The sequence below is a fragment of the Pezoporus flaviventris genome, unplaced genomic scaffold, assembly GCF_033815535.1.
Source record: "Pezoporus flaviventris isolate CSIRO_AGI_PZ_B2104156 unplaced genomic scaffold, CSIRO_AGI_Pfla_v1 ptg000020l, whole genome shotgun sequence".
NCBI lineage: Eukaryota > Metazoa > Chordata > Aves > Psittaciformes > Psittacidae > Pezoporus > Pezoporus flaviventris.
Window position 1 is genome coordinate 3,456,571 of NW_026892568.1, and position 288,358 is coordinate 3,744,928.

The 288,358-nt window shown below is 41.2% G+C and overlaps 5 protein-coding genes and 2 long non-coding RNA genes across 22 annotated transcripts in view; 4 read left to right on the forward strand and 3 right to left on the reverse strand.

Moving 5' to 3' along the window:
• Positions 1-29,338: 29,338 nt before the first annotated feature.
• Positions 29,339-30,847, reverse strand: NOG (noggin). Its single transcript, XM_061455654.1, has one exon. It carries the CDS (start codon positions 30,625-30,627, stop codon positions 29,956-29,958), a length of 672 nt encoding a protein of 223 aa, XP_061311638.1. The 5' UTR covers positions 30,628-30,847; the 3' UTR covers positions 29,339-29,955.
• Positions 30,848-50,738: 19,891 nt separating this feature from the next.
• ANKFN1 (ankyrin repeat and fibronectin type III domain containing 1) lies at positions 50,739-177,923 on the reverse strand. 11 transcript variants are annotated; one of them, XR_009743733.1, is made up of 23 exons: positions 177,688-177,923; positions 176,909-177,133; positions 174,716-174,798; positions 119,340-119,470; positions 115,583-115,784; positions 110,117-110,327; positions 105,579-105,773; positions 104,048-104,161; positions 89,822-89,919; positions 89,305-89,395; positions 85,586-85,693; positions 79,015-79,114; positions 77,731-77,863; positions 77,044-77,160; positions 73,605-73,820; positions 71,344-71,510; positions 69,770-69,920; positions 67,777-67,945; positions 64,221-64,387; positions 60,728-60,947; positions 56,203-59,190; positions 53,549-53,720; positions 50,739-51,455 (listed from the first exon to the last, which is right to left on the reverse strand). XR_009743733.1 is itself a non-coding variant. In XM_061455384.1 (21 exons), exons 5-21 carry the CDS (start codon positions 115,766-115,768, stop codon positions 58,397-58,399), a joined length of 3,237 nt encoding a protein of 1,078 aa, XP_061311368.1. In that variant the 5' UTR covers positions 115,769-115,784; positions 119,340-119,470; positions 174,716-174,798; positions 176,909-177,133; positions 177,684-177,923; the 3' UTR covers positions 55,164-58,396. The 11 variants fall into 11 exon arrangements, 4 of the variants coding, with proteins under 4 accessions (XP_061311368.1, XP_061311367.1, XP_061311369.1 ...); XR_009743737.1 differs by lacking the exon at positions 50,739-51,455 and adding an exon at positions 51,972-52,655; XR_009743738.1 differs by lacking the exons at positions 50,739-51,455; positions 53,549-53,720 and adding an exon at positions 54,284-54,427.
• On the forward strand, positions 160,622-164,268 carry LOC133270313 (uncharacterized). Its single transcript, XR_009743740.1, has 5 exons — positions 160,622-160,733; positions 161,504-161,610; positions 162,764-162,840; positions 163,749-163,838; positions 164,167-164,268. It is a non-coding gene; the product is annotated as an uncharacterized LOC133270313 (long non-coding RNA).
• Positions 177,924-214,484: 36,561 nt separating the features above from the next.
• Positions 214,485-223,422, reverse strand: PCTP (phosphatidylcholine transfer protein). Of its 3 annotated transcripts, none has more exons than XM_061455387.1 (6): positions 223,203-223,422; positions 220,597-220,714; positions 216,788-216,867; positions 216,299-216,470; positions 215,550-215,617; positions 214,485-215,055 (listed from the first exon to the last, which is right to left on the reverse strand). In XM_061455387.1, exons 1-6 carry the CDS (start codon positions 223,347-223,349, stop codon positions 214,990-214,992), a joined length of 651 nt encoding a protein of 216 aa, XP_061311371.1. In that variant the 5' UTR covers positions 223,350-223,422; the 3' UTR covers positions 214,485-214,989. The 3 variants fall into 3 exon arrangements, with proteins under 3 accessions (XP_061311371.1, XP_061311373.1, XP_061311372.1); XM_061455389.1 differs by lacking the exon at positions 223,203-223,422 and adding an exon at positions 222,965-223,171; XM_061455388.1 differs by lacking the exon at positions 223,203-223,422 and adding an exon at positions 222,879-222,985.
• An 8,333-nt stretch (positions 223,423-231,755) lies between these two features.
• TMEM100 (transmembrane protein 100) lies at positions 231,756-241,568 on the forward strand. 3 transcript variants are annotated; one of them, XM_061455392.1, is made up of 4 exons: positions 231,756-232,098; positions 234,746-234,925; positions 238,166-238,671; positions 240,810-241,568. In XM_061455392.1, exon 3 carries the CDS (start codon positions 238,228-238,230, stop codon positions 238,630-238,632), a length of 405 nt encoding a protein of 134 aa, XP_061311376.1. In that variant the 5' UTR covers positions 231,756-232,098; positions 234,746-234,925; positions 238,166-238,227; the 3' UTR covers positions 238,633-238,671; positions 240,810-241,568. The 3 variants fall into 3 exon arrangements, with proteins under 3 accessions (XP_061311376.1, XP_061311375.1, XP_061311374.1); XM_061455391.1 differs by lacking the exon at positions 240,810-241,568 and adding an exon at positions 238,813-239,665 and having other exon boundaries at positions 231,757-232,098; XM_061455390.1 differs by lacking the exon at positions 240,810-241,568 and having other exon boundaries at positions 231,760-232,098; positions 238,166-239,665.
• A 311-nt stretch (positions 241,569-241,879) lies between these two features.
• On the forward strand, positions 241,880-246,640 carry LOC133270317 (uncharacterized). Its single transcript, XR_009743741.1, has 2 exons — positions 241,880-243,990; positions 245,403-246,640. It is a non-coding gene; the product is annotated as an uncharacterized LOC133270317 (long non-coding RNA).
• Positions 246,641-288,342: 41,702 nt separating this feature from the next.
• Positions 288,343-288,358, forward strand: part of SMIM36 (small integral membrane protein 36) — a 3,487-nt gene continuing 3,471 nt past the window's right edge. For both annotated transcript variants that reach the window (XM_061455655.1, XM_061455656.1), the window contains exon 1: positions 288,343-288,358. This exon is cut by the window's right edge and continues 1,764 nt beyond it. The gene's annotated coding sequence lies outside the window, so the exon portion shown is untranslated.

Genomic DNA, 288,358 nt, shown 5'->3' on the forward strand with positions numbered 1-288,358 from the left:
GTGCCATGAAGGTGGAGAAGGATGGAAGTGAGCATTGCCAATGGCATTGTTTCTTCCCCACACCACAGACGAGTCAGCCTTTAATGACCAGATTGCCGCTTTGATTCTTTCAGGGCCCTGTGAGGCTCCAGCACTAACAGCCAGTTCCCAACACTTACCAGCAAGAACACAGTATTTTGACTAAAAGAATCTCTCTCTTTTGTTAAGAGTACAACATGGTTTTGATCAGTTAGAGAAGACTTTAAGCTCTCCCCTCATTTCTCTCCAATACATATATCAGTTGCTTTGGAAGCAGAAAAGGTTAAGGAGATGCTATTAAGATTTGGATTGCTTGTCCTAAGTGGCCTTAGAGAAGCTAATGCTTGGGCTGCTAATATAGCCCTTCTCCATCCTGCTGAGCCCAGTAAGTAAGCTACACTCTTAGTCATCTCAACTGTGAGAGTCCTATTTTACATAACAACTTCAACCACAACTTCTCTAAAGACATTTCAATTGGAGGAAACTACAACCAAGACCACAACTTCTGTCAGAACATTAGGAAATAAAGGTCACAGCACTGGTGATTTTTAAACTACGTGAATCATAGACCCAAGGTCTTTCCATGAATCATAACAAAACTGCAAAGGGTGATATGGTGTACCCGAAAATAATAATAATAATAATAAAACAAAGACTTATACACACACTGGCAGTTACTGCTGGTTTGTTTGATGAACAAGCTTTAGATGGTCCCACATGTCTCAAGTCCGAACTAACACCTAAAGGCAAAGGGAGTCAGAAAGAGGTCCCTGGAGAGATATGGTTAGGCCAGGAAAACACTACAATGTCAACATGATGCTAGATACACTGGAACAAAACAAGGCTGATAAATGGATAGCACTAAACATAGTTCATTATTCACTCACTGGGGGATCCTGCTATAACTAACACTCAGCTGTAACTACATTAATGTACCCGAAGCTCCTCAGCCTGGGTTTGAAGTGTTAAGCATCTTCCACTGCAAGTTTCAGGTATTGTCATTTCTCAAAAGATTCCCCTGCTAAAGGCTGATTGAGTTGTGCCACTTATATTCAACATTCGGACTTGGGGATTAGCGTTCACCTTTCTCAGCACAGCAGCAATTATGACTCAAATGGGCAGATCAATCTTCATCACGTAGGTCATATTGTCCCTTCAGGCATGGCCTCCAACAAGGGGTTGAGTGTTAATCTTGCTGTCTTGAAGATAATCCCCAGGGCATCCGTGACTCAGAGACACACCTCTGAGTCACTCTGCTTTCATTGCTTCCTCTTGGTCCTTTGGGGTGGAATCTTACTGTTGGTTTACACCAGCAGCAAATTACAACATCTTCCTGCTATGCTGACCTTGCTGTTTTGGCTAGTGACTCTAAAATTAGAGCCAAGATTCATTCTTCACTCTACCTACTGGAATAAGGAAGTCACTTGATGAGTGAATCCTGTTCACTCCATCACACCCAGATCTGAAGCTGTAGGGTGAATGTTTTGAGTAGCCCAATTCATTGCAATGGAATTATCTGTTGAGTGATGCAACACTTGGTCTTAGGCAGGATGGCAAAACATTGTTTATAGCTTCTGAGATGACATGAAAAGCACTTTTGTGTTGTGAGACAGAATGAAGATCTATATCAAAATAGTCCTAGGAAAAGCTGGGAAAAAAACATCGAACTCATCAGTCTGCAATTCATACTGGCAATGGGAAGAACTATCAATCACTACCATCAACTGAAACTAAGGTTTTTGATGTCATTCTCACCTGGAACAGCTGAAATCCAGAGTAGCAAACAATGATGTGAATCCTGACTCTAGTTGAGATCGGCCTCCATCACATACCTGTCTCCTGGTACCAAGTGTTGAGTCTTACTCAAGACTTAGCCAAGATTGATAACAAAAAGCTATCTCTCTGTGTCACAGAGTATCAGCATTCGAGCAGATGCCACAGAATCTATTTCCTTCAAAGTAATGAAGTGAGATTGTTTATGTGAATGTTTTCAAGGAGCAGAACCTGCAAGGTCCTGCTCACAATTCAGGAAATAGCAGAATATAAATCTGTCCAAATCAGCCAAGCTCATACAGAATTCAATACTGGAACGCAGCGACACCAGCAACATCTTGTTCTTTTGGTGTAATGGCTGTTGATGCTGGGATTTAGGGGGATTATGTTGATTTAGGAAAAAGAGGGGAATATTAATATACAAAATTGTTAAATGTCAAATCAAATCCTTTAATAACGTGTGTGTCTGGTTGAGGATGGGAGTGCTTTCAAAACTAGCTACAAATATTCAAGAAATCCATTTGACAAGTTCAAACAAATAGCCCAAATCAATTACACACGCACTATTCTTAAGGGGGCACATTTTCAGCATAGTATGTGGAGAACTAAGCCCTCTGCTCCCATTATTGTTAATGGGATTGGCACACCCAATTCCTCATAAACATGGTTGCAAGTTTAAAGCCAAGAGACAAAAATACCACTTGGAAATAATAAGAATGTGTGTATGTTTTCTAGTCTTTCCTGTATCGTGTAACTAAGTTACTTTTGGGTTTGATAAGAAATCTCAGTGCATACACTCAGGGTTCCCTGGCCCTATAGTCAAAGCTCAAACAGGGATGGAAGAGGGATGGCAGAAACTACTCTTGACAGCTACCTGGAGAGCTTCTGAGAGAAATCCAGGCTAGAAAATAAGAACTGTGCTTTATAGGAACTGTTTAATATTAGCACCTACTCTTAAGCATTTCTTGCAGAACAAAAGTTAAGTCCCTCTGAATTTTCATGTGCAAAAATTGGAGAAGAAAACAAAAAGTTAACAGTTTCAGAGTAACAGTTAGTGTAAAACTGCTGGATAAGCTTTAAATCTCTGAATCAGAGGGATTAGAAGCCGGTTATCTCACGTTCCAAGTAACTGTCCCAGCTACCACCTTTCTGACTATTTTGAAATGGGTGGAAGGAACAGTTTGTCTTTCTCCAATTTTGATCCAAAATTCCTTCCTAAATATCAGAATGTTGAATTAAAATTCAAAATCTGTTGTGATAAACTGGTATTTTTCTATGGAAAACAACAGAACAATAGAACTGCAACAACAGCAGTTGCAGCCTGTGGTGGTCATTGCTTTCATCAAAGCACCCATGTCATGCACTGAGTCAGGAACCCTGGAAATGCAGATCACTCTAGCGTGACGTTTTTTCTAAGGGCTAAATCCACACAGTTCAGCTGATGTCCTAGCTTGTATCTGCATTTATCCTTATCATAGCAATCCATGGGCAAAATTAAGAATGGAACCCTAAAAATTTGCTTACATTTCTTAAATAAGTACGTTTGGGATGTTCTCATCTGCCCTACTGTGATTACGTGCAAGAAAATAGGTCAGATTCTCATAGGCAGGATTTGATGACTTTCTGCAGTAAGCTCACCAGTGCAGTTCTCTGATACTTCCAGTTGATATGTGTTGGACAGCTACATTTTTTTTCACTAATATCCATATATTCCTCCATAGTTTTTTCCTGTAGATGTGCTATTGCTCATGGGATAAAAATGAGTAAGAGGATGGAGACAGCGTCAGAGTTAAGTGCTCTACACGTAAAGGGCTCCAGAAGTGCTCTGTGAACGCACCAAAAGAGCCCTTCAGATTTCAACAAGACAGTTTTGTTCCTGATATCCTGCCCAGCTCTTCTATGCTGAGTTCTCATGGATTCAGCTTACAGCTTAATTCAGCCTCCTAATTACACCTGTGTAGTCCAGTGACCGGGTATTAAGAGACTGTTGGAAAACATAAGTGCTATTTCTGGCTTACAAAGTAAACTGTAAGTTTACTTACCCCTTCCTCTTCCTTCCTTAGGTGAGGCCTTTAGCAAAGGTTCTCAATGTTTTGTAGCCAGGTGAGTGACATTCCTCCTGATTTTCACCAGTAGAGAACCAGGCTTTGGCAAACTGTTTTATGTAGACAGGAATTACTGAAACAGTAATTACTGCCTTTCTGAAGGCATAAACTATTATGTTGAAGACATCTTCTGATGGAAGGGAAGGCTAGGGAAGGGGTGAAGCAATCTTGGATATGGATCCTAAATTACTTAAATTCCACAAATCCTCACACTTCAGTTTTGACTCAGAATGTTTAAGAACAGGGTGTAAAACCAAGGACTGGTTCCACAGCTGGTGTAAACTGGCATATATCCATTTACTTCAACCTGAAATGTGCTCCAGAAAGGTCACAATACCTGGTGAGTGTAAATAATTAGGTCTGTGGGTCAACAAAACCTGCCAACTTGAATTAGCTGTTGGGCCACTTGAGTTTAAGCCAAACATTGACTATTCATTGGAGAATGCTCTTCACAGTTACTGAGACATCAGTGTTATTGCAGGTAAATATTTTCCCTGCAAAGTCCTATCTGATGGTCGCTCTTTACACTTTCCCAAGGAGCAAACTTTAAATTCTTTCCTGAAGATTCTTCCTCATTTACCGGGTTTTAGATTGGATTTACACCAGTGAAAGCCAGGAGGAGGAGTGATGGAAAGTTCTTTATGGGGTTCTGCAATGAGTGATTGTAAAAACCCCCTAGCAATCCAATGCAGACAGCACAGTTTTCACCAGGAAACAAAGCCTATTACATGATCAGTCACCTTTTGTACTCAGAGTTTTCCTTAAGATATTCAACTGGCATTTCATTCCTAGTGGAACATTCCCCATAAGCAATTTCCATATCAATTGCCTTGCAGAACATGGTATAAATAAATAAAAGATGATGTGTAATAATGTGGATTAGAGTTTAATCATTGTGAGCTAGATATATTCCAAGCAGTATTTGAAACTCATTTATATATAGGCCTAGAAGTAAAGACCCTGTCTGGATCTTGGCATTTTACCTAGCATTTTAAGGCTAAGTTTTTAAAAGGGGAAAGAAAATGTGGATACATATATATATATAAAAATAAGTGCATATATAAAATATGCACTTATAGTAGCTACCTTGCTGTTTACTGATGTCTACTTTGCCTAACATCACTGGAAACCTGTTTGTGGTTGGGAAGACATTGCTGCATTTTCCACACGTGAACAGCCACTTCCCTATAGAGTAGCCTAAAATCTGTGCTGAAAATGCTGCAGTAGGTGCACTCCTGAGTGTGCCACTTGCCTAGGTGCAGTCTTGTGATACAAGAGTCTCTATTCAGGGCTCCAAGTTGGTTTTAAGAGTGTAGGTGTAGTCCATACTTCAAATCCCATTATAGACTGTCACCCAGCAGCAGCCTATTCCATGTGCACCCTACAGCTGTACCAGCATTGCTTCTGGTGTCCAGGGAACACTATCAATTATACCAATGCTATTGGATCAACTGCTGCTTTCTAAAACTGTCTCAGCAACTGTCCTTGCTCTAACCCCACAGCATTAACAGCATTACTTTAAATCTCCATTGACTCCCATTAGTCTTTCCATTAGAATTTTCATTAGACTTTTCTGGACTTCCAGAACTCTCTCTGGGACGAAAAATAAAACAACAAATAACATTATCAGATGAGTTGTGGGAGGCTTGGCTAATGCTGGTCAAGCAGCACAGGCATTATTTATATACTGCAGTTAATTTCATATAACTGTAGCATCATTTCATTCTGTCCAGAGCCCTTTTTGCCTCCTGATGGTAATTTATATCTATTACAGCATTACAAAGTGTTTGAAGAAGTGATGCAGCAGACAGAATGATAATGTCTTCTTAGATAAAAACCCAAACTCTTACAACAGTTTGTAAATATTTACTGACCTCTGTTTGCCTTCTTGTCCTAAGAACCGTGTCCAACTTTATAACCACAGTAGTGAGAGATACATATTTAAATACAAAACTCCTAAATGACTATCCTAATGAATTCATGCGAATCCCAAAGCCAAGTCCTTATGTATAAACACTATGTATTAAGAGGGCTGGCAACACTAATAGAAAGTACGTGCTGAAGAGAGGGCCTGTAAGAGGCATACAAATGCAACCTGCTAAGGACTGACACAGTCCAAAATGGATTTGAAAGAAATGTTTAAAGGGTCAGGGCTAAACTCTGGCTACTGAGAATTTCAGTTTAACTGATAGTGCTGCTCGAGATCATAATAGCTGAGGGACAGGTCCACTGTCTAAAAATAGGAAGACTGGAACAGCTGTCCCAGGGAATTCCGCTTTCTAGAAATGATCTATTGTGACAGTCATGGTGAATATAAGATTCCTTTCCAGATGAATAAAAGGGATGGGGATTTCTGTGAGACAGGAAATGTCAAAGAACAAGTGATACTCAAGATTATGGTTTCAAAAGCATACTGAGTAAAGATCAGAGCTGTACCTTTCCGAGCTGCTCTAACTTCATAAGTGTGGTGTTAGCAGGATTTATGAGATTGCCACAGTACCCACTCAGAACTGTACTGTAACCATGAAAGCAGATGTGCATTTCAGGACTTGCAAGGAGTCACTGGGAAGCACACTGGGCATTAGAAGCTTTTGGAAATAAGCTATTCCTAGAATTACTTCAGGTCACATTGCTATAAATGGCTTAGTATTTGCCATGAGTGGCTCTTAACACACACACACACACACACACACACACACACACACACACACAAACGATGAGATCCTCAAGGAATAGCAGGTAAGGACTAGCAAGGGGATCTTATTTATTATTTGCATTTCTAAGGTATGCTTTGATATCGAGAGGTTAGTGATCTAGTTTCTAATGACCTGATTTCAAGTCTTTGGTGTGCTTACCTCCCCTGTCTTACTGCTTCTGCTGGTTTTTGACTTTCATATCACTTCAGCACATGCTTGACTTCAAGAAGATGACTCTTTTCTGAAGGCAAAAGGATTATGTACATCTTTGAAACTATTCAGGTGCTGAAGTTTCAGACCCTCTCCAAGTGACAGGAAGGTTAGGTACTCTTTGTGTTCCTGGGAGCCAAGAGCAAAGCTCCCAGCCAGGTTCTCCTGCTGCTACTAATGCCATTACAGCACCATGTATATCAGCAGCAGAACTCACAGAACCATGCCAGCCACTGACATCCAGAGGAACATTCTTACTTGGCAGCTTGCATGGTGGCACGGGATGAAAAGGGCACAGCATGTGCCCTGGCTATCACAGGACTGGCCAGCCTGCTCTCCAGGGTAAAACAGGGCAAGACTGAGATGCCCTGGCACAGCCATGCAGGGAAGTCTTCAGAAAGCCTACCCCACTACATCTGACTCGAGCCACTATTATTAATCACTCACTTTCATGAGCAGTAAATTCACCCATAAAATTTAATTAGAAAGAAATCTGTAAATGCATTTTTAAAATAAGGCATAAAATACAAATGCCCATTAAGGGAGTGACATAAACACCCACTCGGAGCTTTACTGGGGAGCCAAGGAGGAGGGTTTCTTTGTTGTTGTTGTTCTGTAGTAAGTTTTAACATACTATAAAAAATAAGCATCAAGAAGCATTGTTTTGAAGGGGTAAATTGTACACCCTCTGAAAGAGAACTCTGTCAGCTCGGTGCCCAAAACTGAACATGCTATTAGGCAGACTAAACAGTAGGCACAACATAACTTTGTATCATTAGAGACCTCCCATATATTTGCCTAGAAGCGAATGCTCTGAGTTAACTAAGCCGTTTTGCTTTGGTGTTAAATAATAACTACGTTTCTAGAAGGATTCAGCCCCAAATATTAAGCATTCCAGCCAGTCTTTCCAGAAGCAGAGGGAGCAGTTGTTAATGTATAAATACTGCTGTACACAGGAGAGGTGAACGTTGCAGGAGTCACTCTGCATTGACACCAAACCCTTTCACATCACTGCTGTGCCAGAAGGGGCTTATGTGGGCCTGCTGCCGGGGCAGAGTAACGGAGTGCTGGTGGAACAAGGATGAAGCCATGCATGGCAAGAGACCTTTTTGGCCAACTTGTCCCCTTCCCGCCCCCAGATCACTGAACTTTGTATTGCTTGTTTGTACTGCTCAAGACATTTGCAAAATAAACTTTTTCATAGATGATTTATATGCAGAGAAGTTAAAAACAAACTGACCTTTCTCACCCATCAAGTAGTCCAAGCTTGCTCTTGTATCCAATTGCCTACTTTAAACATGTGAGATAGCTCTTTGTTACGCATGGATATGCTTTTGTATGTGCCCACTTAGACTAAGTTCTGGGAGGAAAAGCAGCAAGGGGGTTTTGCAAGATGTGAGCCCATTTATCAGATGGAACTGCTGAGAAAAATCACCACTGATCTTTTCTGGAAAAACAATGTTACATAAGTGCTCCTGTAACTTCTCCTGTTTCGTAAGTAACCTGGCAGTTGGGTAATGCACATTCTGGGTACCATTCGACAGAAATATTTCTAATAATCCTCTCTGTGTACAAAGCGGTATTGCCTCATCCTGGCCTGGCATTTAATCTACTAGTTACTATTTTCAGACAGGCTATTTCCAAATCCAAATAAAAACAACAGTCTCACACTTACACAGCGCCTTTCATCCTAGAAGATTACAAAGAGCTCTGCAGAATTAAAACGAAACAGGCATGTTGGACATAGGGTGGCTTCATTCATCACTGACATGCAGCCAGCTCTCGGGGGAGTAGGGTTAGTAGCAACAACTCGGAGCAACACCATAGAGCAGTTTACAGCAGAAGAGAATCAGAGAGCCTGAATCTCTTCTTCCACATCTTACTGCAGTTACACTGAGTTCTGTGATGTTATTTGTGATTTACACATGATGGTAAACATGTTAGGCTGTAGCTCAGCAGGAATGAAAAGCAACATTCACCTCCACCGCAACACCCTGCTCCCTTTGCCACCCAGCGAGCCAGAGATGTGACTGTGTTCAAATCTGTGAAGGGCAGAAGAGGGGAAGAGCAGCACAGACTTGACAAGGTCCTAAAGAAAATGGATGGGATGTGGATATCATCCCCATAAAAGCCATATACAGAATAAAACTTCACCCAGCTTGCACTCTCTTTTTCACAGAGCTTTGTCTGCCCAAACATCTGAAGGCCATCCTGGCCAGGACACAACTGGGAAAGGTCTACTGAAGGCCAGAGCCAATATAACAGCTGCATGGCCACATCTTCGCTTGAATCGGAAATCTCTGGGATAGTCCTTGAAAGCATTCCAGCAGGGACAGACTCCACTATTACTGTAGCACCGTGGGAGCGTTTGGGAGGCAGCCACCCTCGGTTCCTCACTCCCAGGTCCAATGTAATCTGTTATTATTTACCTTCAGCACCTGCAGTGCCAGCTGACAGCACCAGGAATCCCAGCTCTGGAGCAAGTGTGTAACCAGGAGTTAGGATCCATTCTCTCCCATTCCCTGCCCACACACACTTTTACCAATCTGATACGGAGGTATGAGAACCTTTTTTCCAGGCTGTTTTTCTACTGCCTCCAAGTGTCACAGCATAACTCAGTCAGGCTGTACCAGGATCCAGAGCTGGCCATATTATAATCTCATTTAAAGATACGAAGCCATAATTAGTGAACTGTGAATAACCATTCTGTATTATGATGTTTAATACTTGTCTTGGCTAATGCAAGTACAGGGCAAAGGGTATAATCTTATTTATATGTATCAATGAACTGAATATATGTCTTTACAAAACCCCTGCAGTACTTTTGCCTGCACAACTTAATCTGCGGCACCAAACCTGCACATTAACTGCTTATACTATGTCATGCCTTGATTTAAAGAAAAAAAAAAAAGAAGGGGAAAAAAAGCACCAAACTTCCTTGTTAACCCTCTTACTAGGCTAATACTCCATTGAAAATCCCCTTGGTTGCAATGGATTTTGCTTTTTATACATACTTTATACAGCAGTGTATTAAAGTGGCTTTTTATAAACACAACACATAAGTAGCCTTGGTTGGGGTTTTTTTTTTTTGTACCCTAAATCTCTACCAAGACTGTTATATAAATGCTACTGTTCTAAAAATAAAAGAAACCCCAATAAACCAGTCAGGGAAATGGTCCATTATCACTCACTGCATTAGGCTGCTAATGATGGCAAACCAGGGCTTGCTGTTTGTGGGTGGAATAAACCTCCTTACAAAGAGAACCCATCTTCACCTGGTCAGCACCGCCTGGCCTCAGTTTCCAGCCCGAGTTCAGGAAATCTTTGAAGGGCATCTCTAAATACATGCTTCTTGCATCAACAGGTCTTAAAGATTATGCATTTACAAAATTGCACTGACTAAATGGGATTTTTATACATGTATAAATGTTTTCTTGAGCTGAATATCCATTACTGTTTCTGGTGTAAAACGTCTGCTGTATCCTTCAAAAGAAGCTGTTCTCACACCCTTCACTTAATGGAAATTTGCTTGGGCACTGCTTTGCCAGGTACTTAGAGTAATGGGGGAGAGGAAGGTACAATTCATCTAGAACTATAAAATCAAGCATCATAAATTAGTCCACTTTGAACAACTACAGCACTCCATCACTCAAAATGATTGTATATGCCCCAGGCCTTGGCCTTCAGGAACTGCAAAGGAGCAGCCAATGGCTCCTTTTCTCTCTCCTCCTTGGATTGATCTAGAGGATCCCTCATGGGGTGGAGCACGCTGGTCTGGGCAAGGATGTTTTGCTGTCCTCGGAGCTGGTCCAGTTCAGTACAGGGACAAACAGGGACTGAGCAAGTGCCACAGTGCTTGTGCAGCCATAGGCATGCAGTGCCTTGGCTGGTGCCAAGGGCAGGAGGAACCACGACAGTTCCCACCTCCGCTCTGGTAGTGGAGCTCCACACGCTAGTGATAGAGCACTTGCTTGCTGCCCAAGGCTGTTTTCAGCCTGAAAATGTTTGTTAGCATACCACAATGTATCCTGCAGGCAAGAGCCAAGGGTTTCTAAGCTCTCAGTAGAGCTTTCAGAGGTGTGCACCCATAGCAGTATTTTACTGCCTGTGGCTGAAAATTTATAGCTCACTGTGCTGGTTTTGTTTAGGTCACACATCAGATTTTACTGACTTGAAGCAAAATTTTGTGTGGATACATAGGAACAAGTATTGTAACATAGGCCCCAAACTTCAGGGTATAAATTGTGTCCCGGTTGCTTCTGAATAAACCAAGGGTATGATTTCAGTCCTTACGCATGACGTAATCTTTAGCACTTGTGGACTGGCACCTTACTCAGAGCACTTGTAAATAAAGACTGCTGTAGTACACAAGTTCGTCTGGGTTTTGGAGACTGTGAAGAGTTCTGGTTTGTGTTGTTGATATCTGTCACAAGCTCCCTCACAATCTCACTTCAGCGTAGTGAAGTGGATGTTTTCACACCAAGAGGAGATGTGGCTCAATGGGAAGAGCTTCTATTCTGGCTTCTGCTCCTCGCTTTGTGACAGATGAACTCTGGCTAACAACAGCCTTTGATATCTCAGTGAATTCTCTGCAAACATCTAGAAATATGTCTGCTTTGGAATGGCGGCATGATAAGCAACTTGAGAAGTACTTCAAACCCCCCACAGCTTCAGTGCCCAAATACAGAAATGACAAAACCAAAGATTTTTGGAGCTGTATCATTCCCACTTACTCTATTTTGCAACTCTATCACTCAACAGGCAAAAAGCATCGAGAGCAGTGCATTCCATAGACACCATTGTATCAGTTACAGATAACTAGGGTTTGTGTTCATCCGGTCCCACCAAAGACCGAGAGTCCCATTTGACAGGGCGCTCTCTAAAACCTCAGTACCAGGCTGAACATTCCATGCTGTCATAGGAAAGGTGAGTTGTCTGAGGAAGCTTGTGGCAGAGATGGAAATTCAACTGAGCTCCCCAAACCCCAGTTTTGGACAGATTAATGTGCATCTTCCGTTCAGGGCTGAGTCTGATGGCACAGGCCTGCAGTGAGATCCGAGTGTCATCTCCTAACTGCTGTGGGAAGTGAAAGCCCACAGCTGGCCCTTTTGTCTCTTCATGGGAAATAAGAAATATTCTCGGTGTTTGTGGATCTTCCCACAGGCTGAGATATCCTACCTACAGCTTTTTTTCTAGGAGAAAATATTCTAGGCATTTGCTTAATAATTTTAGCATTTCTCACTCATTTGTCTTTTTCTTTCCCCTTCAAATCCTTTGTCGTGAGAATAAAAAAAAAAATCCATTCCAAATGGAACATTTTCTTTAATCCTATAAAGAACAAGTATAATTGATTCAACTATAAAATTTATAGGCATGGAATCAATGCTTATTATAGCCCAAACATGCCAGGTCACTTCTTTGTGGCTGGTTTAAAGCTGTTCCGTTACGTCTAATGTTCAATGAAAATGCTTTAGTCTGAACATGAAAAGGTGAGATTGTATTACATCTGCATGGCTGGTAGGGTCTAATTTCAGGGTTTCACACAGAAGACCCTCCATTGTTTTCTTTGTACCTTCTCTCTGGGGTAAAACTAACTTTTTGACAGTCACAGTAAGTAGCTGCTATAATGTAGACATTAATTTAAAGTGGAGCTGTATTACTCCTTAAATAGTTCAGACTTTGCCTTTATGTTTTGGTGGTCAGGAAAACACTGAAAAATGGAGTATGAATGGAGCTTAATCATGGCAGCGATGGCAAATCTTTTCAGTCTCTCTTAATTTTTCTCTTCTCAGATGTCTACCTTCAGGGCTAGTTGAAAAGATGCAAGTGTTAAGCAGGCACAGTCACTCCTGTAACTACAGCTCTACTCTTCTGACTATTAAACATTTCTACACACTTAAAGTTTGCAATTAAGCTACTAAACTTTTCAGCAGATGTTTTTTTCTAAGCAGAAAAGTGGTTCTAACTTTTCTGCTGGCATAGAACAAAGCAATCACATAAAACTAATGGTGGAACATTTAGTAGGGGTATTTATTAGAGCTGGATCCAGTCAAACAGACTGGAGAACCTCAGATTGAGCAGATCCCTGTTTTCTTACTACTTTGTTATTTCATTTTTGGGGTGTGCTTGGTGTAGATGCAATACTTCTGAAATAAAGCTGTGTGGCAGGGCTGTGATTGCATGGTGTGCCTGTGCTCCTATGCAGTGGTATCTTTAGGTTTCAGTTCCTGGCCCAAAGTTTGCCCTTAGTTGAACAGGTGTAATTCCCATTGAACCAAGTGGGAATTCCACAGTTTTAAATAAAAACAGCTCTTGATCCATTATCCACTTACATGCACTGTGTCCAGGGGCCAAGATACACAGAATTGACAAGTGATTGGGGGTTCCTCAAGAGCTTGAAGCTTTACTACATAGGGCTGAAATAAAGCAGCGTTTCAGACAGCAGGGAGCATGTGGCAGTTTCATTTGTCTGAATTTCATCACTCAGAATAAAAGCCTTTAAAATCACCAGTCACTTTCCCCAAAACCCCAAACCCCCCCAACTTACAGATCCTACCAGTGTTAAAGCCTAAATAAATCCCTGTGTCAGCTGCCAGGATCCTGGATGTCAGTTTTCAAGGCATATATTGCCCCAGACTAGTCTGTAAATAATTCTTAGTTTTATTCAGGACTTGAAAACCACATCACTAGTGGGCTGGACTTGTGGTTATTCATTTGCATATTCTATGTTTTGACCTAAATTGAGTTAAATGCACAGGGAGAAGAAATGAGAGTCAGATTTCATTAAGAAAATAAAGCAGCTCGTGTGAAACTGACGTCTAGTGATGGAAAAATATGCAACTGAACTGAGCCCTTCACTGGTTATTTAACTAAAACAAGGTCTCCTTAATGACAAACACTCCCATCTTCAACTGCATCACAGACACTAATGGAAAAACTTGGCATCTCTCATTGTATGGGAATACGAGGCAGAACTGGTGAGGACTTTTTCCTGCCATGCCCTTGCCAACTGTACATTCCATCTGACTGAGGATTACTGATAATTTTTGGCAACTTCGTGGCTACAGAGGACTCTTCTGTACAACTATTTATTTATCCAGGCCTTCAGGAATTTATTTTTAACAGAACTTTTCAAAACACTGTAAATACAAATATGCTAATTGTATTAACAAAAGGATTCCTACACCAAGCCTACACTCTTTTTGCAAGCATACTTTGGGGGCAAGCTCCTCACTTGGTGTAGGCTGGTAGAGCTGCTCTCGCTTTGGTGGATGCCTGCCAAATTTACAACACTTGAGGATCTTTCCCAGTAAAGCAAAATGCTTATAAAAATCTGAACAAAAGGGAGTATTTAGACATATGTATATTCTTTCCTTAGGAGGGAAAATTTAACAGCTATGTCTCTGCAGCTACAAAAGGGACCTAATTTGCCAAGGCAGCATATATAGCATATACATGCCCTTTTTACAAGTGACAGGACATAGGGAAATGGCTTCAACCTGCCAGAGGGGAGACTGAGATGAGCTCTTAGGCAGAAGCTCTTCCCTGTGAGGGTGCTGAGGCGCTGGCACAGGGTGCCCAGAGAAGCTGTGGCTGCCCCATCCCTGGCAATGTTCAAGGCCAGGTTGGACAGAGCTTGGAGTGAGCTGCTCTAGTGGAAGGTGTCCCTGCCCGTGACAAGGGTTGGAACTGGATGAGCTTTAAGGTGTGAATGGGAAGGGGAAAGGGAAGGAGTGATGAAAGGAGAAACACCCTGGTGCGCTGAACATGAGCAGGCAGCAGGGTTTCTCTGAGCAGGGGAGAGCAACGAGGGGCTGAGCTTGCCTGAAGTGGCTTTAAGCCACCACTTCATTAACTGGCTTTTACTTTCTACCAAACCAGACAGAACCGACTCCAGCAGAGCCCTGGGCCACCTCTATCAGGGCATGCAGACATACCCAATTAGATTATTGCTTGTCAGAAGACTCTGACAAAGCTGAGAACTGAGCTCTGGCCTCCTGTGTCCCCATCCAGAGCACAGCCTGTCATTCCCTACATGTCCTGGAAAATCTCAGAACTAGATTAGAAACTATTACTTTCACCACAAAAAATTCAATGACAACTTTTTGGTTTTGAGGGACAGAAAACTGAAATGTTTCAGTTTTGAACGAAGTTCTTCCCCTCTGCTTTTGGGTACTGAAAACCAAAGAATTTTTACAAGCAAACCTGATTTTTTTTTCCTGGTTTTAACAGAAAGTTTGTTACCCAATCAGAGCCTCACAACTTCTTCAGAATCTGAATCTGAACATTTTCAGATGCAGTGCTAAGGGAAAAAAAGGACAAGTTCTTTGAGAAGAGCAACTTTCCATTAAAAATCACAGCAAAAAGGGAGTTTCCTATGTTTTTTTTCTCTTCTTCAAAATGATGAGTGGTGGGAAGGGAGAAAGGGGCTGTATCCCAGCAGCTCCACTCTAGGACTGGCTCTGGGAGGCAGTCACGTAGAGTCAGCACTAGTCACAACCCCAACCCAGTCCCCTCCTCATCCTGAGCAGGGAGCTGGAATTGCTTTTGATCTGCATCTGCACTAAGCTGCCTACACACAAGGGGCTCACCACCCATGGCTTCCTTACTCTTCTCACCAGCTTGTCTCCAAAGGGGTGATGCACCCACATTCAGGCAGTCAGCCTGCTCCAGGCAGGGCTGCTGGCACTTCAGAAGGGTTAGGCTGTGTGTTTAGTGGGCAGTTGGCACTCATTTACCTTTCATGTCTCCTGAACTGCTTTTGCTACGCTGTTATACAGCCTGTGTGAAAATTCTGACCATGATTTAAGGCAAATAAGTTGGGTGGTCAATAGGCTGTTAACTGTGCTCTGCCTCTCCTAACTTCCACTGCAACTAGGAATGCTAAACCAACTCAGTAATCCGAGTTGTGTACCTGACATTATTACTACTACCAGCCAATAGCTGGCTTTGGATTGAATCTCCTGTGTTCGGTTTTCAAGTTAGTCACCATTACCTTTGCTGAATTAGGAGTATATGCACAGACTCCGACCAAAGCTACACACAATAACTTACTGAGCACACGCCTTAGCACTGAGTGGCCCCTGTGTAGGCTCACCAGGGGCTGCGCAGCTCTGAAGCAGGAAAAGCATTTTTTGACAAAAAGCAAAAAATTCTGCTCTAAAAGATTTAATTATTTTAAAATGTAAAATCAAATATCCATAAAGTAACCCAAAGAACTTAAACGTTCCCTTCGAGGGAAATTCTCTCTTTTTAAAATTATCCCTTTTCCTAATAAACTAGTAATTTATGTAATCCATATAAAACCACTAACACTCATTCTTCTATTTTTAAATAACATTGGAGAGCTTTCCCAAGGCTTATTTTATTTTTATGAGAAGGATTAAAAATCATGATGGGACAGATTCTTCCACACTTCTATCTGCTGACAACTAGCATACTCCTGCCATAATACCAGTGACTAGCAGCTGGGGATGTGTCGTCGGGTGGAATTTGCACCACTCCACTGGCTGCAGCGCAGTAATACCAGGCTGACAGATTCACTGCTCCTAATGCAACGCCATCTGATTTGGAGCTTGCTGAACAAGTCATAAATCAAGTGATCTTTATGTTTCCAGACAAACATGTCAGAAAAAACAAGGATGAAGGATCTCTGTAAAGAGCTATTTGTTCTATCCAGCCTCTTATCCAGCTTAGTATTTGTATTGCTTCACAACGAGCCTGCTTACTGTGATTTGTTGAACTGCATAGGAGGAAGCTTTACCCTTTCAAAGTCAGTCCAAGCTGCAACCCTGTTTTTCACCCAGAGGAGGATGATGGGAAGAAGTGACAGCTGAGTCACCATGCTTCCTGGGGCTCACGCTTCCAGGGATGCCACTGTGCTCCTACCCATCCCTAAAACATGCACAAAGCACAATCTACCCTTAAGTAACTCGACATCCATGGCTTAAGCTTTAGTTTTGGATCCAGTTTCATGCTAAAGTGCAGCAAGACTGAGTGAATGAATGACATTGGAAATAACAGGGTATCTCAGATGGCACTGCAGACACAGAATGAGGGGAACACACCATCCTCACCTCTCAAACGGGTGAAGTCTACTCAGACAAGGAAACCCTGCCTCCTCTCATACCCCCCCTCTGCCCCTTAATTCTCTCAGATGTTTTAGGCCTTCTAGACAAAAACTGGAGCTTTAAATTAAAATGTCATCTGTTAGTGAAGAAACTAAGCTATGTTTTTCATTCCTGAGAAAGGACTCACTTATGCTTATAAGTTGCTAGTGATTAAGCAACTGGTATATTTTCACACTCATTAAAAGAACCACGGTGTGTTCGCCTTTCTAAGAAAAGGCATCTTGTTTGTAATACTGTAATACATTGGGAACACCTTCTAATTGGCTTCTAGTGCCCCGTGCCAAAATTCAGACACGTTTGTTTATTTACACAAGGAAAAAAATACAACATTGTATAATTAGCCGAGTAATGGACTCCTAAATTCAGCAACACAGAGGAATGCAAAACTGACAAAGTTTTTAAGATTCCATTTTGGTTTATGAAATATCTCAATAGGTAGCCCAGACTGCATCATGGCTATTGTAGCCATGCGCTGCTCAATGTGCTGTTTGTGTGGAGATGGAAAACTTTGACATGTTTGATTTTTATGCAAGTCAATTAACTTGTTTTTTAAAACTGTAAGGGCATGCTTTGCAAATAAGATTACTTACTATAAATTATGAGAACATAGGGCTCCATTCAGACAAAAATGTTACACACCCCTTACACATGCATAAGTCTGCAGAATATAGTTCTGCACCCTGACAACCTATTCAGCTAGGGGTAGGAGCTTATTTTGGTCTATTCCGTGGGGGCTTTCCTAAAAAGATATGAACAAAAGGGGATAGAGACTTAATTAGAATGTCTCTCTACACCCCACCTTCCTTTGCACCACCCAGGCAATTCCAACAGGCCAAAACCTCTCCTTATGTGGTGAAGGAAGAATTTATTTTTTCAGTTAAGTCAGCCCACAGCAGAATTAGCAATGGTATGTCCCCCTAACCACAGCACAGACAGACATTTGGCCATTCCCACCTGTGAGTTCTGCTCTCAACGCTCACACTTAAGCAGGTCTATTGACTGCAGGCATGTCCATCTGTTAACATTACATTCATTGTGCTTTGGTCCCAGTTAAGATGGGACCCTTACACCAAGACACGGGGGTGAAGCTGTCCCTGGAAGAAATAACCCTGAACACCAGACATGGCACACCACTAGCACAAGTGAAGGTGGCAGGGTACTGCAGTCAGCACGAATCACATTTGTTTATAATGTAACAGGCATTGGGGCAAAACTTCTTGCTTCCAAAATGCAGGTTCTTCAATGGGTACATGAGAAACTCAGGATGTCTATTTGGCATTCAAAATACAACATAAAGAACTGCAGATATGTACTTGGGGCTCAGAGGCAACCACAGTGCCAATACATACACAAAGCAAATCCAGAGACAAGTATGAGTCAGAGAGAGAAAAACTACAGAATTTTGTCCAGGTCTCTTCCCCATTTACGCATGTGGAGAATCTTCACCTAAGCAAATAATTCCACTGATCACACACATGAGCAGGAATTACTTGCATAAAGAACGGTCACTGCATCTGGTCCCTGCTCTATGCACGTTATTATATAAAGCCAACTCTAAGTCCAAACTTGTTCCTATTAGCTCTGAATACAGGAGAGACGCAGGGACAGGAGACGACACAGCAGAGTGTTTTGTCTTCTTTGCCAGCTTCAGCCTAGGTAATGAAGTCATTCTTATTTGAGTTTGATGCTAGATTGTTGGATGCAATATAAAGTCTGCAGCACAGATAGTCCTTATTGCAGATTACTCATTTCCCTGAAATGAGTTTTACCTCAACAAAAAGGTTAAAACCAGGGAGAGAAGACTGAGAAGATTAAGGGACAAATGGCTTTCCTTGTCCCCTGCCTACATTCCGGACAACCCTTTCCACAGACTGTTTGCTATCAGAGCTAACTTGCAGCTTAGAGCAGCAAACTCATAGAGTCACACACATCCTCAGGAATACATGTATGCACATAGCCATTCAGAACAGAAGTTTCAGCCAACAGCCCTTTCGAAGTTAGACTCCCATAACTGTGTTTGGAATAATGTCTGATGCTAGTCTGATTAGGAATCAGTCATGGCATTTACCAGAACTGACCTGCCACATAAGGAAAGATACCTCCCATTCATCAGGAGACCCAGTGTGGCTACGTGCCTCTGAGCAGCCTTACAATGTCGGGTCAACTGTTGTTACTGGCAAGACACTGCTGTGGAAAGCCTGCAACAGAATCAGGGACTCATCACTACCAGTATGTGTTGCTATGGACACCATTGAAGAAAAGCAAAATCATTTGAGAAGGAAATAAAAGACTCTTTTCCACCAATAGTGACAGACACTCTAATAGGTTAGTGATCCCGGTGGAATGCTAATCAACAGCACATAGAAAGAGTTGGAAGTCATGCAACTTTTAATATTCCTAGTGAAGGAATATAGCAGTAAATTCATGCAATACATGGCCATGCACACAGGATTTATACCAGTACTGAAAACACAGGCATCACATGTTAACGCCACAGATAAATCAGATACTACTTCTGTCTTACAAGTCTTTCCTCTCCAGGATCTCAGCTACAAAGCCACATCCACCTGCAGAGTCCACCTACATGGTCCCACTGAAGCAAACACTTGAATGGAGCTGGATTCCTTGCTTGCATAGAACTGACAGCAGCAGAGCTGTGCTGATTTACTGCAGCGATGGATCTGGCATCTCATTTGAGCTGTGAGACAATGTGAGTTTTCCATTCCTCACAGCTCTGGTGAATAATTTAAATACATGCTTGGAGTTCACCAAAAATAATACATTTACAACATTTTTGGTGAGCTGAAAAGTAAGAAATGCTGGCTCAGAATCACACAAACTGCTCTGTTCAGTCTTCAAGAGTTTCATTTTGATTGAGATGGGATTTTGGCTTACATAGGTTAAACAGGAATGGATTTTTGTAACAGAATTGAACGAGGACTTTCACACTGAAAAAAGATCATTTTAAATTAAAAAATCAATGGGTAGTACTGTGAAGCACCAGAACAAAGTATTTTATTTAAAAGAAATAGTTTAATGTTTCAGAGCTGGCCACTGGCCACATTTTTCAGCTGATGGGAATCTGTAAAATGTTACCCTGCCACTGAGTCACCATATTTGCCCCAGAAACACTGCTGAAATATTTTTCTCAGCTGTAAATCCATTGACCTCAGTAAGACAATTTGCACAAGCAGGGCCAGGAGCATTTACTGTTTTAACAGAACCTGAACTATTCGGAGCAATTGACAGCAGAAATACAGAAACAGGGACATGTTCTCAAAGGGACCTCCTATCTGGTTTCATTTGCAGGGCAATGAAATGACTCCAAAATACTAAGAAGAGGGACAAGGGTTACAGAATAAACTATATAATTGCTCAGCGAGGCTGGAAGGCAGAAAAGTCCTGTGAAATAAATAACATACTTAACTCACATACTGCAACTGCCATCACAGAAATGATGCTCAAGAGCATCTGAGGCAGAAGATTAGAGGATGATTTGAAACAGGGCTATTTAATACTTGCAGTAGAGCTACTCATGGATTTTTAAAGGACAGGAGACTCATTGCACTCTACTGTGGATGCCTCTATATGCTCACTCAGTTATGAACATTAAATTGCTGACAATAACAGAACCCAAAAGCTATGTTGGGAAGAGACCAAGTGTCTCCTACTAAGGTAAGCTGAATCCTAAGCTCAGCTGCTATTAAAACTCAAGGATCCAACATAAGGCCTCACCCATTGGGACAGAAGGACAGAGCAAGGTTCAGGTCATGTCTCTCAGCCTATTCAAAGCTGATGTCACCAGGCACACAAGACAACGCTCCCCAGAAATGGGAGGGTCAGGTTAGTGCTGTCCAGGTTTGGCTCCAGAAACATTTGGCAAATGAGCTCCAGCAATTCACTTGCAAGACATAAATCCACAGGAAACCAGGTTTCACATGTTCCATGGCTTAATGTATCATAAATATTGCAATTTCCCCTCAGCGTTCAAGTGATTGTTTCCAGTGAGCAGCACAGCAGGTCACTAGAGGTTGCAGTAGTAGCTGTCCCAAACCTGAGCATTTGAAGGCATCTAGCACACTTGCAAATTACATATACTGTATTCTTTTCTGAAGGCAAGTCTGCACAGAGAACAGAAGCCTCCTACTGCTGACAGCTTTCTTCAGGTCAAGTGGTAGCAGTCTCTGCAGAGAGACTAAAGATGTTGCAAGATACTGACAGGCAATATTACACCAGTGAAATAATGTTTATCTTCTGCCCCTCAACAGTACTGATTTACACTATGGAGTGACCAAAGGAGTCCTTTGAATTGCAGACTTTCATCTTAACTCTAGCAAAACAGCAAAGGCTATACTGAAAGTTTCTCATGGGCTCCTCAAGAGTGAGCAGTATAGCTTTAGAATCCAACTATTCTGCAGAAGAAAGGGATGATAAAAAAGACCACGTTTTGCTTTGCTTTCACAGAAAACGAATGAAATTCCACAAAGCTAAACTTGCAAAAGAAAACAACAGATTTCACAAAAAATCTACTGTTTGGTCAAAAAACATTGTAAGCACAAAATTACAACCACTTTCAGGGAAAATAAGGTAACAGACAAAGAAAAACTCAGTGAGAGCTCATTACTGTTCTGTCAAAGGCAGAAAGATTTTAAGCAATAAGAAATAGAAAAAGAGACTTCTGAACAGACTTTGCTTATTTTATAATAGATTGAGAGCTTCAACTGCCATAGAATAACCGTACTGAAGTCAATACAGGTATCCACTATATCTGCAGGGGGCTGACGGAGAGCCGAAATGAAGGAGGGAGTGGACTCAACTGCTCCTTCAGGATGTGGCTGCATCAACCACGCTGGTGGGAGGCAGGAGGAGGGAAAAAAGTGAAAAGAGAGTAACATTTCCTTACCTCTACTTCCTTCATCCTCCCTTTTCCCAACTTCCCATTCTCCCCTCCTCCCAAATCCATCCTGGAGAAAAATATGCCTTAGAATCTAATTCTTTTGCTTCAGGATTTTTCTTGTCTGTGAGAAACTCTTCTTTTTCTCATGACTTCAGAGTGAGCACATTGGAAACGGGATTCTGCAGCTCTTAGGGAAGTTACGGACCTAAATCCTACTTATTTTTTTTTTTAGTGTGCATCTATTAGCTCTTTTTGGGAAAAAAAAGAATAAATCCTACTATAACCAGTTATAAAACTCACAGATCAGACAGACACTTGAGCAGTGAGGCTACATCTGCTGCTTCACTGCATGGTGTATCACCGTTTCCTACTGAGAGATGCAAATTTCTGCATCCAAAACTCCAGCCATAGGGTTTTTTTCTCCTCATAGGTATCTGCCTGTTGAACAAGGTGCCTCATGTTAGGCACCCTGGCCTGCAAATGTTAACCTTCAAGTCTGTTGGCATCTCTCAGAAGCTTAGGAGTAAGAGGAACCTGGTATGGCTGTCTGAAAAGTTTCTTTCAGATTGCTTTAAATGGCTTGTGGATGATTACAGTCTGAGCATTTGACTACATGCCACTTCATTACACTTACTCGTTTTTTTTGTTCCTAACATAGATGGGAAATTAAAAATGATCTCTTTAGAAACTCGGATATTTAATTTCCCATAAGATATGAGATATATTCAGGGCAGTGTCTGGAAAAAAATTAGGATAATAAGGTGTATAAATCTCTGCTTCATTTGAAACAACGCATAAAAGCCAACCCACATTAATTTTTTTGCTGAAGGAACTTCAATAAGTTTTAAAGTAAGTGTTTCATTTACTGCCACATGCCACACATACATGGCAAACAGTTTATACAAACCACAACACTCAGCTGTTCCTGGTTAGGTAAAACAGCCCTCCCCTGAACACCCAGGCTGCTCTGGGTTCCCTCGGGACGTGGATACAGGGTGCTGGGTGTTCTCGCCTGATCCAAGGGAGAACCCATGTTCAGGTTTCACTTCAATTGGGTGAGCAGTCTGCTGTGGAGGTGCTCATGGAGCCCACATTGAGTAAGTGCTTAAGATTTTGTTGGCTCAGAGCAGAATGCTCTGTACTTTTGAAGACAGCTAAGTATAGCATAACTATCCCTGACCTGGTGGTCCAGCCTTAATGCCTTCTTCATGTAGTTCTTAGTGAACTTTATTAGACTTGCCAGTTAACTAGAATACTCCACTGTGTATATACACAAGTGTGCTGGGGTTGTGTGGCAAGGTTTTGGTAGCAGGGGGCTACAGGGCTGGCTTCTGCGAGAAGCTGCTAGAAGCTTCCCCTATGTGCCACAGAGGCAATGCCAGACTAATTTAAGTCAAGTCTGTTTTGCCTGAGCCAGTAACTGGTGAGTGATCTCTCCCTGTCCGTATCTCAACCCACAAGCCTTTGCTTGTATTTCCTCTTCCTTACCCAGCTGAGGAGAGGGGTGACAGAGCAGCTTTCGTGGGTGCTGGGCATCAAGCCAGTGTGAACCCACCACAACACCGTAACATCCGAATCCAGCAAACTACTGGATGAAAAAGGACTCTTCACACCCTTTTGAACAGTCTATGAGCAGATACAACCAGGCAGAGGAGAGAGACCCAAGTGTTTCTAAGGCCATGAGATAGATTGTTAATGTAGCACTGAGACTTAAGGCTTGGCTGTAACTGAGACAGTGAGGTTCCTTTACATGACATCCGACGTTCAAGTCAATGACCTCATTTCCTGTGCAAGTACCACCTACAAACCAAAATTTGTATCCACTTATCCCAAAAGGACACAATGAACTTGGAAGTCCACTTGAGTTTAGAAGATAGCATTTCAGCTTCACTCACTGGCCTATAAAATCCCTCTATGATTTATTCACATTTGAAATAATATTTATGCAATATGCTTCAGTATTCTGTTGCTGTATGAGAGAAAGAGTGCCTTTGGAGGAACAAATCCATGCAAAAGGCAAAAACCCCTGACTAGATGTGCAGTATCTCTAAATATCCAAAGCAAACTGGGAGGGGGAGTGAAGGAAAATTATTTTCTGTCCATTTTTCACTCACAGACAATATTACGAAGTGCCTGGAATACCAGAAAGTTCATTTTGAAACAGAGGAGTGATGTTTACACTGGCCCTTACATAAATATGCACTGGGTTTATATACTTCTTTTTCCTAATGCTTGAACTTAAAATCGGGTTATTTATTGCTGAGAAAAGGTGCTGGATTCTTTTTATTGCACAGGTACAACACAGCAGCCTCGCAAAGCATATCCTGAATCCCAGCTTGTTCCATCCTTTGTTCAGAGCTGCATGATTGGGGGTCCTATGAAAGGGTAACCTCTAACCTGAGCCCTGAGAAGTTGTGCTGCCTTAACTAAAGCAGAGCCACCCAGGGAGCAGGATGCATTTGTACAGGTAGGCATAAGATGCAGTTACTATCAAATAATGCACACCACACCATGCAGCAGGACTCCTGCTTAATACAGTGGAGCATCTGCTGCATCTTCCTCTGTACCACAAGGTAGGTAATACGTTGCCAAGTATAATCCAAGCCAGGTAGTAAGTTGCCAGGTACAGGTCAAATATAAAAATATTACTATGCCAGAAAGAAAATACTATTAGTGTTGTGTCTATACAAGGGACTATACTGGTTATATTCTCCTATATTAATCCCTTCCCCACAAACCAAACAGGAGCCCCTCAACAACAATATACCCTTCTTGCTACTAAATCACAAACACAGATCAAACATCTTCATTCCTGTTTCATTCTCTTTGGATTGAGATTCCTTGCGAGTATGTCAGTTCTGGTGGTGGCTTTGTGATCTGGATCCTGCTTGGTAGGGTCTATGCAGAGACCAACAACTCATTCGACACAACCCACTATGCAGGCATCAGATGACTGTGGCTTTCAGTTACTACCTCTGGACTGAAGCCAGAAGCCTAGTGGTGAAAAGCTCTTTATACCATTACCAATCCCCCGAGCCACCCAGTCCTTCTCCATTGCATACAGGTTTTTAGTGTTGTGCCTTAAGATCTGTTCTGGTTCTGAGTAACGTTCTTTGTGATGGGAGTCTTGCCACTCCCCCGCTCATGAGGGGGAAAAAAAAAACCAAGGAGGGAGTGTGAAACCTATTTTCAAACTGTTATGATTATCTGATGCAGCTACTACTCTTGGATTCTCTAAGGGAGAGACCCGAGTCCTGGGGAATGTCTGTCTTAGGTGAAGAGTAGGCTCCAGCCTAGTTAGGGCTAAGATCTGTGCGCCTCAGTCAGTACTGCTGCCTTTAGCTTGGTGGTAGCTCTTGCCTCACTGGCTCAGAACCATGCCTAATGTCAGCACAAATATACCCTGGAGAAGGCAGAACACATACCCAGTGAGGCCCTGATCATGCACTCTCAGCTGGTTTCCATCTAAACTATCCACCTGAAGAGTTAGAGGCTGAATTGCACCATCTCCGCAGCTCCTGTCCTCCAGTTCAGCAGAGAAAAGTGACTCAGTGTGACATTACCCCAGTGCAGATTTCTCTTCCAGTATCTTTTCTCTCAGACTCTTCTGAAAACACATCACAGAGCAGCTGCTTTTCCCAACAGAGAACTAGCTGCAGCAGGCTTAACAGTAATACATTGGTACCCAGCCTTCACCAAAGAGGGCTATAAGCTGCTGATCCTGCAATAACACCTCTAAGGATTTAGAGTCTTTAATGTTGATTGCTGAATATTTCAGTTCCCCTCTGAACCATTCCAACAGTTGTTTCAAGTGAATGTATTCATTCCCTTCCTTTTAACCATTGGAGCTTCTTGCTTGGTCTGGGAGCAAGAAAGAGGGAATGAAAGGGTCTCTTCAAATTTGCTGTAGCTGCTCTCTTAAAAGAGAGCATTGACACAGGTTCTGCAGCTCTCGCATGTAGTAAGGCTCCCAGAGGACTTGCATGCACAGAAAGACTGCAGGATCCTTGTGGGCACTCCAGGAAGAGTGTGGCTATTCTCCTCCCCGTTGGATGAGAGTATCGTATCTATTCCTAGCATGGATCTACCAGGTGGCAGCATTCCCCTGCCAACATACCTTTGGTTTGGCTTACCTTGAAAGCTATGATGTTATGTTATATGATGACGTCATTATATTTATTTCAACTTTCAATGAAGATTCCTGGCAAATCTCCGAGCTGGAATATCTTCTTTTTAATGGCTCCAAGATCCCTCCAAGCTTGGTGCAGATTACATTTATATAACACAACCGAAGTAAGGTGAACTTGCTAGGAGTGTTTTTTGCAGCTGTTGACATTACTAAATTAAGATTATTTCTCCATTAAACTATGGAAGAGGAAAAACTTATCCAGTATTTCTACAAACACTACTGGGGGAATGTCTAGCTGTGGTTATTTTCGCGATGACTCCATCATGCACTCATGCAATCTCAAGCATTTATCTTTGTGGTGGTGTTTTGAAAATGCTAAATGAATCAATTGGATTTTTTTTCAGTTAAGTACATGTGTAAGGACACAACCCTGTGATGGTCTGATGATGGTTTGATGCGTAACAAACGTCTCCTGGCTGGGTCTTTTTCTTCACACTACCAGGACTAATTTTGGTTGAGCTTATTACAAATGTTGGACATCTTTAGTCTATGTTTTCAATCCTTTTATCAACTGTATTACTCCCAGCCCTTCCAAATTCACCTGCACCATCACAGCTTTCACTAAAAATCACATGCTCTTCCTGATAAACAGAAGTATGCAGCATTTGAGAGTCCTCCATAAGATACTGCTCTGCACTGGCAAAATCCATGTCTTGGATGCTAAAACCAACCCCATCAAGCCACCTCCCTTGAACACCAGGCCTTAACTTTCTTTAATAGATTTGAATAAGCACATGGTGTGAAAGAACAAATTCTCATGGATAAAGACTCAATGCACTGACAAAACAGATGAAGTCCTGGCCTTGCCACAAGGAACTACAGCAAAGGTTAAATGACTCAACTGATGCTATATAGTCTGTGGTGGAGGTAGAAATTAATCTCAATTTCCAATATTACACTTTAAAACACTGAAATTGCGAAAGAAGGAACTGAAGAATAGCTAGAAGCAAACTTTCAACCTTTCCCTTCTTATTTCTTCCCCACAGTGGTCTCTGTGAGGTCTTACGATGCCACTACAAAGATCAGCAAACAAAAATTGGCTGTGTTATGAATTGATTTCAATTTAAAAGAGCCATAATTCAATTTTGCTTTAAAAACATATTACAAAATCTAATATTAAGAAGATTTGCATAGAAACATTCATCATTTGTTTGGCTTGAAACCCTTCCACTGCAAGCCAAACATCTCAACACTGGGGCAGGGGGACCAGAAAGTGAACCTGACCAGAAACAACAGTGCAAACTATGAGTTTATTTTTGCTCTACCAGCTGACAAAATCTAGTTAGTTATTTAAAAAGAAAATAAAGTCACGGGCCTTGTGCATGTGGAAACCTGTTTTTTTTTTAACCCCAAATATTCTTGTCAATTTATTAGTAATGGGACACTTTTAGTTGAGAAAGGATGTAAGAACATACATCCTACTGATCACAATGACTATCGGATTAAAGAGAAGACAGATATGGTGATGGATATTTAGACTACATTAACAAGACTCTTCTTTCACACTCATGTAACACTCACAAATCCACACACATCTCTGCACACATAAAGACTAAGGCTCTATAAGCAAACAGCGAGTGGTGGTTCCCAGCTGAAGCCTCTGTTTGCCCCATGGCTGGGCTCACAGGCAGATAAATCACAGGGTGAGTCCCCTCGCTCAGCAGTGCCAATATCACTTCAGTGAAGTTTGCTAATGGGGCAAAGGACCTTGTATTGTAATCCAGTGACATTTTCAACCTTCGCAGAACTTTTGTTGACATTCCCGAGTCCCTGGCTGCCATCCCAGCATGAAATAGTTTCTGTTCACATAATTCTCGTGTTTACCACTCATGAAAAACTCTTGCTTTGGGCTTTTTTTTTTTTAAATAAACTTTTTCTTTTTTTCTTTTCTTTTATTTTTTTTTGCAAGTGAAACTCTGTCTAAAAAAATATTGGCCCCAGGCACACAAGGTTTTGCATAAATTCATATGTGATGAATGGCTGATTTTAATGTTATTTGGGTATTTGTCAGAACCTAACAAATATACATGGTAATGGTGGTTCATAAACTTAAACATCTCAATATACCCTTTCTTCTAGAAATAAATTACGTTTGTTTGCCCTGCCTGGAGTCCTAAGGTAGCCGACATTAGGAATATTTTAAATGTGATCATCCATCCAGCATGTCTTTCAGGCGCCACGAAGATTAAATGAAAGAATCATAAGATGAAGGTCTTTAACTTTTAATCCTTTTACAATGAACCCTTAGATAGACATGGGGGCAGGGTGCCTTCTATGTGAGTAATAATGCCTCTGTTCCTCTTCACTAGGTTAATGAATACCCTAAATGTCCCAAGATCTGATTCCCCCCCCCCCTCCCTTCCCAAACTATTGAAATTAGAAGCAAAGAGACGGGTGGTAAAACGCAGCGAAAGAGCGAGAGAAGGAATGAATATGCATTCGGAGACAGGCGAGCTAAACGTCAGAGAAAGCAGGGCTGCTTTTGGCACTGGCAGACACACGGGTTGAAGATAATGACACAGATGCCCTCAGTTTGGGGGAAACAAAATATAAAGGGTTTTGATTCCAAGACAAATACGGAACACGGTTTCCTGCGCTGTCAGGGAGCTTCTGAAGCGCACGTGGAGAGTTTGTTTTTGCAGTTGGTATCTATGAGATACAGACCGCCGGGGCTCCCAGCACGGAAAACTCAAACACTTGCTTAATCGCGACGGGTTCGACCGAGCCGCGGGACAGTTACGCGCCCGCGGGCCGGGGCCGGTCCCACCGCGGCTTCCCGGCGGCCCCGGGGCAGTCCGGTGCTCCAGGGCGCCGGAGGGGGCCGGTCCCCGAGCAGCCCGTCAGTGCGAGGAGCACCCGGGGCTGGCGGGAGCCCAAGAGTTAACCGGGCTGCGAGGGGCGACGGCGGGCGGGCGGGGAGGGGTGCGAGGCTGTCATAGGATCGGGCTAATAACGTGTCTGCGCTGAAAGCCCCCAGAGCCCAAGGGTCAAGTTTCAGCAGTGTCCCACCACAATGGTAGGTGTGAAAGACACGTGTCCCCTTGTAAATGAAATGTCAAGCGGTTAAAAAAGAAACCCCCAAGCCAGCTGCCGCCGGGCCGCCCCGCCTGCGCGCTGCCGTGAGCGCCTCCGCGGGGGACGGCGCAGCGCGGAGCCGGCGGGACCCCTCCACACAGCACAACCCCGCTCCTCGGTACAGCCGCGAGCAGGTTCCCACCCCTCCCGCCGGCGCGGAACGTCCCGCTGAGCGCGGAGCAGAGCGGAGCCACCCCCCCTCCCCGAGGGTGGGCAGGGCAGATAGCAAACAGAATCCAAACGGCTCGTCTTTTAGTGGTTGACTTTAATTCTGCACTGCGCTTTTACTACAAGGATATAAAGAATAAATAGCAGATACTCTTCATTTACATAGGATTAAGTCATTCAAACTGTCCTCTCTATTTACAATAACATTGTGCTCTAGGCGCTTATTTTTTATTTTAAATCTAAAGTCCATAAGGAAAACAAGAAAAAAAAAAAACCCTCACACACACGCTTTCCGAATAATGGAAAATAGCTTTAAGACGTTTTCTTATCAAAAAGTTTGGTTTCTATTTTTTAATCCTTTTATTAAAAAACAAACAAAAACAACTAAAAAAAAATATAACCCAACAAAAATCCTACTTCGCCAAAGCGAAGCAACTTCTCTCCGGAATATAAATACCCCAAAAAAGATACATTAGCAACGATCAGGATAATAGTCTTAAAAATACAGTAGACGCTGATTATTTCACGTATAATACTGACCTTTTAATAGTATATTAAACCGGTGCCATATATACACACAATATACATTCTCCTACACGTTACAGTGCATTACAACGTTAACCAGAAAGCAAATGCCCCTCATGTCTGTGTGAGCCCAGGTCCCCGCGGCGCGGGGCGGAGGGGCAGCGCAGCCCTAGCAGGAGCACTTGCACTCCGCGATGATGGGATACTGGATCGGGATCCATGTGCACCGCTGCCCACCCCGGCGCTGGCACCGCCACCTCAGGATCGTCAGATGCACGGACTTGGCAGGTTTGCAGACCATGCCTTCTGGGACTGAACAAGACCGTTTACTGTAGCAGCTGCCCACTTTGACGTACCGGGGCCAAAAGCGGCTGCCGAGATCGTTCCACGTGTATAGGACCGGGCAGAAGGTCTGGGACCAGAGCCACATCTGCAGCTTCCTGCGCAGCTTCTTGCTCAGCCTGTGCTTCTTGCCCGGCTGCAGCCCGTCGTAAAACTCCAGCCCTTTGATTTCGCTGGGCATCGCTCCCGAGGGTCTCTGCCTGAGCAGCAAGTCCAGCTCAGCTAGATCGTCCACTCCGAGCCGGTCCTCGGGCAAGGAAACAGCCATAAAGTTAGGGTCGAAGTGTCCGCCCATGAGGTTCCTTAGCAAGGTCTCGTTAAGATCCTTCTCCTTGGGGTCAAAGATAGGGTCCGGGTGCTCGATTAGATCCACCAAGGGCAAGTTGTCGCTGGGAGCCGGTCGGATGTGCAGATAGTGCTGGCAGGCGCCCTGCTCCAGCCGGAGACCCAGCAGAACCACCACGGCGTATATAGTCACAAGGCACTGGGAATGATCCATCCTTGGGAGACCGCTGGGGGGGGGGGAGGGGGGGGGGAGAGGGGGGCTGGGTTCACCAAGCAGCAGGGGAAGAAGGTGCAAGCAAATACATCAGAAAAGTTGTACGGGGATATCCAAAATAGCTTGTCTTTACGGGGAATCCCCTCCGCTGCCCGCACCACCAGCAAAGGCAGCCCCCTCACAAGCCCGGAGAACAAGCCCCCTAGCCCCCTGCAAACACTCTCCTTGCAGGCGTCTCGATAAAAATTTCTCCTGGTGGAGCCGCTCCAAATTTCTGCTGCTGCCGCCGCTTCTTTTCACCCTCCCCGGCAAAGGGAGATGCGTCTTTTTTTTGTTGCAAATTCTGCTTTGCTGTTGCTGCTGCTCCTCGTTGTCTGCCCGTGCGTATGGGAGAAGTTGCTGCCGATTCTTCCTCCCCGCTCCTCTCCGCCGTCCGCGAAGCAGCCTCCTCAGCAGCAACAGCAGCCACGCACGTTGGCACCAGTTTGTCTGCTTTGCAAGGACCCAAAGCCTTTAAATTTCCTGCACTTTCAGCTTCATCTCCATGGAAACCACAGACTCTCTTCTAACCCACCCCACCCCCCTTAAAAAAAAAACCACACACACAACACAACCCCCACTCCCACAACAGTCCCGGACCGCGCGGCTCCCCCTGCCTACACCCTCCGCAGGGGCAGGCTGAACCGGCAGCCGCCGCTGCCTCCCCCCGCCTCCCGCACGCCGCCGCTCACGCGAGCCCGCCGCGCCCCGGGAGATGCTGCTCTCTCCGGGGCAGCCGCCGCGCCGCCCCGCTCCTCCTGAACGCGCCTCCGCCGCCGGCTCCTCACTCGGCCTCGCCGCCGCGCCCCGCCGCGCCGGTCACCCCATGGGCGCAGCCCGCGCGGCGGCGGAGCGCGGCCTCCCCCCGCGCAGGAGCGCGAGCTTCCGCGCCGGCTCCCCCACCGCGGCCGGCGCTACCCCGGCGGCCGGGTGCCGCTTGCCCGGCCCCGCACATGGGTCCCGCGGCGCGCTGCCCGCCCGGCTGGCCGCCCGCCCGCCCGCGGGGCCGCCGCAGACACCTCCTCCGCCCGCGCCCGCCCGCGGCCCCGGCGCCGCGCGGCCGCCGCCGGCCGCCTTCCCGGGCGGAGCGAGCCCTCTGCTGGCGGCGCCGCTGGCGGGCGGCGGGCACCGGCCGGAGAGGAGCGGCAGGCAGCCGCGGGCAGCCGGCGCCTCTGCCGCGCTCTGCGGGGCCGGAGAAGCCCCCGGAATAAGCGTCCCGCGCCCGCCGAAACGAGAGTGGAACCCCCTGCGGAGCATCCCCGGTGGGAGGAGCGGGCCCCGCGGCCGGTGCTCGCACGCCAGGGGCTGCCGCCGAGCGAGACCCTCCACACGGAGCCCGGGATCCCCGAGATCCCGCTGCGGGTCTCTCGGCTTCCTAAGCACTTTGTCTAGGGAGTTCTCCAAGAGCTCTCCATCATCAGCACCACCATTTCCAGCCATGCCCCAGCCCACACAGACAGGACGGGAAATCCACCTCAGCAGCGGAGACATAAAACAACGTAAAAAATTGATACTAAACGGTACTCCCGTCGCAGAGCCGCCGCCTCGCCAAGAGCACTCGCAGGACCCCGCGCTGCAAGGGGGGTGAACAGGCCATTACGGTTCCAGTAAGATTTCCCGAAGTGCTCGAATCCCATTCCTGCAGGCTATTTAGGCACTTAGGAGCCCAAGTTTAATGGGACCCAAGCTCAGTCATTCCACCTGAATTATTTAAGCACTTGTTTAAATGTTAACCTTCAAATTTAGGGTCACTGAAAATAGAGATCTTATTACTGAGGTGAACATATTTCTTTTCCTAAAAATCAACAATATTTTCTCAACTATTTTCACTCTAAGTTATATTTAAACCAGCTCTCACTTTGCTTTAATCCTGAGGATGTAGGGCATCTTATAAATAATAGAACTGGAATAAATTACATGAAAAAGATGGAAAACTGACACTAGCCCATCTGTAAAAGGAGCCTCAGTGACACTTGCTGCGATTCCAGTCAAGGATCTGCTGGGGTTTTACTGAATTTCTTTTCACCTGGAAGTTCAGGTCTCTACCTTCATCTAGAGCCTGACACTTTCATTGCTGAACCCTGGCATACACGTTGTCCCTGGAAGTAAGTGAGAAGCCATACCCTTGTCTTTCAAATACAATTCCCCAGAAGTCAAGGGGTAGAAGCAGATGACAAGCATTCTGCTGAATTCAGGACTTAACTGGGTATGACTTTGGTGCTGAGCTGAATATGGGCAGGACACAGAGGCGCTGAGGTCTGAGCAGAGCCAGTGGGCAAGCTCAGACACAAACGGCTTCTGGCTCAGGTTTTCACACACATCTTGACCTGTTCTTGCCATGGTTCCACACTGCTTCCTGGGATTGAGCCTGTGGAAGCTGCTCCTCTACTGCCGAGCTGCGGAGGCTTTACTCGCCCCTCCTTCCACACACATTCCATATTTTTGCCCACCTGTCAGGACAAAATGTTTCTCAACGCAACACAAGGGAGCATCAGCCCATGCTCAGAGCTCATCGGCTGGTCCCCTTCTTCTGGGAAGGGCTGATGACTGCTTGCAAAAAGGAGCAGTTGTGGGGATGGCCGATCAATCCCAGCAAGGGTGCTTATGGTATTTTTGGGTGCCTGTCTTTTTTCTCTCTTCCTTGCTCCTACCTGCAGCCAATAAGGAGGTCACTGCCAGTATTTCTGAATTCACTTTTAAACTACCTTGTTTAAACACAAAGGCACAAATAATAATATAGGTTAAAATAACTGCATTTCAAACGGAAAGCAAAAACTCAGAAGTTACACCTAATGTCTTGTATTTCTTTTTTTTTTTAATAATAAACGCAATTTTACTCAACTGGTATTTGAGAACAATTCTTTAACTATCAGCCTCTGAAGGCTAAAATCTAAAAAAGGTCTCTAAGGCTAAAAATAAAGCCTATAAGCCTATGTCCTGGCTATTTTGTGCCTGATCCTACATTCAAAAATGTGATTCTAAGCAAGCACTTGAAGATCTTTCTCTCCCAAACTGAGTTACCTGCAGGAAGAAATGTTTCTGGGACAAGGCTGGCTCAGGGGGACTGCCTATTTAGGGTACAAGGAGGTTTGTTCAGAGTAGGCTGGAGCTCCATAATTCCTCAAGTGCAGGTGTCTGCTGGGGCTGCACCAGGCTCCTGGCAAGGCCATGAAAGCTCAAGGGATGCAGAAGTGACAGAAGTTGCTTGTGGCCCAAGAATTTCTTGGTGGAATGGCTGATAGCAGGACTGGGAAGAGCTGCCAGTAACGGCTCTGCCAGAAGCCTCTGGGTCAGAGGGAAAAGAAACTATTTCAGGGTTTGCTGAAAACAGCAGTAAATGAAACCTAGAGGTAAACGGCCTGATCAGGCGCTGTGCATGATGCCAGCCCTTCCTGGGACAGGGAGAGGGGCCAGCAGCTCACAGAGGCCCTAGACGGTCACTCTGCTGGCAATGGTGCATGAAGCAGCAGAGAATACAACTCCCTTTGCCTCAACTTTATTGGTTCTGGAGTGCTGTCAGGAGTAAAAATGTGGGGTTTTTTTTCAGCAGACAAAGCAAATTCAACCTTCAGGGCACACAGGAAGCCAACGTGGGCAAAAGTAAGACACCACTTCTGCAGGGTCACATCTCTGATGAGGAGAGAAGAGGTATGCAGCCTGCACTGCTCTGCTGCTGACTCTGAAAACACATTCTGTAAGGATCTGGTTTCAGCCCACAACAGCAAGGATGCACTGAAAGAATTCAGAATAGATTTGTTTTCCGTTAAATCTACTAACGGAAATGGCCTGACCTACTTCACCCAACTCAGTGCTCAGGGACATCCCACTGCATTCAGTCTATGGTGTCAAATCAGTCTGGTCTATGAGCCAGACTGTTGTCTCAGGCTCAATGCATGCACCACTCTAAAACATGGAGGGAATCTCACAAAAAAGAAATAAACCACTACAAAACTAGGATGAAGAAGAACTATGCCACGTGTGTTTGGAAAAGCTGTGTCTTCCCTAGGAGTGGAGGCTTCCTTACAATATTCTATTTTCCCTTGCACTTAAAGATGATTTAAATCACTATGTTATTGCCTTTCACTTCCTATTTTAAACATCTATTGGCATGAAATAGTGATTATTCATCACTAAGAAAGGTAAACCAACCACACAACCAGATGAGTGCTCTGTCCAGCTCTCACATTGTGCTTTCCTAATTTATAGTGCAAGAAATGCCAATCCATGCCTCTTTCATAGGTAGCCTGGAGAGTCTGAGGAGATGCTACCAGTAAAGCTGTATCAATGCAGAGGGATATCCAGGGTTTTACTAAAATTACAGAGGAAACCTGTGACCAATATTGCTGACAACTGAATTAAATCACTTAAATTCTAGCCTTAAATCCTAGCGAGCTTCTAGGCTAGCTCCCTCTTCTTTGGTCACACCCCTATACATTCTGTAAGGAACTCCTTACAGATTAATTTTCTAAATTGTGAATCCCTAAAGAAATTCTAAAGGAAATGCACAGCTTTCAGACATTCTACACAGTTCATATATGCCATATGACCATCGACCCAATCCACATTACTGGCTATCAAAAGCCATGTATGACCTCTCCCAGGAATCCATGCACCACAGGTATGCAATCACTGTTCTACTGCTTTCAAGCTGTATTCATTAGTCTGGAAAGATTGAGGGAGATCTTTGCTGGATGTTTGAAACATTGTGCTGCCTCTCAAAGTACCTCATCCATTTCTCCGTCTCTTTCCTGATTTAAGGAAAGGGCCACACAATAAAGATTCTGTTAATGGACCACACAATGGCAGCAGGTGATGAGCTGCTCTGAAAGAGAACAGTTCTGAATCACATACTTTAGAAGGTACACATTTTCTTGAGACAGCAAAGTTCTACCTTGAAATCCCAACAGAATGGAGATGGGGAAGGATACATTTGGCTAAGAACCTGTATATACAATGATAAATGATGTATAAATAATATATTTTGAAACTAAGCTCTGGGATGAATGTTTTATAGTGGAGTAAATCCTAAAATGACTGATGCATTATAGCAATGCAAAAAACCCAAAACTAAAAAGAGACACCCCCCCCCCCCATAAAACAAGTAAGTTATTAGTCTTTAAGACTGGCTATATGCAGAGATGTATCCATTGCCTAAAAAGAGAAGAGAATAAAATCTTGCAAGGTCCTTAAGGAATTGCTCTATTTTTCTCACTTCATGTCATTTCTGCTCCTGAAATACTGTGTCTCCTTGATTGCCAGCCCACTCTCCTCTTGCTCCTGCATTTTTCCTAAGGTATAGACTTTTGTCTTTAGAACAGAGCTTGTGCATTCATCTGCTGATAAACTGTTTATCTTAGCTTTTATGAGGGCGCCTTGCTGCAAGCCAGCCAGAGACAGGATCCTGGGTGTTTGTCCGGGAAGTGATGGGTATTTATACCTCCCCTTGGCTCTATATATCATGGGAGGTGGAACTCCACTGTCTCCGTTTCTCGCTTTTTCTCTCAGCAGTGTCTTCTGCTGTAAATCTGAACCTCTCAGAACACAGTTTTCTTGGCTGCAACCCCACTTGTAGGAACTGGTTCTATTTATTTATTTATTTATTCACTCAAAAGGTTTGCAACAGAGGAAAACCAAAGTTCTTCTCAATCCTCCCCCTCCTCTTCCCCACCTCACCATCTTCCTTTGCGTGCCAAATACTAACATCTCAGCAGTGAAGAGACCAGAGCTGCTTGAGTGTCTCACAGTTTGCAGACCAATTCATTATGAAGAGAGAGGCCAATGGGAGAATTGGAAAAGATGAAACAGAAACCAAGGCATTTTTTATGTTAAAAAATGACACTTATATTTACAAGCAATGGCTCCTGACGGGGATCTGAATTTCCACACAGCCAATGTTGTTTATCCAAACAAACTCCCTGTAGCAGCATATATTACATATATACACACATGACAAGTAGGAATGCATTTATCTTTTTTTTCACGAGCCTGCTTATTAAGATAAACATCTGTTGAGATAAACCAAGTTTTCATTACTCCTTTTGTATAAAACACTAACAACAACTGAGTGACAGAGATTCAATGAAGTGAGAAATACAGCCCCCCCCCCCCCCCCCCCAATCAAGCCCTGTGTGCATGCGAGTGATTCATTGATGCCAGCTACTGAATAACCCTGATACATAACATTTCCCACCTCTGATATTTAAAAAGACCCCCTCGCCCTTTTAGCACCAGTGGAGCCCTTCAAATGTTTTATTGCTAATTGTCTAATGCTCCGTGATGAAAGGCTGCTTGACTGAAAATGACAACCCCTTTTCTCCCAACTACTTCATTTCCCTGGCTCCAGTGGGGGTGAAGAGGAAAAAATAAATCCGATTACATCATATTTTCTGTTGGTTATGAACGAGGGAAAATTAAACTTATTTTAAAAGTACTTCTGTCAACTAAGCCCTGAATCCCCAAGTCTCCTCTGCTCAGTAAATGTTGCCCGAGATGCTGGGGCAAAATGTTCTGAGAGACTCATGGGTTTTGTGGGAGCACAAAATCCCAAAGGCAGAGCATAATCCTGATCAGAGAGCCAGAGGGAGCAGGATTACAAATATATCTAACTCGGAAACCCCGGTCTAAATCTAAACTGGCTGCACTTTGTGCTAGTAAGAACCAATTTGGCCACAGGGAAATAAAAGAGCAGAATTTAGCTCAATATATAAAACAACTCCTGATTATAGTTTTGCCTCAAGAGCAAATGCAGCAGAGGAAGGTCCCACAAATTCAGAACTGCTGCTTTATTAGACATCCTTAAAATTTCTATCCTCTGGATAGAAAATCTGTAAGGATAAAGGTGTTTTACTAAGTAGAGAAAGATGAAACAGTGCCTCTGTCCCCAGCATTCTGTATTTATCAGTTCTTTCCTGCTTCTTAAGCTTTAGCCCTTTAGGGAATCCGATATCTTCAAAAAGAAGTAGATCACAATAATCAGCCAGAGTTGAGTGCACAGCATTATCCTTGCAGGCACTACACAAAGTCACAAAACATGAACTCAGTGACTGGGCTGGTTGTGAAAAGCTGTATGTTCAATAGGATAGTTTTCAAAGAAACTTGTACATTTAGTGGCAAATGGAATGATTTCCCCTTTCTCTAACAAATGATGAAACAGGCACACACATGGCGGTATCGGATTAATTCAGATACAGAAACAGACACAAAGGATACTGATTCCAAACCTGCTCATGTTCAGTATGAATCTCTGGGATGCATTTTTTTGGCTTGGGAGTTGCAAGTCTTTGCCTGTGAAGGCAAAGGGACCCAGGCGGGTAAAATAATGAATCTAGGCTTCCCAGACACAGATCTGACATTTGCTCTCTCCCTCTGACTCAGGCTTTGACTGGGTTCAGGGATTAATTAGCCCATGCAAACGAGTTAGGTTCTCTCTTCTGGCAACCTGGTCACGTAGGAAACCTCCACCCCTCCCCGTCCCCACACTCTCCATCCCCATAATGAAGCATGACTGTAGTAAAACAAGTCTTTTGATGGTGCCTCTTCTCATCACTTTCAAGACAAACAATGTCTCAGAAGCCCCCCAGCTGCTTTTATTTTTCTTATATCTACAGTTACATCTTGGGTGTGTTTACTCATCCTCATTAAATATGTTGTCCTCCCCCCCCCCTTTTTTTTTAATATCCTTCTTTTCTTGCAGTTTACACAACACATCAATTACAGGATAGAGTTAAAAGCTTTTAGAGCCATTCTTGGGTATAGAGCAGTGTCCCACACCACCACCATCTGTATAAGAGCACTGACACAGGGTATAGTAGGAATATGACAAGCAGCCCCATCACATCTCCACCACAAAGAAAGAAGTAGTCCCAAATTACTACTTTGCTGACAGCAAAGCATCACTTATGCATAGCCAATTCCTTCAATAAGCCTGAGTAAGGACTTTGTCGGGTTTTTTCATTAAAAAATATTAACAAGTGACTATTACCCTCCTTTTAATGCAGATACTTGGAAAGTCTAAGGTGGCACAGTAAGAAGAAACAACCCATCTCAGGACTGACAATCAGCTTGACATTACCACACACACCTTGGTCTTGGGATCATTTTCTTTCAAGCAGGATTGAAATAATGACACTTCAATAGAATATCCTTTCAAGTCTGCCTCCTGGAGCCACATCCGCTTCTAAAGTACATGTCTTCATAATAAACACCTCAGCAGTTCAAGAAGATGCCAGACACAATGGCATATACTTTAACTCTCTCATTGTGTGAAGATGGTGATCTTCATAAGATGATGTCTCTTTGGAACAGTTCTGGTTTTCTTTACAAAAAGATGAAAACCAAACAAAAAAAGAGCATTGCCCTGACCACTGTGGAAGTTCCACCAGGGTTCTCTCCCTGTTGTGAACATGAGGGTTAACTGTTGTAAGTAAACTGAGCACTTCAGCTCGGGTATTGAAACAGGCTTGGACTAGGGATTCAAAGAGGAGACATTTTTTCTGTAACAGGAAAAGAAGCAAAAGAAACACTGCCGCATTTAAAGTGTCTCATGACTTTTTATGCCACTTCAGATCTCCCCACTTTCCTCTTTGAAAAAGTGGGTAGGAATAACCTTGCTCTGCAGACCCTAAACTACATCACTCACTCTAGGGGTACAATTCAGCTCCAGATATTGGAGTCTGTTTGTCATTATTCTGAGTTAGATCTCTTAAATAAGTAAACAAGTAAACAAGCAGCCTTCTCCCCCCAGCCTAAGAGGGCCCTTGTGCCCAGGCTTTGGTCTTGCCCAGTGGCTTACTGCTGCAGGACCTGAAGGGAGCAGGGCGGGGGGTGAGGTGGGGGAATGGCCCTCCAACACTGGGAACTGTTTGTAAATTACCCTAAGCTTCCCTTAGTCATTATTCCATTAACTGCCTCTTGGTAGATCTGTCAGTAACTAAGCTGGGACTTATTTGTAGAGAATCAGAGGCTATTTGCTGTACTAAGTGAGCCATGAGAGCGAAAGGGTTTGGGATTTATTTGTAATTACAGTCAGGATTTTTTTCTTCTCCTTCTTGCCTGGACCCCACTGGTACTTTCATTCACATTCCCTAAGCTGAAGCTGGCGCCAGGATCACAGGCTGGCCCTGTGTTTATGTCATTGAGACTAGGACAATATTTCAGTGTGGAGCCAGACCGCAGGGATCCACTCTATAAAACCCTCACTAAAAATAGACAGCCGCCCTGCCCCCAGGCCCGCGGCCCGCCGGCACCCCGCATGCAGCACAGCCCTCGGCCGGTCCGAACGCAGCCCTGCTCCAGCTCCAGCAGCATCCCATGGGCTCCTTGCGAGGGGATGCGGCACCTCGAGGTGCCCTGCTCCCAGCTGGGTGGGAACACTGCCCTGAGTCCTGTTCTGCAGCGGCCTCTCACCAGCCCTGCAAAACCTCTGCTTCGGATGCAAAGTGGAGCTGGTGAGGTATCCTAAAATCCCACTGGCTTGCTGGGGTATCATGGCTGTAAGTGGGAGAGTAAGAGATACCTGAATATATCAGTGCTTGGAACTCCTCCTTTCCCTATGTAGCCTGTAAAGGCGTTCAGAGAGACCCCAGCAGGACAAAACTGGGTCAAAGACTTCACCTCTGTCTGATAAATCTTTACTGCAGCAAATTAAAAAAAAAAAGAGCTGAACATTTCCATCTCATAGCTGTCAATTTTATTCAAAAGCATGAACCGGGGCAAATCATTCAGCCTTTCAATGCCAGTGGTGCGTGATCCCTCAGCTTGGGAGGATAAATGTAACTAGTAGAGTGTTTACTGATTAGTTCAACAGCTATATAGATAAGATACGAGGCAGTTAATGCACAGATTTTCAAGGTAACAGCCTGATCCTGCGGCTTAGATCCTGATATTGGAAAATACTTCATTCAAAAAGCCTGAAGTGACAGAAAAAGCTCACATGCATTTTAATGGGCAAGTTTTCCAAAAGACAGCAACAAAGAACGATCGAGCCTCCCAATTCCTTTCCATCCCCATTTGTTTAGCTGCTGAAAAAGCATACCCAAAGGCAGTAGATGCATGTAAGCTCCCACACACAGAGGTATCCCAAGAAGGGATGCTGCTACTGAGTGCCAACAAATGCTGATCTCCAAGAAGAACAAACCCCCTGGAGAACAGCTTCCTTCCAGACTCCTGTCATTGAATCACTGTCCTGGCATAGGTCGTGTTTATGAAATCAGTAGGAACTGGACCCAAATGTGAATGCTTGCTCAAACCAGTGGCAAAACTGCAGTGTGCGCAGGGAAAGAGCCAGATGCTGAGCTGTGCCACAAAACAGCTGGAAGGGACCATCAGGGTATGTTAGCTGGAGGACCCCATCTCCTTTTTCACTCAAGGCCCAGGCCAGGCTGATTGTTCTCAGCTGGGCTGATCATTCCTGATCAGGTGCAGCCACCACCTGAGCAGAGATGGTCATATGAATCTATGAGAAAGCTGGAAACTGAACTGAGAGCTCTGAAATCCCAGATAGTGCTTTCAAAATCCTGTTGTGTCACATGTGACGCTGCTTATGATGAAACTTGACTTTGATTTGATAGGTTCAAACTACATCATTCACTGGGCAAAGAAGATATTTTGTACAAGGAGACAGGACTATCATATCGTGCATTAAGAACGTAGGAAAATAATGGCTCCTTGTTGAAAGGCCACATCAAGAACATGTATACAGTTGTATACAAGGACAGCTGGGGTGTTGTAAAAAGATTTATCAGAGACACTGGGAAGACAATTAAACGTATTTCATACAAACTGGTACATGATCTGTGCACTGTGCTGTGTGCCCCCAGTGCTTGCTCAGTGATTATTCTGTCGAGTTCAACTTCTGTCAGTTCACTTTGTATTTTAGATAAATCTATCAGGTTAATGTTAGTGCAGGGTAATGAGGATCCCTTTACGGTTGGCACTGTGCATGTCAAATGGCAATTCAGGGTCTGAATTCTGGATCATCGCAATAGATTACACGGATAAAAAGTGAGAAGATAAAAGCACATTAAGTACTGAACTGGCTTGCCCAAGGTCACAAAATAGCAAAATTGAGAAGAGGGCTCTACTGCCTAGGACCCTTTCCCATTTATAAGAGTATAATGTTGGCAAGGATAGGCCGCAGGGCCTCATGGATTTTACAGCATTGTCCAATTTCATTACAATGGAAGTTAGTCATCAATTAGAAAGGGAGATCCAAATCACAGCTGCATGAAAGGCAATGGCAGAACTCCACAGTGGCTTTATCAGCTGGCAAGGAACATGACAGAGTAAGAACTGTAGCTACAAGGAGCAGTTGTGCAGTGTGTGAAGTACTGGCTGCTCTCTGCACAACTTCTCGAAGTAATCCTTGCAGCAAGGAAATACCACACGGACAAAATTTAGGTTAAATTTTGAAGGCTGCTTCTAAACTAGTTGTTACTTTTTTAGGGCTTCTCACTATTTTATTCTGAATAGTCACTGGTTCTCAGCTACCAGTCCTGGTGACAGGGGAGCTTTAATCACCTTCAGTCAAAGTGTGATATATATAAAGGAATGAAGCTGAAGGACCTTCGTGTGGAGGAAGCACACTTTTGATAATGAACCATGTTCTATCATGTGTCATCAGTGTCTGAGAAATAGCCCTGAAAAATTTTCACACTTCATACTACAGCTTTTAACTACTTGAGCAAATGCCATTTGCTGCCTGTGTTTTCTGGACTTTCATCTTTGGAGCTCACTGATTGTGTACCTGACAGTGGGTATGCAATGAAAGAAGATGTTGCAGACATAGGGCTCTCTGATTTGTTACGGTAATTGGATGCTAAGTAGCAACTGAAGCAGAAGATTACAAGAAGATAAAGGCAACACTTGCAGGAACTGAACATCATCACAGAAAAATGAATTCTCTCCCCGAGTTCTGCCAAAGAACCCCAGTGCAGTGGCATATAAGCAACTGAAAACTTTTCACAGGTGGCCAATTAACATATAGGTCTCATTTTCAACAATGCCTAAGCTACGCAGCCTCAGTTGGGACTCCATTCATAGCAGGGTGTGCACTCACAACAGCTGCAATTCAAGACAACTGGAACTGGGCTTTGAACACAAAGTCCTGATACAAAATATCAGCTCTTAGGTGGCTTCCATAAGCACACCCACCATTAGGGGATACTTAATAATTTCGACTGTAGAGCATCTATGTCTTCGTTCTACAGCCACAAAATGACATCACACCCATGATGATACCAGTGAGATAAAATAATAAAACCTCTCAAAGATTATTTATAATATCATAACACCTAACAGCTTGGACACCGACACACAATGTTTGTTATCATACAAATGCATAAGAAAAAGGCATCCCTGCTCCCACAGAAGCTTATACCAGAACTTAAAACCATTAAGTAACATGAGGTTGCTTTCACAAAGTCAATACTGTGAACTGCTAGTGAATCTAAAAGTGAATAAATGCTGGGTGCTGGATAGATTGCCTTCACACAGAAACAATCATCTATGAAGAGGTAAAAAAGCTGTCTACATACCCTAGAGAAAGGCACAGTGATTTGAGTTTTCCACACAAACCAGAACAAAGTCTCTATTACAGTTATTTGTTTGTTCTTTGTATTGCTGCCTGGCCAACCCAGTCAGATGTTAGAGCCCGCTCTCTCCCAAGCCCTAGGAATACATACTACAGGGATTGCTCCCACCACAAGTACCTCATTATGTGATGGCTTTCTCAGCTAATTTGAAAGGTAATAATTTATGTCAATTTTAAAAGAAAAGCTGCTCTGACTCTGCAGACCTCTGCAAAGTGAACAAACAGACCTGAGAATTCAGCAATCAGCTGGATTTTAGACATCTTTTCAAAGTACTGCAGGTATTTGTTGTCGAAGCAATCTGCAGACTCCCTTGAAAAGTTTATGGAAATGTATTCTTTTGAATCATTACCCAGCTTTTCTCCCTGCCCTCCACCATTTCAGGGCAGAAGTACATTTACAGTTCTCTCTTTTCCTTGGCATCTGGACAACTCTTCTACTGTCACTGCCCTGTAGTCCTCAGCTGGCATTAAGAATTCCAAAGTAAATGAGTGTGTTGTAATCAGGAGAAAAATACTGTATCCTGGTGGTGTTGATGTTTTTGCAGCTCAGCTTCTCAATGCCACCACAAGTTGAGCTGCATATTTCTTTACAAAAATATCCTTGCATTGGTAGCTTGGCAGGCCACTCATTGAATAGACATTGAGCTACTTATCTGTTTACTGTTGCTAACAAAGTTCAGTTGTTGAACTTGAAATAAGGGAGAAGAGGCACCTTGACAAATAGGAGGTGGCTGGCAAGCAGGTGGTGGTCTTTATTGCAAGCAGACCCTTAGTGCTGGTCAGAAGCCTTCTACAAGTTTCTGTGAAACTAACAAGCCCATAGTAAGAGCAGTGGATTATAGCAGAATGCCTTTAAAGAGACAAAGATACAGACCAAATATCTTCTCATGTAAAAAAATAAGCCTCAGCAGATACATTATAAATCTGACTACAGGCAACTAAAGAAGAGCATGAGCCAACACTCAAAACCAAAGGAAGTACTTAAAGGATTGTTGCTGCGTACAGTCACCCAGCCTGGGGGAACATACTACCCAGAGAACTGGAAGGGCAAGGACAGGATCTTAAAGCACTTTGTCATCTTAGCTCTGCCAACTTTCATTCCTGCCAAACTGAATCCCAAAAGGCAGGTCTTACGTGTGTTCATCTCCCAGAACCAACACTTACGGGGGCCATTCAACTTCCAGTAGTGAAGTTCTGTCTCCACTTCCAGTAAAACTGGATGCACAAAATCCCAATTTATATATTCTGTAGCCTCAGTGCTCCTCCATTTTTGCCTGACCCACACACCAACTGACACCAAAACAATCTTCAAAGGACACTTATCTGCACCTTCAGTTGGCACCTTATTGCCAGCCTAGAGGGTACAGGGTGGATCCAGAGCTGTGTGTTTGTTCAGGCTGGAAGATTTAAGTCAAGATCACTCACACTGACAATACTTTTCTAATGTCCTTTCTGGAGGTCTCAGTGGAACGACAAGTTCCCTGGCCATACACTGGGGCAAAGTCAGCACCAAGAGATTCTCTCACCCCTGAGCAAGGTCACTGTCTGTCCAATAGGCACTCCTGACTGTCAACAACCCGACTGATCAGACTACCTCCTTGCCCCCCAACTGGTTAAGCAGCACGGAGGTATTACTGCACTACTGCTTAGGCTCTCTGTGCTCTCCATCAGGGCTCAGTGGATTAGGACAGGGACAGAAAGGCCATAAAGGAATAGGTACAGCCCAACTGCACCATTTTTTCCACAGCTGTTGCTTTTTATTACAAAAGGGCAGTGACTACGTGCTATGAAAGTGCACAAAATATGGAGCTAATAATAAACTGCTAAGCATCATGTGGAGTCTAAAACTATGCTTCATTTCAGTGGCTGCTAACATGCAGGCCATTTAGACTAGATAACAATGTAGACCAGAATAATTCCTGTATGATTAAAGCATGGGAGACAGTAACACCAGCAGGACTAGCTACATTATGCTGAAAATACCTACACCAGAAGTACATGGTGAAGTTATAAGGGAATGAGGACAACTGGTTCTTTTTCCATATTTCACATTAAAGAGGGGAACTGCTATCTTGTATCATCCAGTATGAAGAAGTATTCAACAGATATTTTTAAATATAAAGAACACCCCAATACAAGACATGTTCCAGAAGCAAAGTTCAGTCTATTCTTCAGTTTTGCTTATAACTTTGCACATAGCCTTAAATAACAATAACAAAGCACAAAGCACCCGAAACCAAACAGACACGGGCACACAAACTGGGCTGAAGTGTGACCACCTGAATTGATTTTTCTTTTAATGACTTCATACTTGTTTATTTCCTTCAACTTTCACAGTAAGTATGTGTGCACAATGAATAACACATGCATAGGACCAAATACAAACTATTTTGAGAACATAGCTCCTCCTAATTTTTTCATGCGAATACATGCTGTGGTATATGTATCTTATGGCATATGTTTTAGAGTTCATCATAAGTCACATTTTTGCTTTTCCTCACTTAACAAAAGGTATTGGGAAGCAAATAACTCCTTTTCTTTTTTTTCTGTTCCCCCACTTCCAATAAGAAATGTGAATTCAGAGAGGCAGTCCAGTGCAAAAGGCAAGTCAACCTTCAGGAAGTTTCTCTAAAAGTGAATTGTATTCCCTATTTCTACTCACAACTGCTCCAATACCCAGACACCACTCTTACAACACAGTTTCTTTTCAATGTTAGGACACCTTTAAGATTAGAAACATCCTCCTCATGAACACACACACTGAACGCAAGCTAACAGCTCTCAGTCACCTCTGGGTTAAATGAACTAGAAAGAGTTGCTAAGGTATCTTGCTCTAAATTGTATTTTCCAATCCCTGAATCATTCTTACAGATCTCTACTGATCCTTCTGAAGTCTGACTTCCAGAACAGGATGAAATGCTTTACTACTTTACATTAATACAGATCTGTATGTGGTAAATCTGGTCATCTGGCAACAAATTAAACTTAAAATAATTGGTTAAACAACAAATAGAGGAGACATTTAGCAAGAACAATACCAGTGAAAGACACTGGTTTGTCACTTCAAATAAGATAACATGAAAGCTGAAAACACTTGGAGTATAATCAGATAGCTGATGCTCAGTACAGCTACATTCTCTCTGGCTTTCATGGCTTCAGTGGATGCTGAAATGAATCTGCAGTTTGTTTTTATAATTAATTGCCAAAACTAAAACATTTTTTCCTCAGCACTGTTTGAACAGATTTTCTCTGAACCGATTTCACAAATAACGTAGAACATGTTAAAAGTGAAACAGTAAAACTGCCACAAAAACAATGGACCTCTCACCAGCTTGCACATTAGTGGGCCCAACAGCACGGATCTCATTTACATCTAACTTGCTCCAAATGAAAGCTATCATCAAGTGTGCAAAGGATATTCTAGTCCTAAATGGTAACGATCATTTAATTCAATGGATTTTAAACATGCTATACTGGATGCAATCCCTGCAGAACGTGGAAGAACAGTGCTTGAGATAAGTTTCTTCTGAGCTGCCCCTTTTTTCTGATATTGTGGGAGTCTGACGATTTACTTTAAAGAAAATTATTACCATAAAAACTCCAGCTGAGAAAATGTGCTTTTGAAAGCCTGTTGCACAAAGTCTTTTATTTTACCTACATTCTTACCTAAATCCTACCTTGACAGAGGCAGATGTAAGACCTGTCTTTGACCAAGTCCAGAATTGCATATATTTATCACATACTTTAACTTTACTTAAACAAGCAGTACAGTTGCAGTAACCTCATCCTTTGAAAACCTTTAGGACTCAATGCCAGCACAAAGCTCGACACAGAAATGAGCTTACACAGAAGTAAAAACTCCATTCCTTTTCAAGTCCAATGGATTAATGTAAGGAGAAAGTCAGTAGCACTAAACTCATCCTGAACATTAAAGTAACAGACTGCAATGGCATTACAGAGATGAGCTCGGCCTGCAGCGGCTATGGCTATCTAACTTAATTAACAGTTATGTTCTAAACCCCCCTCCATTTACAAGTACTAAGTAATATGGTAAATATGGAACAAATTATCAGCAACAGCAGGGGAGATTTAAAATATGCATCTTGAGCTCGGAGTCACTCAGAAACCTGCGGTGATGCAATCCCTCAAACAGAGCGATCTTTATGAGCTTAACTCTGCCAAGAATGCATGTGCAAACCATCTTCCCGAGGCTCATCCCCATGGATGACACACAAGCTGCCCTCGGTTGCTGGAACGCCTCATCCACGTAAAGCCATGCCTGAATGTTTTTGCACCTCAGGTGTTTCCCGGTGACTTAGAGCTGTGTTATTCAATCCCTTGGAGTTGAAAACCCTTACAGCTTCACCGAGGTACAACACAGACCGCTGCAGAGAGGGTTTAAGGCTGCCGGTGGTGGCTGCAAGTTGCAGCTTGGGCAGGTCAGACCAGCCATGCAAAGGCACACCCGACCCACCCCACTCGTGTCACAGCCCCCATCGGGTAACCTCAGAGTCCCGAAAACCATAAATACCTGAGGTAGTGGCAGCAGTCATCAGTCGTTGACATTGAGGAGACGATCCCCAGAGGCTGAGCTTCAGCATTGCGGGCGCCATATCTGCAGCATGGCCGTGCGGCGCCATTGCGGGTAACGCTGTGGTAAATACCGGGGAGCTTTATTCACCGCACCTGTGCAAGGCGCCTTGGGTAACTTCCACGTCCCGCGAAGCCCGCAGAGCACATGGAGGCACCGCACCTCCGGCAGGGCGGCCGCCGTTACCTCAGCCTGCCCAGGAGAGGGCGCTGCGCCGCTCCCCGGGACGCCATTTTGGGCAGGCGTGTGGTGAGGGGAGCGTGTGGTGCCCGGTCCGGTCCGGTCCGGTCCGGCCGTGCGCGGGCAGCAGCAGGGCGCGCGTAGGTGGGTCCTGGGGCAGCCGAGGCTGGGGGCCCTGGGCAGCGTTAGCCTATGGCTGGTACTGCGAGTCCTGCCTGAGCCTTCGCAGCCTGCAGCTGCTTCCCGCTGCCATGTGCTCTGGCACCGCAGCAGCACCAGCGCTTTGGGTGCTGCGGTGTGAACCTGCCAACTCTGCAGAGCTGGCCCGAGGGGTACATACACCTCTTAAATATCAACCTCTTAAATGGTGACATACTGAGTTGGGCTGCTAAAAATGTGTTTCAGCGGAAGATAGTAGCGTTGGAGGGGTGTTAGATTGGCCTGGAGGGTGATGTGGTTATTCATGATATTCAGCCAACATAAAGAAGCCAGGACAGGAGATTACTAGCAAGTGAGATCCCAGCTCGGAGCCTGCTGGTGTCGGGGAGATGCTCTTGATGCTCAGGATGGGCTTCAGCTGACGTCCTGGTGCTCTGAGCACACAGGGAGCATGGAGAGGAGGAGAGCGCTTCTGGGTTTGCTGACTGCTGAAGGGGAGGCCTGCAGAGCTGAGCTGCAAAGCACAGAGTGATTTAGCTGAACTGCGAACCTCTGTGATGGTCTTCAGTAACATTCCCATCTCGGGGTACCTAGGAAGGGGTAGCACATACTCTCTGCCTCACAGTTACTCAGGGGCTTCCTCCCCGAGGCCCGAGGCACAGCCACATCTCACTGAATGCCCGTCCATGGAGACAGACTGTGGAGCTGATACTGCTCGAGACAGGAGGGAGCGTCTGCAGTCAAGCTGCAGGGTCAGCTGCAGTAGGGATGCAGGCTAGGACTGCAGACACGTGTGAAACGCTGCATCTTCCCAAATGAAAGGATAAGGATCGGCAGAACCCCCTGCAGGGGTACATCCACCCCTGTAAGACAGGGCGAGGGGTTGGCAGTGCTGCGTGGCTGCTTGTACAGAGTACCTGAAACAGCCCCCTCCGGCTGAGCCCGCGGTGTGCGAGTGTACACTCGGTGCATCCTACATCTGGAGACAGGCGGCGTGTAGCTCGTGTGCTGGACCTGTGCCAGGGTTAAGCCCCCAGTAGTCGAAGCTGGATCCCTGGTAGCACTCGTGATGGGAGGTCAGGCGCAATGAAAGAGCCCTAGTAGTTTGAGTAGGAACACACCAGCACCTCTCCTGATGGGAGGTCAGGCGCAGTGAGCAGGAGGGCCCCCCTCGTGCTGGCAGCTCCGTTCCAGTGTTTGGCTGGGCTCCAGAAGATTAAAATAGAGCCTTAGACTGTCCCCTCGGCAGCACTGCCAGCCAGAGCCCTGACAATCCTGGGGTTGTACTCAAACGTGAGTCCCCCGGGAGCGTGGCTTTACCCTAACAGCTGAGGCACTGAGTAGGTCGAAGCAGGCTGGGTTATTGCTCCTGTGACTCAGACTCGAGGAAGAGAGGGATCAGGATGGAGCCATGAGAGAGCAGGGGATCAGAATGAGAACACAAGGCACAGAAGGGGGAAGGAGCAAGTGTGCCCCAGAAGAAAGCTTGAAAAAAGACGTGTTCTGTTGGGGCTACATACAGGAGTGAAACTGGGGTGTTAAACTTATCAAGCCTGACTTCTGATTTAGCTCCTTTCTGTGACCATTTCAGGAGCAGATAAGCAAAAAAAAAAGGGGCAACATTTTCCGTTCCCAAACATTTCAAAAGCAGTATGGGAAAAGGTGAAGGTGTGCAGGTTCGTGTGAAACATCTCTGTGTAGGTGCGGGATTGTTTTGTGGTCCAGAAATGATCACAGCTGAGGGGAACCAGAGCCACATTCTCATACGTGTGTCACTGATGTTAAGCACTTAAACAAAATGCCTGATTTTCAGGAGCGAGGAGCACTCCCAAGTACCACTAAAACCAACAGCAGCGGCGTTGCTCACAGAAGGGTGTTTCAACCTAGTCCGCTATTATGGATTTATTTATCACCACTTAATGATGGCATCCACGCTTGAAACGTTTTGCCTCAGGATTTTTCAGAAAGTGATTACAAGCAAAACATTTTGGCATTGCCTTTGTTTCCCCCTTAAAAAGCAAATTGGTGGAAATTTTAAAACAATTTATTTTGCAAAGACTGCATTGATTAAGTCAAAAAATTGCTCATCTCACCAAAGGCAGGGATTTTATTTTGATATATACCAAAAAAAACCCCCACTTTTATTTACTGTTATTAAAGGCTGTTTTGTCTTTAAATTGACTTTAATATTAGTTTATAAATTGCTGCCCACTTTACCGTTTTTTGTGTGTAACTGAGTGTGTACGTGAGCAGCAGAGCAGAGGAGTGTACCTGATTTTTTTCCCGGCATGTTTGCCATAATAAAAATGAATTGGATAATCAGAATAATTAGCTCTGTTATTCACACAGGTAAGGAGCAGAAATCCTACTGACTAATTAGGGGTAATTATTAGTAATTAAAACCTCTTAAAATAGAAACATTTTACTAGCTCTTCTGAATGAACATACATTTGTTTGAAAAGAGAGTTTGAATACAGCTGTCTGGGGAAGAGAACGATGAAGCTTATTAATAACGATCTTTTGTGTGTTTGCAGAACAACCAAACACCCCAAATCAAACCCAAAGCATTTATTTAAAGGCAGAATTAAAAAATGAGTTAATAAGTTTGCTCAGAGAGATGACAGTTTATATAAGTTAATACATCTGAATGGAACAGCGAAATGGTGTCTTTTGCTGTCAGAAACATGCCGATAAGAGTTTGTTAACTTCTTTCCAGTTGGTTGAAAAGCATTTCATCATAGAACACAGAGGCAATTATAAACCAGCACTGTCCTTCAAGGAACCATGGCAAACGTGTTAGAAAGGTCTGGACGGACTGCACTGTTCACTTACCTATCTTCTCATATAAAGAAGAAATCTCAGCTTGGGGCAAGCAAAACATAGGAACAACCAGGCTCTAAAAGCTGTGTGGTACATGCAGAAATGCCCCCAAGTAATTTAAGTACATGCACACAAAAAATCCTTCTTTGTCTTGCAGTGTTTTTTCTAGTTAATTCCTTAGCTTACTGTACATGACTAATTACTTGCATTTGGTTTTTTTCTTTTACTGACTTTGGAAATGTGGTAACAATGTTTTGCAACTGAAAATGAAGGAAGCAGAGGTGACCGACAGTCACATTTTATCTTACAGTTTAAGCAGTATTTCACTCTACTGCTGAGCTCCACTTTGGCTGCATTTTGGTTACAATATTTTCCATGTGTGAAAATACCCACAGATACTCCAGTAAGATGCTGTTATCCTGAAGCTTGCAATGAGTTGGCATGTCCTGGCTGGAATACAGACATTTGTCAACATTTACATTACCACATATACTTGTGCAGAAGCTATGAATAATTGGCTGCTGCTGATGTTGTAAGGATGCTAAGCCAGAAAATTGTGTCCCTGCTCTGTCACAAGCTCTCTGTGTGACCTTGGGTATGTCACCTATTCTAATTACAGCAGTATCTGTACAAAAGGTAGGATAGTGCATAAGATGCTGAGAGGCTCCCACAGTATGGTGCTTAAAGTAGATTTAGCAACCTCTCCATCTGGGAAACAAGGTAAAAAGTGACCCAAGTCCTTTCACTTCAGCATTGAAAATGGAGTTCTTATTTCTCTTGTTTACATACAATAACCCAATTTTATCCTACATTGGAAATGTTGCCATGCTTTTGGAGAACAAGAATATGTGAAAAATGGAGGAGTCACAATGGAAGAGTGTTTCACTTTCATAAGGTACTTCCCGTCAGCAGGCAATATCTGGGGTGTTGGCTACAAGCAGATTATACACCTCCAGTACAGTGTTTACAACATGGCTTGAAAGCACAGATTCACACCACAAGCATGCAGTGGATTCTGTCTGGGTGTCATTGCAAATACCCAGCCGAAAGCTGCTGAGCCCATAGGAGAGCCCTGGGCTTGGGGAGGGTTTGGGCTGTCAGCTTGCAAGATCTTGGTGCTGTTCACTGCTTTGATACTTGTATGCCAGCACTTTCTGCAGTTGTAACACACAGATTAGAAAGATGCCGCTTCAAATCCAGCTACCCAGATATCACTGCTGTATTGAGGCAATTGCATTTGTACAAATTGAGTTTCAATTCCTGTTGACTTTGATGGCAGGTTATTTTTGCCCGCAAGCTCTGGAAGCCATGTTTTGTTTAGATGTCTGAATGTGTAGCCCAAAATTTAACTTTGGAGACCATATTTGAAAGCTTGGCCTTAGAATAAGTCATTTTCTAATAAAAATAAAAGAATTCAGGGAAAAACACAAGCTACATTCACATTTCTATGGACTGTAAAGCTCATATAGGTGGGTACTTGGTGATGGTCAAATACACAAGTGCACATGGTATTTAGGATTCCGAATGTATACGCTAGCATGTTTTTGTTAATGAGGGAAAAGACCTGAAGTACATCATTTCAGAAGATCACAGGAGTGGTAAGAACACAAGAGCACTTCAAGTCTTCGAAATCTTAAAAGAGCTGGGTTTCTATGATATTAGATCAAACAAAAAAATCTATGTTAAGAACATTTTTATGACAATGATTCACTCGAATAAACCTGATTTCTTTTACCAACCAATCTTTTTTCTAAAATAGTATTTAATATCTGAAGTTATAAAAAATATTTGTAGTCTTGAAAATTATTTTTATTGTCTATTTTATGTACTAGACATGCCTCTTTCAGGAATTATTAAAGAAGCATGAGTCATGCGGCACTCATTTACTCTTGGCTCGTGGCCATCCTCAAGATATATTTTGCTATTTTCAAACCATTTGCAGGTACATATGCATGAAAATATTGTTGCGTCAAGTCTCAAGATCACAGTTAGCACAGCCCACATTGTTCATCTAGATATTTACAAAGTTTTAAAGCACATAAAATTGTGCATTATTTTGTACCAAAGTTTAAACTTTAACATACGCTTGGTTGCATATATAGCAACAAGTTACAATAAAAATCTGAACAAAGACAACCAATAAACAGCCAAATTGCTATGTACAAACAAGGCAGGAAGCAATTAAACACTGCCTTGCACATTTCACTTAAATTACTTTTTCTCTGAGGGGAAAAAACCAAACAACCCCTCTTCCCTCCCCCCAGGTCCCCAATAACCCTCAACAGTCCTCATTTTTATCAGGAAAGTAACTGAAACTCCCATTACATTTAGCAGGGGATTCATTTGCATAATACAGGAGAGAAATTTGGTCCCTGTTATCAAATGTAGCAATAGATCATGCAGTATAGGTTACCCCCCCCAGTACAACTGGTAACACAGCAGCGTGGTGGGCTCACTCTATGAGCCAGCTCCAACAACTGTCCCTGTGACCTCCAGGGGGATGTTCCATGAGATAAATCCCCTTTTGTCTTCCTTACACATACCATTTTTGCACCAGCATCTGTGTGTTGTGTTCGTGATGACTCCACTGATCCAGATCCTCAGCTGATGCCGAGCCAGCCTTGTGAGTCAGTGGAGGTAATGCTGATCTGTACAAGGCAATACCTGACTTGCCTTCAGTGGAGCTACTCATAGTTTACACTGGTGCAAAAGGACCTGGAGCGAGGTCTAAGGACAGCACAATTGGCCTCAAACTGACCATTATATAAAGCAAAACACAAAACCTCTGTGCGTTTAACTTAAAATCTGCTTAATAAATTACTACAATTCACAGTAATAAGGTAGATTAGTGCCACACCAACCACTTTCTCTAAGGTTAGGTCAATTTCAGATAGCTTTTCCAAGGGAGAAAATGAACATAAGCGTAAAAAATCTATTCTTATTATTTGACAAGCAAAAGACGAGGTTTCCTGTAGGCTAATGACAGACAAGCTTACTAACACATTACTCTATTACAGTGTGAGTGGTTTAAAGGCTAAATCTTGCCCAAGGTGCTGTCGTGTGAATACGTATTCCAGCCTGGCTCTTATTTCACCCCCAAAGCTCCGTTTGAGAGACAGCAAGCTGGGTAAGTGCTCACGAACACCAGGACCACGAGATGTCCTCTGAGCTGGTAGGAGCTGCACAGCTTTCAGCAGTATGTGGGGCCTGCTCCAGTCAAATCAACAAACTGACTTCTCATGACTTTGCAGATGCTCACTTAGCACAAAAGATGCAGATGTTCACTTAGCACAGAAGAGGCCAAAGCTGCCAGAGATAATGCACAGCCTGCCTTCGGGAACGTTGCCGTTGGGTTTTGCAAAGAATATACTGTTCCAACAGCTCTGCTTCTCGCTTCTGGGCATGATTTAGCCTTATGAATTCTACTTGATGGAATCAAAAGATAGATTATACTTACAAATAAAGTATTCCAGCTACTTAGTGTTTTTCTGTAGTGGAAAAATCCGACCCAACCTGATGAAATCTCCGTTGTCTGAAAATTCAAGGCCTCTTTACTAAAAATGCTTTTTGCTGATGGCAAAGTTCAACACCTCAGAGAAATTCAGAGTAAGTTTCCAAGCTGTGTACCATAGTTTCAAATACACTATACCCTTGTTGTTTGTAAGGCTGTATTGAAGTTTTACGTAACAGTCATGAGCCATGCATTTAAACACCTTAAAAGAGTTGACCAGCAACTTAATGCATTTCTTTATACCTTAGAGAATTTAAAGATGCACCATCTCTTTCCAAAACGCTCTAAACATAAATGTTCAGGATAAAATATTCCATCTTCTCCTTCCCCTTTTAGTATCTATGTTTAAAAATACTGTAGATTTCCCTGTGTGTGCTTTTATTGTCCAGAAAATCCAATTGTCAACTAATACCTAAAGGCAAAGGAAGAAGAAATACAAGCCTGGGAAATCAGTGCTCAAGGCACAGCTTTATTGAGGCAAACTATCCATGGGCAGACTGCCTTCTTGCTGATGCTAGGAATTCCCTTGCAGTTTACCTCTAACTTGCTTCCTACCAGCAGAAAAAGGAAAGTTTTAGTCCACTAAACAGGGAGATATGATCCACATTCTTTTTTTTGCTGTCGAGTCACAGTATTAAAGCAGTATGTTTTTTCCTAGCCAGTTAAGTCATGCCTAGAGATAGGAGGGTCTGAGTTCAGCCCAGGTGAATATACACTCCCTAGAAAATGCAGGACAAAGTTCTGTGGCAAGATACAGGAGTAAAAGAGAGATGTCCAGAAGTTTACGAAGCCTTAGTACCCATTTTAGGGCAGAGCTTCAGTGGGTGCAGACTCATTTGAATGAGCTGTCTGCTGGCTAATGAAACTCTGGTGTGCTGTGGGCTCTGAGCCACAGCATTTCCCCCTTCTGTGCAGGAATCCTTGGAGGGGCACTTGAGCCCAACCTGGGGAAAGGGTTCCCAGTAATTGAAGCAAAGATCTGAGTTCCTAATTTTAATTTGATTCCTGACTGTGAGCCTTTACTCTTAAGCCCTACTCAGAAGAGCCACTTGTGCCTTTATGGAGTGGGAATACAGTGCTGTAGTTTGCAGGATGCTTCTGAATTGCTGTGGCTGCTTGTGAAATGTGTGAGTGATCTTCCTAAGACAACTGCAGCAGCAGTATGATCAGTACTATGACAGTACTTGAAAGGCACCACTTTCTACTATTTATTTATCTCTGGGTGTTCATTACTATTCTTTTAAGGCGTTGCTCTGCTCAATCACCCACTGAATAGATAGGGATGATAATTTTGAACAAAGAACATGTATTTCTAACGAGACAATTCAGTGCTTTATCATCAGAAGTATTTAAAGTCAGAACTATCAATTACTACTTTGACTATTAAAGTATGTGGAAGAACCTCAATTTAGAGCTAATAGAATTAAGGAAGCATGCCCCATTGGCCATCATGTAAACACTACTTCCATGTAACAAAGTTAGAATCAAGGTGGGGTACATTGTGGCTGCCATTTGCATTCTCAGAGTCAAATTCCATTTTAGCACAGCAGATTATGATGAAATCAAGCCCTTTCTACCAGTAAAGAACCCAGCTCGTTATTCGATACATGACTACTGCTGGAAAAGTCCAGCAGCAGAAGTAGGTAACAGAGATTTTTACATCCTTACCTAACCAGCAGTGTGTACCTGTTCTGCTGTGGTTCTTGCTACTTCTTGCCCTCAGTGTTCCTGAAGAGCCGAAGCAAAGCAAGGTGGGTTTCATTTAGGAACATCTTGTTTTATCTCATCGCTTCCTGCAAAAACATATGGCCTCAGTGTATTGTTATTTTTATTCTTTAATAGACAGTTTTATGGCAGTTTTGCTTAGAGGCTAAACAGATTAGGGGAGCCTGGGCTAGGTGCTGTATCCTAGAAAACAATCTAAATTATTTTGACTTCTGAGTATGAGCATTACACTGTCTGGCTCTCCTTGGTGCAAAGCCTTCTGCTAATGAACATAATCTAATGTAACAAGCTGTTACTGCCTTCAGTGACAGTAAAACATCACTGTTTGGTTCTATGGTGTGTGAGTCAGGTTTTCCCCCTGCAGCTCCATGTGGCATACAACATACAATGTATGTCCTTCTAGCTGCAAATTGGCACTGACACTTCTGCTCCCCCCAGCATCTTCTCACCCACAGGAATTTTCAATATGGGTTTCATTCAAAGCCTGTGGAAGTGAATGGAAGTCTTTCCAGCCTCGGATCAGGGAATGAATGAATAGTTTGGGTGAAAAATTAACTTCCCTCTCCCAAAAAGAGAAGTTACAAATGTAAATCCTTATAGAAAGTTTTTGCCCTTGTATCACTGCAAAGACTCTTCTTGGCTTCCACATACTGACCAAGCATAAAATAGTGAATAACATTTATTTTTGAATTTATGGATTGAGTTCACAGGGATTTTAATAGCACTGGGGTTATGGAAGTGCTATTTTAATAAGGACCACAGATCATGGGCCCAAATCCTTACCTTTACCTCAAGGACTTGTAAACTCAACTATTTAACTCAAATCTCTTTATTGGAGGCCTTAGAATGTATCCACCTGGAGGCTGAAAAATTGAAAGGTAGAAGGCTGTGCAAACATGGAGTGAGGGAATTTAACCAGCAGGAATGTGGCCTATAAAATTAAACTTCAAGAACTGTTTAAGAAAAATTAAAGCTTGTGCAACAGCTGGGGTTTCTCTCCACATTCGTTCATTTCTTACTGACTCAAATGTTATGGTTCTCATTAATAGGGATTTCATTTTTGAGATCATCTCCTGTAGTACTATAAGCTGATTCTGGTTGTAAAGGACAACATCATGACTCGGTGTGATCTGCCTTTAGACAAACACAGCATGCTAAAACACCACCTCCCACTCTCATTATGATACAATATTGGTGGCCCAAATAATGCATTCAAACCGTACCCCAAATTTCCCTAATCATTACAGTTATCCCAATTTCAGACATGGTGATCAAATACCCCTGAAGTTTACAGTGAATATTCAGGAACAAAAGTAGGAGCATTTCTTTTCAACGGGTGTATGAGCATGCTGCCAACATGCAGAAATGAGCTCTTGTGTTCTGGGCAGAAGAAAAGACCAAGCTTCAGTCTCACTTAGACTCTGCATCTTATTCCTTCAGAACTTGGTCTCATTCTGCCTGCTCTTGACCCCAAAGGTTTACCTGCTAAGCCTTTATAATACATAATTTGAAATCTAAGCTGGTGAAAAAAACCCTTGTGATAATTATGTCAGACTTCGACAGCACTCAGAGGTGGAGTTGAGTGCCTTTTCTAGGTACCAAAAGACTTCTCATTTCTCTGTAAGTGAAACTCTGGGTTAAATGTGTTCCTAGAGCAGTTAGCACTTCAGTTATATGCAGCCTAAATCCATTCAAGAAGTAGAAAAACTGACACAAAATAATGGAGAACTGGTTAGTACAAGTTTAGGACACAGTCCTAACGTGAGGACACCAAGGATGTTACAGTTTCTGCTAACTTGCAGGCAGAACCACTCATGCTTAAAATTTTGCATGCTCAGAGAGACATGGAAACCAGGAGAACTGCAAAACCTCATTACTAGATTTGCAGCCACAGGTTGTTCTGTTTTGTGGTGACTGTTACAGCTCTACCTGCAAAAGTGCAGATGCCAATAATAAAGCTTACATCGTGACAGATGATACCTCTGTAAGACCAGAAACCTGGTGATGAAGTCAAAAGATGAGGATTCTTTTGAGTGGCATGAGTTGCCATTTCAGGAGCTGGAGATTTCCAAGTGGTTTTGAAAGTATGGCCCTGTATGCACGATGCTCACTCTCTTACTGTGTAGCAGTGGGAAGCAATGCACAAGTCTGAGGGTTAAAGTGTGCTGCTGAAGACTTCCGAGACAGCAGAACCCGACTGGTCATCTGGACTCATTTTCTGTTGCATAGCACTGTGAGCATCCCTGTGTTCTACAGACTGTGTGCTCATTGCCCAGGACTTGCTGTCTTCATCCAGAAATGTTTTATAAGGCTCCACATGTATCTGATGGACAGTTTGCCTTGACTCCTCATACTTGCCTTTCCCATCTTCTGGAAGGCTGGATGCATGAGGCAAGAAAGTGCTCCGAGATCCATCAATGGGAATCTTCACCTGCTCAGTGGAGATAGGCTCTTGAGACAAATCTGAATGTCTCATGAGATGCTGAGTATACACCCCTTCAGACAGAGAGCCAGACTGTGTCTCGCTGTACACACGCAGCCACCGATGGTGCCGGCTGAAGTAGCTGTAATGTTGATGTTTCCCTAGTTTTTTTTTCCCTAAAAAGCTCAGTGCCTGCTTGGAGCTAGAGGACTTGTCTATGCTTTTCAATGTAAGCCCTGACACTGTTAGATTGCTCATGTCCTCTGTGCAACATTCAGCATTAGTATCAAAGGCACTACACTCTGTCAGGCCTTCTTTCAATGTCAGGCAAGGCTTCATGTCGTGGACTTGGAGAACATCAGGTGCACTGCCACCCAGGCCACTGCTGGCCTGCTGGGATATGTCCTGTGAGGAGGAGTAAATCAGGTCTAATTCTCTGGGGCTTAATGCATCACTGGAATCATAGTCACTGTCAGTTGGAAGGAATACTTCAGAGCAGCCTTCTTCATCTGAGCAGGGCTGGGAATCTGCAAAGAGAAGTGATTAAGAAGACAAGCACAGGAAAGAAATGGCTTAACTGTCTTTTATGTTTTTTTTTCCTGAATTTAGAGTCAGATCTACAATTCTAAACATGTATGTGTATTTCGTGTGAACTGGGATTATGTTCTGAAAGGATCTGTTTTCTTTTATCTTCTTGTCACCAAATTTCATAGAGATGGAGATTTGGGAGAGAAAAACTCTAATCCAGGTTCTGTTTTTATTAAAGATGCCAGTTGAATTACTCCACATGTATTCCTCTGTAACTGTGAGTAGGTGCAACTGTGTGTGTGCCTAAGAGGTTCGTCTGGAGGCAGATGAACAAAAACTACCCTTTTGTCCATCAGGTGTGTTACTTGTGTTCATATACAAGCAGAAAACACTTAATTCAGATGTGAATTTGTTGACCACACCATCACTAAACCACTGCTGTCTTTTGGCTGCAGAGGGATCAATAACATAATAAATAGTGGCATATGTGATAGAGTGGGCTGATGCTTCACTGCCCTGCAGGTTTTATATTAGATCCAAGGAAAAGAAATGTAGACTTTATACAGTGCTGACTATTCACTTTGAGCGTAAATCATCATATAGCCCAGCAATAGTGAATCAAGCCCATGCAGGACAAGATAATGCTCTAGTTAACATGGTGCCAGAGCTAAGGATTATCCTGCATTCATGGTCTGTAATACAGGGAAAAATCAGTTTAGGGAGAGATGCTGAGAAAGAATGCCATGGTGTAATGGAGTGAATCAAAACACCATCGTCTCTGGCTTGCTTTCAGCCTAATCTAATCAGAGTACATGTATTCATTTTTCTTTACTGTATAAAACTTCCAATTTAAATAAACCTCACAAATTATTATTACCAAAATGGTCATGGCAGTTGTTTAATGGAGCATGTGGTGCTTTTGTTTCTGCTGTTTCATTTACTTATTGCTTAAAGACAGCTCAGCAGAATGATGGATTACATTTTTCTCCAAAGTCCTCATTCTGTTAGCAAATTAGGTGTTACTGTTTAATTTGCTTCACCTTTATTTGCTGTCATCCATTTCTTTCATCAGTTTAGTTCTCCAGCTGTTCAGAGAAGTAGTAATAGTCAGTGAGGTGGGTACTTACTTGTGTAAGTCTGTGTTTTAAAGTGCTTGTCTGGGACACTGACAACACTGAGGTATGTGAAAACGACTTTTAAACTGGACTATTGGCACTAAAATTTGCTCTGTCAAAACAAAGCAAAGTCAGTGACAGCACTTGTGCCTTCCAACCTGTTCATTTAATAACATGGAACAGTGAGTTGACAGAGTTGGCTGATGCTGAGCAGTTATTCTGAGTAGGTAAAAACTGATTGCAAAGATTGTAGAGAGATCTCAGGATAGAGAGTGGCAAATGGCTGGTAAAATGATTGTTAAAATACCCTGGCAGGTATGGGAAAATGTTGACTCCTTTTATAAAAAGACAATACAGGAACTGTTACAAGTGAAAGTGAGTTAAAGGATTTTGTTTGATGAACAAAGAAGAGTTCTCTTACCACTCACAGCTTTTCTTCTCTGGAGTCTAGCCTCAGGTGAAGGGGGAGGTGAAGGAAGACAATCTAAATGTGAAGAGGATGAACTGATTTTCTTCTGAGAGTGTTCTACTGAAAGATCCACAAACTTCTTTACAGGTAGGCCAGCTGCTGGCTGCTTGTATCTCGCATACTGCAGTGCTTCTGTGATCCATCTCATTTCCCTCCAGATCTCATCGATTTGCTGTAGAGAAAAGAAATGGTGAAAAAGCACAGTTAGCCTGTGTATTGATTCTACCTAAGTGCGTACGTTATAAAAGCACCCAAGTGGGTGTGTGGATGCTGCCAGCAGACAGCAGCAGGATCCCCTGACAGGACACTTCAGATGTAGGTGGTCTGAACTGCCTTTGGTTTGGTGCTTGTTCTCCTTCACCATTGCAGTCTGACTCTCAAATGCGATACCTCAATTAAGAACCTGCACTTAGGGGGGGTGTGGGTGTGTGAATTCAGGCCTAAACTCTGACATGGAAAGAAAATGAAAATGGTCTTTTGATGGAGTAAAAAATGGGATCAGTTTTGTGGCACAGTGGAAAGGTGATTTCATTCTGTACTGTCATGAAAGCAAGACTTCTTGAGCATCCTTGCAAACCCAGGATTATGTTCCAAAGCAGAGTGCTCCAATCAAAGCTAGTTTTTAACAGAAGAATATACATACACGTAGAAGAATGTACATTCATGGAGGGTAGAAGCACAGCTATGAGCCAAACTGCAGGTTTCTCCTTTATCATCATTTTGATCTTCATATATTTTAATAGTATAAATCTACAGTAAGACAGTTCTAACACATGCCTGTTGATGGCAATAAGAGACAAGTGCCTAAATCAATAGCAGGATATAGAGGAGAGAAAAGATGCTGTTTACTGTGGGTCTTGAGAGTCTTCTGAGAATGGAACACTTTTACCATCTTCAAGCAATTCAACATGTTTGATGACGGAGCAGATGTTGCTGCAACCAGCAAGTGACAGTAGCTGTGAGTGTATTATCCTTCTGCTGCAGTACCCTTTCTCGAACTTGCCTTGCACTCCTCTTCCTACAGAAGATTTTGCATTTAAAGAAATGAGCCTTCATATTAATATTGCAGTGTTTAAGGGAAACTGCTCTGCAGTTATGCAAGCTATGTTCTGCAGGGATGCAGAATGAGAGACCTGGGTCAGGAAATGGATAGGCAAAAGTGATTGGTACTTTGTGCAGTGAGTATTATCAAATAGAGAAGTAACAAAGGGACCAGGGAAGAGGAGACTGCAGACTCGCATATTGTACTTTGAGGGCTCCAGCACATATTCTTAGCTGAAGATACTTCTTCACAAAATGCACATTCGGAGTGTGAAATTTATTGCCAAAGGATACTGTAGATGCCAGATTAGCTAGGGTAGTTCTTGATGAGCTGTATTGGAGACAGGATAACTGGAGAGATGGATCTTTGTCTTGACCTAGTATGGCCATTTTTATGTAAAGGTGAAATCCCGACTCCAATGATGTCAGTGCAAGCCTTGCCACTGAGTTAATTTGAGCTAAGAATATACACTGATAAGAATAGCAAATGGCTCAGAGATTAATTCATAATCCTACATCATTTCAAGACTTCAGTGTTGCTCCATGAAGAGAATGCCAGTTAGCAAACGTCTCACCTATTTGATTTTGGAGATTTTGTATTCTCTGTCTGTGATCCTCCCTCAATCCCAAACAGAAATCACACTGCATGCAGTTTAATAAGATGCAAATCCTGTTGTTTTTCTCTGTGATGCCATTCTGCAGTGTCTCCTGGGATAATGGACCAGTCATTTTAATGAACTGTGGTTCTTTTACAATTCAGGAACGTCTGAAGCATTACACTGCATAATTCACAGCTTAACTTCAGTTCTAGTTTCAGTGTCTGCGGGTTTCTTGCTGTGTAACATTCTGGTAAAGTCTCCAAGTACCTTATCTGCTCTTTTATTTTATTTTAATCTTCACTTTTCAGTTGCCCTCTGACTCCTTTTCAGAACTGCATTTATATAGACTCCCTCGCTCTTTACAATGTTTGGTTTGTGTAGTGACTTCAACACTGTCTTAGATCTAGGATCACACAAATGCCCTTGCGGTTTTGTGGTCACCACTGAAGATTGCGGTATGTGGTGGGCTGAGATATTTTTGCCAATAGGTGAAATACAGCTGGTTTTCATTTGAGGGGAAACCTGACAAGGCTAATACACTGTCACAATAATTCAGCACAAAACACTGAAGTTTCAGATGTTCTCCCATATTTTCCCAGCGTATATATGTGACCCAGACACTTTGGAGAAGAGGAACACAGACCTGTCTATACAGTACATGCACATTAACATGCATATACTCATTTCTGATGTGAAGGAGAAGAATGTGCCAAAGTCTCCTGCACACTGGGAAAAAGGTAGGTTTTCTGAGGGTGAGGGTGAGAAGATGAGAAGGAAGGAGGTGTTTGAGCAGTGAAAGTACAGTGGAACCTTCCTCTCTGCCCTCCTGCATGTTGCCAAAAGCTCCAAAGCGAACAAGGCAAAGGAGGTTTGAATTCAAAGCAAAGAGGAAGAGAAATATTATCATCTTCTTCATAATTATGGATAAAAACATATTATCAATGGGATAAATGGCTGTCTTGGCCCCTATTCCAACAGAAAATGCTTGAATATTAAGAGTGCAGAGCAATTAATTTATCTGCACCTCAGTTGTAGAAAGACAGATCAACCATGTCCATAGGAGTTTTAGCTCTAAATTACCAAAATGGTTTGCAAAAGGACAGGCCTTGCTATGGGGCACAGTGTGGTGTACTTGGAAGATCCCCGAGTTGAGTTGGTAAAGCGCTCATCTGGGAATAGTACTGAAAATCAGTGTAAGATACAGAGAATAATCAAATTAGACAAGAATGATAACGTATGATTACATGTGTGATCCTTCTGCATTGGGGGACTGAAGCTGTATCACTGCATGGTGCTGGACAGACTTCCGGATGCCTTGGGGCTGGTTTGCCATGTTCAGTGCAAAACTGCTCGCTGCGCTGTGATAATGTTGATGAAGATTGGCTCTGCAAACTAGTCTAAGTTTTCATTTAATTTGTTAATTGGCAACTTCTCATATTGAAAAACGTCCTCAGTTCACAAAGACAGAGAAAAACCATTATACAAATGAATGCCCGAGCCTGGTACTAGCTTACCTCACATTAGATGGGAGTGAGTTTTACAAGCAGGCTGACACATTTCTTTATAACAGTCTAGTATAACTGTCATTTGATTTTGCCCATAAAAATCCTTCTATAAAAGCAACAACTAAGGAAATCATGTTCTGGGTTTGAATTTCATAAAAACAGAATTGCACTTTTGATACAACTGCTCTTTTTATGATGTCTGTGAATAATTCTCCATTTAGATTTCAAGTTACAGCCCTATGCAATTTTTAAGAAAGCCACCTTAAAATCTCCTTGGAATAGGCAGAAACAGACTATTACCTGTATGTAGTCTATAACTTGCTGGTGTCTTTGTTTGGCTGCAGCGACTTCACTGTCTGAAATTGCTTCCCTTAGGGATTGCTGGGTTTTCAGAGAGTCCAGCTCTATGACAGCAGAAAGGCGGCAATACAGGCTTATAAATTTTTCCTTGTAGCAGCAAAAATGAACTGTGAAAAGACCAAGTGCAAAGGAAACATTGTTTTATTCTGGTTATGAAATATGAAATCCTTAGCTTTCAGAGCACAAGTTTTATTAGATATAATTACTAACTCTGGATGGGTTACTTTAAGCTAGAAATAAATAGTACAGGCTCTAATTCTCCTCTCATTTACACTGGATTTACTCTGTAACTTCACTGATTTCAAAAGAGTCATTTCTAATTTATATCTAAGTGAAGGGATAATCAGGTCCTTAGTATGCAGCTCCAGAGGCTATCTTAGCCTTGATAGCTTCAATCAGAAAGGCTGTTTCTGAGGTTTTTATAGCTCATCATTTCTTTTATCAAGAAGGCAGTGACATGACTGGAAAATGGAACTCATCTCTTGTTTTTTTTAATTGAGTGTTTCAGACAGAAAGTATCATTTCAAAGGGTGATAACTTTCTCTTGAGCTAGGCTGGCTGAAATCAGTAACTGAAATGTAAATGACTCAGCAGTAAAAGCATCTCAGTGGTATCAGTTTGGGTGAAGCAATTAAAACTCTGTTAGGTGTTAGCACACATCATGCTCTGAACTCTCATGCAGAAGGGTAATAAGAAGGTGCAGATGTGACCTCTTGCTTTGTGTGATTTGACTTTGGAGTGGCACAGAGCTGTCTGAGCTACCTCTGAAAGAGGTAATTAGGTAAGAGACACAACAGCTCCAGTGCCATGGAGCTTCGCAAGTGTTAAGTTTTCCTGGCCTCTTAAAGCTCCATTATAGAACCTGCAGTTGCACAAGCAAGACTTAGCAGTTATCACTATGAACCTCTGCATGGACACACTGAAATTTGCTGAGGGAGAGCTCAGAAATACTTCCCCATTCAGTGATGCTTCAATAAATGCAAGCACAAAGCATGATGTTATTACAGCAGTGACTGCCCGGTGGTTGCTGCTGCTACTTCTCTGGGTTGGGGCAGGGTATTTTTCAGGGTGTTTCAAGTGTAAATTGCATGTATTGTTCTTATCACAAGTATCAATAAAGAAATCAAACCAGCATCATGTGTCTGTCTGTCCCATGCAAACAACATGATAAGAGTAACTGAGAAGACTTTTTCAAACTAAGAAATCCGCTCACAGACACATCATTAGCATAACAGTGAAGGCCTAATCTGAACATAGAAATCTCACAAAAAAAGAGTGAAAGAAAGAATTCTACCTTCTGGTTTCTCAAAGATGCCGAGATATTGCAGGGATCTAGTCTGAATAGTGTGTGGTCTTACAGTATATGTGCCATATGTGGTGGACTCTTGAGTGAATTACGGCCGCGGTTTCAGCTCCAGTGCTGAAGTTTCTAGCCTTTGTGGTTTTAAGTCAGACCCTTTAATGTTACTTTAACAAATGTTGCTTCAACATAGTCTTTTGTGGTTATGCAATTATATAGCTGGTAGCCACCAGCTAATGGGGAATGGAAGCTTCTAATATTTGAGATGTGAATCACAGTCACTTTATAGAACATCAGGGATACATATATAATGTCATATAGAAATGTCATCTGTCTTTGGCTAGATGATTGCTTATATAAAAATACTGAAACATAAAATTCACTTTCTGTACTGTTTTCTGCACCATGAACTGCTAAACAGAGAGGTCTGCACCCAGAGTGCCTTTTGAGAGATTGCTCTGTTGCATATTTTTCTGCACCACATCACCCCATTCGATGTCTATTGCTTTCTCAGCCTGATGCAAACTATGTCCCAGAAGTGAGAATGACTCCTGTCCCTGGCCTGTGTACCACACAATGAGAGGTAGTCTGCAAAGCCTCTAGCACAGAGATTAATTTCACCAGAAAAGAGTATGCTTCATGCATTAATTTGCACAGTGAGTGCAGCAGTCACCTCTCAAAGGAAGAAATGGTATGCTCAATACAGTCTAATAGTGAGCTTCAGGGTTGTGTGCCGGGAAGGTAAGTCTGGCTTTAAGGCACTACAGCCGAGGACATATGACCTGAAGCATTGAACTAACTCTTCTAGTTCAATTACATCAGTTTTCTTTTGAAGGGCTAACTTGTCCTGAGCTGACCACATGTTGCGGTTCTGGACCACTCGTAATTATGTGGCAGCTCAGCTAGCTGTCATCTCTCCTCCTACAACGAGCATAGAACCCCAGAGCTGTCAGAGGCACCACTTTGTGTGCCCTGGCTGATGTGGAATGAACACTGTTGTGTGTTCCTGTTTGTATACTTGTGTTGCTGGATGATGGTAGGTCACAGATCTGTTGTGACTGCAGAAATACAGTGTTGGTAAGATCCTCCATTAACATCTAATCATTGTTCTGCTACATCAGTGATTCTAACTGCGCTTAGCAATGACATACAGGAAATAGGATGGTAATGGTGTCACGTAAGCACCTGAGAGAGATACCAGTGAGGACACAGTTGTCGCTAGAGGTGTATTCTGTAGCGGCTGTGTGTGTACTGATTCCATCAGTTTTGGCTTATATCTTTCTTCTCTTCCCCACAGCAGAGGGAAGAAAGATATCCAGTTTTACAGGCCAGAAGGAAACAGAGGAGACTAATGTGTAAGGCTCAGCAGTCCCCATACTTACAATATTCTTTCTAAGAAGAACTATCAAGTCTTTATGAGCTGCTTTTATGTGGAACCTTTCTTTTCTCTGTGGACCAAACAAGAAGAAATGAGAACTAGAGGACCTTGAAGCTAAAGCATCATATGCCTCCTGTGAGACAGCTGGAAAACTCTGTTTTGGGGAAATCTTCCCCAGCCAGAAAGGCTGTGATACAAGAGGGCTGAATCTGCTGCAGCACAGGATGTGCTCCCTAAAGAAATAGATTCAAGTCCAGTGCTTTGGCATTTTCCATAACTGCAATGGGACTGTCTTCTGCATTTTTCCAGGAATCAGAAGGAAAAATGATGACCCTCACATGGGAAACTCCACTCACCTTTCACAAAGCTGTGAGGGAGTCAGACCTTGCAAATAGTCAGACTATCTGCAATCAGAAACTGCATAAATTCTCCTCTACAGAACTAGTGATGATTCTTGTGACAATTTAGAGGGATTCTTTTTTGCATCTCCTTTCACACTCCAGCCTTGCTGTGTTGTGTGTAATTTTGTTGGTTCTGTTTTTATAGAGCACATCATCTTCCAAATAAGCTTCTAGACACATACTGGATAACTGTGGGCTTTGCTCTATGCTTTGCATTTCAATAACGATTGCTACAGTATATGCTTTAACCGCTCTGCTCCCTCTATAACTTGTACACAGTTATAGGTAGTGTTGTTGCCAAAGCCATCATGTGATTTATTGACTCTCCACTGGGACAAGGGGGAAAACAGATACAACTTTGTGATTTTATTATAAGAAGACTGGGTTAATATTTCTAGGTGAAGCAAGCTACTATACCGAGTTCAAACATCTGAAGAGGGAGGTTAAGAAATCCTGAGTGTGGGGTGTAAGGATTATTCTGTCCTGGGGCAGTGCAGACGTCGTCTGAGGCGGGGAGCAGGAGAAGAAAGGAGACATTGTGACCCAGTTCCAACACCTCCTGTGTATACAGACGGAAGTGCTTAGCCTGTAGAGGGACACGCGCGGGGAAAGAAATAGGAGAGAATTACAACATGGCACTTATATAAACAACACCCCAAATGATATAAAACATTAAAGAAAATTTGCACAACATCAAGCTCGGAATTTTTATAAAACATAAATATTTGGGGGGGGGGGGAGGCTAAATGTGGGTTCATGTCACTACATAAAATAAAGATTTAAAGCTGCAATGTTCCACATTAAAACAACACACACAGGCACAGCCCCCCTGAAAACAACATTTATGTTTCTTATTAGGCAGAAAATGATCACATGCCATGTGCTTTTCAAGATTATGATTGCATAATTATGTGAAAACATGAAAATGGATTCAATTAAAAACCTTTAAGATTCAATTTAGGGTTGGTTAGGAGAAATATGCAGCTCTCCCTCAACACAGCACTGAAAAGGTTTAACAAGTGCTGCAGCAAGAGAAAATGGCACACACAGGAGTTGGCCGGAGGCTGCTGTAGAGCTGCTGTGTGCAGAACTGCATTTTAGCCTGGGCATGCACCAGCATCACTGCCCATTGTTCTGTTACCACCAAAATAATACAAATACATAAATAAATCTGTTAAATTAAAAATGGAATTAATTAACACAGGAGTTTGGTCTTGAGCCATCAAAACATCTACAACTGTTAAACTGCAAGGTCATGTTTACGTCTATCTCTCGTGTACAATAGATGAGCTTAAATGCTTGGCTGAGCTGCAGCCTAAGGAATATATTGCACATTCCTAGGTTAAAAAAAAAGATACACAAAAGCTATAACCTCCAAGAAAATACACCCTCCTCGAGACCTGTACAGAGCTCTATTGAATTAGAGTGACTGACCACAAGGCAGCACACCATCTGTCTTAATTTTGGATTTACTTGAGTCTTACTTGGCTCTTCCCAGGCTAGAAGGTGCAGCACTGATGGATTCCTTTTTAAAAGCAAATCCTAAACCTTTCAAAATCAAGAAATGTAGGCACAGATTAATTTATTGTAAGGCCACATCTTTCTAGCTGCACAAACAGACCTCGAAGTGAATATAAAGATGATTTACTTCTTTAAGCCCTCTTTACCCATGTAGACCAAAATAAAATGGAATTCATGTAAACAAGAAACAAACTCTTTAGCTTATTTTTTCATGGATCTTTCACATCATAGATTATCCCCCCTGACTTTATTTATTCACATGCACATTTCTTGTACATAAATGTAAAGCCAGAAGCCAGATACCTCTCCTCACCCACAGCAATCTGGAGGTGTAGAGCTATGTGATTTAGGAGTGCTACGTTTGTCTATGTGTAAAAGAATAGCAAAATGCTGTGTCTTCAGCAGGTTTTTCATACACTCTCACTGTTGCCTCCAGAAGACAAAATGCTGTGTCTTCAGTAGGCTTTTCATATGCTTTCACTGCTGCCTCCAGAAGAACAGTCTATTGCCCTGCTTGCCTGGAAAAATAGCCTGTTTTTCTTTGCCAGCTGGGTAAAGGCTCTCACACTCTCTACTAGTTTAATGCAAAAGTGCCTCTTTGCACCTGCCTCGAGTTGCACAAATGCTAGCAGATGCAAAAAATAGGAGCTAATTGAAAATTGTTTCTTAATCCTCGTATGTTCAGATATCCAGGAAAATAACGGGTTTATTGAAGATGTTCTTCTCACCCCCTTCCCCTTGGAACAATGGAATACAGAACTTCTCTGCTTTTCTTTTCTTGCAACCATATCATTTAATCCCTGCTTGCAAGTTACACAGTTTGTAGCTTTTAGTTGTGTGCTTAAGAATCAGTTTTTAAGAAGGTGATAAATACCACAGAGGAAAATACCTGATGCAGAGGTAGATTGATCTGTTTAAGGAGAGCTTTCACTGCCATCTGGAGCTCATACAAGAACAATTGAGTAGGGCAGTCTGAAGTATGATCCATACTTTCCACAGATTCTGAGCCAGAAAGTGTTTGGATCCATTCCCACTCATCTCTGTATGTTGAGTCAAGTTAAAATTAGAAATACAACAAAAGTTCAGTGCACAAGCAGGAATTCAGTGTATGTGCATTTGGGATCTGTTGATAGTTTAATCCTCATATAGCAAAACATTCTAAACTTGTGCAGCCCTGATTGTTTGTGGTTAACAGTCTGACTTTGAGACGTGTGATTTTTCTAGCACATGTACATCAAGCTGAACATTCCTTGCAACCCTGAAAATCCAAGTGCCTTTAAAAGATTTCACCAAGGCTTCTCACTCCAGGATTTCTGTTTCACATACTTCATTCCTATCTACCACAACGTTTTCAAAAGCATGCATTGGAAATGACAACAGTGACAATTAGCAGGAAGTTTCATTTCTGTGGCAGACTCTCTTCCACTCACTGGAGCCAAAGAACTTCCTGGTTTGCTTGACATATATCCATTTTAGACCTGATAAACATGGGAATCATCTTTCTGGATCAATTCCTTAATGCACTCTGCCCAGTATTCAGTCTTGAAAAGCAGCCAGCAGCAAACATTCAAGAGAAAAAAGTACAGGAAACCCCACTAGTAGATGAGTAATAGATGTGGTACAGTTTGCTCCTAAATAAAGATCTGATCTTAAACTTCAAGAGTCAGAGATTGGTATAAACTCTGAAGCACTTGGCTTTATATACCTTCCAAAATGTTTGTTAATATTAACTACTACATTCTGGATATCCTTGTTGTGCATGCAGATAGCCGGTTCCTTTCCCTGTGCAAAATTATCAGCTGGTTGCTGAAATGATAAGGGATTAAAAAGCTCCAGAAGGAAGCGAATAAAATACGTTGCCCACTAGGCAAGGACCAGGCAGTACAAGTAAGTGCACTTGCCCAGTCGAAAAGGGAAGCAATGGACAAAGGGAAAAATGGCCTTTCCAGAGTACAGAAGTTCAGTGGCTGATAGTATTTGTCTGAATATGTGTTTAGAATTGATGTATGTTTGCCGTGGATTAGAGAAACCAGGTATTACACAAGGAAATAAACAGAAAAATCACCACCAACACCCCATGGTGAGGAGAAATCAGGAAAAAGGATGACATTGAATTCACAGGAGCCTGAATCCGGGATGCAGGCTATGATCTTCCTAGCAGATATATGGAAGATCATTACCACTGTGTGGAGTTTGAGCGAACAACATAATGCTATTCCTAGAAACCAATGGGCTCATCTGGATGTGTTCTGGATAGGCCTTCAGACTGCTGGAAACACACAGGTCCACCTTAGCTCGGTGGTGATGTCTGTGCTGGTACACACCTGAGCCAGACTTTGATGGCACCTACAATTTTGCAATGGTAAAATTGCCTTAGTGTTTAAATTTGATCAGTTGTTTTAAACTTGAAACAAATGTTCTGTATATGTATATGTCTGTATAAGTATGTATGTATTCACTTACCTGGAGACATTGCTGTTGTCTCGGATTTTAACATGACACAGGACATTAGGCAACTTCTGCAACACGAGCACTTTGATTTGATCCACAGAACTGCAGAGTTTAAGGTAACCCAGGTACAAGCCGGGAGGGAGGCGCTGCTGACTTCGTTTGTGATAGGTGAGTATGTCCTGTTTGAAGAGAAACAGTCCTACATAAAAATCTCATCTTTTTTCCACATAAGGGGAAGTCTTTGGGATAAAAAGCAACAAATGTTTTTACAGCCATCTTTTTGTTTCAAGTGTTCCCAATTCACACAGCACTTAAGCATGTGCTTAAGCATATAAATAATCTCTGGTAGTTTGGATGCACTTGGACAACTTAAAGTCATACACAAGTTCTCTAAGCTCTCAATGTCATGTAGGAATTGGGTCTAAAACCTGAGGTTTCAATCTTCCACAACAGTAGTATTTAAACTAGCTTAAATAGAGCACCCATTTCTGCACTCCTGCCTGGTCATTTCTGCAGTGAGCTGCGTCAGGGAATTGATTCTGCTGAAAAACAATTCAGAAAAGGAGCAGCCAGAGCCGTTCCCTGGTTCACATTTGGCACGTAGCTGCACAGATGGAGTAGAGCAGCACTGGGACAAAGCTGTCCCCTGGGGAAGGTGGGAGAGAGGGAGCTGTATAAGCCCGTACTGGCACCAAAGAAATCCCTTGAGTCCCAGCCTGCCTGTTCTGTGTCACCTGCTGTCAACAGGGAGATCTCACTGAGCACCGCCATTGGTGGTTTGCTAATTTTAATTAACGGCTGTGTTTTCTGCACAAATGTCTTTACCAACAAACAGAGCTTAGAAAGAATTAATAATGATGGAGGATTTGCTGAAGCCAGGACATGCTTTTAAGGCTATGTATAGCAGTCTCCCAAAACTACCCTGAAAGTGATGTCTGCTGCCATCCTGAGAAATGTGTGCTTCTGCAGCGGGTGAGGATTAAGACACCTGGCCTTATGCCTTTACTCTTGGAACCATCAAATTATCTGCCAGTGCTGTACTTGGCTCTGACCAATGCAATTAGACCCTCATTTTCACAAGCACTTCATGAACAAAATACCCATTCGATGATTAAACAAGTAATAGAAGAAAGGGTGGGCATTAGATAGGAATGTGTAAACCACCAGGGGAACATTTTTTCCACTAGGATCTCTGTGGAAATGTGACCAGGCCTGTATTTTGGGTTTCCTAATATAAAACTTCTGCCCAGATTGACATTTTTCTACACCTTTAACACATTTTAATACATTAAATCTAACATTGCTCAGGTAAGTTTTATTGTCTTTTGGAAATGTTTTAATGTTCCTAAAAGCTGGTAATGTGTATTTTGATTGCCTCTCAGCTTCCGGTGCAAAAAGCACAGTCTCTGCCCAAGAAAGTGCCTCTATTTCAAACCTAACCACAGTAGTCATCGTCTAGTCAAGGGTGCTAAAGTAGGGACTAAGTGATTTGTCTTGTAATATTTTGGGTAACCATGCAACTGAGTTTTAGAGTTGGCTACTGACACTTTGGGAGACATAGGTTGTTATTCCCTACAGAAAACATGTATTAGTATTTAACATTACTGTTTAACGAGTTTGCCAATAACCCTGATTCTTGAAGGGCTGAAAGCTCATGGCTCTCAATGATGTTAACTAAACTAACTATGCAAAGTGACTTCTAGCATCAATCCTTACCTTTTATTTTCCTAATTGTGAAGTGTAGGAGCATGTTACACAGAAATTAAAGGAGGGCTATGGTCAGTAAAGAATTCTTTAGCAGCTATACCAGGCTCCAAGGAACTCTGAACCCCACAGAACAAGTTTATTAAGTAGAACAGTAAGGTTTTAAACCCAGGTTTAGTGTCCAAGGTTGGATGGAAAAATCTTATGGAGTGTAGAAATTTTAAGTGTCTGTATAGGTGCTTAAAACCATCCCAGAGAATTTTAAAGGTTTTTATATCCCTTGCTGTGAATTCTGTAGCATGGTTTCCCGAAACTGATAGAAACTACTATTCTGTGTTAGGACTTTGAAGTAATTTCTTTAGAATCTCATGGATATTTTACATGTTAAGGATTTGATCCCAGACCCACTGGAAGTAATATAAGTCTTTGCTTTCAATGGGAGCCTTGCCATTAATTTTATTGGGCACTGGATTAAGGCCTAAAATTCTACAAGACTCTTCCAAAAGTCAGGGCTCTGGCGCAGGCTTTACAAAAGCAAATAACATACAGTAAGAGAAGCAAAGCACTACCTGGATTGTTATAAGCAAGATGTCTAATGCTGTTGGCTCCTCTGGAGTTGAGAGGGATTTCCTCTGGCTTTGTAGTTTGGATACCTGCATCCATTTGCCATTGAAAAATGAATAAAGACTCTCCACTTCTCTTATAGTCACTATCAGCATATTGCCATGTCGATCCTTGATTGGCTCGTAAAAAACTCTGCCTAGGTTGTGAGTTCCCAGCAAATTCTAGAAAACAAGCACATCATAAACCAAAAGTTGTTTGTCACATAGCAGGAGAGTGGTGTATGTTGAAACGTAACTTTGTGCTCACTGACATCAGTCCTGGTGACTTCAGTAACAACGAGACACACAATCTTTCTCAAACACTTGCCCTACATCATATCATTTAGTGGCAAAAGGAACAGTTTTTCCCTAGGTTGTGCTTGTGGATCCTCCGACGCATTTGATTCAGCCGTGTTTAGTCTAACATTTAATGGAGAACAGAAAGACCATTATGACCCAGCGCCTTTGTAAAAGGAAACACTGCAAAGTAATTCACTTACTTAGACAGAACTTCCTATTTTTATTCTGTCTTCTAAAGATCAAGGGTGCACTTTCCAAAAGCACTCAGTGCTGGTCTAGTGGAGACTCCTTTGGTATCAATGAGGCCCTTCTGATTTGAACTTACTGAAGAGCTAGGTGCTTATCTTCACCTCCCCATAACCAAGTGTCAGCGATGATATGAAATTCTTTGTCTATCCCTGATTCATTCATAATGGACACTTCCAAGGGTTTTCTAATTGTAATCTCCATTCTCTGGTCTCTGTTTTAAAATTATTCAGATTATTTTCAGCAACAGAAGTGAGAGGCCCTCATATCCGTGTTGAATGTAAATAATTTGGAGCTAAACTGTGGAGTGCGTTTCTGAAGGAACACAGAAGAATTTGAAGAGACGTGGGCCCTTTTACTTCAGATACCAAGAATGTGCTAGACAAAACCAGCAGAAACTAACAAACTCCCAGGGCAAAGCTCTCCAGGAAAATATGTGAGGATTAAAGAAAAGTAATTTTAAAAGGCTCCACATAAAATACATATTTTGGTCAAAATCCCTTTCCTCACACAGTAAGGCATCTGCTCATAGGTGCAAACACACTCAATCCACTGACCAGCCACTGAAGAGATTCCCAGATGTCTTAAAGAAAAATGCCTGACATTTAAAATATGCTCGTTACTTTGTGACTTTTCAAGAGATCTACAGTAAGCTGGGTAGGTAGGGGGGTAGTTTAAAATGAGAACTTGAATTCACAATGTAGCACATTGTATGTTTAGGGAAGTGCTGTACATTAACTTAATGACATTGTAAATGGGTAGATTATCCTGAAATTATTTATCTGTACTTAGCAGGCAATATTTACTTATAAACTGTATTATTAAATTGCTTATAAACTCTAGGTAGCCAGCACAGTGACTGCCCTTTACGTGGCATACGTAACTTAGTTATTTTAGCTTTATGCATCCCTCTCCAGGGCATACTGTTGATGTCTGTATGGCACCTCCCCTCTTCTTTTTAACTGTTCTGCCTTTTGAGGATAGCCCCAGTAACTGATTAACACTGGGTGTCTTGAATATACATTTTGTTTCAATCCATGTGCCTGCAGGTGGGACAGACCATGCAGGTAGATGTTAGCCATCCAGTTGTCAGATGAATCACTGCAACATACGAATGTGCCTAGGTGAAAACAAACAGTTCTTTACTGTCACTGACTGTATATTCTGAATGGTGTTGCAGCACAGAGAATGGAAGCACTTACTAATAAGAATATGTGACTAATTCATATACTGAAAATTCATATACTCTGCTCAGCCTGGCACCCCACCACTTGTGTTTTGTTTGCTTTAGTTGTCTAGTAGTAACAACAGGCAAAATTACTGTCCCTGTTGTCTCTGAATCTGCTGATCTGGTCCCTTAGCAGCTGTGTTGTCACTGATCTTTTCCATTCTGTCCTGAATTCCTGCAGAGCCAGTCTATTAACTGCCTCAATAAAATGTATTCAACCATATAAACTTTATTGAGATCTTTCCATTGGTGGATCCCACTAGGCCACACACCGTTAGAGGCTGGCAGGCCGGTGACAATCCCTGTGCTCATCAGGGGACAAAGCTAACAGAACAAACGTTAAGGACGATAAATTTGCCAGAGAGTCAACAGAGCAATATACCACATGGACACATTTGCTGTATCTCTGTGCTTCGAGTGCTGCTCTTAACATCTCTGGTAGCAAATAATAACACAATGTACTAGAAACCTTGGTTATCTCCAAGTGCATCCTAGCAATGCTCAGTTAAAGGCAATCAGCACAGGGGGAATGAAACTGAGCTAACCAAAAGAGCTTGTGCTACCTAAGCTGAGCTAACCACACCAGAGGGAACATTCAGCAGATATAGTTAAAACTTTCTCTAGTGACAGCTCAAAGGACTGACAAGCAGCTGCTGCTTAACACAGGTGGTCCTCCAATAAAGGTACAGCAGACTGGCATTCCAGATATTTCGGGATACTTTGGGGAAATCAGTCCAGACAGGTGGTTGCCCATGAAGGCTACTCTCCTGTACAGCAGGCTTTGCCAAAAGATGTAAAACAAACCCCACATGGATATTCTTAATAATGGTCACAAAGTATCTGGGTTTCATAGTGCTGTAAAACCAGCTTATTGCATTGGCTGGCAATAACAAGAGGGATGGTTGTGTGGCTAATACATGAGTCAAGCAATATCAAGGTCTTCATTAGTTCCATGACTGTACCATAGATTTTTCTGGGAAGCTTTGGTGACTTCATTCAAACAAAAGGTAGGAGAAAGCAGGCCCTGGATATACTTTTCCTATGAGATTTATGCACGCATCTTTTTGAAAATGAATCTTCTCACAAAAGTAAAAACCTCACGAGATTTCAGCTTATCATGAAACCCATTCTTCAAAAGCCTTATAATACATGTCGAAATGTTCTGCTGGAGAGAGTGCCATTATTATTTGCATATGGAATAGTGGACTGAGACACAGAAGGATTAAGTGACCTGTTCAGTACCGCTCAGTTTGTAGCACAGATTGGAACAGAACCATCCTGATGGTCAGTGCTGTGCCTTGACAATGTGATATGAATAGTGCACACAGTGTTTCTGCCCTTACCACTGTGCTGAGGGGTCAGCACAGGACCTGTGCACCACTGAATCTCTCTAATCTCTGTTTTTAAGGGTTAAACAGGTCTCTGCTGGTTCTCTGCACAAAGGTATATTTCACCTTAAATAAGTCTGCAGCTCAGTTAGGAACTCAATGAAAGACTGAATTTAACTTCCCTGCTGACAATCCACAAAAGCATAGCCATCCTGTTGGTCAAACAGTGATGTTCTGCCCCAGAAGCTATACTTGAGCAGTTTGTAAGGCATGGGTGAATCAAGAAATATGCGAAGCAACCAACCTGTAGCTGTGCTGCTGCTGAAAGCATCTTTTGCCTGGCTTGAAGCGCTGTTGATGAGGACACGGATATAGACATATTCTGCCTTAGCCATCTGATATCATCCCACATGCAAGACAACTGCAAAAATATACCCAGTTCAATGAGGTTTTGTTCTCAGCATTTTACAAAAGCAGAAATGAAACTAAAAGCATTTTGGACTTGGAAAAACCAGTAGCTATTGCTCATTTTGAGTGTCGGCGGGAGGCAGTGACTTGCCTAGATAAACATGAAACAGAGTGAATCAGACACAGAAGTTGTTCTGCAACCATCATGCGCCTATTTCAGTTACTTTTTGGCCTAATGTGTAAAACTGATTTACTGGGTTTTGCCCTATGAGAAATAGTGTAAAGATATTTTGAATGATGGCATAAATGTAATACCAACTTTAAATTTTCTAGTTATTTCTTTAGGCTTTTCCTCTAAATGTCCGTAAACCCTTTATGTACCTAAGTAGCCATCACTTGTGTAGGCTCCTACATATAAGAGTTAATTGTGCCACTGCCAGTGACCCAGTCAGAATTTAACCCATATAAATGGTTTGTTATCTTTTTAATGACATCATTTCATATATTAGAATGATGAGCTAACGCCTGTGCATTACCAGCAACAAATTGGTAGAAGCAATACATGAAATTAGGCTCCTCTTACCTTTGTGAACCACAGGAAATCCTGCATAACTGAGCTACTGTGGGAGTCATCAATTTCCACAATTGGGATTTGATCTTCATTGGTTACTAATAAATTGTCCTTGTAAAAAAATATAACAGCTAAGTAGAGTCCCCTGAAGAAAGAAGGAAACAATTATTATCAAACACCTTTCATGTTTATTCACATCCATGCCAAATTTCAGTCAAAGTATCATAGATGTTAAGTTCCGAGAAGACAAATACAATCATCTGGTCTTAACGTCCGTATGCAACTTCAGCAAGTGAATTCTGAAACCCATTTGGGAAGCTTATCACGTTAGGTGATGTGAGACTACAGGAATCTAAGAAATTATGAATCTGTGCAAGCCACTGACATCAGCTTCAGTAAGGATTTTGCCAGCATAAACAGTACACAATAGAGGCTTTATGCCCCTTACAAATCAGAAATTTTACTTAAACTTTTTATCATTAATGGGCTTAGTTCTGCCCTCCTTTGCTTCACAGTAAATCTAAAGTAACTCAATTGAAATCAGGTGGGTTATTATGGATTTACATTAGTGTAATTGAGTGTAATTTGGCCAGCATATCTCAAAACTGTTTATAGAGATCATTCCTTTCAATATTTACCCTTGCAATTAGTTACATACGTTAAGTAGCTGCCTTAGGGAATTTAAAGGCTCTGGAGAGCTCTTCTGAAAGAATCAAACTCTTATCAAAATACAAAGAAGAAAAAGCACACTCCTGGCAATGAAAAAAGAAATAATCCAGCATAAGCAGCTTCCGTGTGCTAAACCAAATCATCACGGCTGAGGGTTGTTTGGGTCACACTGGGTTGCAAACCTAGCTAAAGATGTTGGAGGATTCTAGATGTGTTGCTTGTTGCCAGTGGACTATTAAAACATGTTACCTGAGCTCTGCATTTTGTATTATAAATGAAATAAATACCATAGTTTCATTACTCAGCAGCAGCAGCAGCAGCAGCAGCAGTGCTTCCAAAATACCTCAGAAACTGCACTTGTGTTTGAGCAGAATATTTCACTCTGGTACAATTCAAATCCATTTCCAACAGTAATAATAAAAAGATTCTGTTGATTTCAGTAGAACCTGGAGCATATTTTCCTATGAGCTACACCAGTCTTACATGTGCTTATCAGTTTCATTCTGATCAATTGCTGTTTCATTGCCAGTGGAATATTCACATACATTTCTAAGGTGCTTTTCGCTGTAAGAGCAGCAACTGCTAGCTAAAACTTGATATGTTTGGGAGATAAAATAAATGACAAACCGTTTCAGAGTCTTCACAAACTTGTTTGATGAATGGAAAAGGTGCTTCAAGCTTCTGGAAACAGATTGCTTGCGACCAGCATTCTGTAGTTTAGAGCTTTCTAAAATGGAAAATAAAAAGCAAAACAAACCCAGCACTTTAGTTCCAGTTAGTGTCTCATAAAGAGCCCTTGTCTGTTGAACCACAACACTAAATTTCAGTCAGGGCCCACTGTATTCCCTTCAAAAGACAACATTTAGAAACATGCTCAAATACAACCTTTTGCTTATATTTTCAGTATGTCAGTGATACGTAACAATAAGTAAGTTTCTTACTTGCAGCAAACTTGGTCTTGGCAAAAATACAGCTTGAACCAGAACTGCATGCTGTTAATGTTCAGAATGGATATGAGTTCTGCAAGTGGTCTCAAAAACCCAGGAAGATATTCGAACCATCAGTCAGCATTTTAGGGTGTTGTAATTCCTTAGTTTCTGTCCATACATAACTTAAGCTTCTAAGAACTGAATGAGTGGCAGTCAGTAATAGCACATCATCAAAGTGACCTGAGTGAGAGCTTTAAGGAAACAACTAGATAGACCCTCATCTTCCTCTGTATCACATTAAGTGCATGTGCTGTTGCTTGGTATTTCCCCCCATCACAACAGCTTCCACTCACATGTATTGTTCCAGAGCTTTTATGGTTACATTTGCTCCCTAGTCATCTGGGATCCAAGGAAGAGGTGTTTAACTCATTTGCCCAATTCTTGTAAAGCTGAGACCTGCTATGTGCCTGCAAGGACCTCTGGACCAGCTCTCTTAACATAAGAATTTTATAAAGTCAAATCTTTTGCCTAATATTGTAGAAAATGTGGTTAATTTTTTATACATGGTGTTATTTTTCACTTTGATGAATTTAACTTAAAGTCTTTTGTTCTCTCACGCATGGCCTGGGTTTCCTTGTAAGCCAAGGAAAAATCTCCCAGTGGGAACTGGAACTCCCAAGCTCTGTGGAGCAGCCGTGTCCACCTGTGTACCTGTGCTCAGATTTTGGAGGGGATGCCAATAGATGGCAGTCAGGAACATGCAGGATTGTGTACTGCAAAATGTATTGTCAGTTGTTGTCCACTTATGGCATTTAAAAGGAATGGGTGCTTAAAACTGTTTGGGATTCTTTTGCATTGTCTTTTGCAATGTCTCTCCTGTCTAATGCTGTTGTAAGAGAACCAGAGGAAACATTTGATTTAAAATAGGAATTAATTCTTCAGATATTTACTGTAATCTGAAAAGAAAGACAAAAAGAAAAATGAAACCGTTTCCCAGGATCTGACTTGGTTTGGATGAAGCACGGGTACCCATCGAGCCTGAAGTGGGAAACGTGTTGAGGGACACCCTTCTCCAGTGGGGAAAAAATACATCCCATGAAGAACCATTTGCTGAAAGCTGCTGATCAGTCTGCTTAGGTGCTTTCAGAGTAACATATTTCCCACTTATCTTCAGTGCAGAATAGGAGGTGTCTGTCTGTGTCTCCCGAGTGAGTTCTAAGTTTGAACATTTAAAGAACATCTAAATGTGCTATTGTCAAAACCCCATCTGTGGAAGTGCTCAACATATTTTAAATGATGCATAAATTTGCACTGTAATTTTCACATTGAAAACCACAGAAAGAAGACACATTGTTAGCAATAATTACCACTTTCCTGAACAGTACGTACAAAGAGAACAAGGTTCTATTGGGGGTGAACTCATGCACGATGTATGAGACTTATTAGATCATCAAATCCATTGTGTTTCCAGTGCAAACTTGTTCTCCGTGGCATATTCTCCACTGTGCTGTTCAGTTTAGGTTTAACAGACTCATCCAAAGCCATGACTGCTCCTTTGATGCAACTGATCTTTGCTTTCTTTTCCTTTAAAAAAATTCCATTTGTTTTTCTATCCATATCTCCTGAGATAATTTCTATTTTACTGTGACCTTTTTTCGGTATATCACAGTAATGGAAACCAAATGGTACATGAGACCTCCTGTCTTGCTGCTTCCTTCTTCCAAGGTTAAGACCAATTTAGGAATATAAATTTCATTCTCATTATGCAGTTTTTATTTTCTTCTCTATTGCCTCCATCTCTATGGAGGGAATGGAGGAGGAAATAGCTGAAGGCAAAGCAACATAATTCTATATAAAGCACCCAGAGAGTGCAGCATTAAAATAAGAGGGCACATTACAAGTGAAGTATATGTTATTGGGCTGTTCAGTGGTTTGGGTTCAGTCCACAGCTTTGCAGAAGCCAACAGCAAAAGAAATAGTGTAAAACTAGATGGAGACTGTAAACTCCTACATTGCTATTTGCTTGTTTTACAGTATAGTCTGTCTAGAAGCCAAAAACCATGGAGCTGAGATTAGAAGATAATTTGGATCTACAGGAAATAGAACTCTGTCTGTTATTTAATTAAGTAATAAATAACATAGAGTAACCTTTATAGAAAGGCACCAGTAACAACATTAATAAATGATACAGCAATAGAGCTGTGAGCTCTTTTAATAGATGCTCAGGAGCGAATAGATAGTGGCTGAGATCGGAGAATTTCCAGTGATTAGATTTAGATCAGAAGCATTCAAAGCTGGAGTAAAACAGGCAGTTAACTACAGCATTAGCAGGTTTTCTCTTTCAGGTAGAAAATAGAAATGCTTCTTTGCAGTGCACTTCAATACAGAAGATACTTAAAAGAACATAAGTTGGCTGTGGAAGAGTAAGAACGACATTGCCTGCTCAGGCTGCCAGCATGCATCTGGGATCTCTGCTCTAGAGGAATGTCTGTTATGCCGTGCCATTTCTCTGAGGAGGAAGATCATCTGGAATTCTTTGTCCTATCACTAGACAAGCGGGTGCCTCTCCTCAAGTGGGGCAGATGTGAAGTGTATGGAAATGGAATTACCTCAGTGCAAAATCATCTGAGATCTCAGCCCCACAAATCAGAGGGCATGTGGAACAGCTAAATATCATTTAGGGTGACCCTGAATGAGGAAGTAAATTAGCACAAAATGAGCTAGATCCCACTGAAACCCTGGTGGAGGGCATAAAATGGGGTTTAGAGTTTTCACTAATGGTGTAACCTTATGAAAATACATCCAATAGCTGGAAACTTCCAGATGAATTCAAACTCAATTTAACACTGCACATTTTTAGCAGTGCAGACAACTGACGCTGGGATAATACGCATGGAGACATAATTCCACACAGAAGTTAAAGGCATAAGTAGTGGCCAGACACCTAAATAGCTCGAGACCATGACAGATTCTGTTTTACCTCACCTCAAGGTGAGATGTCTTTCACAAGACAATTCTGTATGTTATGAGCAGCTCTTAGCATGACAGTCATACCATTGAGAGGTATATTTTGGATTACAAAGCCAAGCACAAGAGCTGAAATTGTACCTTTTCTAATTCCCTACCTGAACTTCCCAGTCTATGGCTTGGTTCTCAAGCCTGATTTTATCTTTTCTCACAAATAATTGTAATCTAAACTCTTTAAATGCCTGGTGCAATCAAAGAGCCTTCTCTTTGTTAAATGCAATAAACCTATGTGCCCTGCTTGTGGACCAAATTATGATTAGAATATTTTTATTTCAGCTCTGACTTGTCTAGTAAAATACATTTCAACCAAATTTCAGAAGGAAAATATCTGGTAAGCATTTTACTGAAGAGTTGGGTTCCTTTCTTAATGAAGCATCACACAATTGCTTAATCCACTCAGAATTGTTTAGGAAGAATGATGACAAGAAAATAATACTTAAAAAATACATTTGAAGTGTTGCCAGGACATACAATTGTAGTAACTCAGTTATCATAGTCTGTAGCATGGTATTATGAAGACAAATGGATGACTGTTGTTTGTAATCATCAGGGTTTTCCAGAAGATTAAACATATGAAAGCAAAGCTTCCTAAGTAATTCCCTAGGAGATTTCATCATATCACAGAGCAGGTTCAAAAGCAACAGCTGATCTAATTCCAAAAGCTCTTAAACTCACTGTACATTCCAATGTATTCTTCCTGGCATTTTTGTAAGCTTGTTTTCTCTAGCCGCTGCAATGCAAAGCAGAGGGCAAAAGGCAGGCTGCAGTGTGAAGCCCGAATGAGCAGACTTGGGCAAGGGATCTGCCTGGAATCTGGGCAATTCACCCCTCCCAGGTCACACTGGAGCTCTAGCGCACAGCCTGGCTTCTCCAGCTCCTCTGTGTTCTAAGGCTTTTGCCTGTCTTATCCAAGTAATTTCAGATCTTTTACCCTCATTTTTTATCACAATCCCTTGCATTCACCCTCCACGCTCCTTCAACCAGCCTGAACACCATAAGCGTGGTACCTTGCAGAGTAATCACTTAGTGAAAAACCAAGGTGCCAGGACACCAGGTTTGAGTCCTATCTCCATCTTCACCTGGCTTTTATTCATGCAGAGCTGATTCTGCTCTTATTTATAAGCCACAGCAAATCAGTGGCTGTAAGCAGATTTAGGGATACCCTACAAACAATGTCCAGCTATTTACATCTCTAAAACAACTGTAGAAATCAGAGGTTAGAATATTAATGTCTAGTCAAAGAAGAGAGAGGTAAAGAGAAGAATGGTAAGGAAGGGATAAATGCCTGGGCAGGTTCTCAGCTTGTGTATCACAGCATATCCATGCTGACTGCTATCCCTGTCAGCTGAATCATGCTAATTCACGTTAATGAAGAATGCATCTCAGGCCTCTCTATTATATGGAGTGAAAGCCATTATTTGGGTCTGTCAGACATATACAGTAGCTTATCTGAGATCCTTGATTAAAGTCCTCAGATTTCACTGAGATTCACCAGAATCAAATTTCAGAGTCAAAGTGGTGTCATAATTCTTAATTTTCTGCACACTCTTTGTCTTGATTCTTTACCAAATTACTGAAATACAGGGGATTGGCATCAGTCATATATTTAAGGCAAGTTCCAAAGGCTCTTCTATTATATTACAATCCTGATTTATCCAAAATATACTACTGTGTAATGCTAGCATTACAAGCAATTATGAGATTTTACTTGGTTGGAGGCAAGGGCGTTGCTCAGGCTGACTCCCCAGTGTAGCACTGCCATATGTAAGCTCCCACATCCTCCTTCAGACATGCAAGAAAACGTTCTGAGCAAAACAGATTTTCTATATTGTTGTTATTTATTATTTAAGGAAAGGGAGTTAGGAAATCAACAACAGAGTTGTCTGTGCTTTGCTTTGAGACTGGGGTTGATTTCTGGAGCAGTGGGATTTTATAAGAACCAGGCACTGGTGTCAGATTCTCAAAAGAAAGGCTTTTCTGCATGTTGTATGTAACTGCTGCTGTTCTGCTATGTCAGTAAACCAATTTATACTATTTTCTGGTATTCCATCACTTTTTCCCTGTTTACGAGGAAGGTGACCTGAAAGACCTGAGATGTGCACAAACTTCAGAAAGGGAAAACTGTACCATGGGAAAAAAGACTCCTTTAATGCATGAAGAACTATGTAAGAGATGGAATACATCATCTGTATTTTCAGTAGCAAGGCCACCTGCAAGTGATAATGCTTGTATGAATTTTAATTAGAGAAACAACATTTTCTTGCAGTACCTCCTTTCCCTTTCCAAGCAACACAGCTGAATACTTTAAGTTGCTATGGTTACAGTGGGTTGTTGCAGACCGTGGATCGTCGTGATAGTGACGTATTTGCACGTAAAGAACAAAACCTGCATCTTTCTGTTTCAGCCAGATGATTTTAGCCCTAAGTATTTCTATAGTTTTAAATCACTTGGTGCAGCTTGACATAACAGTCATAGTGTGGGAAGAAAAATGAAAACTTCATGGTAGTTCAGCTTTTCAGTTTCAAATAAGTTCCTTTGCAATGAAGCATTATTCCAGTTAGAAGTTTATTCTAAGAAAATAAATAGTACTTTTCAACAACCCATATAGAAGAGGAGTTTTTATATATGCTTTAAAAAGAATGCCAAGCTGTTGTCTTGGCTCGTGAGCTGTTAAAGGCACAGTCTGTTTCTCATGAATGAAGAGCAAAAAGCTGGCTGAGATTCGAACTCTCTCCTAGTTTTGATCCATTCTATTTGAAAACGTAGCAATCTTATCTTCCCACTGCATTGTGCAAGTATTTTTCATTGGCATCACATCCGTTGGAGTATTTAGTGTCTTCCATTTGGAGGCAGCCAAGTCCCCGCTTTTGATCCAAAACAGTTGTTAAGTCTCAAAAGTATTTCTTTATATGAAAAAATGAGGGAGATCCTTGAAACACTGTGGTGAAATGTGGTGTGAAACTAATGTGTAGGAAAAACCCCAAACCAAGAGGTGTGTAGAGTACAGAGGGAGAAAGGCTGTGCCTGTGCTTGCGTGCATTTGTAGCTTTCGGATGTTTTCGTCCAACTAATTTCAAGGGTTAAGAGCAAGATAGTGCACTAAAGTGATTCCAGATGGGCCAATATTAATATCTTTCTTTTCCTGATGAATGAGAAGGTATGACCTAGTTAGAAAACTGCTAAAATTACAGGCGCCGCAGAGGCTTCAGCTGGTGCCCTACCACATAGATATTCATCCTTACCTCTGCAATTATAATGCTGATGAGCTGCTCGAACCTGCTGAAGGAGGCGTTCCAGGGCCTCAGTGTGTCCCCTGTGCCGAGGTTCTCTTCCACTGCAGTCTTTCCAGTCTGTTGAACAAAGGAAATAAACAGAAATGAAGCACAAAGGTGCAGGAGAAGGTTTTAAAACATTTTCATGCCTCTGATACTTCCTGGCTTTAGAGGATTTTTACATCTGGGCATGCAGGAAAAAGTGGCAGTTGTTTGTAAGTTTGCTGTTGTTACTTGGACGATCAACTTCCTTTGCCTTGTGCCAGTTGGGTAATTAATCATAATGATTATTAACAAAGAGCTCACAATCAGCCCCTAGAAGCTCCTCTAGTGACTGACTAGACAATGGCTATTTCTCTTCAGTACATAAGTGGCCTCTGTTGCTGCAGGGCCAGAGCTGCTCTCAGCCCATACCGCACCGACACTCTTGGTACCTCACTAAGATCACACTGCTGCTCTTCCGCTTGAGACACCCCAGGAGGCTGAATGACTCTTCTACAGTTATATAGGAAACTGATTGCAGAGCAGAGAAAGAGCATCTTCCTACATCCAGAGCTAGTTCTGCAGCCAGAGAAACATGCTCTGAGTGAAATCACTTCTGAAAACCTGCTCTCAGCAGATGCTTGAACAAACGCTGGCGATTCCTGCCCTGGAGCACACGCTCTGCTCAGCACTGCACTCGTGAGGCAAGAAGCTGCGATTTCTGTCCCACATACCTCCAACCTACAAAAGGCTTTGTTTTCACTCATGTGCTGCTTGCTACAATCACAATCTTCATTTTAAAAAGCAAACAACCTCCTCACAAATAGGAGGATGAAGCTGTGTGTATTAGAGAGGAGCTTTGTAATTCCAGACTCGCTTATTTTCATACTTTCCTTATTATAAGAAGAAAGCATTGCACTGGTTTCCTGACCCAAAGTAATGGTGGATCAAGGTATTAAGAGATCTGTCTGCAAGGGAGACATGTTTCCATCTTGCTGGCATAGAGGCTGTGTGTGTATTCACAGCCACCAACAGTTTGCTCACTCACTAAATATACAGATCTAGTTTCTAGTGCAAGTTTGGAGTCAAGCATTCCTTCCAATAGACTCACTATGCCAGGGATATAAATATGTATTTGCTGCCATTTAATAGAGCAGCTAGAGTAAGCCCCATGAAAGGGTGGAAAGAGAAGACATTTGCTATCCTGATAGCCTGTGGGCAGTTTTAATAGCTGCAGAGAGGCTCTCCTGCATGTTGTATGCTATTGCAGAGATCAAGGGCTGACTGCATTTATAGCTCTGTGTGGGGATACCAGTTCTTAGATCCCCTGTGAGCAGCCAACCCCAAAGTACTTTGGTGTCATCAGGCCGGTAGAGTTTTGAACAACCTCATGATTTCTCTGTTCCAGAGGTTTCCAACGTTTCTGATACCCCAGACTGCTGACACCTTTAAACATGACATAGAAGTCAGACCAGCATCCCTCACTGCCCACCACTCATATGCTAGTGAATAAGCCTAGAAATGTTAGTGCCTGCTGTGATTTCACAGACCAGCTGCACAACACTGGCCACCACTTTCCAGGCTACTGTGTATGTGGAAGAGATGGGAGGACAGTGGCAAGCATTGACTGTCATGCTACACAGATGAATCTACAAGGATGTCACTTTGATGCTCTGGGATTGGAATAGATCAGGATTAAGGCCTGAGGCTTTAATTTCCCTTGCATATTCTTCTGGCTGCCGTTACAGACAGCTTTGTAGAGTATTAATGTATTCACATTTAATTTTTAGCTTAAGGCCATATTTTGTTATGCAACACTGGTGTAATTTCAAGTTGCTGCCTGCTTGCCAAGCACAAGTCTGCTAGTTTTCAAAACCAGTGGTGAAGGCAGTCATGGGTAAAGCAGTTCTGCCCCCAGTAACTGCAGTGGTAAACAGCATCTTGCCTTTCAAGCTACAATTCTGATATTATTACTTAATGAAAGCATTTACATTTAAGCTGTGAGGGTCTCTCTTGCTGTGAAGCTTAAGCTGCTAAGGATACGTAATGAAAATACCCTTTTCTTGCCAACTATCTATATGCAGTGAGCTAAGTCTGCCTAATGCTTCTGTGTTCATCAACAAAGAAAACATACATATGTAACCATGAATAAACATTTCTCTTTGCCATAAACTCATAAAAATCACATATATATCAAATGATGCTCCTGCTTTCCTACAGGGAAGTCCAAAAGACTTGTTACCTTTCAGAGAAACACCCCCAGAGTGATTATCCCAGGCACTTCAGAGTCCCTGAGACACAAAACATGGGAAATGAGCTCAATTCTCTGTACAGTTTTGTGTTAATCCACTGAAATCTGCAGGAGAACTTCCCCTGCATCCCAAGGCTTTGGAACTGGCATGTATGGTCAGATTTCAGGTTAATAACAGTGGACAAGAAATAGACAGGGAAGACAATGCGTCATGTTCAATCAAAAGTGTGTCTCATACAAAGATACAGCCTTAAATGCCACCTGCTTTGCCAGGGGTGCCCAGTGCTTTGGGGATGTTTAGCTGAATAACTACCAGCTACTGCAGAATTCTGCTTCTCAGCTGCTGTAAATGTTTGGGCTGGGGGGCCCAATCCTGTACAGATATACCTGCCTATAATCAAGGTAATTGCATGTCACTGTTATTCAAACCAACTCTGAAGTAGTGAGTTATCCATGTAGCCAAGAGCAGAATTTTGTCCCAAGATTGTAGCACATTTTTGTTCCCAAACAAAATATTTCTTTAGTCTTGTTCTGGTTTTATTCTGTGATAAACAAGAGCAAAATTGAAGCAAGATGCTTCAATGGTACTGCAAGAGCCTCATTTATCCAGCCTTTGCCATTATGAATAGGTACAGCTTGCTTTATTTCTTCACATTAGCATGCAAGGTTATTAAATTGTTATGTTAGCCTAATAAAAATAAGTGCTAATGCAATAAAATGAGAAGTCCCACTTTACTGCATTATCAATACAAGGGAAGCTGTCATATGCTGAGCCAGTTTGGCAGTGAACACAAGTCTGGAAAAGCAACCAACAATACAATGTCATTATAATAGATTAAAAATTACAAATGAAAAATCACAGTCCTAATGGAGTCTGAGAAAACCTGTCACGGGTTTGAAAAGAGAGAAAGGCTTTTGGACATGTCTAGACCATTTCAGTGTATACAGGCTAGATTCTATCAACATGTGTGTCCACACTAGGGCGTATTATACACAGGATGCTATAGGAATGGTCCAGTGAATGGGATCTACAATGCTACAAAGCAGAATACAAAATTACATATGATACTTGTGTTTTGCTTCTACGAGTTCTGGTTCACCTTTTGATCCATTCATGGACTGAGAAATGAGGTTCCATATAGCAGAACTCTATTAAGAGAAATGAAGGTTAAAATATTTCTCATTTTTTCTTAAGCATTAGTGACTAGATGACAGTATTCTGTCAAAGGACTGGAGAAGACTAGCAGAAAAGACATGTAAATATACAGAGATGATTATTGTGGTTATTTCTCAGGAGTGGGAGGAGTTGAGTTTTATTTATTTATTTATTTCACTCCTAGGCAGCATTTAAATCATCCACTCTGGAATATTTGTCTTTTTCTGTTATTTGAAGACAGAGCATTTTTACAAATCAACATCACTAATCAAACTAGGAGGGCAGACAAACTCAACCTACTTGAAGGAGAAGCATATTCAGGAGTAGATTTGCGTGGAGGTCCCCATCCTCTCATGTTGTATGCTGAAACATGGACATAATACCTCTGGCCCTGCCAAAAAGAACCATACAAAAATAACAAAAATGAAAATGATTGCCATCATCATATGTGTTCCTGGAAAAAGCAGATGAGAAAGAACTGTTATTTTAGCTGCTGGTCATCAGAGTTAGGTCTAGATCTTCCATGAGCCTTTGATCTGCACTAAGATTATCCTGTGATCTAGAAAACAGCATCTTTCACTGCAGCCTTTTCTGATCTCCCCTAAGATGACATAAACCAGTTCATGCTGTCTGTCTATTCCTTTGTGACTTTCAGATTACGGATGCCAGACATATGATGTTTAACGACTGGAACTTGTTGCTAGAAGAAAGGCACTCTACAGTTATTGCCAACAGGCGTGGAAGCAAATAATCAGTGCCTTTGTATCCCTGGGGCAGCAGGGGACATTGAGGCCTGAATGAGTCCCTTGGCACATACCGTTCTGAGACCTGTGATGGTGCACCTCAAAGACTGAAGATTATCCATAATTATTTCACCAGCCAAAGGAGAAAAGTCTTCTGAACAGCTCCATTCCACTAGGGAACAAATAGCAGGAGAAAATAAAATCAAATACCAGTCCAAGAGAAGATATCAAAGTACTCGAATCACTCACAGGTTAACTTCTCTCCAAGCAGTTGCCCATTCCATGTGGGTACTAAAAGCCATGTTTAACAATAACTAACAAAACTTCAGACAATAATTAAACTATATCTCTGTGTATGAGAGAGAAAAGCAAAATACTGCTCAAAAGCTTTTCAGTAAAGATTGCTTAAAAATGCACATAATTACAGAATTGTTAGGGTTGGAAGGGACCTCTGGAGATCATCTACTCTAACCTCATACACTGCAATACAAACTACATTCAGGCAACATTTGCCCTCATTTAAACAATTTCCTTTTAAAGAAAGGAGAGTAGTGGAAAAGAGTAGGTAAAGGATTTGGACCTGCTAATGCCATTTGGCAGTTTATACATCCAAACTGACAAAAAGGGCTGTTTTGCAATTGGGTCTGCAGAGGTAGGAATGGGCAGAGAGTCCTTTGCTCTCCACAGGTCCACAAAGCTTTCATCACCTAACCCTGGCTAATTTGTATAGAAATATCCTCCTTGGACTGGATCCGACACTCACTGGAGTCTCTTCATTGGTTTCAGTGGGTTCTGGCTCTCTTGTCCAAGCCTAATGCTGCTGTGGTCACTGAAATTACAGAGCTCCACAAGGATCTATTAGGTTGTATCCACTTTTAAAGGGAATTAAGTGGCATTGGGCTGACACGTCCCTCCTAACATATCGGGCAGCCTAAATTACAATGGGTACCTTCACCAGAGTGCTCCCATCAACTTGTACAGACGGCTCATGTAGGAGTAGTCCTGCTGCCAGGACTCTTCCCAATACTTGCAAAAATGAATGTGGATATAAAATAGTCTGAAATAGGCCTCAGAAACCTACTAGGGGATTTTAAGAAGGGAATCTATGCAAGTGGGGAACTGATGGCTGCAGGTATAGGGACAGCCTCTTTTTCTTCAATTATACGTTATTAATGACAGGTACCATGATTAGGGTTAGGGTTAATCCTGGAGACATAACTCTGGGATTTAGTAACTTGCACCCTCACACTCAAACTCAGGAAAACCTCTCAAAACCATAGTGAAAATAATCTCTTATTCTACTGTGGACATGGGAAAATTCCATCAGTTTTCTGGATTTACATCAAGGAAGAGAATTCAACCCAAAGCTTTCCCTTTAAGATTCACAAAATAGTTTCTAGATACCTTTCTGGTTTTGCATATTTGTTAGTATAAAAGTCAATAATTTCGCCTGGATCAGAGGATAAAGGTATTTTAATTTCAGCATGTGGAATTTTCATCTTCTGGCTGCGTCACACTGGTATTTTCACGTTAAAAGAAAAAGGCTTCACAGAATTTTGCGCTCAGTATATACATTTAACTGCCAACACATTTTTCTAAAGCAGCCAAGTATCAATAGCACAACTCATTTTTCCTTTCTCTCCTAATTGCTCCTTTTCTGTGATTGCAGTTTGTGAATGCACAGCATGTTCTGCAACATTTTTCTGCTTGCTGCAATGAAAAGGATATTGGTTTTGTCTATTGTCTTTGAACTTTTACAGGGGGTAGTTTCCTACTTTTCCAAAGGTTTTAAGTACCTAATTCCTGCCACCTTTAGTGGAAGCTATTTCTGTACATTAGTCTGAATACGTAGAGAATGTTATGGTACTGTATTGTAGGCTTTTGGTGACAACTTAATTATAGGAATACTTTTAAGTACCTTTGAACCTGATGGCCTGTCAAATTTTCCATTGTAAACCACGATTTTCAGGGTTCATAACTCCACTGTATTAAATCATTGAGGACATTGTATACATGCTGCAAACTTAGACATGTCAGTTTTCCAGAGGGATAAGCTGGAGAAACCCTGTTTGAACTGCTGAACACGTTATCAACAGGCTTGCAGTCACTTCAGATACCATTCTTCCTTTCAAAGAAAGGTTCATGTAAAGCAAGATCATGTCACTCAGGACAGGCGTTGGCAGCAAATCCCGTCTTCCCTGAAGCCTCCAGCATGACTGAGTGTGCTGCACAGCATGCGGGGCTAAGGTTGCACTTTAGGCAGCACAAAACAAAAACCAAGGGTGAAATAAGCAGCTTTAAGTGGCTTTTGAGCTTCCCAAAGTTTTAGCTGTTCCATGGACTGAAGGCTGCCCAAACATAAACTGGAAATTCAGATGGTATATTTATGTTTGGGTAGCTTACACAAATAAACATTGCAGCCCTATTCTTGATGTGGGTCTCCTCAAGCCATCCACTTGTATTCTGGCATTTGGAAAGGAGCTCCTAATATTTAGAGTTGTCTGCCTGGAGAGAAATTCACTACCTTAATCTAAACAGGATTGCAATCCTACACATTTGCCAGCATGTGTACAGCTGGACCATCATGGTACTAGTATTAAGACTAGTAACAGCATGGCAGTTTGTTCTCAGAAATAGTCAAGGACTACTGAGTTCAGAGAAAGAAGCTGAGTTACCAAGGGGAGAAAAGGCTGACACTGCCTTTAAAGCTCTCAGCTGAGGAAGTGGGGTTTAAAAGAATAAATCACAGCTTTGTCCTTATCTTCTAGAGCAAACTGTTGTCCCAGGTCACACCAGTGAAGCCTCATGTGCAGGACAAACACCCTCATCCACTTGTGGGGTGACACAGTAATCTCCCAGTCCCTTGAAGGACAACTACTTGCTAGGGAAAGGACCTAGTCCTTTCAGGAGGTACTGCAGGGTTTGGGTAACCCTCTAAGCCCCTTCACCAGTGAGTCCTTGCTGGCTGCTAGGCTGAGGTTCAGCTGTGCTTCTCCTTACAGAGCCAAGTGATGCCTTACGCTGTGGTGGCTGAGACCTATCAAACTGAAAACAGGAATATGGTCTTAGCTGGTGGATCAGGTTATGGTTATCGTTAAAATTGAGAATCCCCCTTTTAAGGGAGGTTTACCAAAACAAGATGGTTTCTACAAAGTTACTCAAAGTTCAGTTTTCAAATAGATGCATTTTAAACCCTCACATTTGGAAAACTCTTGCCCCCCAGTTTCAATAAAAACCTCCATAACTGAAAAATAAATATTTTTCAAACAGCTGTCTTGGAATAGTGCCTTCTTTTTGCCCTTGTTCCAATGAACTGCTGAAAACATATTAACAGGATACACTGAAGCATTGCTGTTTTTTGACAGAATGTCAATCTCTGACTCATGAGATCTGTCTTAAACTCATAACAAATTTTGGAATTTTTTGCTTACTTTTGATTTTAACAATTTTTCTCCCATGATTTTACTGACACAAGTGAGAAGAAAATTCTATGATATAGTTCTAAAGAAATGCAAATCAACGTCAGGAATTTATAACTGAAGTTTATATCTGCTGTAATAGATTGCCAGATTTCAGCTTTCTGCTGTAATGGTTGGCTAAAAATAATACATAATATTATACCATACTCATTGATTGGCTTTTAAACCTTTTAGAAGGATGTGAATACCCATTTTGCAGATGGGAAAATGAAGGCAAAGAGAGGTAGAGCATTTTGTTCACTCAGCAGGTCCCAAAACAAGGGACAAAATCCTCCGACTATTAAATCAGTGTTGCTCACACTTTCTGGCTATGTGGGACACACATAGCTCTTCCTGGTACCAGAATGATGCTACACAACCATGGTCTTACACTTGTGATTAATCTGGATCAGAAAATGATGGCGATTCAGGAGCACCCATCGTGAAGATTTTGCTGAACCTTTGCCTTATTTCTGGGAGAGACTGCTCTGGTAGCAAACAAAAAGTATCAGCCATTTGGGAAACTGAAGTACTTGGGACTTTAAGATAGAACAAAAGGTGAGGTAACCTCAGCACTGCAAAAGTTGAATATAAAAATACTCAAGCATAGAAAGATGAAGAGGGCCCTTTATAAGAGCCCAGGAACAAGAGCTGGTCTTGTAGATTGTACCAACTGTGCTGTAATGAACCTGAAAGCTGTTGGATGAATTAAGGATGGAGCATGTTCCAGTGCTGTTCTGAACGCCCCAAAGGGCTGCTTTGTTGTGAACGCTGAATGTCTTTGCTGTTGCGGCTTTCCATCTGACACTTCATGTTATGTCAGAGCAGGGTTTTTTTTTGTGTGTTTAATATATTGGTGACTATGTTCTTTAATGAAGGTGCCCTGTATTCCAGAGCGGGCAAATGCACGATGTGTTGCTGCGGTCGCCAAGATAAGTAGTAATTTTTAAATAAACAGCAGTATAAACAGTTACATAAAACTCATGTAAATTGCTGGCACATAATTTTAGACTGGCTTAAGTTATGTAACTTACTTGTGGCCAAGTTCTTGGGGTTTTTTTAATACTCAATTCATGCACTTTGAAATAAAAGGAGAAGTTTATTTTCACCTGTTTCTTTTCCACGACCTATCTCTCTGTTATACCGGGCTCACCTTACACAGTTTATCTGAGAGACTGACAGACAGACAAGAGACAAAGTGAAGGCATAAAACAGCTCCTGATCCTATTGTAGATTCGTTCAGGGGTGCACCTTCTCCTCAGTCAAGTTAAAATCTCCAGCAACAGTAGAATTTGTCACTTGGCATTTACTTTTGCTTGCACTTAAATTACTCACTGAATGGATGAGTTTAATTAGGCTGAAGGACATAAGTTCTGCTGCAAAGTGGATGGGGTCTACAGAATGGTGTGCTGAGCTGGGGCTCTGGGCTTTATTCTTGCTTTTGCTGCTGATTTACTGTGTGACCTTGGGCAAAGCATTATACCACTAAAGTGCTTAACCCAGACTTGAGCACAAAGATGCTCTCTCCTTCCCTTCCTCCCCATATCCGTGGCTAGGCTGAAAGACACTGTGATCTTTGCTTGCATTTCCAGGGGCTTGCAAACGAATAACTGCATTCTTCAATAGCTTCCCTTAAAATGCAGAACTGAAAGGGAACACTGACACACCAGAAACCACTTCATACCATCTTTTTCTGCCTGTTGATTTTAGGAAATAATGTCAATGGTTTATGTTCATAATGTCTTAGCAGCTTGATTTAAGGATATTGAATGCTGCCATTTGGGTGAAAAGATCAGCGTGAAAGTACCTAAATGAATGTATAACACAAGAAGAGAATTGAACACTAGTGAAAAGCAGGAATCAGTTTCTTGGTGTAGACAGCATCACCAGCTCGGATGAAGAGCATTGACCACATACTGCAAACAGCTGCCTTGAACTGCTCTTTCCAGCCTGAGTTAAGTAAGGAACCCAATTTTTGCAGATTTGGGTTCAGGCTCTGTTCATGCCTCCCTCATGTTTAGAAATTCTCAAGTCATACCAGCTGCGGGGAGTACTGACAGAGATCCCAGCATAGTGCTTCCGTTAGGGAAAACCAAATGCTTGGCACTGAGGAGTTTGTATTTTTTCCTGTGGATTTGTTTTTTTGCATGAAGGGTATAACCCATCCACAAATGCACACTAACAGAGCATCTGGAATTGGCTGCATTCTGCTCCAGGAGTGTAGACAGGGATAATACGATATGAGTCACAGCATTTACAAAGGGAACAGGTGAACTTTCCAGTTGTTTGTTTGTTTAAGGACTCTAACTGGGATTTACTGCAACGCCTAAGGGACTTGGGCATATTGCTGTGCAAACACTGAAGTTAAAACAGTGCAGTCATGGTCTAGGAGTAGGCTTTCTAGGTACTACTTAAACTAAAAGCTGAGCTCCTACGTGCTCTAAATACTAATGTTCATTATTTTGGATCTTATCTATTATTTCATTTATTTCTGTAAACATATTCAAGGAGAAACATCAATAAGGCTGAAGAGGAGTGAAAGGAGATGCAAACAAGCAGCACTGTGTCCACCTGAAGTAAATAAAGCATTGCTGTGTTTTAGTGTGAGAGCTGCACATGGGCTTAAGGGCTTCTCATTACAACAACAGCCAAAACAGCACCAAGAAGAGTACCAAGAGCAGCATTCCTAGACTGTTCCTAGAGAGCACATCTTCATTTGAAACTGCTCTGGGTAGAAATCTTCATGATACTTATTTCAGAGGATTGCTTTAATAACCAAATACTTGATTTGGGGTAAAGCTTCCCAAAGAGCTGTGGGCTCCTTTACCTTTTACACCTGCTAATAATAACCGATGATGTTAAATAACCTTCTTGTGGCCCTGCTTTTGGACATTTCTTTGACCCAGGCCAGAATACTCAGTTTTATGTCTTGATGTTTATGGGAAGCCTTATGACAGCAGGCTGGGTGCCAAAGACACATCTTTGCTTGATCATGGTTTCACTAGTTCATCTTCTAGCACAACTACATTATATAAATGATTTATAAGATACCATTTTTATTGCATTGTAATAAAATTCTCACTAAGAGAAAATAAAAAAAAGACTGTTTTTTTCCTGGAGTATTTAATCAGTGTTTTCCAAGCACTAACAATTCTGTATCTGCTTGTAATAAAGTCAAGCTAGTCCAGTACAAGAAGGAACTTCTTTCCTTTCTGTAAGTGAAAAGGACATTTCTTGCTAACGTTTTATAACGGCTAAGAAAATGTGCCATGTGGGTGCATATTGCTTTCAGTGTGAGCCCATGGTTAAAAAGCTACAGTGGATTATAATAACAACCAAGATTTGTGTCTTAGCCCTGCAATGACAAACATACCCTACTCTGGCTGTGAAGAGAAAAGTGGGAGGAAATACATGTTAGAACTGTAAAAAGGGATTGGAGAATAAATGGAATTCATATGCAAAGGCTTCACATGATAGAAGGGTGTAACAGGCTTGGCTCTGATTCTGCATATTTCCCCTTCCAAGTGAGTACATTTTACTCATGTAATCTGTGTAACCAAATCTGGTGGGAAGCTTATGAACGTAAGGACTACTCATCTGTGTGAAGCATGGGTTAGGCTCAGCTTCTTCCCAAACCAGAATACATTAAAATCTAATTAATAAAGAGCAGTTGGGAAAATGCAAACAGGAAAGTCATCTATCACAATGTGCAAGACAAACCAGAGCACTGCACAGCACCTAACGAACAAAGTAAATATCTAATGTTAATTCAAGTCATCTTAATGGGATTCCCCTCCTCCTTCCCTGGTCCTGCTCTAATATACATTTAAAAAGGGACTTAACTGCATAGATACCAATTAATCATATTTAAGGCTTTTATTTATTTACAAACTAATCCCTATAGTAACTTAAAGAGCTTTCACCTGTCCCCTGCACTAAGCCCATGTGCTCGAGGCAGAACAGTCTTGATTTTGGGAATTTTTACTTCATTTATTTAATTTCATTTACTTCATTTATTCATTTAATTTATTGTCAATTAACGCAAGCATCTAATCACTTATTCAGAGTGAGAGAAACCATAACCAAACAAAAAGTGAACACCTTTCCACCACCTTTCCCTGGCTCCCAGTTTCCCTGGTGTCCACTATGGGGTTGAACTCAGAGATGGGGTTCTTCATTGCATTTAGAGGTAGCCAGGCTGGTTGTGACCAGCACCCAGCATCTCCTGACCTCCTCCTACACCACTGGCCCCTGGCTACTCAAACCTGCTGTATATACCGGACACAGTACTCAGGTGCTAGCTAAGTGGGTGCTCATGTGTGAACTCACTGGGTGCTCAGACATGAGTTAATAGGGTGCTTGTGTGAACTGCTAGATGTTCATAGGAAATTAAATGGCTGTTCATGCCTGAACTCATTGGGTTCTCATGCATAAATTGATTGGGTGTTCATGCATGAACTAATTGGGTGCTCATGCATAAATTGATTGGGTGTTCATGCATGAACTAATTGGGTGCTCATGCATAAATTGACTGAGTGCTCATGCATGAACTAATTGAATGCTCATGCATAAATTGATCGGGTGCTCATGCATGAACTAAGTGGGTGGTCATGCATGAGCACAGAAAACTGTGCAATTTATGCTCACTACATATGTAAAGCCCTAATTCCAAATTTACATTCATTTATCAGTTCTGCGGGTCTGTGACTTCAGACAAAGCAATATGCAGGGGAACCTTGCCACAATCCATTTGAAGACATTCTGGTTTTGTTTAAGTCTCCAGTGAGGAAGCATTCCCAAACCCATGAATCAGATCAACTCAATCAGGAACCTTCTTCAAGACAGAAGCTGAAGGTCTTGAGTTCCAGTCCTGCCACTGACTACAAGAAAATCACCTCTTCTACGCAATATCTATGAGCTGGAAGCTGTAATGCTTATCCACATGCCAATAAAAAAAAAAAAATCCTTATTTTTGGTAAGTCAAAGTGAATATAAAAGGTAAAGCAATGTCTGGAATTCAGCAACATCATGATATGACTCTTTTTTCTTAGGCACCAAAGGCAGACAAAACCAGAGCCTCTATGTCTGGGTTTTCTTGTAGCTGTTCATCTGAGCTGCTGTTCAAAATCCTTATAAAACACAAAGCAGGAGGAAAGAATGACTGAATTGAGTAGCTGGTGTCTGATCAACTACATGAGTTAATGACACCATCACTTAATATGTGATCCATGTTCAAAGGTGGTTTTAAATACACAGCAAACTTGAAAAATAGAAGTTCTTAAGTTTTTTGTTGTCCAACACATACTACAGACATTGACAGGAGCTAGAAATAGAAAGGTTTGTTTTAACATTTGTACATTTCTGTACTTGTGAGGCATAAAAATAGAAGTCAAATTGCACAGTCCTGGTAGCTACCGAAACTTAATGTGCAAATAAAGTGCTCGGGAGACCTAATAAAATGCCATAAATGAACTACTGTAAAAAGTATGAGACCACACCTATTCAGCAGGATAAATTCAAATGTCTTACAAAGAAATGTATTCTCTTTCCTTTTTATGGAGTAAGAACTGTTTTGGGGAAAGAAAGAATGAGTTTCAAAATATACAGTGAAACCTTGAATAATAAGTGGAAAGGATTTCAAGATAAAGTTGAATGCAGAATGCGACTTAATGCCACGATAGACTGGAACAGGATCCAGCAGTGACGTACCACCACATCTAGGAAGACTCATAGATATCAGCATTAAAGCACCACATTTTCACTTCTACAAGCAGTCATTTCCATAACACTCTTCTAGAAATCAAAGAAATCAGAGTTTCTATTTTCTAGTCTGACTCTGCTATGAGAGCAGCTAGTTGCCACTAAAGTGAGGAAGAAACCTAGAGATGTCATATATATATATATATTTAGGTCTCTGTAAGTTCTACCTAACCAGAATAGTCAAGTCTGTCAAGTCAAACCCACTGTACAGCACTAGAAAGATCACTGCAGGAAGCCTGCTATGGAACAAATCCAAACTTGATCAAACACAAGTCAACTATTGACAGATAAGTCAAATACAGACTTACAAAACATATGGTATATGCTGTTTGTGGTGCTCACAGGGACAAGCAGAAGCCCACGCAAAATGGTAAGCTTATTTGGTTGTGAAAGGATTACCCCGGAGAGTAAAACCCACAGAATCACACCAAATTGGTAGGTGGGTTTTGTAAAACCTCGGAGGTTTCTTGCGCTGAAACTTTCAATGAAAACTTTTCATTGATATAGTGAGATGTCAGCTGAGAATCTCAAATACAGATAGTTCTGAGGTACAGAACATACATCATACAGGCCCAGCCTGGCAGGCATCCTTAGTCCGTGGTCTTGGGTGCTGAGACCTTAATAAAAAGGCAGCTCCATTCATCCTTTGTTGAGACTTCTAGGGATAACACCAAAGTGTCCTCTACTGGACAAAGGAACTTGCCTATAACCAACCCATGTCATGCAACCATGTGATAGCAACATACTGTGGCTACTGCCTATCTAGCTAGGACCGAACCAGTGATTTAAAGACAATTTAGATTATTGTGATGCAAACATTCTGAAATGAACCACAAATTGCCTTGGAAGAAGGGAGCAGGGAACAATTTTTATGTCAAGATTCAAGCAAGACATAACTCTTGTTTTCCTGATCTAGGCTGACGTGTTGGGTTTTCTAAAGAGCTACACTGACAGAGAAAATGAAAAATTCTTCTCCCCTCCAACAGAAATCCTAGAAGGCAGCTTGGCAGTGCTGGCAAATGTGAAATACTCTGCTAAAATAAGAAGCTAAGCAAAAAGGTAACAAGGGCTAATGTGGCCCAGACAGCTTAGCATCGTATCTGGAAAATAACTTGGCATCCCACTTCACAGCTACATCCAAACAGAGAGATCAGCTCTGTTTGCTACATCAAACATGGCTCAGACTTCTTTTTCTCTCTTCCTCTCTCTTTAAACATAAATAGTTCCAGGCTCTTAAATAAATTAGCTCAATTTTGGTTATACAAGCTGTTTCATTTTTCCTCCAAAAGGGAATATGGATGTTTGTTTTACAAGTGTAAATAAAATATAAACAGAGATTTTCCATTGCATAGTGATCCTTTCCAGTAGGTAATGATCAGTGCTATGTCTATTTTTCTTTCTTCTCCTGTACTTGGGGATCACAGCATTATTATCACTACTTCTGATGGGAAACGGGTGAAAATCCGTGCAGTAAGGGGAGGTTTCCTTGAACTTATTGTCCATAATAGCAAAGTAATAGATTTAAAATGCATAGAAAATACCTGCAACAAAATTACTTATCGTTGTTAATAATTTTGTTCTGCTCTCTTTATGTGGAGGTGTTGCATGGGATATGTGAACTCTAGAAAGGCTAATTAATGAGAGACTAGCTCTTAAAAGCCCTACAAGCGCTTACCACTGGCTCTACTGGGACTGTTCCTAGGAGTCAAGTGGTGTCTATCTAGATTATGTTGCTGCTGGGATTTTTTGGCACGAAGATAGTTACAATAGTGTAGCTCTAGGATAAAAAATGCATCATGCAGTAACAATAAGACTGTAAGCAGAAGGTTCACCCTACCTTCAAACTGTGGCAAGTTATTATGTGTATTAGCGTGGAAAGTTTTGATTGTGCTTTCAAAGATGCAAAACCAAAGTAGGTCTTAAGTACTTCCACGGTGGGATGTGAAGTTTGGCTTTAGGGCATGATTAGCCAAGGGCAGGGGTTTTTCTTTTCAATATCACAGTGATGCTTCACATCCTTCCTAAAACTGGCTGGGGTGAGGTGTCTCTGGCTTTGAATCTTTCCCTAGCATGGAGCAGATTATTGCTATTATTATTGATTTATGTCATGCCTGTCTGCTTCCAGCCTCAAAACACTTTACTAAGTTACAATATACATAGGAATCATTTCACATCAACCACCACCACGCTGTAGCCTACTCTGGAGGGAAACTGAAGGGAGCCATTAGGATGGTGCCTGCAACATTAAACAACAATCCAGGAGAGGAAGTAAAGAATACTCTGGCTCCTTAAAGCAATGGCTCAACAGAATGCAGTCACTGAACTGCCATCCAGCTGGGACACCAAAGTCAATACCCATTCACCGTGTGTGGTTAAAATTAAATCTCCTAATGAAGTGAGATGGTTTTAGTGGTTAGAGAGTGAGTGCAAAGTATTATTCTCCTGTATTATTATTTGTAAGTTATACAGCTAACAAGGGAAAAGATCACACACAGGAAAACAGCAGACTGTTAGATAATGTTCCAAGCCCAGTTTCTAAATGACATTTGGGCACATAAAACTTTGGAAAAAGTATGTTAAAAAAAAAAAAAAGAAAAAGAAAAGATGGCACATAAGAAAGGAATTGGCAGTTTCACACTCTTTTTAGGGAACTAAACTGAACAGAAGTGATGTCAGGTTTTATCCCCTATAATTCAGAGCCAGAGAAAAGAACATTATTAGCTTCTGTTAATGAGCAGGTATTCCCTAAACACTGCTGCAAATGCTCCTGAATTTTAATTTGCTTAGAAAAAGAAATGGTAAAGTATTGAGGGGAAAAAAACTAACAGCTTATTCGCTTCCCTGAATTAGTAAAGTGCTTAGATAGTTTTCTGGGAGAAAGTTTATATATATCTGACTAAAAAGATCCTCTCACAATGTTATCAAACTCTCCTTTCAGGGCTAGTAATTGCTAGCTGGTTCTAATCATTCTTGCAAGTGATCATTTGAAAGGTTCATTTTATGACCCCTCAAAGTAGCACAAAGAATCTCACTCCATAATGTAATAAACAATTCTACAAGCAGTGCTTAATTAATTCCCGAAAGTCACCAAAAGGAGCTATTAATGATCTTTCTTTTTATCTAACCATAAATATACAAGTCTCCTGGGATAAAGGATTTTAAAAGAACATTCTGGCAAAACTAACTGTCAACTTGATAAAGCATAAAATGATCACCAGTGGGGGTAACTCGAACTACAGCGGCAATGCTACCTAGTCTGATTAGAACGTTAGGTTGGGTCGGATTAAATTTCTCTGAATGTTGTGCTTACCAAAAAGACGACAGAACTGACACGGGGCAAAACAGTCTCAAGCCAAGTGAATACATAGAAGAAATGCACTACAAGCTTTAGAAAATGTTTTATGAAGAATCATTTCTATTTGGGAATTTGCTTTACTGTGCAAACATCAATAGCCATTATAATTTAAGTGTGGGCAACATTTCAATGTTCTTTAATACACGTGTTACAAAGAACAGGCTGATATTTTGAAGGGAACTTCAATGTTTTAGGAGCCCAAGTATCATTTTCACAAGTAAATCAGGCAGTAGGAAGCCCTTAAATGAAATTTAGTCTCCTGGCAACCCAAACCATTGCTGAAAATTAGATTTAGGCTTCTAAAGGGCTTTGATGTTTTTGAAAATCACGCTTCCTGCAGCACTGCACAGCTGACTAGGTGTAATACAGTAATTTACCCCTCCACTGAGGCTATCAGAATGGAATCACTTTGATGGCTTTAGTGAAGTCTGAGAGGTTGTTGGGTTTTTTCCTTACACTGTAAAAAAATTATTTACTGGCCATAGCCAGTAGTGATGGGAATCTGTGACCAGACACAGGAGGAGGAAAGAAAGAGAGAATCTGCCTTTTCCAAAATAAACTCATGCAATCCTTTGGGTGCTTATGCTTGATGCCAGTGGAGCCTATGCACTGGCATGTCCCACCTTCAGAACTGTTCCCTGAGCTACTGGACCCTCTGTGGGCTGGGGCTTTCTGAATCCCTCCTGTGACACCCACACATGGAAACATGAAATAAACTGCCCCACAACACAGCCATTATGGTTCTTGCCATGTGTGTGGAAAGCCAAGGTTCAAATTTCTCTCATAGGAGTTTTTAATTATTAATACAAAGAAACAAACACAGCAGTAAACATTGAGAGACACAGTGGGAAATAACTAAAAGGACTTCCAGGCTCCTCATTCCTTGACCCCTCTGGGCTGGGCAAAGAAGGCCTCAGAGCTTCAGGACAGAGCTTTCCGGCCCTTGACCTGTGGGAAGACTCAGGCTCCCACTGGAACATGGAGGCTGCCGCACATTGCTGCACTTAACACTGAAGAACTTATTGTTCCAAACATGTTAGAAAACCTAGGAGTTCCTTTAAGCAGGAAATTTTAAAATTTCTTGGTTTTGTTCTAATCTTCAATAAAACATTTTTTGTTATTTTAATGTTGGAATTTCCTGTGGAACAGAAATTCTGTTTTAAAACCATTTCTATTCAACAGTGCTATTCAGATGGAAGCATTTTCCTATTCATTCCACTTTGCAACTAACTGGTGCCACCCCAAATGTATTGCTCTTCCAAGAATGATGTGGCAGCCCTGGAATAGCTAATTAGTTGGGCTGTATGATGCCTCTGCCAAAAGTTTCAGCTTCCAGAGGCATTCCTTTAAGGAATGGTGGTGTGGGTTTGGCATTTACAAGGATACACATGGTTTTAGGAGCCCACAGGCACCAAAAGTTAGTTTGTGTTTTATAACTGCTCATCTCAACCCAGTCATTGAGCTGATGTCCTAACCACAGTGAGTCAAGCAAACTTCTTCAAAGCACTCATGGAGAAATCTTTTGGTCAATTTATTTTTCTTTTTTTAATAAAGACTTTGTCTTTGGGGAATCTTTCAAGAAAATTCCACTTCTATGGCTATTAACTGAGAAAATAATTCAAACGTTATTGGCATTGTAATAAATCTCTTGCAGATAAATACCATTGCATTTAGCCCTTGAAGTTTTGTACATTGATAACATAAATGAAAGATGTCTAAATCAGTACCTTTATACTTGGTCACCACAGCTGAGTTGACACTCAGAGGTTCTTGGAAGGTGACAGTGAGTGATGTACTGCTTGTTACCATGAGACAGACATTGGTTGGCGCCTCAGGGGCTCCTGGGAGAGAAGAGAAAACATCAGCTCTTCAACACAACAAATCCTATTCAAACAATGTTTCTGAGTCTTCAAAGAACCCACTGAAAATCACCCTGCAATTGTGAGCTTTGCGTTGTAGGTGTTTGTGTTCTCTGCCTTTTGAGCATTTTAATTAGTGCCCCTGCTAACAATATCCTGCAGACACCATTTGTTTCTATCATGGTTTTTGGCTCCTTTCAGTTAAAAATATCTTCCTGCATATATGTAACCCAATAAAACAGATTCATGCTAATTATGTCAATGAAAAGCCCCTATAAATCTCTTGGGGTGGGGAGGAGGAGAGAGAAAGGACAAAACCACAAAGAGCTAATTAAACCTTTATGGTTTCACTCACAAGCTCAAATTATCAAATCACAGAACGCATTTTTACATTATTATGATGCAGAAATTGCAAATTCCACATATGTGTCAGTGTAAAAGTTCCAAAATACAGTTGTCAGTTGAGGCCTAATTTTACTTTTATTTTTTAAAGGCTCAATTCACAGAATATCAATCAGACTCAATTCAGAAATCAGGCAAAACATGTCATGAGTAACTGCTGGAATTGTTTTAAAAAAATCATTATATTAGTTGAAGCAGGAAATACAGCAGTAATGTATCTAACGTAAGGAGCACTACATCTGTCTTGAAGAAGTAATCTTAAAATGCAATGAATTGGAGAAAATAATTTCTAAGTGCGTCTATAAGGGTTGTAAAAATGGTAATGGCAATGATTGTATTTCATCAAATAGGATACAGCTAAAAGATCTACACGTGAAACAATTAAAGCCTGTTTATTCCTTCCTATGGCCCCAAATTCACATTTACTTTGGGTACAGGGTCACTTGTACAACTGTTTAAAGTGGCCTGATCTGTGACTATGCTGATAAAATGTTAGATGTGGAGGCCAAAGTTAAAATGAATTTTTGTAAGGAAAATGAAATTCCATTGTTTGATCATTCTGAATCAGAATAAGTTAAAAAAAAATAGTCACAACAGAACAAAGGCCAATGTCCCCCTCTTCCTCCCTATTCACGTATCTTTTTCTCATCATCCTGTTTTAAACTTTGAGCACACTAAATGAGATAGAGGAGTAAATGTGAAGAAAAATGAGCAAGACCAAATCATTAGATCCTGAACTCATCTTACCAATTTTATGCAGCCCACTCCTAAGAGTTACGAGTTTGTCGCTCTCAGATATGTGGCCCTCTATTGTTCTGATATCCCTCATTTGTGGGAAGGCCGTTTAGCCATATGCCTCATTTCTTTCACCCTAACATTAGCCTGCTTCACATCAGTGCTGAGGATCACTTGATGAGAGCATGTTTGCTCAACAAAGGCAAAGGGTTCCCAGTTGCACAGTTCATCTCAGATTTTGCAGCTGATGTCTTCTACTTACTAGCATGCTCGTAGCCTGCTTTCATGCGCTTGTATAGCCTGTATCTCCATTCCCATGCTTTTAGTTGCTTCTCTTTCTCTGTGTTGTCTGTACCAAGGTCTTCATTCACCACTTGTGCAGACAATTCAGTAATTCGCTGCTGTGCTTCCTGGACCAATGTACTCAGATGCACTGACCTGCTTTCCATGTTAACAACTACCAAGAGAAGGGAAAAGTAATTGCTTGGTGGACTTATGTGACAAAATTCTGGCTTTATGCATTCTGGTATAACACATACAAGGTTAAATACTTGAACACTTTGCTTTCTAGTCATTATCTTGTCATCAAGAGTATATATATGTTTTAAACTGGTGGAATATTAAAAACCAAACTGAAATAATAAAACATTTGGTTTCTATCCAATTCACATTTCACCATAATACCATAAGCTTTCGTAGAAAAAAGGTTTTTACTGATTATAAACACATACAATAAAGCAAAGAGAGATCTCATTGGCAAAATTAAGAATGAGAGTTCTGTGTGTAAGAGCTGTGGCTGGTATAGAATGGATCTTTTTCCAGGTTTTCATTGTGCCACAATTTTGCCTGTGTAATGCCTAATGAGTCCTCTGACAGGCTGGACAGATAGTGAGCAGCTTGACACAGAGATTTTGTTTTGCTCCAGTGCTCAGAATAATTTTAATTTGACATTTAGCAGTTCAGATTGTCTGTCTGAACTACTCTGTGCAACGCAAAGGGGAAAAGGAAGATCACGTAAGTTACAAACTAAAACAGCCCAAGTCCACAAGACTGCCCTAAACCAGCCCCTTGTTATACATGAAAAGTGATGAATCAAGCCCTCTTCTCAGCAATGTTCTTGGCCTGAAATTGTTCAAATTATTTGCAGTTTAGAAAATAGGGCTTGTAAGGGTATTTACCTGAAAATAAATGCAGCCACTGATCTGATGTGCAGTAAGAAGGAAATAGTGTACAAGAGATGTAATTCTGAAATCACAGAAAATTACTTTTTTCTGCTATTTTTTTTCTCTGGTGTCTGGTATTTTTGCAGAAGAGCTCTTAGAGAGTCTTCATTTAAAAGGCCCCTATTTACTGAAAGCACTGTCCTAGCAAAAGCTAAACAGCACAAGCTGCTCTTAGCAATGACGGGGAGTTGCTCTCCTGGGACAGCCAGGCTCTATTTTTCCCTAAGGATTTTAGAGGACAGCATAAGTCTTGCAAAGGATGCACTGGTCACTCACTTGCATGAGCAGTAGCAATTTCTGAAAACTGTACCATACGTAGGACCAAGACTCTGAAAGGTTTTTGACATCAAAACACCACAGGAGCAAAGATGTTTGTGCATATGCACGTGTCATTCCTAAACCAGAATCATAAGGATTATGGGACAGAGGAGATTGGAAAGGACATTCTTTAGTCCAACCTCCATGTTCCAAACGAAGTCAGCTGTGAGGTCTGACCAAGTTACTGAAGCCAATACCTGTCTGGTCTTGAGAACTTCCCAGGATTGAAGCTTTACAGACTCTAGGCAACCTAGTCCACTTCTTTACTGTCCTTAAGGTGAAAAGGCACATCTTTTATCCAGTCTAAACCTCTCATTTTATTTGCCCTCTGTCTCTCATAACAGTATCACAATTGAAGTTCAGCAGAGTCCAAGAATAACCCCACATACTGATAGGAAAAGTGCCATGGGATCGTTAAAGCCACAGGAGGAGAGCAAATTACTCAACACTTCTGACATCCAAAAGGTTGTTTTTGAAGAATGTTTGTCTCCAAGACTTTGCTTTCAGAAGCTGGCTGGAAGCCATCCTTGAAGTTTGATCATTCTTCATATGGACATCAGAGACATATGGCCCAGCTTACTGGAATGTTCTGGTATCCTCAGAACTGCCTATTTACTGGGAGGCCAAAGGTGATATGGTTTCCTGGATCTAAGCCTACGATAAGCATGCAACATATCCGATAGCACAACAGGGCTGAAGAAGGAGATTTTATGTGCCAGAACTTCAGGTAATTGAGAACTGGCATCAATTCAAGTTCTCACTAAGGACCTGGCTCTATCTGTTTAATCAAGATTCTGATCCACAATTGTCAGGTCTTGGAAATGCGTCTGATCAGCCACTGGAAATTTTAATCTTATTTTCATTTGGGTTCACATGAGCAAACCAAGCCAAACAACGAGTATGATGAATAAGAGGAACTGAAAAGGTAACACAGTGGACTTTGCCTCCTCCCTAAGGAAATTAATATTTTAAATGCTGCACTGTCTGATCTTACTTTGTGTTTAAGAGATGTTGGGTTCCTGTTCAGATTTACACAGTCTGAGCTCCATGTGGAAATTAAGACCATAGTTTTACTTTCTATTGCTTTCTCTGCTGTTGTTCCTGTTCCAGGCAGAAGTCCAGGCGATGCAGATGGAAGTTATCTGTCCTCCAGATCCTCTTTTCTACAGTGATAGATTAGGGGCCATAATGAGATTTCACCTGGGTCACTACAGCTAACGCAGTGGAAGAGCAAGACTTTTCTCTATAGAAAGCTTTGTGTGCACTTGGAATGGAGAATTCTCCTGCCTCGCAGTCTCCCAGATCTGTGCGTCTGTCCTATAAGCTTCCAATGAGATTTAAGAGATGCTTGTGTCCTGTCCCAAAATTGGCATGAGTCGGAATTTTACTTTGAAATTCCACTCAGCATGCAGAAGCCTTGCTCAAATGCCCACCATGGAGAGAGGAAAACTCTCCTGCTGGGTGCTGCCTTGAGATCATACAAACAGAATGGATTTCATCCTAACAGGGTTCCTGAAGTGCAGAAAGCAAAGCAGAAAGACAAATAGAAAGTGAGTGCTCTCAGGTCCACGAGAATGAAGCCACATACAAAGGTGCTGTGAACTTCTTGAGTGCTGAAAATAACTTTTTGCATTTTGCTCTCAAGTAGCACAACTGCAAACCCTGAAGCCAAACAGAAAGCCAACAAAGCCAACAATCGTTGCTTTTCAGTGAGAATGCTTCATCCATTATTTCAATCAGAAAAAACTAAAAATCAAGATAAGTGGAAATTTGGTGGGTATATTTTGAAATGGAAATGAGGTGGTTATATATTCATATTCTCTGTGTTCATAGGCATGTTTGCATTAATTACAGGAAATGAATACTAATTTATGATTGCCCCTGCTCGCCATCAGACTGCATTTATTTACAGATGAGGTCAATGAAAAATTAGTTTAGTCTTTTTTACTGCTGTTTAGAACACTCAAGACTGTGTTTTCCTCTAGATTTGTCATGGTTAATGAATGTTGCTTCAGCAGTCAATCATGTACTCTAAATGCTGTCACACTTTTTTTTAAAGCCTCAGTCATGAACCATGACAGAAAAATAAACAAATAAATATAAAACTAAAAAACTCTTTTCACTGAGCAGCTACACTATGCAAAAATCTCCAGGGAAGGTTAAAGGAGGCCAGAATAAATGATAATATAAGTGCTGTGGACATAGAAAAGCAATAAAGGTGTACCAACACTGAGGGTCTGGCAAAAAAGCTCAACACGCACACGCACACACACTCTCCAGTGAAAAAACTGGCAATGTTAGTAGCCTCAAGGTGCAATTTCCTGGAGCACTGAGATTGACAAGCCAGCACTAAATGTTGTTAATTTAACTAACTTCAAATTAATGGCAGAGTCTGCAGTGGCCGAACCCCTCAAACACAGTCTCATTATAGCCTTGCTGGGAATGTCCTAAATATAGGCATTGACAGTTTAAAACAAATTCGCATACATTGGTGTATTTTTAGACACAAGTAAGGCGTCAGAGTTTGTGTCATGGTATAGGGTTGATTAATTGAGTTGGTAAGTCACCCTCCAGCCCACAAACTGGGCATTAAAATGCCCATGAAGGAATACAAAGGAGTTTTAGAATTACAATATGTAGTTATAAGCGATATTGGTATTCTGGTAAAGTGAGAAGGTCTGTTTTGTATTTGGATTTTCACTGGTTCTGTAGATCTTTGAAATTCTCGTTGAAGTGAGATTTTAGGCCATTTGAAGAGTAGGATTGAGGAGTCTGTGCGTAATGGAAGTGATGGATTTCAACACAACCTGTCACCTGAAGGCAGCAGAGCTAAAATCAAAAGGATAATCAAAATAAACCAAAGTCTAGACAACCCATCACCCTTTCATTTTGATGACAAACTCTGTATTTCAGACCATGGCATTTGAATCACTCAGTTCTTGCATCCATATTTTTAAAGATCTTTTCCTCAGCATTGACACTGACTCTCCTGTCCCACTGTTAATCACATTAGAAGCTCAGCCTGATTCATCACTTGGTGTATTTGACATAGAGAACAAAAAACATCTACTGAGCATGCATTCAAGAAGCAGACATTGCTGCAGATGCCCTCCAGCACTGTGGCACTACTGCTGGTAAAATAATCCTTAGGATAAAAACCAGGCAATTTTTGTGTGTGAAGTAATTAATTTGCCAAAAGAGCAGCAAATCTAATCTACAGGCAATTATGTAAATCAATTAAATTTGTGTCTTTACTTACAGTGTGGGCTTTCCTTTGCCCCAACGTGTAGAAGGGTCCTAGCAATAGGGACGTTGTTTGTCAAAATGGCAATGTCCAAAGGAGTTAGTCCCTCACTGTTTGGTGTGTTCAGGTCCAGTTCTTCCAGTGTGTATTGATAAAGAAGAATTTGAACAGCATCCAGATCTTGCTGTTCTACAGCCTCAAACATAGCTTCATTGCACTGGAAATTCTGTGTATAAATAAAATGAGAAAGTCAATAAAACTTTTCAAATGTCAGTGTTTTAAAAATAAAATGAGAAAGTTTGTACTTTTTGAGATTGCTGTAAAATACCAATCCTCTGGCCACAGCTTAGGTTCAGCTGGAAATGTGGAAAAGGTTTGCAGCAAAACTGTGCTCTGTCTGCTTCTGGACCTTGTGTGCTTGAACTTGCTGCATGTCCCTGGAAATATTCAAATGAGATTCAAGCCTACACAAAACAAACCCATATTTATTTGGACATCTGTCCTATAATTGAACTCTATGAGGAGTATTTTATGTTTTCAGTGTGAAACTGGATGAAACACTGATTTTTGCAGAGTTTTGGACTACTGAGTTTTCAAACTCAGGTGATCAAACAAGCTGTTCTGGAGAAAACCCTTCACAGCTCCAGTGTGAGCAGTAACAGGTACTCTTCATTCAAACACTTCAGTCATTTCTAGGTGCTTGCAGTTCTGCATTTAGTTGGAAGTAGAAGCAGCTTTGAAATGTAGTCATTAAAGAAGTGAAACTGAAAAAATTGGCATGCCCAGAAAGTGATGTGTCTGAACAGCAGAGAACACAGGAGCCAAACCCCTGAACATACGTGGCACCAACTCTCAAGCAGGGAGAACCACTGAAACTTTTCCTTACCAATGTCAAGGAGGTAAAACAATGCTAGAATACCAAGAAACCTCTCACTTAAATGAGCGGGGGAGAAGAAGGTGCAGGAGAGTAGCATGGCCTGCAGGTTTCTGTTCCGAGAACATCCTTCTGGAGCCTACAGTAATGACATGCTATGTGCCAAGATTCTTTACATTCTCTCCCACTGTCCCATTGCCATAATTACCCAGTCGATTTTTCTCCTCTTAAGAATGAATCAGTAGAAGCAAGAGGCTCAGCTAAGCAAAGAGGGCTCAGCATGTGGTCACATAAAGGGACAGAGATCTGTGTGGATATATTGTGCCAGTGGGCATACTGGAGAAATACATACATAGAGAGGAAGTGATCCAGATACATGATGTGAACTGGATTCCTGTGCCCTGAAACCCACATGGATGAAACAGAAAATATAGAATTGAAACAGCCTTCTGCTGTGATTAGAAATAAGGATTTCAGCCACAGCAAGGCTTCATTTTCTTTTTTAAATTGATGTAGTTTTATTTGGCATATCCCTGTCCAAGTTTTGCTCTCAGGGAAACAGCACTTTCTGGAAGAGCACTGATCTGATGGAAGATCTTTTGTCTCCTCCTAAAAAGCATAGACTAATAGTTTGCTAGCAGTTCAGAAAGCTAGGGTCCACAGCTACCCTTTGGAATTTGATCAGTTCTAGAGGGTTTGTTTCAGTTGTGCTTCAGAAGTTCTTGGGCCTGACAAAATTCTTCTGCTCTACTGTTTTGCATACAAAGTATTGGTACCACGCTACAAAATACATATGTTAGATGACTATGTAAGGATGAGATGAATCACAAAGCAATAAAGCAAATCTAGGAGAGTAGTGCTGACTTGAGAATGTACCTTTTAGGCATTTAAGTACAAAAGATAGCTCATGCTGGAGAAATATTTATGCTGTAGTTTTCCATACAGAATAAAAGATACTACTTAAACAAGTGCTTCATCAAAATGGGTCTCTGTCAAATTCTTGCTTACAGTCTAGAGATTCTTCTCTAGACTGTAAGATTCAGAGTTAATTCCATTCTCAAATGCTTATCTCATACTGCAGTGTTAGGTGTAAGAGAAAAGGCTCAGAAAAAAGGAACAGTTAAATGGTAAGCAGCCAGATTTATCTTTCTTTATCCACCCCCCTGTCAAAGCAAAAGAATGTCTTTAAGGACATATACTGTCATTAAAGGGGGCACAGCTCCAGAAAATCTTAGAATAGAGGCCAGCGCATATTTCTCTTATTATAAGGTAAAACTTAAAGACATATTTTTACTGCAATGCAGCAGTTCTTTTCATTCCAGTAGCTCCACACATCTGCTGCCTTGTTTATACAGCACCTTATCATCCCGAGATCAGAGATCATGCTCTTATTCTCGTGTTTTAACCCTACTCTTGAAGTGCTCTGGCTAGAAATTAAATAATTTTAATTAATTTAATTCAAATGTCAAAATATTTTAATTAATATCATCAACTGCCACTCAAATCAATGCTATGCATTGAACAGCTGTACTCAAAATTAACTTAAATAGATCACTGATGTTCCACCTAAAGAGCTGGAAAAAATAGCAGCTGTGCTCCTTTGCTCTTTGAAACTTCATTATTATGAATGCAGAACTAAACTCATAGACTGAGTTTTCATATAAATTATTAGAAATGCAAAATGTATTCACCAATTCTCCAAAAATATACGTTAACACTGTAAGAAACATTAATTTCCTCACAGTTTACACCCATTTGAAATTAATTTTCTACTGATTTTGGAACTTCTTCTATACTGTTGTTTATGGAAAAAAAGGGTAGTTAAGCTTCAGAAGCATCTGCATTTTGATGCAATCAGGAAACAAGCAAAATTGTATTACTCTTGTAACTGATCACAGCTAGGAAAATCTACTTATTTAACAGTACATTCAGAAGGGGCTTACTACAAAGGGAACTGGTTGAAGTAAACTGAATGACTACATTAGTTTTCCTTTCTTTTAGTGAAGTTTATCTTAGGAAACATGGGCTAATGGTCTGAGAACAGAACAAAAAGGTCCTACTGATGATACTGCTTAATAACAGGCTTGTGGTCCTCACTTAGGGCAGAAAATTACCTATTCCTTGGTTCACATTTCCAGTGCTGTGGCACTGGGTACATACAGGGTTTTTGCCTTTTCTGAGATCAGAATGGCCATTCTCTTTTAATTTACTTGGTATTTGAGCATAAAAGTTAAATGAATTGGCATTTGTAGTGTGCTACCCTAGGCACTCAATACCATTACTTGGCTTTAATTCCAATTTTGGGTGAAACTCATTAAATCCTATATTACATTTCAGGAGTTCCTTGCGCTATATGAAAACAAAACATCTCTGTTACATAATAAAACAAATGATGGCGAGGTTCAGTATCACAGCTGAAATTAACCTAATGATACAGCTGACAAAATCATCTGGCCATTTTCACACATATGTACACACATTTTACCTACCTGAATGATTACTGTAGAGTTACTGTTAAACGTTTGATTTGGATTCAGTTGTCAAAATTCAGACCTGCCTCGATGCCTTTCAAAATGCATCTTTATATTTTTTTTTGCTTGCCAAATGAAATACCTGAGGTATATGTGAAATTTTAGCCTTAAGTTGCTGAACAGAATCTAAGCACACGCTTAAGTTAATTCCCCATAAATGCTCTTGCCAGCTAATCTGTTGGCAAGGACGTTTCACCAAAAGGGGAAAAATAAGAGCAAATTTCTATTTCTTCATTTCATTAGAAAACTAATTGAAAAAGCTGCACTGATTTAAACAAGAAACAGAGCATGAATTTTATAAGCTACTTCATCCAATCCAAGCAATTATGAGACCAAATTGCAAATATCAGGTTTTCCAAATGAACAATTCAGACACAAGCAATAGGCTTCAGCAATAGGCTGAAATATGCTGGCACGTCTCATCACTTCAAAGAGCGTAAAAACATGGGAGCTGTGATATGGCCTTTCTAACTGGGCATGTATGCATCCCCTCATCCACATAGCAGTGCTCATCTAACCACACTATTGCTATTTCGGTCAGAAACATCCTTGCCAGACAGCAAAATATCTACCACATTTTCAGCCATGCCAGTAGACTGCCCTGTTTGGATGTCTGCATCGAGCCCAGCTCTCCAAGTCTACAAAAACACTTGACACACCTGACCAACTTTTCCCCAGCTATTTGCTTTCACAGAGAAAACAGAAATGTATTTGAAGATTATATAGTTTTCTGCCAAAAGCTGATCATATTGAGTGTAAAGCACTCTCTAGAATTGCAGCCAAGGAGTAAGAAACTCAAAGAGTGTTAAGATAGTTTCTTTAGACCCATGTGCGCAATTTTAGCCCCACTGGTATTATCACAAATGTTAACAAGAGCTTTCTGATTTTTGCCTTCATTTACATTTACTGGATAACTTTTGCTTTGAAGGGACAAAACCACTGAATTCAAACAAATTGAATCCCATTTACAAGTGATCGGCTAAAGCTTAGGGGCATTTTTTACATTGCTTTTCCCTTGACTCAGTTCTACAACCTCTAATCATTAGGTAGACAGCTGTGCTATGTGATTAATTTATTTAGGTGTTACTCTGATGCACAAATGTGTATACTGAAAAGGACTACAGTATTGCTTTGCAGTAAGTAATAACCATGTTCCAGTAAGTGATTCAGTGCTGGAGTGTTTAGAAATGCGATCTTATGTAGCTTAATTAAAATGAAGTGCCCCTTTCAAGATATTTGCTCTAGGTTTGACTGAAAAAGTCCACTATGTGCTACTGGAGTCGGAAAAAACATTAAAGTAGTTTCTGCAAAGACTTGTTTTGATAAACATGAGTTCAAGAATAAAGCTATTTTGGGACATTGCTATGTCTGCAGCAAGACAACAATTTACTGAATGGAAAGTGTTGCACAGCAAGAGAGAATGGAAAGAAAACTCTTCACTGGCCAAAGCTGAAAGAAAACAAACCCGAACAACTGTTGTTCACTTGTCTGGAAACATGATTTTAGTCATTGGCTTTGCTTTGTAGCACAGAAACCCAATGATTAGAAAATACATCAGCTAGCAACTTGACCTGGAATGTTTCCACCCCTTCTCTGATGGATTCCTTGCTATTTATTTCTAGGGAAAACTGTGAAAACAACAGGCAAAATGGATAGAATGGGATCCAAAGACTTTTAAGTTCAGTTGGAGACTATTCACTGGCTTGTGGACATCAGCTGAGGCCCCAGGCTGGTAATACCTGGAGGTACCTATGACATCTTAAGTTCTCACAAAGTACTTTTTCTTCCTTTCTTGAATCACTTGTGTATATATATATATATATTTAATTCATATTTCGTTAAATTAATGCCAAGACCTTAGTCCTAAAATAAAGCATTATCACTTACATAGCTTGTCTTTGGCCTTCATGAAGGTCAGACTTTAACGCAGGATCATAAATGGTAATTCTATGAAGAGCATACAGCTCTGGTCAGGGAACAAAGTAAGATGATGAAAATTGCACAGATTAAAAGCAAACTGAGTAAGGAGATGAATAGGACAGTAAAATGCCAATTTGATAAATATCAAGTAATTACCATTGAGGTCTTACGGAGGCTGAGCCGGTCAGATCGAGCTCTGAAATACGCTTCGTCAAAGGATGTATGACTCCCCTTGAGCTTCTCTGACAGGTTCCGATATAGCCGCTTGGCAGCATTTGGGGAGGAAGGCATGCTGTTCTTTTTAGTCTGGAGGAGACTTAAGTTATGCATTTGCTGTGTCATTTTCAGCTAGTGGTTTCTAGAAGAAAAGCAACAGCTGTTTAGCAAGGTTTTACTGCACTAACATCATTGATCAGAGCTGTATCATTGAAACGCACATTGTAAGACTTCTGTGACAAAAATCACTTTCATACTTTTCATACACACGAACACTCAGAAGCATGGTTTTGAGCTTGTTCAGGGGCAAATTGCTCTTTATTTAGTGCCAGGATATCTATGGCTAGGGAGAATTAAGGATGGAAAAATAAACCACACCAGAACTGTTTGCTAATTTGTATAAGGAGAAGGGGTTTCATTTAGTTGAGGAAGCAGCCTTTTGATGGTGTGAGTTCTGGTCATGCAGGAGTCAGAAAAAATTACACCCAAATGTAAATGTTACAATACAGTTTGGGTAACATGCACATAACCTGCACTTTGTCAGTATGATGGTTTCTTAAAACTGAATCAATTGAGAGGAAAAAAAAATCTAACTGATTATGGAACACAATGCAGGACTGAATTTTATAACTGGTCAAGTGACTTATATTTGACACAGACAACTGTGGCAAGATGTGCTTTATTTCCAGCATTACTACCTGCTAGAAAACTGTGCTCTGAAAGCATGTGGTCTTTTCAGTTGGGTGGGTGGATTCTCCTTCTCCAGAGACTCAAGCGGTATTTCTCACTCAGAAAGAATGGCTGAATTCAAAATACTTGTTCATCTCTGAACCCATCACAAGCTACTACAGAAATAATGCATGAACATACATTTAATCTGCATCACATGCTGACATGTTATCATCCATATGAAAGTCCATTGCTACAGAGAATGTTTTTGTTAGTTTTGAGGAGCGTTTGGCAGGGAGGGAACCTGCTCTGTAACTGAGACTCCAAAGGTATTAAGCTGGAGCAAATAACAGCTGAAACACAGAAAACCTACTTGGGCTCTGCTGTAGGCATAATGAGGCATATGTGCATTTTTAGTTTAAACCACCTGTGGCCAACTAGTGTTCAGGTTATTGCAAAAAAAAAAAAACAACCCAACCCTTACATTGTTTTACAGGTAAAATAATCTGTGAATCTAATATATGCTGGTTACAGTCTCATACTGAGTAGTTTCTTCCCTCATTTAATGAGCAGGCATTGACATCGTCTATGTATTGTGTAACTATATCCTGCTCTCTGTTTGCCCTGCCCATTTAGACTACAAACTCTTCCAAGAGGGACTGCCTCCTCTCTCCAAGACTGACTAGCCTAATAGGATTTCCGTATTATCCCATAATTAAACAACACTTTCTATGCTCTACGATTACAGCCATTTTTCCCTATTAGGAAAAACTGAATTAGTACTTAACTCTCTGGGAATAGTTTTGCCTTTCTGAAGGAAAACAAAGAATCAGATTTGACCCAACTGCAAGCACAGGAAAATATCCCCAGGGATGTCTGTGAAAGGGTGACAAATTTCTTCACATTTCCTTTTTCCCCTGATAAGAGTGTGTACACATTTGTAAGACAGAACATCTCTCTGGAAGACCTCACAGATGTGACAGTAGACCTGTCTACCCTTTCAGACTGTCTTTTCCTGGAAATAATCTTTAGATTCTTTGTACTATGTACTGTGCTACAGATCCTGTAACTTTCTGTTCTTACGGTCTCAGCCTGTGCCTAAGTAGATCAGACTGCAAGACCAGACTCTAATAACTATAATCATAAAAACTTTCTTTACTAAACACTCTCCCTGCTGTTGAGGCTGCTTGGTGACATGAATTGTCCCCTAAGATTAAAGACACCACCCAGGTCTCATAAGCTTCCTACACCTTCTTTTCTCATTTGTATCTTGTGGTCCTGAGCGCAAAAGTATTTGATTACAAATAGTCTCACATATTCTCCAAGCTCATGAGGTATTGGAGACCAAACCTCTGAATGAAGAGAGATTGAGTCAACATAATTGACATGTGTGATGAGAAGACTTTGATAAATTAGAACAACAGTGTGTGCAATCAGAAGGGAATTACGTGAGTTGCATCCTTGAAACTAATATGCAAGTGGGGATGTGATAAGAAATGAGCTTTCTGGGACTCAAGGAATGACAATACTACAATGATTTTGGGCTGCTTCTCTCTGAGCTTATGGAATAAAGGTAATGTGAGGCACACACAAGCAATTATTTCTGCCTTTTAATTATTACATGCATTTCAGCAGCGCCTACAAGGACTAACAGAAATCACTGTCTCTTCAAAGGAAGTGGTTTATTCTCCGCCCTGCAAAACAGACTAGATAGAAAGGCTTAGTAGAAACCAAGAAACAGAGCAAATCAAAGTCATTGTCGTGAGAAGCTGCTTGTCAACATCAGACTAGAGCAAAACACTAAAATTATGATCACCAATGCCAACTCACAAATGTTCCAGACATGCCAGAGTGTTCTGGAGCCATGTGCTGGAATAAGTGTGGGTTAGGAAGTTAGAACAGCTAGAACTGTACGGAAGTTGCTGGTAAGTGTTGAGTCTTAATACTGGGCAAACTTAGAAGAAGACAGCCTTTTGTTTTACAGATGCATCTGTGGAACCGTTTGGGAGGATAAACATGAAATAAAATTCTTTTTTAGGATGGTGAAAAGATTTCATTCACATCTGTCTCTGTTTAGCAGAGCTTCAACACTTCTGTTTGTTTTCAGTATTTATTACAAATAAGCTTAAGAAATAGCCAATTACCCCCAAAGCTGAATACTCATCTTCCACTGGCCCATCTTATTGGAATTTTAAAGGAATTCAGTAATTTACCCAATGATAATAATAATTAGCAACAATAATAATTTCATTCTCAGCTAGAGTAACACTTCCATAGTTTTTATTAGTATATGGAGCTACAGATCATCCCATACAAATTTCTCCTCTTGCCTTTGCTTGCAAGAGCTTCTTCCTTTCACCTATAAAGTATGGGTCAAGAATCAGCCTCAAATTACAGATAAAAACACACCAATAAATGTCATAGGAATGCTCTTAAAGGAAGTTTCAATTTCTTAAAATCATTTAATTCCAAGAGTACAGTCATTGAAGTCCAAATACCATGCAGTTAGTAATAAACTCATGACAGAGAGAACAATTTGCATTTACCACACAAACCTAAACATCATCAAGACAAGGATAAAAAAAGAAGAGCAGAGCTGTGCAATACTTAATTCAGAGGTAACTCAGCATAAAAACTGCTTTATTGGCCAGCAACAGGGTGCTTTAAAAGCCAAATTCAAATACAAATGAATATACATTTGTTACCATTATGAAAGCTTTACTTTTTTGATTGGCAGATACTGACCCAGTATTACCGCCCTTTTAAAAGCATATTGCAGAGAGAAAAATAAAAAATTAAATACCTAAATTCTAGATCACTGTCTGTGGTATGTGGCACATATGTGCTGAACTGTACAGACAGGTGCACTAGCAGGACACAGCCTAGCTGGAAAAGCATTAGCTTTAGGAAAATACAACAGCCAAGAAACAAATAATAAATATGTTAAGAAACATAAATTTATGAGACAATTTTACACTTGAAACTAATAATTAGGTATCAATGCATTAAAGAGTTAAATGTGACTTACCAGCTTAGGCTATTCCAGGCAAAGCGTGAACAAGTTGCTGGTAATTGTCCACTGTCACTGATGATTCACATTGGTTTTGCTTTCTCTGCTGCTTCAGCCTCTGGGCAAAATGAGAAAACCTCTTCCTTACACTGCATGAATGATCAGATATGAAAAAGCTTATTACCAGCAATTACTGAAGTCCAAGCTCATTGATAAGATCTGAGCAAACCAGCATTTAAAAGCAAATAGTGCTGTATCACAAGTAAAATGTTTGGTACCTTAACTCTGTCCTAGCTACCTGTGCAGCTATAGGAATGACTGATACATAAAGCTCTTGCCTCCATAGTCAAAGATGATTCGAGTTCTGTGTGCTTTCAGCTTGGTGCATCCCTTAAAATTGATCAGCAGCACAGAGTACGAGTAGGAAAAATAATTACTGCCAGAGTAAACAGAACTGTGATTGTAATTAATTTGCCATGAAGTAGTAGCAAAAAGACGCTAATGCAGCCATCTTAAAGCAGTTAGTTTTATGTTAAATCAATAAAAGTGGGGGGAAGGGGGGGGGAAGAGGGAAGAATCACAGTCCTACACTCAGTCCTTTAATGCATGTTGCATGTGATGTATTGTTTCTTCTTTCTTCAAGCTATCACTACAGCTGTCTGCAATCATAGAAACAAAAGCAGCAACCGCATCCATAGCTATGGGACATCTGTGAGACCATTTGGAAGCTCCCAGCCTGAACAGGTTATGCTTAAATTAAGATTATTAAATAAATGAGAAAAACATATTTTATTGATGCCTCTGTTTCAGGTAAACCAGATCCTGTAATGGCTGCATTAAGAGCTTCCAAAAATTGTAGAATGGGGACATTTCAAAATACTTTTTTTTTTTCTACCATAGGAAAAAAAAAAATGCAAATGCTGAATCCCACAGCACCCCACAAAGATGTTCCAAAATCAGAATATGGAATAACCATACCCAGCCTTAGACCTCTAAACCTAGTGTAGATGATAAGCAAAGACAACAGCCTAGCAAATAGTTATCCTTTCTGGAGAGTCCAGTGGGTTAAATTCATGTAACCGAAACACTCCTGAGGAACACCTGGCAATAGACAAAACTCAAAACAGATTCCTGTGTCTGCCATAGCCAATGATCATTAATAGCTACAGAAAAGGTGGGGTTTATTGCTGTTAAAGGGATAATGGGGCTACTGTGGCAATCTGCTGGGAAAATTTGACTTGCTTTATTCAGACATGGTGTTTGAAGTTTGAAACCTCCCAAAAGCCAGTGACCAGTCTGATTCTCCCACCCTTCAAAACCAGGTTAGGGGTACTGTACCTCATACCAAATAGCACCTTTTTGCCAAAGAAGCTAAAATCTTGGGCCTGACAGTTATATCTCATAGGACTTACTATATACTTTTCGAACTAATCTGGATATGAACCTAACCAAAAAATGATTTTTCTGTATGCACATTTGCATTTCCTCCCATCCAGCCTGGATTTCCCCTCTTTTAGTTTAAAACCATCACCCTTTCTCCTGTCACAAAGGACCTTGCTAAAAAGTCTCTCCCAAATGGCATATATATTATTATATTGCATATTCCCTGCATATTTTGCTGCAGCAGAGAACTACAAGTGTGATGACAATGAGCTATGCACAACATTCCTTCTCCTACACCATGAACATCACAAGCTAATCGTGTACGGGATTCCCTCTTTTGTTCTGCTGCTCCAAGGACCAGTAGCGAGAAGACTGCAGGACAGCTGACTGAGGTTACTGCTCCCTGCCAAGGAACTCTTCCGAAAACCACTGAATACCTCTCTAACACTGGGATACTATCTGGGAAAGAAACATGCTGCAAATCTGAGATGCCTAAATTAGTTAAAATTAAATGTAAGCAGAAAGATCCCATTTTCAGTGCTGTGCTGAATAGGGATGATTCTTCTGAGTCAAAATCCCTGATTAAGTTTTTTTTGGTCTCTATAGAGCCCATCTATGGAACTCACTTGTGAGGGAATTCTCAACTATTTTCAGGGCAAAAACCTGAAGTGTGTTTACTGAAACCAGGCTATATAGCAATTGCTCATTGTGGGGCAATACTCCCCCCTCTCTCCTTTGCTTTCTCCCTTCAGCTTGGTGGAAAGTAGAACTTTTGCTATTGCCATTTCAATATTTATAATGCTTAATACATCAACTCAGACATTATTAAGAGCATTAAAAGACATTTTCTTGCCCAAGTTAGTTCTATGAAAGACAATTAGTTTGTTTATATTAAGCAAACAGATTTCTAACCTTTTTGTCATATGAACTTAAATTCATCATTAAGCTGCTCAAAAGCCAGAAGACATAAAGCAACGCTCAGAAAGTAAAAGAATTATGAATTTACTGAACAACAAAACCATGAAATTAATTACTAAAAATGCTGAATGAATGTGTGCAAGTGTGAGAGACACCTACATCTGGAGGTGAAGTAGACTTAAACATCTACAGAAACCAAAATCCTGGTTTTATGATAAAACACATGTAAGCTGTTAGCCTGATCTTGTACAGAAAGCTGACTGTTCTTAGCTTTTGATGATTCCATTAGATGGCTCAAAGATTTCGGCCATTTATTATTTCCCTTGCCTATATTTCATACTAATTGAACAGATTATTTTGCTTGCTGTACTTATACTACTTAACCTGCTGCGACAGGCTTTCATTCCATGTTTCATCCCTCTGAAGTTTATCTACATGCAGTACACATCATGAGCTGGCTCCACAAGCTGCTATCATTATTATTACTACTGCTAAAGTGAAGATATCCTGAAGATGTACAGTAAGCAGTACACTTCGTTTAGAGAGGCCACCCAAGTTGGCTGATTAACTGTGAAAATGTTTATCCTGTATTGTTCTCAGCTTTATACACCACAGATATTTTTAGGAGCCAAGCATCACATTGTGTTGGCCATTAACTCCATGAAGCAAGTCCTGTTTGTTTCTTCTGGACACCGGGCACAGTTCTGGCATGAGGGAGGCTGCTCTCACAAAGAGGTTGGGAAGCTCACAGCTGCTCTGTGTGAAGTCTCAGGGTAGCTGGAGACACTCATTTTCACGTCGGCAATCAATAGGTGGCAGTATCCACCCAGGTCTTCAAACCCCTCATGTGGTCCATGGAGCAGCAGCCTCACACAGGTATCACATTGTCCCAAAGTACACAATGTCCAAAGGGTAATTGCAGATGGCAGCTCAGTAGCAAGCACGTCCTCCACGTATAGAATCCAACGCTCCTCGAGTTTATATCACCTTGTGTTCTGACGGTATGCACACACTCAGCTTGTGAAGAACACTTGATAGACCAATAGTCTGGAAACTGGGTGGGAAGTCTGGAGCAAAGAAACTCAGACATGCGGAACTTGAAAACTTCATGTGGAGCCTGACCTTACTTCCTAATCAGTCAATGGAAAAGCTGTCATCATCATTAGAGACAAAGCTGTATCTTAGACTTTTCATGATCCCCCTAAAAGAACAAATGCTGCTCAAACATCAGATGTGACGTCCTCTACCCTGTCATGGCTGGGATCAAGCAATAGAGCCAGGCAGATCAGATAACTGGGGATGGGATGTCCAGCCTCTCCCAAAGTCACATGGTCAGTCCAACTCTGACTTCTGTATGCTCTCTTTTTGGAAATCCATGACTAGAAAGGTGTTAAAATGACTCTGCTCAGACATTGAGGGGTTTTTCTCATGCAGCCAAAAATATACAATGGGAAAGGTTAAGACAAAAAAAAAAAAATCCAACCCCCCCCAAATCCCAAACAAGCCTATAGAAGTGTATCTTCGTCTCCACACTTACTCTTTGCTGCAGATTTTTATACATATAAGCTACTGTAGTGAATTCCAACTCTGGTTTTGGCAATTTCTGCCTCTCTGGCTCCCTGTTTACCTATCATCTTTCACACGTATCCTTTTGCCAATCTGTTCATTCCCTGTCCTATTCCCTGGTCTCTTGTATTTCCTCAAGGACATTGATCTGAGTCTTACTGTTTCACTAGTTTCTTTCGCCGGTGTTCTTGATCCAGATCCATAGCAAATAACCTATTATCCACAGAGACACAGAAGTATTCAGTATGTTCATAAAAAAAGACAAATATTTCCCAGTTCATCAGTCATAGACGTGATCAAACTCAAGAAATTCTGAAATTGTGAGTGAAGAAAAAATAATTGTCTTTGGATTAAGTTTAGAAAATTTCCCAATGAAATAATTCCACCAAGTGTTTTGAAATATTTGAGACACCCATGATGTAAGTGGCTAAAAGAAATCGAGCTTGGCAGCCCCAGCTCCTCCAGGCTTCCTGCCTTTGCTGTGGTTCCTAATCTCAGCACAACCTGGATTTCAACACGCTCTGCTGCAGGCCTGAAGCTGGCAGATATGTCAGTGCCTGGGACTTGCACACTCCCACTTCCACAGGAAGGGACATGGAGGCCAGGAGATCTCCAGCTTTGTGGCAGCTTGGATGGCAGCAGTGCCTTGGAGCTGCAAGCCCTGGTCGCTTGTATTTCACAGTATGGGTTTAAGTGAACTAGTAGGACTGTAGAACTGTTTGGCTGGAATTCTTCAAAGATGGCATGAGTTTTGTACAGTTTGCTTTCAACAAAGTGGCTTCCCCCCCAGTCTTTTTAATTGGAAGATTCCAGAGAAAAACGATCCCTGGCTGCAGTGGAATAGAATCAGGCCTGAAGCATTTGAGGCACAAACCAGTACTTAGTTATTTGGGATCATTTGGGGTGTAAGTTAAACAGAAATCCCTTAACCTAAAAAGTTTGTCAGGTCCTTCAAGCCATTACTGTTTGAAACAAGGGATCAAAGAGCAGCATGTGGATCCTAAGTGATCCACATGCATACCACAAGATGCTCACGGACATGGCTTGATGGAAATGCTGCCCTATTGCAAAACCAAGGTAGAGCAGGACACTCTTTGCTAACAGGTCCTGCAGTCATTCTCCATATTAGGAGAAAACCTAAACCTGTGCAAATACATCTTCAGAAAGGGTATAAAAGAACATACAGACCATCACACGTATCTGAAGATATTGCTGTTCTCCAGAAGCAAATTACCCAGCTGAACATCATAGGAATAATGAAGTTGTCAGCAAGAACAGCTCAATGTGTTGTTTTTTGTCAGTCTTGTGTTGATTATGCTATCTAGTCAGACACTTCATACACAGTTAATTTATGCCACGTATTGTTTGGCCGTGACTACTCCCAGCTGCACTGCACTTAATCCAAGCTGCAGCAGAACATTTTACAAACAGAAATTAACAGTTTTTCATAGCTGGCAATTTCTAGATTAGGAGAGAATACAGAAAAAACAGGATTTACCAAAATTAAGCATGGAACAAAGCTGAGCAGAGGCAGATACACACGACTCCAGGGAAGCACCCTTTCTTTTTTTTTTTTTAAGCTATAGCTATGAATTGATGCTGTCTTAAAAGACCAGAACAACTTTTGGGGTTGTGACATGGCCATTAGAAAGACCAAAAGGAACTTGCAAATTAGGTATGGGTCATTGCAGCTTTTGCACGATTACAGTGACTAGCAGTGCACTTACTAACATAAGACCTATTTCTGATGGTGACTCTTTTTTTTTTTCACAACTTGATATGTAAGAATATCTATTGCAAAGCACTAAACGAGTCATATTTTTCCTACTGAGTAAAGAAACAGCTTTGGTAACAGAGGAAAAACTTCCTCCTATTCTGTGAGCCCCAAGCAGTGTTTACTTCACTAAACACATATTCCTCAAAGAGCAGCTCGTTTGCCTCATCAAAGCAGAAATTTAAAGGCAATGATTTCCTTTTAACAAATAATTTACAGTGATTAAAGTAATGCATTTCAAGAACTACACTTTCAGAAAAACTTTGATACCCTGGTTGCCCATGCTGGGCTGGATGTTCAAAGGCAGGGTCTCCTCTACACATCACACAACCGATGCTACATGGAATGACAGGAGGATCCCAAGAGTTGACTGTACTGGAGGCTGAAATCAGCCTGACTTGGAGGAAGTGGCAAAAGCACCCCATTGTGACTGGTCCAGAGGCTCCATGCATCCTTGTCATAGACTACCTCAGGAGAGGGTACTTCAAAGACCCAAAAGGATACCAATGGGGTTTCGGTATTGCCGCTTTGAAGACAGAGGAAATTACGCAGCTGTCCACCTTGCCTGGTCTCAGAGGATCCTTCTGCTGTGGGGTTGCTGAAGGTCAAAGAACAGCAAGTGCCAATCATGACCAGAACAGTGCACCGGGGGCAATGGCGCACCAACCAAGACTCCCTGAGTGCCAACCATAAGCTGATCCGTAGACTGGAGAGCCAAGGAGTGATAGTTGCCCTTCAGGGGACTGTTTTCAAATAACCTAACATAACCTGGGGAGAACAATTGTGCAGATCCTGATAGAGACAGACTATTCTAGATAACAACAATTCATAACAGCCTGTTTGTTTGCATCATCAGAGAAAGAACCACAAGATCCGTCTCACTAGACCAGCTTTTGTGAGTAATAACCCCCATGGGTCATCTCTGTAATAGGCAAACATCACACTTCCCAGCTATGATAGTTTTACACAGGCTGGAATCCATGCTGCAATCATTTGGTCTGATGTGACTGTTCATTTACATTTTAGTTAAAATGAAAATAACTCTGAGGAGTTCCAAACCAGAGTCTCACAGGAGCAATGTAAAACCTAAACAGAACAGAAGTGATTGCTGTGAAGGAACTTCAGGCTTTCCAGTGCAGTTCTATTTCACATGGAGTTAAAAAGCTCATTTAAACATTCATTTTCGCTGAGCATTTATGATAGCTTTCAAATCAGGCAGATTCAAGGTTTACTACAGAGGCAATATACATGGATATTCAAGAGTTTTTGTTAAAGCCTTATATAATGTGCAGGGTCAAGGACACCTGCCTGTGAGGCACAGCAAGACCAATGGCTAAACTCTAAGTATGCGACTGTTCTTTCCTGAAATCCAGCATTTCAGTAAAGCTAGAATTCAAATGCAGGAAATGCAACCAAATCTTTCCTTTGTAGAATATGGGACATCTGTGGCATAATTTGTAAAAATCATCACATTTTTATTGCAGTGGAGGCTTTTATGTTGCAGTTAGAATAGAGTTCATGAAAACATCCTCTCATCACTTTCCTTAAGCCCTAAAACTGATGAATCTGTTTCCTTTCAATTCATTATGTCAGCCTCTTGCTAAGCAATAAACATTATTATTAGTCCTCACTTTGTTGCCACAAGTCCCATCTCCCCCAACAGCAGAAATGAGGACAGAATATAAAGTGATTGGTAGTCTCTAATGAGCACATACTTTTTGGATGGATTTAGTTAACACTTTTTCTTTCCATTCCTCCATCTTCCCCATGTCCTCACTACCACATTGATCAACACCAAAGGCGAGAAAAGAAGCTGAAATAAATTCTCCTTTTCATGGCAGGTTGCAGCAAGCGTTGCTTTGTTTTTCAAGAGGTCAAAGAGAATCTGATTCAGGCCATAAGATTCTTGGGTTTATTTCCAGAAATCCATATTCTGACTTAGCAAAGCACTTCAGGACTGAAAAAAACCCTCCAGATATTACATTCATTAGAGTTGTTCCTGGAGGCAGATGGGGAGAATAATTTGCTGTTGTGTTAAAAGATCTAAAACTGATTTGAAACAAGGACTCATGGTCCAATGGAACAACATTCTCTGTAGCTAGAAGTGTGAATCTGAGTTCATCTGAATAGAGTTAATAAATATTTGCAAACCCAGGCAGCTTAGGTGGCTTAATTAAGAAAACACTTGGTTTTCACCTTTAGGAATTCATTTCCTCCAGGGTCAGAGTTTGGTGGTCTTACAGCTATCACACAAACTTCTACACACTTTGCAATGATTAATGATCTCTGTTCAGAAAAATTATGAGGTGCTATAAGGAAAAATTACGTGAATTCACACAATGTGAAATCTCTCACTGAGCACCTTTCTTCTGCAATTTAAAAAGGGGCATGATCTGTATGCATGTATTTCATAGATAACTTGTATAAAAGTAACCTACAGCACAGAAATATCTTATATCATAATGCAGTGAATTGCTTACAGGCAACACTGAATTAACTGAAAACTTTTAGATCCTAAGTGCTGGCAAAAGAACTGCCCTTAAGGTATCACTGATCAATGGCAACTGAGCCCTGGTGCAGAAAAAATGCCCACAGGTTTTAATTCAGATGCTGTTCTTGACTAACATTAAAAAAAAAACAAAACAACCTAAATCAACCAACCTCAAACTCATCTGAGCAGTACTGGCAAATATACATACCCTGCTTAGAAATTAAGCTCTTATTTCTTCCTGTCTTTTGGGGATGTGTTGTCAATCTTCTTTCAAAACATGAACCCAATTACATTATGATGCTGTTAACAAACCGCTCACCTGATGGTGTATTAAGAGTTGACAGCAACAGCTTTTTAGGTAGAAAAACCTGTTTCTTTAAGAAGAAAGGAAGTCCTGAAGATTAATGAACAAGTTCAAGAAGCCCAGTTTTAATATGAATACCTCACTGTGTGCTAGCTGTGTTACAATTTGCCTCAGCTTCTGTTCTCTTAAATATACAGCTGATAGATAATTGTGAAACTTAAATCACCAATATTTGTCAAATATTAAGAGATTCTCAGCTGGATGACAGTTTATTATATATAGTCCTCTAAGAAAAATCTTGCGCTCTAATACTTTGTACGCACTTGATCTTTTCTATTGCCTGTACTTTATAATAAAACTGTATTTTGGTTTTAATTAGGGGCCCCAATTAGAAAGAACTTGAGAATTACACACTATCAGTATTCAGACTGAATTTTCTGTCTTGCTTCATCTTTCAGATGAATTTGCTGAAAAACAGAAGGTCGAATTGATTATTCCAGCTGCACTTCATAAGAAGCAGTGTTAAACATGAATCATAAGAGTCCTGGAATTGCTGGCGCAGATGGCTCTGTTGCCTACTGTTCAATATAAATAAGGTGAATTTTCTTGGCAGCAATATTGAACTGGGGGGGGAGTCAAGCCAGAGAGAACGACTTCAACTTTGAATCACAGATAAAGAGCAACCATGAAAAACACCATAAAAATTCCATTTGAAATTTAAAAAAAAATGAGCATTTGATAACAGAGTAATCCCTTCTACAATATTCTATCAGAACACTCAGATACGTTTTCACATTAACTTCACTGCAGAAATGCAAGTTTTGTACAGGAATTACTGTGTAAGTACCAAAACTTGAAAGTTCAGTGGACTGCAAATAGGACAGGAAAGCTGGGAGACAGATTTGCCCAATGGTTACTCAATGTACCTGTGGCAGAGATAGAACTGAACATTATTATTGTTCCTGTGCCTATTTATTCCTAAGAAGAGTACCTGTGCTTCAGCAACAAGCTGAAGTATCAGCAATTCAGTATTACTGAGAAGTTTGATTACTGAGCCCATTATCAGAGCACAATCTCATGGTTTAAATACAACTTTTTATTTTCTGAACATCCAGACACTTAGAAAATCATGTTCAAACAAGTGGGGTCCTTAAAGAAGGATTCTTTAGAAGGGTGAAAAACCCAAGAGAGTAACTACCAGCCTCCTGACAATACAAACTGATAGGCATTCTAAAAATGAAATGCTCCAAATATCAGATACAAACTGTGCTGGGAGAATACAGAAAAAGACAAGTGAAGCAGTTACATTTTAGTGGAAGAAACACAGATACAAGCTCAACAGCACCAGCCCAGCACAAAGATTGCTTAAATTCCCCTCTATTTATACCAGGATTTAAGTTTTTAATAAGTAATAGAAAAAAAAAACATGATTCATGGAATTCCAGGTAGTTCTAATATGAGTTTAGAGAAATAATTCAGTCATAGTTTCACACCATGAGAAAAACATCAATTCTGATCAGTTTTTCCATGTTTCTAAGAACAACCAAATGTTCTTTCAGTATGCAGCATCTTGCCCAGCAGGCTGTTGATAATAGTGAGGAGATTAATACAGCTGATTACTTGTAGCCAGAATCATTTATACATGAAAAATAAGGAGTTCAGGCTTTAGAATGAAATGAATCTTCCCTAATTTTAAGTGAAGTTCCACAGCTTCATGCAATATGATCTGCATTCCATAATGGGGGCTCCTATTTTATTAGCAAATGATAACCATCCCTCTAAGTTACTGCCATTCAGGTATCTGCTAAAGATGTGATAGTTTGTAAGCTTCCTTAGCTCTTTGATTTTAGGTTTGGATAGGGAGAATCCAGAGGTTACCAATATGAAACCTCACAGCATATGAATAATATCTTTCTTCAACCTTAGATTCAACTGATAAAAACACAACAGAAACACCAATCCTAACAAATGTTGGCAGAACCGAGCTACTGCTGGTTTGTGTTGTCAATCAGTTGTCAAAATGTAGAAGAAAGCTGTTTCTAAGTTCAGGCAACATTTCCAATCGTGCACATGGTGCCTTCAGTAGATGACAGTGCAAAAATTAAATGCCACTTGTGTACCAGAAATACATTTGAAATGTGAAGTGGAATGAGCGATCACAAGTATACAAGAAAATAAAACAGGATTGCAGCGATAAGGTTTGAGTTTACGGTAAAAGTTGTCTGCCTGCAAGGTGTGGGCTTGAGAATGCTCCACAACAGAGTTAATTCCTTTTGATTTCTTTCACTGGTCTGTCTATGCAAAGAAGCATCTGAACTGTATTTCCAAGTAAACAATTATATAAAAGTAAATGACTTATCTCTGAGATAACTCAGGAACCTTTCTTTTCCTTGAAAAGCAGTGCAGAAAGTGAAGGAATAGCTGTACTGAAAATTACTGCATCAATGTGTCTATCTAATAAAGAACAACCGAGAGTATTAGAATATATTGAAACGTTAGATACACACAATGAGCCTTTTAGACATGGTTAGAGAGCAATTGTATTTCTTCCAGTAGAATTACCAGGTAAATAATTCTCTGTAAATAGTACTTTAGAGAAAACTGCTTGCAGATGATTTCCGAGTTAAAAGAAAGGCAAAATTCACTACAGCATTTGCTTCAAATTATACAACCAACTAATTATCAAGTAGTGTCTTTCAATATGGAACAATTAATACAACTGAAGAGCATACACAGATGGGTGAGAAGATTAAGCTTATGAGTGAAATGTAAAAGTCAGTGAAGTCTGAAAGTAATTACAATGGAATTGTATTCCATTAGTTCTATATAAAAGGAACTTTATATTAGTTCTATATAAACTCATTTTCACCTCTGTGTCTAAGATGACAAGGCAGTGCACTGATATAGTTTCACATATTTTGAATAACATGGGATTTTACACTGTTACTAATCCAGGAACAAATAGAAAATGAAGAACATTGAAAACACCTTCTTTTGCAAAAGATAGGTCAGGATTAAAACAGGTCAAAAAAAAAAAAATGGCATTTGCATTATCTGTGCTGCTCTGAAACTAATACTATATTGAGAATGAACGATGCAAAAAGTATCTCCAAAAAACTTCAACAAATGAAGATGACCACTCATGGATCAGAAATTACCATCTAATGACACTGATCACTATTAACTGCAACAGGGTTTGAACCAAGCGGCTGCTTCAAGAGTGCATGTTGATTGCTTTAATTCTTTTGCTGGACAGCACAGAAGATGTGGAGTGCACATTCTGCATTTATGAAATCTGAATAGCAAAGCCAAAAGCTTCTTTAACTTCCACTGATCTCATCGTAGCAACAATAAGCAGCTGTCAGAGTCAAAATGTGTAACATCCACCTATTACTGCTTTGGAGAAAGATCTTTTTAAATCTTGAAACACATTTTGTTTAAAAACTGCAGATGCTTAGAAGTAATATAGAAATTATTATGGCATCTGCAGCGTTCTTCCAAGATAAAGACTAAGGCAGAAGGAGATGCTGAAATTTAATTCAGTACCAAAATATGGACAAAGGATAGAGTACAGTGAAACTAAGATAGATGAAAATGTGATTTCACTGATGGAATTATCCCTTCTTATGAGTAGCTGTACTTTTAGATTCTCTGCAGTTTAAACTGATAAAAATTTCAGTCAGTAGAAGAAAGTGAGCCACTACTTTAATAAATGATTTCAAAACACCCAATAGATGTGTATCTGAGAAGAAATGGTCTAGGATGAATTAACATTTATCTTTATAGAATGGATTTGTCACAGGGTCTAGGAAAGGAAAACATACATAGGACTTCCAAGAGCGACTTCTGATCATAGTTCTTCAATTACAATAGCAGTCTGTAAACAGCTGAAAAAATAGGACACCCTCCCATAGGAATATTCTGTAACACAGGAAACAGGAATTTGCTTTTCCTAAAGCTAAATGAACCACAATCACACAGATTTTATGCAACAATGAAGCAAACACTCTAATTTATTGGATCTTCAAAGTATAAACAAACAACACAGGGCCTCTGAGATATATATATATCTGTATCTATCTCAAGCATTTTGTCTTCCTGTAAAGCCATCCGAATTACAGCCCTTTGGCTGAAGTGTTATACATGAGAATATAGAAAAAGTAGAAGTTTGTTGAAGAGACAGATAAAGAGCTTTCCAGTAGCTTCTGAGTAATAAAAACATATTATAAAAAAAGAAATCTGTGCAACTGTTCAATTTGAGGTTTTCTGTGGCAATTTAGCAACTGTTTATTACCGTCTAAAGATGCCCCAGTTACTACCTCTGTGCTGTCTGGTTATAATGTAATAGGAAGACTTTTTTAAAGGTGCATCATACTTCATAAAAGAAATGTTAGATAACAGATTGTTTCTCTCTTAGAAAACTCAGGATCTAGGTCTTCTCATTGCTTTGATGTTCACCTTCATGACAGTAGTCCTGCAAATTACATCATTTCAGAGTGGGATTTGGGATAAACTGCTCTGGTAGCTCTTCCTTTTAGTTCTGCTGTATATTGAAACATAGGGGTGTGGTGAATTCCACATGAGTTGTCAGTATCTTCAACTCACAAACTATTACTTGGACAAGAAAGCTGACTGTTACCCAGGAAAATTGTACTGACAATTTACAAGCTACTTAAAGCAAAACAATTTAATGACAGCCTATTATACCCAGAGTTTTACCGCAATGATGAAATTGCTTGTTTGTATTTGGAATTATAACAAAGTATTTTTTAGAGATGACAGGAAAACATTCAAATGTCTTCTTTCACACTAATACTCCACTATAAAAGCAGTGATTTGGAGGATTGGCAAAATAGCACTGTGGAATGACAGCTCTGATCCGACTGCAAAGCACTGGTTAATCTCTCATTAACTTTGCTACTGAAGGAACAAACCCTTTCTGATCAATGTCTCAATTGTGTCATGAATAAACCAGAACATGGTCATTTCATAAGTGCTGGCACATTTCCCTTCCATCATAACAGTAAAGAAAAATTGCTCTCTTATGTCCATTCATCACACTTTAAATGAAAAGGGAAAAGATACTCGTCTGATAGATGCAAGAGCTTCATTCATCATAAAATATACACAATTATCAGCAGAAAGATGCGATACATCAGTGGTGTCCTCAAGTAACCTTCTGGAAAGGTTCCTGAATATATGTGACATATCACTACTTCAAAGACCGGGCAACTGAACATACTTTTGCACGCATTTACATACAAAATAGGTTTTCATGCAATTCCAAGCAAGTCTGCTAGATTTCTAAACTGCAAGTTTAATAATTAACAAACACTCCTTTAAGCTCCTAATGTAGCTGAAATTGCTTCCATTCTAGGAAACAAAGTTAATAGAATGGATCCTGCTTTAATCTACATCTTCAGGCTTTTATGACATTAAAGTTTTGTTTAAATTAAGACTTCTATAGAGGAGCCTAAAGGCTCCGCAACTTGTAAAATTCAGAAAGGCTAACGATGCCTGCACTCACTGAGCTCTGCACTTGTTGAACTCTGGATTCAACCCAAAGAATTCAGGAAGATTTCACATACTGAGGTAGTCATATATTCACTTATTCATGATTTTTTTTTTTTAATTTAGCTTCCACTGTCTACGTTTATATATGAAATGTAGAGAGAGGAAGGCCAAGAGCAAATGTGTTGGGCTGGACCCTGCAAACGCATGAGCACTTCACTATATACTCATACCTCAAGCTGCTGCAGGAGCAAAGTCAGAGCCATCCCTCAGCTGTGCACCAGATAGAGTAAGGTGAAATAAGACCCTCTTAAGGTGTGACCCTGCCCTTAACTAGGACAATGGGGACTGCACATTTCTAGAGCTAAGAGGCAGGGATGGAAAAATGGTACTAGAAAGGATTTCTTCAAATTTTCTTATTTCTGAAGGATATGAGGAGAGTTATCTCAAGAGGTATGAGGAATGACCAGACAGATGATAAAGGCAGTCCTTTCACAGATTGCAAGATGAGTGACGAACATCCTTATGAAATACTTATCTATACTAAGAAGTATCGCAAGTATTACTTTCTCAGTTGGCAGCCATAGATCTGCAAGCAAGCCCCATACCAAAATATAGTGAAGGAATTTGCACGCACTGAGGCTAACTGATTTCTAAGGCTAAATTGTATTAAAGCCTTTACACAGCCATTAAACCTCATGCTCCCTCACCACAGCTGCTTTACTAGCTATTGTAGGAAGAAACTGTTCTTTGATGAGCTCCCTAGTGAACAGGACATTTATTTGATTACTCTTGTTTTGCCCACCCACTTACAACCTCAGCTATAACAGGGATATTTAGGTTAACTACTACAAGATAAATTAAAGCCACATTTTTGATATGCATATGCAAACCCAGCACTCCACTTACTAGAGTCACATCTTCGCAACCCATAAGGGCACTGGCGGGACTTGTGACCAACATTCTAGTTCTGCCATTTTCAGATGCCCTCTCCAACCTCTTCTTTGGATTCCCGTGCCACACATGGTGCCAAGATTAATGATCCTGTTAAAGTGTCTCCTTGTTCATGCAAAATGCAGTGACTTCCAACCATGCATGTGACACTGGGACTCAGCATGGGCACTGGCATATCAGATACCTCCTAGAGCCAGGTACAACCCCAGCTACATTTATAAAAGAAGTCCCTCCACTGAATTTGATACTAAGATACATGCCAATTCCTTCCAGCCTACTTCATTCAACACCAGAGGTACAACTGGATTAAAGATGTGTTTTTAAAACTATTGAGAAAAACTGGTATGAGGTTACAAGTGGTGCCACAGAATGTTCTCTGAGACAACAAGTGATCATTTAAAACAAGCATAATGCGCGCTCTCCATTTTGTGTATGAAACCAGCTGAAAAAGTCTCACTATATGAGAAATAGAAGCTTGGAACATTCTGCAACATGCACAGTTGTTTGAAACGGGAAAAAAAATGCTGCTGAAATCTTTACACTATTAAGATATGAATAACAAAGGTAAATATATACTAGATAGTGAGCAACAAGAAAGAAGCTTTTCTTTTTGTGGGAAATCCTATGGAAGGTGAATAAAACCATAGAAATCCTTTTAGTAACTCATGCCATACCATTTGAGATTTTTTTAATCTGAGTAACTCACAACAAAGCAGATGCATTTGCAACAGGTTTCTCCCCCCCCCCCCCCATATATCTGCAGCTAACTGCAATTTTTAAAGGCACTCACTTGTTTACCTACCAGGCTCAGCAAGGAAAGCTGTCATAAAGAAAATAAATAAAAATCTGTTAAATTTGAAACCTTTCTTGTTCATTCTTCCCCAATAGACCCAACTTATGAGTTGTTATTTGCTCTTCTCTTTAGATCCTTCCCTACCCTCTCTCATCAGGATTTCAAAGTTAGATGATCAAATGTGTGGGGAGGCACCTAATTTCTCACAGGCACTTCTGAAAGCTCCTGACTGGGTCTGCAGTGAACAATTTTCTTTCTCTCCCCCTGCCCCCACCCTTTTTCTGGCCTTTGATCTTTAGAAAGCACAAACGCCATTACAGTGAATAAAGTCATAGCCCACAGAGTCAATCCCCTACTATTTACGTCTTCCCTCCCTGCCCCCCTTAACAACCAAGACTGTGGCACAGCCAAGCCAATGAAGCTGGGCTAAGATGCAGCAGCAGGTATCATCAGCACTGTGACAAATGAGAATGTGCGTCAGGGGAGACTGTTTAAACAAACAGTTGGATGCTTGGGAACGCAGACAGAAGACTTAAGATCTTGCTCTTTTTTTCCCCTCTTTCTTTCTCCCTCTGTCTTCAAAACAGAAGATTAAGTTTGCTGTGAACATGAGCTGATGAAAAGAATTCAAATAGTGCTTTGAATAGTGCCACTGGGAGCGTCACAGGAGAATTACAAATTGCTGCTGGAGACACCAGTCTCCCTTTACAGAAAGTTAACATAAAAGTACACATATCTTCTTTCTATAAGGTACTAACTTGTAAATTAACCTTTAATGGAGTATAAATGATGTCCTGAAAGAACTGCTTATGCAGCTATATTTATGATCTAGAAAATTGCAAATATTTACAAGATTATAGGTGTTAATGGTCTGTCAAAAATGTTTGTATATTGTACATACATTAAACCTCAGTGTAAGACCACCCTGCTATAAAGACCACCCCATTTCTTGTCCCATATAGAATTTCACTTTGATTCCATATATTTCATTCCTTATAACAAGGCTAGGCCCCAGCATGCACCCAAACCATTCTAGACAAGGAACTTTACCTCCATAGGATTCACTCCTCTATGTAGTGCCCTAAGCAGCCAATACTATCATTGCTATTCACTTTCAGTAAGAGATATGAAGAACATTCCAAATTGCTCCACTGCTCACAACACACTCTGAAGGCAAAGCAAAGTTGGAGAGAGCAGTCAGAGACAGCCTTAGCAGAAACAAACAGTACTTCACTACAACACAAGCAACAACTCCACCTTCAAACTTTCCTGCCTCAGTTTCCCTGCTCTGATATAAACCAGTCACACTTCTTAACAAAACATCTTCACCATCACTGTGTCCTTCTCTAAGGAACATGTTTACTGTTCAAACATGGGTCATCAATAAAGAAAACAGATAAACCAAACCCTGCTGTCGGGCCTTCTTTAAGACCTCTATTTCCAAGAGCTTCTGCTGCTGTCTACACAGCAGGTGTAGACCACAAGGCCTTTTATCTAGCTGGTAGAGCAAGCCGCTTCCCCTGACCCAGCACTTCCACATCAACCCCTATTCCCTGCAGTTCTCTCCCTCTCAACTAAGCTGCTTGTTCTTTTATCTCCCCCTGGGTGCAGCTAATTAATCACATGTGGGGCTACACCCTTACCCCTTAATGCAATATTCCTGCCCTGTGGCTCACTAAAATTCAAACTTTCCTTTTTCTACATTCAGATCTCAGGTCTGAGCTTCCCTCCCACTTCCCCCCCACCAGGTCATTCTATAAACTGTGATTTTCCTTACAAAAATTTTGAATTGAGGTTTTTTACCAGTGTTACAGTGAAATAAAAGCATCCCCTCTTAGGGTTAACAGCAAATTCTGTATTTGTCTTTGATTTAATGTTTCTTTTGTAAGTAATTATTCATAAATCTTTTCCAGATAAAAGTTACAGTGACAATAATTTCAATGTAAGCTATTGAATACATTTGCTACTTAAAGTCAGAGACTAACGTGCCCTTCTGATCTATTACAGTTTCTTTTCTGGGCAACTGAGTAACTTTCTTTGTCAAAAATTTGATTCAAACTTCTGAATTGAAATTCGTTGTCTAAACAGTTGGGATTTGTCACTTGTGATGGCGAGACTTCGGAAGGGCCAAAGTTCAAGTTTTGAAAAAGGAAAACCTCTTTGTTAAAATGTCCCTAAGAGCAGTTTCTTACTCCAAAGATGTTACATTTTGTAGTAGCTGCTTTAGAACCATTGCTGCATTCACAGACAAATACAGCTGTGAAAAATAAATATTTTAGGAACAAATACTTGGGCCTCTGCCCAGAGTTTATTACAAGAGATTATTTTGTTTTGTAATTTATCATTTGCTGTACATTACCTACCCAGTGACTGAGAAACAAAGTTCTTCCTTAGGATAAAAGAGTCAAAGGAAACTTGAAAAGCCTTTTTCCCTGCTGACCTCAGGCACATCTTTATTGATATCAAATTGCTCATATTTTTTTGCCTTGCCATATTCATTTTTATACCTGCTGGGTCAGATCTTCAAATGATGTAAACTGGCATCGACCTAATGGCTGCAATGAAACTATCAGAGCTGAGAGTCTGGCATTAATTATTGGGGATTTTCTGTTATCCAGAGAGATAATGTAAAAGCAGTTGCTCTCCTAACTTTGAAACAGAACTATCTGTAAGGTAACTATAGAGATACGTCTTAGAGTGAGCTGTTATTAGAAAAACATTAACTTTCAAGATTTTATATTGATCTTCAAATTACCTAATTATTTTTATGCCATAATCTGTGTCAAGACAATAATGAAAGTGAAGTTTCTCACAAACTATGAAACATTTAATTTTCTTGAGAACACAGAATTTGCCTGGATAGCTCAAAGAAATGATGCCATTTCAATTCTAGTGCTGTTTCACATGGAGTGAACTGGCTTATGTCACTTTGGCTGCTACTAAGGAAACAACAAAGCTTATATGTAATTTTAGTTTTCAAGCCCTGTATTTGCCCTGGGTTTTTTTGGCTGACATAACCAGAGTACCAGGTCTCCAAGTATTCCTCCCATGTCGAGTGTATGGTTTAATCAGTCTTCTCTATGTTTTCTTCTAAGATTAATCAGTCAAAAGGGCTTTTTATAGAAGTCCCTAGCTAAAACAGTGTTTTACTTTTACAGTCCTAGGGGTCATCTTCTGGTCTGGGAGGCATCCACTGGGCAGAGATCAAACCCCAAGATCTCTAGCAGATCAATGAGAAGCTTTGTTGGAAGCACACACTGTACATGTCATACAGCTTCTGTACTTCTAATGGGTATTTTCCATGTTAAACAAAAGTATTATAAACTATGTATTTATAACTCTGTTTATAGCAAACAAAACCTCCACACAACCATGAGTCTGGGCCAGTGAACTTTGCAGCCTCTAATATTAGCTTTCAAGGACAAGTACAAACCTCCAAGATTTCTCCAATTATATTCCTGAAATGCCTCTTAATTCTCCCTGATCATCAGATCACTGAGCTATGAATTTTCATGCATACAGTTGTTTTTCTTGCTGTCAATACCCATACTGGAAGAGTGTTTTCTACCAATAGATGAAAGCATCCTTATTTGCCATATGTATACATGTATTTGTGGCTGGTTATATTATTTTTACTTGTATTATTTTTGTTCAGAAGTGTACATCTAACTTTGGTGCCCTCCCTCTTCATACTTATACAGAGCGTGATCGTGGACCTTGAATCAATTTCAACAGCAGTTAAATGCCTATGTGGATCTGAGCCTTCATGTTCCTGCAGCCACGTTTTTCCTCTGTAAAAGAAGAATAAACAGTCCTTCTTTTCCTCTCCTCTATATGTTTATGTCCAGACTGCAAATTCTTTAGGGCAAGAATTCTGTTAATAAATGTTGGTTTAGTGCCTACTACAATGGGTATCTGCTCACAGTGGGGTACTACTGCTCTGCAAAGAAAAAATAGTAAATATTACTGACAGTAAAAATCCAGCTCATCGACTAAAGGTGCATGAAAAGAATTTTGTCCTGTAGGACATCAAAGTTCTTAAAAATTCATATGTCAAGTATTGCCATCTGAACTAAATTAGTTTTGTAGAACTAAGATTTCATGGCAAATAAAAATAGTATATCATCTTAATAAAAGCATCATGTGCAAAGGGAAAATAAAAGCAAGAAAGATATAATTTTATAGTACTTGCACAGTTCTTCTTACTCTGAACTGAAATTCAAAACTACCAAAAGAAGCAGCCATCAACAGCCACATAATCAATCTGCTGCAAAGCTGGTGCTGGTCTTCAACTTATTTGATACAAAGGACAGTGAAAACAATAGGAAAGTTTGCAGGAGTGTAGTAAATAACTCTAATGCTTTGAATTGCAAAGGGTAAGCAGCCTACCAAAAGTATTTATCAAAGTCAGGCTGGGAGAAAGAAACATCACCAAGCAGAGCAGTGCAAGCCAGATGCTTGATCAAATGGGGTCAAAAATGCAACCCTAATTTTCATAACATCCCCATAAAAATTCACAGGAAACTGCTTTCTGAACCTGTTATGGAAGAGATTTTTTTTTTTTTTTGCAAGTTAGAGGGGAGCTGCAGAGTGAGATTCTCTGGAATAAGGTCAGAATTACAGAGGAAGGAAAAATAACCTATTCATTAAATAAAACTAAGAACATGAAAATCAATACAAAACAATTGCTAAAAGCAGCTGATGGTTACGTCTACACTTGTGAATTCAGATTTACATCTTTCAATTTGCACTTGTATTGGAGATTCAGATCAGAGTCAGATCTTTAACCCTTTCAGTGAAGAAGACAATTACTGCATACAGGGGAACCAACATACTTGCCTTTTGTGAACTCCTCAGGCTTGCCCTTAAATATAAATAAAATAGAACAAAATAAAAGGCTTTTCTAATATTTGCAGCTCCTTTCAACCCATGTCACTGCCGCTTTATTACTGCACACCATCTGCTCAGCAAGCCAAAATCATAGAATTGAAAATGAACACTGTAGAGATTAAAACTGGGGCTTAGTGTCATGGTTTGAAGCTGTTCAGAAGCATAAAAAATGTTCAGCTTTACTGATGATTTTAATTTTCTTTTAATTTGAAATCTCAAATTTCAATGAATGTTCTTATACAAAGTTCATATTTACTTTTTTTACCTGTTACCCAATGCGGTGGGGTGGGAGGGAGAGATTTTTCCCTCTACTTTAAAACTTAGAAATATTAGACAAAAATATTTTTTAAATGCTCTGAGGCTTTCCAGTTTGGATGTGGGGCTTTTTTCTACTTTAGACAGCAAGGTTCAGTTCAAAATCAATTGTCCACCTCTAAAAATTCTTATACCATTCATGATGTCCTTTTGCTTGTGTTACCCCAAGAACGTTGTAGTAAATGTTTGGGGTTTTTTTTCTGTATATGCAATAATAGATGTCATTCTTCTAATTTTCTCACTGGGACTAGAGATCATTTGATTCAAAATAGAGAAACTGAACCTTATCCACAAGGGCTCACAGTCAGACTGGTCATTGGTGCACAGGACTCCATTTCCAGGTTGAGCACTATTGATAACCAATATTCTTACAGATCCGTGCGCTCTGGTACATCATAACTGAGAGAGGCAAGAGGGGGTAATAAATAAGGAGTTGAGGGGAGGGTCTGGGACCACACTCAGTACATAAATACTGTACTTCTGCCTCATCCTTCAGTAATGAGTTTCTTCAACATCTTTAATCTAAACACAGGTGTAAAAAGTAGGAGCAACACATGCAGTTACAAAATTGTGCTGATTTTTATATATATGCTTATACACACACACATATATATACACACACACAATGCTAAAGTCCATGGAATATAATATATTGAATATTTATGCCTATGGAGTGCAGACTTTAGAGAACAATATTTTATTGTCAAGAAAAATTTAAGATGAATTCCTCCCACCTGCACAGGCCAAGATACCAGAAGCCTAAAAAAAGGAAATGAAGAGCATCTTATTCAATATCTCTTAAACATAATGAATGATGAAGCCATTAGAAATTAAAGGAAACAGATTTTTAAAGTCCTCATGGTGCCCTTAGCTGCCATTCAAAAAGCCATCTGACATTTTCACTTACCACTATCAGTTCTCCTGCCAGCAGCACTAGGACAATGCCCAAAACAATGACAGGCATTTCATTTTCTGGCTTTGATATTGCAAAACAATGCAGCAAAGTGAAAGGAAAACTTAACAAATTGGCTGACAATTTTCTTTTTGACTCTTCCCTTTCATTTCTAAGAAACCAATTTACCTCCTGCTGACTTGCAAAAGAAACACAGCGTAATTAATTTGCTTTAGTGGACAGTGAAGGAATACCAGAATGCAAACACAAGAACCATTGCTTTGGTGTATTTTGGCTGACAGCTTAAGTTGTAATTATTATCTGCTAACAGTTTGCACAAAAGTGTAATTTCTAATGCAAATGAGTTATTGGAAGAGCAGACAATGAAGTTTCAAACAAGTGAAAACCAGCCACATCTGAACATACTGGCCACACTCTTTTTGTAAACAGAAAATTGAATGACTTGGTATGCTGATAGGACACATGGTATAAATAAACTGTGCATAGGAGTGACTACTCAATGCAATTTATTTCCATCAGTGATTAAAATAATCTTCTAAATGTAATTTTTCTCCTTCTATGGAGATTAAAGAACATTTTTTTTCCCTATTTCAGAAGAAAAGTAATTCCTAAATAATACTGCAGCTGAAGCACAAGTTGCAACTTTCTTCTAAGTACTCAAAGCCACTATAGCTGCAGAGCATGGTTATGTTTTGTGTTCCTGCAGTCTGTGAATGAGTCTATACTCAGCGTTGCCCTATACAAATGTTATCCATGTATCACATATACACTAAGTCTAACACTTCTGCAAGTCCTCAGGCCTAGTGTACAGGTGCTGCATAGACTGTCTGTGATCAGCTCACCTAGGCTGATGAGGTATGTTGGATTAATACCTGCGCTTGAAGTTACTCCATGGCACATGCACATAAAGGCTGGAGTACCAGAAGCACTTCTCCCGACAGCAGAATTGAGTTGAGGTGTTTCTATTCCCCACACCTCCCCATCTCTAGTTTGACCCATACACAAACAATTCAATGCCCTGTGTTCTGCCATAGCAACCATCTGGGATGCAGCTACTTCACCTAAATAGAAGTCACAGCCTTCTGGGGCCCTATGCTAAGTCCAGCTTGAAAAAATTACACATATGTTGTGCAACACCTGTGCAGCCAGCTCCTCACCTTGAAAGCATCATGTCAGACCTACTGCATGGGGTATAATTGTTGTGCACGTGAGGAAGAGAATGAATCTGTCCATGCAGGGAAGAGAATGAACCTGTGCGTGCAGGGAAGAGAATGAACCTGTGCATGCAGGGAAGAGAATGAACCTGTGCATGCAGGGAAGAGAATGAATCTGTCCATGCAGGGAAGAGAATGAATCTGTGCATGCAGGGAAGAAAATATACAGAGCTAGTGGAGCAGGTTAGATGCTTCCTGAAAGACTTGACTGACTGAGTGAGTGCAGCCTGAATTGAAAGCACATGTGTGGTAGGGCTGGTCTGTCCAAAACTTCCGGCAAGTGTCAAATCTATTGCAGGCAGACAGCAACTGTGTAATGCATGTGCACTTAAGCTTTTCTACTACAGTGCCACATGGAATGCAGCCACTGATGCTCTGGTTGGCCTGCTGTGTTACCAGAAATCCTGGATAAATGTCTGAATAAGTCAGAACCTTTGAAGCTAAAGTTTTTATCCAGAAAGAGGAAAACCTGGACATGTGGTAGCCCATGTTTCTTCTTCAGTAAGCTCCAGTGTGAAGAACTGCTTCCTAACAAATTCTTGAACCACTGTAATGACTATAATGTTAAAACATGTCAGGTGTATCTAGCCTAACGGATGACCCGGGTACAAGCTAAACATTCCCATGCTGGACTGTGAGATAACGTGCACATATGCAACAGGGACAAAGTTTCTTGCAGCTGCAGGATACTCCTCCTTTGCTACAGTAGCGCTGTAGCATGAAGGAAGCAATCTCACTCATCCTCCACTCACTACAGAAGGGATTCAGCTTGCCATAAAACTGCATGCTTGATTCAGAATAATATGATTGACTTTCTCTTTTTTTTTTTTTTTTTTTACAGAAAAGACAGCTTATTGTTAAATGAATATGGCTTACCAGGGAAAAGAGTCCACAGAAGTTCTGACTTAAGCTTAAAAGCTGGTACAAGTTAATTATTCTTGATGCTAAAACAGCTTCAAAAGAGATTTCCTTTCACAATCACCCCTAAACCTAAAAACTTGTTGCAGATACCACTAGTTTACTGTCCATCCTGCACTCTACACTTTCATCTGTGAAGCAACTAGAAATGCAACTTCGTATTGTATTGTATATACAAAGGAAACAGATGAGAAACTCGCTGTTTGTGCCAAATTTGTTTTGCCTGATTTGCTATTTTGGTGCTAAAATGCAACTGGAATGATGGTGTCTGCAGATAAAATTAGCAACTTGATACTACACTCGCTAAGTAATGTGCTATACCCGCTCATTCAACATAGCCACTTAAAACTTCGGTGGTGCTTACTGTCACATCTAGGGTAGGTGGGCTCATATTTCAAGCAGTGGTTGAGCTTAAGAAAGACCTAAGCATACAGATACAGCAGCAGTGTGGAATACCTGATAGCACACTGGGTTAGGGAGTGAGGAGACTTCGTTTCTATTCTTGTTATATGACTGTGACCAAGTTGCTTCCTGTTTCTCTGACCCCTTCCACCCTCATCCATCATCTGTCTGCACAGCAAACTTGCTTTCTTACATGCAATACCTAATAAAATAGGGCCTGTGGGTGATCCTGTAACACAAATAATATCTGTAAATGCTTCTCGCCTATGTTTATTTAGACATCCCCTCTATGTTTATGATTCAAGAGATGGCAACATACAACTGTCAAACTCACAGAAGACATTATCATAATTCCTAGTGGCAACACAGTCTTCCAAATATGTGAACCATGAATGATGCCAAAGGCTTTTTTGTTTCCTTTGTAGTCTGCAAATCTTCTAGTACATATCAGGTACAAACACCAATTAGTATCTTTTATTTTACTTATTAAAGCATGTGGAAAAGGTGGTCTCTGGTAACGTGTCCCAGTACTAGATATCTCTGCTGTTCTTTACCCATTTTTTAAACCCACCATTTCATACATTGTTCTTTTATCTCATAGATTATTATGGAAAAGGCCATCAGGAATTACTGGTACTTGAGAGTTTAATTTTCTTAATATGTAACTACTATCAACAATGCAAAAAGGAGCAGAAGTTATGTTCAGAGTGAATACAGTGAATAAAGACTGATCTAAATCTTGTATTATGGCTTCCTAAAAATGCAAACAATAAGACAAATGGGGAGAAGAGTATGAAAGAGAACTGGAGCTTTTTCACCATTATCTGAAGACCAAAACTACAATTTTTATTACACACGTACTTTACTATCAGCTGCTGCACAGTCTTTTTGGAGCTACATGCCAGCTCTGATCAAACCGTAGAACACCAGGGGTAACAGCTGGCAAATGTAACACACACTCCCTGGTTAAAGTTCATGTCATCAGCAGAGTAAAATGCATAGTGCTAAACCCAAAAGTGTGTTTAGCATTCTGCTCTTAACCCTGGAAAGCATTAAGCACATGATTTTCTTTAACCCCCTGAAACACTGGGCAGTTCCACTGAAAACACTGAGGCCACTTAAGTACTTAAAAATGCAGTGGGAGCTCAGGTGGGCTGCTGGACTGGGACCAACACACTTTGCAGATCCAACCAGTAATTCACATCCTTGTGTTCAGCTGAATGCATTTAGATCACCCAGCTCTGTACAGAGCTTGATGCAATCACCTGCAGGTAACTGCAGAAGCACTAGTTCTGTGATGGGTGAATGATGCTACAAGTAATCTAGATAAACTCACATAACATGAGTTGAATTCAGTCAGTACTAGTTCACTCAATCTTGGTTAATCCAGACTCACTGAGTAAAAGCTGCGTAGTTCCATGTGCTGCTCATAGTGTCTTGTGGTTTTTGTTTGATAAATACATTTTATCTGTCACTAATCTTATACCTAAAATAAATAAAATTTAGAAGTTGCACTTTATCCTAACATTTTCCACTTAATGCTCCATTCGAGCAAATGTCATGATTGGAAAACTCATAACAAAATCTCTTTTTAAAACAGTCTCTTTAGAACATAAGACTGTTTTACATGTTTGCATTTAAGAAGTAGAAAATAAAGCTCAGCACAGCCATTTAATGGGAACAATCTTAAGGCTTGTCCACACAGGAAGTTAGGCTAAATTAGCTGAAAGGTGTGAATTTAAAGTGCATTAAGGTAAAGTGAACTACAGTCACTTTACTTCTGAATGAGAACATTCACACCAAGCTTTAATGCACTTTAACTAATATACTTTAAAATCATATCTTTAGTTAATTTGTCTTAACTTCCTGTGCAAACAACTCCTCTCTAGCACTTACTGAGAGCCACAATGTAGATTGATGTGGGTATATTTATAAATATGCCTATTAACCTTAAGACTTTGAGTCAATAAAATTTGGGATGTTAAGTAAAAATAAGAAATATGTCCTTGCATGAACTTCCTATGTGCAACGAGAGTGCAAAGAGTCCTAGTGTTCCTAGTGCAAACATGTCATTAATTTAGCCCAAATCTGTATAAAAGTATACTAACCACTCAGAGCCAGATAAAAAATAGGCACTTGTGTATTGTCACTGGCTGTATTAGGAACTTATTCCTGAAATAAATAAAACATAAATAAATAGAAAACTACATGTTCTTTAGATAGAGCATGTGTGTTGAGATTCACCAAGATGGGTGAATAAAGGACTTACATTTGAATTCACTTCAGAAACAAAAGAGAGGAACAAAGGCTCTAAAATTCTTTCATTTCTGAGGAAGGTCTTGAAGTCATGATTATAAAGGATGCCTCAAACTATCCAGAGAAAACAAAACAAGACTTTGCCTCAGATAACCTACAAAATCAATACTAACAGTGTTTTTCCTGCTGCTGCTCAAGTTAATAAAACCTTTTCAGCAGCAGCTCTTACAGAAAGAGAACAGATTTGCTTAACACCCCATGCATATGTACAGAGTGACTTAGTGCTCTGACAAACCAAGGAACAATGGTCTGGCAGAACCACCGGTGTTCAGGCTGTTGTTGTGCTCTAAAGACAACACACTGGGCTCAGCTACCAGGAGTCTGGCTTGGGGGAAAAAAGACGCCCTTCGCCAGAGCAGGGAGAAAATCTGTTTTTCCAACTGAGCTGGCAGACTGACATCATGTGTCCTCAGCACACAGGCAGCCCTGGATGCAGCCCCACACGTTCTGAAGGTTACATAGAAGCCTCCGAAGCAGCCTCTAAGCACACATCTAGTTCAAAAGGGAAAATGCAATAGTGCTGAGACTTCTTTTCCCTTAGAGAATGGCATAGTGGAGCATGGAAAAGATTCTCTTTAAAAAGAGGACTGCTAAAATAACAGCACTGGTGGTTGTTGAAGCATAAACTTGTCGTGAAACAAATATGCTGTTCAGCATACACCACCTTTTTTAGTTTATCAATGCACAAAAAAGCTTGCCCTGATTCAAGCACAAGATGCTCTGATTGACAAGGTTACAACAGAATAGAGATAAAAAGATGTCTAGCAGGTGCTATATAAATAGATATTTGCATCAGCCTTCATAAATATTTTGAAATGCTGAGCATTCCCCAGAAAGTTATTTTAATTAACAGAATTCCATCAGTTAAAAGCTTCCTTCCTTAAGTGCATTGATAGCTTTGCTCTTACAGTTTTACACAGTAACACAAACCAAGAGTATTGTATTAACACAGTGGCAAAGCTCTAGGCGCTTACAGTTCATCAGAACAGAAAACTGTCCTTGCTCTGGAGTCCTGGCGCTATGTACTACACATTATTCAGTGATGAGAATAGCCAGGTCTGTTTAGCAGCTTTTTCTGGATGCAGACTGTTGCTTAGACAGCACATGGCCTTATGCTTTGAATCTCAGTTAGAGCCACAGTGCTCTTTTAGTTCCTTGTGTTTTCTGATTGCACCTAACTGGGCAGCCCATGCTCTGTTTTGGAGCACTCAGTACTAATACAGGCTTTGGACAAGTTTCCCATAGCTCAGTATTCTGCATTTTGAGCTGTCTGAGCATTTAAATCATGGTTCATTTTCATGATGAAAGCCAGTTACAAACTTGAAGTCTCATATATAAACCAGAAAGGCTAACCATTAGGTTAAGAGTCACAGGCAAAGGCAGTAAGGACATGTGTAGCAAAACTGAGCTATTTGTCCTATAGCCCACATTTGTGTGGTATCTTATTCCTCCCACCTCTCACTCGGTACCTTCCCTTAATTTCCAGCATATTTCTTTGAAGCTCTTAATTCTGTGATGTGTCATAGAATAATTGCAGGAGAAGAAGCAGTTGTTACTTTTGCCAGTATTTTCTGTTTGTGCAACAACTTTACATAGCCTGAACTCTGGGGTTCCCTTAATCTTTCTTGTGATTTCCCCCAGTTCAGGATGTTAGTATGGTTTAAGCTGATCTGAAGTTTGGTTGGTTTTTACTCTCAGCCCTTTAGAACTGTGCTCATTGCAAGAGCATCTAAACGTGCTCTTCGCTAGTGTGATAAGAAAGAAACAGATCCCATCTCTGATGCTGTTTGCTATGTCCTTCTCTTCCCTTTCTTTGTAGCTTATGAAGTGGGGAAGTTAGCATTTCACTTTGCAATTATTCCTCCCTCCCTGAAGTTGACACCGGAACAGTTCTACAAGAACTGAGAAGTGGGAGCTCCTGACCCTGCCTGGAGTAGGCTTGAATCAGTGGAAGAAGGACAGTTCTCTCTTTTGCTCAGTGATGCAATCTCGATCATCTCAGATATCACATCCTAGAAACACAGGAAAACCTGAAACCAGCAAAACCATGATGAGAAAACACACCTGAGACAGGCAGACATGTCTAATTCAAACCGTCAAGCAATGGGCTAGAACTTTAACTTCAGTGATTATGCCCGAGACGTTTAAATGGTTTTAAATTATAAGTCTAGCTGAAGTATTTTTCTAATAATAAGCCATTAATTCTGGCAGTTTCAGACTGTCTGAATCTAGGTGTATAAACTGTAGCTGCATCAATCAGTGCTGTGTGTCTGGCTATTTCAGGCATTCCTTGTTAGTGTAAAGAAAGAACAGTTTGTCCACCAAGCACAACAGCAGCTGAGATTCCCGTTGATTGATAACTAAATGTGCCGTAGTGAAAATATATTCGTATAGAGCTGAAGAAGGAGGCACAGCAAAGACGTAATGGGGGCGGAGGAAAGAGAGATGGAATTGGCCACAACAGGAAATTCCTTCTCATGAGTCTTCCAACTAGCTGACAAGATGGATTTCATTCCTGCAGGTAACGGTGCCTTTATATTTAATCTTCTGCAACATCTGTAACCATGCAAATCCTTCGCTGCTCTATATGCAAGCTCAATTACTGTAAAATTGTTCTTGCTGTTCAAGATATTTCTCCACTGTACATTAGTGCTGTTTCAAACACAAAATCCACTGATGTCAACAAAATTGGAGTGTAAAGAAAGCATATATATAAAAGGAAGTTATTTTGCCAATTGAAGAATCCTTTATTGATCGCAATTGGGAAGCTGGAAATTTCTGAAGTCTGAAGTGGTTTATCAAGAGGCTTGTAGTATTTATTTCCAGAGAACCAATGATTTTGCTGTTAAAAGTTGGCAGAAGTTTCATAGATGTCACAGTGTTTAAGTTGAAGAACCTCATTTTGAAAGCTTTACAATCCTAGCTAGTAAAGGAAAATTTGCTGCTGTAAATGCCAATATCGGTATTATATACAGTGACAAGTAAAATTCTACTAATTTTCCAGTTTGGTGAAAACCCCAGGCTTTGGGTTCTTAGCCAAATGTCTGTCTGAACTTGTGAGCTTTGACAGCCTGAAAAACAAGCTAGAAGTTTCAGAGCAACAGCTTTCTACCATTTGCAAACAGTGAAAATCTAGGCTATAAAACTTCAACAAAATTTGGTCCAGATCCTGATTTCATAGACCAAGTAAGTGAGCATCAGACAGCATAGAATTTCTATTACATTAGTCTCTTTTATAAAGTCTTTTCCTCTCCTATGCAGTAAAATATTTAAGTATGCACTTCAGTTTAAACAGATGTTGTCTTTCTTTCAGTGACATAAAAGTTTAAAGAGCAGCGAATACTTATCTGAGAGGCAGAAAATCCTGCAATCAAAATGCCATACTGCTAGCTCTGTTGTAAGGCTTAGTGAGGAAGAGACTGTCACACCTACATTTTAGATATATGGATCAGTAGTAAATGCTTCCTTTATTGTCAAAGCAGGGAAGGAAGCATCTCAGAGTAGCTGAGAGTAGTTAAATTTGGATGTCACCTACCTCCCATGAGGCAAGTCTGGGGCCCCATTTTGCTGCCTAAGTGCAACGAATACCTTCTGCAGTGGAAGTCCATTGCTGTCCAAAGGACTGAACCAGGTATAGCTGGAACACTCTTTTCATCCTTAAATACATTTTATGAAATGCAGGTTTCAGATGCAGTTAAAAAAGATACTTGGAAGCCTGAGTCCCTCTTCACGTGTGGAAATTCATGCAGCCACCTCAGCACAATTAATTAATCTGATTATTAGTAGGCATGGGCTGAAATATCTTGGTCAGCTGATATCTGAAAGGGCAAGAGCTTCACATACAGCATCAGGGATGTGTTTTTCAAATGCTTTCGTATTAATAGTCAGATTCAAAGCTCAACTTTTCACAGGAGAAAACTGGGAAAATAATTACATTAAAATAGTTTTTGCCCTGAAAGAGAGAGGGCCAGTAGGAAGACTCCCCAACCAAGACAGCTTATTTACAGATGACAGTCAAGTTTTCGTTCTTATTCCAGTTCATGATTTAGTGTTTTTCTTATCTGTTTTCTTTGATGTCCTTTGGCATTATCTTCTCTAATCAGTTGTGAAAAGCACAAAATAAAATCATGTGGGAGAAGTTTATGCTCTTGAGAAATCAGCCTCCTGGAGTGGCTTCTAAATTAAGAAAATATATTTTTTGTTTCATATTCTTGCTGGCAATTTCCATGTAAACTCGAAAGATACCAATCCCCATCCCATCAAGCCACATCATTCTTGGAAAAAGAACCACAACATTCATTTATACAAAAGAACTTGGCTGGAACAAACTAGAAATGGAAATCAGATTTATTTTTAATTCTTTATGAGTCTGTTGTGTGACCTGATGAAGGGGCACTACCTCTTTCCTTGTGAACAGAGTTAACTCCATGTTAGCTTCTCCTCCTCAGCAAGAAGTGCTGCAAAGAGATTTACAGGTTGACACACTATGTAGAAGGTGGTATTTGTAGTAACAGTGTGGTAGCATTTATGAGTCATGGTTTAATGTCACCTGGTGATACTGAACCCATCTGTGAATTGCCTCTTTCCCTGCTCCAGTTAAACACATGTCACTAGAACAACCAACCAACGTTGGTTGATCTGTCCTGCCTAACTGAGGAAGAGGGGTAGAAAGATCCCTTTGTCTTTCTTTTACTCAGATGACTGGTAACAAGTCTTCTCTATTTTGTTATTTCCTTTTTTCCTTCTGTCTTTATGTTTCCAGTTTTCAATGGAAAGAATTGCTTTTTCTTTTGCTGGACAATTTTATTCTTGCAGTGTTAACTTTGTCTGGTGCAGAAGCAGGCACAGGCAAACAAAATCTCTTTTGCTCCTATTCCCTGGAGGTGATGAATCCAGATAAACCTGTTCAGCATGCACAGGCAAACACTGTAATGTCTGTGAGGAAGACACATTTGTGGTACAAGGTGTTTCCTGCCAGTCTACAAGGATCCCTGAAGACTGATGTTACTGGGTGCTCAAAGCTGCGGAGAAGCATCTCACTTTGCAAAAATATACCACTAATCCCATTGCCGAAAGTCAGAGCAGGAAAAGACCAACATATTTCTCCTTGTTCTAAGGGCAAGATTTTGCAAAGGAGCCTGTGAGCTTTAGTTGTTGAGGTTCCCATTAATGATTTTGGATTGTTTGACCATTACATTTCAAAATCAGAAGCAAAATAAAATTTCAAAAGGAAATGTAACACTGCTTATGAAATATCAGATTGTAAGAGTTAAAATGAAGATGTGCTCAGGTGCCTGGCTTATATGAGCCATTTGTTGTCTTTGTATTTCTGGTTACAATGAATGCATTTAACCAAGGCAGGAAAGATCTGTGGTGCCTTTAGGTCCCACTCCTGCATTAATGCTTTGCTGAGGGACAAATGCTTTGGTGCACTAAGACAGAATTAGATAAAAACTCCCAAATTTCCCATATGCAGGGGTTGATTTCATTTTCATAGTAGTCCACAAATTATTTTTACCACTTCTTCCTCATCAGGTCTGACCAAATATGCCACATAAAAGCTCTATCAAGCAGACTAGGAGAAACTAGGCAAAAAATCATATCTCATTTTTAAACCTCCTGTACAGATCAGTCAGATGCAAACTGGGGTGGTCTGTCTGCCACCAGTGACTGTCTTACAGGACTTGAAAACAAACCCACAAAGTTGCTGACAGTCCATACAAGTTTGGTCATGGCTTCTCCAAGGATGCATAGCTGTCCTCGTTTGAACTTGGAGATCTCAGTATCCCCTTTTATGGACTGTGTTTCCTTTATATTCAACCAAATGGAAACTTGTTTTTTTTTCCAGCCCTGCAGCCTGGATTGCAAGCTGGGGTTTGCTCTGCTTCTGTCTCTTCAGTTATTTCCTTTCCATTTTCCTTTGCATTTGTCTACCCAGGAAATTAATGCAAATTACACTGGGACATAAATTTACAGCATACCGATTACTTTGAAGTAGTTCCTGTGTTAATCCACTCACCATACCCCAAATCCTTACAAAGTGGAATAAACAGTCTTGTACTTACTGAGTGGTCCAAGTGACCACACAGAGTTGCTGCATATGCTAGTACACATAATCTGATGCCTCAGCTTCCTTTGCAGCAATTTTTCTATTAGTTATTAACTATTCTAGTTGACATTTCAAAAGTATATTGGGACAGGTATATTATGTGTCTGCGGTGCCTGGTTTTGCATGTTAATAATCCAGCTCTTCCTGTACAAATCTCAGAGTCCAACCTTTAAATCAAACAATGAAGTGGCTCCCAACAAGGACAGGCTCCAAAGGCCACTGTTTTAAAGTACTCTTTGTTCAGAAGAACAAGTTCTTATTTTATTAAATGTCTGCTGGACTCTCAACACTCAGAGTTCTCTCATACATAGAGAACATTGTCACACATGTGGTGGAAGGAATTATTAGTTGCTACAGTAAGACACTGTAAGTAAGAACTTTCAAAAGCTATCCATTCCTGTTTGAGATTTAACCAAAGAACAGGAAACCATTAATGATGGATTTCAACTGTAGGCTCATGTATAAACCATTCATGTTTCATTATGCAAAGGAAACAATTTATCTGATTTACTCTACACTTCTAACCCTGAGTCTATTTTTCTTATTGTCTGCAAGCATTTCTCTAGTCACACCAGACAAGTGCAGCATCAGATCTTTGCACAAACCCGAGGCGTCTCTCTCTCCAGCCTCCCACACTTATCAACCATGGTGCACATTTTGTGTTGTAGCACTCAACTATTGACAACTGACAATACAAATTTAGTAACACTAAAAACTTTTTCCTGCTGAAAACTGAGAACTATGAACAGAAACCAGAACTTCCAGAAAGGAGAAAAATTCTGGATCTTAGGAAAGTTGCTCTTACCCTTGCAATACGGAAGTATGAATCACAGAGTCATAGAATCAGCTAGGTTGGGAAAGACTTTGAAGATCATCAAGGAAATAAGAGAGAATGTGCTGACAGCAAAGATCTGTGGAAATCCCTCATGTTACAGATTTGGAATGGGGAATTAGAGAATAATTAATTATTCCTGAAACAATTCAGTGCTACATGAAACATGGCATACGTTTTTGTTATGGTTGTTACATACTGGTATTACATTTCAGTTCTGGGAAGGAATACAGGTTAATAACTCCCATTGAAAAGAATATTGTTGGCAAGCCTAAGGACTCCAACCAGTTATTGTGTACCCAGTACAGCAGCCAGCATGACACATTTCTACCATAATCTGCAGTTGGTCAGCTCTAAACCATCTAATTAAAGCAATTATTCTTGACTTTAATTGCTTACTTTTATTACTGTGGTATCAAGAGGCTCCTGTTGAAATTGGGGTTGTATCCTCTACAAACACTTAGCGAGAGAATACTTCCCTTTCAAGCTTTCAGTATAAATAAGTAAGACACAGAGGGAACAGCAAGGTGAGAAGATGATAGTTATGTGTAGGCTTAGCTACGTGGTAGTGGAGATCTGATTAGCAGCTGGCCAAGGTTAGTCCCATTCCGGTGTATGACTGGGTTTTATATGCAATTTCAATCTGTTCTTTAAGATAAAAAATAAAGAATGGTAAAATGAAGTATGAGCTGTTACTTCAGTTACAGCACTGGGAACTTGAAATTTCAGGATTTTGATCCTAAAGACCTTGTGGTTTTTAGCAGGACAGAAAAAGATCTTATCACATTCATAAATGCAGTATCTATTTAAATGAGTTGATTAATTCTTCAGACATCCTTTGGAAGTTAAACTCAAATCTTATTGACATCAGGTAAAGACTCCCATTAAGTTCAGAGGCTTTTGGTTTATGTTCCCTTTCTGTCCCAACAAAACCCCTTTATAATATTAATTTGAAATCCCCAGATAAATGTAAAAACACTATTTAAGGAATATAGTGGCCTAACGAACATGGAAGAAACAATCTAGCCACTTGTTGTGAAGTCTCTCACTGCTGAAACCTGGTCCTGTAAGGCAAACTTTGTGAGCAGGATGAAAGTCCCAATAAAGTTGGCTGTGCACTTTGAAAGAACTATGGTACATTACGTATTTTATGGCTAACATGAATAAATCAATCAGTGTCCTGAAAGCAGTAGTCTTTCCTAAGTCATTGATTTAAAGCAAGAAAGCCCAATCGGCACACTTATGTGTATAAATAGCTGATTTTGATGAGGCAAGACCTATGAGTAGCTGTTTGCAAGAGTAAGGTCTGAGACATGCAATTTACAGAGAGTTTGCTGGGTTTACACCTAAATACACTTTATGTCAACAACTTAAATCTGACTTCTAAAACATCACCTTTTTCAATAGCAATATTAAGCTCAGCAAAAGTTTTCAAAGGAAAAAAATCACACCCAGCAATGACTAACTTACTCTCCAAGTACGGTTTCTCAGTATCGCACTGAAGTGATACATTACTATAACCTTCTTCTCTCTACAGACTGCTGCAGGGGGGTTAGTTGTTTTAAATCAACAAAAATAACAGAAGTAACAAAATAGCAGAGGCAAAGAACTAATTAATATCTATAAATAATGTTTAGCTGCAAGATATGAAGGTGCATAAAGCTACATACATTTATCTCTCAGCCACCTCTACCTGCAGAGGTTCCCTACTCTGCGACCAAGTAGCCATGTAGACTAGGAGGAAACGGGCCGAGACATCTATATTTTTCCCATTACCATCCTCCTATAGCATCTCTTCCCTCTCAGTCCTAATTCCTTGTTTCTTGAATGATGAATCTAAATATAATCCTATCTGGTGCTATAATCAGACTGTGAGGACAGACAATGCTAAGTGTAAATAATACCCCTTTCACAGCTTTACTGTTTGAATACCATGGGTTTAGAGAAATAGCCATATAAACGCAACAGCAGGTATCATCTGGAGAAATGGTTTTGCCCTTCTGCTTTGTTCCCTTGAATAGAAAATAGCAAAAAATTACTATTGTTCAATAGGGACAATAGCGAGGTAGGATGGGAGCTGTCTGGAGCACTGGATATCACCAAACTGCAGACAAGCAGTGACAAAAGGAAAGAAATTTCAACTTCTCAAACCCATCTTTCTCTCCACCCTCTTTTTCTCTTACATTGCTCAGAATCAGGTATTCTCTCCAAAACTTCATCTTTGTGTCCTTTTATGAAGTTTTACAAATGCTCAAAACTTCATGCCTGTAGCATGACATGATATAATAATACACACTGCACCATAAGGCAACAAATGTTACAACTCTCAGCCTCTTATTATTATTGAAATGAAATTGGGTAATTTTTTTATGTACTGCTGCAAGGAACAATTCTTTAGCTAATATAAACTGTAGTAGTTCAACTGAATTTGGTAATGTTGAAACATGTCAGAGCAGAGTCTCTATCCTTTACCCCTGTGAACACTTGGGCTGTGCGCTTTCTGTCCTAAACACTCAAAATAGATGCAGATAATGAGGCACAAAATGTACTTTACATAAGAATATCCTGGAAAGCAGTGAAGGTAGGGCTGTTAATCCTAAATTGACCACAATGGCTGAGTTCAGACAGCATCTGTCTAAGCTTTGTAACTTTGTATTAGAAACTGGAAGACCCATTTTAAACAGACAACACAGACATTCACTGCTCAATGATGTCAGAGGTTCTTTGTACACAGCACTGCAGCAAAACCCAATCAATCAATCAGGTTGTGCAGAAGGAATGACACAATGGAAGACACTTCTAAAATAATCAACATTAACTAATTAGATGTGAGGTATTTTATAATGTATCAGCCCATTTGGTTTTCAAAAGCGCCTAAAAACCATCATCTGGTTTAAACCCCAAGTCAAACAAAGTAAAATGCTATGTTGATTATTTTTAAAGAATAACTTTCTGGCTATATATTAAATTACAATTGAATGATTACCTTCACTTGTGAGCCAAAAAGTATTGTCACACAGACAGAATCCAGTAAAAATGGCCAGTTCTTTTCCATATCCTTTTGCAATGATCATAGATCAAATTTTCCATATGTAAAATGCCCAGTGATAAATACACTTTTCAAGACGCACAAATGGCTAAACGGCAATTCTAACTCGACGTTAACTTCTGAACAGATTTGGTACACTTCATTCTAATGATTTTTGAAATACATTCATAATTTTAAATATTATTACAGAAACTTCCCAACCACTGTAATCATACATTCAGTGAAATATTTCAACCTTTTTTCCTTTTCAGAAGTGCACTGACTGCATACATCAGTTTCCACAATGGATTATTTTAGTCATTCAGATGTTGGACCTGAAACTCCTATGTATTTTAAGTGACATTCTGACTGATCTTTAACTTTGTTTGGCCACAAAAAAAACATTGTGTTCCAGTCTGAATATCTTACTCTCCTTTTCCAAAATAATTTGTTGCTTCCCTGGTGATGCATGATAGCTATTGTATAATCTTGTACTGCCCCAAAAAGAGACTATAGAACCCAGCCTATACAAGCAGAGATTTATGAAGTGGCAAATATTTGCTTGAGACAATTGTTGACCTCAAAGGAACATCTTCAGGAGACCAGGCATGCTGAGCGTTGCCATATGATTCACACAAGGATTAGCTCTGAACAAAAGCTGCAGCAACTTTGTATTTAGAAGAAACTTGGATTCAGGTACATCTTCTCAGCTTGACTCCATGTGAAATCTAAATCCAAAGATCATTAATTTCAGCATTGTCAGGATGCAAAAGGAAAAGGAGACATTAGCCTTAAAAGATTTTAGAAAGGGTGTTTTAGGATCCCTCTGCAGATTTCTTTCTCAGCTCACCGACTACCTTAAAGCAAAAAACTAACCCTGAACTCAGAGCTGTTGTATATGCATTTCTGGTATGTTTCTGAGGAAGGCAAGTTTAGGCATCAACTTTAAGTTCATACTGAACTTTCAGACTTTCCTACAAAATACATTCCAAACTCTCAAAATTTACTTCTACAGAAAAACCTAATCTGAATCATACAGGAGATGATCCTTATACAGGCTTGAAGATGACACAAGGGCAGGCTACAGGTTCAGCAAAGGACTTTTTTCAGGTCTTATTTTTGCCTTTTTTAGTTCAAAGAGAAATATTTCAAGAGAGAGAGAAACGACATAATAAACCACGGTTACTGTATATTTTGAAGAACATGTCATTTAGTGTTTCTTACAACTGTTCCAGGCAATAGACTAGAGTCTGAAGGATAATCCCATGAATACATTTATTATAATTCAAAATAGCTTCTCTATGGTAGACTCCACATGCACATTTATGTGCTTTTTCATAATGGTGCTGAAAGAGTAGAGAGAGATTCATAGAATCACATAGAATCTACTTTGCTGAACAGCAGTTTCAGACTGTATAAGGTCATTAATCCTGGCTTCTTAAGTCCTTTAGGCTCTCTGAAAATGCCAGACCAGTTCCAGGACTGGAAACTGCTGCATAAGAGCCATTCACAGTTCCCAGATTTTCTGGCTTTTCCCACAAAAGATGTCGAAAAGTCTTTAAAAAAGAGGATGCCCTTCATGCAATAGTAATGTATTAGCACTGGATCAGATGCGTGATAACAGGTTGCTAGGGGCAGTATCACACCAAACTATCACACCAGTCCTCCTTTCAGGGCTACAAGAGAAAAAGCCATGAACCATGCATAAACTAATATATGGTTTGCTTTGTAGCCAGAGGTATCTTGGAGGAGTTTTACCTGCTGATCTTCTAATGAATAAACCAGACTGAAAAAAGAATTACTCCCATTACAAGCCTTGCCTTTGACTTGGTATTGAAAAATCATATAGTACATAAAAATGGTAAGATCCAGAAATTTGACCTGGATGAGATTATCCTTCTTGCTAAAAGCACGAAACTTCTCCAGCTTTTTGGCTGCCAGCCACATAAATAAGCTTCTCATAATTCTTCCTAAAAGTCAATCGTCATTCATTTCTTTAACCTTTAAGACTAACATCCACCTTTTCTTCCGTTTCAGCTTAGTCTGTTTGTGTGGCCTATACGTAAAGCAGAAAGAGATTGAAATAGGTATTGGTATCAGCCTAATCCACTCCTTCTACATTAGATCTTTGCTTCCTGTTCTTTGTTTCTGAAGATGATTAGAATTCTTGTTCTTTACTCAATTTATGGATTAAGCAATCTCTCAGTGTTACTTCCTTGTCTCCAGATTTCAGAGGAGGCTTCATTTCCTTTTGCAGTATGCTTCAAGTGCTTCATGAATAGCACAGTGTAACTACTGCTAATAACAACTCAAACTTATTAAATCTGAAGTAACTCAAAGTGGTTCTCAGTGATTTACTCATACCAAGTCTCTACCAGCAGGCCTGGTAAAAGGACTGATGATTTTGTTCATCTGAAAGAAAATAAACTCTGCCCAAAAAGAGAGGGTCAATGTCGAACGAAGGAAACCTCGGAGCTAGACACCAAATGGGGAAAGGGGAGTAATAAAGAAGATCAATCTGCAATTACTTAAAACCTTTGCTGAGCCCCTTCTATGCACAGGATTTCTTCAAATATTACAAACTACAACAAACTGAGCTGTAATTAGGAATTCAGACACTACCTACTAAATATAAAATATTTTAATCCTGTACCTTAGCTACTATCACTGGCTCATGCAGTAGTATTGTTTGAAATAGGGCATAAAAGGAGGGAAATATAACCACAGAGAGAAAAGGGGTACAATTTATTTCAATTACATTACAGTATTGCATTTGTCTTTGTTCAGACAGAGACCATTATTCAGAAAGGTGCAAACAGGGCAATTTTTCTCATTTTGAATCGGAGCCAAGAGACAAATTGTCAGTTACTACCAAAAGGGAGTATTCTGACTGAACGGGTGGTCATGTAGGGAAAGCTCAGTGGTACTGGGTGCTGTACAAGCACATAGCAAGTGACATGCAGAAGGTTAGTGCTGCACAAAGAATAGGAAGAGTAATGACAGTACATTAGCGATATGACTGTGGACAGCCCCTGCATGACACTTCTGCAGCTGCTCTGTGCATGCAGTTACCAATGACTGTTTTTTCCTGCAGTAATCACATTTGAAATAAGAGCAACTAAGTTGCCTGTAATGGTAAATGCATTTCACTGCGACATTATGAGACGTGCCTCTAAATGTGGAATAAAAGGAAGCCTGCATACAAATGATCAGTATGCAGCACTCTTTGTCACGATATGAACTTGAGTGCCTGAATTTTAATTCAAATATGATGAAAAATTGTGACCCAAGGAACTTTGTACATTAAATTAGGAATAACTTAGGGACAAATTCATCCCTTATGCAAGTCCTCCACAAAATAACTGACTTTAAATTGGATTAATCCCCATGTCTCTTTTTAGGTAAATGACTACAAACTTATGGAGTTTATGCATTAAGCTTTTCCAGCTGAGACTGGCAAGAGCTCTGGTAATACACAATACTTTAGGGACAGCAGAGCAAGTGTTTATTTCAAGACATACAAAGATTAAATTTCATTATTCTGTAGTATGCTGGGTTTCACTGAAACACAGCTGCTACTTTACCAATGCTACAGCTATTTTGAGGGAAATAAACTGCTCTATTTCTGTTATTTATGCATCAGCATACACAATTTTTTATGCATATACATATATTTGTACAGACACTACATGCACACATCTCTTCCATACCATAAAGAAAACCAACTAGATCTACCAAAAAGTTAATTGAGTTAAATCTTCAATAAAAGAGCAATACTTTATCTCAGATTCTGCACACCTTATCATTAACTTCAAAAAGAAATATAATTTTGACAAGCAATATGGTATATTTCTTCAGTATTTTACAGTCCTTTCAAGATCCTTATGGCATATCATCTCCATTTAGTGGATGAGGAAGGAAAGCAGAGAGGTGAGATGTTCAGGGATATAGAGGAAGTCAGTAACACACTAAGGACTAAAACACAGTTGTGCTAATGTTTCCAAACCCTGAAATTCTAAATGCAGACAAACAATCCTAGCAATAACCAAGGTAATCATCACACTAGTACCCCTGTTTCAAATATACATGCCTACTGGGAAGTGCTGGACACTTCTGGTTGCCAGCCAGTAAACTTTCCCCCTCCTCAGCGTGAACTCTGATCCTGTGCCAGTTCACTTACCCATGCTTATCATTTTGCTGTCTGATGAGTGCAGAACAATTGCCTTTGGAGCACTGGTTAGCCAGAGCCGGAAGAACCGTTTGCCTCCAGCCCAGCTGTCGGAGTCTCCATGCAAGATGCTGTGCAAAATGTTGAGTTAAAAGAAAACACGAGTAGGGGGAAAAGAGAGCTCTCTGAGAACCTCCACATGGTTCCTGTTGCTAAGGGAACCACTCCCTTTGTCTGCATAGGTTAGGAATGGCTGCTTCGTTTGGAGTCTGTCTCTTAAGTACCGCAAACAGCACAACAATTTCAGGATGAAATAAAGCCAACCCTCCAGAATATCTTATACCAAAGAAACACTGAACTGCCTCAGAATTCTTACATTAAATCCAGCTATTAATAGTTGATCTGGATGACTCCAAGGAGACTGTAGAACTCATCTGTGCCATCTGATGGGACAACAGACCACTGCATCAGTTTAATTTAGTTATTGTAATCAGCTTTTGGGATCAAGGTAGCTGATTACAGAAATCTTGATCTATCTTGACCAAGAAACCAGATCCAATTTACTACATCAAGTGGAGAGAGACTAATAGCAAGAAATATAAGCTTTCAATAGGTACTCATGTCTGACTATGGAAGAGAGATGCCTTTACTTCCTGTAAAAACCCAAGCCTGACTTTTTAGCTCTGTGCTCTGTGGCTCTCCCCTGCTGCCTCTTGTGCCCCAGGCCCAGCACTGCACTGGCCATGTTCCTGAACCCACAAATATTGGAGAATTCTACATTCTGCAGAGGTCAGTTGGTCTCAGTCCAATTCAGCATATGGAGTTAGGAATCCCTGCTTGTTATCTTTGTCCATCCCTGGGTTTAATGAATGTACCTGGATGTGTATTTTGGATATGGGTGGTTTCACTGAATGTCCGAGGTCCTACAGCAGGAAGAGCTTATAGAAATTGTCATGGAGGTCAGTATGTTGGGAACAGAAACACCTTGAGTCTACCCTCTTCATGCAAACTTTTTGTTTGCATTTTTGTTTTCCATTTGTTTGCATTAAGAACATCAGCCTCATTATGCACAACATGCATTACACAACACAATCATATCCCACTGTCTCTTTCAGGTGACACCAAAAATGCCATCTCAAAATACAGTGAGTGTATTTTTTCCTATGGAATTATCTGTTCCAATACCTTAAGATTATGGGGTAGAAATGGTCAAAGGCTTGGATCCAGATCCAAATTTTCAAGCATGGACTTATCTGAGTCCCTTAACAAATCCAGAGAACAATCAGAAAAATATGGTACATTATGTCAAGATGAACAGGCAAAAGTTCAGGATCTCAGATGATGCACTTCTGTATGGAAATCAGATTTTTTTCATTCCACCAGAGAGCAGCTGCGAGTGCCTGCAACAGTGAAGAGAGGTCAGACCTAGTTCAGGCTTACAGCAAGTAAAGAGCAGAGCTTCACTTCAAGCAAGGAAGTTGCTGTGGAAGGTCAGTGCCAGTGTTCCTCTATTTTCCAGAGGGCTGAGTTGGTATTTTTTCCCCTTGGTCAGACTTCTGCTCTTAGAGAACACTAAGTCAGATAACAGTATGTCTTTGCTTACACACCACAGTCCAGCACTGATTCTTTGACATAAAGACCTGAAGAATTCAGCTGTCACTTCATTGCACATGTTGAATTGTATTTGCAGCATGATACGCCTTGCACCCCCCCCCCCCCTTCTTCCTCTCACCCCAATGAGTCAAATAAAGCAGTCAAGATTGCTTTGTAGAGAGGCCCTTCTGCTCTCCTTTACAGAAAGATTAGGAGATTCAAGAGGGCAACAGGGAGTTCAATTTAGGGACATTAGAAAGCAGCTGGTAACATGCACGTTTCTGTTGCATTATTTTTAGCAAGGAACAATTAATAGCAAACCAATTTAAAAGTTTGTGATTTTATTTCTTAATTTCTTTTCACAGGATTGATTTGAATTGCTCAATCCTGCTGTTTGTGTTTGTATACACGCCATCCTATTTCCTCCTCCTCATGGATAGACTGATGATGTCAAGGTAAATGCAAGTGAAGGATCATGCCATTCTGTGCAGCCACAGTGAGGAAGACAACAGCTTTTAGGACAATTCTGAAATTGGCAGATTTTTTTCTGTCAATAAATTCTTACTTTCTTCTGCTGCTTGCAATCCACAGAGCCTTCTTCAGCACTATCACAACAAAAGGGCAAGCCCATGTACATTTAGTACATTCAAAGTTAGCTCCCAGCATAATAAAAATCTTCAACACCCTAAATTAATGCTTAGTGACTCTAACTGCATTTTATGTAAGCCTGCTGCAAGTATTTATGTACATAATGCTATCATTAATACAGAAGTATTTTGCTGATCATTCCCATTTTATCACTTGAGAATGTGAAGACATTGAGAGCAATTTCAGATCACATTACAGTTTTATGAAAGAGCCAGGGGCAGCATCAATGCAGCCTCCTGCTCTACCACACGTTGTGCCCCAGAAAAAAAAAAAAATATAATGTTTTTCCCCTTATCTTGAATAACAAAGATGTTCTTTCTATTGTAAAACAGAAATTTTAGTTATCTTCTACAGGGCATTTGATATTTTCCTATTATTCCAAAAGCAACATATTTTTGACAGGCTGGTTGTGAGGCTCAGGCTTAATATCACACCACCAATTTACACAGAAGTGGAGTTCTGGTCAGGAACCTTTCTTGGTAAGTAAGAAATAGTAAGAACTTTATCTAGTACTATAAACCCCAGCTTCTCAAAAGCTCCATTGAAAAATTAACTGCTTCAAGTACTGATCTCCTAAAGAGTTTGACTTTGTTATGCTAATCCAAGGTATTAAGAATAATCAGAAAAGGAATTCATTATTGGCTACTTGAATCAACTGCTTTTTGTCTCCAATGTGAACACATCCCCCCAGTCAGAAATTACCTAACACAGTGTGATTGAAGTTTATTTATTTACTTACATATAATAAGCGACTGAGCAGCTTGCAGTGCATGAAGTGAAGCTATGGAAAAGTACATTACAGAGCTCCTGCTTCAGGGACCTCTCAGTCAGGATTTCAGTATATGTGCCTATTTTCTGTTTATTATTCAGCCAAAAACATTGAAACTCTCTATCCCCTCAGTCCACAGACTAAAACTTAGTGACCAAGAAAAGATTGTCTGCCCTATGTGTCTCAAGAGGACTTTTTAAAACAAATATTTACAAAACTCTAAAAATATCATCTTCTTTTGTTAAGGGTAAGTGTGTAAACACCTTACCTGTTACAAATATAGACCTTATGGAATGGAAAAGAGAAGCAGATGGAGCTCTTGATAGCCTCAATGACAATAGTGCAACATACATCTGCACAGGAACCAGTATTTTCCTCATAAGGAAAATTCTTCATCTTCCCCACTATTTTTCAGTTGCAACTTGGAATTAAAATTCCTACATGAGAAATTTTCCATAGGAGGGTCATATTTAAAAGACCCTCTATGTAAAAAACCCTCTACTTTGAATGAACTGACATGGATTTAAATGACCTGTGAGAGTATGTGTATGGTCGTATGTGCATGTATAAGGTTTCTTGTCCACTTTCGTGAGCCCAGACTCCCATCCTTTGTGGCAGTCTGCCAAACAGGCCAAGAACGTGAAGAAACTTGACTTTCTGGCACCATTCCACGTGAGATGCCGGGGAGCTGAGAGCTGGGAAAAGCGGGTGAGCTGGCAGGAAACCAAACACATTTCCATCAAAAATTTCATTGGAATAGACATTTTCATGCAACGCGTTAGGTTTTGGTGAACCAGCATTAGCTGAGAGAAAAATGTTCCACTGGAAAGTTTCCAACTTGTCCTAGTGCTAAGATCTTGACACTTGGACCTCCTATTTTTCATTCAACTGAAAAATGGATTTCTATTTCCCAGTGGTCATGCACAGAGGTAGAATATAGTTTGTTGTACTACCGATTGTCTGAAATTATTTGTCTTGTTACTGGGAAAGAAGCTTTATTTTGTCTGTTCTCTCAAGCCTGAATGTTTTTTTGCAGCCCTCCCACCCCTCAGTTCCTTTCATCTGTGTGGATCACAACACGGAGTGTCAGTAGAAGAAGGGCTCAGTGGTGAGAGAGCTAGTTTGTACTCAGAGGCAGATTATAATATACATCTTGGAACAAGAACCTTGTATGAATTCAGTAGGGGAAACAGTACATCTCCACCTTGCAGTATTACTAAAATTAATATATAGGGATTATAATAATGGACCCTAACAGTTCTGGAAATATATAAAATAACTTCAACTGCTTCAACTGCAGAAATCTCTTAAAGTATCCTGAGCAAAGATGTCACGAAGCTGTGGCAGAAATCAGAGGTAGAGAAAGCTTCAGCACTGGGTGAACAGTCAGCCATGTATTAGCTGCACATACAACACACCCACACACACTTCAGGTATTTGATTTCAGAGATTTTTAAGGTGAAACTGTATATGAAGGCTTAATTTAGCCCACGTGTTCCAGCACTCCTTTTAATTATTGTATTTACTTAGTTAAATCTGCTCATTCTCTCTCCCCTTTATTATTCCCCAAATCAGAAGCTGAAAGCCCTACTGTGTCCATATGGTCTTCTGCAGGGTTTTCTTCTCTAGATTTTCTCCTTTGTCTGAAATATAATTCCAGCTAACAAAAGTTACTGTCTCCTCTACAAGCCTTGCTTCAGATATTCATGGATCATTATGGACACCAACCAATTATTTCAGCACGGCCTTTCTGCAAATCTGTTTATTTTTCCATTTTCTCAAGGTAGCAAGTTGAACATGAGTGAGCTTCTGTACATGAATTAATAATAGAAGAAAAGCCAAAACACTAAGCTCTGCTCTCAGGTACATACAGATTTTTTTCAGTTCAATCTCATGTTTCTGTGGGAATACTTCATTGATCCTACTTCAAACACTCAAACTGCATTCAGCAGGCAGGAGTTGTGTATCATTACTAAAATATTAGATCATGTAAAAAACCCCACTCATGTATTGAACAGGGTTCTTAAAACAAGGGAGGGCCAGACAAGAGGCGCGATGCTTGCTTCAGTACAGGGGCTTTGAGAGTCAGGATGGTGCAGGTATTGCAGAAACTGGAAAGTGACACCTGGATATCACTTCAACTAGTGAAAAGGATGGTTAATGTAGTGCTTACTACTGCCTAATAATAGGGAAAAAAGCATATATGTAGCTTCAAAATTCCAGGGATGTTCCTGGATATTTCTCAAGTCCGGCTAACAGCCTACACAGAAAAGAGCTGCTACTTGAGCAGTTCCATTCTGCTGCTTCTAATTGGTCTTCAGAAACTTTTGTATAGTTAATTTTCTGCTTCTATTATACTTGAGAAATATCTGTTTGCTCCATCTGCATTTAGGATAGTTTTATTTTGCTGCAGAAACAGTTCTAGTTACTCAATGAAGTAAAACTGAGAGGGGGGTTAGGAAACCAATCACAGATAGCAATGGATGGCGGCAAGAAAATCATTCTTTCCAAGTTCATTCTTAAGAACTAACAGCAGAAACAACTATATGAGCCCTTGGCTAAACCACCAGTTTTCTGTTAATTCATGTTTTGTCTTATTTTTCTTTCTCCAAGTAGTCTTGCATCAAAATGTTTATGGAGGAAATAAATAGCTTTTGCACTGAGGTTGGACAGAATCCTGGTCTATAACTAGGACACTAATTTCTATGAAAGTAGCTGATTATAACCATACTACTTCAGGAATTTTGCAATCTGTCTTTGCAATAGCACTTCATAAGGAGGTAAAACCATGTAATGTTTTAAAAAACATTAAAGTTTTTGTAAGTAAGTGCTTGGCAGGTACTTTTAGAATGAAATTCTGTCATTTTTCTGTTCAGACCAAATTATTCTACTGGTGCATATATACATTAAGGTTTCTTAAAACCTAAATAGTATTTTAGAACTTAACATCTAATTAAACTTAACACATAAGATTCAATAAAGGTTCATCTTAATCAAGCTGCACATGTGAATTTTCTGAGTTTATTTGAAAACTTGAACCAAATTCAGCTTTGTCACTGGTGGGATACTGCAAATTTGGACAGTTTCTGCATGCGTAGGTTTTGTACCTGCCTCTCAGAACACTTATTTATATTATGCCCCATTCAGGAAGTGATCTCACTGGAAAATCTGAGCAAACAGTAGGACAGAAGTTCCAGACTCAAAAAGCTAAAGAATGTTCTTTTCTCCCCCTTCGTCTTCTTTTAAATGAATTTAGTGCTTGTGAAAAAAATTACATTGACAACCCTGAAGACCAAGGGTTACTGTGTGTGCACAAGGACACAGCCATTCCCAGAGCCTTGGCTTCACTCTGATGTACTTTCAATCTGTGTTGCTAGTTTAACTTATCTTGAGAATTAATGGGACTTCACTCAAAGGTAGTGAAGAAATAAAGCACAGATTTCTTAAGCCTGAGGCTAAACGTCTATATACCCATATAGACAGTTTATTAATGCAGTAAGTAATCACCTAAGCTTTTAAGTTCTCAGAAACTGAACAACCTGTTCTCAACTGAGTAATTCTTACTACTTGTATGGTAGAGATATTCATCAGTCACTAGTGCTCTCAACTTGGAGCAAGGGCATCAACTTTGAACTAAAGCCGGCATTAAACATATCCCTATAGAATTGCTGTCTTGCTTTTCTCTACTAATAATGAAATAAGTATTACTGAAATAACAAAATATCAGTCAATCTTTCACTCTTTACAGTAGACAAAACCCCAACGCTAGACATATTACAGAAAGTCTAAAGGAGGCCTAAGGCAGAGTTAATTCAACTTCACGTCTCCATTTTACTTTCCAGAAATTTTTTATCCTATTTGGAAGAGTAACTCGCCTCACTTTCAAAAGTGTGAAACTTCTCTATCTCCATTTCAAGTAGGGGTCCATATTTCTGGACTGTGTAGCTCCTTTCCTCAGGTACAGTTGGCAAAATTGGCTCCACTAAGGAAGATACTTTCCTGTCCACTGCTGATCTCTAGGAATCTTGGTATACTCATATTAATCATGGAAGTCTTCTAAATCTTAATTATACTCATTATTTTCTATTTTAAATTCGTAATTCTGCTCCTTCCATCTATACATTTAAGCAGTATTCATACCAATCCCTTGCAAGAGAAACAGAATAATTGTTTGCAATTTTTTAAAGAGCAAGTTTGGCCATAAGAGACACTGGCAGAACTGAAGAAGGAAAAGCATTAAAGGAGAACAAAGGAATGAAAACAACCAAAGGAATGGAACACCCAAAGAGGGCAGGACCAATTAATTTCTTACCACAACAAAATAGAATGTATTCCGTGCCTGCTGAAAGTAATGGGAATCTATCAAAGAAAGTCTTTGCACAGGATTAGGAAAGCACAAATCAGACCTGTGGATACATGTTACTCATTATCCCAAAATGTAGTTAAATGACTTCAGCAACTGTTCGCTGCCTCCACTTGACAATGATGTGCATCTTACACTTCCCCTAACAAGAGATGACTTTGGATTTGTTCTCTCTGCTGTTAATTTCTGCTCTTTATAAAATACAGATATAGAAAGTTATGCCACCCACTTGCAGCAAATTTAAATTTCTAAACAACAGCAAAGTTCAGTGATAGCATCATTAGTGAGACTGCTGGAGTGTACTTAATTATTACAAAGAGCAAGTCTCTCATGTTATATTTAAGTTTAAATATAGATACAGACACACACAGACATTCAGACTAAATTTATTGTACTGTACCTGATTTCTCTTCGCTATACCTATTTTCTGTGCTATTACTGAGAGCATTTCAAATGCACATATCTGTTGTGACACCTCTGGATATCATTATTATGTTCCTTCATGCCCTTCAGTGAGACTGGCTCACTTCCATCTCTTCTATTGTTACGAAGAAGTAAACAGTAGCTACAAAGCTGTCAATACATTGGATTTCTTTTTCTCCTGTATGTGATTAATCCCTTGATCTATATGCCCGCAACAGCTTGTTCTATCATCCAGGTCACACTCATATTTTACAGGAACTCTTTGTTAATTTATACCTGGTGCTTGTGTTCTTTTTACTTTGATTAAGCCAGACGAACAAAATAAAATGACTATATTTAATCCAATAGTTATGACAAATTCCTCAAAAGTAGCAGTTTCAGAGAAGCAGGCTGTGGGTGTCACTTAGCACACACAGATAACACTCCTTTCTGAGTCTCATAAAGGCCAAAAGAACTTCTAAAATTGAACTTCACCCCCTCGAATCAAAATGCCACTCAACTGCTGATTGAAATATCCTTCATTCAAATCAGAGTGAGTGCCTTTAATGGCTACCCAAATGGCTGTCAAATTAAATAAGAAACAAAATGCAAATAAATTAGCATTCCTAGCTACTGATACACTATAAATATTTATGAGGAAAAAAAGATGCTGTAATTTCAAATGATACCACAGGCCTATTTTGTACAAACAGTTAAAACAGTTATACATGCAATACTGTACTTTGCAATTTTTTTTCCATTTCACATCACCATAATCACCTAATAAATATTTAAATGGACCCATTTGCTGTAACTATAAAAGAACCGTGTAAACTTGTTGTCATCTAGACACATAAGCCGCAGTGGAGTCAATGAATTTCAACAGTCACTTAATATTGCAAGCCACAAGCTACCTTAAACCTGCCAGCAACTGTCTGCCAGGAAGCTACTGTAGCACCACGGCTACCTCCTCCAGCCCAGGACACGAGATTCATTATGAATGCTTGCATTGCTACTCTAATTAGGCCTGGGAGAGGTTTAACAACCATGCTACAGTCTTGCTGCTGACAAATATAAAAATAAAGCCTTGTTCAAATTAGCAATGTGAAGTGAGAAGGCCTAGAAGCAGCAACTGTCTGACCAGTAGTGAAACAGTTCTAATCTATAGTGAGGTTATTTTGCTTCATAAACTGCTAGTATGTTACCTGCAGGAGGTCTCCCTGTAAAATGAATTATAGTAAGCTATATGTGATAATTAACCGTGCATTAGCAAATATCTTGAAACAGGGGGGCTCTGTTTTCTCTGTATTTTGACTAATAAAAGCATGAATTTGTTCAACAAATGATCATTTAGGTTGTGGAATGCTAAGCATATTGGAAGAACACAGTAAGCAATAGAATATTGTAGGTGGACTAACAGTTTCCTTACAAAAACAGGCTGTTTAATAGGCTGGCTCCATACTACGTTATTCACAGTACTAAAAACCACAGTGTTGGGAAGACAAATACAATATACATTTAAAATAATATAAACCTTGTACTCCTATTTACTTTAAAAATGCCATGGATGTGACAATAAAAAAAAAATCCATAAGCAAACGTTTATTTCAGAAAGACAAAATCCCAAATGACTCTTTCCAGTATGTAAACAGATAGTGAGGCAATTGGTATGGTCATCTTCTCGAGAGGGGAAAAAATGCAGCTGGGTTTAAAATAGTCCACATCATATGAATGTGAAGCAAGGCAAAAAAGAGAAAGATTATATTCATTTATTATGCATACCGCTTATCACAATAAAAATAAAGTGGTGTCATAATTTATTTTAGCTTCATTTACATCCTATGAAAACATCTTTAACTGTGACACTTTATGGAACTGTGGCTGTACCAGCCATATGCTTGGCTCTGAATCAGGGGTCAGAACCACTTCAGCGTATACAGGTTGACAATCTGTACCTCTTTATTAATACTACTTGGACTGGAGCTCAAGCTTCCAAACACCACAAGCTGCAACTCATTTAACTACAAGTAATCTATCAGCTCTAACCAGACTCCATGGAGTAATGACTAATTCTAGGATTTGGTGTTATCATGAGAAGATACGCGGCCCTGGTGTAACAGGATGAACCACAAGCAAAAGAGAAATTAATGAACAGTGATGATGCAGTTTATAAATATCAGCATTCAGAAGTCTCTCAAAAGCTTTAAAACATCAGAAATGTTCTATAACTAAACTTAAGATAAAGCTAAGATCAGAATACATGTCCCAGTGTATCCCTCCATTTCCTTCACACCCCACAGCTCTCATCTGCCATGTAACGAACAGCACATCTGAAGTCCTAGATCTTTCCCTTCAGCATGCTGGCTCTATTTCACTTGAGGTAGAGGGTGTCTGCACAATACCTCCTGATTGCTGAGGCAGGGAGTTATCAGAAAGATGCCAGAATTATGAACATGTACCAGACATTCACTCTCAGAGTAAGACAGTATATTCAGAAAGTTGGTACCTGGGGAAAACTGAAAGGGTGTGATACATAGTCAAGACCAAGAATGCTCTCATCAGCATTTCTTTCTCACAGTCTTCCTTTTGAACGCCCATTTGATTCAGCCAAAGGATACTGATTTAGTATTTACTCTCCAATATCTACAGAAATAATATTTTTTTGGCAGCTAGTAGATGCATATATATATTTCATGTACATGAAATGTTTTCTTATAGTTAAATTATTGTTGCCATCAAATTACAAAAGATGGCTCCACAAGACATTATTTAAAAAGCATATAGAAAATAGGCATAATTCCTACAGAAAATAATATATAACATTAAAAAGTTGCCACAATGAATGACAAGCACATATCTTGAAGGGTTGTTTTTTGTTTTGTTTTTTTTTTTCCACAAGGCCACAGGTTATTTTTCCTATCTATACCACAGAAAGATAAGAAATTATAAAACCTGACTTTCATTCCTCCAAGAGAGCACACAGGTTTTGTCTCAAATTCATCACTGCCAGTCAGCTGGAAAAATAGGATGACTTTGAAATTCTGTTTTTCCCTAAGTCTGCATCATAAACATGCTTATTTATGCCCAAGAGCAATTTAAGTGTATAATTTGTTATTTTTTTATGGTTCTTCCTCTCAACAACATGATTTTTCTCTACAATAAGGGTGTCAGATGATTTGAACTATCACAATTTGAGAGTGACCGCATGGATTCAAGCTAATGCAGTTAATAAAGTTTAAAAATCCAGTAAAAACACTTTTAAAATTTTATTTTCAAAACCAAAAGCAACCTCCTAAAAGCTGTTTTCATCATTGCACCAACCTTCAGTTTTCTAAGGTAAATGAAACTTAGAAAGTAGTGTGCTGTATTTTCTCACTTGAATTATATTTATAGACTTTCAGGCAGAGGGTAAGATTGCCCCCTTTTGGAATTTTTAAGTGTAACAGTCCAAATAAAGAATTAGGTGGAAAGCATTCCTAAACCCTACTCAAGATATACATCCCATCAAGGATCATTTGTGCTTCATATTGTTGTGCTCTACTGTTATTATATATGTGGCTTCACATTCCTTATTAAAGCAATAGACATGAAAGAATTCAACTGCTCTTGCCAGCAGCCACAAAAGCACAATATCTATAGTCAGATAAAGGTAAACGTATGGAACCTTCCAAAGAATGCTGTAGTAAAGGTGGAACGTGACTGCATTCTCCCTTTCTCTGCTCTGTAGGACAGACTTCACAAACAGTAATCTGTAATTACAGTGTACCATAAAGTAGCATTGTCTGATAAAAACAAGGACTCCTCAGTGACCTGACCAGGACTGTGCAATCAGGAGTCAGTTCTTATAGAAGGAAAACAAGAGCTATGATACAGCTTTAAGGAAACAGATGAACCAGTGGATGTCTTTTAATGGCATTATTGCTCTTTAGGTGGAAAAAATGCACATAATTAAAGTTATTTTTATTTTATTTCAGGACTAAGTCTGGAGCCTCAATCCTCTTGAGATGCACTGAAACACCTGCGATACACATACCCTCTGCTGTTGTCTCAAGACCAGCAAGTAATCCTACGTAAACAATTCCTGGTTTATGCATTGACATTTTTCTTTCTCAATTATTTCCACCAGTGTCTTCTCTGTCCTTTTCAGCATGTATGTTCTTAAGGTTCAGTGGACAAGACTACACTTAAACCTCCCCACATGTATTTTTAGCTATATTAATGAAGGCTAGCTTTATTGAAGAGCTTCAGCCTACATAACTGAACAAACTTTTAGGCAAATGTTTGGGGGTAAGCTCATTGACAGTCACTGTTTTCAAGGCTAGAGTAATAGTTATTTCCCAGGAATTATATATGTAAATCTCTTCCAATTAACAAAGCCCATTCATTTTCATAGGAGCCTGGTGGCCCAGAATTGGTAGTTTGATCTGAATAAGTATATTGGTATGGTTTCAGCTAGAAATAATTTCTCAAGTGGTTCAATGGCTATATTACAAGAAGAAACATGGAGACCAGTTGATAGACTGATGTAAACCAGCAATAAAATAGAAATCAGAGAGTATTACGGAGGCTACACTGATCTGTCTCATCATAGCTGAAACAAGACATTTGTTCAAGCAAACTAAGAACAGGCAGGCAGTACACCACAGCAGACATACAGGAAAACAGAATAGTTAAGCTGTGCAATTCTGCTGAAGAACTCATTGCTTAAACCCTGAATGCAATGTTAAGTAACACCATGATGTTCGTCTCAGCCCCAAGCTCTAAGGAATATTATATTTTGTTTTCCATTTTACTTCAATCAAAATTCTAACAGCAAAGGCTACTGGCTTTCAATAATTTAAGCGTAGTTCAGTGAACTAAACTGAGATTAGACAGTAATATTGGTTTATATGGAGCAGTACTGACGTTATACCCTGAGCACAATGCTGTGGAGCAGTGTTCGTGCGGATGTTATAAAAACATCACTGTGCAAAATAATTTCAGTGCAGGTGCCTCAGCAATAGGAAACATCACTTATAGTTAATTTTTTAAAAATTAAAAAAGACATCAGCTACATTTTTTCATGTCATTTATACTTTAATATTCTTAATCTCTTAGATATCAAACTTTAAAGAATGTGATGAAAGTGATCCTTATCACTTCCATACGCTTTCTCTTTGTGCTACAGTACATAGATTATCGCAACATTGAAGATAAGGTATTGTAAATTCCTGTTTTCATAAAAAAGCTGAAGTCCCAGCTTTACTGACTAAAACTCAGGGCAAAAATCACCATTACACAAAAAGCACCAAGTGTAACAAGATGAACCACAATGTAACTTTCCAGACTGTTCGCCCAACTTGTTTAATGCCCTGTGTGTTTCTGTTGAGGGAAAGTGAGAACTTAAGTTGAATTATGTCCTTGCTGCTTTTCAAATACTTTAAACAGTCATTTAAACTGCAGCCAGTGTGTCATGCATTCCAATACAGAATATAAGAACCTATGTATTTAGTGTCACTGTAAGACTTTTACCTAGAGTTTTCCTTCCAGTGCCATGAAGTTGATCATGAGGAAGGAATGCACTCTGATCATGCTCATTACCTTGCTAAATGTGACTTCTAAAGAGATCACTTCATGTGTCCTCAAGGATGCTGAAAAGTTATTTTATTAAGAGAAATGCTTGATTTCCTTTACTGACAAATTCATTGGACCAAAAGGCTGTCATTAATCTGTAGCTATCTTGATACCTATATATGGAAGAGGAATACTCCAGCAAGACATACATTCTTTATTTAATAACCACATTTTTTATTTTATAGTCACTAAAAATACTCTACAAGGATAAGGATAGGAGCAGGAGAAAATCCACTTATCCTTTCAGAAAGTTTAAATATGAATTTTATAGGGCATACTTTTATTACACATAAAAGGCTCTGGATCTCTATACTTAATTCCCTGATTTATTTTACCTCTTTGCTATTAAGAAAGGACATTAAGCAGCACTGCCAACTGATATATAGTTTTGCTCCTGATTTTAAAAATGCTTAAAAAAAGTGTTAGAGGCAATAAACTTTTCAGCTCCTTCCTTAAGCTAAGAGAAAAATCCTCATAGGTTTTACTATGGCTCAGAAATTTTTAGCATGTCCTCATCTTTGTCATGTTTTGATACAGATTCTTCTGATTCTGTCACCACATGCCTTATGGGTTGGGGACTCAACAGAGACAAATTCTTAATTCAGTTAATACACCAAAGTTTGAGTGGAAGGCTGGCCAAACATCCCCACTTTCTGCTACCATCAGGCCTTCTCTGCTAATTCTTCACTGGGATCTACATGAGAAACAAGTTCTACCTGCTCATAGGTTCTAATCAACTGTGCTCTTCATTCTCTTTCCACATTCTCAGGAAAGGTGGAGGCATCATACTTGAAACAAACACAGCACCACTGAATAGCAGTTGTCCCAAGAACAGCGTTATCTGTGGGACAGGTAGGAATTCTGTTTGCTTATTTGTTTAGATGGTAAAACTCTCCATCATTAGCAAATCTACTATGGAACCTTACTGAAGCATGTGACTGGGCTGATACAATGCAACAGAATCCGAGTATTCTTAACAGAGAACTATCTGAAAATACTTGAAAGACTGTGAGTGTAGGAGAGAATGCTTATTATGTGCTTCCATAATCACATATTTCATTCAAATTAGAATCTATTGAGTAAATCCCCAAGCAATCTATGAGTTCTGTAAAGCAATTCCCACACTCCACAATTGTTCTTCAGGCAACTAAAAGGCCATGCAGCATAGAAACAGCTGTAGGCTGCAGAATGTTCTCATCTGACCTACTGGGGAGTTTCCACTCTGCTTTTTTCAAAGTTCAAGACAGAGGATAGACTACTGGACTCACAAATACAGATAGATGTTGAATACTGTTGTAAGAGATATATTACAAAGATTCAAAGCAGTGTCTTTCATACAAAGCTTTATCTATTAAACATCAACTCAGGTATCTTGCCTGTATTTACAAATCCCAACCTTTTTTTCTAATACCACTTAAAAGAGGTATAACAGATTTGTAACAAGTCATATAATCAGCTAGGCCATTTGATAAGTAAATCTGGGTTGAAAAGCAGAAATTCTGTGTAAGTAGGAGGGGAACGTAGTAGAACACTGCATGCATTGTGATTATGAAGTACTCTGCACAGAAACATCAATTCTAAGGAATATATTTTCTGCTGGTGTAAGAAGTGCTCTGAAGTAATAATTTACACTCATAAATGCTAATTGAATACTAGGCCAAATATGTGGCAACTCGTTTGACACATAGCAAGTTTCTCTACATGCTTAGGGAACGCATCAATTTAAGGATGAAGAAGGCATGAAGAGTGTCAAGAAGACACTTCTTGACAAGCTAATTCCTTAGCTGGAAATTAATTTCCTAGAGTTATAACTGCACTAATAGGGAGTATTTATATTTTGCTCAGTGGCCAAAATCAAAATGAGAATTAGAGGTCAAATTTAATATTCTTATTAGAGGGGTTTGGTTTTAAATTAGTTTTTTAAACAGAGTTAATTTAGTCTCTGAACACTTTTTAAATAGCAGTCAAAGATTTCTGCTTAATTTCTTTGAATAAACTAAAGAGCAGTTCAGCACTGATTCAGAAATGGTTTCTGAATTTGTCTCAACCCCAAGCTCTAAGGAATATAATATTTTGTTAAAGCTGATAAAATGTTATTCACCTAAAAATAAAAAAATGCAAAAATGCAGTTCTAGGTATTTCAAAAAGAATAAATTTACAATCAGTATTTTCTGGTTGCCCTTTTCCTCTTCTCAGCCTTGGCCAGGCAGACATCAAAACAGTACTGGTTAGCCCTGAGCCACCCAAGTACTGGCATAAGAATGTCCCACCAAGTTTATTGAAAGTGTGGTCATTTATACCAGAAGTGTACACAAACACCTTCAGAAATATGATTATCTTGGGAACTGAAGTGACTTCACTGATGCTTAATCCTCGTTTTAAAAACAGTGCTTGGGAAATTGAATACTTTATATGGTAAATAGACTGATATTTTCATCAGAAAGTGCTGAGATTTTAATCTTTTCAAAGAGATTGAAACTTACTTCTTAGAGAGAGCCAATGAATTATAATATACATATGTATAACATACACTTTTTAATATATACATCAATCATATGTATATATTATGGGTAATTTTTAATAATAAAATTGAGAACATAATTAATTTGGCTGAATAAGGAGTCCTCAATTTATTCTAAAAATGCAGAAAATACTTGTAAAATCCTAGATTTATAACATCTAATATCATCTCCTAACACTACACTAGGGAAGCTCTACGAATAATAAAGTCAAGAATTGCAAGAGAGCCTGTGGAGATTAGCAGTAAAGTTTTAACCTCAATCAGCAAATGTTCATAAAGACAGTGTAATTGGGCATCACACTGAAAACAAAAGTAATGGGTATGAATTCTTCAGTGATTTACAGTGATTTGTAGTGATTTATCTGCCCTTCTGTAATAGTATGGATGGAGCTCAATACAAAGTTTTAAGTATGTTCTGTGAAGACTTCCCTTGTCATAAGCTCAGAAGCGTTAAGCTATCTTTAAGAAAAGAAACCAGTACCACTCCATTGTGTATGTGGAAAAATGTACAGACAAGAATGGCATGCTACTTCCAAGACAGTCAATTAAACTGTAACATGCATGTTCACTCCAAATTTCTTCCACCAGAAGGAACTGTCTCCATGAGACTGTTTAGCTATACAAATCACTATTTATCTAGAGCCTCTGACAAGAGGCAGTCAAATCAAATTCTTCCAGTGGAGATACACTCATGCTAAGTTATAGCACTGTTTTACACTTCAAAAAGGCATCATAATCAGTTTATGAAACATGTAAAAAATCTAGGCTGGTGCAGTGCCACAGTTCTCCATAAATGTTCTAAAAATGAAAAGTGCTGTTGCTATAGCAGGCTTGTGAGCTTTGAATTCGTTGCTAATGAGTATTGCTTGGAAAACATACTGAGAAATAACTGTAGATTAATGTCATGTTTCAGAAAACCCAAATGATCCTTTTTTATTCCATTTGTCATGGCATCTGAGTTTGGTAGCACAATGCAGAGCTCCTTGAACTCCCATTGGCTGGAGTCGATTTCTCCCATTCAAAACTGGTCCCATAAAGTTTCTGGTAATGCCAAAATGTACTTCTTCTTTAGCCTTCAGAAACAAACACACACACACCTTTTTGCTGAGAATCAAAGGAAACAAGAACTTTTCATAAAAAAACAGTTTGTCTCAGACTGTCACAAACCACAAACTCTATGCTTACTCACTCCAGGCTGCCAGTTTCTAGCACTGGGTTTGCTCATGTGTAAGTGCAGGTAAGTTATTGCTATGAACATCCTCCCATAAACTGACTCTTGAAGAAAACAGCAGAAATGCAAACAGTTCCATAAATAGAAATTATAAACACCCAGTCTCAAATATAATTACTTGTTCATAACTATTGCCCATTAAAAGGTATAGACCACACATCAAAGTACTATACTTGGAATAAATATCTGCATATACTTGGAAGGCAAAAACAAAAGTGTTTTCTCCCCTACAAATATTTGAAATTCCATTCTTCATATAAAACATTCCACATATTTAGAGAACAGAAAGATATAATCTGCTTATGCGTCACATTAAAGGAAATGCAATTTTCATTCTTCAAAGATGAAAAATTGTTTCCAGAAATGCATGTAATAATATGCTCATCAGATAAGTGAACTTTATCAGAAATGATTTGAAAATACTTACATACAGTGGCTCCAGTTTGCTTTCTCCCTCACCAGATTACTCTATTTTTACTTCTGCTGTTATTTAAGCCTCAGCTGAAACAAACCGTCTTTGACAGGAATGCATTTCTTCAGAGCTGCTTTGCCTGTCTGCAGTTCCCCAGATGAACACTGTTCCAATAATTCATATTACTATTGGAGTTCTGCTGCTCCCCTAACACAGGCAGCACGTCTGCTCTGTCATCTCCCACTTACTGAGCATTTGCAGGAAAGAAACAATAGATGAGAAACTGACAATTGATAGTATCCAACTACTCAAGGCAAAGCAACCTGAGACCACAAAGTAACACTTTAGACTGTAATGGTATACTATGGTAGGTCAGCTGTCCTCTGGTGGCATTTGAACCCCCAGAAAAACTGTAAAATACTGCTAATATAAATCTAGGGGCACAACAACACAGGAAAAGGATTTTAAATAATTGGTATCATGAGTATCACAGGATTCAAAAGGTGGATGTCCCTTTAAAATTATACTATGTCTTAATAAAAGGAAAAATTCTCAAATTCTCCTTAGCAGGAGAAAAGCAAAGTCTGAAATAATTCTGATAGATAGTAGGTTCCACTTCAGTAAGTTAAATACGTTATGGATGTTAGCACCATAAAGCTGACAATTATATTGCATGAGGATCAGAAGCAATGTAAGTATTTATATAATTTACATAATAAACCTTCAGTTTAGAAGAAATAACAGGATACAATGTTAGTATTCTGATAAAGAGCCATCTTTTTAATACAGCTTGCAAAATTCATTCTGGTTTATGAGACCTTAATTACAATAACTTCTGCGCTGAAACAAGCGAACAGATGAATTGTAACAATCTTCAAGGCAAGATATCCATCAAAAAAACCAAGAAGTCTCTACAACACTTAGTCATATGAATCAATAATAATTCTCACAAGCTTACTAACTAAAACAGTGGTAAATTGCATTCTATGTAAAGGAGTTCCTAGAAAGTTTGTCAGGCAGCTGAGATTGAGAGAATGTTTGAATTAGATGGATATTTCAAATAAGAATTTAAATCTCAATTAGAAAGTAATCAATGCACTAACATCTATTAATAACCACAAAAACTGCTGGAAGAGGCAGTTCAGTTACTACCTTTTTAGAGTTCAGTAAAAGTAACTTTTATAGACAGGAGTAAACATTTTTAACACTTACTTTACAGCCTCCACTGGGATGGTATATACTGCTGCCAACTCAGCACCACTTCCTGACACTAAGTGAAGAAAGAAAGAAATGTTAAACACAGTGGCAGAAGAAAAGTTTAAGTACCTTGATTCATTTTTCCAAACTGGAATCTGATTGCAATGCTTGGGACAGCACAGCTTTTATGAAAGGGCATTCCCTTTTTGAATTGCAGTCAATGAGGTGAGAATCCTGCCCCCCACTCTTTTGCAGAATACGCATTACCCGAATCTTGTCATTCGAAGCATTTCTATTCACTTCAATGATCACTTTGATATAGAAAGCACATAAGGATATAAATCCAACAATGTCATTAAATTCTTAATAAATTATTCCTACCTAATAGTCCCCCTTAGATCCCGTAAGTCCTTCAGGACATAAAGCAAAGGTATTACGGAGCCAGACTAGAACAACTTATTACCATGACTTCATTCACATGGCAGTGTTGGAGAGCAAGGAGACAAAATAATTACAGTCACAAGGCCTTCAGCATGACTTCTATGGACAAGACTAGCCAGGGAGGTGCTATTCTCACCCCACTGGCTAGGTAGTAAACTGGAGGAAAAGGGAAGAGAAAGCAACCTGGTGGAAATTTCTTTGTACCCCATTCCCTGAATGAAAGATCTTCTTGTGCACTCTAAAGAGAACCTGTTTTGTTGCAAATCTTTGTTCTTTTTACTTCATGAAGAGAACTGATAGAAGACAAACCATTTCATAACTTATGTAAAGAAAACCCTCCCACAGTTGAGCTATTTACAACCATTAATAGAACAGATCTTGGCACGCTAGAGATGCAGCATATATAGCTGAAAGAAGCAGTGGAACACCATGTCTTCTATTTCAGGTGGAAAGAAAAAAGCAAAGAGGAGACTGAAGTAGTTGCTACATGGAGACCTTTTCAGAATGAGGAATGAAGCAGGGTTTTGAGGCCACACCAAATTGTGCCCAAGGGCCAGAGTAAAGGTCTTTGTCATTACAGCTCATAGGAATTACAGTGGAATGGGTAATAAATGAAGCCTTGAGAGCCCCATTTGAAGCATTTTCCAACAACATCAGAAAATTCCCGAACTGTTCCCATGACCAAGGGCCATGCTGATGTCATCATACTGATGTCATCATTACACACAGGCTGAATGAAATGACTCATTTCTAAATTCACAAGGTTCTTGAGACTTTCAGCCAAAGCAGTTGAAAAATATTATATTATGATTATGATTTTAGCAATAGACTGCAGATAAGATTTTCATAAATGTCAGGTCTAACTCTCAGGAGTGATTCAAGCTCAGTCAGGTTTAAGCTTCTAAATCACTTCTGTGCATCTGAAATTTTTGCTTGAGATGAAGCCAGTTTAGGGAAGAATGTATAACCAAGCTTTTCTTAAACAAGCACTAAGTAATGGAACTTGTTAGAATATAACTAACAGAGATGTGAATATTACTTGTTGAAAAATTAGAAGGGACAGTCATGGCAGGATTTCCTATGACTTTAGGCAATCCTCAGAAGCAAAGGAATGACACTATTTTTAAAGCAGCTGTTGTGTATAATGTCTCCCTTCAGATTTCCATACTGCAGCAGGGACCCTCTGCTGACACGAGAAAATACTTGAGTCAGTATTTTCCTTCCCTTTCAGCTGACCTAAGCAGCTCCTAACACTTTCCAGGCTAAGATGACTTAGCGCTTCAGTTAGATAACATTTTTTTTCATTCCCTCCTAAAGTTCAAATAGCACACAAACAAAGTCTTTCACTGCTTTCAGGCTCAAACCTCAGCAGACCTCTTGCAGCTCCCTGGCAGCTCCCTGGCTTTCTGAAGCACCAGCAATTCGGCTTTACTGAGTAAGGCTCAGACTAGAGTGAGTCAGACATTGACATGCAAAGAAAGCAAACTCCTGCAGTGCCTACCATTATATAGGAAGACTCTGAAAGAGATTCTTCATTTCAGGCTCCCATGTCTTTGTCATCCATCAGTATTCCTAACCAAAGCTGAGTTTTCCCTTTTCAGACCTTTCCTGGAAGCCTACCAGCTGCAGCAAACAATCCAGAACTGCTTCACTTGATCCCGAAACAGACCCATTTGCCTTTTTCATTAATCCTGAAAGTCTAGTTTTTCAGGGGTCATTCAAACCCTGATTTTCTCAAAACATTAGCAAAATTGTTGTCAGATTAAGGAGACACTAAACCTATGATATAAAAGCAAAGTGAACATTCACCATTTTCTGAGCTGCTGTACATGCCCAGATGAAGACAGAAAGTTCTGCCAGGGTTTTGGTAGGTCCCTGGTCTCAATCAGTCCCCATAGAGATTCTTTCGCAGATTCAAAGGGGAATTAGTGAAATACATCTGTATATGGAGCACGTTTATATCACCAATTCCAACAGGGTCCCACAAACCTCCTCATTTTTGCAAAGGAGAATGCACTCCACTGAATACCAGCAGCACCACTTTATTCAAGAGTGTACCAGCAACTTTATGAAATCACAAATCAATCCAACTGGTATATTTTCCCTGTCAATAATAGCAACACTGACTTTCGTTTGGAATATGTAACCTTTTCATTTCACAGCCAGAATAATTCTGCTCCACAGGTAGGGAAATCAAGTCACAAAGTACTGACTAAGTAAGAGTACCCAGCAGCTCAATATCTTAAGGCAGGTTTCAAACCTAAATATTGGATGTTAGCACCCAATTTCTTACTTAACCAGCCTGTCCAGACAGCTAACAGTGTTCCACATCCCAATGTCAGTTACAACTTCATCTTCAGTGGGCAAGTTCAAACCTCCAGCAGCCAATAGCTGTGTGTACCTTCTGCATGTACTTTTACTGACTCTGAATTATTAACTCTGCTGGAGCATCTGATCAGTGCTAGCTATTTTTGGCTGGTATTCACAGCTCCAATTGAGTAGACTCTGGCGAGTATACCTGGCAACACTGGCTCAGAACAAGGCTGACACAGACACACAACACAAACAGGAAGAAACCGAGAGAGAGTCTGGGTGTTATTGATATAAGATTGTATTTTTACTAGGCTAATAAATACTGTGTCTGCTCATTCCTGTAGGTGTGTGGAAATCTCATTTCACAATGTCACATTCCTGAAGAGCACAGTTGGCATAATCTAGGTAATGTATTTTAAATACTACATGCATTACCTTGTCATTTTATAAATTAGACTTCAGAAAAAATAGGGAAAGGTAATCCCATGGAAAGCCACTATCTTCCCTTCTGCTGCTGGTTTAGCCACCGTCATTCCTATCTAGCCAGCCTAATTGCTTTGTTTTTGTGGGCTCTTGGGGAATAACATTACTACAAGTTTGGAAAAAATAACAACATTGACTGTGCTGACTTTTGATCAATCACCACCTAGCCAGGAAAGTCAGACCTATTAAGTGTCCTTTCTTTGCCAAAGATTAATGAGCCAAAATAAGTACCAGAGGCTGGAACCAGCTCTGTCTCAACTGTATTCAATGGCACAGTCACACTGGAAGATGAGGAAAAGGAAAAAAGAAGTGAAAGAAAACAAAGATTAGTAATATTTGCAGCATTATTTTTCTTCTTCATTATTAAGTATGAGCAACTACTAGAATCATCTGAAACTTATGGTGACCACAGTGTAGATAGGTGATTTTAGATTTTTTCAAACAAAATTTCAAGCAGCTTCAAAATTAGGAAAGAACAATAAATAGCTCTTCTTGTTCAGCATTTCATAGACACATGGAGTTGAACAGAATCAGAGTTCCAAAAACCAGCACAGAGTTCTGAAACAGCACAAATCAACTCTTAGTTTCCCTTTGAGTCTTCCATTTTGTAGATCCTAGTGAATTTTCATGAGACTGCTGTTGCCCAGGAGCTTTCCCCAGCTTAAGCTGTTTGGTACAATACTGCTCTGAAAGTTCCAGCTTCAGATCAAACCCCTGCTTGCTTGTTTTAAATTTAGGATCACTTCAACCACATTAAAACTTGGATCTCTGTTATATTATTTACTATTATCAACTTTTAAAAGGTTCATTAACCTAAGCACAGGATACTGTCTTTTGGCCTCATGAGATGTAGTTAGGTCAAATTAATAAAATAGAGATTAGACATAATTTAATTTCATTGTTCAATGGGCAGAAATTTATACTGCAGTCTTAGAAGGTCACTTATTACAATGTCTAAACTGACTCCTTGATAAACTACTTTATGCTGAAAAAATATTTTTTTTCTTTTTCTTTCCATCAAGTTTATTTTAAACTTTCCAATGTTTAAAAATGCCACCAAGAAATTTTAAAGTAATCCAAAGAAACATGCCTTTTTAATTGTCCAGATTTTATCAAATTGCAGTAGGAACATACAATTTTTTTATTAGTATTCAGTAGTATAACAGCCTCTTTTGCTTGTATTTCCCAAGATTTTTTGGCAACAATAAACTTACTTGTTTTCCTTTTATAAAATCTTCAGAAGTGCTCTCAAGACAGTTAAAAGGAACAATGCTGTTTGAAGTAACACTGTGATTATCCTGCCAATGAGGCCCTGTAACCCTGAGGTTATGGCAGGAGCAAAAGAACTTTAGAGCAAGCAATGACATCAGGTTGTACAACTTTCAAATGGGCCACATAAGAACAAAATTCCGAGAGGAAATTGTATCCATTAGGATTATATTCCTGAATCATTTGAAGGTTTGCATTGCTCAGGTAAAACTCAGACCATGATCCTAGCCAGAATGGGTTAGGGTTCAGTCAAAGGCTCAAAGCACAAATTTGTAAAAGCCAAAAAACTCATTTTGACTTATCTAATGTTTTACTCAGAAGGAAATTAAGTCTCCAAAAATTCAGAATTCCAGTTTTGCACCCACTTTCCACATGAAGTGTTCTTGTGGAAACTATTTGGAACTTTTTTGGAACTACCTTTTCTATTTGGAGCTACCATTAGATTACCCTATTTCTTCATAAATGAAAAATTTAACAAATCTCAGAACGTATTCTAATGTGTTTTCTTTCAACATTGAAATTGGGAGCTGGATTGGCTCATGCCACAGCTAGCTCTTTCACAGACTGTGTGAAATAATATCTTTATTGTTATCTTAATATTTCTAGTTTTGTATTATTATGCTCTGTACAAGTATATAAAGACAATGCTATGTTTATTCCAAACCTCTCAGCAGTCACATCCTATCCACAGCGTGAACAGAGGCTATGGAATCTAAGGCCATGGGTGCCAAAGAACCACCACACCCCAGGCTACAGGACCAGAAAGTTAAACTTGAATTGCCCCTTGTATTATAAAAATTTTTTCTCTCCTCCATGCCATATTATACAGTTGTTTCAGAAAGATATCGAAATAAGCATTTACACAATCAAAATAGACACATGCACAAACATTCTCCTGTATGGGAGGCTGGCTAGAGGGTTTTCTGACCACACATATTTTAAGCTCATCATCTCTGTGACTACATCAACAGGCATTATCTGAAACAGGACTTTTAAATGTGGCCATCAGGTGGCTGAAGCTCAAAACCGCATCTTAAAATGTAAACCGTGACTGCCGCTGCAGTCTGTCATCGCACCTCACCTCCCCACACAGCACCTATCCACCAGCACCCACAGCCTGAAAGTCCAGCTCTGCACTGGAGTGCATCAGACCGCTGCTTTCCAGCCCCAGGGACCACGGTACTAACGGAAAAGAGAATAGTGCAGAGGAAAGATGTCTGAAATCCAGCTCTACTGCCATTAACACTTCAAGGGACGTGCTGCAGTCCTAAACTAATCTCTTGGGCTTCTGAGACTTCTGAAGCCTTATTAATCCCCAGGAGAGCACACTTTGCTGCACTTCAAGGGCCTACAGTTTCATTCCTCTTTTCCGAGAGGTTTCACCTTCAGAAAGCTACTTTATTTCTGAAGTTACCTGATACACCAAACTGCCCTGGAAACAGACCTGAGTTTACCTCAGCTCTACCCCATCAGCCAGAGCAGACGCTCATTTGTACCTTCTAGGACTGCGTCCTTCCCAAAGCATTTCCTCTGCTGCTCCTCCACATGCTCTGTTAAATGGCTGAGAAGAAGCTGGGATGAGGGCTGGCTGTTTCCCTGGTCCTGCCTGCGAGGACCAGGCTCTGCTCCAGCCTCCCAGGAAGGAACCGTGCTGCCCTGAGGGTCCTGGGCGGGCTGTGCTGCGGAAGCTTCCAGAAGGCAGGTGAGAGCAGGGCAGAGCGCAGGGAACTGAGTGGGGTGCCTCAGAGGGAACGCAGCTCCAGGGCAGGACAGAAGCCATCCCTCAGGAGACACAAGACAAGCTTTCCCTTAGGGGACCGAAGAGGAGCCTTCTGTTACTGACAGGTGTTTTCCTTCAGGTAATAAGAGAGAATCTTTCCCTCAGGTGACAAGAGTTTTCCCTCAGATGGCAAGAGTTTTCCCTCAGGTGACAAGTGTTTACCCCCAGGTGACAGGAGTTTTCCCTCAGGGGCAGGAGAGGAGCCTTCCTTTGGAGAAAGGAGGCTAGGCAGCACCTTGGTTGTGCTGAGGGCAAGCTGGGAGGAAAAAAAATACTGTTCATACTGAAAGGTTTGATTATAGACTGTCCACCTTAGCCTTTGTGCTCAATGGCAGCGCCATTTTGCTTCCCACCTCACCCATCTGGTGGTCCTTGCTTAGAAAATTCCAGACGGCTTTCACGTTGAAGCGCTGGCCTAGGCACAGGTCACAGGTCTTTTAGGTGATATTTTACTGCCATATTACTGTTGATTTTGCTGTAACTTTCCCCCCTTCCCCTATTTAGAGCAAAGCTAGTGATCACAGAGAGATCAATCAGGAAGGGACAGAGGAGGGAAGTTATTCCTGTGGCATTCTGTATCTATTAGCAAATTTAGGGAAGGGACCGTTTACTGCTTTGACAAGTATTTTCTTTTGCTGTTCTGTTACTGGGAGATGAGCAAACTTTACCATTTTCTATGAGTTTTCTGTAGCTTGGGAGGGGTTAAGGGAGAAGCTGCATGCACAGTGTATCCTCATCGTGGACAGAGGTGTTTTTCCATATGGCAAATAAAAAGTGATTTAGCATAAACAGCTAAAAAGTGGGAGGAAGGGGCTGCAATGTGAGACATGCTGTCATTGTCAAAGGTTTCCTTTGCTGAACTGTTACTTTGCTGATTTCGCTGCCAGCATTACATGGAAAATGTTGGGGAGGAAGGAAATTATCCTGTTCATTTTCTGCCATTGCTTTTATCTTGATTCCCTGGGGCTTTATGGGGGCAAATTCTAGTGCAGACAAGAAGAGCTGGAAAGCTATGTGACGGCAAGCAGTGAAACTGAGGAAGAGGTTTTTAGTGGATATACTAAATACTGTAATCAGTGGTAGTTTATAGCTGAGGTATCAGCCTCTGGTTCCCTGCCCAATGCTGTTTTGCTTTCACTGCTCCTACTTCTTATAAACACATCTACATTCGGATAAAACGTTCTCTGTACTTTTGTATTTATTCGGAGGTTTCTACATGTGATGGAAAAGTTTTAAATGGTAGATACAGAACCAGCTTTGGATCTAGGCAAATTTTGCATTCACCAAAACAAATTTGAGCCAAATTTAGAAGTAGTGCCATATGACATGCTCTTGGGGAGTGAGAGGCTGGCTGGAAGCCCAGATCTGACAAAGATCTTTTGCACATTTTTATCTTTATACTCTGTGAATAGTCCCACTGATCGTTCTGTCAACCTGAAGTACTAAAACATCATCAGGCTGGCCTTTAAATTTAAAAGATGTGAGCTTTAAACCGAAGAACTTTTTTATAAAGAGTATTTTAAAATCTGCTTTCTGTTTACTGAGCCTTAAGGAAACGGCATCATGTTTTCCAGTCTTTTTCTGTGCCATGACAGAAACTCTCCTTTTTCCCCAAATGAATCTGGAGGTTCTCATGCAGACTTACGACTTTCAGAAATGAGATTTTAGGCAGATGTCATACATTATAAAGTTCTTGGTAGGAACTGAGAGAGTTGGCAACATAGGCAGCACAGCATTGTGTCACTGAGGCACTTGCTTTAAGGCTGCAGAATCAATGCCTTTGATCATCATTTCTTTGGGGCCATGACTAAGTGATGTACTTGCAGTTACATGTGTGTATAGCTTCCCTCTTCTAATTATTGCTTTATGTATCTGCTTCTGTCTTCTCGTTGAACCCAGAGACTTCTGACTTCTCATTCAGTCTCTCATGCAACTGGTCCAATAAAAGTACCAGTGAATTAAAGGTAATTACAGGCCAATGACTGACGCTCTTATCCTGTCGAAATCATGGGGGGGGGGAGTGAGTAAGAAGATGGCAAAGAGTCTGATTTGCCTTCAGGGCAGGCATCTTTTGGAGGAGCCAGCATATCCACAGCAGAAAGAAAGCTCTGAAAAGTATTTTAGAATTTCTCCAGATAACAACCAGAAAATTAAACGTTGTGTAAATGAGGACAACAAAATCAGTGTGTAGCTGAAAACAACAGAGACGCCACCTTTCAAAGGGTGTTATTGATGTATTTTAATCAAAAACTAACGCAGCTTGGGGGCTGACCTGAAGTGTTGGCAGTGAAATCAAGCCAAATCCAAGAATGTTTGTTTTGCATACAGCACTTAGGAGACCCAGATGAGATCAGCCAGTACTGCTACAAGGTTCTACAAGGACTGTCATTGCACAGCCTCTGTCCCAAACATCTTGCTGTTTTAGTGTAACAGGGCATGGAGAAATATAGGGCAGAAGAGGTGTTTTTTTCCTCTGTGAAACAAACAAAATATTTATGAGGAGGTGAATACCAATCTCGAGTCTGAAGGGAACACTACACCTACAAGAACATTCTTTCTTGTCAGTCTTGCGCCAATCCACATTGTTACTTCTGTTGCATAATGGAAATATTTTTATTGCAGTTTAACTACAGAGGTCAGTTGAATATACATTTACCATATACTTGTGGTACTTCTCTGTCCACATTTGTCTATGTGTCCATTGTAATCACTGTAGATGTCCATGGAAGTATGAGACTTGATTACTACAGGGCTAAACGATGCTGTTGCTGCCTAAGTTGGTGCACTTTCGAACACAGACAGCAAATATTGCATGCAGTCTGAGTTTCACATAGTAAAATTCCTGGCTGTACTATTAAAATCTATTTTGAAAACAAGCAAGTGAACAAAGGGTAATGAAATCAGCTTTGCTAGACCTGCACAACACAGATAAATGGTGAAGCAGAACTCCGCCAAAAAATCTCTATTTCTAAGGGCAGGGTTAGCAGATAAAGTTAATGAACTGTCAAAAACATAATGTAGCAGTATCCATGTCTTTTCAGACTGGAGAAATGTATTTTCTCTCTCAAGATACTGCCTGTAGCCAGCCTCCTTCTAAGCACAATTATTTACAGATTATAATTACTGATTTTCCCCTACTGATCCTTCCTTAAATACATACTTCTCTTTGGAGGAGACTGAGCAAAAGTGTTGCTTCACATTCAGGTGCCCTGTGTTGGTACAGCCCTGACATTGCTTAGGACTGGGAAGGTCCCAGTATAAAAGTGATTCTGCACAGTTTTCCTTCAAAAGCTGTTAAAAGTTTCACAGGAAAAGATAACTCCCCAGAATTCCTTGGGAAGGTTTCTTGTGTCTAAACTAAGCAAAAAAAAAAAGCCTTACAGAACAAAAAATGTCTGCGGGCTACAAGACTTGTTCCACAGCTCATCAACCTCCAAAATGTCCGTTGACTTTAAGAACACTATATTGGATTACTGCAGTCATAAATGACCTAAGAATTGTTTGAGAAAGGCTCCTACTGTGTTAGGCAAGTGTCATAGGACTAAAAATTATAAAAGCAGAGGTTTGGCTTCATCAGATCAGGCTCAGACTAGGTTCTTTACAACCATTGAAAAGAAAGCCTAATGCATGTTTTGAAATGCAAATCGTGGTCTCTTTCAGTATAGTCTGCTCTATACAGACAGAAGAGTCTTAAATGGTTTCTAGGACAGTATATTTAGTTTAATTGCTACTTCATTCCACAACCCCCTGATAAAATCCATAATAAGCAAGGCAATACTCCATAAGCTTTTTTTATGGTTGCACTATATAGGGATTCCCATTTGTCTTGCTGGCATTATTTATATGAAACCTCCTGCTACATACAGGTTAGGCTTAATTTCAGAATTTTATGGCCTATGCTGACTAAAAATGCCTCATGTTGTAGTCATTTTATTTAAACAATTGGAATATGATCCTATTGTAATTGTATATAATAATATTCTTGGGGAATCATTTTCTACTGTTACTGTGATGGTGGCTATTGATTCTCGGTTGCATTCTGGCACATACATGCTCATTGGTATACATATGCACTTTTAATAGGGGCCTGGCTACTTGCCACATTAACATGCTAAGGACCATGATTGAGGGGATAAATTGTACTCTAATAATGTAATTTGTCAAATATTGTAATCAACCCTTTGACCTCACACCTTTGAGAGATGCCTTAAGCCATAGCTCATGGCACCTTTAGGCAATTGTGAAATCTACGCAGAAAGTCCTGTCTAGTATTGCTAAGGGAAGTGATATAATAAGGCTGGTGTGGGGATGGAATGGAACAAAGCTCTCTGTCCAGACAGTTGTCATTATGGGAAACCAAAAAAGAGTTTGGTGAAAGGGGAGGATAAGTGAATTATTGCACTACTTTAGCTACTCTACTGGGCTTTTGAAGCAGGACTTGCAAATTAGGATAGTCCATACTATGACTTGGAGGAACCCATAGCCACTAAATATGAGCAGGAAATTACATGCACATTTCTCCAGTCTTCATATGAATAAGAATGAGCTATATTCTTGGTCATTGCAACTGATCTCTCAGGAGTATACATCACCTTGAAAGACAGAGATGGACCTAAGCAAATTTGATTTCTGCTTTCATTTTGGAGAACTGGAAAGGATTCTTACTTCCAGAGTTTGTTTGGTATAGGTGGCTAGTTATAATATCCATCCCTACTCCTAGTCAAAAAGCTAAATAAGAGCTTCAGAAATTCAAGCTATTTATGCAGCCAAACGGTTATATATGAGAGAAAAATAGTTTGCATGACTTGATGGACATATCTCATATATATTACCCTACTGCCCTCTGGAGTTCAGTGACAAAGCATGCGTGTGATGATTAGAGGCATCTGCTGGTCCTCTTTGCATCCAGGAAAATTATCAGTGGAACAATTAAAGCCTTGGCTAAGCTTTTTGACAGGGAGCATGAATGTGTAGGGTTTACACTTAAGCCAGAATTTTTTGGGTGCATATAAATTTTTCACTAGCTATGTATTATTCTGTAGGATTTCATCCCTGGCTGGACCTAAGTGTTTGAATAAATTATATGTGATTATTGTATTAGCACCTCAGTGCTTGTTTTGAAATACTTTAGTCCAGCTTTAAATATGTAGTTTTCTCAGCAAAAATGAACTTTCCTGTGCAGAGGTGCAAGACCAGTGTCAGATTGTCTCACTGAATCGAGTTTTTGTGGCTCCTCTGTAACCTAAGCCTCAGAAATCCTGGGACTTCACTAGAAGCAAGTAGTTGATCAGTAGGTATCAAAGACAAGAACAAAACACACCATTTTTCTTCACAAGCTCAAAAAACATGAGACATTTGGAAGACATATGCATCTGATGTTTCCTAAATTAATTCATGTTTTTCCAAGATTTGCCTTGTAGAAAAATTAGAAAATCCCCTTCTCTCCTCCCTCTTTTCTCTCCCTTCCCCCAAGTTGCTTTAATTCTATATAAGAATGAAAAAAAAAGGTCAGGAATTTATCTTATATCTAGGTTCTGCTAAGTAAAAAAAAAAAAAGGAATTTTGGCCCAGTTTGAGTTACTTTTATATTGTTTTAGGAATCTTATACTTGATATAGATATTTAGCATAAGGATTCCCAGCTGCAGATTGTCTGTAGTTGGAAGTGTGCTTAAAAGGCAGCACAGCTCCACAAGTACAAAGTACAACAAACTAAACTTCTATCTTATTCTTCCAGCACAAAGGGGCTTTTAAGTGGATACAATTTCCGTTCATTTCTAGGTCCTTTTTCTGCTTCTACAATAGGAAACAATGTACAAATGAAAAGCAAAGGTTGGTATCTTCAAAAGTATTTTTAGAGACTTAATACCACGTGCAAGCAGCTGATTAAACTGTGAGAAGTCATTAAATATTTTAAGCACTTCTCTGTTGGCAGTTAACAGGAATTAGGTACCTTATTTCTTTAATTCCCTGTTTAATGTAACAAGGTGCCTTTCTTTAGGTGCCTAAAGTCTTCTGAAAATCTACTTCTGTCAAGTTTAGTGTTTCAGGTCAGATGTAAAGAAAATGAAATTGACAGGAACTGCAGATCACACACACTGACAAGCCATGAAAAATTAAGATTGCTGACAGGAGTCTGCAAAACTCAGTATGGTGAGAACATTAAATTGCATTTCAGTATAACCAAGTAAAATACCATTTATATGGGAAAAGCTACCCATGAAAAAGATCTGAGAATTCTGTGGAAGGCTCAACAGAACATGACTTTCCACCTTAGAATGCCTTGGCCAACAGAGCAAATGCAAATACTTTGTTTAGGAAAAGGAGATGCTGAATAAAAGTGGAGGGATTATGTTGTATTTGCATTTGGCACTGGTCATATAGGTCTTGGATTCTCTGCCAGATTCAGGTGCTATACATCTCTAAAATTGCTGAGAGTCTGGGCAAGCTTAAGTAAGAGCCACAGATGAAAAATATTACTAAAAGCCCCTTTAACTTGTGAGAATGATGCAGTTTTAGTGTCCTTGTGTGCAGTGAATTCCTTTGCAGGTTCCTTCATCCCTTGATGCCAAACTCAGTAGCTACTAGGGTCTCTGCTGGCAGAGACATGCCCAAGATAATGACAGCAGTGGGGACACCAAGGCATTAAGTTGATAGCGAATGAAGAGACAAAGGTACCACCTGAGATAGACTCTAATTACCAAGAAACAACATTGTCCGGGCATTCACGGACAATGAGGAAGTCACATTTGAATTCTCGCTGAAGGGGTGGGGGGAGGCAACAATGACTAGATAAACATGTTTGTTTCAAAGGATATAATACCAATAAATTTAATTGTTAATTACTTCACAGTCACGTTGTATAAGCAACACTGTAACTACAGGTGGCTCAAATGTAGAATCGGAAGTCTCCTGAACACTGTAGCTGTTTGGGTTTAGATTGGATCTTCCTATCTGAATTTTGCTTGGATAGCAGCTCAGTTGATAAATGAGGGATTATCAGGGTTTTGGTGACTGAACTCAGTGTATGTTGGTAGAAAAGGAGGGAAAGAAAGGCCAGGTGCCCTGCTGTTTAAATCCTAATATTACAGAACTGCCTCCTTTACTGTGGAGTTTGTACTAGTAAAAGCTCACTCTGACTTTTTTAGAAAACTGAAGATTCTAACTCCCTCTGGCAGTTTTAGAAATACCACCTTGTATTAATAATCTCTAATGAGGGAAGTTTAATATTACTAAATAATTGTTTGGGGAATATATTCCCCATTCAAGTGAACAGTTCTTTGTATGTCTATTACCTGCATAGTGGAAAAACATTATTATTATGTCCTAATTTTTTTTTGACAAAAGATAGCATCAGCAAATAAATCCACAATATCCTGGTAAATATTCTTAAAGAGGACCCCAAAACAGATCAGAGCACAAAGGCAGCTTTACTAAGAGCTCCTACTAAGATTAAATATATATATAAACATATGTATATATCTCCCAAGACAAAATACACAGTTTCATATAATCTGCTAAAGAGAAAAGTAAATATTTTGCAACCACAAATGAAGTCAAAGCATAACATTGTGGTGAGACTTAAGAGGAGTTAACAGACCAAAATGTCTCATTATTTCACAAATTATAGCAGCATGAAGAAATACTCCTTTAGTTTCAGGATACTTAGCTCTGTTTCATGAAATAAAAGTCTGTGGTGAAAACAAAGCCCTGTTTCAAGTCAAGCTCTGGAAGCTTCAGTTGGTGCGATAGGTGGGTAGACTGCAGTGTGAGTGACACCGAGTCTGTACTTCAGGTATAAGAAACATGTTTCTTTCCACACTCGCTGGCACACTGACAAAGCTTCCTGCACAACAGAATCTTATGCCCAAATAAAGCAGCCAGGCTTTCTCAGGCAAGGTGATACAGTTGGTTTAGGTTCCTTTTGCTAACCATATGGATTAAAACATTAAGGATAAAATTTTGTGGCCTTGACCTGTTTTGTAGTGGATGCTGGGAGCCAAGTTCTGCCCTCGGTTACACCCTGTAGCTCCCCTGAAGTCCGTATTGGTGCCAAATGTAACTGAGGGAAGAATTCAGCTGTTCAAATATGCCCATGGTTACCAAGCCAACTGGCAGCAATTGCAAGGGAATAATAGGAGTGTTGAGGGCAAGAACTGAGGAGCCTTCGCAGGGCGGTCTGGAGATCTGCACAGTGCTTTTCTACAGACTGTCTGGCCTCCTGAAGGCAAAGCTATTAGTTTTTCCTACTTGCTCAAACGTACTGGATACAAAAAAAGCCTTTCACTGGTGAGCTCTGATAAATGCCCACCATGTGGGGCTCCTGCAATCTCTTAGTGCATTCTATCAGCAGCCTTTTGTTGTGCCAGACCTAACCTTCAAGTTTCAATGGGCAGGGACCAGATCTGAATAAATTTCAAATTTCTAAAACAGTGAACCATTATTGTTAGTATCAGAGAAGAGCTGAGTAGCTTCCATGCTACTTATGATACAGACAAACCCATCATCTTGTGGCATAGCTATTTGTTATTTAGTGCTTCATATTGTTCCAATAGGGAATAGGCTTCATGACTCATACAGTGACTCCCATCTGAGGGAACAAGAAATTATTTTTGTTTCACAGATGAGCAATCAAGATCTTTAAGTATTTGTCTGAAGTCACATTGGAAGAAAGGAACTAAAACTCTGATATCCTTAGTTGTAGTGCCCTCTTATGTTAGTTGGTAAGTCCCTCATCAGCTAGTACTACAGTAGCTGTTTGTAGGCTTGATGAAGTCCTGCGGCTTTAATTTTTGAGTGTAGAAGACTTCTTGGCACTGAGTAACCTTGAGTTCTGGTTTTAAAATGGAAAACAAAGCATAGCAATCCTTATGGGACAAGTGTATTCTTTGAACTGTTGCTTATATAGCTGTATGCTAGTTGAAAAGTGTAATCGTCACCAGAACAGATTAAAATACCATGGATGCCATTTCTATTCAGTTCCATGGACAGAAAACAATAAAGATGTAATGAAAAATCAGACTGAACTAAGAGGGTCCAATTGTTGCAGGCATGGAGAAAGTCACTGGGTGAGTAGAGAAAGGGAAAAAAATTCTTTCAAAATATAGAACATATAAACCCCAATACCACAAATGATGTCCTTGACAAATCCTGTGACAAGAAATTCTCTGTCTTACAAGAACATCATAAAACAAAACTGCTGCCATGAAAGTTATGTGTACTATTTCATACACAGCTAACAGAAGAAAAGTAAGGAAAGGAATATGGAGGAATACTTCCTACAGCATCAGTGGGACCTACACTGGTGCTGAGTTTCTGTTGTAGGAGAAGTACTGCTTTATTACAATTCTCTACTTCCTCTGCTTTCATAAAGTTGGAATTTGACTTGCTAATTTTTCACTCATTTAGGCAGCACTGAATACATTCTTAGCCTCAATCAAATCTGATATTGTTGTTCTCTGAGATAGAGACAATGCCACCAATAATTCTTTTATTGTGTATGTTTTACATGTGGAAACATCAGACTCTTACCAAGCCAAACTGCATCAGAGAAGCTACTTCTAATTTTGATGCTTACGTTGTTTTGATTGATGATCACTTTGTTTTGAAAAACTCTTTAGACGACCAAAATATTAAAAAGAATTGGATGGAATATCCACATCTGGAACAGGTTTGAATTCATTAATCAGAACTTCAGCTGAAATAAATGTTTCTTGGTCCATTTCAATTAGTAGAAGTGTTCTGATTTGTACTATTTCACTCTTTCCCATCTCTTGCATTACACACATATTATCATTTGAAAAGGTCTTAAATACAGTAAATCAAACAGGCAAATACAGGAATAAATACACAGTGAGACATTATATCCTTCTTAAAGGCACTTTTGTTCTGTGAATTCTCTAACTACAAAATTCATAATCACTGGAATAATTTCTTTAATGCTAATCATGCAGATCCTTCCATTTTCTCTGGGGAGACTTGAGAATAACGCTTCCCTGCAAGAACAGATTTCTTCTACCTCCAAGTTTATTGTAGAGTCTACAGCTCCTGACAATTGCTGCAATTATACAAGAGTTTGCACTTGTATGGGATTGTGCAATCTAAAAGATATCAAAGGGACGCTTTCCATGCAATATACAAAGACCAAACTCATACTTCTAGTTATTTCTAGAAGAAAACATAAAAACATTTCTCTGACTATTTAGAATGTGAAGCAAGAAACTATTCAACTGTTCAAATCTGAAGGGAGGGTGAAGTGAGAAAAATGTAAATTGCATAAGCAAGAACTGGCCCATTGGATTCATAAATCAGTTTTGCTTATCTAAACACTTTCTTTCCAATGGTCCAGAACTGAAAATGAAAAGAGAAAGGCTGATAGATGCAATGTCTCAAACTTTGCCTGTTGTAGAGCAATACCCAAAGGTGGGAGGGCAGATACTCAGGGTATTCAAGCTGTGAAATGAGGCCATTCGAATGATACTAAAAGATCCTATACCTTCAAATGGATGTATGTTGTTCATTGAATCACTCCTTGTTGAAGAAACTGCTTTCCAGTTTTATTCTCTTTCTCAAGATCCATCTTCAATTATCTTTTCCAATTTTCATTGAAATACAAACTATCTTTTAATTAAAAAAAATGGAAATAAAGAGTACTTTTACAATTCCTATTTTTTTTTTTAATTTATCTTTTTTCCCACAAACAGTGGGAATTGAAGGAAAATACCTTATTTAAAAGAAAGGAAACAGCCCATTTCTTTCTCACTGTCTTGTGAAAAAGGAGGGCAATCAACATGAGAATTGACAGTTTAAACATGATACTCCCCACAATATTGCATGGAAAGGACCAGTCTCAGGTAGCTGATATTGTCAGAATTACATGGGAGCTGGAGGAGGTAGTGCTGATTTACACCAGCTGTAGGACTGACTCGAAGACTATAACATTGTTCTTTCGGTTTCTTTGGTTTTCTTCTTTTGTTCTGTGGGGTTTTAATCCCTCTAGCTGCCTCAGTGCTCAGAAGGATAGTACTCAGTGATGAACAGCCCACAGTTTTATGGTTCTCTATGCCTGTTATTGTACAGAGGCCAGGGGTCCATAGAAATTATTTACAAGGTCAACGAATGGAGAGGGAGAATTAAATTTTTCTTTGTGTCAGTTTTTATCTGGTCCTGTATGCCATAGAGAAATAACATAATGTAAAGACCAGGTCACTCATAAAAGTGCAGTTTTTTTCTGGAGAAGCAACATTTATAGGCATAAAAAACCCAAACAAAGCTCTACTCTAAAACTCAGCACAGATTCTAAGAAAACTGAACAGCTTTTCTGTGACCACTGAGTCTGTCGTCATTTCATCCTCCTTTTGTAGAGTTGGCTGAGAAACATGAAAATGAATACTCCCACACTACCACTGTAACAGAGGGTGCATCCATGTAATCTGTGTACAGAAAACATTGTGCCCATAGCTCTTATGCCTCCTGACAGCCTGGATATATGTTACCTTTAGAAGCCTCTGTATTCATAAAATGAACATGTGACAATGTAACATGGAGATATAAAGCATGTTGGGGATATGCTATACTGGTTTACCTCCTGCACTCTGTCTGGGGAGGAGAATATCAGAGGTCCAGAGGAGAGTCAGTCTGATCTGATCTGAAGAGCAGCTGGAAGATGGGCAAGGACATAACCTGTCAGCACAACCCTCTAAGCACATGCCCTGAAATTCTAATGGTGTGTGATTGTATCTTTTTGTATCTACATTTTAAGTCATTTAATCATCATCCTGGAGTGGCTTAGGATTTCATAAATACAGACATTCTTAGATTGAAACAGTTTTAAAGTTTGATTGAAAACATCCTTTTCTACCAATGAAAGCATAAGCGTAGGATACTTTAATCAAACAAGGAAGGTGTTATTTTCCTTAAAATCAGTGATTTTAAGGAAATCAGATTTTAATCACTGGGAAATCCAGAAGAATAAAAACCTCCAAAGAATGGAAATTTGTATTATAATCATGCTGAATATAATAGAACTGCTAATTGTAAAGAAGGCAGTGCATATACTAACCCTGGTAAAGTCTAACAATGGGAGTCAGCCGCTGTGAGAAAGCCAGTGCTGCAAGTACAGTAAAAACTAAGTAGAAATCCATTTCCCATGCAAAACACCATCCTAGCAGATGCAGCTCAGGAAATATTTTAAATATACATACTGCTCTCGAGTGTTCTGATCTGCTTAGAGAGAAATTCATTACCCCACCGATAATACATATATATATTCTGCAGCATGGATGGTTAACTTTAAAGTACGGCATTGATTCCAATGCATTTAGCTGGTTAGCAGGGAGAAGACAAAACATTTCTGACAAATGTGATGCAATTTTCTTATTGCTGAATTTACTTACAGTGATGGTGAGTTTACTGAGTTGCTGCTGGATTTTTTCTACAAAGGACACCTTGATATGCTTCATCCATGGAGAACATCTGAAATGAATAACAAGGAACGGATGGAATTTTCAAGAGAAAAAGAAAATAATAAAACGCCCACCATAAAAGCTAATTCTCTATAAATAATCTCAATCAGGAAAACCTTTACCCCTGAGACAATCCAAGGCTGCCTTTTAGTAGCTCTTTCCCTTGTGACAAGAGCAAACTTTCCCATGCCACAAATCATTCCCGTCTATCATTTTGATATAATCTGAAAGAAAGACATCCTGTCATTGTAATGTGTCCCATTTTTTTTCAGGCTCAGATAGAGATATATTTGCAGAGTTAGTTGGCAGGACTTACTGAGCTTAGAACCATCAATTATGATGTTTCTGGATGTTTATTGTACTTTAGATGAGCAATTTCATTTTTTTGTAGTCAAGTACTTGCTTAATTGTCTTCTCAAGCTTAATCCATTTCTGCTGAAGTCCTTCTGGATCAACTTTTTCAGTTGTTATTGCATTGCCTAGTTTATATGATATCATTCTCATTGAAGGAGAAAGATGTTGGCCTTTGCAAAGAGGATGCAGGAAAAGGTCCCATAGATCAATATAGCAGTGCTATTTATTCAGAAATTGAAGATTTGTTTCTCTGTTTCCCTGATGGAATGGCCTTTTCTTTAATCTTGCAAAATAGTCTGCCTCAGTCTCCTCTGAAAGCTGATTTTGATTAAGTCTGATTGTGAAGAAGGATGTTTTTTACATGCTTCTCTTTTTGTATCATACCTATCATTAAGGTCACAGAACAAAAGCAATTCCAGATCTGTCATTAACAGCTCCCAGGATTGCTACTTCTGTTACTTAGTTTCTTACTCTGTTGCTGTGGTTGCAACAAAAGGAAATTGTTGACGTGAAAGCAATACTCTTCTATTAATGCATATCAAGCCTGGTTTGATCATAACGTCGGAAAAGCAAACAGTTTCTCTTCAGTGGGAAGTAACTACATTTGCATTGGTTTTGGGCTATGTACATTGCAAAGAGAGTAAGTAGCTAATGGGCAGGTTTCTAGATGCTTTTCTCACTCTTTGGTAGCCTGAGGGGTGAGGTGTTATTTGCTGAGCCAGGAGATTTGTATGTATGCCTGGTTTGAGTTATTAACTGCGTGGGTTTGCACTGCACAAGGAATTCCAGTAATAAAAAGCTCATTCCCAGCCTATGTTATTGGTCATCCATCTTGGGCAGATGCTAGAAGATGGAACTGATACTGATCCTAGAAAGTTGGATGCATTGTCTCAGAAGAGCCTGAATGATGACTTGAATGTACCTAAAGATGGGAGAGGGACCAGAAAAAGGAAGAAGCAACCAAGCTTGCAGGCCTTTGGTCAGGAAGGTTTTCAAGAAAAAACAGAGAGGGAGTGACTAGCTCTGGTAATCATTGTAGCAGTGAGAATGATTTGCAGGCTGAATGGTTAAGCCATAGCTTTGGCTTTCAGGTAGGCAAAGGACTAAAGGATGCCCCAAAGAGTAGGCACATTCCCATTTTTACAAAGCATACCACTTTGGAATTGATTCTGGGTTGTTCTTGCACTCAGCAGTGCAAAACGACAACATTCCACTGTTTCTGAAGTTTTATAAACATTATAAAATGTTAGTCCAATGCAGGGAAAAAGGAAATGAAGATCTGATCTGTAATCTGCTTCTTATAACACCAGAGGACTGTTGCAGATCTCACCAGCACTCTTATTTGGGGTTTTTATTAAATTCAAGGAACAAATGTTACAAATTTGACTTGCATCTTACTGGTTTAGCATTCCATTGACTATAGGATGAACTTGGACTGAAGTGTGTTTCACTAGATGTTATTGTAGGGTTCTTGTACATTGCAGGGTAGAAGCGGCTAGAAATAGAAAAGGATTCTCTTTGAACTATGACAAAGGAATTAAAGTGAGCTTCTTTTCTACATGCTCTCCTGGAAATCACTCTGAAATATTACTCCTGCTCTAGTTGCAAGCTGTGTAATTCTATTAACTAGAAAAGAATGACTTCTTATAATATACTTTCAGCAAATGGAGAACTGAAAACAGCTGCCTAAATTATGTAAAATTGATTATACTAAGAGGCTGTCACAAACTTCTTTTGAAAACATGAATGGCTGCCCTTGGCAGCAGCTGCAGTGACATTTCATCCTTTGTCAGTAGAAGAAAGCAATTTTACAATAGCATGTTTTGATATGTTATAGAATTTATTAACCTACACAATCTCAGTGGCACAAACTATGAAGATACTGTTCAGATTCTTCAGTAAAAGGAAAGTATAAATAAGAACTTACAGGTTTGATCTAAAATAAGGAGTTGAGAATGTCATTGACTTCATTTATTTTGAGCCACGTTTGTAAAATCCACCTTTGAATCCTTTAAAACCTTTATATTTCAATTTAAGCTGTAATTTTACCTTTAGGGCTTAATCAGATGCCTTCTAAAAGAAATAGAAGACTGTTAAAGATGTTAATGGGTATTGAACGAAGCTCACACTGCTTACAGTCAGTTTATTCAACTTGCTGTGGAATATGCTATAAAAAAGAATATAGCTAAAGGACATTTTCCAATACTGCTCAAACTGACTGAATAATTATTCTAACCTTTCCAGTTCCTGAGCAGCATCTCTATTTGGAGAAATAATGAGTTTGAAATGAGAGAAATGCAGAACAGACTTTTGCATGAGTCTTCTCCCACAAGTATTTTAACTGTTCATGCCAGTTGTAAGCCATACTTGAAGTTCTCTTTACATATTTTGAAGTGCTGGCCTAAATTTCAAATCAAGAGTCTCATGGACTCTGATAAGTTTTGAACTGTTTCTGCACAAACGGGGGTTTTTATGTTTTGGCTTCTCTACTACTGCACCAGTACCAACTATAGTTGTCAATAAACATGAGATACTCAGTGCTGACAGCTGAAGTTATTTTAGTCACATACTATCTAACAGTGCTTAGAGCTTGAATAGTTAAAATGTGTTTTTCCTTTGGCAGCCTTTTTTTGTGGTTCAGCATCATTTCCCTCCAAGTGTCTTATCAGCATCCAGAAGTTGGTCTCATAAACCAAACCAGCAGAACTTTAATTCTATTCTTTTCATTATGAGTCAAGGGTCTAAATTTTGACCAAGAAATTGCCTTAGTCTTGAATGTTGACAAATTTTTACCATATGATCTCAGAAAACCCATGATGGGAAACCATGTGTAGGCCACCTGAGAGCTCTGAGGTTTCATTTAATAGAGGGAAAGACAGCCTGATCCTGGCTAAAGCTTGAAGATAACAGTCTTCGCCTTTTCAGCACAGTTTCTGCCTTGCCTCTTGTCTGCTTTTGGAGCTTGTTCATTGTTACGGTCTTAATAGAGGACCTATCACGGGGCCAGGCCAAAAGTCACCATGTCACTCAACTGTATTCTAAACTTCCCAGATCAACTGATGGGAAATGTAATCTTTTTCTCTAATACACCCACGTGTCATGTTAAAATACTAGATTTCAGTTGTATGCCAGAGGGTGAGGCTACCGCATAGCACTAGATGGCAGCAACATCTCTTCCCAGTGGAACCATCAGCTCCCTGTGTCATTAGTCATCTGGATTAGGAAATATAAACTAAGTGCAAAATAGAAACACATTTCTTTGCTGAGTTTGTTTTGGTCTAGAGTCTGAAGTTGATCTAAGCTGACCACAAAGGCCATTTCTCATGAGCACACAGCACACTCCCCTGCAAGGGACAGCTAATTAAACTCTTTATGTGTCTGCCAAGAGAATTGTCAATTCAGACACCAGCAAAATCAAAAAGCTTTATGCATTATTACATTTAGCCAAATCTCCCATCATGAAATTGCATTGAAGATGAGATAAATGTGATGAATGTCAACGGCAGAGTGTACAAAAAAAGTAGTTTCAGTTAGTCTTGCTGGAGATTTTTCTCATCAGGTGTAAATTGACATAACTGTAAAAGAGCCTCTGTTCTTATTGTCCAAAACAGATGTGAAACAGTCTGTGAATTATTAACCACTTGCATGTGTTCACTGCAGAAGCTTCTCTTATTAATTCACTGATATTGAGATGATAGATGTGGTCATCTTAAAGATGCAGGGCTATCGTTTAAGGAATATCAAGGAAAGATGGATCTTTGTCTCTTGCTTTCATCCAAACACCTCTTGATTGTGGTCCAAACAGACTTCTTTGCTGATGAAAAGTTTTGACTAATAAATATTTATGTGAGTGAGCTTGGATGAAGAAACCTGAGTGAGGGAGGGTTGTAGAGTTGACCATATGCTGTTCATTTCATGACAAAGACAAAAGTTTCTTGCAGGGTTTTGTAGTGACTGATCCAGGAAAACTGGGTTACATTTCTTGTTCTGCTGTTGACAGAGTGGATCACTTTTTATTGTGTTCTGTCTTTAAAATGGAAATAATGATATTTAACTGTTTATGAAAGCAGATAAAGATAAATTAATGAAAGCAGGTTTTAGTAGCAATTATTGCTATTAAGTCATATTCTCTCATTTCATTTCAGTCATAATGAGGACTCTTTCCCCTTCTCTGCACTTCATGACTTTGTGCTCCTTCAGGCAGAATCAATATTTTATGAACAGAACAAGTAAGTCAATTTAATTACACACTAGCTCCTTTTCTCCCCCTGACTTTTCATAAACAGGGTCCTTACAGTGTACCTCCTTAGAGGCAAACCCTTATAAATTTTTACCATTATCTCATGGTGACAAAGAATGCTCTTTATATATATAATTTGTAAGACTGAGAGTGAATAATCTCGATCTTTTTGAGAGAGAATAATCCCAATCTTTCCAGACCCTATTCTCCTCAAATTAAAATGTCAGTGGCAGAATCCATCTCTTGAGCCAACATTTATTCATGCATGAGAAAAGGTTTCAGTCTGAGATATTGGTAATATTAAACCTCAGTAAGTGTCAGTGAGAAACTGCAAACCGCAAGAAACTTCTGTGAATGATATTTTGGACAATGCTTAAAATCCTTCTGGGTTTATTTATAAGATGCTGTGTTTTTATATTATAAAAGCTAAATGAAGTATCTGTACTCTGATCTTCCTACTCAGGCTGGTTGGTATTTTACTCTATGAGAAATGCTGTGACATTAAGATTACTTACTGTGAAATGTATTTATTACTTTCTATGATTTGAAAACACCTTCACCATAATGGTGCACCTCAAACAGCCTATGGAATGAAGCAAAGTCAGATTTTTCCCAATGTACTAAGGTTTTGGGTTTCTTTGGAGTGATCTCACTAAAGGAGAGGTTAGTTCAGGCCAGCACCTCAGTTTAAAAACAGGTTTGCTGAAAGAAGAGTTTGGAAGACTTGGAGAGTAATAAGAGGGCATTTTTCTACGCCAAGTCATGACAAGATGCAATAGAGCAGTCTGCCTAAAGCAGCCACTGCTCTACATTGCAGATTTTTATAATGTCTTTCTACTTCCTAGTTAGAAAAAGAACTTGGGGATTTGTGCTTTAATGTTTAAGGCTCAGAAAAACTTTTCATTGGGTTTTAAAGCTTTAGGTGTTTTTGTTAAACAGTTAGCTAAATAAACTACATTAGAATGATTGAATGTCAGTGTATTGTTTGGTTACAACAGCTATAATTTTGAATGAATCTTCATTATTTCTCCTTTCAATCTGCAAATTGTTTTTATAGATCTAATGAAACATACTCCATGCCCTTTCACACAGAACATTGATCAGACAAAGCTCAGTTTTGTGCAATTTCTGTGTTCAAAGAATATTGTAAAATGATCTTTCCCTCTGGTAAGACAAAACTCATCAACCCCTTTTCTAAGGATACAAAATAGCACAGTGGTGTTTATTCCTCTGGTTAGTTCATTGTCAGACGTGACCAGCATAAATGATCTAGTGATGTTGCTAAAATGTTTATCCTGTCTCCAGAGCTGTGACATATGTCTGCCTGCAATTAGTATCTGTCAGTTCCCAGCAGGTAGGAAACAATATTTGAACCTGTTTCCCTGGATGTGATGAAGATCCTATTCATGCATTTACATACTGTGAAGCCAGAGAGACAGTATCTTGACTTCTGATTGAGTATTGCTGCATTTACTGGTAGAAATTTCAGTTAAATGAATCATGTTAAATGAATCTTGGCAAGGCGTTGGAACTAGGTGATCTTTAAGGTCCCTTCCAACCCAAACCGTTCTATGATTCTATGTTTACAAGCCAGTGGGGAGAAAAGCACAGCCCAGTTCCAGTTCACTCTGTTGATTTAAAACAGAAACAGCAGTTCCACAGCCCAAATCCACTGCAGCATTTATTTCTTGTCCCTCTTTTTCTTTCATTATCTTTCTTATCCTGCAGAAGTAGATGTATTACTATGAATAACACCCTTAAAGAGGAATAAATATCTCTTCCCAATATCTTTTACATCCTAATTTGACTTACATCAGTAACATGTTCCAATGGGAAATTTTAGTGTTCCTTGAAACCGTCAATCTTCTGCATGGTAATTAGACCCATGTAAAAGATGGTGTAAAGAGAAGAACACAAATATTAAGTGACCTTTACAGATTTGTCTCTAAAAGTCCAGAAACTTTGAAAGATTTCTGTCATTAGATGTCCACAACCTGAACAGATTTGCTTTGGGCCTTAACTTTAATAAAATGGTTAAAATAAATAATTATCTTTTACAAATTCTTAGCTCACAATGAATTAGATGCAAAGTAAATGTACATTATGATCTGCCTTTGTAAATGAAATTCTTTCCTGTTAGGGTGGTGAGGCACTGGAATGGGTTGCCCAAGGAGGTTGTGAATGCTCCATCCCTGGCAGTGTTCAAGACCAGTTTGGACAAGGCCTTGTGTGATATGATTTAGCGTAAGGTGTCCCTGCCCACGGCAGGGGGGCTGGAACTGGATGATCTTAAGGTCCTTTCCAACCCTAACTATTCTATGATTCTATGATTCTATGAAAGCAGTACCTGCCACTTGCAGATACAGTGTTGGGGATTGTGTATTTTCTTCATTTGATTTAGAATGGGTCTCTTTGAACCTGCCTGAAGTTCAGCTCATACATGATAAGACTGCAAACCAGAGTGCTCAGCAGGGAGAGAAAACATTTTAGGATGTTGCCTTCTGCAGCACTGCAGGGAAAAGTCAAACTAACAGCTCATTTGTCACCCAGAAGTTTTCAGGAAGGTTTCTTGTCACTGTGCACAATTTGTGGCAGGTTTCACAGCCATAATTTTACAAAGCAAGATGCAAACGCTAAATTCAGAGCTCGGTGATGCCACAGACTGTGATTATTGTTTTGCAGGGACTCTGCAGGGACTCTTTATACAATTGTCACCACCAGGTGTCACCGAAAAAAAAAACCCGGTAACTCCTCACAGGCGCTGTTTAAACAGAGAAAATCACGGAGTGTTTAAAAATACACTTTGCTCACGTTTGGAGAATAATTTACAGCCCTAACAGGTTGATGAGACACATATCTCCTGAAGAGAGTTTTTCTGCAGATTCCTCCCCTTCTTCACTCTCAGATATGCTCTTCAGGAGGACACGATGACACATTTTTTGTAATCTGCTGCTCATATCAAAAAGTGATTTGACAAATGTGACAGGTTTCTCAGGACTGTTCATTTCCCTGCGGGTTTGGCTTAGAAGAGTGTCCAATGTTAAAGCACTGTAAAGATTTAGTAAACATAAACCCTGAAACAGAGAAAAAGTAGGTTATATACTAGAAAACGCACATCTCACTTGTGGGCATAGCAAAGAGGCTGGTGAGGAGAATCTGATAGGTGGCTGCTCTGCCACTTTTTGAATAAAGGAAGAGTGACGGAGTGAGAAGACATCAGAATGTATGGCTGAGTGGAGATATCTAGAAATGAAGTCACAGACAAGCAGGTACTGCTCCAGATTTTGGGATCTGCAAAGATTCAGGTGTTAAATCAGAACTAACGAGGAGAGAACAGCTACTGTAACAAAGAACTCTGACAAATTTTTAATTTGCTTCAAGAAATACAAATTATTTGGTGAATTTGGAGAGGGGAGAAGGAATATTTCATGATAATCTAGGCAGTTTGTCTAATAATCCAAAAGATATAATCAGCTAGAAGTTTGAAAGACTAAATGACATTTCGTCCATTGTGTTTTTATTAGCAGTTTATGAAAGTATGAAGTTGAGTGCTTCCTTCTTCACATGGTGACTAGCAAAAATTCAGAGGATAAAAAGATTTCATTTCCTTTGTCACACTGGAAATGAACAGGAACTGAAAAGAGACTGGGTGCGTGGAAGGCAAAGCAAAACTCCTACTGCCTTACGTAGGACTTGAGCCTGTGTTTATAGTGGGCATTTGTAGACTGTTAAATATCTCTAAGAGTAAAGCTGAGAGCTCATCATGAGTTTTAGGAGACTTAAAACTTCCAATCACCAGATCTTAGTATTTACATGTTTTTGATATATTTGTGGTCTTTGTGGTTATGAAGTTAGAGAACAAATTTTCTAAGACACTTGCTATCAGCTGACAGAAATCCATGTTTTGTGCATGAGAGTTTGTGTAAGGAGGGTATTGACACAATTTTGAAAATATTATGTTGAGATTTCTGATTCATTGCACAGCAAAACTGCAGGGTGACACCTCTGTGTAATACATAAGTATGTACCTCTGTCTGTGTGAGTGGATTCTTTCATAGACCTAAGTGAGGGTCTTTCCTAGGAACCTAGACTCCCAACTCAGAATTTGCTCAGTGTCTTCTTCCAGTAATGGCCACATCCTACTTCTTTCACTTCACAGCTGTACTTTAGCCTCTGAATAACATAAATTAGCAACATACTTCTGCTTCTTTTAAACCAAATTCCTTTTCTTTTAATTTTTCTGGTCTTTTTCCAACCCCATGGGAAAAATCAGAAAAGTATCAGGAAAAAGGAAACCAAATGCTGATGTGACTTCTCAGATAAACAAAAATAAAGATAATGTGTCCACATTGCTTCTATGTCCCAAATCCCTGGTGCTGGAGCCTGCCCAGAGCAGTGAGCAGTGTGTGCCCAACGGTGCCCTTGTTTTTAGGCTGTACCTGTGGCCTTTTCCTAGTGCTTTGATATGCCTTCCTGGATCTACTGTGATTGGGTACCCAGTTTCCTATAGTCTTTCCTCACTATGAAGCTCTATTTACTGCCCTTTTCCAGGTGCTGCTTTGCCCTCTTTTACTTCACAGGCATGCCTTTCTGTACGTAGGTATTGCTGCTTTCCTTCCCCTTTGCCACATTTCAGAGTCAGTAACCCTGAACTTGCAGCCTCTGCCAGTTGGCTCACGAGGCTGCATGCACAAGGTCACTCTATAAGACAATGAGGCTGCCAGTAGAGCAATAGCATCCACTGGTTCAGGACACATTGGATTTGTTTGTTAGCTTCCTCAAATAATCAGTATCTGCTGTCTTAAGACCAATAACTAGAGATCTTATTTCCTGTGCATATGCTGTTAGCTCTCTAGATATCTCTACTGAAGCCGAAGTTAGGATGATAATAAATATAGTTATTTCTATGCTTTTGGTTTCCCAAACTATGGCCTTCCAATACAAATAAAATAGTATTTGAAGTAACATGGCAGCCAGGGTTCCTTTACGTAGAGACTGCTGGCTTCAAAATGGGACTTCAGTCTCTTTACTAGGCATTATCATAAATGGCTTGGAGAGATAAACGTTTTTGTACCTGGGCTGTGCTGCTCTGTAAAGCAAATCTTCAACATAGGCAGAATGATCCAAGTCAATGGGGAAAAGAGATAGGATTCTTCTCAGGGTTTTGCTGAGAAGGAAGTAATGCTCTGGATAGAAGCCTATCTTCAACTCTAAAACAGTGTCGGTGGGTGACTTTCCACTGCTGCTTGTGCTGTACAGCTGGGAGAAAGGCAGGGGTTTATTTGTTTCTACAGTTTTAATACCTTGTCTCTGTTTTGTGCAGAGTATTAGCTGCTTTGCAGCAGTGGAAGAGACTGTTTGTATCTGAAAAATGTTCAATTTCTTTCACAAAAGTAAAATACTGGTTTTCTTATTTTTCCATGACAATTGGAGCATTGCCCCCAGTTTTCTCCCCAACCTGAGATTTATTTCCCTTGCTGCTATCCCTCTTTTCACATCTTTCTCTAGCTCCATTTTATTTTAATAATTAAAATGTGAGAAGTGGGATGAAAATGATGGGGGAAAGCTTCACTATTTTCTATTTGCATTTGAAATTAATCCACTAGATTTCCAGTATCTTTTAAAGGTGAGTGAAAAATCTGTACTTATTCCACTGCTTATTTATGTACTTTTGCCACATTATAGACTTCATTAGTACTTGAAAGAAATTGCTGTTTATGAGGCAGTCTCGGTGATGCAGACAAACCCACCATCATGCTTGAGAAAGAGCAACTGCCAGAGAGAAATCCAAAGTGAAAGGCTCAGTATTGTCCTTTTAACCCCCCTAAAAGCATGTGACATCAGAACAGCCTTCCACAGTATCTGCATTTCCTCTAATATCCCCAGTGATGCAGATGAGCTTCACTACCAAAAATAGCCTGCACTATCCCAGTGTGCTGGTGCTTCACTCATTTGGTCTCTGCTGTGAAAGCTGCAAAAGGCATATTGCTGATACTGCCACTCAAAGGGAACCTTTCTTGTTTTCCTCCTTGTTTGCTACTGTAGGCAATGAACTTCTTACTCCAAAACAAAATGGTGTTTGAATTGGAGCCTCTGTTCAAGGCAAGGGTGGAGCAATGAGGATTATTTCTTTTAACCTTTAAAAGAAATATTAGGAGAAAACAGGAGACTTATCTAGGGGAGAATGTTCTAACAGCATGGCGTTTCCATTAGTGCAAGAGTGCTAAACTAATACATTTTGAAAGCCAGAAGACAGTATTTACTGGGACTCTAGCAAACAGTTTTGCTCTTTGATGAGTTGGCACAAGCCAAAAATGTCATGATTTCAAAATATGTCTCTGCTTAATGAAAAAAAGAAAAATGTCCCTGAAGAAATGTCCTGGTTTATTATAAAATACAGTTCATATACTTTAGCATGTCATTCTAAACACAAAACTATTATATTTTCAGAATGCTGCTTAATGAAGACCAACGTAATTTCATATTCAATACTGATTTCAGTCCAGTTTGTATTTTTCCCTTCCATTTTTCTTAGTTCAACATTTACCACTTCCAAAAGGCATAATTCTTATTCCCACATAAATCCAGATACATAGATCCACATACATATTTGGGGAATGAAAATGCATCCAAGATTTTTATAATACAGCAAAATGCACAAGCATTGAGAGGCATAAAAATAATAGGTGGGTAGATGATCCTTGAGAGTGATGTTTGTGCTTTACTCTCCAGAGCAGGAAGCATGGCTAAGTTGGTAGCTTGCTGGGCTAAGATGTCAGAAGGTCGGATCGCACATTAGGATTTGGGCTCATCCCAACTGTTGACACAATATTGAAGGGGGAAGGGAAAGGGAAAGGCATGTGACAGTAAAGGACACTGTATTCACCAGTAAATATCCCTCACTGGACCATTTGGAGGGAAGCACACTATAGAATCAACACAGAGATTTCTTAATCTCTACTGCTAAGTATCGAATTAAGCTGGTAAGGAGCACTAGGTCTTGTGAAGACTCTACTTACTAACACTAAATATCCCTTAATATTAATTTAATTTTAATTAAATATGACTGAGTATATATCTGACAAAAACAGTCTCAGTGACTTTCCCCTGAGTGTGCCGCACAGCCTCAGTTTGTCTGCTATTGCTGTCCCTTTCCAAAAGCAGTTACCATGTTTACAGTTGATATTGTATTTATTATATGAAACCTCACTAGCAAAGATTAAGAAAGTCTACTTTAATTTAGTTTAAATTTATCAGATTTCTCACCAACTCCTCCTAATAATTTTAGTTAAAATACTAAACTAAAACAATAATGCAGGCCTACAGAAGCATCCTGTCAAAAATGCATGTGTACCTCTTTCTAATGCAGATCTTGTTATAGGATTTTTGTATACTTGTGTATCTTGGTGTGTATCATAGGAATTTAGCTCATTCAAGTTGGTCTGTTAAATAACAGTATTTAGAAAAAAAATAATGCTGCCTTCTCAGAAGGATTCACACTGTAATCTCCTGGATTTATTATTATTAAAAGTCATATAATAATTCAACTTGGAAGGGACATAAGGGATCATCTCATCATCTGGTCCAACCTGCAGCCCAATGCAGCACCAGATTTGAAGTTGGCTTTACTTTCAAGGTCAGATAATTTGCCCAAGCCCTTGTTTAGCTGAGCTTTGAGTATCTCCAAAACCATAGATTCCAAGTGTCTCACATCAACTTCTTTCATTGCTGATTAGCACTACTGTGAAAAAAACACTTCCTTTATACTGTCATAAAATATTCAGATATCTGCTGATCATAAAAATGATGAAGAGCAAAATTAGTTCTCTACTCAAGTCATATGTTCACAATAAACTTACACAAAGGTATTCAGCATACAGGATTCATACAGGATTACCAGTCTGAAAGAGAAGATGGGTTAAACACATGCTTGTGAAATGTACTTTATGAAAGGGAATGATTTATATTATGCGATACCTGTAATTGCATTTGGTGATCTGGCAGGTATTTCTAGGCCTGTCTTTGCCGAAAGACCTTAAAGTGTCCTCAGATTACTTGTTTATTCCTACTCTTTAACTTGTTTCAAATGGATTTTAAGGTCCTTTCTCTAAACTACTGACCCACTGCCTGTCCCTGTAGTGAATTAATCGAGCTCATTATTCAGTGATAATGTTCCCAACTTCATGGTTCCTACAACCACACCTCAAATGTTATCAAGGGTCAGTTTATTCCCATGTTAAAACAAAAAATGAGTGGAAGGCAATGTACCCTTTCACGTACCCGCCTCACGCTCAGACAATAGACACTTTTAGTGTCAAAGTAATTTCCTGCTGAAGAAATGTTCCTACTGTTTGTTTTTATTTGAATAGGTGAACAGCATCATGCGAGCCTTGCACAGGGCAAAAGGGTTGGCCAGGCAATTTTGGCTTCTTGTGGGATCATGCTCTCAACTCAAATGTACAAATCAATTATATGATTTCCATGCAGAGAAAACACATTAACTTTTAAAATGCACAGCAGCAGTTTGGTCTTAATAAAAATTGTTTCAAATCCATTCTTAAACCTGTCTCCAAGTTTCAGCTGAATATGGAACATCCATTTACAGCCAATTACAATTTCTATTATGCTTTGAAAGATATGTATATGCACTAGGAATATTAAAAGCCAAACCCCTCACAACTCTAGGTGAAATAGGGGAAGACTGAAAACCTTTCAAGCTATGCTTAGGCAGAAATGCAGTCAGTAATCCTTGTAATTGAACAGCAGGCATCTACTGAAAGTATTTACAGCACAGACGTAATCCTTGGCCTTATGTATTATGGAAGAAGAAGTGCTACAATCCCAAACTGATCATTTCAGGAACAACACAGTCTATTAAAATGATTCACTCTCAGAAACTTCTTTCACAGATGAGGAATAATAGCAGAATTAAGCTTGGGGCAAAAGCTGACACTTCAAGTGTCACAAAGACCGTAATAGAACCTTTTCTGCTTGCAGTAATGAAACAGGCCATAGAAAAATCTAAAAATCTGCATGAAATCCAGCGAGGACAAAGGCAAGCTCAAATCTTAATGTTACAGGCACTTGTGCTTCAACTGCAGGGACAGCTTTCAATTTAACTGCTTACACAGCTGGGGTGCAGGAAATTTTTCACAAGGCTAAAATTAATATTTATATTCAAGGCCCTTCAATGTAATTGCTTACGATGGCATGTTCCACTGAAACACTTATTCACAGGATGCAGTTGTTCTTACTTTGGAAATGAAGGTTTCCAGTGGAGAATTGTTCCCATTTAAAATGTTCCTGTCTCACAGCAGGACCCCAGGCTACTTTTGTAATCCAGATTCCAGATGAGAATTACTTGCTTATGGTCAAGTTCTCAAAGAACAAGGAATGCTGAACTGAGAAAGGTGACATTCTCATTATGTATGCATGTTTGTTCATACGTAATGCTAATTCATATGTTGATTGGCAGCTTCAGAGAAGAATTAGTTGGATGCTTAAACACCAGCTCTATTTACCTTGTTGGTCAGGATTCCTCTTGAATCTGCAGTTGTAAACCAGAGTAGTATGAGTACTCCAGCAACACTCATCATGCTGTAGAGATTTATTCTTGTTACTGCTCCCCAAAAAACATTTATCTTCCATACAGTCCATCCAGACTTCTAACAACTTATTTCATATCGGAAGCCTTCCTTTCTGGTTTTGCATGAAAGTTTTCAGTGATTTTTAATCTTTAAGAGATGAATGAAAACCAGTGTTCTGTCTGAAAGTCTAATAGTTTCCTCTGATCAGAAGACTACAGTGGGGCACCAAATTTGATTATGAAATATCTTCCTGTTTAGGGAAGGCAAATCCATTCTCAGGGAGATTACTCTCAGCTAAGTGAAATCTAAATACCATTAGACCCCATTTGAAAATGTTCTTTGTACAGAGAAAATTAACAGAATGGAACAAGTGCTGGTGAGAAGATACATCTACTAGTGTGCATTTGTACCAGAAGCCTATCCCTCTATCTTCTCACTTTTCTGTTCCACTAAATAATAAAAACAGCCAACAACCTGCTTGAGAAATGAAGTACCAACCAGATGTTTCCTGAGCAAAGACAAATTGTGTTTCCCTTTACACATCATCTTCTGAGAGGCAGCACTGCAGTGATTGCGTATCTGACATCATTCACTATGTTGACTTTGGGTTACTCAGAATCTTTCCTTTGCTTTACCTTCCAACTCAAATACAATAGTTTTACAGCAAGATCACATGGAAAGAACAGATTTGAATGACTAGATCACAATGTGGAAGAATGGTTTATATTCACTTTGTTTAGCATCACTCCTTATGGAGGTACTGTTTAATCAAATGTGTTCTGATTTGGAAAGTTGTGTACAGCACAAAAAACTGTCTGTGCAATAGTTTAACAAGGATACATGAGCAGAGGTTGTGTATTCTATACTCTCTGTGTGGGGTCTGTAGGAAATCAGGTTTTCAGCAAGATTGACAATGGAGCCATTCACCCTCTTGAATGGTCAGTCTTACTCTTTCAGCCCACTGGGGGAAAATGTACAGTCTCTCGTGATGACAAACAACTGTAATGACAAAAATGTGATTGTGAATTTATGAATACAAAATGCTTTCTCTCCTGATTGCATTTTATTTATAAACAAAATTATGGATTGGTTGGAGAAAAGGATGAAAAAAACCCATCCAGACATGATTCACCTCTGCGCACATACTCAGCTTGCTAGGTACAGAATTCTTGTAAACGTTGAAACTCTGCATTTTAAGGTAGGTTCACAGTTACAGGCAGGGTTTGTACTGCAGCACAGAGGTCAGTTTTGTCCAGAAGGAACTGGAAATCACTTAGCTTGCATCATTGCTCCAGGAAGATCCATCCTCAGCTAGTCCCCTTCTTAAGTGCTGTTACATCAAGTCTAGAACAGTTTGTTTTGCATTTCTATTGTCTTTCTGAACAATCTCCCCAGTCCCACCATTGCTGCTGGGCTTCAGAACATTAACTTGTATCCACATTGTGTTGTTCAAAAGCAACTGTGGTATTCTTGATTGCATATGACATTTGAATTTTTACAGACTTGCCACACTGCTAAAATGCTTTCTGAAGGTATTTTTTGTTCCAACACTGCAAATAAAAATTGGAGAATTTATATACTCAGGTGAAACACCATCATATTCCTGGTATGATGGAGATAAATAATTTTCAGTACACATACATAAAAATTCAGCTTCACCTCCAGCAAGCACACATGCACAAAAACTATTAAAAGAGAATTCTGCTTCAGAACTATTCTCTCTCCATGTCTGTTCTTTATCTGCTGGAGAAAAAAATGTGACAGCTAAATTTAAAATGGATTGAAAATTGCCCAACACTGTAATATTGAATTCTGTAATGGCCTCCGAGTCAAAAACACTTGAAAAAAGCCTAAACTGCTGACAGCAAGCTCTTCAGAATACATGGAATCCTACTTAGTTATTCTTTCAAAAGCCTTTAAAAAGCAGCCCACGATATCAGGCTGTCATTTGTGACCTGCCCAGCGTGGCCACTGTTGAACATGAGAGAAGGAACAAGAACACTGCATGGATGGAATAATAATTTATTGGAAATGAATATGTACACAAAATATAAAGGCAATCACTCCAACCATTTCTTTTTTAACAGGACAGAGCTACCCCAGTAGAAGAATTGTTCAGTAGCAGGATTAGATTCAGTAACAATGAAGAACAAGTTAAATCCCTGAGATTGAGGACCTCTCATCTTTTATGCACTCCACCACCTCTTTGCCCCCTGCAAAGGTGCTGGAAATGTAATTTCCTGCTCTGTTGTGCTTTCAGTGGATCACCATCCAAAACTACAGTTCCATCCTTCACAGCAGCATGAAATTTTAAAATGCAAGCAAGCCCAAATTTCACATCAGGCTCAGTCACAATCAGTTGCAGGCATCCAGTTTAAAATTACTTCCAGTCTCAAATTGGTACTGCTTTCTAGATATGGTACTGACTCTGAAGATATAACTTGTTCCCATTAAATTAGATATGGAAGCCAACTCCTCCTTTTTTTTCTAGCTGGACACAGCTAATGGCTTTTACTTTGCATACAGGGGTATTCAGATGTGAATGAAAGGCTTTAGGCACAAGTCCTTTTAGCTCTGGACTTAAAGCCACTATAAAGAGGCATCGTAACGCAGAGTTCCAGTTCCTGATGTAGACTTCTAGTAATTTACCTGCATGTCCTCAGCATTTTATACGTTTAAGTTTAAGAATTTATACGTTTAAGTTTAAGAATTAAAAACTTGAGCAGCGAAAGTGTTTCCTCCTAAGCAATGCCAAGTTCCATTACCCATTTTCAGTAGGCAACCACCCTGCAAGGCCATGAAGGCAGATCCAGGCGTAAGACATGCAGAGAATTTTCAGCCGAAGTTCAGATGTTTCTCCTTGCAAGATCGTTGTCTCTTGTCCAAGGATGCAATATTTGAGACAACAGAACTCTTCTGGCTGTCACATGACAATCAGCAGAAGCAAAGCATGAGGGACAAGGCTCAACTTACGTTCTTTCCAAAGGATGCAGCTGATGCTGCTGTTACCTCGTTAGTGGCTAGCTCTTCAGTTGGAGATAGAAACAAAGATCTAATCAAATCCAAGGCATAAACCAACTATAATAAAATTCTTTCCAATATTAGAGGTAGATTTTATCCAGTGTAATATATCATAGCCACTCCTGAAAGTGCAGAGCTCTAGGAATTAAGCAATTGAGATCAACTTTGACCTACGTGCTCTTAGAATAATTATGGCAAGCTTTCTGTATATCCTTCAAGAAAGCAGGCACACCACTCTGTAAAGAGAAAAGTGGAAAAGTCATTCTTGCATAATGGAATCAAGAAAAACTATAAGCAGAGTAAGAATTCCCCCTTTATAGATAAAAACCTTTAATTCAGGACAATTCTAAGATGTGGTACAAGGCAGCAGACCATTCCTTTCATGCTTCATGAACAGACTGCATTATTGAAGTTTCCTTGTGTTAAGGCTATTCGCATATTCTCTGGAAGATGGGTTTCTTTGTTTTGTTGCAGAAATGTAACTGCCTGGTTGACTAACCAAGGGAATTTGATAGGACTTTAAAAACCAAAACCAAAACCAAAACTGAAGACAACTGCAGTGAGAGCAGACAATAGCGATTCTCTAAAAATGGGACTCTGTTACATAGTCAATACATCTGTTTCAGAAAGAAAATAATTCTACCCACCATGCAGAAGAAGGTACAACGCAGTGAATGCACTGATTGAAACAGACTAGCCAAAGACAATTGTGCTGTCAGCCTTTACTTACCTTGGCAGCCCAATTGACCAGCCATGATGGAATCATGCCACCAGGATTATCAAAATAGTACATATACACTAGAGAGGAGAGAGAAGTTACCAGAAAGTTATCCAGCCATAGCCCATTTCTCTAACACCACATGACAGAAGCTGTTGATGTGCGTGACTGAAGCACCAAGTACAACAGTTCTGCTCTCATTTCTTCACAAAATAGTCAACTTATGTTGAAATAGAATGTGAAATAAGCACAGCCATTCCCAGGTAACCTCTGGGAAGCTTGAGTGTGCCGTAATATTAACTTAGACTACTGAAAACTATTTTAGGCAGCATGTCTTTTAAAATAAGATTGTGTTTAAAGGACTGATCTCAGACAGGAGTCAAGCTCTAGGCAAACCCTTTAATCTATACATCTGTCAAACCTGACACTTAAATCATTGCTGAGTTCAGAAGACTGCAGCTGGCATCAGACTCTACCCAACTGAACCGTCTGGCAGGAAGAGAAACGGGGGGCCAGAATGAAGTGGTCAGTAGTTCATTCTTAACTACCCAGCCCATTAAATAAAAGATTCTTAACAGCAGCACGCTGCACTGGGCATTTCTAAAAGCTTCATTTATTTTAAAGTACTCCCAGTGCTCAGTACATCCACTTTACAGTACCTGGGTTTAGGTTAAAATTTCCAGTCTTCCTCTTTGTGCATCTTGCTAATACAGACATTCTTTGGCTACATGACTTGTGACCACGCTTTCTTGACTTCTTACCTTTTGATCCAGTCTTGCCATCACTTTCAATTGCTAGGCTTTGTTTGTAGTTTTTAACTCTGATTATACCGGGCTTCTCAGGGCACTGAGGAACAGACACACTCCGAGCTAACACAACCCAGACCTTCCGCCCAGCAACATCCATCTCTCGGCATTCACGGATATAGACATACTGTGTTCAAGTTGAGGAGGCATGTCAAAACAGTGTCAGTTTGACAAATGATGAATTGACAAGTGAATTCCATCACAAACACCAGCCCCTTCAAGTTATTTCTTATGCTTCTACAGGATTCAATCCAGTTATGTGAGCTTTAGCTGTGTGTGGGAAGAGGTACCCCCACTCTCCTTCATGTTATACATATTCATGTCATACAATGACTGCAAGACCTTAGACGATGTGCAGCAGAGCAGTAGAATCAGTACACTGTTGGGATCCCTGGATGACAAAGTGACAAAGAGTGCAAGAGAACAAAAAGCTTGAAAGGATACATCTCTGTTTGAGAGGGGGAAAGGGTACTTCACTTCCCAGTAGATTATGTTTTCACCATCATATGTTTTCTCATGCAGTTCTGCAGTTGAAAAAGGAAGATGGTTAGATATTTTTAATTTCTAATGCAACAGGACCGAGAGCTGCTCAGATTTCTGACATGAACACATTTTACATGGTATCCTTATATCAAAATTGATATGTATGTAAAGTTGTAGCAGTAGGAGGCATTAAAGAGAATTCTGTACCAGGGCTGTGCAGGAACCAAATACACAAAAATAAGTGGCCTGATTTTCTGCTGCTATTGAATTAGTTGATTAAAAGACCCAAACAAACCACAAAACCAGAACAATTCTGGTGGGAAGCGAAGTCAAATTCCTTTCAGACAGTCAACTCATCCACAGCCTTTCCATCTCAAAGCTTTTCCCTCATATGTCCATATTCTGTATAAATCTGAGCCACAAGTACAGTATGCTTTCTCACAAGCATGTCACTGTCCTTGTAAATGATTCTGAGTTAACACGGAACTAGGACAAACACTGCTTGTCATGTAAGAAGAAGTCTTACATGAGAGATTAATGAACTTTGGAAAAGCTATTAGGAATTTCACAGCAGTATATACAGGCAACAGTGAGCAAGAAGCTTGAGCAGTTTACAAGCCTTCATCACACCTTCAGCCTGCCTGGAAACTCAGTCAGAAAGCAATTGCATAGGAAAAGAGAAAGAAAAATCTAGGAATAGTCCCTAAATTACGGCAGTGACTCAGTCAGACAGTAGTGTGGCAAAAAGGAGAAGAAAACGGTTAAAACCAAACTACATAATGGAGTTTGAAAAGCTGTTTACTGTACGGTTTATTCCCTTGAGGCAGTAACTGCCATTATCAGGCGAACAGACCTGATAAGCCATGAGGCTGAGTGTGGTGAACTCCTGTCTGTTAGGGACTGGTCACTACATGAATGCATAATCATGGGTGTGATCCAGGGAGGTGGTTCACATAAACAGAGTGAGCTTTCCTCCTTTAGAGCAGACTTCTGTCTGAGGTACTGTGGATCCTGCAGATGTAATGCACCTGCATATCACTTTCAGTGGGGGGGAGGCTTTTGAAAACAAGGCTGAACAGACTGATATTCTCATTGCTAAGGAAGGGTGTCACTGATGGGAGAATCTTCCCCTATGTAATATGTTCCAAACCAGGCTTCTGCTAGCGTGCCCTGCAAGTCAGCTGTCACCCACAAAAACAGCTCTTCTGCTCCAAGCTGGAGCATTATGCTATCCACCAGAGGTCAGTGGAGCATTGGTATATTAGCTTTACTTTCATTCCTAACTGAAGAGCTTTCCTTCCTTCAGGGGATAAAGACAGTATTTTAAAGACTTCAGCGCAACTGCTAGCCGCTATCACACGTACCTTTGTATCTTTGCAATCACATTGAAAACACACAATAGGTAAGTCATGTCCCATCTGTATCACTTTAGTCTGTCAATACCAGTGGGCAGCTTCCGGCCAAAGCAGAATACAGCATATTTTCATCAATAACCAGACTTCACTTAGCATTACCACAATCAATCACAAGGCTGTTCTATTCATAATAGGCACAGCTGCATTTGCTGCTTTAGCAGTCAGTTATTACCATTAAACTGTTTTACCATGAGCTCAATCAGTACTCTTGCAATCAGGAGGAGCAAATTTCAAGATAGCTCTGGCCCAGCCATTCTGGATCATGCCACAGAAGCATATGGTACCTCAATCACTATTTCCTGGTTTAGACACAGCTTTCCTGCTGAATTGGCAGTTTCCACACTCAGAATGTGGCCTCAGAATGTCCACATCTTCGGGATAGCCAGGAGCCTGCTTTGGAAAGAGCCAGACTACTAACAGCAATGCCAACAACAGTAACAGTCTGGTAACCAAAGTTTCTGAAGCCTCAGGCAAACCCCTGGAAGAACAGATCAAAGCAGAACAATCTGAAGTACTTGTAAGAACCCTTCTTATATCTGCTTTTAGTCAGGCCTTCAGAAAGAATTTTGCTGAACATAACTAGAGGACAGAGATAACTTCCTCTTCTGCCGTGTGCAGAAACAGTTACCTTTTCAGCTAAAAAGGCAGCTACATCTACTCTAGTCACATTTTTATTTCAATGCCAGACAGCAGTTCAGCAGAGAACTCTTCTTTGCACTGCCATTATTCATAGTTCTAAGAGCAACAAGGAATATAAACAGTGAAACAAAGAGCAAGAAGGCTCTGAATTAAAAGGCTCTGTTTTTTCTCCCTGAATATGAAAGGAGAAAACCTGAGCTTATATCATTAACACTGAAAACAGTTGCTGGCACTGTTTCATCCCGTTTACAGTTCTGAAGAATGGGTGGTTTTGTGTCAATTGGTAAGCTAAGAGGAAAGCATTAACACTGTGTTTGTAACCTTCCAAGAGTTAACTTCTGTGAGACACTGGACTTGAAGTACCATCACAAGTACAAATTCACAGATGAACATATGATGGTCAGCAAGGATATAAACGCCAGCTCTGCAATATTATGTAGCTTTCAGTTTCAGGGTGTAGCTTCCCTGAACTGCTTCCTTTCCTTTCTTTAAGGAGGCATTAAGAAAAAAAGCAGTATTTATTTAAGAAGGATTCAGTTCTCCTAAATGCACTTGACAACTATTGAAGTAACTCAAGATAACAGTTATTTCTACATCAGTATGATAATGTTGAATCCACTCTGGCTGTTGTTTCATTAATGGCAAAGTGACCTTTGCTATAAGAAATCCATTGCCTATTTTGACAAATAACACTTACTAATGAAGACACAGCTTCTTAAGCTTGACCAAGTACTGACATGAGTCAAATATGTGGTTCTGTACCCATACAGCCAAAGGCATCACCAGCAGTCATTCCCCACAGAGCTGTCCTAGACTTAACAAGCACAACATTTAACAGTTCTTTGGTTTTTCTTTGTTCAGCAAAACATGTTTCATTTTTATTGGCCTGAACTGACTTTAAGCACAGGCCTACATCAGCTGAATCCTTGCCCTGTCACTGCTGACTTAAGATGGTTTAACACCATATGGATACCCAGGTTCAACTCCCTTTTTCATAGACAACATTAAATAAACACAACTAAATTAGTCATTCCTTTCTCTGCAAAAGCCCGAAGTCACCAACTGTTCTCTCAATACACCCATTTCTAATTGTTACCAGTGCCAAGAGCAACCAGTGCTTTCAGGAAAAGACATTCCATCATGTACCAAAACTGGTACAAGCCAGAGGAATATTTTTCACAAGGAGAACAATCAGCCATTGAGATAATTCCCCCGGGAAGTTGTGGATTCCCCAACACCTTTTAAGATTCAGGTGAACAGACTGCTGGGCTACCTTGTCTAGTCTCTGATTTTGGCAAGAAAGTTTGGACCAGATGATCCTTGATCCTATCCGGTGTTCTATGATTCTGTGACTGCACTGCTCCACTGCAATATGAAAAGATGCAGAAGAGGTACTATCTCCATTGCTCCCCAATACCTCTACTAAAATTTAACTAAGGAATTACAACTAGAACATACAAGGTGCTCCAGCATAAAAAGTGACGCCAGTTGTGTGCTTTAATCAACATGGAAATAATTCATTCCAGAAAAAAAAGGTGTATGGTGATGAATGCCAGCGTTTACCTGTGTATTTGCAGAGTGAAACCTTATCCCCAAAGATACTTACGTCTGGCTCAAAGTCTTTGGATGCAGCAACTTCAAATACCTCTGAAACTTCTGGTGGGAAGAGTCAATGTGAACATAAAGCTTGGATTTAAATGGCCTAGAGAAGCTTACCTTTAACATACTGATCCCACTGCTTTCTGAAATCCAAGTCCATATAGACATCCACACACAATTTTGGGGAGCAGTCAGCAAGACCACCAAAGATTTTATATTCATAAAGTCCTGATTGCTGTGGAAACAGAATGGGGAGAGGAAAAGTCACACAGGAAAGGGAAGCACTCTGCAGCAGGGAGAACAGCTGAAGGAAGTTAGGTGGGGCACATACTACAAATCTGCCCAAGAGTTGTGAAAGAAGTGCTCAAAAAACAATGTGAGATTCAGTCTTTAACCTCTCAACTTTTTGATTTACACATGAAAGTGTAAATCCAGACAGGCTGACCTGCCCTGCACAATGGTTGTTCCTTCCCTTACACCAGTACCCTTTTACTTCGTAAGCCGCTCCAAAGGGAGCATGTTTCTTCACACACATTCCCACTTTTCATCTCCAGTGGTCAACGCAGAATAAATCCTGCCCACACCAAAGCTTACCAGAAGCATTAAATTCCTGTGGCAAAGCCTCCAGACCCTCTATAACATGCTTAAGAATCTCAGGTAACCTCCCAGGAGGTTACCAAGTACTGCACCATCTGGAATAAGCTTTCCAGCAAAGTAGGTGTGCTTATCCTTCTAGCTGTGATATAAGAATGCTTTACAATGTTCACACTTATATACAATGCACTATTATAGCTGCCTTCAATATTTATCAGCTATTTTCTTTCTGAAAGCTGTCTGCAATGAAGGGGTGGGGTGCAGGATATCTCCCGTGTTAACACTTTTAATGTTACTTTCAACATATGGAAACTCCATCTGTGCCTATAGAACGTTTGTACTATTGTTAGTACCAGCTCAAGACTAAATTAAAACAAAGAGAGTATTTTGAATGTACAGTGTAGGAGTCAAATTCAAGCATTCTCAAGGGAAGGAAGGGATTATACAACATTCTGTCAGTGAATGGTTGATTTTACTTCTTCCCCTCCCCTTCACAAATCAACCTCAGAAGATGAAGAACTGATACACCAAAAGATAATAATTCTTCAGCTATTCATCTTTACTGTGGCTTCACTGAAGCATCAGTCACAAGCTTCCAACCTGAACCGGTCAGCTCCACACACTCTTACAATCTTTGTTAAAGGCATCCACGTTTATTTTCACAAGGAAAAATTCATTTTTAAAGTATTACAGCTGAAATTAAGCCAAGATCCTACAGCATATGCCAGAGCACAAAATTTGGGGCTTCCAAAATATTCTTTCTATTATTTTCCTGGACTTTGATTATGGCTGCATCCTGAGAGGCAACAAACCAAGCTCACCGAAACCTTTCATTCTGCAGTTGCCATGCAAAGCTTGCTGTTCATCAGCACACTCACTCATCCTTTGCATCCTTTGGCTTTCTCTCAATCTGTTTGATAGAAGAAAGTCATGCAGCTGTTTTCTCATTTAAGCTGTCAGAGCCTGCCTCAAAGACACAGAAGTGTCTGCTTTGTACCTTAGTGAGGGCAGGCTACAGTTCCACACTTTTAGGACAACAAACTATTACATTGTATTGCTTGTTTCTAAAGCTTTCACAAACCACCCTACAGCAGCTGGAAGTGGCTGCAATACTTTTTAATTGAGGATTATCAAAAGATACACGAACAATATAGGTCTTCAAAGCACTTTTGTTATAGGTAAACCCTCCATCAGAGGTTAAAATAGAGCTGTAGCAATGTCATTTACTGTCACATTATTCAGAAGTCACTAGAGAGTGCAAGTGTTGCACTATATATTGTGCTGACTTAACACATGGGACTCTACCTTACATTCAAAGGTAGGCTCCTAATGTCAGTTCAGTCATTACATCTGTAGCCTTCAAGTTCTTATACTGTCACTCAAGACAGATCAAGAAATTATGGTGTTCTCTCCCAGTCTATTTGTACCACTGCTAGACAAATCATGGCATATATCATTAAATATGTTCCACTAAAAAAAGGGAGGATTTTGGTAACAGTATGAAATCACAGATTTGATCTGAGAAGTGAACAGTACACCCTTCAGGAGGTAAAACAGACATTCAATAAAACCAGCAATTCACAATAAGAAAGTTAAACCAAGCGTGGAACATTTCAAGTTCTCAATCAGTGGGTGGGAATACAGCACGGAGCTGGAAAGCCAATAGGAAATATAACAGCTGCCTTCAGTTTCCCAGACTACCACTGCTAGAGCGGACTCTCAGGGAGAACACTCCATTAGGCCGGGAGCACCTTCCAGCAGGAGCGTCCCCGGCACCGGCTGTTAACGAGCTTTCAGGGCCTCACCGGGTGCGGGTTTCCCAGCGCACCGCCTCTCAGGGCGGCGTTCACCGCAGCGGAGCCGCTTCCTCATCAGCATTTAATAGCATTACCCTGAAAGCTGCTTTCCGGCAGCCTGGAGAAACCGAGCCGAGGCCGGGGGCACCTGGACTGGCAACGGGCCCCAGCCCGCCCTGTGCGCGGCCCGGCGGCTCTACCCGCTCCGCTGCCCCGACCCTCCGTGTCCCTCTCCCCGCTGCGCGCCGCAGGCGCTCCCTGAGGGGCTCAGGGCCGGGCAGGGCCCAAGCACTGCCACCCCCGGCGCGGGGGGAGCTCCCCCGGCCCGCCCACCTCGTCGTGCAGCCGGTAGATCCTCACGCCCATGCTCTCCACCAGGAGCTGCCAGGGCCCCCCCGCCGCCGGCGCCGGCTGGTCCAGCTCCCGGCAGGCGGCCCGAAACTGCTCCTCGGGGAAGCCCCGCAGCGCCGGCGCCTCCATTCTCCGTGGCGGCGGCGGCGAGCTCGGGGCCAATGGCCGGCACCGCCCCTCCGCGCACCACGACCGGCCCCCGCCGCGCAGCAGGGAGAGGGCTGCGGGGCCGGGGCGGTGCGGGGGGCGGAGGATGTAGGGTGCGCCGGGATGAACGGCCGCTCCGTGTTTCATGATAAGGTCTTGGTTTGTCAGCCGCGCTTGGGGAGGTGGTGTTTAAATGTCTTATGTCCCGGGCCAGAACAGGGTCAGGTTCTGCTGGTGTGTGAGTCAGAGCTTGGCTTTTCGGGTGTCCCCCAAGACTGGGATTGAAGAGTCTCTATGGGCACATGTATTTTTGTATATGTATTTTCACGTTTTAAAAAGCAGTTTTCCTTATGGGTGGTTCATATGAGGAACTTAAATGGGAGATTTCAGGTAGATTTAAGGAAGAAATTCTTTACTGTGAGGTCAGTGAGGTGCTGGCACAGATTGCTCAGAGAAGCTGTGGCTGTCCCATCTCTGGCAGTGTTCAAGGCCAGGTTGGATGGGGCTTGGAGCAACCTGGTCTAGTGGAAGGTGTCCCTGCCCGTGGCAGAGGGGTTGGAACTGGATGATCTTAAGATCCTTTCCAACCCAAACCATTCTATCATTTTATATATAATGCACCCATAAACATTGTGCAGCAGCTGGTAAGTGTGTTGGACACAGGTACACCCCAACCAGCTTACAAAGTGGGCAGCAAAGAGAGATGGAAGCAGGCCCTGGCCCACGGTGGACTGGGATGGACAGGATGGAAGGGGACAAAACTGCCACTGGTCTGAGCTCCTGGGCAGGAGGAGCTCACTGATGGGGACACTCCTCACATCCTACTTAAACTACGGCTAATGACACCACCTGTAACAATATGATGATGTGTGAGGCTGGCATAGGCACTCAGTGCATTCAGGTCATCAAAATGTAAGAGGCTAAAGAAGGTATTCTCCCTGGGATTGTAAGCCTGTTTTCATTCCAACCTTTTTCTTCTAATTCCTGTGAGACTTTCCTGTTGAACGCTGTGTCTTCAGAATAAAACACAAGCAACTCTGAGCTACGGGACATCATCAAACCTACTGACTAAGAGCAGATTCACTAGTGCAATGCACTGGGTGGTAACCTCTGTGCAAGGCTGGCAAAAGTTAGCTTTTTCTAGCTCCCTGCCGAGTGGCTGAGCTCTTTGACAAAGAGTTCACTTATGTCAGCTGTCCTCTCCAGTTCCAGACGATTGGTTTGCAAGCAGAGCTGAGCATTTCTGGATGACTCTGGTTTGGACACACAGGCTGAGCATTCGTGCACAGTCCACAGAACTTTTGGAGAGAGGGTTTTGGGAGAAGGCAAGATGGTACCAAACAACCTCCCCCCATCATGTATATTTGATGCCAGAATTTGCCCTGTAGCATCTTCCTAAGATAATGTCCCTAACAGTTGCCAAGTCTTTGCTCTCACACTACCTGCTCTCACCTCCCAATGAAACTAGGCAAACATTCCAGTTCTTGTGTTTGACTTCTGTAATATGCTTACATGTATTATGACCTTTTATTGTTAATATTTATACAATATATGTAAAATATTTTGGCTTGTTTGTGTTCTTTGTGAATTACAATGGTGTGCCCACCAGCCCAGCTGGTTCTCCAAAACATGACGCTTCTTATGGCTGAAGCCTTACAAGTAAATTCTTGGTGGAGCTAAAGTGACTTCAGTGGAGCTGTGCTGCTCACCCAGCTGAGGATCTGCTCTTTAAAATGGAATATGAGACAATGGTGGGACTGATGTAGTTTATCTTACAGAAATAGCTCTTCAAGTGGTAGTTTTACTTTTGCAGTGATTTTACCAGATTTCTATCTCACTTTTAAATCCCATTCATGCTCTGAACTAGGACTCAAATGAGACACAAAGAGCTCATGGCTCTTGTTTGTACACGGATGACTTTCACCCCATATGAAAAAGGAGGAGTTGTGAGTCAAAAGCTAGTGTTTCACCTACAGCAAGGATGTGTGCCTGTAGGATTACATGACCTCTTAAGGAGCCTTATTTGTGCAAAAGGACTGAAGTGATCATAGCTCAACATTGTTGTTTTGTTTTACAGTAGATCTTTGGTATTATATTGTTGTCCACACGGCATTAGAATTGTACATTGGCTACAGCTGCCTGGCCACTCCCTCCCTCCCATAACACTCTCATGGAAAAAGAGATTTATCTCCCAAGGCTACTCTAGGGACCAAAGCTTTCAAAAAGGACATTACTATGTGCCCTGTTTTCTTGGTAAAGAAGGAGTGGTGAGTACTAAGAAAGCACAAACAGTTCTGAAAGGAGACTTTATTTTCTATTTTCATGTATGTTTACGTAAGTGTTATTATTTATCACTTGCATGTCATAAGACCTTACCTTAGGGACAGAAGCTAAACTTTGAACTCAAACCCTTTAATATCTGCACTATTGGCTAGTGGGCTGTAGTCTTGGGGGAGTTCAGACATAGCAGAGACCAATATCCTAGAGCTCTATCCCAACAGACAGGGGGATAGCAACTGCTTCAAGGCAGCTGGTTCTGGGAACACGAACCCAAGCTTGAGCACAGCTACCAAAGGCAGCCTAGCTACAGCACGATCCAGTCCCACACATGGATCAGGACCTAAATACTATCTGAATGAAAATAGAGGGTTACTATTCTAGGGCAATGAGGGGGAGTTTCAAAAGTGCCCAGGACTTGACCCGCATACTTAATATTTCTTAGGTATTCATCTGCTGCTGCTTTCAGTGGGAAGTGATACCTCGAGGAAACTTGCTGATCTGGGCTGTTCATGGGATTAGTGCACCTAAATTGCCCACCTGTTTTTTAGAATGGAAATAATCTCTATTACTTGCACCCTTTCTGAAATCAGCTCTGAGTAATCCAGTGAATTCTATGCTGTGGCATCAAAGCACTGAACAGGACAACTCCTCCATCTGAAAATCATATGTGGCCAGAAATGAAAAAAGCAACATACTACGTTAAAGTTTTCAGGCCTCAGATGCTTTGGATATGGGTATCCATATGTGAAAGTGCTACCAGTTATATTGTGTTTTCCTGCGTCTGTCTCTGTGTGGCAGTGGTGCACTTTGAGAAATTCTTGAAGATGAACTAAAGATGTGGGATTTCAATGGATTCTACTGCTGTGCAGATATTTATATACTATTGTCATTCCATTTCACTCAGTGTATTCCAAAAATTTTGCAAAAGTGCTGAATAGTCCTGACATTTATGCAGTATGCACTTTCATATTTCTATTATACACAGCCAGACCAATTATAATCTTATGCTACTGTTGTTCCCTTGATTGCATTATGTAAAAGCCTTTCTTACAAATTGTTTCATGACTTTTGCTGCTTGCAAGAAGCAAATTCTTCATCCAGGAAGCTGGAAAGTAACAATAGCATCTCCCAGGATAGCCGTGCTTGTGCAAGGCAGTCTGTATTCTCCTCTGCTGCGGGAGTCAAAGGGAAATCTGTTTTTCCAACACATAAAGAACATGCAGAAAGTCTAGCCTGTCTGACACACTGAGATATGTATTGTATATATTTTATCTAAAAATATATTCTATATATTTTCTATTCCTGCCTACATGTATAGGCACCCAGAGTGCAAAGAACTAGCACAAGACATTCACTGTTCAAGCTGTCAGAAGAGGTTTTAAGTGGCCATTAAACACTAGCTTGCAATAGCCTTCTTCATAGAGTTGAATTTAACGCCAAACTATGACTCTATCTGTATTATCTAGTTTCAACAGAGCTCCATTCAAACAGAAGAAGATTCAGAGAATAACTGGAGTTCTGCTGTTTTCCTGCCTGCTACTATTCAATATTATTTATCTTTAATATGCTGGACTCCTGGTGTTAGGACCCACCTCTTCATTTGGCCATATTTACTTTTGATTTACACCTTTTAGCCACATTCCCTCCCAGTGCAAATAAACGAGACTGTGAGGTGCAACCCATCTACCTGGCCTTGAGGAAAGGAGCAACTTTACAACTTCTCTATAGGAAAGAAGGGATTGCACTATCAAATCATCTGCATGACCTAAAATGAGTCATTCAGATGATAAGCAAGGCTGTTTAGCTCTTGACTTGATTTGGCAAATGGTTGTCACTACCACACCCTCTCCTTTCCTAACTTGTTTATGTGGATGTACAACTATTTCTAAGCATTTCCCTTAGCAGTAATGCTAAAGCAGATGATATGGATGGGAAGCTTTCTTTAGTGGGAACAGTGAGAACTGTTGCTTACTGCAATAGTGCTTTCTTCTTTTTCTTAATTCCTCTGTAGATCAGACACGTAATTTACTGCTAATCCCATATGAAATCATCTGTTCTGCAGGAGAAAAACTGTGTGTGTAGCTGCATGCAGTATGTTAGATATAAATTTAGTTCCAAGGATTGTAGTAGAGGAGGACAAAAAAAGACTCATTAGACATGGTAAAGGCTAAAGAGTTAAAATTAACATAAAGGAATCAGGAAAAAAAAAACAAACCCAAACCCCCAAAACCCAGAAATAAACCATAGGTTTTAAACAGTAACATTTCAATGAATTGGTAAGACAACTTCTCCATCTCTTGACTAGATAATTTTCTTCAAAATATACTTCAGATGAGCAGAGAAGTTTGGTTTCATAGTCCTGATCTTGGGCTGAATGTAAAATGGAATGCTTTGTGATATGCAGGATGTCAGCTAAGAGAATCTGAAGGCTTCTTCTGACCTGTATATCTGTGTATCAGCAGCCCCTGAACACTACTGGCAAGTGGTGATTTCCCCATAATTCCTTCCCTTCTCACCAGTGTTCCCAAGCTGTCTAGAGCCTCGTTTTAAAGGAAGTAATCCAACTGATGGCCTGTTTAGGGTAGCTGACAGCTCATCATTTTCTGTCTACTGCCAGAGTCAATTACAGTGGTTGAAATGATCCATATTCATTAGAGTGAGCATTAGAAGAGGGAACAGTGTGTGCCATACCCACTGGCAGAGCAGGGAAGTGACATACAAAGCATCTTGACATCACCCACTACATGAGCTTGGGGAGGTCACTTTTGCAACTCTTTGTCTTCATTTCCCTCCACATCTTTGTGCCCTGTGCATTCCTTGGGGTACTCAGTGCAGGTGGGAAACCAATAAAAGCCCTCTGCAGAGCCATGGGAAGAGCTCATTCCTACCCTGACTTAAATCTCAGCTGAATTCACTGGATTCTACTGCAATAACCTCTAAGAAAAAGCACTGTTATGGTGAAATTACATTGTCTTGTCTTTGTTACCAGGCTTCCTCCTAGCTCAGCCAGAAAGCTGAGATTCAGAGATTCCAGTTGGCTAAAGATTCAGAGGTTCTGTAACAGACTTCTGCTAGCTTCAGGCTTTGGCTTCTGCTGGTGTGGCGCATCCCTCTGTTAATGAAAAGCACACATCCCCATAAGGAATGCAGCTTTTCAAATGTGAACTTCGTGTAATTATGAAAGCAGTAGGAGATAAGAATAATTGTTTTCAGCTCCAGATGTCCTGTCTTCTTCAGCACTGCAGGAAGATCAAGTGAAAGTCGAGTAGGGGAATAAGGAAGTTCAAATGCACAGCAGGATAGCTGAAATTGACCAGGGGAGGATCTAATGGAGTTAAAAGAAAATTCCTTTCCATATTCCTAGTCAGCAAGGAGGTTTCTCACTATCATTATAAGCACATCCATTTCATGAGACTGATTACTGGGTGGGTGGTTTGCACAGCTATCAACCAACAGGGCTGAACTCCCTGGTGCTGGAAACTGGTTTAATGAGAGGGGAGCTACAATGTTTTATGTTCTCTGGTTTAACTGGCTTTGCTAAGAACTCCATTCCCCATCATGAAACACATGCACAGCAGGACATGGTAAGGACCATTTCCAACATATTAAACATGCTGAAAGAGTGCTTTCTAAAAGTTTCAGTAAATGCAATCAATGGACATGCTGTGTCCGTGTGTGGGCTTAGGGATGAAATAAAGGAAAATTCAGTGGAGAGTTAGAGAAAAGGCAAGAAAAACTAATTGAATAGGGAGCCCACAAAGGTTGTGCTTTGCCAGATTAATGAGTCACTGTTTGCTGTGCTCTAAAAGCCCATGAGACTGTCAGGAACTCAAATGAAGCCATGAAGTATTACAAGTGTGTCTTAGTAGGCAGAGCAACAGCACTGCTTGATTCAGGAGTAAAACTGAGCTCTTTCAATAGGCTGCAGGAGTTCCAGAATGACATAGGCTTCTGTTTATTGTCCCCTCTGGGGCTGCACCTCCTCGGAGCAGCTGTGTTAAGGCCACAGGGAGCAGATTTTGTCATTTAGGTCAGGTCCTAAAGGGGAACTATGAGGCATTTAAGCATGGCAGTCCAAAACTGTGAACCTGTAACCCCTTGCTGCAGCTGTTGCTCAGTCCTGAAGTTTCCTCAGCTGTTTGCACTGCATTTCTACAGGTGCCAAACGTGCTGCTTCGGGTATGTTTGGTACTTCTTTCCTTATATCCTTGGAGAGTCATGCTCTGAGCACAGCAGGCCCTTAAAAGGCAGAGGTAGTCTGCCATCCCCGTTTTAAAAGGCCAGAGGGGTGGTTGTATTTGACCTCTTTGTGTCCTGGAGCTACAAACCTCCCCTTTTAGGGGACAGCCCACTGCTCTCACAGCACTGAAAGGAGGCATCATTCCCATCACTTCTCATAGCAGCTCTTCTGCTTCACAAGAAGGAGTTACAATTGCATGAGGTCTAGAAGAGAGTGTAACTTTCTAGCCTATTGTTAGGGCATTTATTTATTCAGAAACATGTGAATTCTAAGCCCAGTTTGACACTTGTTTATGTGTACTTCAGATTACTTTCTCAAAAAGCAGCATTGGGAGTTATTTTATGTAATACTTTCAGTAATAAAGTTGGCATGGAAAAGTAAGAATGTACTAGGGGAACTGTTGATGGTGTAAGCATAGGAGGGAGGTTATCTGTCAACACAGGACCAAATACTACACTGGAAAGACTAGAGAGGAATTGATGTAATAGGAATGGGGTGAAAGTCAGGTCATGCACATACGTGCTAATAGCAAGAATTTCTAATATAAAGTGATAAATGGAACCGATACTGGAAAGAAATCCAGATATATTGAACAATCAGAGGATAAATATGAAGTATTAGTATTTCTGGCAGGACAGGAAAATATTTTACATCCATGCAGGATACTGGCAAGGCCACATCTGAAAAAATGATGATCAAAAGTAAGCCTGAGAGAGTCTGATTTCTACCTCAGGACATTAGAGGGTTAATCGCCAAAAGAAAGATCATCTCTTTCAGCCCAAGGCTGAATGTATCACTGTCTATGAATCTATGCAGCTAGAAACATGATTAAGGTTCCTAGACATCAACAGAATAAAGCTCATAGCTTTCTAGCAGGAGCAGGAAATCTAGTTGGTTTGAGGTGGAACTTGGCAAGTTTAATAAAGAGATTACCTGGCACTGCTGCCTGTATAAGAAAGGCCTGGATTTAACAGCCCAGGAGCTCCTTGCCCGGGACAGTTGCCCTCAGATGCAGTCACTTATCATTGCTGCTGAAAGGCCAATGTGCTTGGAGGAAACACTTGCAAATAGGGAAGAAAGTGCCAGTTTCTTGTATAAAGTTGTGGAGCTCTTCCAGAACCTCCTGACTGATTCAGCTGCAGGAGATGAATCCTTGGCAGGATCTCCATCACTGGGGAGTTCTTAATGATACACGGGGCGAGATCCTGGCTCCTGTGAGGTTGATGGAAGTTTTGCTATTCATTTCTTTGAGGCCAGGATTTCGCCCTGGAAAGGGAGTCAAAAAGTACATGCATGCTTTCAGAGACAGAGTGGCTGATTAAATACATCTGGAGCACTGCTCTTTTATCAATCATTGATAAAATAGTGCCTTTTAAATATAAACTTTGGGTAAGCTTAACCACACAATACAAACATATTCTTTTACAAGCCTCAAAAGCAAAATCTGTTGGGAAAGATCAGAAAGCATGGTAAAAAATAACACCCATTCCCTTCCACTCCAACCCCCTGAAGAGTTTAATGTTCCGCTGAAATGAGTGAATAAAGCATAGGAAAAGCTTTATCCTCTAAGGATGTAATCTAAAACTATGCTCCTGTTCATTTAATGCCTGAGAAGTGAAGCACCAGCTGGGAGTTCATCCGGATTCCAGTAGGGCCTGGCTGTGCTCCGCGGTGTCATCCAGCCCCTAAGGGCTCAGGACCCGCAGCGAATCCTCGTCTGCTCGGACCAGGGTGTCTTGCTGCTTGGGGGACAGACACACACACATACATCTCCCCCCATGGTGCTGTGCAGGGGGGACAAAGAGGGCTGGACGATACCCCCCGGCCCCATGTTTCACCTGGCAGGGTGCAGAAGAGCCCCGCACGGTGCGGGACCGGACAAAGCAGCAGACACCGAGCGCATCCGAGCCGGGCATGTGAACGGCGCAACGCCGAGCTGCGGAGGGCAGGGCGAGGCGAGGCAAGACAAGGCGAGGGACTGCCCAGCCCCGCCTGCCCGCCCCCGGCCAGCCTTCCTTAGGGCTGGAGCGGGACCTTCCCGGTGAGTGCAGCCCCGCCCGCCGCAGCTCCCGCCGCTGAGTTTGCTCCGGTCCCTCAATTGTTTCGCTCTCACAAGAACTTTGTTTACAGTCCCTTGTGCAGCGGGCGGCATCCCCCTCTTATACGTGCTCCGGGCTGGTGTTCGCTGCAGTCCTGCCCGGCACTCGGGAGGTAAGGCATGGCTCTGCTCACTATACTACAGCATGGTCTAGCTTAGCTCAGTTTAGTTTAGTTCAGCATACTATACTATAGTTATACTAGCATGGTCTGGCATGGCTCGGCTCAGCTCAGCTTAGTTTAGCACAGCTCAGTTCAGCTCAGCATGGCACGGCTCCGCTCGGCATACTATACCATAGTATGGTCTAGCACGGTTTAGCTCGGCATAGCATAGCAAGGCTCGGCTGGGCTCGCAGGCGCAGGACCCGCACACACTGAGTGCCCGCGGGGCTTCTGCCCGGCAACTCCCGGTTCCCGGAGCCGGCGGGGCGCGCTGGGGTTGCTCGGGCCCTGCGGGGACCCGTGCGCCGACCCCGGCTCCTGAGGCGGTTCCCGCACCGCTCCCTCCTGCGCTGCACAGGGTTTGCCCCAGGGGCTGGTGGTGCAATGGAAGCCTCACGGTACGGGCAGCCGGAGGCATGCTTTGGGCTTTCCCTGCCTATTCACCGCTCCTCTCGCTTGCATAGGTGTGCGCGGACAGGCACGACACGTGTGCTTTGCTTCCGTGTCTGTGGTGTGTTACAGAACGATTTGTTTGTGGAGGGGGCTGTCTGGTTTCCGTCCTGCCCCAGCTGCATCTGGAAACCCAAAAAGGTGTGAGAGCTCAGACCTGGTAATTATTTTACCGAAAAACTTGGTGATGGGAACTTAGGGCATCCCGAGGCGCAGAGAGCTGGCACGCACGAGTGTAACGTGTTCTCCTCCCTATGCTTCAGGGCCTGATACTGGAGCCTTGTAAGTACAAATCCTAGTTCTGTGTTTCCAGGAGCGTTCACATGGGGAAGAGTTGCAGGGTTGTGTTCAGGGTTACCACAGGCTGCTGGATTCCAAGTGAACTCTCTCTCTCCACTCAGTATGGGAGGACTGACTCCTTATACTGGTTTCCGTAGTTGCTTTAACACAAACCCAAGTGTGAAGCACGAGCATTATGAATTATTGGAATTTATATATGGAAAAAAGGGGTGTTTGAAATATTATGCAAGACACAGCCTCAGGTCTGTGGTAAAGGAGAAAACTTAATGTGACACACTGCTTCTGGGTAAATGTGAGAAAGGGGAGACAGTTGTGGTAGGTGAGAAATACCATCTCGTTGCACTTGCACAGAGAGGGTCAGCATGTGGAAAGCCTCCTGAGAGCACCACATTGAAATGATTCCCAGTTAAAATCTTGGAAGCTGAATGTAGAGATTCCTCGTATTCCTGCTTCTTTGGCTTTATGGTGAGGGAGGGAAGGAGGGGGGAAGAAATTTGGTCTGTCAGTCAGGGGGTTGGTAAAGACGTTGATTTAAAAACTGATGTGAAATGTCTGTGGTCAAATCAAATCCAGAGAAATGACTGAGAGAGAGATTAATCTTTGTAAAGAGTGATGCTGGCTGAGGGGCACAGATGTGCTGGGAAGAGCCTTTTGAACAACCATAACCATTCTTACAATAGGTGTGCAAATTGCAAGATTATTCCAGAGGTCTGCTGTTGGTCTGCTGTAACCTGGATTATTTATCTGAGGTGGGGGTTTTCCTGCATTTCCCTCCAGACTTTTCAAAAAGTGAAACTAGTTGCTGGTAGAGACAAGAATGTAGTCAAGGAGATAAGCAAGGAGACCTTTATTATTAGCTACCTTCATTAACCAGCTAATTATACTTTGGCTGTGTCACAGGCTTTTCCCAAGGATCAGCTGAAGAGCAGCAGCAGTTTGTGCCTGTAAATGTTTGTGAGCTGTTAGCATGGCCTAAGCAACTTAAAAGGAGAAGAAGCCCTTAAAGTTTATCATTATACAAGTTTATCCTCATGAATATATTCCCATCTCCACTTAGGACTCCAAATTCAGTGTGGAAATGAACTTCCATAATCATGCCTATACAGAAAGGGAATGTTGAGTAAGATTAGCAACATAAATCTCTGCTGCTTCATGAGTTTTACCCAGCTGCTCAGTGACTTCCCAGCTGTTTCTGCACTTGATTACAATTTCCATCACTGTTGTGCTGCAGAGTCTGCCTTGTCCCTATTGGAGTTACGAACCTTGTTCTTACAAATCCAAATAACAGAAATTAACAATAGCAAATATAATGGACTTATGTTTATTACCGTGAGTTCTTGGACTTAATTAGCTTGCCTGTTTGTTTTTCTGAGAGGAGTTTTTGGGTTTTGTTACAGTAGAGGGGGTTTTAGTGAGAAGAATGTTGTTATTGCCGGTTTACAGCTGAGAAAACCAAGGCACAGGGAGATGGAGTAATTTGCTCAAAGAAACTGGAGACAGAATAGGCAAAACCCCAAGTACTCCAAGTTGTGATTCACTTAAGTGAGCAATAGAAATGAAATTAAATGAGGTTTATGACTACAGAAATTCCCATGCATTATCTTGTCCTGCCTAGCTCTTTCTGAGGTCTTGCCTGGGTTGTGACATTCATCACTGAGATGTCACATCATCAAAGCAAAATTATATAGGGCCAGAAATGTGCAGCTGCTGCCAAGAAGAGAGGCAGAAACCCCTAGGAGAACCAGAGGGAGAACATCCCCTGCTTCAATTCGGTTAGCAGCAGGAGTCAGCATACAGCAGGAGCTTTGTTCTTAAGAAGCTGATAAATATCCAACAACTTTTCTTGTAGGAAACTTCCATGCTAGAATATTGTTACCTCCAGTTCAGCAACATCTGAACACTTCACAGCCTGGAGCAGCGCTTACTGCTGCATGACTCCCCCCTTGAATTGACATACGAGACATCTCAAGCCATCTTCCTCTGCTTACTGAGCCAAGGGATTTGTTCGGATGGATTTCTCCTGGACCTGGTAGGTGTGTGCGCTGCTGGATTTCATGGCTTTTCAACTTACAACTATTAGTGGGTAAAACGTTCCTCTCCTCTTTGTCTGGTGTTAGCCACAGATTGCCAGAGAAACACATTCTTCCTGCAAGTCACCATAGCTCCGTAAGGCAGTACTTGTGGTATGATTAGTGAGAGGATGCTGGTGTGGCTGGGTATCTTCGCCTAAATTTCTTACCCTGAAACTTGAACCAAGTCACCTCTTGGCATAAGTCAGAAGTGACTTTGCTGGCAATGAGGATCTCGTACCTTATTTTCTAGGGCTGAATACCTTTACTCCCACTTCAGATAGGTTCTGTTGTTTATTTTAGTTAGAGTCTTTCAATAGGGGTTTGTTTATTTGTTTTCTATGAATGCCTGGCTGCTTACATCCTATTACAGGCAAGAAATGTGCTTCTCAGAAGCCAGAAGGTATTTTGCCATTAATTTAATTTTGGTAGTTCAGAAGATTTTTTACAAAATTAATGCTAGTTTTGACTATATAAATGCATCTCCTTTCTTCATAAACCTCTGTACAAGACATCTAAGAGATTAATGTTCATTGGGGATGTATCTGAAGCAGAGGGACAAGGACTCTAGGGACAGGAATAAATATACTTTGACTGAATGCTGAAGTTTTTTCAGGATAATCATGTTCACTATGACCCCACTCCAAAGTCTTTTCAAGTTATTGGGAACTTTCCCTATTTCTGTGACCGTTAGAGTGTTTAGACTTTTGCATAGTTATTAAAATGTATTTGGATGTGAAATACCTTTTATATGGAAAATGGTTATTTTTTTTCCCTCTCTCAAATTTAATAATAAAATGTTGAACTAACTGAATATGGCTATCAAATATCAAAGATTAGCCCTATTCAATTAGTAAGATCAAAAGAAGGTGACATTTAGGGAGCACATTCTCCCATTGTGCCGAACTTCTGTGACATTTAATGGGTAAGTGATGCAGCAACGTAGTGGCACCAGTGAGTCTCGCTGCCATGTAAGACATTATTGAGAATGCAGAACTTGGGCTCAGGCCCATGTGGGGACAGATCAGTGGTGCTCTAGAGCAACCCCATGGCTTTCCCGGGCTCTTTTTGTCTGATCTAAAAGGCACTTAATCGTACATTAGAATTTGAAGAACAAAGCAACAGAACCTCAGAGAGCAGATCTGTTTGCTTTGTCCAGTAAGCACTGATCAGGTCCTGTTTCTGCCCTTGGAGATACCAGACACCTTCACAGCAAGACACAAAATCGTGGAACGGTTGTGGCTGGAAGGGTCCTCTGAAGGTCATCTGGTCCATCAGTGTCCTGCTCAAGCAAGGTCACCTAAAGAAATCTGTTCAGGTGGCTGAGGTATTGAGGATGGAGACCCCAAAAACTCCCTGGTCAACCTGTTCCAGTGCTCAGTCACACAGTAAAAAAGTGCTTCCTGATGTTGAGACTGAACCTTCTTGTGTTTTCAGTTAGTGCCCATTGTCTCTTGTGTTGTCAGTGTGCGTGCTCAGTTCCGCTGTGCTCGGTGTTGTCATTAGGAGGCTTCTCTGTCTTGTAGCTGCTGAACCCATTGTGGGATTGAGCCCTGAGGACAGCCCTGTACAGCAAGAAGCACTACTGAGCTGAGCGCTCTTCTTTAGGGCAGCAGAACAAAAGCTTTGTCAAACCAGATCTAAATTTTCTTTCTGTCAGTAGGGTTCAAGGAAACTCCGATACAAACTCTCTGACTACAGTGTAGCCTGTTTGTGTGTGTGTTTAAAAACAGAGAAATCTTTTTTCTCAGAAAACACACAGTTATAGGAGGTACTGAGATATAAAACCAAGGGCTCTCCACAATGGATGAATATATCTTAGCAACAAGGGTGGAGTGGTGGGAAAGGAAAAGGAGAATACAAGTATCTGGCAATTAACTTCCTAGTCACAGATGTGAAGGTGATAAAAGTGATAAAAGCATTACTGCATTGCCAGCACTCTTCCTTCTTCTCTGAGCTGCATATCATGCTGCTCATAAGAGCAAAAGCTACACAGCCTGTACCAGAGAGTAGTGGGAGAGTCCTGTGCACTACATGCAGAAGGAAAACCTAGTGCTTCCCTAGTGTCCCAGTCTCTGTTGTATGTGGTGGGGTGCACTGAGCACACAGCCATGGTAGCCTTGGCATTGTCAGACGCTCACTAACCCCCATACCACCACATTCCCTGCAGGAATTATGAGGTCTGTTCATGGCTGCCTGTAGCAGCAGAGAGTCATGGGCTCATCTTTCCCTGATCAGATGGACTCCAGTTAGGCACTAGGCACAGGGAGTCAAAAGCCGTTTTGCCTCATAATGCAGATGGAATCAAATTATGCATGCTCTCTGTAGGACTGAAAGTGTGTATACAATGTGGAAATAGGAGAAAAGTGACCTACTGTCACTAGAATGGTTGAGTATGACACTAAATTTCCCTCCCATGGAGTAACATGGATGTGGTTTCATGGACTTGAGTAATTTCCCCATGGAAGTGGTAAATACCTCAATGTTGGACACTTTTAAGATACAGCTGGACAGGGTGCTGGGAAGTCTAGTCTAAGTCATGCTTTGCCAAGAAAAGTTGAACCAGGTGATCCTTGTGGTCCCTTCCAGCCTTGTATTCTGTGTCTCTATGACTTAAAAGGGACCCATTACTTTTGCTTTCTGCTGGTGTTTGCTGAGTGCAGGGAACTGTTTTAATCTCCATTACCCCCACGTCCATATCTAGTCATGACCATTTGAATTTTTCACTGAGTAGCACTTGCACTGAGAAGAGGTTTGCTATTAAGTCCTGGGTTTTACTGGACCAGTTCTTGCCCATGTTATTGTGATGTGTATTGAAGCAAATCTGCATAATGTGTGTGTAGAGGTGTAGCTCTAAAGAAACACTGTGAAAAAGTGTGCGAGCAAGAGCAGAATTTTTAACCAAAACAGCCTTTGAACTTCACCTCCTCATCAGAAGATGCAATGCCATTGAAATCTAAACTGCATCCAGAAATACCAACTTTAGGATGTGACTTAAAGTAAGATTTAGCCCACAGCACTTTAAGGTTGGTGTCTGTCTTGGTCTGTGTTCTTTCTAGCACATGCTGATGACTACTATAAGAATTTATTGAGATCCTCCACAATCAGTAGTGTTACAAGGAAGCTTGTCCATAACCCCTTGTCATCCATATGTCATGCAACAGTAACACTTGGTTGAACTCATGCTCTTCTCTCCACAGTGCGCCATGTGCTCTGCAGTGCCTGCTCTAGCCTAAGAACTGACGGAGTCAAGGCAATCAAGATGACAAACGAGCCTATTAAAGAGATTCTGGGCGCTCCAAAGCATCCTGGTACTGTAACCATGGAGAAGTGTAATAACAATGACTGTGTGATAACCACCATCCCTCTTGTCAGTGAGTGCCAGCTGACTGCAGCAACAGGGGGAGCAGAACTCTCCTGTTACCGCTGTACCATTCCCTTTGGGGTGGTTATCCTCATAGCTGGCATCGTGGTTACTGCTGTGGCATACAGCTTTAATTCTCATGGATCGATCATCTCTGTGTTTGGATTAGTCCTTTTGTCATCAGGACTCCTTTTGCTGGCTTCTAGTGCAGTGTGCTGGAAAATCAGGCAGCAAAACAAGAAAGCAAAGAGGCGGGAGAGCCAGACAGCACTTGTGGCAAATCAGAGAACCTTGTTTGGTTAAAGCCAACCAGGAGGAGACTGGACAGAAGGCAGAACCTTTGTAAGTCAACTTGACTATTTATCAGTAGGAGAGATTGCAAGTTTTAATTTAACTTTGGAAATGAACTGAAGTGGAAATGGAATGGATTAAGAAATACTCTTTGAAAGTCTGCAAGTGTTCTTAATATTTTTCTTACTGCAGATTTGGTAGTGATTCTTTTGAAGACGGAGGAAACCCCACTTTTCCTGCACAGAAAGCGGCATCATCCTGACTTCCATCATCACAGCTGCATTCTCCAACATGCTGATCATGTTGGAAAGGGACTTGTGAAAACTAAGAATAGTTTGAGCTGCCTTGAAATGCCAGAATCTCCTTAAAATACACACTGTGACATTTGACCAAGGGAGAAGTCGTAGCATTTGAGGTGACTACAAGCTTATGGCCAGATTGTGACTTGTAGCTCAAAAAAGAAAAAGCAATAACAACCAAACACTGCAGATCACTCAATAAGCTGATTCTTGTATTTTATGTAACTTTCCCCTCCCAATATCTGTGGTACTTTTTCCCCTTTTTTAAACCAACTAATATTAATTTTGTTCTACTATTGAATAGAAATAGGTAGAAATATATAATGATATTGTCTAACCTAAATAACGGGGTATGATTATGGCTTAAAACGAGACTTTCTGGGTTTTCTAAATTAAAATAGTCAGGTTTAGCACTTTGGATTATTTTGCTATAAAAGTAAAAAGTAAATTTCATTAAAATAATATTCAGTGCTGCTAGACCTTTAGAAAATCTGTTCTTGCTATCAAGATATCTTGTATCTTCAACTTTGACTGCTTTATGATTCTATTTTTGTAGAACAGTAACTGTGAACATATGTACTGCTGATCTCCTCCCAGAATCTCTGTAGAGTGTGTATTGTAGTTTGATGGCCCATTCCTTTTGCAGGTTAACAACTCTGTTACTGGAAAACCATAATGGTCAGTTCTGCAGACACATACTGGCATGGTCACTTTTAGACACAACTATGAATGATTACTTGTGGAAGTGAAGTCATCTGTGTAGTAACTGTTTGCTGAATGAGCTTTGGGATTATGGATCTTTAGAAAAGCAGGTGCCAGGCGTCCCTTGTGTGTGCCTAAGATGTTTGATTCTGTAACTCTTGTGTTCCAGAGGTCTTCCAGCTTTTTTTTCAGGTAACGAATAATTGAGGGGCTGGTCCCGAGTTGAAGCAAACCAGAATGTTATTTCTTTATCTCTGTCCTGAAGGACAAGTGGTGTGGAGCCAAGTCACAGGCTTCCATCCCAGTGTGTGTGAGGGTGTCAGAAGGCAGAGGGGCTGCATGGAGCCCTCTTTATTTTTCCCCTCTCTGTTTTTTTGTCCTTAATTTTTCCTGACTCAAAAGGGCTGGATGTGATTTTTAGTTTCCACTGCTGCAGCGAGTGAAGCTGATATTAATGTGCCTCTTCTTTGCCCTCTGGTGCCTCTGGCATCCACAACAGCAGTGGTGATGCCACTGCAGAGCATCCCTGCCAACCAGGGGGTTGCCTTCCGCAGGTCATCCCAGAGCTGTATGCTTCACCTCCTGAAATCACTCAGCATTCTGGCTTAGGTGCCACCTTTTCCTCTGCCCTCCATGGTTTAAGCTTGTTACATCCATAATCTATCCCTGGATTTGTGCAGTGCACTTCATGTTTTAAATAGAGCAAGCTGTATGTATGGGAGGGGATGTTTGGAGTCAGTATTTGCGTTGCCACACTCCGTGGTTACCAGACGCTATAATAAAATCACTTGCATCAGAGGAAAGCTGACAACACATTTTAGCACTTCCATGGCCCTAACTTAATCACGGCAGGAAGCTTTCCTGCTGCTAGGAGAACATGTTGCGTCACCAGAACATCTGACACCGGTGTCTAATGTCAATCACTTTGGTTAAGGTCATTAAAAATATTAGGGTGTCCCCTTACGATGTACAGGTTTTGCATGAGTGACAATTTATGGGAAATGCATAGCATGATAAATAATGGAACAGGTGGAACTAAAGTGGTGTCTTTCCTGTTTAAAATGAGAAAAGTGATTGACATCAGCAAAGCTGGATAAGCTAAATAGGGCTATTTATTTCTTGCCCCCCTAGGAACACAATAGTTTTTCTGACTCTTTCTTCCCCCTCCCCACTTCTGTTTTTTCTCAGTGGAATTTTGCAGGCTGCCGAGGAGAGAATTGCAGGGACTGTAGAGATGCAGGGATTTGCACTACACACATGGAGCAGCTCAGCCCCATCATTCCCAGTCTGTTGTCCTCTGCAGAAGCCTTTCCCATGCGCGGGTCCTCCCTTCGCCATTGCTGTGATAGAGGCAAGCTTGCGCACGGTGTGCGGAAGGGAAGCAGAGGTGCAAGGTGAGCCTCTGCTCCAAGTCAAAAGAAAAGGCTGAACTCAGTGGAACAGAGGCAATGGCTTTTGTGGAGCATTTTTTTCCAGGGAAAGTATATATGAGTCAGAGTTGCTCTGATACTGCTAGAGATTTCCCTTATCTATCTCTACTCTGTTTTATATTTGCCCTGAACGTACAAGGATGCAGCACAGTGCCTGCACTACCCTCTGCCTTGCTAAGTGTGGGCATCCAGGCATTAAGCAGCATGTGAGCAGTGACAGCCAGCCTTGTGCTGACCCTAGGCGTGATGCCCTAGCAAGCAAAGTTTCAGCTACTGCATGGTCCCAGGATACCAGCTAGCAGACAGGTTGAGAGGCCTCTAGGTAATACAGGGCTGCCACAGCACAAACTGCTGAGCTCAGCAGCATCAGCTCTATCCTGGTGGTACAACATACATGCACAAGCCTCTCAGTATCAACCAGTGAGTGAAGTCTGTGCAAGAATTCACTTTTGTTCGTCCTTTACTCAGAAAAGCAAAATATTAACTTTATGGGGAAAAATCCCAGCACTTGGTCTTGGTGTCCAAGGCAGAGGTTGTGAACAGTTTAGTCAGAGACCTTATGCTGTTGAAGACGTTTTCATATGTTTCACTGCTGAATTGCCACAAGGCCTTAGAAACTGGCACAGACTTCACCACCATGATTTGTGTGCATTGATTTTGGGACAACCTGAAGTAGCAGTAGCTTCTTTGCTGAATGACCAATGATGACATCCAACACAAGTCTTACAGTCTATGTTTTTCATTCCTGCAAATCTACATATTACGGACTTTTTCATTACTTTCCCTGTGCCCCTGGTGCTGGTTCCAGCACAGGAACAATACCTTCTTAGCCCTTAAACCTCGAGTTGTTCTGAGGGAGGTGTTACACGAGTACAGTGTGGCAGGTTTGGCACCTTCATTTTCCAGAAACTGGTAATTTTGTTAGATCTGAAATGTTTTTTACAAGGGCACATCTGCAGTGCTTTTTACAAGGGTCAACCTCATCAAACTGGTCAGCTACAAACAGCAGAATTTCAGCTTCAGTTTCTGAACCCCATGACTGGATTGATTTGGGGTTTCATGCTTGGATGCTGGGCCAGGCAACCCAGCAAGTCTTTGCTACAAAGCCATATGGAACTCCAGAACTGCTGTTTGATGTTTCTCATGGGAACCTGAGCGGCAGAAGTCAGCCTGGAGGATGCAACCCTGTGGAGATCACAATGACTTTCCAGCTCAGAAACACCTTCCCTTCTGTTGCAAAAACGCTTTGAATGCGACAAATGGTATTTCAGTTCTGGGAGAGGTTGGGTGGGAGCTGATGCAAATTTTATTGTCACAATTGCTTGTCTCTCCCTTCCTGAAAGCTCTGGCAGCATTGCACAAGCAAAATTGCCCTCACAAGGATAGAAAATTATCTAATAGGGGAATTGCGCTGGTGCACCGGGCAAACGTTACGGTGATCTTAAATAATAATTTCAAACCCTAAGCACAGGAAATTGTGTCTGTAACTACACCCTGTATTGCTATTGTACACAAAGGCAGTTATAGCCCAGGACAGTATTTAAAATAATAATCAGTTTAGGATGACAATGCTTAGTATTTGTTCAAGTCTAAATGCCCAATTTACGATTCCCCAGTCACCAACGTGATGTGACTTGTACGTGATCGTGGGTCTAATACCAGAATTTGCAAAGAAACTAAAGAAAGAGGGAGAGAAAGAAAGGGTAGATTCATGGACTTGTGTTCAAGAATTATGTTCCTCTGCCTTGGACACTCGGGAGAGCTCCTGTTACCAAACAACGAATGTACAACATTACTGCAGCTCAACAGAACAGGAACTGGGCTCAGAGTACGGAATGAAGAAAGGCTTGAGAGTCTCATCAGGATCCGGAAGGGTCAGGCCAGGAACAAGCCCTCTGGAATATCCCGTATTCTTGCCTCAGCTTTGCTTATCCGGAGCCAAAGTCCAGGGCTAATGCTCCTTTAATCTGATGTGGAGGTTGTTGCATATTATTAGCAGGTTTCACCTGATTTGTTTTTACAATGGGCTCTGAAATAAGAACAGAACAATATTGGCAGCCATCTTTTTGCATATGTATTTCCAATACCTCTGATGCCTGTAAGCTGTAGGGAATTTTTAGCTATATCAGTATAAATCTTTGTCAATTACAAAGGGCTTTGATATGTAAAAGTACATTAACATACCAAGAATTGCACTGTATGATGTGAAACATTATATAAATCCTGGAAAAGTTCTATGTGTAGACTATATCTTACAGACTAAACCACATGGGAGAACAATGGTCTTAAACTGCAGAATCAACTTGAATTTTTGGCTTTTATTCAGGTTGTTGATGTCACTATTAACATGACAGAGGACCTAATCCTTCCTCTTGTGAGCAGGCAGTTGGAGTCCTATTGTCCTAACTCCTACACCCAAAAATTTGCATTTGTGGCAAACATGGTGTTTTTGAAAAGCGCTTATTTTTGTGTTGATTGCTTCACTTCTTCACTTTCTGTGCTTTGCAGACTAAGAGAAAAATGTATTAAACTTTAAAAACAGAGGAAAAGAAGAAAGAGAACACAAAGAACAGGACAGCAAATGGGCACTGCAAAAAGTCATGGAGGGATAGCAGAGCTTTACACAAGTACCTTGTTGAAAGACAGAGATTTGTATAAATATGTAAGTCTTGTTTCTGATACATCCTTGCCTGTATCCTCAGGTTTTTTCCTATAAAATACCTAAGTCTCCAGGTTAAGATCAGTGTTAGATCTCACCTCGTATTTCTTCTCCTTTTCTGTTTCCCAGGAACCAGTTAGCTCAGTGAAAGGCAGGAGCTGAATTTCATACATCCTTTGCAATCTGACTGAAATCAAATGGCCATTTGGGATTTGCAGAGGCAGTGCCCCTCTGCTTTTGGAAGTTAGAAAGCATTCAGCCACAGTCTACTCTAGAAGAGGTAGGCATTACATAGAGGTAAAGATTTCTGTACTGCAGCAGGAGATGTCAGTGAATCATCTATTAAAAAAAGTCAGTAACACCAGAGCAGCCCTTCACCACCTCTTCTCAGCCACATTCCCTTTCAATCTGAAGGCCCGAGTTTGTGAATAGAGTTAACAGCTTTCCTGGAAAACTGGCCCATGACATTATTTCCTTGTGAACTCCATCCACCTGTCATGTTAGGGCTTGGTGCGACGCCAGCACTGGCAGGAAATAATAGGCAGCAGGATGCTGGTGTGTGTCGATGGCCCTGACCCTCCCATTCCTGAACATGAATAAGCTTCGCGCTCTCAAGGCGTCACAGCCACAGGACCCACAGAAACGCATGGGTGGGATGCAGAGCCACTAAAATAACATCCAGCCTCCCTGAGCTGCGGCAACAGAGCTGCATGGGAAGAGATGGTGTCACATTCTTACTGCCGGCTGCTCTTTGTTCTCTCCCCTGCATTCTGTCTGTGCTGAGGATAGTACAATGGCTGCTTAACAAGGAAACAAAAGTACAAAGTAGGCCTGCATGTGAATTAGCTGAGATTCCCCAAAAGAACACAAAAGCTTCGTTGAACAACTTTCACCACTTCAGGAGAATGCATTGGGTGGGAACAGGAGTTTGAATATTTTGCAGCTAGCTTTCTCCTGATACTGCACTCTCGTCTCTGGGAAAGGTAGTTCTCTTCAGTATTTAGCAGGACAAATGCTTGGGAGATTAAATGATGAGTTAGGGGAGCCCAAATCATCCCTTAAATGAGACTTGGGTTCAGTTTATGACATGGTGCAAACTGAAGTGTACATTCTCCAAGATTACCTCAGTAGCCCCCAGTCAATCTGGGTAGCCGGTGTCCCAAAATCCTTCATAGGCACTGGGCAGAGTGCAGAGAGGAGGATAGAAAGACTTCTTATTCCCACTCACTCCTCTGCCAGATCACATGTGGCAAAATCTGTTTAGGTTCTCATATGGCAATTCTTCTCTGAGCTACTTGGAGTATTAATCTGGAATATTAGTCCTCTTGCTGCTCATCTCAAAGCTATAGAGGTAGCTGTGCTCTCCTGAAGGACATCCCATTTTGAAACCCAAAGTCACTAGTCCATTTGTTTTAATATCTTGAGCTGTTCTGGATTGGTAAAAAAAGAGAAAAGATCACATAGACACGCACACATATGCTCCTTTGACTAGATGTAAGGACAAATAGCCTGAGATAAGTACACTTTTAATGCTTGCAGCATAAAAATGCACTCCCCCAAAGGAAGCTTCTTCCCAGGGCTGATGGCTGAGAGCCAGAATAATTGCTGGAAGGGCCAGGCATGTTGGGGCTGGAGCTGGAATGAAAGTTTGTTTGTAAGCCAGTGCTCACCACCTCCCTGCTCCCTTTGCAGCTTTATGGGTAAGAATTGTCTGATCCCACAAGCTAGCTCTGGCTTCATGTGGTGAGATGTCTGTGTCTCTGAATCAAACCATGATCATTTTTCCTCATCTTCTGTGTAATGGAAGAGCTGAAATCCCACTATACTTCACATCATGTAACTCAAGAGCTCTCCTTAGTTAAGAGTGCTGGAGGCAGATGCACTGGTCATGAGAATTGGCTTAGTCTCCTGGAATCAATGGGGTATGTCATGCATGACCATCTGAGTTGCCACTTCTGTTTTGATTTTAGCTAGACAGAGACAAAGAAAATGTCATTCTTTGCCTACCAGCTGATGGTGCTTGAAAGAATGACCTTTGCTGTCACCCAAGCAAACAGCTTTTCAGTCATCACTCTGGCTTCTAAAACAAATTTGTAAAGAAACATTCTGGTCTCTTAGCCATTTTCCTGGAAGTATTTTTCATAAGAAAATCCAGTGACTGGGGCAGTCATTGCCTGATCTGGAACAAAACTGGTACAGCTTAGATTTAATGAAATCCAGGCTTGAAGCAAACGAGGTTTGAAGATGGTCAAGTTATTGCTAATGTTTCAGCTCTTACAAGCTGAGTGATTACATGTAATAGGATCAACACCTTCAGCTGCCTTTTAAAATTAGGAAAAAAAACCCCAACAACCAATAAACCAAACTTTTCTTCCCTTGGCAAAGGTATTTCAGTACCTGCATCACAGCAGCTGGAACATGGCAGTGCCAGCCCAGCGCCTTGTTCCGAATCCCCAGCGCCGCAGGGCTGCCCACGCGGCACCCTTTGCACAGCACCAAGGTCCCGTTGGCCTCCTGCAGGGACACCAATTTTGGATATTTTTGAGCGCCATCTACTGGAGTTTTACCTGGTTTATCCCTGCACACAAACTGTGCTGCCTATGTATTCATAGATACATAATACAGACAGATAAGAGGTTTGAAGGATTTCAAATTGAGGAGGAGAATGAGAAAGTAAGACTTAAGCACCGCAGTGCTCCCACGACTGATGGGCATCCCTACAGTGTCACAGCAAGCTCCCAGGTTTTCATGGTTCTGATATTCCACTATTTCCAAATGCTGGAGTTACAGCTGGTCTGAAACTCCCAAGGGAATAGTCTTCCACTGGAATATGATGATCTGATTAACTCCAAACTTTTCACAGAAATGTAAGAATTTTGTTGCTTATTCATTTTTCCAGGAAATTGTAATCATGAAGCATGTTGCATTTTTGACTGCATTGTTTTAAAGAGCATCAAAAAGAGAGAGATGACACAGAACATCTTCATCTGCTGAAATGAAATATTATACACCTATGTGAAAGCTGTATGCCTTAATCCATGCATAGATAAAATCCAGAAACTGAGATTTGCATCCTGATTTGGGAAGGTAATAAAATGAGAACAGTCCTGGAATTTTTCATGGGTTGAATTTCGAGACTGTACAGAGCTCCCATTGCTAAATTTTTATTTCTGTATTCCATGTTGATTTGAGAGAGAAGAGCCTGGCTTGGGCGATTCTTTCTCTGTGTTTCTGTCCATGCACACACTGCTGATACCTTGCTAAACCCTAGTCCTGCCGACATCCTCAGTCCAGCAAAGCAGACTGTTGGCAGTTCCAGTTTCCTGTAGCACAGGCAAACCTTTTGTACTTTTTCCCTTTGGGCAATTTTCGTTTTCCCAGTGTTAGAAGTGTGCGAGGTCTTTCCAGCAGGGAAATGCACGTTGCAGGCAGTGAGGCCAAGCGTACAAAGAGAAAGGAGGCTCAGTACAAGTTACAACACCGACATCTGGCATATAGATTTGACGTCTCTGTCACCTCCTTTGCTGGACAATGCTCTGTCCCCAGAGTGAAGGCTTTGTTAAGCATTGGAACTCTGCAAATGTGACTGGCATCGCTCTGCAGAGTGCTTTGAGAGAGTTCTCATCTATATGGATCTGCCATTTGAAAGGAGGAAAATCTCAGGTCTTTCTAGCATCACACCCTAAACATCAGGTATTTGGGAAGGCAGCTCCTGCTGCAGAAAGCTGTAGTCTGAACACCAGACAGCAGACATGAAGTTGTATTGAAAAATGGTTTGGAGCAAAGGAGAGAAGCAGTAGTTGCCATTTTTTACCAGAGCTGTTCAGGCTTGGGCGCTGTTAGCTCCTGATGTTGACACATCATCTGCAAGAGACAACTTCTGCTTCCATCTCATTCAGCCACTCATTTTAGCTCCTTTGGGACAGGCTAGCTGTGCAGAGGGATCATTTAATCACAGATGAGTCTGAGAATGAGCCATGTGAAGGATAACCTGCAAAGTCACTCTTCACTTTCTTTCCAGCTTAAAACTGGTATTAGGAGGGTTATTCTGTGGTAGGATAGTGCCCATGTAGGTGCGTAGGGCACGGTGCAGCAGTGAGCAGATATCTCCAGTGGTCCAGCAGCTCCGGCAGCCCAGCAAGGTGTTCAGGAAGCCAGTCACTCAAAAGCCCCTGGAGAACAAGTATTACAGGCAGGAGAGGAGAATAAATCTACATTTGAGCAGAGAGAGATGCTGTGTGCCAGGCATTGATGGGGTGAGGTGGGCAGAGCTGTTCTGCATCTCCTGTGCATCACAGGCAGAAGGAGCAACAGTGTAAATTGTATTAAATGGTCTGATTAGATTTTTCTGTTTCCAGCAAAATTTAAATCCACCTTGAACCAAAGTTTTCCCTTGGGCTAGTGCAGCAGTTCAGCTGAACATAAAAGATGCTATCGAAGCAATTTTTGGCATGGAAGAGATTAAGTACTGTGAAGTCAGAGCTAAAAGCTTGCAGTTCAGCAACACACATAGCATGAAATTACATTCCTGAACATGTGAATTATATCATAGTCAGAACTCATGGCCATCTGACAACTGCCTTGGGAAGTTTTATATTAAAGTCCTGTCAAGCATTACAAGTGTCCTAAAGTGATGATGGAATGACTGATTAGAGAGGGGCTGGTAGCATGGCTGGCAGCTGCTAATGAATGGCCTTCAACTGCAGAGAAAGGGTCCTAATGGAGGAAGAATGGATTCTACAACATTAGGTCATTTTAGAGGATTTTTGAGTCTGTTTGTAAATGAATGTGTGCATCCACAAAGTAGGCTCTTACGAGGTCAATGAGCACAGCTAGGTGCTTGAAAGGGAGAAAATAAAAAGCTGTGTTGTTTTTTGAGTGGAGATCTTGGTAGCAGGTCCAAAAAAAGAACTCAGCTCCTGTCTCCATCTTCTCTAAACTCACTCTTTCTTGCAGAGAAAAGAAAGAAAAGTCCATTTTTTAATAGGATCTTCTTAAATACTGGCAGGTTTCCCCTCCTCTTACTTGATACAAGAAGCAGAAATAGGGGAGTTTCTCATGCATAGGCTGTGTTTATATAACTCACTCTTATCATATGACGTTAGAACATTTTGATAGTGTTTGCCAAATACAAGCTTGTGGCTCAAATTTCTGGATACGTTTAAACATTTCCTAGGTGGGCTCATTAGCTACACTTCCCATCAGACGCTTGTTTCTAATGGATGAAATTAGTTCTGATTTGATTTTCTCAGACATTATTTGGTTGTGATTTTGTTGGTTTTAACATCTCGTCAGTTAAACAGCACAGTATCTTTGTGTATATAAGCAATCATCCTGTTACGCTTTATTTTTCTCTTCAATAAAGTAGATGATCTAAAAATATTAATTCTCAAGTTTAGAAACGTGCCCTGAGCAGCACACCTATTAAAATATACAATATAAAGAAACTCCAGCACTTTCTTTATTCTGGATCCACCAGATGATATCTTTGTCTCACTGGTGATAATAATGCAACTTTCAGATCTCCATAAAACCAAGGTCATACTCACAGATGTTTCTCTGTTGCCAACTACTTTTTCATTATAAAAGGAGTTTCATCTTCATAACAGTTTTATGGCACTGAGGGAAGAAATTTGTACCATTCTCTAAATCAAAACAGAAAACAATTTCCTTCAACCAAATTTGAGGAACTTTTTAGTGTAGATGCCTCTGTCAGATACCTGCATCACAGAATCTGTCAGTGGATCTTTCCACTCTTTCTGTGGGTTTTATTCAAAGTGGATTCATTTTCTACAAGCATGAAACTACACTAGAATGTATTAAACCAACATCAGGGAATTCAATTTCAGGGTTTCTCTCTCATAGTGAAAGTCATTTGGTTTGGGGCCATCAGTTAAGCAACACAAAATCCCAGCAGAGCCACAGTGCAATTACAATCTAATCACATTGCAGTGAAACTGCAAAATAATCTCAGTTGTCATTGCTACACAAAAGGTTGCTGTTAGCTGTCAGTCTCTCTATCACCAACAGGAAAGTCAACTTCCAGACTGTTTACAAGCCTTGCTTAAGGAACACTGGGCCTAAATCCTAAACAAACTTCCTCTGCCATAATTGCTAACATAATAGCACAACGTGGAGACTTTGTCACTAGAGATCCATTATTCTTTAAATCGCTATATCACAAAGCCAGCTCACTCTTTGACACTCATTTTGTACGTTCAGATGCCAGAGGTTCTTGGTAGGATCACAATGAGCTGAGAAAGCAGCCTGCCTAAAGACTAGTGTTATTTGAAGGCATCCAAACAACAGCAATTACACTCAATATCAAATCCCCTTATTCCCTGGTCTATGTATTTTATTTGGAAGCCATTGAATGCATTTGTTCAGATGAAAGTCACTGTGACGACTGCACTTCAGGATGACTTTCTGCTATTGTTGCAAATTCAGCAAAGAATACAGAGATGCTCAAGGTTAAACAAGGGTGCTACTGCTCTGCTGAACCAAGCCTAATCTAACGCGTGTAACTCCTGAAGCAAATGCTGTTTGATTTCTTGTACCTCTGCCCTTCAGTGCTAGTTCAACTGGTCAAGTAGAAGGGTGAAATAAGGTGTTTGTCAAACCACACATCATCATGTTGCATACAGTGGTTTGTATCATGGTTTGTACAATGAAGGTTTCAGAACTCATGGTCACTATGATCTAGGCCAGGGAAGGAATTTGCATACAGTGGGAATGCTTTTTCTAAGTTGAAACAATACACAGTCTTTTTTCATGTCTTTCAAGGAAGGTTTGGAGGACAGCCACATACATTTTGAAATCTCTGGACCAGAAATAGGCCACCAAAACAGATTTTGCAAGATGGATATTTTACAATGAAGGGAGGGAATGGATCTCTTGTTCATTTTGGATCCTAAGAGTAATATTTCGTTGTTCTCTTTCCAAAACAAAAGTAGAGCAAACAGATTGCTTTAAGTTCCGTATTCAGGAACGTTCCAGTAACATCACACCTTACGCTTTAGCTTTTGTAATACATTTTCCTTTAGCTCTTGAGAGCAGGGTTCTGGCTTCTGATGAGTTAACAGCATGTTCTCCAGTGTAATGATTCTGGAGGCAGTAAGGGAACTGTAAAACAGAACCTGGATATAAGATACAACATGCTCAATACTTCAGGCAGACTGCTCTCTATTTTTCATTGACAAGTCTTAGAGTTCATGTTTAAAACTAAGGAAACAACACTCAGAGCACCCACTTTGCCCAGTGTAAAGGTCCTTCTACCTTTCTGCATGAAACAAAATCTCTTGGGCTTTTATATACATGCCTGTGTGCAAAAGTGTATGTGTGTGTATATATATGTTTATATAAAACCCAGCCTTTAATGTTATCCCTTCAAGGAATGATATCATATTTAAAAGTACTTTTGTAACCAGAAGTATCACTTTCTTTGTGCTTTAGCAACTGATTAACTGAATTATTTACAGCTGCCAGCGATCTCAATTGGTTTCTAATGCACCAGAAGGCATTATAAATGCTGTTGCAAGTCAGCCTGAATTCCCACTATGCTGAAGGCACTTTCTGACTGCAATAGGATATGCAGGTTTGTAAGGCTGTGATTCCTGTGAGTTGCTTCTGTAATTGTTTGATATACTGAAAAAATAAGGATTTAATTACAAATTAAGAAACTACCATTTTTTGTGGTATTTATTGAGCCTTTTGGTGCAGTTTGAGAGGTATTAGTTCTGCTATTCACTGAAGCAGAAGAAAGCTGATTAGAAAATGTATATTCCCCATAATGTGATGCTTTAGAAAGATAAGCATACAGGGTAGCTAGTTTTGATGCTAAATAAAGTTCCCTATGGGATCCCTTAGTTGCATAGCAGGATTTAGTTTTGCTGTATGAGTATCCGAATACCCAAATTCTGGCTTTTACTGGAATTAGTGCCTATAATGCAGCATGCTTTTAGCCGATGGAGCCAATATAGTACTTCTACGATCTTCAAATTATTGTGTGTCTTTAAAGTGTTCTGGCAGGATTACATCCTCCATTGCAGTATACCTATACGTGGGAAAGAGAAATGTAACCAATTCCCCTGCTGACCTTTATCTTATTGTGTCTATTTAAAACAGGAAGAGCATACCCATTGGCCCAGCTAATACCTTAAATAACTAAAAGACACCCTGCTATTCCCAATTCCTGACTACTTCCTTGCTTACTTCCCTCCTGGCTAGCTGCAGCTTGCATATATATTTATATACATATGCAAATTTTCAATTCCAGACAGGTCTTGCCCAAGGAAACAAAACAACCTGAGTAGGCTGAGAAAGTTGGGGCTGTTCAGGCTGGAGAAGAGAAGGCTGCGTGGAGACCTCATAGCAGCCTTCCAGTATCTGAAGGGGGGCTATAGGGATGCTGGGGAGGGATTCTTCATTAGGGACTGTAGTGATAGGACAAAGGGGTAACAGATTAAAACTTAAACAAGGGAAACTTAGATTGGATATAAGGAATAAATTCTTTACTGTTAGGGTGGTGAGGCACTGGAATGGGTTGCCCAGGGAGGTTGTGAATGCTCCATCCCTGGCAGTGTTCAATGCCAGGTTGGATGAAGCCTTGGGTGACATGGTTTAGTGTGAGTTGTCCCTGCCCATGGCAGGGGGGCTGGAACTGGATGGTCTTAAGGTCCTTTCCAACCCTACCTATTCTATGATTCCATAAACTCTCCTACAAGCACTGCAGGGTTAGGCCTGTGGAAGGGCTGAACCATCTTATGGCAACCCCATAATGTTCCCTGATCTGCTGTCTAAGGTGGGTTATTGCTAGAGGGTCTGTATTTGAGGCATCCCAGCTGATTCAGATGCTGCTTCCCTCTGGAAAGCTGAGTGCTCCAGCACCCATCAGGTGGGTGTCCTTGTTTACTGCCCCCAGGGGCATTAGCAGTTTCCATGCTCTGGGCTGACCTGGCTGCAGTGGTTCTGGTTTTCCTCAGCTGTTGTGCTAGTCCAGTTATCTTGAATTTAGTCCCTTACTGTGCAGGCTAAAGAGAAATGTTCCGCTTTACATAAAATACTTTGTGGTTGATGGGGTGGAACAGAATGATGAGGGAGGTGAGCTTCTGGCCAAGTGTGGAGGGCACCCTCTCAGGTAAGAAGAGACCTGGAAGTTCGTGTGGGCCAGCACTGTTGTGATCAGATCTTTACCTAGTGTCGCAATGGGAGCCTCCACCAAGGCTTCTGAGGTCAGGCACTCAACTTTTAAGCAGTTATGGAGAAAATGTGTCTGAGGCTCATCACTCAGGCTCTCTTAGATGCTTTTGTTTATCTTGCTGAATTGTTTATCTTTTGGTAAGAAACTTAGTCTCTTGCTGCCTTTCATTTTAAGTTAGATAGAAAATGTGTTTAATGTATGATTGTTTTTAAATGCATGTATAATCACTTTTGCATTTTTCTAGCCTTACATGCAGACCTTTAACTTTTTTAATAAGACTGGATTCACATTGGTCTTGAGCAGTGTTCTTTGTGTAAGGAAACTGGAAAGCAAATGCACTTAGTGGAGATCTTGAGGGAAAACACTAATGTTCTAGGTCTGTTTGTTTTGAGTGTAGGTGTTGGTGCCTTATTACTTAGACCTGGATTCCTCCCACTTTCAAAGGTACTTTAAAATACATATAAGGCCTTTAGGGATTTTAAAAAGCAAAGAAGTTTTTTCTAAAGCCCCTTAGGAACCTGGTACCATTTTGAGCATCTGGATCCTCAGGCACTTCTCTGAAATCTGCAATTTGCCACTAGCCTGAGTGATCTGGACAAGGTAGAAAATGGGTCGAGACTAGAAGAGCTGAACATCCTGGTGTATGTCTGGAGTTTGCTCCAAAATGCTGAAGTAAAATGCTCTTTTATCAATTCCTAGAACAGTAGGGAGTAAGTATGGTCACCTGGACCTGCAGGAACTGAACTGATAGAAGCCATGCACCAATGGATCTGGGAGTCGCTTGCACAGCTTCTCAAATCAGAAAAGCTGGGGCAGATCCTGATTGCAGGGTCTCAGAGCAGCATCCTCTGTGTTTTCTTAGCTACATTTGGTGCATGTCCATTTGGCACTTATGGAGATCCAGCTGTTTTCCAGCGGTGAGCAGCTGAATGGTGTGACAGAATGGCAGATACACTCCAGCAGTATGTGCAGATGGTTGTTATTTCAAATGGAAATGTTTGGTTTTTATTTGTGAAGTATGTTCCCAAGCAGATAAAAGGACAGCTCTTCGTTGTTTGTAGTGGTGCTTGAGCACTGTTTACTGAAGAAGAGGAGGCTGAGAAAGGACTTGGTTATCATGCAAAGCAGGGCAGGAGGAACTGAAGTTAGCTTTTGCCTTGGCTGATGTTTGTGGAAACTGTGCTGTGACTCAGCAGGCTGGCAAAGCTGAGTTCATCTGCCTAAATGTGTGGGGAGCAATGTTGCTTCCTCTGAATGGGCTGCACCTGTGGGGAATGGCTGGGGATGAAGATGCCCTAATGAAAAGGAAAGTTCCTTCCTGGTGAACGAGATGAACCCCTGCCCTTCATCTTGCCATGTCACTGCAGCCTGACATGTCCTCTGGTTACCCCCTTGCAAGAGTTGTCAACCATCACTAGCAGGAGGCTGCGGAGGTGTTGGCTGTTGGCAACCCCTGAGCTCTCTGAGCTGCTGGTTCACATGGCCCAGGGTCCATGGGTGTGTTCTGACATGTCCCATACAGGCTGGACCTCTCCTGAAGATGGTAGCCAACAACCCATGTGGTTTGACAGACATACATGTGGTGAAACTGTCATTATGAAACATGTAGTTTTGGGAAAGGAGCTTACTTGCAAGAGTGACTGTTTTGGAGTGAGTCAGTATATCCACATCAGCACAGATGTGAGGCAAGTGGGAGGAAGAATCCTTTCAGTGTTGTGTAAAATCTCAGCAAAACTTGTATCAGAAATACCAGAAGCTTGCAAAGGCATTTACGGAGATAATGTTGTAAAGGAGGCAGCAAAAAGAAGTAATTGTAGAGTTAAAAATCATTTACCACCTTTATTACATGGAGGAAATATGGCATGGGATGAAAGGAAGAGCTTTATTTGCTGTTGAAGATGTTAGATTCCATGTGGTAGACAACATCCAAAAATATGAAGTCACTTCCAAAAAACACAGCTGCTTGGAGAGCTATGATTTCCATATGACTGGCTTGGATGAGAACACCTTGGTGGCAGTCTCAGGACAGGAATGTCGTCATGAGCACTGCTGAACTTAGAGATGACTGGGTTGTTTTTCTGGTAGTACTCAGGGACACTATTGTGATGCTAGTCTTCTGGAAAAAAGATATTCCCTGGAATTAGCACGTTACAAGCTTGTTTAATGGATGCTCTGCCCCAAAGACATGAGATTAAGCAGGCTGTTCTATTGCTGTACAACTTTTATAGATTTGATTTCTCTTTAAAGGTGTATTCCAGCTTAGGCTGTTGGCAAATTAAAGAAATTACTGGATGCAGTCCTGGGAATGATGTTTTGCTCAGTGTAAAGGGCCTGAGACGAAGGGGTGTGATACTCTCCCAAGAGACCATTGCTGTAGGAGTAGAATTCTGAGTACTTCAGTGCTACTGAAAGTCATTAGGACTTGGCATTGACTTCACCTTCCCCAGTGTGTTTTTGTAGCTGCACAGTGGAACCTCTCTCTGAGGCAGAAGGCAGTATCCTCGTGCACTTTCATGCTCAATTCTGTAACCATAATGTTTGTTTTCTGTCATTTGAATCAGACCTGGTATTTAGGTGTCATTGTAGGAAAAAGGTGGGGTTTTACCCCTTCACTCTTGCTGTTAAAGAGCAATGGAATTCTTTAGACACTTGTGTTAAACTTGTCAGCCACTGCTCTGAAAGATTGATCGACGACTGAGAGAACTGAGCCCAGCTGCCTGTGAGGTCTGGGCTGTGCAAACCCCAAAAGAGCCTAAACACTCTCTGCATGGGGGAGAGGAGCCTCGGCTGCCGTGCAATCACTTATGTCAGCAGGCAGGGGATATTCCAGCACTGGGCAAATAAATACACCCAAAATGAGTGACCTACTGAGAGAAAGTGACAGCCTTGGGAATGGAGGTGGTGAAGCTCTTTGAATGTAATGTACACTGGAGCAGCTGGGGGAGGAGGACTGGGGTGGGCTCTCTGGCTTCAGTAACGTGTTGGGTCCTGTAGTGTTTGAAGGGAAAAGAATGACCACTGTGTTCTTGCAGAGATGTAGTCAGCCAGACTGAGAATGGTTTCTTAAACTGCTGACAAGTCTGTATAAACAAAGCTTGCATGGATTGATCTGAAGCTTACAAGAGCTCATTGACTTTAATTATGGTTCAGCAGAAGTAAAACTTGAGCTAGAGGTACTTGAAAGGTGGAAAGCCCAATGTGCCCAGCCTGAGTGGGTATTTGGATCCTGTGGGTGTTACTAAGCAGTTCTTCCCTGCATGCAGTTTCCATGAGCCCACAACTGGTTTTTTTGGGCTCTGTGCACCATAACAACTTTGCCTGGATATGTATCTGGGCATCTGGCACTGGATAGTAGTATTTTCTGTAAATTGCAAAGTTGTGTCATCCAACCACTGAAGGGGTGATTGTGATAACTTCTCCTCTGAAGACAATGCTTCAGAAAAGGCATTTCAGAGGCAATGTGGGATGCTCTTCAGTTTCACAATTTACATACCAACTACATGTGTCTTAAATGTTCCAGGTGTAGATCACAGCCAGAGATAGCAAATGGAAACGCTCTTCCAGTGTACCATGCTACCTTTCTGATCATGTTTTATTTCTCTCCATCTTCCCTTGTCCACATCCAGTGTTTGGTAGCAAGGCCTCCAAATTGCTGGGTTTATATCAGTATTCAGATTTTTCCCTTCATGCAAACAATGGGGAAGGTGAGCAAAAGCCCATCCAAGGCTTTCTTGGGACTTTCCTACAGACCTCCAAGGACTTTGGAGCGAGCTTATAGGTGAACAAACTGTTTCAATTAGAAAGGTTATGTTACAAATGTAATCCGTGCAGAGCATGAAACATCCTGCTGCACAAATCCCGGAGCTGCTCCCTTCTGTTTCTTGCCTTCTCTTCAAGCTGCTACAGAGCTTTCCAGCATGTGATTAGTTTCTCATGGAGAACAGCTTGTGTCTTAATTTTTTTACTCCTTATTTTCAAACCAACACCCTCTGATTTGCCTCATCAGGTCTAGAAATCATAATGATTCAACAAAGATGTGGATGTGGGCTCGCTGGGTGCTGCTTCTCAGCAGACAGTGTGCTGCGTGTTCAGTAGCACGCCTTGGCTCACAAACTTTCCCAGCAGGAAGCTTATAATGAAAGGGTTATTGAGCAAGAAACAGAAAGATTTAAACTAAAGTCACTCCCAACTGAACAGCTGGCTTTGTTTTTAATTTGTGCTATCAAGAAGGGATGGGGGTAGGGAGGAGGAAGTTTTCCCTCCTTCATGTAGAGGACATCCATGACCTTCAGGTGCTTAATCACAGCATTTTACTGCTCGCTTCTAACACTGCCCCATCTGTAAGATCTCTGTTCTGACAAGTAGTGAAGTGCTTTAATATTGTGATTAGTTGTGACATTAATTGCCACCTCCTCCCCAAAAGAAGCTGACCACAGCCAAAGCTGGGAGAATACATGACTGGCCCTGGGAAATGCTGAATACTGGAGCTCAGTGTTGGAGACAGAGCTGGCTCCCAGGACACTGTATTCCTTGCTTGCTTTCCTGATGAGCGTATATTTTTCTGGAGGCAGAATGTGTGTGTCAGGATAGAGGGGAAGGGTGGAAATCTGGGGATGGAATTGTACTTGCCAGTTCTCACCATGAATTAATTGCATTTGGCTTGCCCAGCAAGTATTCATTGCCTTGAGAGAACACAAACAGAATTTTGCAAGACTGAACTATCCCAGCTCCAGCTGTGATGCTTCCTACCCCAAGCACTCCAGCAAAAAAAACTGCTCTACCCTTCACTGTTTTTGAAAGCACTTTATGAAAGCAGTAACGATTTTGCACTTGATAGATGCCTGTTGCCACGGTATCCATCCCTTCTGTCTGCAGTGTGTCCGGTACTGGTGGGTTAACTCCTTCCCCTCCAGATGTGGCTGCGTTTCACACAAGATCTGCAAACAGTATAAAGTCAATTTAAAAACACCCCAGGTGTGGAGCTGTTCAACATGAAAGTCACTGTGCTGTTAGATACATCATTAATGTGGCATCTCGTATCTGCTGCACTTCTCGCATTCAAAGCATTGCCATGAATTCCTGCTGTGCAGAAAGGTCAGTACTTCCCCAGCAAATACATTCCCACTGTTTGCAGGTCTGCAAGTGGCTGCACAAAGGGTCAGAATCTCCAGCAGTCTGGGAGTTACTGCCCAAAGCAGCTGCTTGGCCTCCTCAGGGTGGAATGGGGATCCTGCCCCTTGCAGGTGATGACAGTTCAGACAGAGAAAAACAAAGTAAATTATTTACATCTTGTATTAAAGTTACTTCTCCTGGGTGATAACAGTGATAAGTGTGTATTTTTCTTTCTGTATCCTGTAATATAAGCAACTTCAGACGGTAAAAGTGAAAACCTTACCAAAAACCCGATGTAGGGGTTTCTGTGGTAGAAAAGGGAGAGGGAACTGCTTAGGCTTCAGGCTAATAGAAATCCATGGGTTACCAAAATAACAGAAGCTGTTGCTCTCCCCTGGGAGTCCTCTGTACCTGTGAATTACTCCAGGCTCAAAGATTCCCCTGCTACTGCACTTGCTTTGCTGCTCCTTGCTTGGCTCATCTTGGGGAGGGTCTCATTTCAGCAGCTTAGCATGAAACAGTCACCTCAGTCCTCCTTATATCCATGTGGCTTTCTGCAAATGTAGTTTGAATAGGCATCTTCTCCCAGGGAGCAAGTACTCCCTTGCATCTCTTGTCTCCTCTTTTCATATGGATGGTGTTAAAGATGTATCTCCTCTGTTCAGAAAGATTTTCCTTCTTTCTCTCAGAACAACTGCATGCTTGGCTTGTAGTGCTTGGTCTTCAAATGCTTAATGCACAGGGCAATGAATTTCCAATGGGATGCAACATTTGTGCTGTTCTTTGCACCTGGAAAAGTTGGAAGACAATTGAAAATCAGACCTAATAAGTATCTGCACTCCCAGCTGTGCCACCCGTATGTGGTATGAGGTGATTTGTTGGCAGTTCCTGTGTCCCTGAGGATGCCTTCCACAGCTTCCTTGGAAACAAAACAAACCAGAGACCAAAACCACAACTGGAGGCAGAACTGCCTCTGTCTGTGGCAAACCTGGGCCAAATGGGTTCCAGGAGCTTGGAAGCTTTGTAGGTGGGTGGTGAAGCAGCAGTTTTGTGATGTCCTCTCCTCATCCAAAGAAGAGCTTACATATAGGCTATACATTCAGCTGGGAGAAGTGTCAGTGATATTAAGCTTATGGCTGTTCATGATTACTGGTGCTCAGGCAGTGCCATCAAGGGGAACAGTTAAGGCTATGCTGTGTGTGCAACTCTTAATCCTGGTACCTGCAGGAAATCTATGCTGCTGCCATGCTTTAACCTGTGATGTGGATGATCTCTGTCTGGGTTAGAGCACGGATACTATGTGCTCTAGTCTCTTGAGGTCTGACAGTCTCGTGGGGTGGGTATGTCCCCTCCTAGCACCTATGCTCATGGCCAGAGTCTTGAGCCCTCTTGCTTGCCTCCCTCAGCTCCTCCAGAGCCCAGCCTGCTTCTATATAATAAATAAATCTCCTCTCTTTTGCCTTGAAAGGAAAAGGGCTGAGGGCTTCCTAAAACCAATTGGGTAAATTGTTTATTGTGCAAATTTCAATAAGGGTTTTTAAAAGGAAGTGGTCTGTAAGCCCTGATAAACATTGTGTGGTAGATAGCAGTAGGAAAGGGTTGCGGTTCCATCTGAATGTATACACAGACCTGGGTCTCTCGTGGGTACGTGAGAACAATTAATTGTATATCATGTACTGCAAGGCTGGCTCCTGGGCTGTGGACTGCCATCTCCCAAAGCTGGTGGCCTTCTGGGATGGGGTCCTGGATTGGAAAGACCTGGGCAGCAAGGATTTGAGCTCCTGCTCATTAAGTGATACAGTTAGTGATGCTGATTGCTCCTTAACAGTGCAAAAAGAGAGTGAGCACTGAATGGGATATAAATACAGACGAACATCGAGCCCCAGTCTGAGCTGGGTCCTGTGTGCATTTGCTGCTCTATTGCTTGTAGCAGTCTCTCTCCTCACAGAGCTCTGCAGATTGGGAATCTTGGCTCACAATTTACAGATCCTGAAGACATTTTTGGTTTTTGCCTGGCCAAGGACTATTTACATAATTGTGTGTTTGAAGAATTGGGCTCCAAATAAAGACATGGTTTTAGCTCTAAACACACATTATCTTTCTTTAGAGCATTAAAAACTAGCACAAAGTATGTTTCTGACTCTATTAGCTTGAGTCAGTGTGTGTTTAGAGACTTAAAACTCAGTGGAGGAAAGATAGCTTGAGTGAAGTTACAGCAGCAAAAGTTCAGTATTAAAATTAAGTATAAAATGCATGTTACCTACCACAGATTGCATATTTTTTTGGTGCATGGCTCGAGCAGAATCACATTTGGAATATATATGAGAACCTCATAGGATGTTGATTTGTATTGGCTCTGAAGTCCTTTATGTTAATAGTTTCACTGTCATATTGAAAACTATACGTCATCTGTAGCACAGCTTTTTTCCCCAGTGCTGCTGAGAAATCCCTGGATACTGGTCAAGTTGTCTTGACAAAGAGAGAATATTTGGTGTGAGAAGATTGTGCTGGGGTAGCTTAAATAATGAAGTGCCTGCTGCTATGAACCCATGTTAAATAGCTGCCCTTCATCCTATGTGCAGCTCCACTCATCCTAGTGAAACAGTGTGGACAGTGTGAGTGGCGCTGTGCGGACTCGGCACCAGTTAGAGAAGGATGAAGGTGTGTCTGATGCAGCTGCAGAGGGTCATGGCGCGGATCACAATGAGGTCATAGGAAGCTCTGTAGTTTTTCTTGGTCCAGATGAGAGAAGTATTTGTTTAGGAGTGTCCTCCCCAGAGCTGAGTATCTGCAGAGTCAAAACACTTCACTTGCATTTCAGAGGTAGAGCTACAATTCTCCAGGGTAGGGGTGGGAGTGTCGCAATCAAAGCTCCTGCCCTCAGCATGATAGGAGAGGTGGAGGGGAAATGATTTTCCAAGTCACTCCTAGGATCTCTGTATTTTCATGTTAAAAAAGCGGGATTGATGGATCATGCTGCCAAAGTGTTGGCTGGAATAGAAACTCCTATCACTTTGCAGATGGGAGGTACTGGATGGCTGCACTAGCTCCTTTGGGGTATGAGTTTTTCTGCTTTCATTATTCAGAGTATTTTGAGGATGCATTTGTGCGTCAAGATACTTCAGTGCAGCTCCACAAAAGCAGTTGTGATTCAGAGACAGGGCAGTACACAAAGGCCCAGCCAATGCAGTGTGCAAATGTAGGTGTGAACATCCTCTTGTTCAAGGAGTTCAGGGGTCAGTTGGAAGAGTTGGGGAGGAGGTTTTGCTGTCACTAGTGTACTGGATTAAAACCAGGACCAAGAGACTGAACAGCTTATTGGGGAGCAAAGGGTATTATGGCAAAGCAGGGGATTCTGTGTGACCTGCATCCCAATGGAGCAACATGGCCATGAAGCAGCAGAATAAGAGCGATGTAGCACTGCCATCTCATGCCCCATTTGCTGAGCGCTGGCAGGATTACATCCTAACCCCAAAGGATGACTGCAAGTCCTGGACAACTGTTTGTTGTGGGGTTGCTACTGGAGTCTGTGGTATAAAGGAGTTTCTCAGGCATGTTGGTGAGTCATCTGATACAGGAGGAGTCTGCGACAGGAGCTACACGTTGCCCCCTGGCCCAGCAGCCGATCCTGGATGGTGCCTGCTATTTAAATCGACAGCAGAAGTGTCAATGTATCTGTGACATTTTTCAAAGATGGCTGAGGAGAGCAGGAGCTGACAAATGGTTCTTCCACTTCTCCCGGCTAATTTTGGATGAGCTGCATTTGCAAACAGGTGCTGACATGTCCACAGGTCCCCAGATTCCTCAGTGTGCCTCTGGGGTTTCCAGCACCCAAACCTCTGGAGAGCAGTGAGCTCAGGTGCATCGGTGTTCCAGCCTCTGCAGTGTGTGCAGGCATGTCACACGTCACCAGGCCTGGTTTTAAATGCCTCCTTGGTTGATCTCTCAGAAGGAAGCCAAGCACTTCCCCCCCCAGTTGTTCTGTTCTGCCCATGTCATTGGTGTAAACTGTGGGTTTTGTCAGATCTGGCCTTGTGCTTTATGTAAAGGTGCCAAATATACCCTGGAGCTGGAGCCAGCAGGGAATTGTGCTGGCTACGGATCACAGCAGAGCCTGCAATGACAGAAATGACCATTCTGGGCCCTGCTGTGTCTGCTAGTGGGAAGATGGATGTGGTGAAATGGCTTTTATCATCATGAGGCATGTCCGGGAGGAAGGAATCTTCTCATAGACTCAGTCTGTATGAAATCGGGACTCATTGGTCCTCATCAAGCGTTTACTGCCAGAAGCAAGGGAGCCAGCACACACTGAGGGGTGGGATGCCCCAGCAGATGAGGACTGCTTCAGCTCTGCACCAGGGTGCTGAAGCTTTGCCCCAGGATGGAGCAAAGTGCTGCTAAGGAACATCCAATTGCCCATTCAGACCTCCCCTGTTGCTGAGGTGCATGTGGAAGATGCTGTTTCTGAGAGCATGTTTATCTCTGAGGCATTTCCAAAGAAAACACTCAGTTTCCCCAGCTTTGTGCTGGCAGAACTTCTATGGAAAGGGAAAATGAAAAACAAACAAGGCTCCTTTTCAGAGAGCTCTGGTGCAAACCACAACGCTGTCCAGTGCTTCTCACAGCTCTGGGCTCGCAGAGGCAGTTGTTTCTGGTGGTGATCAAGCACCATTTACTGCAATTAAACCTTTCTTTTTCCTCACTAACTCTCTTAGAGTGCTTTTGGTGCCAGTCCCCTTGAGGGAAGGGGCAGTCAGGCCTATTGGATATCCCTGACCCTCAAAACGCTGATTGAGAATGAGCATTATCTCAGGGGAAGCACCCCCAGTGGTCTTGTTGAAGGGAGAGGCACAGCCAAAGCAAAGGCAGCTGACTTGGTTCAGAGCAGCATCCTGGAGGACCGCAGTGTGGTTAGGCTGTCCTAGAGACCCGTGGGCAAGCTGGCAGCCATTCTGTGCAAAGGAATAACATACATATTGAGTTATCTTTGAAAACTCACTGTGTTCTCAAGAAGTCTGATTATTTTTCAGCTTTCATAAGGATTCTCATGGACCCTTTTTATCTTTTATATTTAAAAAGTCCCTGTAGACCCACAGCAGCTTTACAGGTTGTCAGCCTGTTCCCATCAGGGTAAGGGCCCTGAGTGCTGTCTCTCTCATAGGAGCCGCCATCTGCCCTAGGCTCCTGATGCTCCCCTGTCTCATGTAGCAGGAATTCAGTCCCTGAGATAGGCACAGTGATGCTACCAGTGTAAATGGCAGGGAAAAAAATTATTCAGTGGCTTTTCTTTGCCCCTTCACATGGGCAAGCGGAGAAAGTGAAAGAAAACCCTTCACTGCACTTTGTATTCCCTTCATCTCTTCAATCACAGGTTGCTTGGAGAGGTGGTAGATGCCCCATCCCTGGAAAGATTCAAGGTCAGGTTGAATGGACCAACCTGATCTGATTGATGATGTCCCTGCTCATGGCAGGGGGTTTGGAACTAGACAACCTTTGAAGGTCTTTTCTAACCCAGACCATTCTGTGCTGCTGTGAAATGTCATTTGCACAATTAGACACTATGAGAAGGTTTATACTTGACAGCATGTGGTCTTGAAGTATGTCTGTTTGTCAGCCTGACTTCCTGCAATGTTTACCTCAACTGTACACAAATATTACTGGTTTAAGGCCAAAGATACAAACTCCTTTTTGATCATCTCTAGCTTCAAGTACAGATCTAAGTAGAAAAAGTTAAAGGTGAGGATGTCAATAGGAATTCAGAATTTAGGGGAAAAATACAGTGTCTTCGACTAGCTTGTTTTCCACTCTCCTTTGCTGGGTATTGATTGAAGGAGCCTGAAGAAAAGGAGTGGATTAAATCAACATGATACCAAGTAACAACACTGCAGAATGGAGAGCTCCTCAGAGCTGCTGCAGGCCAGAGCTGCCCTGGGAACTGTACAAGCCTAAGAAGTCAAAAGCACTGACCTGAATAAGAATGAGACCATTTTGGGCAGCTGAAATTTAATGTGGAGCCTGAATAAAAGGCCTTCCAGTTCACTGGGAGTACATGTGAATAACTTACTGTTTTTGGCTGAAATCGTGGTGTTAAGAGCAGGCAGCAGCATTACACAGCACGCTTTTCATTACTGGTGTCAATTTTGATACAGTCCCAGTGGGACTATAGAAAACTCTGCCCCATTATGTTTCAGAACAATAGGATCACTACAAAAGAAAGACATCAAGTGTGAGTGTGCCAAGCTAATTCCTTTCCAACTTCAGCTTGAGCACAAGCAGTCAGGAATGAACATCCTCAGATCTTGAGGTGAGCAGAATCAATACTCAGATCTGTGTAATGTGGCTTTCTATGGGCTTTCTTTATACCCTGTTTTGGCAAGGATGATGCATCAGTGTTCTGCTCTTCTGAAATGCCATTCCATGTGTGTGTTGGAGCCCTGCTATCATGTGAGCCCTGAACACCACCAGCATGTTAGAAGGGGTTGCTGTGGGCTATGATACTGAGCTGTGAGGACCTGTCTCCAGTAGCAGTTGCTGATATGAAGGTATAACTTCCATTTATGACAGTGTGCAGTTATAGCATATAGCTCCATGGACTGCTTTCTAGGATGGCACAGTTGTTGAGGAAGTGCTGATGTCTTACTGCCCTGACTTCCAATAACCATTGGGGTTTCACTGACTTAATGGTAAGCTTATGATTAAAAGTCAGACTCTTTTTCCTGTATCTATTTTCAGAATTAACAGTGAAGGAACAGGACACTACCAAAAGGCATTAAACATTTTGTAAACTGCGAGTTGATCACGAATAGCTTGCTGTTGCCAGGCTGTTAACTTGGGGTGAGCGACCAGGTGCAGTGAGTATTGCATTGGTCCCTCTTTTTGAGTGCCTTGGGAAAAGCACTTACAGTTTCAGTCAATAAAGTAACCAGTGGGGAATACAAGCCATCCTCATTTAACTATATCATGAGGGTAATAAATACATCAGAAGGGTAAGCACCAGGGAGGAAGAAGAGCTATTGAAACAGGACAATGTTGGCACAAGAACAAATGAGTCTAGGCTGGCTATAAATATACTTGGGGTGGCATTTGGGAGATCTCTGGCCATCAGAGAGAACTTCTTTCAGTTGAACTATGGGAAAGAAACTGATTACCCCCTACAGGATGAAGCTTACCAAGTATATATGAGCAATTACATGTCACAACTGCTGTCTGCGGTTCTGCAGATCTCTTCCTGATCTCTGCTCCTGTTTCAAAGGATAAAGGCAGATTTTCATCACTCTACTTCACTTAATCTTTGTAAAGGAGGACTTCCTGTGCAGTTCATTGAAACCATCAATTGCAGTTCCAGCTTTGGACAAAAGACTTCAGATTTCCAATTACTTTTTGAGTCTATTCAGAACAACTGAGAGCATCAGCCAAAGAGCAGTGTGACGAACCACTAGTAGAGCTAACTGGCATCATACTGCACTTTGCTGTTCCAGTGCTAAAACCAGCAAGTCATTGGAAACTGGAACTTGCAAGGAAAACCATGTCAGTAGATAATGAACTGCAGGGAGATGGTAGTAAATCTATCGTGTCTCATCTCTATAAAACAAGTGATTAAATCCTCAGCTTTATTCAGAGAGCTGCAAGTGTGGTTATAATCAGAGCTGGAATGCTTCTTCCATTGAGATGTGACTCCCGTGCATGTCTGTGACCTCCCGTCTGCCCTGTTGCACCAGGGCGACACAAGAATCTGCTGTGTCTGCTCACTCTTCTATGTCTTTTCTCCATCCTCAGTGTTTGCAGTAGCTTTTTCTCTCAGCATTGTCCAGTAGCAACTTTTCTCCCTAGGAAAAGGACAAAACTCAGTAAAAGTATCCCAGAAGTTCATGACTTGATATCTCTAGCTCCTTTCTCAAACACATCTTGTACTCCACAGCCTCCTAGTTCAGACCCAGGGGCAGGTCTACATCTCCATGTGAACCAACCACCTTTCCTCACTCTTTGCACCCCACAAATCACTTCCAGGCTTTTGGCAGACTAGTTGCTACAGGAGTCCCCCACTGTTTCCTATGTGCCTCACCCTGTCAGCCCAGTAACTGTTCCAGCATGTCTTGCACTTGATATTTCTCAAAAAAATGCCTTTGGGCTGAACTTTAGAAGAGGCCAGGGATTTGACAAAACTAGGGGAGGGGAAAAGTTTCCTACTTGCTGAAGCTGAGCCTCTGTGCAGGAAAATGCTGATTCAAACTAACAGGAAACTTTCACTGGAGTTCTTTGATCCAGAGTGGAATTTCTGGACAAAATTAAAGTTCACGTGAGGCAAATTCTTTTGTTTTCTTTCCTCAAGATGCTTGGCTCCTTTGAATCCTTTGTTGCATCTGAGAGGCACAACTGGTGTGCCTGTGGGTCACCCCTTCAACCTGCTCACAGCTGCTTTTTCCTCTTCTTGGGCTGGCAGTTCTCATACTTCTAGTGGGGATCAGCTTCCCTTAGTCCTAAATTAATCTTCATACTCGCCACTTCTGTAATCTCAGTTTTAGGAACTACCTGCTTTAAGAAGGATAAACAAATGGAGTGGAACAGAGCTTTATAGAAACTAAACCATCTGCTTCTGGTCCCTGTTTGTGAACTTTAAGACAAAACCATTGATTATGGACTTCCACCCCAAAAACCTGTTTGCTCCATCCTCAGTAACTGAGTTTTGTAGGATTTTAATTTCCCTCTCCTTATCCCAGTAACATACTTGAAATTGCTATTAAAACTGGGGATTTCTCTGAACTTTAGCAGCATAACTATGCCACCAGACAATCTATACTAATAAGCTCAGAAGTACACAACTGGAAACAAGCAGGTTTAAATTAAACAGCCTCAGCTACAGAGAACTGAATGTACAAGCCGTTGCAAGTCATTAGGAAAGCTGATGGATTACAAGATATTTTGGTATGCCTTTACAATCAGATATCCTCCTATGATATAACCTGGTTTTACTTCAACTCCTGCCTCTTTGTATAATTTCTTGTAATGATAAATTACCCAGCCTTGAGGATGTTTATAGTTCTCAGTTCACTGAGAGTGGAACAGATACCAGTGCTCACATCTTCCAGTTCTCTGAAGATGCTGTTACTGGCTGTGGGGAAACATAGTCTGGAAGTGACCCATGCTAATAAACATGTGTAGGAGCCCCTGAGATGGATTTCAATGGATTTTTTGTGGCCGGTTTCCCTTTCCTTCTCTCCTTTTCTTTTTTTCTTCCCCAAATCTACTGAAGGAATAAACTGAAAGGGACTGTATATGTTATAAGCCCACAAGGAAATGAGCCAAAAAGCGATAGGGTAAGTCTCTGAGTCACTAAAGTCAGTTCATACCCTGAAGGAGACTACAGCAAGACAAGCCAACATAAATATACACTATATTTGTCATATGTCTTTGTTACCCTGGGTGGCCTGCCATCGGTTAACAGGGTAAGGGGAGGAAAGTAGAATACATGAGTATTACAGGATCCTAATCCAGCTGGTTGGAATCCAGTTCTCATTAACCAACTCATTTATGTTCCTTCTCTGAACCAGAGTTTGATATTAGCCTGGTGTAAATCTAGAGAAATTACTACATGTTTTACTGAATTTAAGTCTCACAGCTATTGGAACTTGCCCCTTTTCTTCTTCTTGTATGTTCCTAATCCCCTAAGTAACAAATGGAGGTTTGCAGTCAAACAGGACTGCTTTGTCATAAGAAAAGCCATACTACAATACATGCAGATCTTACACAGCCAGTCTATTTTATGGGTTTTCAGACCTTGATCCCTGGGTAACCCATAAGGGAAGGCTTGCAACAGCTTTGGAGAAAGATGCATGATGCTGGAAGACATTAATGTATTGGCCACAAGTACAGAGAGTGTTATCTCTTAAGATGTAGAGCCAAATTCTGGTTTTCATTAAACTGGTGCAGATCTGGAGAGCACTGCTTGCAGTGCTGTCACTCAGGATCTGCTTAGTGTAATAAGAAACAGAATTGGTCCGAACATTAAACCACCAACGCACAGTTAAGCTCCATTGTTAATTTGGGTGTATGCAGGTGTAAACCTGATTTTTGCTTGGGGCAAGAATGAGGGCTGTATATTAGCTGCTCTGTGACCAAAATCAGTAAAAATACGATGAAACTAGTGCCAGAAGGGAGCAAAGCCTGGATCCACTGCTTGGGTGAGGGTTAACTCACCTTGTGAGTGCTGCTCGGGGAAGAGGTGCTTGAGAGACCCACGCAGGGCAGGGCTGGGAGCTGCAGTGTGCTGGGCACCTTTGGATGAGCTGGATTACCCCTGTGATGGGAGATGAAGGTGTCCTTTATCCTCTGTTGGAAACCTATGTTGACACCATGGTTTCATAGAATCACAGATTGGTTTGGGTTGGAAGGAACCTTAAAATGCATTTAGTTCCAACCCCCTGCCATGGACAGGGTCACCTTCTACTAAAGCAGGCTGCTCCAAGCCCTGTCCAACCTGGCCTTGAACACTGCCAGGGATGGGGCAGCCACAGCTTCTCTGGGCACCCTGTGCCAGCGCCTCAGCATCTTTCATGGAGAAAACTTTCTTCCTAGTATCTAATCTAAATCCTGCTTGAATCCTGGCAGGCCTGGGGAAGGCTGTTTTAATGAGCTCAGTAAAGGCACTGTATGAGTGCCTCATGCACAAGTTGCAGCGCTTGTTCCTCTTCCTCATCCTCCCAGGGGAGCACCGGTGCTTGCTGGCACTGCGTGGCTGGCTGCTGGCAGGAGCAAGGGGAAGCTCCACACTCACCCTGCTCTATCCTGTGGCTGTAAAAACAAACATGGGGGGGGGGGGGAACCCCCCAAAAACATCACTAACTTGTTTTGCTTGCCTATCACAAATCTAAAGACAATATTTTCTCATTCTTGGGCCTGTATGAATTTCTGACAGTACAATTGGAGGCCAGCGCCCCGAGTGTATTGTCTTGAGGAGCTTACCAAGGAAATCGAGACTTTGGTCAGCAATTGTAAATATCCTCCTGTAAGTGAGTTTGTTTGTTCTGCAGCGGGCTCCGGCGTCACGGGCTGTGGGACACCCTGGCACCAGGTTACTGGTGGGAAAGATCCGCTGCTCAGATAAGGATGGGAATAAACTCCACCCACAGAAATGCCACAGAAAAAACCCTGATTTATCCATTAATTGCTTTAAGGGGTGGTGAGTGCAAGTACAACAATGGGGTATTGACAATAATATGCCTCTTTGGCAGGAAAAGGGCTTTCCCCTTGCTCTGAGGCTTTAATGCGCTTGTTCTTGGAATTATTAAATGTTTGCAAATCCTGCACTGGCTCTGGGATGCAAAATTGAAAGACAAGGACCCAGCAAAGAAACTACATGTTGGAACAGCCATTTCCTGCTTGGGGTGAAGCTAAATGCACCTCTTGCTGTGAAATGCACCCAGTGTTGCAGGCTGGGAGTCTACTTGAGATGGAGTTTGGCACAAGGGATTTTTGGGGGGTTTTAAGGGTTCTTTTTGTGACCTGCTCCTTATTTGTAATTCCCAGTGTAGGAGGTGTCCCAGCTCCTCAGCAAGCACAAAGGAATGTTTGTGGGAGAACTGTTTACAAACCCCAGCTGTTTTCTGAAAGGCTGCACAGAAAGCTTAGCAGATCCTGGGTTTCAGAGAGCAGGAGCTGTGGAGAGAGCAGGTCTGCCTGATCCCCACTGGGGTGCAAGGGGAGGGAAGGAGCAGGCAGGGAGCTTGACCCTGCAGAGCCCTGAGACACAGCAACTGCTGCAGCTCAAATGAGAGCAAGTGTTAAAAAATTGCTTGAACCTCTTTGAAGTGTTTTGGGAGAGCTGGTCCCAGGTCACAGGGTTTTGCTCCCTATCTGTCCTCAGGCCAATGTGATGCTGTGCATTATCTGCCCACAGGAGCTGGTAAACTGAGGCACAGCTTATCATTGAGCTCTTGTCAAAGATGACAAAGATCCCAAAGGACTAGTATCCTCAGCAATGTCCAGTGTTTGGTTATAAATGACAGTCAGACAGTTAGGGTTCTTACTGCCAAAATCCATACTGAACCCTCCTCCTAGGGCATCCCCTGCAGGCAGTGCTGCTTGTGCTGATAGCGTGGGATTGCCTTGCCTGGGGGAGAAAAGGAGCTGGTTTCTGCGCTCTTCATTTTCATGCGCTTGTGAAAGATGTGAGTGTCACTGGGAAGGGTATGCCAGAGGCCACTACCAGACAGAAAGGAGCCACCTGGCCCTGCACAGCCAACCCACAGTAATGTGTGCCTCAGTTACACGTTTTCTTCCCAGAGCACAGTATAAACAGTGTCCACTCTGACAAATACCTTAATAAATCAAGCCCAGCTTCAGTGGATTTATTAGGGAGGAACTAGATATGGTACGCACACAAGAGATATCTCTGACTCTCAAGCCCCATCCTGCGTGCTGCTAGTGCCATGCCATCAAGTCCTCTGCTTGCTCAAGGCTGCTCAGGGTGCATGTACTCCCATGGGCAAGATTTCAGGGCTTTGCTTTAAGTCTGATCATGGCTTTTAAAGAGACTTTCTCTGTTTCAGTCTGTCAAGCAGATAGAAACCTTTTCAATACTCCAGAAGTTCCAGGCAATGGGTATCAGGCTACAGCTCAGTGTCAAGTCACACCGTTTCCACAACCAGGGCAAAAAGCCCATAGCCTCAAGAGATGCTCAGCTACTGGGAACTTAATTTCAGTATATGTTCTCTTGCTAATGAGTCAGAGGTTCAAGTCTGTTCTCTGTTACTCAGTATGAATCTAGAAAGCTCTCCATTAAATTAGTTTATGCTTTGAAAGTCAGTGGAGTTGTTCCAAATTTGCATTGACAAAATTGAAAGCAGAATAGGGCCCAGCAGCTCAGCTGACAGCAGTCAAATCAGGGCAACTTAACCTGATCAAACCAAAGAGACCCTGAACAAATGGCTGGTTGGTTTATGACCAACCTGGACCACTGTAAATGTTGTTTCTCCATCTGGTACGTAAGGTGCTTCAGTCCAGCAGTTTGTTTAAAGCCCTTGTGAAAGCCTTCAGTATGTTATGTATATCTGCAAACACTGATGGTAGCTATGGAACTGGAGTTGTGGTGAGGCCTCTGTAGCCATTACCATGGGTAAGACTGGCTGGTGGGCTTGTGCCATTGAGCACTGGGAGCAGGGTGACCTGTCTCAGCCCAGCGTGTAAATGTACAAACTCCTGAGCTCTTGAAACCTGCAGCATTCGAAGGAGCAGGCATAGGCGCAGGACTGGAGCCTGCTCTGCTCCCTTTAACACTGGTGGGAATTGCTCACCAACAGCAGGAAATAAATTATGCTGTAGATCTGATCTCATGGTGCTGACTGCTGTGCAGATAGCAGATATCCGAGGTTTGTAGGGAGAAGAGGCTGGGCACGTTGTATATCTTTTAAAATGCCTATGGTTTGAAAGACAGGGCTCTATTGTTTTGTGTTGTGGAGAGGCTGTTCCCTGGAGGATATCCTGTCTGAGACGACCCCGTGCCAGTCTGACCCATGTCTGTGGAGGGGCTGGATGGTCAGCATGGGAAGAAATGCCTTGTAAAAGCAGAGATTTGTTTGCAGGGATGAGGTGGGTGAGGGAAGTCTGAGATTTTGCACATTTAGATGGGGTTTTAGCAGTGTGCCTGCAGTCCTGCTCCTCGGGGCACCCCTGCAGGCTGCTGGCCACTAATGGTGTGCAAGGGTGTTTCTATATCAATGTTGATTTGCACTGTGTCCTCTGGGGATCATGGCCACAAAGGGAAGCACCCAACCACAGCAGTATGAGTGAGCCCCAGTTGGGGTCTCCGTGTCATTGTGCCATTTGGCAAGTGCTCTGGGAAAAGCAGCTTATTCCAATAAAACTCCCCTGCTCGAGGACTCGTGTGATATCCTAGCTCTGCCTTATTTAGTCTGCCCTGCTGGATATGAAAAGGAAAACGTATCATTTAATCTAAGTAACACACCAAGTTATTTTGTGTGTGGAATTCACCACAGTTTTGTTCCAGCAGTGATTTAAAGGACGTGCTCTGCTGTGAGCCAGTGTGGTCCTTGGAGGGACAGATCTGTGAGGAGCTGCCCTCAGAGAGAGCAGCTCATGAGGCTCTCAGCATGTTGGGCTCCTTGCCCATCCTCTAACTCGCCCCTTCGATGCCATGGTGCCAGTTGCACCAGCAGAGCTGTGCATGTGGGTATGCGGAGTGTTCCCAGTTTGGAGGGGATGGTCAGGAGGCTGGGATGGGAAGAAGCCCCAGGGATATGGCAGCAGCCAGTCTGTTCCCATCGGCTCTTTGTAAACACAGACAAATGCTTCTCGTGCATCTTTTTCCAGTGAAAAGTATAGATTTGGTGACATCAGGATGTTTTCTGAGCCTGTGTTGTGTTTGTTGAAGCTTTTGTTTAGATATTTAGGGTTTTCTCTAAAAGTTACTTCAAGATTCACAAAACTAAAGTGGTCCCCATTTTGAGACAGGGTGGTGGAAATGGCTTCAGCATTTCCTCCAATTGAAAAACCATTTAAAAAAGAAAAAAAAAAAATTAAACCCCCAGAATTTAAAATAAAATGTTTGGATTTGCTGAGCTATTTTTTTAACCAATCCAAAGTAAAATTTCAGTCTTGCTGCCTCCTCCAAGTGCAGGGGCAGCATCCTGCACTGACACATACCGGGACAGAGCCGACTGCTGCTGTTGGTCTCTGGTGATGCCTCTGGGAAGGCAGAGATAAGGGATGAACTCTTGCATTTGCCATTTAAGCCTCATTTTGTGAGTGCACATCACTCCGTCCTGGCCAGTGGCCGCAGAGCCACAGTCCACAGCAGTTCAGCTTGGTCCTGGGGGCAGCAATTTATCCAGCCCTTCCCTTGCTTTTCCAGTCAAGTCGGTCATCATAACTTGCCTGACCTTAGCTTGCTCCATTAGCTGGGTGCTGGTTCCGAGCAACGCCAGGGCAATTGGAGAGGATTTGTTGTATTAAGTTATAAATCACAGCCCTGAGCTGAACCGCCTCACCAGAACTTTCCTCACGGCTCTTTCGCTCTCCCATCCGGAAAAAACAGATGGTTGTCATCTTCCCCTGCATTGGCAGAAATGCATCACAAATCACACAGGGGGTGTGTGTAGAGAAGTCAGCCTTGCTCAGGTTTCAGGTTTTACAAGAATTGGCAAGAATTTGGATTACTCTTTATGTGGAAAAGGAAAAAAATCCCTTATTTGCTGCTGTTTGGCCCATGTGAGAGGAGAAGAGGCAGCTCCATGATCCTCCTGTTGGAGCAAGGATATTGCTTCTGCACAAGTTTTAAAAGAAACAGCTTGTTTCAGCACTTCATTTGGCCACAAGTTCCTTTGGAACTGGCTCGAGTCTGGCTTTTAATGAGCTGAGAAGGCTTGAGGTCTTCTGCACCCAGTCTTGATATTCACCAAAGTCCAGCTCTTTTTTGCTCTATACTTCCATGAGCAAACCAAGCTCCCGAAGGAAACCAAAGCTCCCACTGAGGAGTGTGTCCATGGCAGTGCAAAGCTACATGTCCCACGGGACAGCATCTGGGGATGGGCCCCTGCTGTGTGCTGTGGTCTGAGGAGCAATGGGACATCTGGAGCTCGTCTTCCTCCACCCAGCATGGCCACGGTACCACTATGCCTTAATTTTGGCGGGTGGATTCTGATGGGGTTGCTGCAAGTGCTGACTCATTTGGCAGCTGGACACAGCCCATGAGTCACTGTGAATCACATCCGTTACATCTCAGGGTGCATCATTGCTCTTAAAGTCTTTGATGTGAGCTATATGTATGATTCCTTGGAAACAGCTTCCCTTAATTAAATTTAAGGAAAAGCATCACTGGAGTTCAGAGCCCCAATTAGCAGGAAAAGCAAAGTCCAAACATAAGAATTTAAACCCATTTCTGGCAAGACACACTTGAGCTCTGCTTCATGCAGTCAGGAGTTTCTAAATGGCACTGAGTGTTGCAAATGACACAGTGAAGCTGATCACAAAAGTTGCCTCGATATAGCTTGGAGATGACCAGACGCAAGCAGTCAAGCTCAGCTTTTCCTCACGCTGCAGCTCAGCAGGGCAGGGCTGCCACAGGATATGGAAGTATGACTGGGAAGGGCACCTTCGTACCTGCTGTCTGCTCCAGAGGCCATAGAAAGCATTTGTCAAAATCCCAGTGCTTTCAGTTGACTTTTGCAAAGACTGCAGGAAAGCAAATCTTGTAATGGACTATTTCAGCAAGGTACTTAAGCACATACTTGAAGCTAGACAGCTTTTTAAGTGCCTTTATGAGCAGGAGCCAAGACAACCAGGAATACAGTAGATCTTTCTTCCCTGGCCTAAAATCAGCAGCAGCTTCATCATGTCTAATACAACAGCCATCTTCAAATCCCGTTTCTTCCTTCCCCTCCTGTGTGAGTCAGGGAGCTCAGTTTAGAGCCACCAAACTCACTGTAGTTGTCACTTCCACACTGGAGATGGTGGCACCATCCTGCCAGCCCAGCCAGAAAGTGGCCCTGTCACTACTCATCGTCCCAAAAACTTGCAACCCTACTTTTACCCATGCTATTGACCCACTCTTTCTTTTTCCCCCAGTTTATCTGAGTGCTTGAAGCTGTGGGATTCTGGCAGGGTTTTTGGACAAGCAGGGCTTGCAATGCCCCAGGCAGCACTGCCAACCACTGGGTTGGACCAGTCTGCACAGCTAGTGTGGGAGCCCAGTTAGAGCATGGTGCAGCTGATACCACAACCTGGCGAGAAAGGCCAGATTATTCTTTGTGGCTCCCCCTCTCTGTGTTTCGATAAACACCCAGTTCACTTTTTTCCTCCACTTTTTCCTTCGTTTATTCTTCTGGTTCAGCCCCAGCTGGAGTGGGAGAACTGGATAAAGCCTTTAGCGAGAGCCTGTGCCCTGGACAAGCTGCAGGGCTGCCAAGTGTTTCTCCTGAGCGTGCGTGCACTCATGAATACAAGGGAGTTACACTTCTCATCTGAATGAGAAAATGAGCTTCCTCTTAGATATTTTATTCTCAGTGATCAGTCTCATTAATAAGTGCACTTCTCCCTCTCAGGTGGAGTGCTCTTGACTGGGTGATTTTTGTTCTGGGAGCTGGTTTATTTTGCACAACAGCTGCGAGGAGTCACCAAAGGCTGTAAACCGAGCCATAAATCCAGCCTGCAGTCCTTTGTGCCCAGTTGTGAAAACACAAAACTAAATGATTACGCTGTCTGCTTCGCTGGCTCCACTTGCGTTCACTTGAGGCAATTTCTTTTTTGCAGCTGAGTTAAGCCATCCAGGGAGATGGTTGCTGCAAGAGGAGCTGTGTGTTAACTGGGATCAACACCTCTCTGAATAACCCATTGTGTGAGACCATGCCAGAGCTGATTTTCTGTAGAGGAGCTTCTCAGGAACAAAGCCTTTTCCCTGAGATAAGTGATTTTGCTCAGAAAGGGAAGGCAGAATTCCCTTTCAGCTTCTTGCCTGTGGGGTACAAATCCACACATAACAAGCACCTACGAGATGCGTCAGTCCTTTAACTGTCACTGGGGCGAAGGGCCAGTGGGAATGCTGTGTGTAGGAAGACAGGAGGTTGGAAAGCCTAGCTGATCCACGATCTGGACATCTTCCAGCATGGCTCTGGCCCACAGGGGTGGGCTAGGACTGGGAGCTGGAAGTGCGGTTTTAAGAAGAGACTAAAGAAGCTGCATGGCCCATGTTAGCTTTGGTGCATGATCTGGAGAACCCAGAGTCTTTCACCACTCCCGTCACAACAAATGAGCAAACAAACACACACACACAAAAGCACAGTATAAAGAGAAGTGTCTGGTGAGCAGGAAAAATGGAACAATTTATTGCCAGTAAATAAAGGAAAATAAAACCAAATGGGCTTAAGGGATACCAGGAAAACAACCCTCCACGTTCCTCTCACCGGAGAGACAGACACATTGTAGGGGCCTGAGGCGTATGATTCCTACCAGAACTGGTGTGGGTTGGGTGGCTGTCTCCTGGCTGGCTGTAAAAATCACTTCCAATGCATATGTCTGTGGGGACATGTGAATTATGGTAGGGAAGGCAGCCCGGCTGAGCTCACAGCCCTGATCCAAATGAAGATGTTGTTATTTCCTGCTCTGCTTGAATCCCTCTTGTTGCCACTGATAGAATACTCTTAACCGTTGATGCTCAGGTTGTATTTACTGTGAATCTGGGAACTCAGAGAGGCTCCTCTGCACACCATGGGGCCAAGAGGGGCCCAACCCACTGATTTATCGGTTTGCAGTTATATTAACATCTTGATGGCTGGATTTAGCATTTCCCCCTAATAAACGTGGTGGTGTAAATGGGCCAGTGATCAGGAGATGGGATTAAGGGAGCATTGCTGCAGTGCAGGTCTGGGACACTGTGCACACCCCACAGCAAGCTCTGAGCACCTTGGCTGCAAACCTGCAGACAGAGCATCCGCTTTCTACAGCGTGGTTTGAGTTACCCACTTCTTTTTGCAACTTCTGGGAAGAAAACCCCAGGCTGGTGGTGCTGTGGGCAGTGCTGCAGTGTCGTCACTGTGGTGGTGGGCAGCTCTTGCCCAAACCATCTTCACAGGTCTCATGGTGTTGCTGCATCTCCACTGGCACATGGCAACCATCCTGTGGCCAGAGCTTGAGTTTCTGCATCAATGCACATAGCCTGCACCCAGCCAAATGATCCTGTCCCCATATTTTGCCCTGTGGCACAGTGGAGGGCTTGTCCTTCAAGAGCATCTCTTCATCCTCTGGACACACCAGGCAGGTGGGAGATTTCCTTTGCAATTTGATGGGGATAAGGAGCAGGTGTGACTTTCAAGAACATAACACGTTAGACTTACCTAACATGGACACTGTTTTGGGTTACAGCAGGGTGTGTGCTTGATGCAGTGCTGGTCTTATCCTGGGATCAAAAGGACCTTGGCCCCAGTTTCTTTCAATCCACTGAACTGTGTTTGCAGGACTGATGTCAAAGTGAAACGTGAGCAGGTCAGAGGTTGCCACACTAACAGCCACTGCCATCTACTCGAGGACAAATGCAAAGGGTTTGGCTGCAGAATACAGTTTTTTTTATATGTGTGCATGGAATTCCCACAGACAAACCCATCAGTTTTCATTTTTTAACATTTCCAAACATTTTTACTGTTTAATGTGTTGCAAAGTGCTGGTGCTGCAAGTTTGGCCTCTCCTGGGTTAAAAGGAATGAGTGTCTTGCACAGGCTTTCACAGGCTCCTTCTCTCAGTTTGTGGTTGTTGAGTTCAGCATTTTTGGTGTGTGTGTTTTAAGGAATGATTCACTTATTTTTGCTCAGGGCTAGCTCGGTTTCAGTAGGAGCAGGCCAAGGAGGATATGGGTTTGGTTTTGCAAAACCTCATCAGTGACTTTTAATTTGCTAATCCAAACCCAGAACTAACGGGTGGCTTGGGTCCAGCCTTCTATTTATCTAAAATTTATCTAAAATGAAGTGATTGAAAACCAAAGCTGAGGTCTGGGGACATGGATCTCCTTTTAACCCGCTCTTGCTCCATCATTTTATCTTCTTTGCAGAAAAAAAAATGAGGAGACTTTCTAAATGAGCATCAAACACCAGAAAACCTTTGATGGCATCTTTTTTGATGACATGCTTTTTTCCTGATGGTGACTTATTTCCAGCTGGTTTCACTTTCTGCAGAGCTCAGCAACACACTGCTCTGGGGGGCTGGAGTCTCAGCATGGAGCAGATTTGCACCATGGGGTGGTGGGACTGCAGTGCTGATACCAGCTTGCTCACACCCAGGGAAGAGCCCAGGCTCTCTCAGGGGCCATGAGTGCGCCCTTGCAGCCCCAGCCATGAAACCTCTCCCCAGCTCTGCCCCTGATAAGCCCAGGATGTCACTGGCAAAGGGACATTGTCCTGTCTTACAGCTGAAAAACAAGTCTGAAAGGCAGAAACAGTTTGCCCAAGGATATGTGGCAGAGCAGAATGCTGAATTCAGGTTTCTAGCTCTTCTGCTCCCTCTGACACAGGATCCCCTTTCCCTGCTGGTCTCAGGACCACTGCTTGTGGAGAATACAGGGGACTGTTGTGATTTTAGCCCTGGCAGGGGGATCCTTTATTCTCCTACATAGGCAGGCAGTACACAGTATAACCCTTTTGGCTCTTTTTAGCTGATCTCTCCCGAGGCACTCTCCTGGGTGAGCAGAGCTGAGCCCTCCATGCAGCCCATGGTATGGAGCAGCTCAAACAAAAGAGTTCGTGTCAGAGGGTTTTATTTCCACTTCAGCATTTTAGATTTCTGAGAGCCTCCAAAGCACAGTGCTGCAGTGCCTGCGAGGGAGCATGAATTGAACATCTGGTAAAGGTTAGGGTCAAACATATAAATGGGGGAAGCACAGCACATTTCATTAAAATACTCGATCTGTGACGTCAATTGAACTGATCAAGCCCTTCTGCGTTGCAGTGAGGGAACCATTAACTTCATCCAGTGGAGAGTGTTTATATGGAAAATATGAGTCCAGGAAGTTTCTCCTGATTGTGATATTAAAGCTATCAAAGGAGCTCGCTCTCCTTTTTTTGTTTGTTTAATCTCTACATGTTGCTTTTCCACCCCATTGCCATCACACCAGCATCTTCCCTGGCTGCTGCAGGGTGCCACTTGCCATCTCCTGCCAGCCAAGCTGCTGGCAAGACAGCTTCTGCTTCTCCTGGACTTGGATGCCATGAGAGCTTGTGGAGCCACTCTCAGTTGTCCCGTTTTGCAGGGAGCCGTGCGAGGCAGCTTCCTACCACACGTGCACAGGTTGGCCACGGTCCAAAGTACACTTGGAAGAATTAAGATTAGGTTTAGGAGTGTAATTAAAAAAAATAGCTTCCATGGGAACAAAATTCCTGCTCTTGCAGTTGTTTAAAACTCAAGACAGTATGTCTGCATGGACCTAGAATAGCAGGGATCGATGTGTGACGCCCCGGTGTGCTCACAAAGCACGTATAGCTGTTGGTCTTCTGTGTAAAGCATTAAAGTCCTTACATTTTTCTCCAGTAATTTTGATTCATTCAAAGCCTGTTTGGTTCCTGCCAGGCAAGAAGGGGCCTTGATTTGTGTGCTGCAGGAGAGAGGAAAAAACTCCTATTAAATGACTTGATTACAATATTTCTATTGCTGAAGTCTTCCTGAAGTTCTCTTACTTTAAAGAGGCAATCACATCTCAGCCACTGCACACACCTTGGCAATGGTTGTCATGGGCCAGTTCAGCCTTGGATGTCTTGCAGCAAGGCCTCCAAAGCAAACTCTTCTTTCTGGGAGAAGGGGGCTCCCTGCAGGTGGACTCTTTTCTTTTTTCCTTCTTTTTAAACTTGAAAGACCTTTTGTTTAACTTCTAAGCAAGCCCTTTGCTTTCAGTGACCTCAGCTCAGGCACATGAACCAGCTGGGAAAACAAGGTTGCTGTAAAAGCAGCAGTCCAGCAAAGACATGGCTGAAACCATGAGAAAAATGGGGTTCTTGCCATGCAACTGGGTGGTCCACATGGAACGGGAGTGCTGTGCTGAGTCTTGTGAAACTTAACACACCTCTGAGCACAAACATCTCCTCTGCAGGATCAGGCATCTCGTTTGCCTCCTGTTACATCCCAAGGCTTTTACTAAAGCCATGTGCTGCTGCTGTAAAATTGTGCCCTTTGTGAAGCTGAAGGACAAGTACTGGGGGATGGCTACTGATTTCCACCTGAGGTATCTCTAGAAAGTGGTGGGGTGAATGGAAAGAGCCAGAGCAAAATTGCCTTTTCTGAGAAAAAGATACATCCTCCTTGCTTTTTCCACATGAATCTGACCTTTAAATCCATACTCTTACAGACACACATTCATACAAGTGAGCCATTCCCTTCAACACTGAAGAACTGTCCATGGCTTCTTGTAGACTGCTTTGTGGTTCAGGGTCATGCAGTTGGGGATGAGGCTGGGGTTGATAACAAACCAGTGTGAATCATTTGAGACCTCTGTGTCCTTTGAAACAGTGTCAAGGGGGAGAGGGGCAACTCCTCTCACCTTTCTACAGCTGTGAAGCGTCTTCATCCATTTAATGAGGCAAATCACAAACCTTGTTTTCACAAACATGTATGTGGAGCTCTCGAGGTCATGATCCGGGATGGGTCAGCCAATGTGCTGTTTGAAAAGCATTACAGTGTTCAAAATGAAATAGTTTTTCTCCTTTGAATCACGACAGTCCACTGAAGTGCTTCAGCCCGGAGCCAAGTGTTTGAAATTGGATATTTGTTTTGTGTAGTTGAGCACTGAGTCTCCATGTTGTCTGGGAATAAAAAATACAAAATCTTTCAAAGTCCAAAGGATTTGCCAAGCATGAGAATGTGATTTTGCACTCGATTTAGTTGATCTCTCAGAGTAAGAGTGAAAACAACACTTGGCTGCACTTAATTAAGGTACTGCCTCAACTAGGACAATACTGGTGGTGGAGTTCAGACTTGTCACTATCAGGAGGTTCAGCCATTGCTGCCCAGATGTAGCCCTCAGGTTCACTGAAGTGTGGTGACACCAGAGAGGAGGATGGCATTTACCAGTCTCACATTACACGGTGTTTTCCTTTGGTTTGGTTATGTCTCTGCACTGATTGGGTTCATGTGGGCTGCAGCTGCTGGAATGCATCATTGACTCACAAAGATGGCACATAGCTAAACGATTTGACTACAGCATCTCTGTCCCAAATAACTACTGATTATCTGAGTATAATTGTGACCAAAGACTATTAAACATCAGACAAAAGACAGGTTTGATATATTACATTGAAAATAGATATCCCTATATAGTGTGACAAGAGCATAAATTGTTGTATCATCTTCCCTTTTCACAGGAGGACCTGCCTCTGACACAAGTGGTGGATTTAATGCCTGGAGGATTTAAAGCTTAAGCTCTCATAATTTCCTCTTTGGCCACCTTTGCTACATGAAGATTAAGTGTGCTACTAATCAGAAGAAGTTGCGAAGCAGTTGGCTCAAAATGTTGTAACTGTTCTCAGAATATCATGTATTTGTCTGATTTGTCTCCACTGAATGACCCAATACGCAGTTAAGTGCTACTGGATAGTGAATTACTTGAAAGCATGAGCTGTATTTTAGTAGGAGTTCACACAAATGGATCTGTGGAGCATCACAGGGGTTTTAGCCAACTGGGCTCAGCTCCATGGCTCTGGGGAAAGCTCAGGGCAAAGAAATCTTCATTTCATCTTGTGCTTGTGAACATTTTCACGGTCACCTTCCCACCACTTTGAGTTCCACTTTCAATCAAAGGACACATTTAACTTGAGTTCAGCTGAGTTTTCACTCAGGGAGGTTAAAATACATTAGCAGGAACAAAGAGAAACCAGAATGTTATGAATTAGCACTAACAAGGTGTCTGATGAATGACATCAAAACTTGACTAAAGCTAAGCCTACAGTGGTACACAAAGAGCCAGAAGACAGATAGGAACCGCAGAGGAAGCCAAGAGAGAGCAACACAGCAATGATAAGACAGCAGCTGGGAGAGAACAATGCAGAAATGATTGGGGCTAAATGTGCAGCAGAAAACCAAGCCTGGTGCCAAGAAAGAAACCCAAGGAACACAGCAGGACTGATAGCAGTATAACTGATGGGTCTAGACAAGAAGTCAAGCCCAAGTGTCAGGAGCAAGGCTGGAAGGAGGAGATTAGAGGCCCAAACCTCTCAACAGCATGGGGACGTGGTTTCCTTTTCATCAGAGATGAAAAGCTCCCAGGAAAAGTCCCTTGCTGCAGACAGGAGTCCTGCTTTTGTCCAAGGGAATACAAAATTAAAAGGTGGGTGTGGAAGAAGCAGAGAGAGCAAAACCCAGAAGCTTGGTGGAGAACAGAGTGGAAGTGGGTGAGGCAGGGGAACAGGATTCAGTTCAGACTGACACATCAGTTATTTATTACTGTTTGTATCCCCATATCTTCCATCTCAAAAGGAAGGCAAAGGCTTTGTCCTCAAGGGCCGGTTATCTGCACCCGAGGGCGGCTGGCAGCAGCGGGGTTCCGGTGGCAAGGGACCACATCCCTGGATGGAGGTGGTGCCAGGCCGGCCTTGTGCGTCAGCTGAGAGGCGCAGTGATGGGAACAGGGGCTTGGGGTGCTGGGATGGTCACATTTAACCTTCCCTTGCAGGCAAATGAGCTAACTATAAGAAATGCAGGTTGCTGTGAAGGAGGGACAAGAGAGGTGACGTGGCTGCTTAGATTTGAACATGGTGGGAATGGCACAGTTCAAGCATCCATCTCTGCTGAGCAAAGATGTCCACATGTGCCTAGCTGGAGGCATCGAACAAGTCCTGCAGTCTTGATTGAGGATTAGGTTTAAGCCTGTTCTGTTTTTGTAAATTAAACTGTTGCTTTAAAAACACTGAGAACTCGAAATCAGGGACAGCAAAGCCAGTCTTGCTCTAGTTTTCATATTTGTTCCCAGAGGCTTGTTGGCAAAATTGTACTCTGTGTACTTTTGCAAAAGAAATCTAGGACAGAATTGTTTGAATAGAGAGCTATAAGTGATAAAAATCTGTTTATACCACAACATCTCCAGCCAAATGATTGACGTATACATTTCTGTCCTTCCATTGATGTAACTTTTCAATTTCCTGTTGATGTCTAAGCTTGATTTATTTTTCCATTTATTTGGGTTTTACAAAGAGCACTAAAGAGCTTGGCACTTGGGTCTCTATTTTTTTTCATCATTCAACTCTCTTAGTCCTCGATCACTTCATTGTTTCTGCAAACAATGAAAAAGAGAGATGGAAAGAACAGCTGTGAACAGCTGGTTTGTTCACCAGGTGTCTGACTGGTATTCAAGTATCCTCTTTTGAGGGAGGTCTGTATTCCCTGAATAACCCTAAAAAGGCAAAATTCAGAGGTCACTTTATTTGCTGCCTTTGTACATGATGTAACACAGATCTGCAGGGATCCTAGCAAGGAGCCTGAAAATCAAAACAAACCAGAAAAGCTGCTTCAGGAAACCTCAGGGTTTTTCCTCTCCAGATGCACCCCAGCTGAATAAAGCAGAGAGCTCTGCAAGACCTTCTCAGGCTGATTTTGCCAAGTTATTTTTAGTGAATCTTCCTCTTCTCATCATCCAACTCCTCTCTGCCTCCTTCACCCAACATCACATTCAACAAAGCCGTGGTCAGATCTAGAGACCACTGGTTCTGCAGACATGTCAGCTGTGGCTGTTCACAACCACGGTGCCTCCTGCACGCTTGGGCAAAGAGCCTCTATAGAAATCCTCTGGTTCCTTGAAAAGTAGCTGTGTGTTGCCAGTTGTCCCAAGGTAGCAGAGTCTTGAAAGCAAATCAAGGAGAAGCAGATTGAATTCAGAAGCAAAACTGATTTATTGCCTGCAATCCGTAAGATGATCACCCCAGCACTCAAACGTGCCCCAGGAACACTGATGTATTCCTTACATCCTGCCTCACAGAGGTTTATTCAAGGTAAACAGAGAGGCAAACGCACATAGATCATAAATCATAGAATCATGGAATGGTTTGTGTTGGAAGGGATCTTAAAGATTGATATGTCACATATGTCACCCTAAGGATAGATGTACGGGGTATGTGCCAGTCAGGACCAGGGAACTGCTCTGCAGCCCGTCTGCAATGGCAAAAATGTGTGAGCAGCACTGCCAGGAGTTGGAACCTTCCATTCCTGACCTTCCCTCTCCCAGCTTGGGCCCTGGAGCTTCTCTTGCATGTCTTTAGCACCAGGCTTTTCAGGGAGGTCACCTAAGGGTGCCAGCACCTATTTTCCTCTTGCAGGCTGCAGTTGTGCTGGTGAAGAGGTTACCATCCCCTGCATAGCCTGGCTCTCAGTGCATCAAGTGCCTCTTGCTAACACGCTCCAGCAGCTCCAGTCCCAGTGAGCCAGATCAGCAAAATCCTGATTTACTGGGAATGAGGAAGGAAAGAATATAGCCCTTAATCTTCATAAGCAATAAACCAAGAAGTTGTAGTGCTCTAAACCAAGAAGCTATAGCTCTCATTAGTGATTTCTCATATTAAGTGCTTGACTACCTACAATAATACTTGTATTCCTGGCAGCCACAGTGTAGTTAATAGCCCAAGTTCAGCTGAACACACACGCCTGAGCTAAGTGCTGTGTGTGCCTAAATCCATCCCAGTTTGGCAAAGCATATGAGCATATAGTACAGTGCCAGGGAAATCAGGGAAGTGCATCTTTGAAGTCTTGGCTAAAGCCGTTTGTGCATCACAGAGTCAGAACAGTGGGAAGGAGGGGATAGTTTATGCGCTGTAATTTTGAGTTTGAACTCAGTGAACTCCAGTGGGGTAAGCAAAAGAAGATTCATTGAATTTGATGCAACCACATTTATACACTTTGATTTTAGATCTGCATTGTGTGCATTAGCTCTTGCAGACGATATATTATGGGGCAGAAGACAAACCAAGCATGCAGCCCAGCTCCAGCAAAATTGAGACCCAACTGGAATCTGCTTTACCCATGCGTGACCCATTTCAGGAGACTTGCATTCAATATCAAACATCTTCATTTTCTTCCTCCTGTTTTAAGTCAGTCTACCATTAATAATAACAAAGGCATTCAAATTGCATATGCTTCTCAAGCAGCTGAGGACAAGTGGACTGACCACATATTTCACAGCACATCAAACTAGATCTGCTACAGGATGACTTATTTGAGCTCTCACTGGAAAGTTACCTAGAGACGAAAAATAATGTTGCCTTTCTTCAGGTACTAACCCTCTATAGACTCTCTCCCTACAAGCAGCACTGACTAAAATGCACTCATGCTCCACTGATATCAGCCCAGTTATGTTTGTAAAGTTATACAGAGAAATTTGTCTCACATGAAGGTTTGGGTCACTGTTCTAAAATCAAGTGATGGGTTTTACCTCTCATATCCACTCTGTCTTCTTGGTTAACAGAAAAAGTCGATTGAATTTTAAACTATTTTTAATGAACATTCACCATCATTTGAATTACATCCTACAGGGACTATGAAAAGGATTGCAGTCGGACTGTCACACCTTGTGAAGCTCCTGGCTAAGGTCACCTAACTCCAGTGTCACGCATCACCCTGGACTTGTACACACTCTCTTAGGAAAATTATCTTTTTGTCTGCATAATCCCTATCCAAAGTGAAACCATCACAGCACAAAATCAGATCCCTTTGGGTTTTGCTTCTTGCAGCACCAAATAGACCCAGTTCTGACACCAGCAGAGCTCTTGCAGGGAGCTGGGATAGGAGTAAGCATCAGCACCCCATGTCTGTTTGATGTATCTCAGCTGGGCCACGGGTTTGAAGCATGCATCTCACCTGGAGCCCTGAGATGAAGAAAAAGCAATCAGAAAAATAGCTGATCAACAGCTGCCACCTTATGGCAACTGCCTTTCTTTTACCGAGCACCAGATCCTCTCCAGCTGAGGCTTTTCTAGTAAGGTGATTTGCAGATAAGCGAAATTGGATTTAAGTCTGTGTGTTTGTCTGCTGGGTACAAGGGGTTGTGGGGGAGAATTGTTGTTTATGAGTGTGGTAGCAGTGGTGTTTAAGGTGAGGCGCTAAAGACATGCAGGTAATGTTTGTGTGTGATGTTTAATGTGATAAGACTTCAGCCTTTGTTTTGAGCTTCTGGCTTTTCTCAGTGTGATTCAGCTTCTCTTTCACTTGTGTAGGACTATTCAGCATCTCAAAGTCAGACTCTTTACTGGCTTGTGTATTGCAGGTTTAGTGTCCAAGGAGGGAGCTGCAATGCAAATAACAAAGTAGACTAATTCTGTATCACGATGGCTATTTTGTATTTTTCCTTTTCATCTTCCCACTTGAATTTCTATTTCTTTCTCAAAAGCAGCATTTTAGTAGCTGTTTTCTAATGCTGTCAAGGTCAAATAGGTAACAAATGCCCCCCTAAAGCAGGAAATAGTTTAACCACTGCACTCAAGTGCCTCCTGAGAATGAGGACAGTATAAACCCTGCACAATAACGGTGGAAGCTCTTTTTCTCTTGTCAGATGCTGACGGAGGCTTGACACCACTGACCAAAAGGGCTTATGAAAGTAGAGCTCTCCTTCCTAGGAAGCGGTGCTGTATCTCGCACAGAGGAGTTTGCTTGGTACGGAGCGGTGCGGACACTGCCCGTGGTCTCCCAGCGCCGCGCTCAGCCGCTCCCGGTGAAAGCCGCTCCGGTGCTTTCATAGGGAAAGCAACAGCACCTACGTGTGGCCAGCCCGAGCGCGGCGTTTGTAACACGGCATGATCCTACAAACCTGAGCTGAAGGAGATCTCTAGGGAAAACCCGAGTCATAAAATCGGGATACCGCGGGTCAGTTTTGATCCCTGCTGTACAAAAAAAGATGTGGACACGATGGAGAGGGCCCAGAGAAGGACCACAGAGATGATCCAAGGACTGAGAAGCCATATGAGGAAAGGCTGAGATGGGTTTATTCAGCCTTGAGAAAAGAAGGTTTAGGGGAGACCTTAACACAGTGTTCCAGTGTTTAAAGAGTGGCTACAAAGAAGGAGGAGACTCCCTTTTTGCAAGGAGGCACATGGAAAAGAAAAGGCAGGACAAGGTGTTATACAGGAGGTAGGCCAGTCCTTTCTGATACCTCAGAAAGGTACAAATGGTCTCAGACCATTTGTTATTCTGTTTGAAATATGCTGGGATTGTTCTCATCCATATTCCCCTCTTTCACACTGCACTACTGAGGAGATTTATTTCCTAGGGGCTATTTTTAGCCATGGCACTGCAGTTAAGCCAAACGAGCCTGGCAGTGATGGCTCCCTCACTGGGTTGCAGCTCCGAGGTGCAGCCGCTGGGACCAGGTCAGGCATGTTGAGCAGCGTGTTCTGCAGCACATCAGGCACTCGGGCTTCATCTAGGAAGCACCAGGACTGGAAACTGCTTTTTGCTTTCTTATGGCTCAGTCCAGCAGAGCTTGCTCCCTTTTGGATGGTCAGCTATGTACGTCCATCCCGATGCATTGTGTGATGGGTCCCCCTTCTGAGCTGCTGCAGCTGGGATCCACCAGCCAGAATGCTGGCGTGATCAGCCCTGACCTGCTGTAATCAAAGAGCTGGCACAGCAGACACCCACTGTTGAACTCTTGTGTTAGATGAGAAGATGCTGGAGTTTCTCACAGACTGATTTCAGCTATGGAGCTGTAGCTACAGGATGGGCAGGAGGGAGCAGTGTTGGGCAGCGGAGGGCTCTGGGATACCAGCCCTGGGAATAGTGCCAGTGCTGGAGCGAGCCTCTGCTATAAAAAGCCCCAGTGTGTGTGCAGACAAGGTTCCCAAGGTGGAGTGATGCTCCTTCTTCTGGGCAGGGGTGCTGGCAGGTGGAATTAGACCCTGGCAATCCTTTGGCACAGGAATATTAAACAGTGAAATGAGCTGGGAGGAGGGAAGAAATAATGGTATCAAAGCCAAGTCCCCTCGTAGACTTCAGTTTTCAGCATGCTGACCTCAGACATGGGCTGCTGTGAGCAGGTCTGGCTCAAGGACAGGGACCTGGGAATACAACAGCATTAATGTGAGGTCTTGCTGCAAACAGGCCCTGGATACAGCCTTCTTGGGGTGTTATGAAAGTATCGTCTATTTTCACTCTATTTCTTTTCTCTGAGAAGCTGCAGAGATGTAGGAACATGGAGACTTTTCTCTCTCCAAGAGATTGTGTCTGCAGCAGCATGGAAGGTGGTGCAGTAATCTAGTACTAGATTTGACAGTTTGAAAAGTCCCCTAGGAGCCGGCTCAATGCCTATCTAAATTAAACACTTAATGGCATGTATCTTCCAGCTGCAATATTGGACAGACACCTGAAACCAGCCTGGAGGACTTTAAAGGAAACAATTCAGATTTGGCAAACTTGCTGGTACTAAATAAATGCAAAGGGGAAAAATCTCACAAACTGTCTTTTGTGAGAGCAGTGTTGCCATTTGAGGACAAGTTTAAAAGACTTAAAGGAATGTAAAATCCCATGTCTCTCTCAGCATAAGAACTATACAGTATTTAGGTACTAAGTTTTTGTAGTGCAACGTGATTGAAACCTAAGACCATAAACTCTATTGCCTTTCAAAGGCGCCTGTGCTTCTGGGGTGTTTTGGAGGGATTTTCACAAGACTTGGTTTTCCAGCAAGCATGAAATGAAATCCCAGCTCTGAGCATCATTGCTGTGGAGGGGAAGTGTGTAATCAAAATCCTCAGCCTGTCTTGAAAAATCTCAGCCTCATCAAAGCTACAGCCAATAGCCAACTGCCTGGTCTGCTTCAGATGTAGTACATGGTAATGTAACAGGCACAACATGAGGGTCACACACGTGCCTCTTGTGTTTTGTG

Excerpts from the sequence above, each read along its gene's own strand:
- ANKFN1 (XM_061455385.1), bottom strand. The coding sequence starts at position 115,768 with ATGACACAGCAAATGCATAACTTAAGTCTCCTCCAGACTAAAAAGAAC. Across the intron at positions 79,115-85,585 it reads TCAGCATTATAATTGCAGAG|AAAGCTCTAAACTACAGAAT; the intron begins GTAAGGATGAAT and ends TTTCCATTTTAG. Across the intron at positions 69,921-71,343 it reads GACAACAGCAATGTCTCCAG|AGATGAGTGGGAATGGATCC; the intron begins GTAAGTGAATAC and ends CTCAACATACAG.
- TMEM100 (XM_061455392.1), top strand. The coding sequence starts at position 238,228 with ATGACAAACGAGCCTATTAAAGAGATTCTGGGCGCTCCAAAGCATCCT.
- NOG (XM_061455654.1), bottom strand. The coding sequence starts at position 30,627 with ATGGATCATTCCCAGTGCCTTGTGACTATATACGCCGTGGTGGTTCTG.
- PCTP (XM_061455387.1), bottom strand. The coding sequence starts at position 223,349 with ATGGAGGCGCCGGCGCTGCGGGGCTTCCCCGAGGAGCAGTTTCGGGCC. Across the intron at positions 220,715-223,202 it reads TCTACCGGCTGCACGACGAG|CAATCAGGACTTTATGAATA; the intron begins GTGGGCGGGCCG and ends CTGTTTCCACAG. Across the intron at positions 215,056-215,549 it reads TGGTCAATTGGGCTGCCAAG|AGTGGTGTGCCTGCTTTCTT; the intron begins GTAAGTAAAGGC and ends TTCTCTTTACAG.